This window comes from Scyliorhinus canicula, chromosome 7 (assembly GCF_902713615.1).
Source record: "Scyliorhinus canicula chromosome 7, sScyCan1.1, whole genome shotgun sequence".
NCBI lineage: Eukaryota > Metazoa > Chordata > Chondrichthyes > Carcharhiniformes > Scyliorhinidae > Scyliorhinus > Scyliorhinus canicula.
Genome location: NC_052152.1, coordinates 61,234,566 through 61,522,923, shown reverse-complemented (window position 1 = coordinate 61,522,923; position 288,358 = coordinate 61,234,566). Strand labels below are relative to the sequence as shown.

The 288,358-nt window shown below is 46.6% G+C and overlaps 3 protein-coding genes, 2 long non-coding RNA genes and 1 pseudogene across 11 annotated transcripts in view; 4 read left to right on the top strand and 2 right to left on the bottom strand.

The window, feature by feature from the left end:
- rpgra (retinitis pigmentosa GTPase regulator a) overlaps positions 1-13,515 on the bottom strand; it is a 92,894-nt gene extending 79,379 nt beyond the window's left edge. For 4 of the 5 annotated variants that reach the window (XM_038802138.1, XM_038802140.1, XM_038802142.1 and 1 more), the window contains exon 1: positions 13,429-13,505. In XM_038802138.1, the coding sequence (XP_038658066.1) occupies positions 13,429-13,468 (40 nt within the window). In that variant the 5' untranslated portion in view covers positions 13,469-13,505. Of the gene's footprint in view, positions 1-13,428 lie in introns of all 5 variants that reach the window. The other variant, XM_038802141.1, reaches the window with a different exon arrangement.
- A 15,276-nt stretch (positions 13,516-28,791) lies between these two features.
- otc (ornithine transcarbamylase) lies at positions 28,792-110,391 on the top strand. Of its 2 annotated transcripts, none has more exons than XM_038802136.1 (10): positions 28,792-29,028; positions 40,087-40,225; positions 40,759-40,840; positions 83,307-83,394; positions 92,253-92,406; positions 92,705-92,827; positions 93,797-93,850; positions 93,970-94,119; positions 105,029-105,166; positions 110,229-110,391. In XM_038802136.1, exons 1-10 carry the CDS (start codon positions 28,952-28,954, stop codon positions 110,286-110,288), a joined length of 1,065 nt encoding a protein of 354 aa, XP_038658064.1. In that variant the 5' UTR covers positions 28,792-28,951; the 3' UTR covers positions 110,289-110,391. The 2 variants fall into 2 exon arrangements, with proteins under 2 accessions (XP_038658064.1, XP_038658065.1); XM_038802137.1 differs by lacking the exon at positions 28,792-29,028 and adding an exon at positions 29,790-29,952.
- A 13,092-nt stretch (positions 110,392-123,483) lies between these two features.
- On the bottom strand, positions 123,484-135,452 carry LOC119969018. Of its 2 annotated transcripts, none has more exons than XR_005461280.1 (3): positions 134,156-135,452; positions 127,586-128,881; positions 123,484-123,791 (listed from the first exon to the last, which is right to left on the bottom strand). It is a non-coding gene; the product is annotated as an uncharacterized LOC119969018 (long non-coding RNA). The 2 variants fall into 2 exon arrangements; XR_005461281.1 differs by lacking the exon at positions 134,156-135,452 and adding an exon at positions 129,518-131,298.
- LOC119969019 lies at positions 125,814-128,563 on the top strand. The gene is made up of 2 exons (XR_005461282.1): positions 125,814-126,434; positions 127,333-128,563. It is a non-coding gene; the product is annotated as an uncharacterized LOC119969019 (long non-coding RNA).
- A 75-nt stretch (positions 135,453-135,527) lies between the features above and the next one.
- tspan7b (tetraspanin 7b) lies at positions 135,528-264,740 on the top strand. Its single transcript, XM_038802135.1, has 8 exons — positions 135,528-135,700; positions 224,662-224,850; positions 237,249-237,327; positions 238,413-238,507; positions 240,371-240,526; positions 258,556-258,639; positions 262,581-262,665; positions 263,775-264,740. Exons 1-7 carry the CDS (start codon positions 135,620-135,622, stop codon positions 262,647-262,649), a joined length of 753 nt encoding a protein of 250 aa, XP_038658063.1. The 5' UTR covers positions 135,528-135,619; the 3' UTR covers positions 262,650-262,665; positions 263,775-264,740.
- Positions 264,741-265,960: 1,220 nt separating this feature from the next.
- LOC119969090 lies at positions 265,961-266,321 on the top strand (annotated as a pseudogene).
- Positions 266,322-288,358: the final 22,037 nt, after the last annotated feature.

Below are 288,358 nucleotides of genomic sequence, written 5' to 3'. Positions count from 1 at the left end.
CCGAATTAAGGTTCTGTACAGCTGCAGCATGGCTTGCCAATTTTTATTCTCAATGCCCCGACCAATGAAGGTAAGCATGCCGTATGTCTTCTTGACTATCTTCTCCACCTGCATTGCCACTTTCAGTGACCTGTGGACCAATACATCCTGTTCCCCTCTGTCTGTCAATATTCTTAAGGGTTCTTCCATTTCCCATCTATATTAGACCTTCCAAAATATATTATCTCACATTTCTCTGGATTAAACGCCATCTGCCATCTTGCCACCCAACTCTCCAACCCACCTATATCCTGCTCTATCCTCCAATAGTCCTCACCAGTATCCGCAATTCTACCAATCTTTGTGTCGGACGCAAACTTATTAATCAGACCAGTTACATTTTCCTCCAAATCATTTGTACTACAAACAACAAAGGTCCCAACTCTGATCCCTGCGGAACCCCGTAGTCACATCCCTCCATTCAGAAACGCATACCTCCACTGCTACCCTGTCTTCTATGACCGAGTCAGTTCTGTATCCATCGTGCCAGCTCACCTCTGATCCATGTGACTTCACCCTCTATACCAGTCTGCCATGAGGGACTTTGCCAAAGGCCTTACTGAAATCCATGTAGGCAACATCCACAGCCCTACCTTCATCAATCATCTTCGTCCCTTCGTAAAAGCCCATCTGGTTCACTGTCATATGGGAAAGGAAATCTAATATCCTGACCTGGTCTGGCCTACATGTGACTCCAGACCCACAGCAATGTGGGTGACTCTTAAATGCGTTCAGGGTTGGACAATAAATGCTGGCCCAGCCAACAACCGCCTCGTCCCATGAACGAATAAAGAAAACAAATCTTCCTCCTTAGGTAGCCCTTGGCAAATAAAATCATAGAATCCTTATAGTGGAGGAAGCCATTCGGCCCATCGAGTCTGCACCAACCCGTCGAATGAGCACTCTACACATTTACACTCCCCCCATCCACTCTGCCCTATGCCCTTAACTCCATAATGTACCTGCACAACCTGGGCATTAAGGCGCAATTTGGCATGGCCAATCCACCTAAGGCGCACATCTTTGGACTATGAGAGTTAACCCGAGCACCTGGAGGAAACCCACGCAGATACGGGGAGAACGCACAGACCTCCACACAGACAGTCACCCAAGGCCGGAGTTGAACCTGGATCCCTGCACTGCGAGGCAGCAGTGTTCACCACTGTACCACCGTGCCATCCCATGTTCTGCATGTTTTCCATCATTCATTGAAAAATGGAGTACGCCAATGAGACTCCAAAGAACAGATGTGCGTATATTTGCGAAATCCTTATAGGTATTAATTACCATGTACTTCCTGGATGACTGCCCAATTCAGCTGGAGGTAGACATGGTTCCTGTCCAGTTTGGTGAAGGTTGGACTCCCTGGCAGATCTCTATGCATGGAATGGGGTACCAATTTAAACCATGAGGTTGTATTACCCTTAGCTTAGTCCTTGCAAAGGCGGACCGATTTGTATGGGTTTAAGGATGGCGACTACTGGTGCAGGACCAATCAGCGAACCGCACGGGTTTGTACTATCTCAAGGCTCTCTAACACTTGAGTTGGTCTCTACTTTGATAAGTAAAGCGTATGGGACTGGCTGTGTCCCAAATAATTTGGGTAGGACATCGGGGTCCAGCATAGATCCTTTTTCCTTGTCTCCCTTTATTCTACCCAGGCCTTCTCGGAATAACCTGAGGTATTTACCATGACTCATACAGTGCACAGGTTCCTAATTTTAAAATTTGTAGCCAGCCCAGACTGATCATCTGGAGCCAGTCTCTGCCCAAGGGGCTAGGTCCTGGTCCTCATACAACTGTGAGGGGGAATCAGGCCCTCTGCTGCCCATAGGTAAGGGTGGTCCCTATAATCATCAAAATGTTCCAGTGTGTATACATGCCCTGATGTCTCACAGGCCGAGGGAAAAAAATGCAACCCGGAGTGCCGATGGTCTGTTCACGGCGATGAAAATGGCAGTTCCTATGTCCATCTCCATTTCTAAGGAATGGACCGTTGACCAAGTGTACCTTATGCATGATGATGCAGTTAGATGTCTCGTTTCATCCTGTACGGGCTGATAGACTTGCAAGGCAGTGGCCCGAAGTGGCTTTGGTTTCCGGCCTGGGCGGCATGTTTACTTCTGATTCTGGCAGCCTTGCCTGGGTAGTGTCCTTTAGCCACGCTTACAGCAGCCTTGCCACCCCCCACCGGCGAGGGAACGCTGGTGTCCATCTTCCCTTGGAGTTCTTGGGCCCCTTTTCTGGCGTTCTCCTAAGATGATGCTAATTCTATAGCCCTTTTGAGTTCTTGGGTAGGTACTGCCAACAATTTTTTTTGTATCGCAACGTTATTGATCCCACACACAGCCGCTGGCATAGCATCTCGGTCAGGGATGGGCCAAAACTCTCAGTATTTGGCCAGCTTCCTTAAACTAGCCAGGAATTGTGTCACAGGTCCCAGGAGTCCTCCCAGGCGTGTTGAATCGGTAACACTGGCAAGACTACAGATGGCTTGTGGGTTATATGCTTTCTATTAGATACACAAGCTCATTGAACGTTTTAATGTCTCAGGGCTGCAGGACAACGTTAAACTCTTAATCATGCTGAATGTCAGGACGCCGTATGCTGTCAAATGGATGCCTTACTGTCTGTCCTCCAGAAGTAAAGCATGCATTCAGCATGCTGGGGCCAGGCCTCCATATCACCATCACAAGGCTTGAGCTTCCCAAACAAGGGTATTCCGGGTTTTTCTTTTTTGCTTTGTTTCTTACCCGGAGTTGTCATCGGGGAGTTTTCAAAAAGGCTGCTCAGAATCCCGTTGATTGATCCTCGTCGCCAATGTAATCATTCCAAAAGGCGCAAAGTGAAAGTCCAAACTGGTTTATTTAACTGGAAATAAAGCCGCTACCACGACACATAAAGCAAACATCCCAGCCAGGACTAACGGGAACTGCCGGTCCTAGTCTGGGACATTTAATGGTCCTGCTAACGAATCCCAGCTGGGCGGTCCTCCACCTGCTCACCAGGAGATCTCATATTCTCCAAAGCCCATGGAGAGATTAATCAGCGGTTCCCCCCATGGCCCTCGTGAGGGTTATCACAGATTCTTTCCCACTTAGTTATATGAAAGCACCCATAAAATGACCGAGACCAATTTGCCATCTGCAAAAGTAATTTTTTTCATTGTGCACAACTGTCAAGAATCAGGAGTGAATGCATACGTGGGGCTTTGATTTCTCGTGAGCAGAAAGCTAATGTGTTGATAAAGTCAAATTCTGTCACTTTAAACAGTGCTGCATTTGCATACAGGTTCATCACATGCCAAAATGTCTCAATCTGCTTCGCATGCAATTTAATTGCTTCAAAGAACGGTCACTGTTGTCAGGCAAACACAGCAACCATTTTGCATCCAGCCAGATTTTACAAACAGCAAAGCAGGTGAATTGTCAGAAAACCTGTATTTCTTTTTTAAAAAGTATCATTCAAGATGACACAGTGTTGAAATCTCCCTGGTACACCGAGGAGCTCATGTTACCCTGAACCATAAACATAAATTATTAACATTTGTTACATTATATCAGGATACATCAAAAGACTGTGGAAGTAATCATTCTGTGGTCCTTGTTTTTGTTTCGCTTCCACCAACAAGTTAAGATAACCATCAACCAATGCATCAGTATGCAATATTATATGATAGCATCTAATGACCCTGATTTATGATAGCCATTAAATAGCTTAGTAGAACATGACCATGACTAAACATGGTGCCATGAGAATACAGTATGCATACAAGTATTACCTAGTAACATAATAACATAAGACATCACATTGTAAATTAGAACATGTCGAGTTAGTCACAATGAAGTGCTCCCTTCAAATATTTATTTGTAACATTTAGGTAGTCTTTAGCATTGTATGTACTTCACTCGTCCCAGAAACGAAGCGAGCCACAATCCACTGAAAAATATACTTGTAGGTATTGACAATTAGATAAGTGTACACTTCTGCTAATTCAATATACTCAAGATATGAAAGCCAATGATTTTCAAATTCGCATCCATGAAAGTCATGACATGAATGTCGATTCTTTCTGTGTATAAGCAATTCCAGCAAAATAGCATTATGTGCGGCCCATCTAATTCCAGATGACAACTTGGAGGAACTACACCACAGTCATATAAACGCGACTATTTTTCATTTTGAATAATTTGAGGACATCAGATGATTGGTCATGTTGCATCACGACCATGTGATTCATTCTTACTTGGTGTCCGTTCAGTCAAGGAGTTTCTGATAAACATTAGTGAGATACAATGTTGTTAAACCATGCAGCAAGACTTGGAAGTGGTAAGTACATTAGTCTTTGGATTGCAGAGTTGTTGCCAGGCTGGGAAAAGAGCACAATGTGTTACTCAAGTGACAACCCATGTTAACAATGCCCTCAGGCTGAATGAAAACACTTGTTTCCATATTACCTTCTGGATCATTGATACTGTCTTTCCAAAGTTTGAGGACCAGGAATCCCCAGGAACAACTGGAATTTTGTGGGTAAGGGCAGCACGGTAGCATTGTGGATAGCATAATTGCTTCACAGCTCCAGGGTCCCAGGTTCGATTCCGGCTTGGGTCACTGTCTGTGCGGAGTCTGCACATCCTCCCCGTGTGTGCGTGGGTTTCCTCCGGGTGCTCCGGTTTCCTCCCACAGTCCAAAGATGTGCAGGTTAGGTGGATTGGCCATGCTAAATTGTCCTTAGTATCCAAAATTGCCCTTAGTGTTGGGTGGGGTTACTGGGTTATGGGGATAGGGTGGAGGTGTGGGCTTGGGTAGGGTGCTCTTTCCAAGAGCCGGTGCAGACTCGATGGGCCGAATGGCCTCCTTCTGCACTGTAAATTCTATGAAATTCTAGGTGAGTTGGGCAGGGCAGAGTGGGGCGGGAGGGGTGTCCAGGATCTTTTTGCAATTAATAATTTCTAAACTGGCATTTTACAGAAAACATTGGCAGGCAAAAATTTATAATTGTTTTTGAAAAGGGCAATCTGGTTCTTGAACAGCATTAACTTTTGCTACGCCACTTGTTCCCTCCGCTATGGACGAACTTTCCGTCCTGTGCGAGGCTGAGATTTTCCGGTGCTGCTGGAAAGTGCAGAGAGTTTTGGCTGGAACACCAAAGTTTCTGTTCTCACTCGCAATGGGTCCCGCCACGGACGAGACCGGAGAATTCGACCCAGTATAACCAATGTAAGAAATAAGATCAATAAAAAGTCTCTAGAAATAAACCCAAGAGGGAATATGTTCAGTCATGAAAAGCAACATTATAATCAAAGTATTAATGTCCTTAAAAATTTCACAATGATGCTGTACTGCAGGAGGTGCTGTCTTTTGGATAGTAGTTAAACTGAGGTCCGCCTTCTCAGATGGTGGGAAAGAGCCACAACATGATTTGAAGAAGAAAATAGAGTCCTTCATGTCCTGAATAGCATTGACCCATTCCTCAACTACAGCCAGGCATAGATACAGGAATCTATCTAAAGCAGTGGTGGGCACCCTGCGGCCCAGGGCCAAATGTGGCCCACCTGGGTTCTGAGTATGGCCCACGAAACATTTTGTTGACTGCTGCCCACATTCAGGGTTGCCCTATTCGGTGTGATTTATTTTTGCTAGATTTTTTTTCTACCAGTATGCTAAAGCGATACGCACGTATAAGCAAGAGCAAGTGATTGCTGATTGCTCACACATTTGACTATGAGAGCCGTACACTCCCTCTGCACTCAAATATCTCTTTGAAGTTGGTGAAAGTTTCTATTAATATATTATTAATTAAGCATTTTCTGCAACACGTTAGAAAATATTCGACATGTATTTGATCTGATTGGGGTTGGGGTGGAGCCGGGAGTGCAGGAGGCGAAAGAGGCCGGTGTTTTGGCCTTTGCGTCCCTAGTAGCCCGGCGAAGGATTTTGCTACAATGAAGGATGCGAGGCCACCAAGCGTGGAGACCTGGATCAATGACATGGCAGGTTTTATTAAGCTAGAGAAGGTCAAATTCGCCCTGAGAGGATCGGTACAAGGGTTCTTTAGGCGGTGGCAACCTTTCCTCGACTTTCTGGCTCAACGATAAGGTACTGGGACAGTAGCAGCAGCAACCCGGGGGGGGGAGGGGGGAAGGGGGCGGGAAAAGGGGGGGGAGACGATGACTATGTTTGTTATTTAATTTTAATTTATTTTTAAGTTCTCTTGTTGGGGTTGGGGGTTGGGGGGGGGATATGATACATGCGTTGATACGGACTGGGGGGGTGTTACAGTTGTTATGGGTTATTTTGTTGCATTTCATTGTTTGTTGTTATATTTTATATTTTCTGTAAAAAATTCCAATAAAAACTATTTTTAAAAAATGTATTTGATCTGATTCATGGGGTTATGGATTAGTGAAGATGCCCGATTTCAACCTTGCGGCCCACTGAGATGAAGATGGGCCCCTCATGTGGTTCATTCACGAATCTAGGCTGCGTATCACTGATCTAAAACATAGACAAATCAAAACTAAAACAGCCAAATACTATATAAGCTATTCTTAACAGAGGATACAAATGCTAAAGGTAAACTTGGTGTTGATGTAGAGTTAATAGTTATTACTCAGCAAAGATGAGAAGTGATCCGAAGAAAACTAAGATGGGATTCCAGAAATAAAAACATAGTTAACCAAAAGAAATGATTGAATTAACATAATAAGCAAGACAGAAAACAACCCCTCGAATACCAGAAGAAAACTTTTAAGAAATCTGAAATTGACAGCAATACCTTCAACATCTAATCCACTTTCAAACCAATAAATTATATAGTCCTGTTCCAAGTGTTCCTTTTAATGTATTTTCTTGCTTCTCCCACCATCAAGTGACCATCAATATCTTAACTACCGCTGCACCAATTGATGTCACCTTCACGACTTCAAAATAAAAATAGAATATCCTGAAAATACAGTTGGGTCCGTCTGAAGGGAGTTATGGGTCTGCTCAGTGGTCTGGAATGGATCGGGAGGAGGGGCGGAAGCTTACAGTCAGGCCTGCAGGCTGGGGAGTCCATATGGCTGGGGTTCAGGAATGTCTTGGAGGAGGGTGGCATGTGGCAGCGCAGTGGTTAGCACTGGGGCTGGCACCAAGGACCCAGGTTCGAATCCCGGCCCCGGGTCACTGTCCGTGTGGAGTTTGCACAATCTCCCCATGTCTGCGTGGGTTTCACCCCCACAACCAAAGATGTGTTGGTTAGGTGGATTGGCCACACTAAATTCAACTTTAATTGGAAAGGAAAAATAATTGACAACTCTAAATTTTGAAAAAAAGGAATGTTCCAACTCTTTCAGAGTTGGTGTGAAGCTGGCAGAAACATCCAAAATGAGCGATTCAAATCAGCTTGTCAGATGGTTCCCAGTCCAGCTCAATTGTCCAGGGGAAATTAGCACTTCTGGACAATTACCGCATAAAACTTGACCTGTGAATCTCCGAGAGGGATTCCCAGCACATCCTAGTGTCCTCCACAAATCCGACACTGGGGAGTCAGGAGATAACGGGCCAATGTCTATTTTTACCAGCACTTTCAATGCTGGACCATACCTTGCCCCCACTACCCCCACATTTCCCCTCAATCTTTCCAGCAGTTGCCGGCACGGTGGTGCGCAGTGATTAGGTGGCATTGCGGTGGGGAGAGGGAGCAGATGCTTGGGGCGATCCCAGCCTTCATGGAGGTGGTCACCTTCTCCATGGGGGGAGGGGGGCCTTTAATTTAACTTTGAGATCCAAGCTTTGATAGCGTGTTAAGGCCCCATACCTCCAGCTGGCTGTGTGATCTACGGCAGCACTTTGAAATTACACAGAGGCACAAAAGGCAGCTGTGAAGCCAGCAAGTTTCACACAGCTTTTCACGCCTAATCCAGCACTAGCAATTTTGGGAAAATTGCACCCACTGAGTGCAGGTGACAAAAGATGTGGTTTTAAAAAGGCAGGTCTCAAAAAGAGTCTCAGAGGATGAAAGGAACATGGAAGTTAGAGAGGCTTAGGGAGAGAGTTTTGGAACGCAGGGTGTAGACAACTGAGAGTACAACTGATGTGCAAACATAAGAGGAGGATGTATACGACATCAGAGTCAGCACTCCCGATGGCCCCGTTTAAATATCCTGGTGGTGGTGGCAACGCTGAAGATTTGGAGGCAGTTGAGGCAGCACTTTAAATAGTGGGCGGGGTTAAGAGAGATGCAAATTCGGGGGAACCAAAGGTTTGAGCCAGGGAAGCTGGGAGGTTTCGGAGATGGCAGGAGGGGAGTCAGGTATTAAAAGACCTGTTCCTGGGAGGTTGTCTTGCGAGGCTGGAGGAGTTGGGGGAGAAATATAGACTGGGGCAGGGGGAAGTATTGCAGATCCAGGATTTGCTGGGAGGGATGTTCAGAACTTCCCGATAGCGCCAGCCTCCACATTGTTGGAAGAGGTATTGACGACAGGGAGAATGGAGAAGGGGGGCAGTGTCGGCAATTTATGGGAAGATTCTGGGGGAGGACAAGTATCCTTGGGAGGTGATTAAAGCCAAGTGGGTGGTTTAGTACAGTGGGCTAAACAGCTGGCTTGTAATGGAGAACAATTCCAGCAGCGTGGGTTCAACCTTGGTGTGCGAGATTGGGGCACACCTCATGAGGGCGAGGATGAGCCGACTCTTTGAGCGGGTGAGGATGTGTGTGAGCGCACTGGACGAGCCCTGCAAATCATGTTCACATGTTTTGGTCCGGCCCGAAACTGGAGGGGTATTGGAGGAAGGGTTTTAAAGGTTAGCTTGTGGGTGGTGCATGTGAGGGTTTGAAACCAGGCCCATAGAAGCCATTTTCAGTGTGTTGGACCAGCCCAGGCTGCAGGCAGGTGCGGAGGCAGATGGCTTAGCCTTTGCGTCGCTGATTGCCCGAAGGCGGGTCCCGTTGGGGTGGCGGTCAGTTTCTCCGCCCTGTGCCTCAGCTTGGTGGGGGGACCTGCTGGCATTGTTGACCTGGGGAAGGTGACCATGATGTGGAGATTCTGCTTTCTCAGTCATTCACTACTTTCACCACCAACAAACAGAGGTAGCAGGGTATACTATCTACAAGACTCCTTAAACCACGCCTTCCAAACCCACGATCACTGACATTTAGGACAAGATGTGGCGATACCGGCGTTGGATTGGGGTGAGCACAGTAAGAAGTCTTACAACACCAGGTTAAAGTCCAACATGTTTGTTTCAAACACTAACTTTCGGAGCACTGCTCCTTCACCTGAGGAAGGAGCAGTGCTCCGAAAGCTAGTGTTTGAAACAAATATGTTGGACTTTAACCTGGTGTTGTAAGACTTCCTACTGGGGAAGGTGAGTTTGAGTTGAGGGGGAGGATGGAAGGGTTCTACAATTCATGGGCATTGTTCATCTTGTACTTTCAAGAATTGTATGCCATTGAACATTAGGGGAGAGGAGTACGAGTGGGGGGGGGAGGGTTGAGTATACTGTTCATTGTTTACCATGTATGGGATGACCGTGGATTCTCTTTTGTTGGTCTTTCTTGTTTGTATTTGGGATGTAGGGGTGATGTTTGGGTTTGTATGTTGGAGGGGACACTGGTTGGGGGATTGCTGTTGTATTTGTTATTGTTGGTCATATATTTGATTAAAAAGTGGAAAATGAAGAGGAGAATAAAAATATATCCTTTTAAATTGACACCAGAGTCAGAGGAATGAAGGGGTCAGAGAGAGGGTTGAACAAAGAACAGTACAGCACAGGAACAGGCCCTTCGGCCCTCCAAGCCCGTGCCGACCATGCTGCCCGTCTAAACTTAAATCTTTGACACTTCCTGGGTCCGTATCCCTCTATTCCCATCCTATTCATTATTTGTCAAGATGCCCCTTAAACGTCATTATCGTCCCTGCTTCCACCACCTCCTCCGGCAGTGAGTTCCAGGCACCCACTACCCTCTGTGTAAAAAAACATGCCTGGTACATCTCCTCCAAATCTTGCCCCTTAAACCTATGCCCCCTAGTAATGGACCCCTCTACACTGGGGAAACGCCTCTGACTATCCACTCTGTCTATGCCCCTCATAATTTTGTAGACCTCTATCAGGTCGCCCCTCAACCTCTGTTATTGACATAAGGGCCAATGCCATCAAGGCATCTCAGCACAGCGATGTGAAATTTCAATTTAAGTTGGAAATCAATGCAGGTCAGTGAGGATGTGGTTGATTTTTGACTAAGGCTTGTTGCTGGGCTGAGGGCATAGTCACAGATGAAATTGAGTAGTAGAATTTGAGTCTTGAAATAGTCAAATCTGCAAGTGACAAAGGCATGATGCATGAGAGTTTTTTGCAATAAATTACTCAGGAAGAGGCAGAGATGAAAGGAAGCAACTTTTTTGATCGAGAGCATATGGGGTTGGGAGTTCAGTTCAAAGTCCAATAGGGTCCTCAGGTGGGAAATTGTTTGATTCAGCCTGACAGTTACCGAGAAAGGGAGTGAAATCAGTGGCCAGAGTTTCTGACTGATGATGTTGGCTTTTGTCTTTCCGAAGTTTAATTTGAAGAAATTGTGGCTCTTCAAGATTAGATGTTGGGTAAAGTTGGAATAAGGGAGTGGAAAGAGAGTCTTGTGGATAAATAAATAGTGTGATGGTAACAAACCTGAAGGCATAAACAGACTGGTAAAGACACTTCGCAATTTTTTTAAAATTTCATTCATGGGATGTGGCCATTGCTGGCTAGGTCAGCATTTATTGCCAACCACAATGCTAAGGATCGAGAGTCACATGTAGGCCAGATCAAATAAGGACGACAGATTTCCTTCCCTCAAGGACATATGTGAACCAGATGGATTTTTCCGACAATGGTTTCATGGTCATCATTAGACTTTCCATTCCAGATTTCTATTCAAATTTCACCATCTGTCATGGCGGGATTCAAACTGGGTCCCCAAAGCATTATTCTGGGTCTCTGGATTAATAGTCCAGCGACAATACCGCTATGCCACCGCCGCCCCATAATGATATTGAATGGCAGAAGTATGATTGATGCAAACTGGAAGGCAGGTCGAGAAGAAACAAGATGAAATAAATGTTCAATTTTAAAGGGGTGCAAGAAGAAAGAAACCGCGAGGTTCAAATACACAAATCTTTACCACCGACAAGTCAAACTGATAAAGCGTATAGGCTTTAGAAATAGAAACCAGGAGGGTGGCACAGTGCCGACGACCCAGGTTCGATCCCAGCCCCAGGTCAATGTCCGTGTGGAGTTTGCACATTCTCCCCGTGTTTGCGTGGGTCTTACCCCCACAACGCAAAGATGTGCAGGAGTAGGTGGATTGCACCTTAATTGGAAAAAGGAGAATTGGGCACTTTACATTTATTTAAGAAAAGAATACAAGCCAGGAGCACAAAAGCAAGGAAATGATGCCAAGCCTTTATAAATAATCAGCTTATTTCTGATGGAGTGTCTAATTCCAGACACCACTTGGAAGGAATCGAGTACAGATTGACCAAAATGATAACACAGATGAGGTACTTTGGTTATTTAGAGTGACTAAAGAAACCAAAAGTGCTCAAAGTGGAGAAACCTAAAGAGTAAATGCATTGATCAAAATTATGACAGTTTCTGATGGTTGATCCTTATTTATTCTGTATCCACTAGTGGTGGGTAAGTAACAAAAGCATCCAAATGTAAGACAATTGGCAAAAGAATCAGAGTGAGATGAGGAGAATTATTTTTTACACGGTGAATTCTGATCTGAATGCACTGCCTGAAAGGGCGATAAGGACGATTCAATGTTAACTTTCATATGGGAACTGAAAAAATACTTAAAAAGAAAACGTTGCTCAGCTGTGAGAAAAGAGCAGAGTGGCAATAATTTGATTGGCCTTTAAAAAAGACATGATGGGCTGAATAGCCTCCTTCTGTTCTGCAAGATGCTATGACTCTAAATATTCAGTTTCCCTATGAAAGTTAACATTGCATCCTCCTCCATCACCCTTTATTTCCCAACAAACAAGCAGAAGATGCGAAGCAGAACCGAAGCAGGGGGCAGAGAGAGAGAGAGAACACTGCTTCTGCAGCACAAAATACAGTTCATCCAATAAAGAAACTCTCCTATAAAGTGGCTGATACGGAGACAGGAAAACAGCTGAATGAAGAACTAAACCATTGCTTCTCAGGCTACACAGATGGTTTGGACAGCCTTTATACAATTTGCATGTTAATCTAAAAACAAGCACTTGTTCCACAAGAAGATTACAAATGGGCAGTTCAAATAACATTGGTTAACTTAATGTCTTTCTTTGAATCACTGGAGCAAAATAAAATTATAATTCTGCTTTTTAGCATGAAATACCATATTTACCAAAAGAAAAGCCTGGCTCTTTCTTTTTCGCAACCACATGACACATGTTGCAGCATTATACCCCCTATGTGATTTCAATGATGGATGAATTCTATTCTTTATTTGTCGGAAATGTGTAAAGAGAAACTTCACTACAGTGAAAATCTTCCCCTTGGTGTCCATTTTCCCTTTAGCCTAAAACTTATACCTTTGTGTGTCCCATGGATTGGAGTCATGTCCTCAGAGACAGTGCAAACTACTCAGGGGTATTGGGCACAGATTTAATAGCTACCTGGGGGGGGGGGGGGGGGGGGGGGGAGAAAAAATGGAGAATTATGGGAAAAGAGTAGTGAAGTGGGACTAACTGGTCTGTTTTTCAAAAGAGGGTGGCACGGGAGCACAGTGGTTAGAACTGTTGCTTTGTAATACCAGGGTCTCGGGTTTGATTCCTGCTTGGTTACATAATGTCTATGCGGACTCTGCACGTACCACCCGTGTCTGCATGGGTTTCCTCCGGGTGCTCCGGTTTCCTTGCACAAGTCCCGAAAGACATGCTGTTGGTGAGAAGTGGACATTCTGAATTCTCCCTCTGTGTACCCGAACAGGCACTAGAATGTGGCGACGAGGGAATTTTCACAGTAACTTCATTGCAGTGTTAATATAAGCCTACTTATGTAATAATAGATTATTACATTATTATTATAAGAGCTGGCACTGATGCAACAGGCGGAATAGCCTCCTTCTGTATGTTTCAATTAATCATCCTCACCTTTGGGGGTACCACTTACTCCAAAAATCCATATCACCTTCCGAGTTCCTTCTCCTTCCTCCTGCCTGAACTCCCACACCTTCCACCACTGCTTTCCTGTCACTTACCAACACCTGAGGGCACGGAAAGATCCCAGCTGCTCCATCAAACCCGCCCTCCACTCACCCACTAACTTCTTCATCCACCAGGTCTGATCACCCTATTTGATATCCTCACTCACAGCTCAGATCGGTATTACGGCCCCGAGACAGACACTCTCTCCGTCTGTCTGTCTGTCACTCACCCGGCACCTCCTCTCCCTCCGACTCCGGCTCCGCCGCCATCGCTCCAGCACCGGCTCCCGTGCCGGGGGTTGTGTTAGGGGGCGGGGTGGGGGGGGCAGCCACCGACCCGGAAGTAAACAAACCTGCCTGCCATTGACAACCGAACAAACACCGCCCTCAGCAGCGGCATCCCGCGGCCACGCCGTTGAACTGCAGCTCCGGCCGCCAGCGCCGCTCGGCGGCCACACCGCACAATTGAAAATTCCAACCGAACTGCACCAGCAAAACCCAGAAAGGCCAACTGCTGGTATTATAGAGGTATGCTAGCAACAAGCAGTCACCCTGCAACTGCTGATTGACAGGCCTGATAATGCCTGTTCTTACATGTTTTTAAAAAATAAATTTAGAGTATCCAAGACATTTTTTCCAATTAAGGGCCAATTTAGCATGGCCAATCCACCTGTCTTTCACATCTTTGGGTTCTGGGGGCAAAACCCACGCAAACATGGGGAGAATATGCAAACTTCACACGGACAGTGACCCAGAACCGGGATCGAACTTGGAACCTCAGCGCAGTGAGGCAGCAGTGCTAACCACTGTGACTGTTGTTCATACATGTTTTGGCGGTTCAGATTTTTATTGGGCGAACAGTAAACTGAACTATAAGGTTAGATACCAGAAACTCGGATACAATTGTCTCACTACATTTAACCCCCCACCATCTAATCTGGGCTTGCAAAATCCTACCAACTGTCCTGGCTTGAGACAATTTACACCTTTTTAACCTGTGATTATCCCTCTCTCCAGTCGCACTGCCCGTAAAGATTTAATTACCTGCAATGACTTGCATTCAAAGTATCATTGGCTTTGTCTTTATATGCTGTGTTTATGTAACCTACCTCTTCACTCACCTGATGAAGGAGCGACATTCCAAAAACTTGTGGTTCCAAATAAACCTGCTGGATTTTAACCTGGTGTTGTGAGACTTACTGTGCCCACCCCAGTCCAACGCAGGCATCTCCACATCATTCACTATATAACACTTAATATATTCTCATGAAGTAACCAAGGGAGACAATAAAGGACAAATATGACATAAAAGGGACAAACTGCAGTTTGGTACAATCCCTGCTGATGTTACTGGTAAGAAGTCTTACAACACCAGGTTAAAGTCCAACAGGTTTGATTCAAACACGAGCTTTCGGAGCGCAGCTCCTTCCTCAGGTGAAGGAGCTGCGCTCCGAAAGCTCGTGTTTGAATCAAACCTGTTGGACTTTAACCTGGTGTTGTAAGACTTCTTACTGTGCTCACCCCAGTCCAACGCCGGCATCTCCACATCATGTTACTGGTGGACAGGTCAGATTCTAGCGGGAACCTTGGCTTGAAAACTTGCCAGATAAGTGACTGGGGAAATTCACAGGAGTCTGCTAATGAACTTTTAATCACAAAGAATAAAACATTTATTCAACAAGAAAAATGAACTATCTTACGATAGGCAAAAGGGTTGGAAGGACTACAATAGGAGAGCAAGAATATTATTGAAATATTCACTATTCCTGTGCCCCGGCCATATTTTTACTGACACATTCAGTTTCCGAAAGACAAGACAAATTACTATATTTATCTTACACACTAATGTTTTGGATAAGTATGCAGTGCATGTCATTTACTAGGCAGATGCTTGACAGACACACCACTCCAAAGTAAATGACAAATGCAACCAAAGCAGATTCCATGAATTTATCAACAACCCATCGCCCCATCGTGAACCAACAAAAACTCGTCTTCTTATGCTGATTTCCAATCTCCATATTTGAGGAACTCTCTCCTAACGTTGCTCCCACTTAGATGACTTAATCCATCTCCACCTCCAGGTCTTCAATTTTGCCTTCTGATACTGTTGGAACCAACAATTCTACTGACACGCGTTTGTAGAATTAGAATAGCGGTTTTAATATACTTACAACAGAGCCAGCCTGTTAGCCGTTGAACTTTCGGTGAACTGGCCGGCTGACCCTGTGGCACTGATCTTTATACAGCAGCTCCCGGGAGAGGAGTCCTGGGCGGAGCCAAGGGAGAAGTCCCGTACAACTCTCAAGCATTCCCAGAGCTACTCCCCATGGAGGACAGGTAGTGAAACTGCACTTACAATATAGACACATGTATATACAGATTATAATCCGGTGTGAATCACATTCACCACATTCACCCCCTGTGAAAAAAATCGAGTCCGGCGGGGGTGGTGGCTCACCGAGTTAGTCTGTCCGGTGGACGAATTGTTCTTTTCGATCTGCGGAGCACCGGGGTTGCAGCCTCTTGCGGTGGCTGGGTGGGTGTTGAGAGCTGGGGTACGATGGCAGACTCTGGGGTGGGTCCCGTCCGAACTTTATACACCTCTGGCTCGACCGGAGACTGGGGGCGGGCTGGTTCTGACGCGTGGAACCGGTGGGGTGAGCTTGCGGAATCGGGGGTGCGAGGGATCGGCAGCATAGGGAACGGGATAAGGGGTTCCTCAGTGGGGGGGGCTGGATCCAACGGGTGCCAGGTCCCGAAGGGATACTGTGTCCTGGCGACCGTCTGGGAACTCCACAAATGCATACTGGGGGTTGGAATGGAGGAGGCGCACCTTTTAAACAAGGGGATCAGTTTTGTGCCCCCTGACGTGCTTCCTCAGGAGGACCGGGCCTGGTATCCTCAGCCACGCCGGAAGTGAGACTCCCGTGGTAGTGCCCCTAGAAAAAATGAAGAGTCGCTCGTGAGGGGTTTGATTTGTAGCTGTACAGAGGAGGGATCTGATAGCGTGGAGCGCGTCTGGGAGGACTTCTTGCCATTGGAAGACTTGGAGTTTTCTAGACGGGAGGGTCAGTAGGACTGTCTTCCAGACCGTTGCGTTCTCCCTCTCCACCTGTCCGTTCCCCCTGGGGTTGTAGCTGGTAGTCCTACTCGAGGCGATGCCCTTGTCGAGCAGGTACTGATGCAGCTCGTCGCTCATAAAGGACGAACCCCGGTCGCTGTGCACGTAGCTGGGGAAACCGAACAGGGTGTAGACAGTATGCAGGGCCCTAATGACTGTGTGGGAGGTCATATCATGGCATGGAATGGCAAAAAGGAATTGGGAGAACTCAGCGATGATGTTGAGGAAATAAATGTTCTTGTTAGTGGAGGGGAGTGGCCCTTTGAAATCGATCGCAAGGCGTTCAAAGGGCCTAGAAGCTTTGACCAGGTGGGCCCTGTCTGGTCTATAGAAGTGCGGTTTGCACTCCGCACAGATCGGGCAGTCCCTGGTGACTGCTTTTACCTCCTCGTTGGAGAAAGGCAGGTTTCGGGCTCTGATGTAGTGGGTGAGCCGAGTGACCCCTGGATGACCCCAGCTGCTCTCACTGGGGCGATTGACTCCCCCACCAACAATTTCAATGCGACCACCGTTTTCTTCCTCATAGCCTCCATGTGCCTCTCAAACTGCTTTTCCAACTCCACTGCCATCACCTCGGTCATCTTTTCCACCGTAAGTAGTGTGGCCCCACCATGCGGTCCGGCATCCGTCATCTTGTCAGCGCTTTTTCTGGCCTTCTCATTCAACGACAACCCAGGTTTTCTTCCAAGCTGCTTTTCCCATCCTCTGACGACTTATTATTTCTTCTTTCTTTCTTCAATCCGATTTCTTCAATTTCTTTCTCGCATCCTTCCATTGGAGCAAGATCTTCCGCCGGGCTACTTGGGACGCAAAGGCCAGAACACCGGCCTCTTTCGCCTCCTACACTCCCGGCCCCACTGCAACCCCAAAAATTGCGAGTCCCCAGCTTGGCTTGACCCTGGATCCCACCACCCTCGACACCGTCCTTGCTACCCCCTTCCAAAACTCCCCCAGCGCTGGGCACACCCAAAACATATGGGCGTGATTTGCTGGGCTCCCCGAGCACCTAGCACACCTGAATTCGCCCCTGAAAAACCTACTCATCCTCGTCCCAATCATGTGGGCCCTACGCAGCACCTTAAACTGTATAAGGCTAAGCCTCGCACAGGAAGAGGAGGAATTTACTCTCTCCAGGGCATCAGCCCACGTCCACTCCTCAATCTCCTCACACAGCTCATCTTCCCATTTCCCCTTCAGTTCCTCCACCGAGGCCTCATCTACCTCCTGCATTACGCGGTATGTGTCCGAAATCCTCCCTCCTCCAACCCACACCCCCGAGAGCACCCTGTCCCGTACCCCACGTGGGGGCAGCAAGGGGAACCCCTCCACCTGTCGCCTGGCAAACGCCCTAACCTGCATGTACCTAAACATGTTCCCCGGGGGAGCCCAAACTTCCCCTCTAACTCCTCCAAGCTCGCGAACCTCCCCTCCACAAACAGGTCCCTCAACCTCCTAACCCCTACCCTGTGCCAGCCCAGAAATCTGCCATCAATGCTCCCTGGGACAAACCGATGGTTCCCCCGTATCGGGGCCTCCATCGAGCCCCCCACTTCTCCCCATGCCGTCTCCATTGCCCCCAAATTTGAGGGTAGCCGCCACCACCGGGCTCGTGGTATACCTCGTTGGAGGGAGCGGCAATGGCGCCGTTACCAGCGCCTCCAGCTCGTGCCCACACAGGACGCCACCTCCATCCTCTTCCATGCTGCCCCTTCCCCGTCCATTACCCACTTACGCACCATCGCTGCGTTGGCAGCCCAATAGTACCCACAGAGGTTGGGCAACGCCAGCCCCCCCCCCCTATCCCTGCCACGTTCCAGGAACACTCTTCTCACTCTCAGAGTCCCATGCGCCCACACAAATCCCGTAATACTCATGTTGACCCTCCTAAAAAAGGCCTTCGGGATAAGGATGGGGAGGCACTGGAACAGGAACAAAAACCTCGGGAGCACCGTCACCTTAACGGACTGCACCCTCCCCGCCAGTGACAGCGGTAACATATCCCACCTTTTGAACTCCTCCTCCATCTGCTCCACCAACCTTGTGAGGTTGAGCTTGTGCAGGCCCCCCCAGCTCCCAGCCACCTGGACTCCTAGGTACTTAAAGCTCTTCCTTGCCTGCTTCAGTGGGAGCCTACCAACCCCCTCCTCCTGATCCCCCGGGTGCACCACGAACAACTCGCTCTTGCCCAGGTTCAGCTTATACCCAGAGAAGCCCCCGAATTCACTAAGAATCCTCATCACCTCCGGCATCCCCCCCACTGGGTCTGCCACATACAGCAACAGGTCGTCCGCATAAAGCGACACTCGATGCTCCTCCCCACCCCGCACCAGACCCCTCCAGTTCCCTGACTCCCTCAACGCTATGGCCAGGGGCTCAATTGCCAACGCAAAGAGCAAGGGGGACAGGGGACACCCCTGTCTCGTCCCCCGGTACAGCCGAAAGTACTCCGACCTCCTCCTATTCGTGGCTACACTCGCCATCGGGGCCTCATAGACCAACCTCACCCAACGGACAAACCCCTCCCCAAAACCAATCCTCTCCAACACCTCCCACAGATACCCCCACTCAACCCTATCAAAGGCCTTCTCCGCATCTAATGCCACCACTATCTCCGCCTCCCCTTCCACAGCCGGCATCATAATAACGTTGAAGCCTTCGTACGTTTGTAATCAACTGCCTTCCCTTCACAAATCCCGTCTGGTCCTCATGAATGACCCCCGGCACACAATCCTCTATTCTTGTGGCTAGGATCTTTGCCAGCAGCTTGCCGTCTACATTTAGCAGCGAGATCGGCCTATATGACCCACACTGCAGAGGGTCCTTGTCCCGCTTAAGGATCAAGGAAATCAGTGCCCGTGACATAGTTGGGGGCAAAGCCCCCCCCCCCCCCCCCCTCCCTTGCTTCGTTAAAGGTCCGGACCAACAGGGGGCCCAACAGATCCGCATACCTTTTATAAAATTCCGCCGGAAACCCATCCGGCCCCGGCGCCTTCCCCGACTGCATGCTCCCTATGCCTTTCACAAACTACTCCAGCTCGATCAGCGCCCCCAGTCCCTCCACCTGCTCCTCCTCCACCCTCGGAAATCGCAGCTTGTCCAAGAAGCTCCCCATTCCACCCCCCTCCACCGGGGGCTCCGACCGGTACAATTCCCCATAGAAGTCCCTGAAGACCCCATTAACATCTACCCCCCTCCGCACCACCTTCCCAGCTCTATCCGTCACTCCCCCGATCTCCCTGGCCGCGTCCCGCTTTCGGAGCTGGTGTGCCAGCATCCTGCTCGCCTTTTCCCCATATTCATACACCGCCCCCTGTGCTTTCCTCCACTGAGCTTCCGCCTTTCTGGTAGTCAATAGGTCGAACCTGGCCTGAAGGCTACGCCTCTCCCCCAGCAATCCCTCCTCCGGAGCCTCCGCATATCTCCTATCCACCCTCACCATCTCCCCTATCAGTCTCTCCTCTCTCTCTGCTCCCCGCTCTCCCTATGGGTTCGGATGGAAATCAACTCCCCTCTAATCACCGCCTTCAATGCCTCCCAGACCATCCCCACTCGGACCTCCCCATTGTCGTTGGCCTCAAGGTACCTCTCAATACACCCCCGAACCCTCTCGGCCACCTCCTCATCTGCCAGCAGCCCCACCTCCAAGCGCCAGAGCGGACGTTGGTTCCTCTCTTCCCCCAGCCCGAGGTCCACCCAGTGCGGGGCATGATCTGAAATGGCAATGGCAGAGTATTCAACATCCTCCACCCTCGAAACCAGCCCCCTGCTCAAGACAAAAAAAATCAATCCTCGAATAGGCCCTTGGCCTCGCAAACCTCCAGGGATCCATCCCCCCCATCTGGTCCATAAATCCCCTCAACACCTTAGCCGCCGCCGGCCTCCTACCCGTCCGGGACCTGGATCGATCCAATGGGGGATCCAGTACTGTGTTGAAGTCCCCCTCACCCCCCCCCCCCCCCCCCCCCCCCATGATCAGGCCCCCCACCTCCAGGTCCAGAATGCGGCCCAACATGAGCCGCATAAACCCCGCACCGTCCCAATTTGGGGTGTAAACATTCACCAACACCACCCGCTCCCCCTGCACCACTCACCATCACATACCTCCCGCCACTGTCAGCCACCACATTTAACGCCTCAAACGTCACCTTCTTCCCCACCAGGATCGCCACCCCCCTACTCTTCTCATCCAGCCCTGAGCGAAATACTTGGCCCACCCATCCCTTCCTCAGCCGAACCTGGTCCGCCACTTTCAGGTGTGTCTCGGAGCATGGCCACATCCGCCTTCAGCCCCTTCAAGTGCACAAACACCCGGGCCCGTTTGACCGGCCCATTCAGCCCCCTCACATTCCAGGTTATCAGCCGGATCAGAGGGCTACTTGCCCCCCTCCCCTGCCGATTAGCCATAACCCATCCCTTGCCCACCACTGGCTAGCGTCCCCTGCTCGGCCCGTTCCCCACGGCGGCAACTCCCCCCCCCCCATAAGCACCCCCTGCATCCTCCAGCTGCTTCCTGACCGTTTCAGCAGCAACCCGGTACCCCCCCCCTCCCCCAGGCTAGAACCCATCCTAGCCGCGCCCCTCCCTTCATAGCATTCCCGTGAGCCAGCTAACTTCTGCTGACCCTGGCCCTACCTCCGACTCCTCCCCACGTGGGACTACCCCTCCTCCATCGTGCCCATCAGCAGGCCCCCGCTCTTGTGCGGGAAAATAACAGCCAGCAACAGCCCGCGCTTCTCAGCCCCGACTCCGCCCCCACCATCTCACAGCATGGGAAACCAGAGAAAAGCCCATGCTTTCACCCTGCCCGGCCCCGCCTCCTCCAGGGCAACACCCATTACCAGTCCCCCCCACCAGCGCCCCGCCTCCTCTAGGGCAACACCCATTGCCAGTCCCCTCCACCAGCTCCCCGCACTCCCCATTTACCCCCCTGCCCGAACCCGTCCACCAGACCCATACAAAAAAGACATAATGACATCACCCCACCCACCCTAAAGCCAACCCACATCTTACATTCAACAGAGCAAACACAAGTACATTATCATACGACATCCCCCGTCTTAGACCCTCAGTTTGAGTCCAGTTTCCCGGCTTGCACAAAGGTCCACGCCTCCTCATGGGACTCAAAATAATGGTGCCGGTCCTTGTAGGTGACCCACAGACGCGCCGGGTGCAACATGCCAAACTTCACGCTCCATCTGTGGAGCACCGCCTTCGTCCGGTTAAACCCGGCCCTCCGCTTCGCCACCTCCGCACTCCAGTCCTGGAAGATCCGCACCTCCGTGTTCTCCCACTTGCTGCTCCGCTCCCTCTTGGCCCACCGGAGCACGCACTCACGATCCACGAACCGGTGAAACCGCACCAACACCGCCCGCGGCGGCTCGTTCTGCTTGAGCCTCCTAGCCAGAATTCTGTGCGCCCCCTCCAACTCCAGGGGCCCCTGGAAGGACCCAGCTCCCATCAGCGAGTTCAGCATCACGACCACATAGGCCACCAGGTCCGACCCCTCCAGCCCCTCCGTGTGGCCCAGGATCCGCAAATTCTTCCGCCTCGACCGGTTGTCCAGCTCCTCGAACCGCTCCTGCCACCTTTTATGAAGCGCCTCGTGCATCTTCATCTTCCCTGCGATGGCCATGGCCTCATCCTCCCTTTCGGAGGCCTGCTCTGCAGCTCCCGGATCGCGGCCCCCTGGGCTGTCTGAGTCTCCATCAGCTCTCTGGTGGTAACCTTCAATGACTCCAGCAGCTCCACCCTAAGCTCCTGGAAGCAGCGCAGCAGAGTCTCCTGCTGCTCCTGCGCCCACTGCCTCCACTCCTCCGGGTCTCTGCCGGTCGCCATTTTGTTTTTCTTCCCCCGCTTTTCCAGGGGTGCTTCCACCGTTTTTCTTCTTACCCCATTCCTGGTCCGGACCATAGGACCGTAGGGATCGACTCCAGTGCCCTTCCCACGTCGAGATTCATCGACGAAGTTCCGTTGGGGGCCCTGAAAAGAGCCCCAAAGTCCGTTATTCGCGGGAGCTGCCGAACGTGCGGCTTAGCTCCGCATTGCCGCCACCGGAAGTCCAAAAGATCCATTTTCAGAGGGAGCCACCCAGTGTGCTCTAGTCCCCCTCTACATTGTGTTCTGGACTCAGGCCTGCCACCTCGATTGCCTCGCCTCGTGTCAAGCTCCGCCCATGCATCCGACCTCTGGGTCGATGCCTCCCGCTCCGGCCACTGGACACTCCAGCGGGGCTCCTCACCGGCTCCAAACCGTAACCGACCCGAAGTCCGTCCATCAGGCCCCAAAGGCCGAAGAAACCCATCCCCTTTCGTGGGAAGAAATAACCACTGGGAAACCCCCGAAAAAGTCCGAAGAATCGCGGACCGGCAGGAGCCTCTACTCGACGCAGCCACTCCGCTCGAGAATTCTCTCCAATAATTTACCTACTATCGACGTGAGGCTCACTGGCCCATAGTTTCCAGGATTATCCCTGCAACCTTTCTTAAACAGCGGTACCACATTAGCTATTCTCCAGTCCTCTGGAATCTCAGCTGTAACCAATGAGGATATAAAGATGTCAGTTAAGACCACAGCAATTTCTTCCTTTGCATCGCTCATATTCTGGGGAAAATCCCATCTGGCCCAGGAGACTTAGCTACCTTAATATCTTTTAAAAGACCAAATACCTCCTCCTTTTCAATGTCAACTTGACCCAGACTGTCTACACACCCTACCCAAGAATCAACTTCCACAAAGTCCTTTTCATTGGTGAACACTAATTTCATAGAATTTACAGTGCAGAAGGAGGCCATTTGGCCCATCGGGTCTGCACCGGCTCTTGGAAAGAGCACCCTACCCAAGCCTATACCTCCACCCTATCCCCATAACCCAGTAACCCCACCTAACACTAAGGGCAATTTGGACCCTGAGGGCAATTTAGCCTGGCCAATTCACCTAAACTGCACATCTTTGGACTGTGGGAGGAAACCGGAGCACCCGGAGGGAACCCACGCACACATGGGGAGAACGTGCAGACTCCACACAGACAGTGACCCAAGCCGGGATTCGAACCTGGGACCCTGGAGCTGTGAAGCATTTGTGCTAACCACTATGCTACCGTGCTGCCCTGATGCAAAGTATTCATTTAGTACCTCGCCCATATCCTCTGGCTCAACACATAAATTCCCCTCACTCTCCTTCAGTGGTCCAAACCTTTTCCTGGCCACTCTCTTGATTTTTACATAAGAATAAAAAACTGTGGGATTTACCCTAATCCTACTTGCCAAGGACATTTCATGACCCCTCCTAGCCCTCCTAATTTCCCGCTTAAATACCTTCCTAATTTCTTTATATTCCTCAAGGGTTTTGACTGTCCCGACCCTTCTAGACCGTACAAAAGCCTCCTTTTTCTTTTTGACAAGGTTTGCAATATCCCTCGTTATCCAAGGCTCCCTAAACTTCCCATACTTATCCTTCGTTCTCTCAGGAATGAGACTTTCCTGAATCCTAATCAACTGTCGCTTGAAAGACTCCCACATGTCCGATGTTGATTTACCGTCCAACAGCCACACCCAATCCAAATTCTTCCATTCCTATCTAATAGCCCAGTTGGCTAAATAGCTGGATTGCAATGCAGAACAATGCCAGCAGCGCGGGTTCAATTCCTGTACCGGCCTCCCCGAATAGGCGCCGGAATGTGGAGGCTAGGGGCTTTTCGCAGTAACTTAATTGAAGTCTACTTGTGACAATAAGCGATTATTATTAATTATGTTATCGTAATTTGCCTTTCCCCAGTTTTGCACCTTATGCGAGGGTTACCCTCATCCCTGTCCAAAAGTACCCTAAAACGTACGGAATTGTGGTCACTATTCCCAAAATGTTCCCCTGCTGAAACCTCAACCACCTGTCCAGGCTCATTCCCCAATAGCAGGTCCAGTACTGCCCCTTCCCTCGTTGGACTATCTAAATATTGCATCAAAATATTACGGTTTTGGTGCAGAGTTAAATGTAAGTCCATTACGAATAACTTGAAAGAATTCTCTATGCACACAGCAGAATGACTCAAACCAAAATATACTCTTGTGGTAACCCTGACGAGTACACAGGGGATCGCTGATTGATCTCCCCGCAAACTTAGCAGAATATGAGTTCCCGTGATGAGCTGGCAGAGGTGGGCCCAGCTCTGGCTCATTAGCGAGACATTTAAATGTAAGACCACAAGACATAGGAGCAGAATTAGGCTACTCGGCCCATCGAGTCTGCTGATGTTTTCTCATCCCCATTTTCCTCATAACCCCTGATCACCTTATTAATCAAGAACCTATCTATCCCTGTCTTAAAGACACTCAATGATTTGGCCTCCACAGCCTTCTGCGGCAAAGAGTTCCACAGATTCACCACCCTCTGGCTGTAGAAATTTCTCCTCATCTCAGTTTTAAAGGATCGTCCCTTTAGTTTGAGATGGTGTCCTCTGCTTCTAGTTTTTCCTACAAGTGGAAACATCCTCTCCACGTCCACTCTATCCAGGCCTCGCAGTATCCTGTAAGTTTCAATAAAATACCCCCCTCATCCTTCTAAACTCCGAGTACAGACCCAGAGTCCTCAACTGTTCCTCATACGACAGTAGCTCCCAGACCAGACCAGGAGTTAAGATAGTCCTGGGCTGGGACGTTTCTTTTGTGTCCCACGATAGCAGCATTACTTTCAGTTTAAAATAAAGCAGTTTGGCCTTTTGTGGTGAATTCATACTGTATTGTAATTCACACTGTGTTGCATTGCGTTGTATTATGTCTTTGTGGGCTCTGTATGTGAGCCGTTGCGGGGAGATGAGGAGCTTGTACAGGGCTCCACCCTTGGCTCTGCCCATGGCTCCTCCCACTACCAGAAGTATAAAATGCTGCAGCCGTAAGCCTGCTCTCAGTTCCTCTGGTCGCAGGCCGGCTCAGTTGTAAGACTATTAAAACCACAGTTTACTTCCAATCGTGTGTCTAGTGAATTGATGGTCTCATCAATTTAATAGTCTTAGAAAACTTGAAGAAAACTACTATGGAATCAGCCCTCAATCCTGATCGACTAGAACTCAACCCGCAGGCTGCAGAGGCGAAGGAAATCTTCCTACACTGGCTTCGATGTTTCAAGGCCTACCTGGCTGAATCAAGCACATCCGAGACAACAGAGGAGCAGAAACTCAGCCTACTGCACGCACGGGTGAGCCATCGTATCTCGACGCAACTTAATTGTAGCACCTCATATACTGAGGCCCTGGCCATGCTCGACTGACTGTACGTGCGACCGATTAACGAGGTCTACGCACGGCACATTTTCACAACCCGCCGCCAGTGCCCCGCAAAGTCGCTAGAAGACTTTCTGCGTGATTTAAAAGCCCTTGCTCGGGCCTGCAATTTTCAGGCTGCAACAGCCTCCCAGAATATGGAACTCGCTGTACGTGATGTATACATGTATACGTCGCGACCCTAACGATTCAGGGCGCCAGCTACTCTAATTTCCAGCAGTACGTACTCCCCGACCTCTGCGCCCCACTCTTACTTGGACTCAATTTCCAATGTAATCTCAAGAGCCTCACACTCAGCTTCGGCGGACCCCTACCTCCACTCACTATCTGCAGTCTAGCGACACTAAAAATCGACCCCCCTCCACTCTTCGCTAATCTCACTCCGAACTGCAAACCCGTAGCCACTCGCAGCAAGCGGTATAGCCTGCAGTACAGGGTATTTATTAGAGCCGAAGTCCAGCGGCTCCTACATGAGGGAGTCATAAAGGCCCCTGGAGAGCTCAGATAGTGGTCGTCAAGACCAGGGAAAAGTTCCGAATGGTGGCTGATTATAGCCAAACCATTAACCGGTTCACGCACCTCGATGTGTACCCCCTCTCCAGAATTGCAGACATGGTTAATCAGATCGCCCAGTACCGCATCTTCTCCACGGTGGATCTGACGTCTGCTTACCACCAGCTCCCAATCCGCACGGCGGACCGCCACTACACGGCGTTCGAGGCAGATGGCCGCCTCTTCCATTTCCTCCGGGTCCCCTTTGGCGTCACGAATGGGGTCTCGGCGTTCCAACGAACAATGGACCGAATGGTGGACCAGTACGGGCTGCAGGCCACGTTTCCGTACTTGGACAATGTCACCATCTGCGGTCATGATCAGCAGGACCATGACGCCAACCTCCACCGATTTCTCCAAACCGCCCAGAAACTCAATCTTACCTATAACACGGAGAAATGCGTTTTCCACACTACCAGACTAGCTGAGTCCTGGGCCCCGACCCGGACCGTATGCGCCCCCTCTTACAACTCCATCTCCCTCATTGTCCCAGGGCCCTCAAGAGGTGCCTGGGATTTTTCTCTTATTATGCCCAGTGGGTCCCCAGTATGCGGACAAAGCCCGCCCACTATTTAAGACCACACTCTTCCCACTGTCAGCTGAGGCCCGCCAGGCCTTCAACTGCATCAAGGAGGACATCGCCAAAGCCGCCATACGGGCGGTGGATGAATCCGTCCCTTTCCAGGTGGAGAGCGACGCCTCAGCGGTCGCTCTCGCCGCCACTCTGAATCAGGCAGGGAGACCAGTCGCCTTCTTCTCCCGAACCCTCTCCGCTTCGGAACTTCGACACTCCTCAGTCGAAAAGGAAGCTCAAGCCATTGTGGAAGCCGTACGGCACTGCAGGCTCTACCTCGCAGGTGGGAGGTTTACCCTCATCACCGACCAAAGATCGGTTGCCTTCATGTTTGACAACTCGAAAAGGGGCAAAATTAAAAATGATAAAATCTTGCGGTGGAGGATCGAACTCTCCACCTATAATTACAATATCATATCGACCGGGGAAGCTCAACGAGCCCCCAGATGCCCTGTCCCGCGGCACGTGCGCCAGCGCGCAAGATGACCGCCTGAAGGCTATCCACAATGACCTCTGCCACCCGGGGGTCACCCGACTCGCCCACTACGTCAAAGCCCGAAATCTGCCTTTCTCCACCGAGGAGGTAAATGCCATCACCAGGGATTGCCCGATCTGCGCGGAGTGCAAACCGCACTTCTATAGACCAGACAAGGCCCACCTGGTAAAGGCATCCCGGCCCTTTGAACGCCTGAGCATCGATTTCAAAGGGCCACTCCCCTCGACCAATCGAAATGTGTACTTTCTGAATATCATCGACGAATTCTCCAGCTTCCCGTTTGCTATCCCATGCCCCGATATGACCTCCCACACAGTCATCAGAGCCCTGCACAGTGTCTTCACCCTGTTTGGTTTCCCCAGCTATGTACACAGCGACAAGGGTTCGTCCTTCATGAGCGACGAGCTGCGTCAGTACTTGCTCGATAAGGGCATCGCCTCGAGCAGGACTACCAGCTACAACCCCAGGGGGAACGGGCAAGTGGAGAGGGAGAACGCGACGGTCTCGAAGACCATCCTACTGACCCATGGTCCAGGAATCTCCCGACCTCCCATTGGCAGGAGGTCCTCCCCGACGCGCTCCATGCAATTCGGTCCCTCCTGTGCACCGCTACCAACCAGACCCCTCACGAACGACTATTTGTTTTCTCTAGGGGCACTATCACGGGCGTTTCGCTCCCATCGTGGTTGAGGACACCGGGCCCAGTTCTCCTCCGGAAGCACGTCCGGACACACAAAACAGACCCACTAGTAGAGAGAGTGCTGCTATTTCATTCGAACCTCCAATACGCCTTTATTGAATACCCCAACGGGCGTCAGGACACCGTTTCCCTCCGGGACCTGGCGCCTGCAGGATCCACCACCACCACCACCGCCGAGGTACCCCTCTCACTACACCCCACCCAACCCCCCACGCCCTGGGCCCCCGCACCTATAGGTTACCTGCCCACGCTCGCCGCCCCCGCGCCTATAGGTTTCCTGCGCCCCCCGTCGCCCCGGTCAGGAATGAAGCTCAGGCTAAAACACCCCCGGAGTCCACCCTCATACCCACACCGACCGTCACCACCCAGCCACCCGAAGAGGCTGCAATCCCGGTGCTCTGCCGATCCCAAAGGACGACTCGGCCACCGGACCGGCTCAACTTGTAGACCCGTCACCCCCACCGGACTTGATTTTTTACAGGGGGTGAATGTGGTCACATCATCTTTCACTCCATGCCTCGAATTATTACAACTCTCAACAGTACTTTGAACAGAAAGCAAAATGCTGCAGAAGCTGGAAACACAGCAGACACCCGGTGAGCATCTGTGGAGGAGACAAGAAAACATTGCAGATAGATCATCCTTCAACAAATGAGGCTTGAATTGAATTGAGTGTTTCTAGCATTTACTGCTTTTGTTCGAATATTATGCAGAAAGCACATGACTATGGTATACCCAATCACTTCTTATAATATGCATGTCTGCAGTGTCTTAGATGTGCAAAGACATTCCAGGGCGCCTCACAGTGTTTGCACTCAGCCCAGGTAACTTTAGCCTCTTTTGCAGCTGTTTGCCAGGGCTACATGGTACGTCACCGACGTCTGGCTGGCGTTTTATTGCATCAGCTCCTGGATCAGTTCGAGTAAAACACAAGCTTGGGGGGGGCGGAGGAGATCAATTCACCATTTAACGCCAGGTGGGAGTTGGAGCTGGAACTTTACTGGGAGCTGTTCCAGTCCGCGATCCAAGTCCAAGAATGATCAGCTTTACATTAAGGAACCTTCTGGGGCGCTCGGTGTCATTGAGCAACAAGTGCTCCGTGCGTTCATTCCGGTGAGTTTACTTTAATCCAGGGAGAATTCACCCTGCAACATGTTAGGAGTGTGGGGGTGGAGGTCATGTCTGAACTCGCTCCTTGTTCTCTTATTACTCCAAGTTAGGTGGGTCTTATATCCGTAAAGTGCCCACGTAATAACTTGATCTTGTTCAGCTTTGATTTAGATTTGAGCTTTTTATATCGCGATGATTGTAACGAAATCTGCGTCTTATGCATTGGTTCAGAGTTTGTGCAGGCTGCAAAATGTGCGAGAAGTCAGCAATGCTGCTGTCATGGGGATTTTTAAACGGCGGACGCCACAGGGCAGTATCCAATTACAAATCTCTGTCCTCGTTTCATTAAAAGCGACAAAACTTTCAAACTGAACCGTAAGACACAATTAGATTGTAAGCGAAAGTTTATTGAAGGACCATAAACTGGTTACAAATCCTGAGAAATCGTATGTGCCTCAACAGCTAATGTTCTGTGCATCCTCCCAGGGACAGCAATCACAAGTCATCATTGTAACACTGTATTGTCATTGCAACACTTTATCGGCCAATTGCAACCATTCAGATAAGCTCTTAAAATCAAACTTCTTTTAGATGTAAAAGACCCGTATGCCTGTTTTAGAAATTTTTGAACATTTTAAAATTTAAGAAACTGACCACGGTTCACCAATGAAATAGTTCAGTATAGTCTATTTTAAGTTATTTACAATCGCGGAGGTGGAGTAGACCAGTGTTTTTCAAATGTTTTTTTTACCTGGGATCTGTGCCAACGTGCGGGACAAACGCCAGCCGACCATCGTGACCCAGGTTGGCCAACCTTTGCAACACACACCGCGTGTGCTGACCTTTAATGTGAAAGGGGGGCCTGCTTTGTCCTCTCGATCTCATTGCAATCCGGTTCACGGGAGGAGTGGATGATACGCACATCAGGTACAGACTGCAGCTAGTTCCTTTGTGCCATTTTCATCTTTGGGAAAACCCAACCTCGCACTTGTAGGTTGTTATGAAGGGCCAAAATGCTTGATTTACTCAGCACTGGATTTTCCTGGCTATGTACTCCAGATTGCTGACGGCGATATGGGCCTTTGGCATGTTTTGTTTTAAATTTAGAGTATCCAATTCTTTTTTCCAATTAAGGGGCAATTTAGTGTGGCCAATGCACCATGCCTTCCTTCTGTGCCCAGTGGGCACTGCAGGGGCTGGGGTGCTTTATTGACCCATTTAACTGCACTCTTATTTGATGTTTTTTAAGTTTCCGTTGATCTTTGTTATGTTCAGGCAGTGCCCCTAACATGAGCTTTTTGCTTTGTCCCTCAGTTTGTTTTCCTTTCTTCTGTTTTGTTGGTGGACCTTAAAAGAGTGGCCAATCCACCATACCTTGATCATCTTCTGGGTTGTGGGGATGAGACCCACGCGAATGTGCAAACTTGTCACGGACAGTGGCCCAGGGCCGGGATCAAAGCTGGGACCTCAGTGCTGTTAAGCAAGAGTGCTAACCACTGCGCCACCCTTCTGTCATGTGCTATCACAAGTCAGATACAGCAATGTTGTCTTTCCTTTAGAGTCAGCTGTAGTTAATAACTGATGCTGGTTCTCAAACTCAAATGGAATTTTTCATCCAGTACTTCTCTTTCAAAATCTGAAACTTCTCCTCTCATTGTCAGTACTTCCCTGCATAGAACACACATGGGCTTTGCATCCTTATTTGCACTGCAACAACTGAAAAAAACCACAATGCAAGACATCATCTCAATACTGTTTTGTTCCGGAGTTAAATTTCTTCTTGGTAGGCTGTTAATCAGAGGCCCTGGAGTTCTGAACTGAGCTAACAATAGTATTGCTCTGTCCTGCCCTGGAGTCTCCTGAGCATTCTTTCTCAAGCAGATGCAGTTGTGAGATCCTGTCCAGTAGGTACACTGCTTATTTGTGGTCTCTGGCGTCTCTTGCTTGTAAAAGAATGAGTCATCTTCACAGTCCTCTTGCCTTGCTTACCAGCAGCTAGAAAGTGGAAGAAGCCCTCCTCTGTGATTTGGTGCCAAAAGCACATTCATAGAGGGTGCTTGAAGTCAAGTGTATGTGCAGGGCCCGTGACCTGCTCATTGCTGCTGCTTCTGGCTGGATGACTGCACACAGCCTCATTTCATCTCTTTTAAGAGACGGCAGCGGCCGCCATTCTCAATAAAAATGTCAATAGCAGCCGTTGGGTGCTTCTGTGATTGGGACAACCGTGGGGGCACCGCGACTGATTGCTCCGTGACCCTGCTGACGTCCACCCGCGGGTCACGACATGCACTTAAAACCCTGGACGAGACAGTTTTAGTAAAGTTACGTTTTTGTGATTCAGAAGCAAAATACAGTGGATGCTGGAAACCTGAAATAAAGACAAAAAAAGTTCAAAACTCAGCAGGCCAGGCAACATTTGTGGCGGGAAACTAGAGTTAGCGTTCCACAGCGATGGAAATGTAAGTGTTTTTGACCCAGTGGAAGTGTGGAGGGAGCAGGAGGAACAAAAAAGAAGCAATGTGATAGGGTGAAGACCAAGGGAGATTGACTGATGCTTCACGAAATTGTTTCTCATTCAAAGAGCGTGTTCATCGACCAGAAACATTGGATGAGGTTTTCCACCCCTAGCCACTAGGATCATTCAGACCCGCTGAGAGTCAATGGACTTTTTACTGACCCGCCACAACCTCCTTGGCAGATCTCACTATGGCAGAGTGGGATAATCTCACCCTTTAATTGTTTTTCCTCACAGATGATTCATGAGACATTGCGTTTTTCCACTGTGGTCATAAAACCATTTTAAAAATAAATTTAGAGTACCCAATTATTTTTTTCCAAATTAAGGGGCAATTTACCGTGGCCAATCCACCTAACCTGCACATTGTTGGGTTGTGGGGGTGAAACCCACACAGCCAAAGGGAGAATGTGCAAACTCCACACGGACAGTGCCCATTTCACCTAATAAGCATGTCTTTCGGGATTTGTGGGAGAAAACCGGAGCGCCCAGAGGGAACCCATGCAGACATGGGGAGAATATGCAGACTCCGCACAGACAGTGACCCAAGCAGTAATCGAACCTGGGTCCCTGGCGCTGTGAAACAACAGTGCTAATCACTGTGCTGCAAATGCGTTTTACGCAAATGCCCGTGTGCAATTATGCAAATACATTTAATGGAACATAAACTGTAACAGTGACCCTCTCATGGCCACCTTAATTTTCTCCAGGCAGAGGAAGCCAGCCATGTCCGAAAGCCAGGTCTCCGATTTTGGGGGCTTTGAGTCCCTCTATGCTAGTAATATGCGCCTCCGGTCTACCAGGGAAGTAAAGGCCAGAACGTCAGCCTCTTCTCTGGATTCCTGGATCCTGCGACACCCCAAAAATCGCCACCTCTGGACTCATTGCCACCCTCGTATTTACTACTGTGGACATGGCGTCGGCAAACCCCTGCCAAAATCCTCTCAGTTTTGGACATGCCCAGAACATGTGGACATGATTCGCTGGCCTCCCCCACACACTTTGCAGACCTGTCCTCCACCTTAAAGAATCTGCTCATCTGGGCCACTGTCATGTGAGCCCAGTGAACAACCGTAAATCCTTAAATTGGATCAAGCTGAGCCTGGCACACGTTGCGGTCGCGTTGACCCTACCCAACGCATCCGCCCACTGGCGCTCCTGTATCTCTCCCCCCAGCTCCTCCTCCCACTTTTGCTTCACATCCTTGGTCTGCAACTCCTCCGAACCCATGAGCTCCTTATATCATAAACTGTAATTTCTTTGGGCAAACAAGGCAACTTCCCTTGTAATTTCCATTATAAATTTTTTTTTGGGCCTAGTGCATGATGGAAATTGCACTCAGTCTACAGAGTGACTCAAAAGTTGGAGGTGGGGCTGGTGCAGGGTTGTGGGGTCACATTCATGCATTTGTTAGGTGCTCTTTGAATTTTGGGGCTGAGGTACGTTGAGTTACAACAGAGTGAGCATCTGACCCTTGTGAGTGTATTGCCACTGAAATGGAACTATTTCAATTTCCCAGTATTAAATCCCTCGCATTGACAGCAAAAAAGTACATTCCACGCTGTAGTTACATAGCTAGAACTGACAGTGCTATCCCAAATTTCCATTGCCGGGGGGGGGGGATCACATTGCACATGCAATTTGCTCTCCCATGATGCAACCAAAGCACGATTGTGTCAAAATTCCTCAAAACCCTCTGAAAACCATCATGGGTTTGACTCTTGGTTTGAGATTATGGCAGTCGGGGAAATACAAATTGTATGGACATCTTTTTATTACGACCCCCTCAGCGGCCAAGAAATATGTTGTATCCGATTCCCCTCCTACACCATGGAATATGACCTCTCCTGTAATTGAGGGGGTGGAGCCTTCCCCTGACTGGGAGGAGTTTCTCAGTATATAAACCCTGGCCTGGGTGCAGGTCAGGGAGGGTGTCCCTTTCGGGTGAGGAGTTGTAGTACTTGTGATTATTATGTATAGTGTAAATAAACCTTGTTCTTATCCAGTCTACCGTGCGTTCCAGGAAGGCACTTCCTTCAGCTTCTACACTTTCTACAACTTCTTGAACTTTCTGCCCGAAGTAGATCATTGTGCCAAGTATATAATTTTTCTTGCGACAGGCGAGCCCCTGGTCTGCCTCATCCAGAATAGGGATCGACTCCTATGTTGCTGACGTTAATCCGATCTACACACACGAGCCATCTAGCTAACTCAGCTAATCACTGCTGCCCCCATTTTGCAACCTCCTAAAGAAGAAGGGGGAAAAATTCTCTTGTTTTCCATTTCCAGATTGCCATCCAACAGCCTCCTACAGAAAATACAATGGGGACAATTCTCCGCTCCTCGGACCAAGTGCCTGCGCCATCGTGAACGCCGTCGCGTTTCACGTCGGCGCGAACAGGGCCCGGGCATGACCTATTCTGGCCCCCACAGGGGGCCAGCACGGCGCTGGAGTTGTTCAAGCCACTCCAGCGCCCCTACACAGCAGCAAGTGGGCGCAACACCAACCCGCGCATGTGCAGTTGGGGAAGCTCAATCATGCGCATGCGCAGTTGGGCCGCACCATCCTGCACATGTGCGGGGAACTTCTTACGCGCGCTGGCCCCGACGCAATACTGCATGGGTGTTCAGGGACCGGCTGCGGCGGAATGTAGACCGGTGGGGGGGGGGGGGGGGGGGGGGAAAGAGAGGTCGGCTCGCCGATCGGTGGGCTCCGATCGCAGGCCAGACCTCTTTGGGCCCCCCCCCCAAGCATTCCCGCAGGGTTCCCGCCAGCAGCGACTAGGGGTGGACGGCGCTGGCGGGACTCTGTCGTGTCGGAGTGGCCGCTCGGCCCATCCGGGCCGGGAATCGCCACTCGCCGTTTGCGGCAATTCTCAAGCAGCCTGGCGCGATTCACGCGGTGCTGGTTTCGGGGGGTGGGAGAATCGCGTGCGGGGGTCGGGGCGGCGAGGCGCGATTCGCGATTCCCGCACCCAGCGTGGAGGGGGGAGAATACCGCCCAATGGGTCAGCTATTATGTCTACCCTTTATTTTGGCTCGCAAATGAACGGTGGATCTGATTGGAGAACTGCCATCACATGTCAAATGTTGCGGGGACAGGGGCAATCTGATAATATAGGAGATTAACCAGTTTCATTTGATTTCCTTCTGTATGAAAATGACAACCAGGTTGCCAATTCATTTTTTTTTTTGAAAGGCAATTAAAATAAATTTATGTGAGAAATACCTGGAGTCATGTGACAACTGTAGAGAAACGCGAAAAAGTGCTTTGGTAGCAGCTGACCTTTTTAAATTAAATAGCTGGTTTGGATTTTTGAGGCCTTTTAGAACCAAGTATCTGGATCATGATTGTTTCATCTTTCTTGAAAATGTATACTTTTTTAAAATAATGACGATCAAGGAACTATCTATTATGTCCATTGTGCATTTACATCTTAAACTTTCAGTTTAATCTTTAAATTGAGATTGTCATTGTCAATCAATTAGATCAGGGGTGGGCAAACTTTTCCGTGCAAGGGCCACATTCAGAAATTCACAATTCACAAAGGGCCGCATAGTATATTAAGTAAAATAATTACTTCACCCGGTTATGATTCTGGGCGCCTCATATAGAACAGTACAGCACAGAACAGGCCCTTCGGCCCTCGACGTTGTGCCGAGCAATGATCACCCTACTCAAGTCAACGTATCCACCCTATACCAGTAAGTAACCCAACAGCCCCCCCCATTAACCTTAAAAAAAAATTGTTTTTTTTAAAATTAAAAAAAAATTTTTTAAAAAAAAATTTATTTTTTTTTTAAATGACTTGGTGGGCCGCAGAAATATCTTTGGCGGGCCGCATGCGGCCCGCGGGCCGTAGTTTGCCCACCCCTGAATAAGATCAATCATATTGTTGGAATTTTTGAGCTCCTGTTTCAGATTATACTGAGGCCCAAAAGTCTTTATTCTGGTTCTGTTTTGCGCTGTAATAACGGCTTAATGAAAATGTGATTGGGGGAGAAAAAAATGGAGATGAAAATGCCAAAATACACAGGCCAATTAAATGCGAGAGACAGTGTATAGAATTGAGGGGCCCAGATAGAATGGGTAGGAAGGACATATTTATGTTATGAGAGGTCAATAACCAGGGGTTCACAGACATAAAGTCATCGGTGGAAAGGTTAGAGAGAAGTTGAGAAATCCTTTTTCACCCAAAAGGTGAAGGGAATTTGGAACTCTGCCTGAAAGGGTGGTGGAGGTGGAAATCCTCATAGCATTGCAAAGACTCTTGAATGCAGAGTTAAGCTGCAACCCACAGGTGTACAAGCCAAGAGCTGGGTGGTGGGATTAGTCTTTGTCCTGCGTGCCAGCAACAAATGGGCTGACTAGCCTCCAACAATGTCTTAAAAATTGTGAATGTTAACCTGTAAACGAGAAATTCGTCCCGGAGAGGAACGGAGGACCTGGCCAATAAAGGCGGGAATCGACTGCATGGAGGCGAGGTTGGAGGCCCAGGGCCAGGCGATCCAGAAGGTGGAGGAGGCAGGGGAGCACGAGGAGCAGCTTGCCTCGATGGCAGTGGAGATGGGTTGATGCGGGATCAACAGAGGCGGCTGCAGGTGAAAGTGGAGGACCTGGAGAATCAGTCGCGCAGGCAGAACTTGAGGATCGTTGGCCTGCTAGATGGAAGCGAGGGAGCAGACGCGTTGCGTATGTGGTGCAGATGTTTGAGAAGCTGGTGGGAGAGGAAGCATTTGCACAGTGCTTGGAAGTGGACCGGGCGCACAGGGCACTAATGAGGAAGCCACAGGAAATGAGCCCCCAAGAGAGATGGTAGTGCTTTTAGTATAAAGAGGTGGGCCAGGCAGACGAAACGCTGCACTTGGGCAGTGAACTTCACATGTATCAGGACCTGGGTGCGGAGCTGGCCAAGAGGAGAGCGAGCTTTAATAAGATGAAGGCGGCCTGCTTTTAAGAAGGGGGTGAAATTTGGAATGTTGTACCCGGCGGGCATGTGGGTGACCTATAAAAGTCGGGAACTCTACTTTGAGACGCAGGAGATGGATTACTGGCAGGAGAAGGAGGACATTGAACGTTGGATGTCCCTGTTCTGTTCCTTTGGGGTTTGTCTGGATCACTTTTACACTGTGTTTGGGGCCATTGTTTTGTTTTGGGTTTGTTTTTTCTTGATGAGGGATGGTGTGCTGCTCTTTTCTTTGTGTTTGGTGGGGGTTGTGAAGGTTGTACTGGGAGGATGGTTGAACGAGGGGAGGGGAATTAGTGGGGAGTAGGAGACTAGGCGCCATGGGTTGCCTGGGCGAGCTAGCTCACGGAAGCATAGTGGGGGGTGAGGAGGTGGGTAATGAATTGATGGGGGTCGGGGTTGTTATTTTGTGGTGGGAGGAGGGAACTGCTGTGAGGAGAGGGGTTTCTAAAAGGTGGCATGGGGAGGGTAGATGACGGTGGGCGCCCAAGGGTGGGCATGAGGTGGTGCGGGATGGAGGCTGGCCCAGGAGGGGCTATTGTTGATCGGGGGGGGGGGGGGGGGGGGGAGGTAGGTAGGTAGGGTGCCCGCTGAATAGCCTGATCACATGGAACGTGCAAGGATTGAATGGGCCAGTAAAGAGAGTCCGTGTGTTTGCACATTTGAAAAGTTTGAAGGCGGACGTGGCTATGCTACAGGAGACACACCTGAAGGTGATGGATCAGACTAGGCTGAGGAGAGGGTGGGTAGTTATTTCATTCGGGGTAAAATTCTAAAATGAGGGGAATGGCGATTTTGATTAACAAGCAGGTGGCGTTCGAAGTGGGAAATATAGAGGTGAACTCAGGGGGGAGGTATGTTATGGTGAGTGGGAAACTGGAAGAGATGCCGGTGGTGTTGGTGAATATCTATGTTCCGAACTAGGATGATGCAGAGTTTATGAGATGGGTATGGGGGAAAGATACCCAATCTGGACTTGCATCGGTTGATTTTGGGGGGTGGATTTTAATGCAGTTCTGGATCCAAGGCTGGATTGGTCGGGCTCGAGGTCAGGGAGGTTGTTGGTGGCAGCACAGGAGCTAAGGGGGTTTATGGAACACGTGGGAGGGGAGGATCCGTGGAGGTTTGGGAGACTGAAGGAATTTTCTTTCTTTTCCCATGTGCATAAGGTCTACTCCCAAATTGACTTCTTTAATGCGATACAGTAGTAGTGTCAGATCACGCCCCATATTGGGTTGACTTGTGGGCGAGTAAGGGGGGGGTCAGCAGCACCCGCAATTGAGGTTAGATGTGGGGCTGTTGGCGGAGGAAGAGGTATGTGAGTGGGTGAGGTGGCCATTCGGGGGTATGTGGAGATAAATGATATGGGGGAAGTTTCGGCAGCCAGGGTACGGGAGGTTTTGAAGGCAATGGTGAGAGGGGTGTTTATATCGATACGGGCACATAGAGAGATGGCAGAGATGGAAAGGTTCGTGGAGGAGATCCTGCAGGTGGACAGGAGGTACTCAGAAGCCCCCAAGGCGGGGCTGTTGAAAGAGTGGCGCTGAGAGCATCAAAGGACTGGCAGGGGATAAGACGGTGGGGGGTACAGCACGTGGTGTCTCTATATGTGGACGACCTGCTTTTGTACATTTCGGACCTGCTCCGGGGGAGGGATTATGGGGATCCCAAAGGAATTCGGCCAGTTTCTGGGGTATAGATTGAACATGGGGGAAAAAGCAAGGTCTTTCTGATCCAGGCGAGGTGGCAGGAGAAGAGATTGAGGGAGATGCCATTCAAGGTGGTGGGGGGGTAGCTTTTGGTATTTGGGCATCCAGGTGGTGCACAGGTGGGAGCAGCAGCACAAGCTGAATCTGATTTGGTTGGTGGAGCAGATGAAGGGAGACTTTAGAAGGTGGGATGTGCTCCCGTTGGCATTGGCGGGGAGGGTGCAGACGGTGTGGTACTCCCGAGGCTTTTGTTTATATTTCAGAGCCTGCCTATTTTTAAGAGGGTGAATGCGGTGATTTCTAGGTTCGCGTGGACGGATAAATCCCCACGGGTTGAGGGGGGGGTGGCCCTTCTGAACTTTATAAATGATTATTGGGAGGCAAACATAGCAATGGTCAGGAAGTGGGGGAGGGGTCGGTATGGGAGCGGGTGGAGGCGGCCTCGTGTAGGGACATGAGTTTGGGGCCAATGTTAACGGCGCCTCTGCCATTCTCACCAGCAGGGTACATCCACCAGCCTGGCAGTAGTGGCGGCCCCGAGGGTGTGGGGACAGTTGCAACAGCTGGAGGGGGTGTCGGTGTGGGCACCGGTATCTGGCAACCACCAGTTTGCTCCATTGGGGGCTGGATGGAGGTGGCAGCGGGTGGGGACTGAGCGGTTTGGGGATTTGTTTATAGTTGGGGGCTTTCTGTGTTGGAGGAATTGGAGGGATTTGAGCTGCCTGGTGGGAATGGGTTCCATTACCCCTACAGGCGAGGGTTTTGGGTTTTGACTTCCCACACATGCAGCCGCAGGGGCTACAGGATAAGGTAATGTCGAAAATGTGAGTGGGGAGGGGGAAATATCGGAGATTTATAAGGAGCTTCTGGAGTTGGAGGGAGCCTCAATAGAGGAGGCGAAGCGAAAGTGGGAGGAAGAGCTGTGTGGGGAGCTGGAGATTGGGTTGTCAGAGGACGCCCTGAGGTGAGTCAATGCATCCTTGTCATGTGCCAGGCTTAGTTGCTGACATCATGTCAGAGGTACTGAAGGTAAGGATGGTCTCGAGTCCAGAGGTGGCGATATTTGGTGTGCACAGTAAGAAGTCTTAGAACACCGGGTTAAAGTCCAACAGGTTTGTTTCAAACACGAGCTTTCGGAGCACTGCTCCTTCCTCAGGTGAATGAAGACATATCTCTTCATTCACCTGAGGAAGGAGCTGCGCTCCGAAAGCTCGTGTTTGAAACAAACCTGTTGGACTTTAACCTGGTGTTGTAAGACTTCTTACTGTGCTCACCCCAGTCCAACGCCGGCATCTCCACATCACGATATTTGGTGTGTCAGAAGACCCGGGTGTCCAGGGGGTGAGAAGAGGCTGATATGGCCTTTGCCTCCCTGGTAGCCTGGAGAGGCATTTTATTGGCATGGAGGGACTCTGAAGTCCAGAAATCGGGGTATAGGTTAGTGACATAGCTGGGTTTCTCCGGCTCGAGAAGATTAAGTTCGCCCTCAGGGGATCGATGCAAGGGTTTGCCCGGAGGTGGCAGCCGTTTATTGACTTGTTTGGGAAAAATTAAGCTGTCAGCATTGTGGGGCAGGTTGTTGAAAAATGAAAATCGCTTATTGTCACGAGTAGGCTTCAATGAAGTTACTGTGAGAAGCCCCTAGTCACCACATTCCGGTGCCTGTCCGGGGAGGCTGGTACAGGAATTGAACCGTGCTGCTGGCCTGCTTGGTCTGCTTTAAAGCCAGCGATTTAGCCCAGTGAGCTAAACCAGCCCCTAGTTCACCTTGCTCTTCTGATATGTTGTTAAAATTATAAATGTCTGAATAAAAATACTTAAAAAAAATATATAACTCTGAATTTAACAATTTGTTGGGTTCTAATTGCAGATGTGGCCAAGTTATGCTGGGTGCTACTGCTCTGAAAGGGCGACACCTGTTAACTTTGAAGGATTTTAATGGTGAAGAAATCAAGCAACTATTGTGGACGGCAGCTGATCTGAAAATGAGAATAAAAGACAAAGGCGAGGTAACAGGAAGGATCATAACATCACTGATTTTCTTTCATATGTGGATTCACTAAAGTCTTCCGTCCTTTTGAGTATATCCTCCTTCCCAATGGTGCCTTTCAGGCATACATCCTCCGCCAGTCAGGCCATACTCTGCCAATATTGATCAGATCTGAATCGGTTATCCGATAGACCAACTTCAGGGTCTGGTCAAGATAAAATAAGAACAAATCAGAGGACGCCCAGGAAATTAACTATGATGCCTTGAGCCTTAGGAAAAACCGCCTTCATGAATGAAATCAGTTTCTGTTGCCCACTCCAGTATAATTCAATGCAGAGATCAGAACTATAAAATAGAGTGGGATTCTTCTCTTGGTTTCACCCTTTCCCTCTCAGAATCTTCTGGTCTTTGGGTTCAGTAATTATTAATGCAATGTACTGGCAAAATGTTTGCTGATGTTGCCAGAGATCTTGTAGCTATTGTAAAAGTTTCTGTTCTTATCTTGCTTTTATTCTTATCCGGCTTTTGTTCTAATGTTCTGGATTACAACAGACACTCCCTTTACTTCAAGGCAAATCTATTGCCATGATATTTGAAAAAAGGAGCACCAGAACAAGAATTTCTACAGAAACAGGTGAGAAATGTCTTTCCAAATGTTCTGTATATGTGTAATAGTAGATCTTCTCTTGTTGCACAAGGTGATTTTTTTTTTTCAATTAAAGACAGGCAAATGGCTTGTTAGCTTTGTTAAAAGAGATTAGGATTTCAAAGGAAAGAAATCTTGCTAAAGTTATACAGGGCATTGATAAGGTCACACTGGAGTACTGTGGGCAGTTTACACTCCTTATCTAAGGGAAGGCCTAGAGGGAATGCAACAACATTTCACCAGAGTGATTTCTGGAAGAAATGATTGTCCTGTGAGGAGATAGAATAGAATAGGCCGATATTTCCTCACATTTTGAAGAATGAGAGCCGCTCTAATTGAAATGTATAAAATTCACGTGGGGGTTGATAGGGTAGATGCTGGGGAAATGTTTCCTCTGGCGAGGCTCATGTGGGCACAATCTCCAAATAGGAGGTCAGGCTTTTAAGACTAAAATTTGCAAAATGTCTTCACTCAAGGGATTGTGACTTTTTTTTTTAATTCTCCAACCCGGAGAGCTGAGTGCAATTAATATTTGGATATTAAGGGATATAGGGGCTGGTTTAGCACAGGGCTAAAGAGCTGGCTTTTAAAGCAGACCAAGGCAGGCCAGCAGCACGGTTCAATTCCCGTACCAGCATCCCCTAGATAATCAGTCATGATCTTGTTGGATGGTAGAGTAGTTTGAAGGGCCAAATGGCCTACTCCAGCTCTAGAATCTTATGTTCTTATGAAATACATAGGTGGAGCTTCAGGATACCAACAATAATGTAGCTTCAGGATACCAACAATAATGTAAAGAGTAACTTTCTAAGTACAACAATTAAGTAAAATTAATGGTTTTAAGATAAATTAAAATTTGAGAAGGAGTATGAAAACTCCTGAGGGTGAATGCTATATTTTCCCCAAGCACTAATAGATTTTTTTTAAAAATCTTTTTATTCTCCTCATTTTCAATATTTTCATCAAATAAACAACAAAATAAACCAAACAAAACATATACAATAACAATCTCCCAAACAAAAAAAGCACCCCATTCAATTTACAGACCAAAACAACCATCCATACATTCCAGGTAAAAGCATTAACAGTCAAAACATTAATAGTCAATCAGTAACCCCCCCCCCCTCCCAAATTATCAATAACAACCAATTCTCAAAAGTGCCTAATATACAGTTCCCATGAATTTTAGAATTGTTCATTCATCCCCCTCAACTCAAATTTCTCCTTCTCAAGAGTCAGAAATTCAAGTGGTTCCCCCCCGCCAAGCCGAGGCACAGAGCGGAGGAGCTGACCTCCACCCCAACAGGACCCGTCTTCAGGCAATCAGTGAGGCGAAGGCTAAAACATCTGCCCCCGCATCCGTCTGCAGCCCGGGCCGACCCGACACCCCGAAAATGGCTTCAAGGGACCCTGGTTCCAAGTCAATGTGCACTACCCCCGAGATGACCCTGAAATCGTCCCTCTAATACTTCTCCAGCTTCGGGCAGGACCAAAACATGTGTACGTGGTTTGCAGGGCTCCTCCCATACTGCTCGCATACATCCTCCACTCCTTCAAAGAGTCAGCTCATCCTTGCCCTCGTGAGCTGCAAGTAGCTAAACCCTTTCCCTTGCCCCAGTCCATACTTCTCTCACAACTCTTCCAACCTCGCAAAACTTCCCCCCAGGAACAGGTCTTTTAATGCCCTGACCCCACCTCTCGTCCCATCTTTGAAATCTCCCATCCAGCTTCCCTGGCTCAAACCTATGGTTCCCCCTAATCGGCACCACCCCTGACCCAGCCCCCAGCTTAAAGTGCTATCTCAACTGCCTCCAAATCTTCAGTGTTGCCACCACCACTGGACTCCCAGAGTACTTGCCTGGGGCCATTGGGAGTGGCACTGTTACTAATGTCGACCTTCCACTCAGACCCTCCATTCTAACCCACTGGGACTCCCTCCTTCCAACCCAACTCCTCACCTTTTAAGCTTTCACCGCCCAATTGTATTATAATAAATTTGGGAAACTACCTTCCTAACCCGGCTACCAGCCCTCCCCCCAAAATAAACAAATGTGATTAACTTGTCCACTCCCTTAAAAATGTCTTCGGCAAAAAGATCGGCAGGCACTGAAGTGGAAACAGAAATCGCAGCAACACATTCATTTTAATCGCCTGTACCGGACCCTCCAGTGACAGAGAGGGAGACTATCCCATCTTGCCAAATCCGCTTTCACCCTCCCCACAAAGCTAGTAAAATTGTACCTCCGAAGTCTTCCCCCCCACCTCCCACCTGTACCCCCAAATACCTGAATTGGGTTGCCGCCCTATGAAATTTCACAGTAACTTCATTATAGTGTTAATGTAAGTTTACTTGTACACTGGTAAAGATTATTATTAAATGGCAGCCTTCCCACTCCACTTCCGGCCAGGACAGCACAAAATATTCACTCTTTAATTTATATCCTGAAAAAGGCCCAAAACATAGAACACAGAACATACAGTGCAGAAGGAGGCCATTCGGCCCATCGAATCTGCACCGATCCACTTAGGCCCTCACTTCCATTTTATCCCTGTAATCCAATAATCCCTCCTAACCTTTTTGGTCACTAAGGGCAATTCATCTTGGCCAATCCACCTAACCTGCACATCTTTGGACTGTGAAACCTGAGCACCCGGAGGAAACGCATGATGACATGGGGAGAACATGCAGACTCTGCACAGGCAGTGACCCAGAGGGGAAATCGAACCTAGGACCCTGGCGCTGTGAAGCACAGTGCTATCCATTTGTGCTACCGTGCTGCCCTACTTCGGAGACTTTTGGAGAAGTTCCATTATATCCCCCACCGACACACCAGGCTCTGACACATGTCACAATAAATCGTCTGTGTACAGAGACACCCTATGTTCCCCCCCACCCCCTGGGCTTTTCCCTTTCACAGTCCCCAGCTCCTTAAAGCGATGGTCAAAGACTCTGGTCGCTATTGCAAATAACAGAGGGACATAATACACCTCTGCCTGGTCCCCCGGAGCAGGGCAAAATACCCCAAACTCATTTTGTTTGTGTGGGCACTCAGTCTTGGCTTGGTTCCTTATAAAAATAGCCGTACCCACTCCGGGAACCTTGGCCCGATCCCAAACCTCTCAAGAACCGCAATCAAATACCCCCAGTCTACTCGATCAAATGCCTTTTCCGCTCCAGCGCAACCACCACCTCCGTCTCCTTTCCCTCAGCCGACGTCATGATTACATTTAATACCCTCCTAATATTTGAGAATAGCAGCCGTCTGATCCTCACCTATCACCTTCGGAGGGCTCTCCTAGCCGCCAGAACCTTTGGCAGTATCTTTGCGTCAAATTCAGTAGCGGTCATAGGCCTGTATGACCCGCACTCCATCGGGTCCTTATCTTTCTTTAACAACAAGGAGATTGAGGCCTGCCCCATGTTTGTGGTAGCATCCCATTCCGTATCACCTCCTCAAACATTCCCACCATCAGCAGCGCCAATTTATCCTAAATTTCTTATAATGCTCCACTGGGAACCCATCTGGTCCTGCCACCTTCCTCGATTGCATCCTCCCAATTGCCTCCTTACCTCCTGTTCCCCCACCGACCTCTCAAATGTGACCCTGCCTTCTTCCACCAGCTTCGGATACTCCAATCCGTCCAGGAACTCCCACATCCCCATATCCTTATCCGGTGGCTCCGACCTGTACAAATTTTCATAAAACTCCTTAAACACCTTTTTAATCCCCTCCTATCCCGCACCTGGATAATTTCCCTCGCCGCCACCTCCCTCCAAAGTTGGCCTGCCAGCATGCGCCCCATCCCATTGTTACCATCAAACCTCTCCCCCTGTCTTCCAGAACCCTCCCATCACTGTCCTCTTTAAAACACCTCACCCAGTATCGTCTCCTGGAGCTTGCAAGTGTGGAGGCCCCTGCCCAGGCCCCACTCCCACCCAGTCCCAGGGAAACAAAGAAATCCCCTTCAAACAAACCAATCCCATGCTCTAGAAATGGTCATTGCAAAAAATCCCAACTCCTACTTCATCCAAATAGGCAATTTCATCTCATTTAACACGTATAACAACCTGAAATAAAATATAGAACTATACACACTCTTCCATCCCCCCCCCCCCCCCTACGCTCAATCCAAAACCAGTTCACAGTTCCATTTCTCACTTCTGCCCCAGTCCTTCTACCTTCACAAACGCCTCCGCCTCTTGCACCGTCTTGAAATAAAAGTCTTTGGAGTTTCAGGTGACCCTCAACTTAGCTGGGCACACTACGCCGAACCGCACACCACTATTATACAGTGCCATCTTCACTTGGCCAAAGGCCGCCCTCCTCCTCGACATACGTATACTAGCTCCATCCCACTGCACCTATATTTTTACAATCTTTATTGTCACAAGTAGCTTTACATTAACACTGCAATGAAGTTACTGTGAAAAGCCCCTCGTAGCCACATTCCGGCTCCTGTTCAGGTACACCGAGGGAGAATTCAGAACGTCCAAATTACCCAACAGCACGTCTTTTGGGACTTGTGGGAGGAAAACGGAGCACCTGGAGGAAACCCACGCAGACACGGGGAGAACGTGCAGACTGCGCATAGTGACACAAGCCAGGAATCGAACCTGGGAACCTGGCGCTGTGAAGCCACAGTGCTAACCACTGCTACCGTGCTGCCTTCCCACTTCTGCTTTGCCCAACTCAGGACCTTCTCATTCACATGGTACCTACGCAAACAAATAAACGCCACTCTTGGCAGCTCATTCACCTTTGGTTTAGGCCTCAACGACCTTTGAGCCCGATCCAGTTCATACCGGGAGGGATCTTCCCATTCCCCCAGAAGCTCCGCCAACATCTCGGAAAAGTACTCCATCGGCCTTGGGCCCTCCACAACTTCGGGCAGGCCCACGATCCTCAGATTTTGCCGCCTATAGCTGTTTTCCAGGTCCTCCACCATGACTCGCAGACCCTTATTGGCTTCGACCACCCTATGCAGCTCCTCACCCATCGAGGTGAGCTGATTACTGTGAAGGCCTCCTCCACTCCCTTCAGTTTCTCACCCTGCTCCCACACCTCGGCCGATGTCCTCGACAATGGCACCTTCATCGGGGCAATCACCTCCTCCACCAGCACCTACAAGAATGTCATCATCTCCTTCCTCATCACCTCCATATGCTTTGCGAACTGTTTTTCAAATTCAGTGTCAGTGAGCAAATTTATGAGAGATAAACATTATTATGGAGAGGTCTTGAGGCACAGTGGGCAACAAACTTGCCTCCAGAAGCTCCAGGCTTGAGTCCCACCAGGGGCTGGTTTAGCTCACTGGGCTAAATCCCTGGCTTTTAAAGCAGGCCAGCAGCACGGTTCGATTCCCGTACCAGCCTTCCCGGACAGGCGCCGGAATGTGGCGACAAGGGGCTTTTCACAGAAACTTCATTGAAGCTTACTCGTGACAATAAGTGATTTTCATTTCATTTCACCACTGACTTGATGAGCAAGGAAGGTACTTTCATAATGCACCCATCAGATTGAGTATCAGTCTGCAAATTCTTCCAACACAATGGCAGGGATGAGAGTGGGAGTGCTTCCTGGTCAGCCATATGATGGAAAGAATGTTGGAGCCTCCACCATTATGATCCAAAACTCCAGGCGATAACATGCATGAAATGTGCATGTTGTCACAGCAACTTTGCCTGAGTGAATTTTTACACCAGATCCAAACATATGTATGTAACTTATTTCTAACAGAGCCAGATGAGTGAAATGAGTACTTCAAGAAACAATCCTGCCCATGGATAAAATTGGATCAAACCTTGTTTCTTTAGAATCCTCCCAATAATTATACATATCTAACTCTTCACAAAGCTCTCACAATTATTTTGCCATTTTTCTTGGCTATTAATTTTAGTTCTAAAAGTAGCTCATCTGAATCTTTTTCGAATTTGGGTTACTGCATCATCACAACAAAACGACAGATATTTAGAATCTGCAGATTTTTTAAGTTGTGCTAACTCTGGGACTTTTTATTTGTTGTCAGTTTCAAAAACTCTAATGGCGCAGTCCCCAAACGAAAAGAACTTTATTCACCACATCAAGACAGTCCTCAACATGTAACTATTTTGTTACTGATTACTAATGTTTTAAAAAGCAACTCCAAAACGACCTAATAGACAAATAATGTTGCAAGGTTTCTAGTTCCCAAGGTGACTGACTCGCTGGACAAACAATTAAATCATTTACTTTCTTATCATTTAGCAAGTCAGCAAAACAAAAAACACTTGCAGCACAGTAAAAGACCAAACCATTCAAAAAATTTAGTAAAACTGATGCATATACTTAAATCTGTTTGGATTTACTGAAGTAAAAATATATCTCAACCATGTTGCATCTCACGTGTGCCTTAAAGTGTTATAAAACTCTGAAGTAACATTTGTACCACACAAGTGCCAGACAATGACTATCTCTAACAAGAGAGGATCCAACCACCGCCCCCTGACATTGTGATATTACCAATGCTGAATCCCCCACTATTAACATCCTGGGGGTTACCATTGATCAGAAACTGAACTGGACAAACCATATAAATACTGTGGCTACAAGTGCAGGTCAAAGGTTAGGAATTCTGCGGTGAGGATTCCAATTGCTGACTCCCCAAAGTCTGTGTGCAATCTAGAAAGCACGAGTCAGGAGCGTGATGGAATGCTCTCCCCTTGTTGGGTTAAGTGCAGTCCCAACAACACTCAGAAGCTTGACAGCATTCAGGACAAACAGCCCTCTTGATTGGCCCTCTTTCCACAAAGATTCACTCCCTGCATCACCCCTGTACAGTGACAACAGTGTGTACCATCTACAAAATGAACTGCAGGAACTCACCAAGTCTCCTTCGACAGCATCTTCCAAACCCTCAACCACCACCACCTGGGACAAGGACAGCAGGTGCATGGGAACCCCACCACCCAGAGGTTCCCCATCGAACCATTCACCATCCTGACTTGGAAATATATCGCTGTTCCTTTTTAACAGCACTGTGGGTGTACCTACACCAAATGGACTGCCAAGGTTCAAGAAGGCAGCCCACTACTAACTTCAAGGGCAATTAGGGATGGGCAAGAAATTTTGGCCTCTGCAGCAAAGCTCTGATGCCTTGAATTAATTTTTTAAAAATCAGGAGGGCTTGCCACCATGAGAAGAAACTGGGAGATGGCTCCCAGTGGGTTCTGGTTGGGGGGCAGTTTGGACCTGTTTTATGAGCACACTATGTCCCAAGTGTGGCAATAGCTAGCCTTGTGGCAATGACCCCACCCCAATTGCTGGGGCATCCCCCAGTCCAGCTGGTCTTTCTTCGAGGTTCCCAATTGGGCTGGGGGCTCTTTTCCCTGGCCTGTTAGGTTTACTGGCCCTTTTAAACCTACCAGTGCAGTGAAAAGGGGGGCATGGCCTCCCTGAATACGCCAATGTTGCACTGTGCCCTTCCTCTTTTGCTGCAGATATCGGGCAACTCCAGCCATTGGAAGATTTCAACAAAGTTTTTTTTTAAACAAACAATTTTATTGAGGTATTTTAGGCATATAGAAAAAGTGACATTGTACAGTACAAAAAAAAAGTCAAGACACAAATTACAAATTAAACATAGTGCAAACCACGGCTCTGTTCACGCACGGACCTGCCTCAATATCCCCCTGCTCTACTCTACACTACCCTTGCCCACCCCCACTGACGCTTACTCCTCTGCGAAGAAGTCAATAAATGGCTGCCACCTTTGGGCGAACCTCTCAAGGCGAACTTGACTTCCTCTCGGCCAAGAAAGCTCGCCATGTCTGATAGCCATACCTCAGCCCTCAGGGGCTTGCCATGCCAACAGTATTCGTCGCCGGGCTATCAGGGAAGCAAACGCCAGAACGTCAGTCTCTGTCTCTTCCTGGACTCCTGGGAGTCCTCCGAAACCCCAAAGATTGCCACCTCCAGGCTCATTACCACCCCAGTTTTCAATACCCGGGACATGACATTTGTGAATCCCTGCCAATACCCCGTGAGTTTAGGGCACGACCAGAACATGTGTACACGGTTAGCCGGCCCTCCGACGCATCTAGCACACTTGTCCTCCAGCCCGAGGAATCTGCTCATCCGGGCCACCGTCATGTGGGCCCGGTGCACGACCTTATATTGGATCAGGCTGAGCTTGGCACATGTTGCGGTCCTGTATACTCTGCTCAGGGCTTCTGCCCAAATACCGTCCTCCAGCTCCCCCCACCGAGCTCCTCCTCCCACTTAAGCATCAGGTCCTCGGTCTGCGTATCCTCAGCTCCCATTAGTTCCTTGTAGACGTCTGAAACTCTACCCTCTCCCACCTCTCCCCTAGAAACTACCCTGTCCTGCCTCCCCTTCAGCGGGAGATGTGAGAAGGACGGCACCAGTCTGCGTACAAAATCCCTCACCTGCTGGTATCTAAAGTCGTTCCCTCTCACCAGCCCAAACTTCTCCTCCAGCGCCCTCATGCTCGGAAAGCTCCCTTCCAGGGACAGATCCCCCATCCTCACAATCCCCGCCCTCCTCCACAGTTGATACCTCCCATCGATGTTTCCTGGGGCAAATCAGTGGTTGCCGCATATTGGGGTCCATACCAATGCTCTTATCTCCCCTACATGCCTCCTCCACTGGCCCCAGATCCGAAGAGCCACCACCACTATCGGGCTGGTGGAGTACCGTGCCGGCGGAAGCGGCAGAGGCGCCGTGACCAGGGCTGCTAAGCTAGAGCCCCTGCACGAAGCAGCCTCCATCCGCTCCCAAACCAACCCCGCACCCACCATCCATTTCCTTAGCATCGCTATGTTGGCCACCCAGTAATAGTTGCTGAAGTTCATCAATGCCAGCCCCCCTTCTCCTTTCAAGCTTCACCCTCTTCACCCGCAGGGACTTCGCTGCCCATACAAATCCCAGAATAATTTTATCAGCCTCTTAAAAAAGGACCGCGGGATAAAGATGGGGAGACACTGAAAAAGAAACAAGAACCGCGGGAGAATAGTCATCTTAAAAGTCTGCACCCTCCCCGCCAATGACAGCGGGAGCGCATCCCAACTCCGGACCTCCTCCCTATCTCGTTCCACCAGTCGGGATATGTTGAGCTTATGCAACCTGCCCCAGTCCCGTGACACCTGAATCCCCAAATATCGGAAACTCCCCCACTAGCCTGAACTTCAACCCCTTCAGCCTACTCACTTGCCCCCTCGCCTGAGTTACAAACAACTCACTCTTAGCCATGTTCAGTTTGTATCCGGAGAACCGGCCAAATTCCCTCAGGTTTTCCATAATACCGTCCGTCCCCACCATTGGGTCCAATACATATAACAGCAGATCATCCGCGTATAACGAGACTCTATGTTCCACTCTTCTCCTCCTCCTCCTCTGGACCAGCCCTTTCCAGCCCCTAGAAGCTCTCAGTGCAATTGCCAGCAGCTCTATGGCCAGCGCAAACAGCAGTGGGGAGAGAGGGCAAACCTGTCTTGTCCCACGGTGCAGTCTAAAGTAGTCCGATGTCGTCCTGTTTGTCCTTATACTCTCCTCCGGAGCCTGATACAATAGCCTAACCCAGTCGATGAACCCCCCGAACCCGAACCGTCCTAGTACCTCCCACAGATAATCCCATTCGACCCGGTCAAGAGCCTTTTCAGCATCCATGGTTACCATTATCTCTACCTCCCTACTCTCCCGGGGCATCATAATCATGTCAAGCAGCCTTATTATGTTGGCCGCCAGCTGTCTCCCGTTTACAAACCCAGTTTGGTCCTCCACAAAACAGGGTGGAGCTTAGCGAGAGAGAATTTATTGGGAACCGGCAGAGAGGGGAGGATGTCAGCAGCCATTGAAGAGGTCACGAAAAATGCCAAAGCAAGAAAGCTTTGCAAAAGGGTTCTCAACAAATGTCCCTAACAGAAGAAAGATTGCTTCCTCAATGCAAGTAGTGCCTTTGCCTGTATCTGTAAATGGAACGAGAGCTGTATTTTCATGAAAAGTGTTTTTAAGGGAAGTACTGTAAAGATTAAGAAACTGCATGCAATCTGTTAGTGTTAGAATGGTGAAGTAAAAAATTAAACATTGTTTTAATAAGTTTGTTTATAAAATATCAAAGCCCTATTTCTTACCTTCTCACCCTGGACTGAATCGATCTTTCTGCACCGTCTTAAAACTTAAGTTACGCATCTGGATCAGTATCTTAGCCATTGTTGAGGGCTGACCAGGCATCCATAAGAAGTGGAACTTGACCCTCCATCTTGCGTCCAGCGCAGAGTAAAATCTCTTCTGGAGGGTGACTGAATATAAGAAGAAACAACCTAGATAGAGAAATAGTGTTAAAATACTGGCTGCAGCTGCCAATAAACCAATTATTTGGTTTATTTAACCAAATAAACTTTGCTGAATTGCTTTGATTAACAAGCCAGTTGGTGTCGCATCAATACAGTTCTTTGTTAACATTTCCCTTAGAGCTACTCATTATATTTGGCTAATTTTCAAAAGCTGCAATTACTTCAGGAGGTTCTGAGTTCACAATTTGATTGATAGCTTGAAGAGACAATTAAAGGATTGGGGTATGAACAGAAGGTCATTTGCTTTTCAAGGGATTAACCACTTGAGATTTAACAGCTTTGCTTTTATGGATAAGAGTTTGTTTTACTATTGTTTCTAAAAGTGAGAGCTGTGTTGGTTGTTTTTAAAAGTTTTGTTTCCATCTCCACATGGCTTCTGAGGTCTGCCCATGGTGGATACTGACTGACTGACTATGGAGTAGGCATACAGGACATAAAGCATCATGTGGGGTTGTTGGGGGTTTGAGTTGTAATAGTAGTATGAGGGGACATGAAAGTAGTAGTGGGGGGGGGGGATATGAGGTCATAAGTGTTGGCAGAGGCACGAGTATGTATGGAGAGTATGGTGAGGGGTGATAAGTCAGGGCTAGTGGGCCTAAAGCCTTGTAAAACATAAACATCTAACCAGCCTGCCTTGGCACTCAATTGTCTCCATGACTACTTATGCTGTGCCGTCATGGTCAGTGGACCCAACTCCATCCTACCATCATTCCTCCCTGAGGCGGGTGTAGTGCCTCGGGGAAATTTTGTCATCTCAGCTTCTCAAACAAGAAATGAATGCAGTTCCCAAGGATAAAAAAAAATCAATACTGACTGAGTACCTTGTAAATTTCTTGGAAGTTTTATATTGCTGTAATCCTGAAGCCACTTTCACTTAGAAATGTTGATATTCCTGTGATCAGTTTAAATGAATAACAGCATCCAAGGCAGAATTATCTTGATGGTTGTCAACTGTGGAAGTTGCAAACCTGTTGCTGTAAATTCATCCCAGTTGTGAAAAAAAACATTGCGGGCGGGATTCTCTGATCCCCTGCCGAGTCGGAGAGTTGCCGGGGGGGGCATGAATCCCGCCCCACTGGCCGCCGAATTCTCCGGCACCGGAGATTCGGTGGGGGCGGGAATCGCGCCGCGCCGGTCACTGGCCACTCGCAGCGCCCCCCACCCCCCCCCCCCCCCCCCCCCCCCCCCCGGCGATTCTCCGGCTCGCGATGGGCCGAAGTCCAGCTGGTTCTTTGCCAGTCCGGCCGGTGTAGATCACACTAGGTCCTTTTCCAGCGGGACCTGGCAGCGCGGGTGGGCTTCGGGGTCCTGGGGGGGGGGGGGGGGGGGGGGTGCGGGGCGATCTGGCCCCGGGGGTTGCCCCCACGGTGGCCTGGCCCGCGATCGGGGCCCACCGATCCGCAGGCGGGCCTGTGTCGTGGGGGCACTCTTTTCCTACACAGCAGCAGTGTCAGCCTCTGTGTCAGCAGCTGCTGATGCCCCCTCACATGCGTGGACCCGCGCCGGCTGGCGGAGTCCCTTCGGCCCCGGCTGGCGTGGTGCCAAAGGTCTTACACGCCGGCCGGCGGGGCGCAAACCACTCCGGCGCCGGCCTAGCCCCTGCACATGGGGAAGATTCTGCACCTTCGGGGCGGGACAACGCCGGAGTGGTTCATGCCACTCCGTCCCGCCAGGACCCCCTGCCCTGCCGAGTACGGGGGAATCCCAACCTGCTTCTGTCACAGTAAGGATCCCACACAGACCCACCAACAGCATCCTCCTGAAGAAGTTAAGGATCGTATAAGATTAAAAGAAAAGAGTTATAAAGTTGCCATAAATAGTAGTAAATAGTAGTAAAACTGAAGATTTGGGGTTTTTTAGAACACAGCAAAGGAAGGCCAAGAAACTGATAAAGAAAAGGAGAACAGAATATGAATGCAAGCTAGCAAAATACATTAAAATGGCCGGTCAAAGCTTCTATAGGTATGTAAAACGGAAACATTTGACTAAGACAAATGCATGTCCATTAGAGGCAAAGTCAGGGGAATTCATAATGGGGAATAGAGAAATAATAGAGAAGCTAAATTATTATTTTGTGACTGTTTTTACTAAGGAAGATAATCTCCCAGATGTAGAAATCCAAGGGGCTAGGGAAATGCAGAGTTGAAGGAAATTAGTATAAATAAGGTTACATTGGATAAATTGTGGGACAGTAAGTTGATAAGCCCCTGGAACCTGATATTATGCTTCCCAGTAGATTGAAAGAGGTTGCTATAGAGATAGTGGATACATTGTTGGTCATCTTCCAAAATTCTATAGATTCTGGGATTGTTCCTGCAGATTGAAATGTAGCAAATGTCACCCCACTATTTAAAAAGGGAGAGAGAATACCGGGAGCTATGGTGTGTTCGCCGTACATCAGTAATTGATAAAATGCTGGAATCTATTATGAAGTGATAAATGTGAAGAAAGTAATCAATGGACAGCCATAGAAACATTGGCCCTTTGAGCCATTATGATCATGGCTGATCATCCAACTCAACAACCTGTTCCCACTCTCTTTCTCCCCCCAACTCACCCCCCTCCCCATATCCTCTGATCCCTTTAGCCACAAAAGCGAAATCTAACTCCTTCTTCAAAACATACAATATTTTGGCCTCGACTGCTTTCTGTGGTCGCAAATTCCACAGGCCCACTACTTTCTGGGTGAAGAAATTTCTCCTCCTCTCACGCCTAAATGCTTTACCCAGTAACCGTAGACTGTGACCCCTGGTTCTGGACTCCCCCACTTCCTGCATCTACCTTATCTTAACATCCTTCCTGCATCCATCTACCTTATCTGGTCCTGTTAGAATTTTATCGCTTTGATAGATCCTCCTCATTCTTCTAAAACAGCACTGAATATAATCCTAACCAATTCAATCTCTCCTCATACCTCAGTCCTGCCATCCCAGGGATCAGTATGGTAAACCTTTGCTGCAGTCTCCCTATAAAACTTCTTTCCTCACCATAAGAAGACCAAAAGTGTGCACAGTATTGTTACTCTTTTCTTTATCTAAACCAGATACGTGTTTTTAACCCGTACATGGTGGACAAATGATCACACAAGTTGTTTAGTACAATAATAGTTCATTAACATACACAAGGTTATTTACTTAATCAATCACACGTTCATGCACATTAGACTATAAACTATAAACTAATACACTTAAACGACCTTAACTTGACTTCCAGGTGACCGGCAAATACAGAGCAGATAAGGCCTTATCTGATTTCTAGTAGTCTGGCAGGGCTGACGTTTTTGTAGGCAGTCTGTGTCCTCTGTTTTAGTCCCTCCGTGGATGGCGAGGGCTCTTCTTGGCTGGTGGTGGATTCACCATTGTTGGTGGCAGTCGATGCTGTGGTCAAGAGAGAGAGAGTGGTGGCCTGCGCAGTGCCGTTTGTTCTTTTTCGATTTCCCAGCCCCTTTTGTGGGCCGTCTCTGGGTCATTGTCAATCAATTGATCAGGGTTCCATCACCCTGATCGATCAAGTCCAAACGGGGGTTGCCACATCGATTTTGGGGTGGGCACTCAGTGGCCATGCCTGGACGTGTTAGGAGCAGGGGCTTGGGTGCCGCTGTGTCTGGTAAATAATATGATTGACAGGATAGTTCTATTGTTCCTGAGAAGACCTTTTAATGGCCTTTTTCCTGTCTTGGTTTCTGCATAAGTCTGAGCTACAGCTTTGTATTTTTGCAGGCTGCAGCCTGTCTGTGTTCAGGCTTGGCCAAATTTCCCAGCATTCTTTGTGGGAGGCCATTTTAGATGGACACAGTATTCTAGGTGTGGTCTCACCAAGGCCCTGTATAATTGCAGCAAGACATCACGTATTCGAATTCTCTCCCTATGAAGGCCAACATTCTATTTGCCTTTTTTACCGCCTGCTGCAACCGTACGCTTAGTTTCAGCAACAGGTGTACAAGGACATGCAGGTCTCATTGCACATTCCCCTCTCTCAATCTATATCTATTCAGATAATCTGTCTTCCTCTTTTTGCTACCCAAGTAGATAATATCACATGTTTCTATATTATGCTGCATCTGCCATGCATTTACCTACTCAACAACTTGTCCAAATCACACCAAAACATCTCTGCAGCCTCCTCACAGCTCACCCTCCCAACCAACTTCGTGCAATCTTCAAATCTGGAGATATTACATTTAGTTCCCTCTTTGGAATCATTAATATATATTGTGAATAGCTGTGGTTCTTGCACCGATCCTTGCGGTTCGCCACTAGTCACGGCTTGCCATTTGGAAAAAGACCCTCCCCTCCCCCCGGGTTGCGCAGTCCTTGGTTCTTCATTTTCTTTTCCTGATTTACTCCTCGTTGCTGGCCTCGAACGGGTTTTGGAACAGGTCGACGAACTGCCAAGTATCCAGGAAGCCTCCCTCTGACCCTCAGATGGCGTACTTCATCTTCTCCAGGTGGAGAAATTCCGAGAGGTCAGCGAGCCAGTCTGCAGCTTTGGGTGGTGCTGCCGATCGCCAGCCGAGCAGGATTCTCCGGCGTGCGATTAGGGAAGCGAAAGCAAGGGCATTGCCCCCTTCCCCATGTGTAGCTCTGGCTGCTCCGATACCCCGAAGGTTGCCACTATTGGGCATGGCTTCACCCTCACCCCACAACCTTGGACATTGTCTCGGAGAAGGCTGTCCAGAACCCGGCATATGTGGGCGTGGTTGGCCGGGCCCCACTGGCACCACTCACATTTGTCCTCCACCTCCGGGAAGAACCTGCTCATTCGGGTTCTGGTCAGGTGCGCTCTGTGCACCACTTTGAGCTGCATTAGGCTTAGCCTTGTGCAGGAGGAGGTGGAGCTCACCCCGCTCAGTGCTTCACTCAGTCCCCATCCTACTTCTGTCCTCAGTTCATCCTCCCATTTTTGTCTGGTCCCGTCCAGTGGTGTTTGGGTTCTGTCCAGTAGCTGTCCATATACCCACATAGCCCCCTCCCCCCCCTTCTCGCTGCTTGTGCCTATCAAGTCTTCTAGTAGTGTGCTTTCTGGAGCCCCGGGGTATCCTACTGTCTCTTTGCGGAGGAAGTGCTTTATTTGGAGGTGTCTCAATTCCTGTCCTTTTGCTAATTTCCACTTCCTCGTCAGTTTGTCCAATGTTGCCAATCTGCCCTCTCCGTAGAAGTCCCCAACCGTCAGTGTGCCCCCGTCCCGCCTCCACCTTTTGAAGGTGGTATCTAGCATGGCTGGGGGGGGGGGGGGAATCTGATTGCTGCATATGGGAGCCATTTTGGTTATCCCAAAATGCTGTCTCAGCTGTGTCCATGTTCTCAGCGTGGCCGCTACCACTGGGGATGTTGTGTATCTTGTTGAGGGGGGTGGGAGTACTGCTCTGGCCAGGTCCCGGAGGGTCGTTCCTTTACAGGATGCCTCCTCCATTTGTACCCAATCTGTGTTTGGTTCTTGTACCCATCCCCTCACTTTTTCTGCTGTTGCTGCCCAATGGTAGTGTTGTAGGTTCGGTAGAGCCAGGCCCACTCTGATTTCCCTCTTTGCAGTGCCAGTTTGGGAATTCTCGGGTTCTTATTCCTCCACACAAACGCTATGATTAGCCTGTCTATGTTTTGGAAAAAGGCCTTGGGGATGAAGATCGGAATGGATCTAAACAGGAAGAGGAACCTTGGCAGTACGTTCATCTTGATCGTCAGCACTCTCCCCGCCAGGGAGAGTGGGGGTGAGCCCCGCCGTTGAATGTCTTTTCTTACTTCCTCCACCAGGCTGATCAGGTTCCACTTGTGGATCTGTGTCGTCGTCGTCTCTCTCTTCTCCGCCCCCCCCCCCCCCCCCCCCCCCCCCCCCCCCCCCCCCCCGGGTTCACTGGGAATGTCTCACTTTTGCCCAGATTAAGTTTGTCACTCGAGAAGGTTCCAAACTCTTTCAGTATTTGCAGTATTGCCTTCAGTCCCTCCTGTGGCTTCAAGACATGGAGGTGCAGGTCATCTGCATAGAGTGAGACTCTGTGCTCTCTGTCTCCTCTCCAGATTCCCTTCCAGCTTTTTGCATCCCGCAGGGCTATCGCCAGGGGTTTGATAGCTAGCGCGAACAAGAGTGGGGACAGGGGGCAGCCCTGTCTTCTTCCTCTCTGTAGCTGGAAGTATTCAGAACTGGTAGTGTTAGTTTTGGCACTCGCTTTGAGAGCGTTGTACAGGAGCCTCACCCAGGCGGTGAATCCCGCTCCTAGCCCAAACCGTTCCAACATCTATACCGAGGCATGGTGTAACAGAAAAACTACTTCCACCCTGTATCCAACAAAAATCCAGGGAGGTGGCTTCTGCTATCCACCTTAACCCTCGTCGCCAGTTTTGTAAGGGCCACTAAGAATCCAGCATGAGTTGAAGGATAGAAAAAAATAACATTTACTTACAATACCATATATAGGAGGCGGTGGAGGCAGCGGAAGCAGTGGCGGCAGCTCCCTTGCTGCTCACTCCTCTCTCTAGCTGGTTCCAAACTGGCCAGCTTTATTTATGCAGGGAATCTGCTAATGATTTCTCCGCCCACCCCCCCTTATTGGGGAAGCTCATACTCCCAAAGGATTGTGGGATTGCCATTAGTCAAAGCCAGTGGTAAGCAGGCAGGTTATAACACTGTTATAACCTGCCCAATTACTACTGGCAGGGGACTATTGCTAGTATTTTAGTTTACTGACATTATCAAAATACAGAAAACAGTACAACAAGGAAACCAAACACATGGCACCGCAGAACACACTTACCACCCTGCCCACCCTACATCAGTGGAAAGGCACACCAACCCAACCCACCAGATTAGGCCACTCCAAACATGGAGCACGGCGGTGGAGAGAGAGAAAGAACAGTCCACCGTTCTCCAGAGGGGCATAATACAGCCGGAATAACCCCGGCAGATCATAACCAAACCGTACAGAGCATTTCAAAAGACAAGGAACAACACCACCAGCTGCCGAGGCAATGCCTCCCTTGCCCCCGGTCGCAGAGACCCACATCGGTGGAAGGGGGCTCCGAGCAGCCAACTCACCGGAAAAGGTCTCACTGACACGGGGTAACAGAAGGAGAAGGAATATCCCCACCCCTATCAGCATCGGTAGCGTGCACCAGTAGAAAACACAAACAACCAGGCAGAAACAAAGCGAAGACACCAGCCTAGACAGTCACCAAAAAACAGCACCAATACAATAACAAGCATATGAGCAAACATTAAACAACAAAAGACACCAGACATTAACATGGCCTACCAAACTTGAACTAGAAACAGTCATTATTACACGGAAGTGGCCAGCAGCCTTCACGGACGTGTTATTGCGGCCTCCAAGGTATCCAGTTGAGGTGAGCCACCACCGTCCTCCTCCTGCAGTCCCAATGTCCAGTCACCTGCTCCAGCCTACTCCAGCCAGCTCCCGCTCCAGGCCACAAAAGTAGGAGCGGTAGGAACAGCACATGGCTTCCAAACATAGAAACTGTAAACAGCCAGCAGTCCAAACAAAAGCAACATCAGATGGTAAATCAGTCCTCCAACATATTGCCACCCTTCCTCACCAGCAGCAGAGCATCTGACTTCCTCCCTCTCCTGCAACAAGGCATTCAGATGAACCAGCCTTCCTCCTTCCTCCCAAAGTCAGCAGCAATAGTCCATCAACAAGCAGGGAGGCAGGCAGTTGTTAGACCTAGCCTCAGGCTGAACCCCAGGCCAGGCCTTCCCAGCAGAATGTCCTGCCCACCCCCCCCCCCCCCTCGCTCTCTCTCATGTTTGCAAATGACTGCAGCAGCCTCTCAGCAATGGAATTGAGAACCTCCACAGCCCATGTGTGCTTTCACCACAATCTTCAGTGAGTATGTATTTTGGTTTAATAACCATTTGACAGTTACAGATCTAAAGCTGTCACAAGGCACAAAGCCTCAACACACTTCAACAGTTACATATCAAAAACAATTGCAAGATACAAAATCTTCAGTCCAAACACACATACAACCACCCCCGCATGGCAGCCCCACAGCAGCAGACAAGGAGTCCAGCGAGCAACGCAGACCACCGAAAAGGGCACCCCAACATAGGGCACAGTGCAAGAGAGAGTATGCCCCCACAAAGGGGCCACAATGCAGCTCAAAACAATGAGCCCCCCCCCCCCCCACACACACACACACACACACACACGGCAGGCGGCCGAAGAGAGAGGGATCTCCCCTTAGAGCACGTGTATAGTCTTATCAACATCGAAACAACTCGTCAACATATAGAAATTGTATAGTCAAAGAGAACAGAAAACAATAACGTCATAAACATCCACCGAATACAAAAAAACCCACCAGTATGCATACACAATCACCCCGGGTCCCCAACAGCAGTCCTACAATGGCGGAAAGGTGCCCACCGAGGCCAGGCGATCAACACAGACCACCGGAAGGAGTTCCCAGTTAAATCCACCACAACAGTCCAGGCCGCTAGCCATGAAGCCGGCAAACGCCTGCTTCGCTCACCGCCTGTCATCCGCCTGTTCCCATCCCGGCGCCAAGCGAGCAGCACAAACCACTAGAAAGGTGCACACCAGGGCGTGGCAGAGGAGAGAGGGAACTTCCTCCACAGAACTGTGGTAACCTGCCCAACCGGCAAGGGACCGTTAGTAAGCAGCGCAGTTTAACAACATGGACAGAAACAACAGTAACAGATCAACCACAAAAGTCCAAAAAGTCATACCAAATGCAACCAAACAGTATGTGACACAAAACTCGCAGACATCAGGTGCAGCTTGAAATGTTCACCAACAATCCAGAAAGTGGCCACCCGGTGACATGACAACGTCTGGGGAATACCCTAAATAGTCCTTCCAAAACAAACGTCAGTAGAAAGGTACCAAAATCCCGAAGTCTACTTCAACAGTCCAAGGGGGCCAACTCCAGGAGCAGCAGCAGGCCACCATCAATTCATCTCGAGCTGCAGGCGGCAGAGCACGATTTTTACCAATACAGCGCCAAGTAAGCCTTCCATTCTTGGCCTGAACTCGACCCGGTCTTCCATTTCCAGCAACAAATCCGCTCCAACTCTTCCCCCCCTTCCTCTCCTCTCTCCTTCCTCCATGCAGCTCAACACTGGAAACAGTAGCAGCAACAGAGAGAGTAGCTGCACCCACTTCAAAATCTTTAGTGTATATGAGCTCCCCCAATGAGGAGGGTGGAGAAATAATTAGCAGTCACCTGCATAAATAGAGTTGGCCAGTGTGGAACCAGCTAGAGGAGAGAATAGTGGTGGAGTACTGCTGTTGTATGTATGTAATTCTAAATAAAGTTATTTCTTTTGACTCTACAAACTCTTGCTGGATTCTTCGTGGCCCTCACGAACTGGCCATCCCAACTGTTGAAGCAGATAAGAGTTGTGAGTTGGATTCCTCGTTGTGCCCCATTAGATTTTTAAATGCATTGGGTTGATGCAGGCTGGTAAGGCTCTGGCCTGGATGGTTTTCCAATCGAATTTTAAAAGAAGTTCTCGGAACAGCTCGCCCCCTTGTTATTAGATATGTTTAATTACTCCTTATCCCACGGTTCATTGCCTCTGACCCTTACTGAAACCTCCATTTCATTGCTCCTTAAGGATCCAATCGAGTGCAGTTCATACCGACCCATCTCGCTTTTAAATGCGGATGCTAAGCTGCTCACTAATGTTCTGCCACTTCGGATATCTGGTGCCGACATGTAGAAGGAGCTTGCATGTAAGGTAGCTCCGGCTAGAGCCCTTGGTTTTTGGCCCTTTTCCACTGGTTCCCAGGGGTAATTAGTGGAGAGACTCGTCCCACTTGAGAGCCTTTTGTGTTTTTTGTTTTTTTTTATAAATTTAGATTACCCAATTATTTTTTCCAATTAAGGGGCAATTTAGCGTTGCCAATCCACCTACTCTGCACATTTTTGGGTTGTGGGGGTGAAACCCACGCAGACACGGGGAGAATATGCAAACTCCACACGGATAGTGACCCAGAGCCGGGATCGAACCTGGGACCTCAGCACCGTGAGCAGCGCCGGCCCTAGGGTTGCTGGCGCCCCGGGCAAGCTGAACTTCGGCGCCCTTGGGGGGGGGGGGGGGGGGGGGGGGGGCGAGAAGGGGGGGGCGGGGCTGAGAAGGGGGGGGGGGCGGACGCGAGGGGGGGGCGGACCCGAGGGGGGGCGGGGGGCGGACCGAGCGGGGGGGGGCGGACCAAGGGGGCGGAGCGGACCGAGGGGGGGGCCGCCCTGGGGGAGGGCGGCCACCGCGCATGCGCTGGTTGGCACCGGCCCAACTGCGCATGCGCGGGGCCCAAGTCTCTGGCGCCCCCTAGCACATGGCTAGAGAAGGTCCTGAAGTGGGCCAAGGAGAATCAGGAGGTTCGGTGGGAAAGCAGTTGCATTTGTATACATCAGGATATCGTGGCAGAATTGGCAAGGATGCATGTGGTCTTCAACAAGGCGAATCTGCGTTTTTCAAGAGAAGCGTGCATTTTGGCGTGGTGTACCTGGTGAGGCTGACAGCTACGCATAATTTCAAAGACCAATTCTTCGAGTCGGTGGCAGGGGCAGAGGCTTTCATTCAAGCTTAAGGACTTGGACTGAACTGAGGGGGTTTGATTGGGATTTTGCCCGTGTTTGGGATGGATTTGTATGGGGATGTCACTGCAAAGATGTGTTTTTTCTTATTTCTCTCTTTTCGCTTTCCCTTGTTTTTTGTATGGAGTTGTTGTTAGCTCAGTGGGCCAGACAGCTGGTTTGTGATGCAGAACAAGGCCAGGAGCACAGGTTCAATTCCCGTACCAGCTGAGAATTCTGAATTCTCCATCTGTGTACCCGAACAGGCGGCGGAGTGTGGCGACAAGGGGCTTTTCACAGTAACTTCATTGCAGTGTTAATGTAAGCCTACTTGTGACAAAAAGATTATTATTACAGTATTATTAATTGAATCTTGTGTGGTTTCTTGTTTTGGTTTCTTATTTTTGGCTTTGAGAGAGTATATGGCTTGGGGGAAGGGGAGAGGTGCTTGGTAGTTTAGGGTTGAAGGCGGAGATGGGGGAGTTTCGGCTCTTGGGTTTGGTGGTTTGGGATTTGGTTTCTTTCTTTAGTTGTTTACTTAGATGAAGCGGGCTGTGGGGGGAGGGGGGGCTACCTTGCTGGTGGGCTGAGGTTGGCTAGTGATTGGGAGCAAGGTGGGAGAGGAGCTTCAGGTTGCTGGACCTGTTTAGGCAGGATTTGATGAGCCTAGAAGGTGTGAATGGTGGGAGGAAGGGGATGGAGGAGCGAGGTGTTGGCTCAAGAGGAAGTGGTTGGGGATTTCTGGGATAGGGAAAGGGTAGATTGCTGACAGCGACTGGGGGGTTATTCTTTGCCCATCCGTTGGAGTGGGGCTGGGCACTATCTGGGGTGGGCTCTGGTTCTGGAATATGGGAGGTGGACGGGATATGACCGCCGATTCGATTGGTTACGTGGACTGTGTGGGGTTTGGGCGGCCCAGTGAAGCATGCGAGAGTTTTCTTGTATTTGAAGTGTTTGAGGGCTGATGTGGTGCTTTTGCAGGAGACCCACTTGCTAGTGAGGGACCAGATTAGGCTTCGTAAGGGCTGGGTGAGTCAGGTATTCCAATCGGGCTTTGACAGCTGGGCCCGGGGAGAGGCGATTCTAATTAACAAAAGAGTTTGGTTTCAGATGAGGAAGGTGGTGGCGGACCAGAGTGGTAGATATGTCATAGTTACGCGGACGTTGGAAGGTAAGTCCGTGGTTTTGGCAAATGTTTACGCTCCAAATTGGAACAATGTAGTGTTTATGAAAAGGATGTTGGCTGCCATACCAGACATGGACACGCACCAGTTGATCTTATGGGGAGGTTTGAATTGTGTTTTGAATCCTAAATTGGATCAGTCTAATCCAAAGTCACAGGCCCTTTTGGGGGTAGTGAAGATACTGACTGCATTTATGAAGGAGATGGGAGGAGTGGATCAGCGGCAGTTTCTGCATCACGGGGGGGAAGGGAATTCTCCTTCTTTACTCCGGTGCATAACGTGTATTCACGTATCGACATTTTTGTGATAGGGAAGTCTCTGTTGCCAGGGGTGAGGAAAGCGGAATATTCCATGATAGTTAATTTAGATCCGTACCTGGTCGATGTAGTTTTGGAGACGGGGCTATTTCAGCAGCTGGCGTGGAGTTTGGATATGTTGGCAGATTTGGGATTTTGTCTGAAGGTGGTAAGGGTGACTGATGAGTATGTGGGCTTCAACAAAAATGGGGATGATGATGATTTGATTTATTGTCAGGTGTACCAGGTACAGTGAAAATTATTGTTCTGTGTACAGTCCAGGCAGATCGTTGTACACATTATGGGTGCGTATCTCCGCCCCCCACGCCGGGTGGGAGAATAGCGGGAGGGCCTCCCGACATTTTTCACGCTCTCCCGCTATTCCCCCCCCCCCCATGCCACGAATCGCCACTCGCCGCTTTTTACGGCGAGCGGCGATTCTCCGAGGCCGAGCGGCCGGGCCTTCACGCCCGTTTCACCACGGCAGCAAACACACCTGCTCACTACCGTCGTGAAACGGGTGCCAGATGCCCATTTGGGGCATCTAGAGGCCCGATTGGCACGGGAGCACCACGACTGTGCTCGGGAGGGGACAGGCCCGCATTTGGTGCCCAGCGATCGTCGGGCCAGCGTCCAAAACAGACGCACTCTTTCCCCTCCGCCGCCCGGCAAGATCAAGCCGCCACGTCTTGCCGGGCGGCTGAGGACAAAGACGCCAACTGCGCATGTGCGGGTTGGCGTTGTCCAACCTGCGCATGCGTGGCTGACGTCATCGGCCGCGTCAGCCGCCGTGACGCTTGACGTGCGGCCTTGACGACCGTCGTCAAGGCCGCGCTGCCGTAACGCACAGGGCCGCGCTCCTAGCCCCGCCCGGGGGGGAGAATCGGCCCCGGAAGTGGCCGTGAAGGCTGCCGTGGGTCACGGCCTGTTCCACGGCAGCCTTTTCGATTCTCCGCATTTGCGGAGAATTGCGCCCTATAAACTTAGGGGACAGGATTCTCCGGTCTGCCAGTCGCATTTTCCTGCGTGGCAGCAGGATTCTCCATTCCTGCAGCCGGCCAGTGGGGTTTCCCATTGTGGCCACCCCACACTGTCGGGAAACTTCCAGGATTCTGTTAAAAAAGGATAAGGACCCGGTGGAGTGTGGGACGTACCATCCGATTTCCTTATTAAATGCTAAGATTTTGGCCAAGGTTTTAGCGCTGAGGTTGCAGGAGTGTTTCTCCATTATTGGGGAGGATCAGAGGGGGCTTGTGAAGGATGGCGCTTGTCGTCTAATGTGTAGCGGCTTTTAAATATGGTGTTGTCTCCAGAAGAGAGGGAGCAGGAGATTATTGTCGCATTGGATGCCGTGAAGGCCTTTGATAGGGTAGAATGGGTTTGTGGTGCTGGAACGGTTTGGGATCAGGCCTAAAGTTGTGTTGTGGATTCAGTTGTTATAAAAGGCACCTAAGGCTGGTGTCCATACAAATAATGAGAGTTTGGAATATTTTCAGTTGCACAGGGGAACAAGGCAGGGGTGCCCTATGTCTCCCCCACCCCCCTCTTGTTTGCATTGGCCATTGACCAGATGGCCTTGAATAGATGGAGAGGGATAATGAAGGGTGTGTTACCATTCTGTTTTACAGGTTCTCATTTTAGGTATTTGGGGGTGCAGGTAACACTGGATTGGGCCCGGCTTTGTAAGTTAAATTTTTCGAACTTGGTGAGTAGGCTTAAAGCCGACTCGCAGAGATGGGATACTCTCTCTGTTCTTGGCGGGCAGAATTCAATTGGTGAAGATGAATGTTTTACCACGGTTTCTGTTTTTGTTCCAGTGTTTGCCTGTTTTCCTGTTCAAATCCCTTTTTATTAAGATTAATAAATTGATATCTGCTTTTATTTGGGGGGGTAAAAATTCCAGAACACGAGGTGTTCTACTCCTGAGTGATAGACGGACGGACCTCCCAAACCTATTGTTTTATTACTGAGCCACTACTATCCAAAAAATATTATTGTGGATCAGCAATTCTGATTCGATTTGGGGCCTAATGGAGGCTTGTTCCTGCACCACATCCGCTCTCCTTGCCATAGCCACTGCACCATTGCCCTTTTCTCCCACTAGATTCTCCTCAAACCCAGTGGTGGTTTCCTCTCCTTAGAATCTGGAAACCATTTGGACAATATTTTAAACTCCTTTCCCTGTCTTCACTGGCCCCTAACTGTAACAATCGCCTTTTCTTACCTTCTGGGCTGGACTCAACATTTAACTCTTGGAAACTGAAGGGACTTGAGCACTTTAGGGACCTGTTCGGGGAGGGGAGTTTTGCCAGTTTTCGAGACTTAACGGACAAATTTCAGATACCCAACTCTAGTCTTTTTTGCGACTGTCAAGTTCACGATTTCTCTCGTACGGCTTTCCCTTCCTTTCCTCTGGCTCCTCCTTCCTCCTCGCTGAAAAGGATTCTGTCCTTGGCTCTGCTTGGCATGGGGTCTATCTCAGACCTATATGGCCACATTCTCTCGATTGACCCCCCCCCCCCCCCCCCCCCCCCCCGAATAAATCGTATTATTCTAACCTGCTTTAAAATGGTAAAAACTAAAATTACATTTTTTTTGTGACAATGCAACATTCTGAATTTCTTAAACAAAATTTAGAAATGTCTACTGATTGCACAGAAATTGGTGGGAATTGTGTCCAGGACTTGTAAGATACAGTACAGTGAAGTTGTGGGAGATGCAGGGACCTTGCAGCACCCATTTGTTTGCAAGAGAGTAGGGGAGAAGTTTAGAGAGCAGTGCCAAATGGAGCTCCTTTTGATCAGGAAATATCTGTGGAGGTAGAGTACTTCCTTGGAAAGAAAATATTTAAATTAAGAATCAAATGAAGAGGAAAATTGTGTTGGAAATATTAAAACAACTTGACACAGGAGATCAGAGCCTGTTTCATCAGCAAACTCATTCTCTAGGGGTGGGCTTTGAAGTGAACTCTGCTGCCAATGTGTCAATTAATACAGATGCAGAAACCTGTTCAGAATGGGCACTCATTTACAATGAGTGTAAATGGAAAGGACAGCAGGAGATTTTGACTGGATTAATTTACTGAAAAAATCATGATGAAGAATGCTACAAACCTGCTGAATGGAATTAAGTACAAATAATGAAGGTTTTATTTATTTTTGTACAGAATGTTATACTGTTGGTTATCATGTTGGAGTGTGGATGGGGGATGTTTGTCACTTATTGACTGAAATGGCAATTTAAAAATTATTGGGAGAGATGTAAAATGAGCTGCCGATTAGAAGTCATTAATTTTTACCCACAGAATCAACATGGTCCATTATGGGTTTTGACCATTTTGCATACTTAACCTGAGAAAACCTGCGGGGAATTTCTTTACTGACGGGTGATGGGTTTGGGTCTTTGTGGGGTGTTAAATCCGATAAAAGGGACATTGGGTAGGGATCCCGATATCATCCCGTCCTCTCTTGAGTTTCTGCTGGGCAACTTTGAAGGTGAGTGGGGACACCCATGAATTTATTGGTTAGGGATTCAAATGTTCCAATAAGCAATTAAGGTTCCATTTTAACCACAGATTCTGGCTTTAGCAAACAGGGGGACCTGTTTTTTGAGCTGTGCGGAACTCACTGGGGTCACGGAGGTGAGTGCACACCCATGAGAGCTTTTTACAGTGAAACTGAGGCTGGGGAGTCTTTGATCACTGGAACTGAAAAAGCTGCAGGCAAGGCTTGGTGAGAGGCTGCTGCTGACTGTATTCTGCCTCAGAGACTGCTCTCGGCGCTTGACAAATTCTCTGAGTCACTTTTCACTCTCCTTCAGCTGCACTTCCGTGCTGCTAGCCCTCACCAATGCATGACTGCAGCTTATGCACTGTCTTCGCGCTCCAAAGAGCAAGAGAAGCAACAAATCCATCATCCAGCAGCAGCAAGATCACAAGCAGTAGCACCTTGTGCTCCTCTAAAAGGCAGAGTGGTGGACACAGGCTCCAGCTCCCAGTAGGAAGATCCCCAATGCAATAACTCCAGACCGAGGATCAGCTCTCTTGACATGCCTTGAATATCAGTGCTTCGGGAGGTACAGCATGTTATTGCTGGCATTTGTAGCCTTTGGGACAAGACCTCGATTCTACTGGAGCAGGAAGGCAGGCATGCCAGTGGCATCAAGGTGCCCATCATTGAACAGCCAGACCTTCAGGATTTCTGCCTCCCCCTCGCCTCAAGAAATTGTGACGTCCTCTGCGCCGAAGAGGCGCCGAAATCACGTTTGGCACGGGGCGGAGAATCCAATTTCACGGCGAAATCGGGCCCTGCACCGCTCCGGTGATTCTCTGGGACACGAGAATCGGCGTGATCGTGAAGTACGCCGTGCCGCTGGGGGTCAGCCCAGCGATCCTCCGCTCACGACCGGCTGAGTTCCCGACGGCATGGAACTAACCACCTATTGCCGGTTGGGATGCTGGCACGGCAGCTGCGTACTAATGCCCCGACTGCCCTGGTGGGGGCGGGGGGACTGGATATCGAGCGGGGCGGGGGGCCTTATAGGCGGCTGAGGTTAATATCTGCGTGGTTAGATGATCAGATGCACGGCCAATCGGGGAAGGGGGTCTAATTATTATGTCTGCCTCAGCAGTCCAAGACCGCCATGGCACTCGGCGTGGCCGCTGGAGGCCACCGCGCACATTGAGAACCGGAAGTGCGGGGGCCCGTGAATTACTCCGGGTCCCTGCTAGCTCCCTGCAGGGCATTGAAGTAGCTGATTTATTTTTTTGCAGGAATCTCCAGAGTAAAACTCCAGCATTTTTACGCTGGCGTGGGGACACAGTCCCATTTTGGGAGAATCCAGCCCACGAGGTTGTAATGGCTTTGTGAACAGAAGGGAAAGACAATTGGCTGGATTCTCCATTTGGGAGACTTAAGTGTTGAAGCCAACAGAGCATGTGTGGACTTTCACAACTGAAAAATCGGTGCAAAACACTCACCGATTCCGGTACCAGTGAGGGGCTAGCACCGGTGCTGATTGAAACTCTCGCGGCCCATGCTGACAACGGCCGGAGAATGGCCGAGATCCAGGCCACACATGTGCACGGCTGATGGCCAGCACTGGTTGCGCCGTACAACATGGCGCTGACCGTGCGCGAACCCAATCCGCCAACCGCAACCCCACAGCTCACCCCCTGGCCACCCCCGACCAGATCTTCCCAGCCCTAGCAGAAGCCCCCCCCCCCCCCCCGGCCAGAGGCAGGGATCCTGGGTGAGTTTAGCAGCGCTGGACACTGTTCGCAGCTGGCACGCCGGGTTTCCACATGCTCGGGACCACACGTCGGGAACTCGGCCCATCGGGAATGGAGCATCGCGGGTGTGCCGGCCGATGACGCACTAACGCCACTGAAACAGCGCACGTCACGATGATGCTGGTTTGGAGGGGGTGGAGCATGGCGGACCATGCCATGGACCATGCCGCGGACCATGATAAGAAAGTTAGCATTAAGGCACTTTACCTGAATGCTCGTAGCATTTGTAACAAAGTAGACGAACTAATGGCACAGATCATCGTGAATGATTATGATGTGGTAGGCATTACAGAGACATGGCTGCAGGGGGTTCAGGACTGGCAGTTAAACATCCAAGGATATACAACCTATCGAAAAGACAGGGAGGTGGGCCGAGGGGGTGGGGTTGCCTTGTTAGTTAAGAACAAAATTAAATCTATGGCACTAAACGACATAGGGTCGGATGATGTGGAGTCTGTGTGGGTAGAATTGAGGAACCACAAAGGCAAAAAAACCATAATGGGAGTTATGTACAGACCTCCTAACAGTGGTTAGGACCAGGGGCGCAACATGTACCGGGAAATAGAAAAGGCATGTCAGAAAGGCAAGGTCACGGTGATCATGGGGGACTTCAATATGCAGGTGGATTGGGTAAATAACATAGCCAGTGGATCCAAAGAAAAGGAATTCATGGAATGCTTACAAGATGGCTTTTTGGAACAGCTTGTCATGGAGCCCACAAGGGAGCAGGCTATTCTGGACCTAGTGCTATGTAATGAACCAGACTTTATAAAAGATCTTAAAGTAAGGGAACACTTAGGAAGCAGTGATCATAATATGGTTGAGTTCAGTCTGCAGTTTGAAAGAGAGAAGGCAAAATCGGATGTAATGGTGTTACAGTTAAATAAAGGTAATTACGAGGGCATGAGAGAGGAACTGGCGAAAATCGACTGGAAGCAGACCCTAGTGGGGAAGACAGCAGAGCAAAAATGGCAGGAGTTTGTATGCATAATTGAGGACACTGTACAGAGGTTCATCCCCAAGAAAAGAAAGATTATCCGGGGAGGGATTAGACAGCCATGGCTGACAAAGGAGGTCAGGAAATGTATCAAAGAAAAAGAGAGATCCTATAAAGTGGCCAAAAGCACTGGGAAATCAGAAGATTGGGAAGGCTACAAAAACAAACAGAGGTTAACAAAGAGACAAATAAGGAAGGAGAGGATCAAATATGAAGGCAGGCTAGCCAGTAATATAAGAAATAATAGTAAAAGTTTCTTTCAATACATAAGAAACAAACGACAGGCCAAAGTAGACATTGGGCCAATTCAAACTGATTCCGGAAGGCTAGTGATGGGAGACGAGGAAATGGCTGGAGAACTTAATAAGTACTTTGCGTCTGTCTTCACAGTGGAAGACATGAGTAATATCCCAAAAATTATAGAGGGTCAGGGGGCTGAGTTGAGTATGGTTGCCATTACAAAAGAGATGGTGCTAAAAAAGCTAAAAGGTCTTAAAATTGACAAATCTCCTGGCCCCGATGGGCTACACCCTAGAGTTCTGAGGGAGGTGGCTGAAGAAATAGCGGAAGCGTTGGTTGAGATCTTTCAAAAATCACTGGAGTCAGGGAAAGTCCCGAACGATTGGAAGATCGCTGTTGTAACCCCCTTGTTTAAGAAAGGATCAAGACAAAAGATGGAAAATTATAGGCCAATTAGCCTAACCTCGGTTGTTGGTAAAATTCTAGAATCGATCGTTAAGGATGAGATTTCTAAATTCTTGGAAGAGCAGGGTCGGATTAGAACAAGTCAACATGGATTTAGTAAGGGGAGGTCGTGCCTGACGAACCTGTTAGAATTCTTTGAAGAGGTGACAAGTAGGTTAGACCAGGGAAACCCAGTGGATGTGGTCTATCTGGATTTCCAAAAGGCCTTTGATAAGGTGCCACACAGGAGGCTGCTGAGTAAGGTGAGGGCCCATGGTGTTCGAGGTGAGCTACTGGCATGGGTTGAGGATTGGCTGTCTGACAGAAGGCAGAGAGTTGGGATAAAAGGTTCTTTTTCGGAATGGCAGCCGGTGACCAGCGGTGTCCCACAGGGTTCAGTGTTGGGGCCGCAGCTGTTCACCATATATATTAATGATCTGGATGAAGGGCTGGGGGCATTCTAGCGAAGTTTGCCGATGATACAAAGTTAGGTGGTCAGGCAGGTAGTGCTGAGGAAGTGGGGAGGCTGCAGAAGGATCTAGACAGTTTGGGAGAGTGGTGCAGGAAATGGCTGATGCAATTCAACGTGAGAAAATGTGAGGTCTTGCACTTTGGAAAAAAGAATCCAAGCATAGACTACTTTCTAAACGGTGAGAAAATTCATAATGCCAAAGTACAAAGGGATCTGGGAGTGCTAGTCGAGGATTCCCTAAAGGTAAACATGCAGGTTGAATCTGTGATTAAGAAAGCGAATGCAATGTTGTCATTTATCTCAAGAGGGTTGGAATATAAAAGCAGCGATGTGCTACTGAGCCTTTATAAGGCACTGGTTAGGCCCCATTTGGAGTACTGTGTCCAGTTTTGGGCCCCACATCTCAGGAAGGACATACTGGCACTGGAGCGTGTCCAGCGGAGATTCACACGGATGATCCCTGGAATGGCGGGTCTAACATATGATGAACGGCTGAGGATCCTGGGATTGTATTCTTTGGAGTTTAGAAGGTTAAGGGGAGATCTAATAGAAACTTACAAGATAATACATGGCTTAGAAAGGGTGGACGCAAAGAAACTGTTTCCGTTAGGCGAGGAGACGAGGACCCGTGGGCACAGCCTTAGAATTAGAGGGGGTAAATTCAGAACAGAAATGCGGAGACATTTCTTCAGCCAGAGAGTGGTGGGCCTGTGGAATTCATTGCCGCGGAGTGCAGTGGAGGCCAGGACGCTAAATGGCTTCAAGGCAGAGATAGATAAATTCTTGATGTCGCGAGGAATTAAGGGCTATGGGGAGAATGCTGGTAGGTGGAGTTGAAATGCCCATCAGCCATGATTGAATGGCGGAGTGGACTCGATGGGCCGAATGGCCTTACTTCCACTCCTATGTCTTATGGTCTTATGGACCGGCGGTGACCCCAATTCCAGCGTCGGAATCCATTCTCCGCCCGATTGTCGATCATGATTTTGGTGTCGGGCTACTGGGAATCCCGCCCTAAATTTGTAAAGGCTGTCTCTAAGGCATGGAGTATGAGAGGACCTTTGTGTTGGATGCTCAACTGGGTTTGTGAAGTGGCTGCAGAGAGAGAGGAATGAATGCAGCTGCTGGGTGATTATCCTGGAGTCTATTGTGCAGAAGAATGTTAAGAAAATCAGAATGCGGCTTGGCACCTAAGGGGAGGGGGGGGGGCTGCTGTTGAGTACTCATGAGGTACTGGATCCTCTTGGTGCACAGGCTGTTTACAGGCTGGAGGGATAACCCACCTGCGACTGACTTCCTTGATTAATTCATAGCTACTTGGTTAGAGAAGGTGTCCTCTTCCTCCCATCCCTCAGATCGTCCAGCAGGACCTCCAAGTAAGAGTGAGAGGCCTGGGAAGCGCCCTTCCCGACCACCTCTCCATTCCTGCTGTCTCAAAAGTCCAGGCCTTGTTGAACCATTGTAAACCACTCCAGGGTCCCTTCTAATTAGAAAGATACGTCACCCTACCCACACAACCTCAGTGATCAGAGAATTTCCAGTTCTTCTGGGACACAGTCACAGCAATGCCCATCGGAAGGTTCAACAGGTTTTCAACCTGTTAATGGTCCCATCGTTTCAGCAGGTACTAAGGGCGGAATTCTCCGCAGGGGGCCGAATTCGTGAAGGCCGTCGTGAACTCGGCCGAGGTTCACGACGGTCTCGGAGCCCGCTCCCCGCACCTAATTCACCCCCACCCGGGGGCCTAGGAGCAGGCCTCCGTCTTTGTCGGCAGCGACCTCGTCACGCCGTGAATGTGAAGTCATCCGCGCATGTGCGCATTGCCGGTTCCAACCCGCGCATGCGCGGATGACCATCGTGCAGACGGTGCGAACCGCGCATGCGCGGTGGCCGTATTTCTCCTCAGCTGCCCGGCAAGACGTGGCGGCTTGATATTGCTGGGCGGCGAAGGGGAAAGAGTGCATCCGTTTTGGACGCTGGCCCGATGATCGGTGGGCACCGATCGCGGGCCTGTCCCCTCCCGAGCACAGTCGTGGTGCTCCAGTGCCAATCGGGCCCCTAGATGCCCCAAACAGGCATCTGGCACCCGTTTCACGAATGCAGCGACCAGGCGTGAAGGGCCGGCCGCTCGGCCCATCGGGCTCGGAGAATCGCCATTCGCCGTGAAAAACGGAGAGCGGCGATTTTTCCGAGCGGTGGGTGGGAGAATCGCTGGGGGCGCCAGGGGGGCGTGAAAATGTTGGGAGGCCCTCCCACGATTCTCCCACGCCACGTGGGGAGCGGAGAATTCCGCCCTAAGTTTTTTAAATTCACCCTATAAGTCAATGGAGAATAAATTTGGGTTGGTGGGCCGAACCAATCAATTTGACTCGATCCTGTCAGTCGTGGCTAGGAAGCATTGGGTTAAAATAAACTGCATGGTGAACATTGTTACTGCCGAGGCAACCATGTATGTACTTGTCAAGTAGAAGTGATAACAATATGTGAGGGCATGGTTTGGGAGTTTAAAAAGGAACATTGAGTCTTAATACCCCTGTTTTTATTGGAATCGTGCTGGTTACCATTTTAACTACTCACTGCAGTGAGGTGGCTAAGACACGAGATGCAAAGGGAGCCTCCAGTTTATGCAAATTTAGGTCTTGTTATGTTGTTAGGACCCTAATTTGCATGTTAGCCTCGGTCTCTGTGGGAAAGTTACTGCCACTTTTCTGTTAGAGATCTAAGATGTCTTCCAATTTAAGTTTTCTTTTTGGAGTAAGAAGGGAAAGGATGCTCCTCTGAGCCCCAAGGGGAATGTTGTGTTCTGCCCTCCTCACTTTCTATGTTTTGTTTATCTCAAGAGGGAGGAGCAGTTCTATATCAAATGTTCAGCTGCTCCGAGTGGGCTCTGCAGCTGGGTTGGGGGGGGGGGGAACCAGTTCATCAACTGGAGAAGAGAGAATTTTCTCTATCGTACAATTGCCCAGTTACAACTTGGAACCCTGTCGTGTGCAAAAGCAAAGCCAGGAATGATCTTTCTGTTTAAAAATGACTGCACCAACTCCACAACATGGGAAATATCAAAAGTTAACATTTTCATTCCGGGGATTTGTAAGGTTACTTTGGATGTGCGTCTACACATTCAGTCACTGGGTACATTATATTCAGTCATTGAACTTGCATATAATTGATGTCCTGTGTGTTTTGGATGAGTTGCAGCTTTCAAACATGAAGGAGGTGGCGACATATTCAGTCAGGCATGCACACCACTGCATTGTTTTCAGATAACAGAAAACCATATCATATGGTCCTTCTCCTCTCTGTCTTAGTAATGCTAAATGTGGCTGGTACATTTGACTATAGACATGTACCCCATCAATCTGTTAAAATACTGTCTGTGCATCTTGCTCCAGTTTCTATTTGACATGCACAGATGGTCTGCAGTGCCAGAGGCAAATATTTTAATGCAGTGACACACTGACCAGGGAGCAGACATGATCTCTTCATGTGGCAGAACTGTTCTGAGATATCAGTTTGCATTGATGTTGATGAGGAAGACTGTCGACCATCTGACAAAGTATCCATTCAATTGTCACTCACTGGCGCCTACATGTCGTCCAACTCCCAAAGAAAAGGAGAAAAAGAGTTGTAATTGGATTAAATTTTAATGTTACGAATGAAGAGTACGATTTAGAAATCAAGAGGAAGTGTAATATAATACTGAGCTGACAAAATTTGCAATGTAAATTACATTTCCATAGTCTGTCGTTACGCAATCAGCATAACATGCTACTAAGAAGTTCAAATGGCAAATGAAATACTGATCATTTATTATTATGAAGAATAATGCATGAGCCTAGGATGGAAAAAAGCCTTATCCTTAGTATTAGTCAGGAACTCTCTCATTGCCTTTTACTATTGTCTAATTTTAAAATATATTTCAATGCATTCCAGTAGTGTGCTTCTTATGAGCAATGTTGTCGAGCATAGACATCTTGTCAGGGGCAGGCAATAAGCTTGAATTGAAAGTGTTGACATTTTGGGGAAAGGATACAGTGAAATCCTTTCCTATGGAGATCAAGACTTTGATGTTCGCAGGGGTTTCTGAAAATACCAGTTTGAAAATACCCAGAGTGATGTTAATGTCTGTTTCAAGTTGCTTTTAACACTGCTTTTGAACCATCTGAATGAAATTAGGTGTGATTACCACTGTCCAGTCTCGGTTATTATAATATCCTATCCAACTTTATTAGTCACCCAGAGTCCGGTAAGAAAGTTCAACGAAAAGGTTTATTTTCGGGACTGTACCCAACAGCACGGCTTCAACCTAGGCCGGCTTTCATGTCCTAAGTTGTACATCCCATTGATGGATCCCCACCTCTAAGGGAAGGAGCCCGTCCCCCATGAGGCTCACGGGGAGATTAATCTGTTCATCCCGTGGATCTTGTACAGATTATAGCAGGACGTAACCATAGAATGCATAGAATTGCTGCAGTACAGAAGGAGGCCATTGGGCCCATCGAGGACCACTCCCCCATCCTATCCACATGATCCCACAACCTTACCTAACCTGAATATCTTTGGACACTGTGGGGCAATTTAACATGGCCAATCCACCTCTGAAAGAAACCAAAGCAGTGAGCAGGAACCCAACACAGACACGGGGAGAAAGTATAAACTCCTCACAGACAAGGCAGGCATTGAACCCAGGCATGCATTGAACCCAGGTCCCTGGAGCTGTGTGGCAGCAGTGATAGCCACTGTGCCACTGTGTTGCCCTGTGAGCACATAAAGGTAGATGATGCATGTAGTCAGCTGCCATTAAACAGTAGCTTTTGCCTCGTCCAAAATTAAATGTGGGAAGACAAGGAGCAGATCAAAAGACAGCATCATGGTTTGTTTTCTGTGGCTCCTCGGGTCAAAAGGACTCAACATACATAAGACACTGAGGAAATAAACTGCCAATTCAAAAATCAGGATAAAGATTCAATTTAAAATGTATGGACATATATGAACATAAAACGTGAGCATTCCGTATAAAAAAAAGAAGTTGGTATCTCAAAATGGGAGGAAAGCTCACTACCTCACTCTGTGATCTTTTCGGAATATAGGAGCATAGGAATTAGGAGCAGAGGTAGGCAATTTAGCCCCTTGACCCTGCTCCGCCATTCAATCAGATCATGGCTGATCTCTTCTTGGCCTCAAAGCCACCTCCCCACCTGTTCCCCATATCCCTTTAACCTATATTTTAGCCAGAAATATATCTATCTCCCTCTTGAAAGCATTTAATGATTCGGACTCCACCGCACTATGGGGGCAGCGAGTTCCATAAATTCCCCACTCTCTGCGAGAAGTTGTACCTCATCATCTCAATTTTAAATCTACCGACTCTCAACCTGTGACCTCTTGTTCTAGATTACCCCACAAGGGGGAACATTTGGTCTACATTTACTTTATTAATCCCTTTCAGTATTTTATATACCTCGATCAGATCCCATCTCATCCTACTAAACACCAGCGAGTATAAGCCCAAACTGTTTAATCTCTCCTCGTACGTCAACCCCGGATCAATCTGGTGAACCCCCTCTGAACTGCCTCCAATGCCACCACATCCTTCCTCAAATAAGGAGACCAAAACTGGACACAATACTCCAGATGTGGTCTCACCAACACCCTATACAATTGCAACAATACTTCTTTACTTTTATACTGCTGTACTTTTGCAATAAATACTAACATTCCATTTGCCTTTCTTGTTACATTTTGTAGCTGAATACAGACTTTCTGCGATTCATGAACAAACACACTCGGATTCCTCTGCCCAGACACATTTTGAATCTGCTTTTCCATTGAGATAATAATTTGCCCAGAGATGGAGATAATAATTTGCCCAGAGATGGAGATAATAATTTGCCCAGAGATGGAGATAATAATTTGCCCAGAGATGGAGATAATAATTTGCCCAGAGATGGAGATAATAATTTGCCCAGAGATGGAGATAATAATTTGCCCAGAGATGGAGATAATAGTTTGCCCAGAGATGGAGATAATAATTTGGGGAGGTGGCTTTGACGCCAGGAAGAGATCAACCATAATTTTTCAGCCAAAATGCATAACCTCACACTTATCCACATTAAACTCCATCGGCCAAATTTTGGCCCAATCTCCTAGCCTATCTATATTCATCTATAAAATCGGTATCTCCACTTCACTGCCTGCTTTCTTACCTATTTTAGTAGAATTTTGCTATGTTACACTCTGTCCCTGCTTGCAGATCATTGATGTAGGTTATAAACAGTGGAGGTCCGGGGACTGAACCTTGCAGGACCCCACCAGTTACAGTTCTCCAGCTGGAGAAGGACCCATTTAACCCTTCCCTTTGCTTTCCGTCAGTCAGCCAATCCTCAAACCAATCTAGTATTCTACCTCCAACACCCTGCGATCTCATCTTCTGGGTCAATCTTTTATGTGGCACCTTGTCAAACATCTTCTGGAAGTCTACATATACCACATCCACAGGTTTCCCATTATTCACCTTGCTGGTTATGCCCTCAAAGAACTCGAGCAAGTTTGTCAAGCATGACTTACCCTTAATAAAACCATGCTAACAATGGTGGATTGAGCTTTGTCTTTCCAAATGTTAAGTCATTTCCTCCTGAATGATTAATTCCAGCATTTTCCCCACCACAAAGTTAAGCTAATGGGTCTATAGTTTCCTACTTTTTGCCTCTCTCCCTTTTTGAATAGGGGAGTTCCATTAGCATGTTTCCAATCTACCGGGACCTTTCCAGAATCCAGGGAATTTTGAAATATCGTAACCACCCCCCTCACCGGACTGTGCCATACAACCTGAAGGCTTCTCAGTTCACCGGACGGACCGCACCGCGTCATTAGGCAAAGCAAAGGGTGGAGGGGTTTTCCTCCTCATCAACCCCTCCTGGTGCTTGGATGTGGCGACCCTGGCGACCTACTGCTCCCCGGACCTGGAATACCTGACCATGAAGTGCCACCCATACTATCTTCCACGTGAGCTCACTTCAGCCATTATCACTGCGGTCCAAATCCCACCCCAGGCAGAAGTGAGGAAGGCGCTGGACGAACTGTACACAATTATAAATAACTATGAAACAGAATACCCGGAGACCCTGTTCATCATGGCCGGAGACTTCACCAAGGCCAATCTCAAGAGTGTACTGCCAAAATTCCACCAGCACAGCTCCTGTCCCACCATGGGGGACAACACTCTTGACCACTGCTACTCAGAATTCAAGGGCGCCTACCGTTCCATCCCCCGACCGCACTTTGGGAAATCAGACCATAAGACAGTGCTCCTTCTCCTGGCATACCAAGCAGAAACTCAAACGGGAGAATCCAGCTAAGAAGGTCGCGCAGTGCTGATCCAAGGAAACAGAGGAGCTCTTACGTGACTGCTTAGAGACAGTGGATTGATCCATATTTAAGAACTCAGCGACCAACTTAAATGAGTATGCCACCACCATCACAGACTTCATCAGCAAATGTGTGGAGACTGCGTGCCAAAGAAAGCAGTACGTACGTACCCCAACCGGAAACCACGGCTCAATCGCAAGATTGACTCTCTACTGAAGGACAAGCCTGAGGCGTTCAAGTCAGCCGACCCTGACATATAAAGAAATCCAGTTACGACCTCCGCAAAGCCATCCGAGATGCCAAGAGAGAATATCAAACCAAGCTAGAGTCACAGACAGACTCTCAGCGGTTGTGGCAAGCCTAAACAACAAAACGGGATACAAAGCAAAGCCGAGCAGTATCACCGGCAGCAGCGGACCCCTCCCCGATGAACTCAATGCATTCTATGCTCAGTTCAAGCAGGAAACCAACAATCCGCTGTCGAGTGCCCCAGCAGCCCATAACTCACCCATACCCACCATCGCAGCTTCCAAAGTCAGATCGGCCTTCCTGAAAGTGAAGGCGATGGGCCCAGACAGGATCCCTGGTCGTCGCTCAGAGCCTGCACGGACCAGCTGGCAGAGGTGTTCGTGGACATCTTTGACCTGTCCCTACTCCACTCCAAGGTCCCCAACTGCTTCAAGAAGACCACCATCATACCGGTGCCAAAGAAGAACCAGGCAACGTGCTTCAATGGCTACCATCCGGTGGCCCTGACTTCAGTCATAATGAAGTGCTTTGAGAGGTTGGTCATGAAGCGTATCACCTCCATACTCCCAGAACGTCTTGATCCACTGTAATTCGCATACCGCCTCAACGCGTCCACAGCAGACGCCATTTCCCTGCCTCTACACTCATTCCCAGAGCATCTCGACAACAAGGACTCCTACATCAGACTCCTATTTATTGACTACAGCTCCACCTTTAACAGCATGATACCAGCCAAGCTCATATCAAAGCTCCAAAACCTAGGACTTGGCTCCTCACTCTGCAACTGGATCCTCGACTTTCTGACCCACAGACCACAATCAGTAAGAATGAACAACAGCACCTCCACAATAGTCCTCAATACCGGGTCCCTGCAAGGCTGCGTACTTAGCCCCCTACTCTACTCCCTGTACACACACGATTGCGTGGCAAAATTTGGTTCCAACTCCATATGCAAGTTTGCTGACGATACGACCATAGTGGGCCGGATCTCGAATAACGACGAGCCAGAATACTGGAGGATGATAGAGAACCTAGTGGAGTGGTGTAGCGACAACAATCTCTCCTTCAATGCCAACAAAACTAAAGAACTGGTCTTTGACTTCAGGAAACAAAGTACTGTACACACCCTGTCAGCAACAACGGGGCCGAGGTGGAGATGGTTAGCAGTTTCAAATTCCTAGGAGTGCACATCTCCAAAAATCTGTCTTGGTCCACCCACGTCGAAGCTACCACCGAGAAAGCACAACAGCGCCTATACCTCCTCAGGAAACTAAGGAAATTTGGCATGTCCACATGAACTCTTACCAACTTGTGCAGATGCACCATAGAAAGCATCCTATCTGGCTGCGTCACAGCCTGGTATGGCAACTGCTTGGCCCAGGACCGCAAGAAAATTCAGAGAGTCATGAACACAGCCCAGTCCATCACAGAAACCTGCCTCCCATCCATTGACTCCATCTACACCTCCCGCTGCCTGGGGAAAGCAGGCAGCATAATCAAAGATCCCTCCCACCCGGCTTACTCACTCTTCCAACTTCTTCCATTGGGCAGGAGATACAGAAGTCTGAGAACACGCACAAACAGACTCAAAAACAGCTTCTTCCCCGCCATTACCAGACTCGTAAACAACCCTCTTATGGACTGACCTCATTAACACTATACCCCTGTATGCTTCGTCTGATGCCGGTGTTATGTAGTTACATTGTATACCTTGTGTTGCCCTATTATGTATTTTCTTTTCTTCCCTTTTCTTCCCATGTACTTAATGATCTGTTGAGCTGTTTGCAGAAAAATACTTTTCATTGCCCTCTGTACATGTTACAATAAACAAATCCAATCCAATGCATCCATGATCTCTGCTGCCACCTCCTTTAATATCTTAGGGTGCAGATCATCAGGTCCCAGAGACTTATCTGCCTTTAGATCATAGAATAGAATTTACAGTGCACTTTAACTATTCTCTTCCTCTTTATATACCTATAGAAGTTCTTGGGATCAGTGTTTATGTTTTCTGCAAGTTTCCTTTCGTAGTTCATTTTAGCTTTTTAATTCTATTTTTAGTCGCCTTTTGCTGACCCTGAAAGTTCTCCCAATCCTCCAGTTTACCACAAGCTTTTTCAGTCTGGTATGCCTTTATGGCCTCCTTGACTTTCTTGTTTAGGTTTGGAACGTTTTTCTCCCTTTTACAATTCCTTTTCCTCTCGGGAATATACTTTAATTAAGAGGGGTTTAATATATCCCTGAACAACCGCCTTTGTTTCTCAACTGTCCTAACTTCAATTATCTGTCGCCAGTCTACTTGAGCCAACTATTTCCTCAGGTCTCTATAATTACCTCTGCACACCTCTGCAAAATGCTAAATCTCAATTTGGCACTCTGTCTCCTCTCGCTCAATCTGAATTCAAATTTCTAGCATAGTGTGATCACTCCTTCCAAGAGGGTTCTTAATGGCAATACTATTTATCAACCCTTCTTCGTTATGCAATACTAAAATTACAGTAGCCTGCTCCCTGGTTGGCTCCATAATACATTTCTTGAAGAAACAATCCCTCATGCACTCTATGAAATGGCCCTCGAGGCTATCCTTGCCAATTTGATTAATCTAATCAATATGCAGGTTAAAATCACCCATGATTACCATTGGGCCCTTCTCACAGGCCCTCATTATTTCTTGGTTTATACTGCCCCACTTTGGAAGTGCTGTTCGGGGACATGTAAATTACTCCTACGAAGGAGTTTTTCTTTTTTTTCTTAAAATACATGTAGAGTACCCGATTTACTTTTCCAATTAAGGGGCAATTTTGTGTGGCCAATCCACCTATCCTGCACATCGTTTGCGTTGTGGCGAGCAACTTGGGCGGAATTCTCCCCTACCCGCCGAGGCGGGGGGTCCTGGCGCCAAGGAGTGGCGTGAACCGCAAAAGTGCTGCCGCAAAAGTGCGGAATCCTCCATACCTTCAGGGGCTAGGCCGGCGCTAGGGTGGTTTGCGCTGTGCCGGCCAGCGGGGAAGGGGCTTGGCTCCACGCCAACCGGCGCCGAAGGGCCTCTGCCGGCTGGCGCGAGTTGGTGCATGCGCAGGAACGCCAGCGTGTGCTGGCATCATCCCAGCGCATGCGCAGGGGGGATCATCTCTGCGTCGGCCATGGTGGAGGACCACAGCGGCCGATGCGGAACAATAGAGTGCCCCCACGGCACAGGCCCGCCCGCGGATCGGTGGGCCCCCATTGCGGGCCAGGCCACAGTGGGAGCACCCCCAAGGCCAGATCCCCCTGCGTTTTCTCCCCCCCCCCCCCACCCCCCGGACAATCCTGGAGGCCGCTCGCGCATCCAGGTCCCGCCGGCAAATACCTGGTGTAACATACGCCGGTGGGACTGGCCAAAAATGGGCTCATTTAACATGAGTACAACAGTTGCAAATGCTTTATTTGTTAGTGTGATGAATGTAAGAAATTGTCATATGTTATATTTGTTGCAGTAATGTTAATTAAACCTGATTGTTAACTTTATTTATATGTAGTCTTTGAACTACGGTGATTTGCTTTTTTGGAATATATAGTAGCAGGTGTGGGAGTAAGCGCTACTTTTTTCTTTTGTTTTAAAAAAAAAATATGTTTAGAGTACCCAATTCATTTAAGGGGCAATTTAACGTGTTCAGTTCACCTACCTGCACATCTTTGGGTGTTGGGGCGAAACCCACGCAAACATGGGGCGAATGTGCAAACTCCACACGGACAGTGACCCAGAGCCGGGATCGAACCTGGGACTTTGGCGCCTTGAGGCAGCAGTGCTAATCACTGCGCCACCATGTTGCCTTTCAAGTTTTTCCTTTTATTTAAGAACTGTTTTAACTGTAAAACTATGATATTCAAGTTTCTCCTTTTATTTAAGAACTGTTTTAACTGTAAAACTATGATATGTTGCCAAAGTGATTGTGTTTAAATAAAATTTTGTTTCAACATAAAAGATACCTAATTGTCAGTGTTATTATTCCTGGGGTGAAGTATCCTTTCCTCACAGTTTTACAAATTGCAAATAATTGCATTCTTGCCCCTAACAAATATTGGGAGCTCCTTTGCCAGGATTTAAACCATATAATTCTTTGTTTGGCTTGGGGTTATTAAACTTAAAGACAGCGAGTGTGAGGAGCTGCTGCTTTCTTTCAGGTGTTGATACTATCAGTTTAAATATGGGGTGACTTGTAAAATGGCTCTTTCAGTAGCTAAACGTTTCCTGGGTGTTGAAAAACGGACTCTGTGTGGTTTACGAAGAGTGGTTAAACCAAAGCTTCTGGATTTGGTGGACAAGCTGCAATTGACTTTAACTGCAGGAGCGAGGAAGGTGGAGACAATGAAATTGATAGCTCAGCATTTAAATTTGGAAGAGACATGGTCTGAATCATTGGAATTGGTGAGGATCCAGTTACAAATGAAACAGTTGCAACATGATAAAGAACTGACATAGCTTGAATTGGAATTAAAAGCAAACAAAAAGGAATAAGATGAGAGTGTGGCAAAGGGAGAAGAAAAGGAAAAGGAAAGCAATGGCAGAAGAAAAGGAAAGAGAGAGGGCAAAGAAAGACCAGAAGAGAAAATTTGAACCTCAGAAAATAGAACTGAAGGAGAGGGAGGTGACATAAAAAGATAACTATTGGTCAGTGTTATCATTCCTGTGCAAAGTATCCTTTCTTCACAGTTTTAGAAATTGCTATTGTTGGATCTCGTTCAGGATCCTAACATTAAAAACAGAGGGAATTGAATAAATGCATTATTCAATGGGAAACAGGGATTTTGACCTTGGAGCTACCTCGGATTAATGTTTGCTCACCCTGTTTGCAGCACCTGCGAACAGTCCCAGGACAGCTGGCCGCAACTTATACAAATAATGCTCAACAAATAGCTGTACAAGTTTTAGAAGTTTCAGTAAAGGTGTTATGCAGAAACATTAAATGTGTTGCTTCTTCATCATTCACTATTACTTTTAATATTATTTCTGTTTTTTTCCTGAAGGGTTTGCATTGCTTGGAGGGCACCCCTGCTTCCTTACAACACAAGATATTCATCTCGGGGTTAATGAGAATCGGAAAGACACAGCAAGGTTAGTGGCAGCATAAAAACTGATAACAAAGGCGTAAAGATAATTATGTCGAATGTGTTTCAGTAATTGAAACAAAAGAAAAATCTGCCTCCAACACAAAAGTGAATTTGCAACGGAATGGCTAGAATGTAATCTTCTCCAGAATTTCCAGCAAAAGAATCCAGTATAACTACCAACAAGTGGAAAATAATATGTAAATATCAAAAGTGTATCACCTTACCTCCACATACCCCAGTGAAGGCAATTAAATATGAAGCAATCATTTATGTCCAAATGGCAAAAAAAGTAATTTTGAAAACGGCTCATCGTCTAGAAAGAATACAGTGTGGATGCGAAGTAATGACTTAGGCAATTTATCATGGTGCAAATTCAACAGCTTCGTTATACTTTGCCACAAGTTGCTGAAAAGATTATGTGCAAATAGATGTTTTGCCAAGATATTTCACATTCCGATCCCATCGGACTATCAACATTTACTGAACAAATGCCACCCCTCAAATAAAGAACTTGTATCCAGCATGATACACGTGGCACGGTGGCACAGTGTTTAGCACTGTTGCCTCACAATGTCAGGGACCCAGGTTCTATTCCGGCCTTGGGTGACTGCGTGGAGTTTTCAATTTCTCCTCGTGTCCCTGGATGCTCCAATTTCCTCCCACAGTCCAAAGATGTGCTGGTTAAGTGGATTGGCCATTCTAAATTGTCCCTTGGTGTCCAAATATGTGCAGGTTAGGTGGGGTTACAGGGATAGGGCTGGGGAGTGGGCCTAGTAGGGTGCTCTTTCAGAGGGTGACTGCAGAATCAATGGGCTGAATGAGGCCTCCTTTTGCATTGTGGGAATTCTATTCTAATTATATGATAAATGCAGTCTTTATAAAGCCCAAAATAAAGAAGCATTTCCATCTTAAAAAAATATATAAATGTTCACTTTTTATTGTTTTCATGGATATTACAGGATAAAGTTCCTGTTTGTCGTTCCATCCCCTGGTTATACTCTTGCTCATTCCTGGCCTGAATTCTCTTATAATAATCTAATAATAATCTTTATTATTGTCACAAGTAGGCTTACATCAACACTGCAGTGAAGTTACTGTGAAAAGCCCCTAGTTGCCACATTCCGGCACTTGTTCAGGTACACAGGGGGAGAATTCAGAATGTCCAATTCACCTAGGAAGCATGTCTTTTGGGATTTGTGGGAGGAAACCGGAGCACCTGGAGGAAACCCAGGCAGGCATGGGGAGAACAGTGCTAACCACTGTGCTACCGTGCCACCTTAATGAGCACTGATGAAATTATGAATGTTCTCTTGTTTTTTTTCTCAAAAATATACTTTATTCATAAAAATCTCTAATAAACATTACAGAACATTTTAAATTGTTACGACTATACATTTCCATCAAAGTTACATATTCACTTGACTTTCTTGCATTCAATTGGGACGACATTCCACACATTTCCCTGTTTACTTTACAATTCCTTCTTAAGTATTTATATCGTCATGTTTCTTTCAATGTTTTTGTACATTAGAGTGTTAATGACCCAGACCAAGGGGTTTTACATGGTTACCAGCCCCTCGGTGTACATTTGCTGGAAGACCTTACACCATGGTCTTTCCCCATTGCGCATTGGTGGCAGCTGCCCCAAGCTTGAGTGCATCACTCAGCATGTAGTCCTGGACCTTGGAATGTGCCAGTCTGCAACATTCGGTCGAGGACAGTTCTTTGCACTGGAAGATCAGCAAGTTTCGGGCAGACCAAAGAGCGTCTTTCACCGAGTTGATGACTTTCCAGCAGCAGTTGATCTTTGTCTCGGTGTGTGTCCCTGGAAACAGTCCGTAGAGCAGAGTCCTGTGTTACTGAGCTGCTCGGGATGAACCTTGAAAAATACCACTGCATCTCTCTCCAGGCCTTCTTTGCAAAGGCACATTCCACAAGGAGGTGGGTGACCATCTCATCTCCCCCGCAGCCACTCCGAGGGCAGCGTGCGATGGCGCTGAGCCTTCGGGTATACGTGAAGAATCTGACGGGGAGGGCCCTTCTCACCACCAGCCAAGCTAGGTCTTGGTCCTTGTTTGACAGTTCTGGTGATGAGACGTTCTGCCAGATGACTCTTGACAGTCTGCTCAGGGAACCATCCAACATCCTCCACAGTCTCCTTTTTCCTAAGGGCCTCGAGGACATTACGTGCAGACCACTGCTTCATTGCCTTATGGTCAAAGGTGTTTTTCTGAAAAGAAATTTCCACGAGGGACAGGTGATCAGGCACGGTCCAACTACTTGGGGTGTTCCGTGGCAATGAGGCCAGGCCCATCCTTCGTAACACCGGGGACAGGTGGAACCTCGGTATGTAGTGACACTTGGTGTTTGCATACTGGGGGTCCACGCACAGCTTGATGCAGCTGCAGATGAGGGAGACGTTGGGTACATTTCTCCCTCCCTTGCCCAGAGATTTGTACATGGTGTCCCTTCGGACACGGTCCATCTTGGATCTCCAGATGAACTTAAAGATGGCTCGGGTGACTGCTGCGGCGCAGGGTCGGGTAATGGGCCAGACCTATGCCATGTACAGCAACACCGAGAGTACTTCACACCTGATGACCAGGGTTTTGCCCGCAGTGTTCCCTGTTGTTGGCCACCAGATGGTGCCAGTGACCACTTTCGGTGAATTTTCCAGTACACGGAAATGGTGCAGCTTCTACTTGGGGACCTTCCCTTTTAATGCAGCTGCATTTGACTAAAGTGAGATTTGAGCCACTTTTCTCCCCTTTGCAATGCACTTTGTCAGCACAAAATGATCAGCACTGACAGAACAATATAGATTTGCATATGAATACCTGCCCTCACTTAATGTAATGGATTTTAATATTTGCCTGCTGTGTTGTACCCTTACCTTTTTACTTGATATGTTACATTCGACAAAATGCTTTGTGCAAGTCGCAGCTTTTACATTGCTCATTGTTCGAGCGTCTCTTTACACAGTGCGCTCAAAATTAAGAAATTGGTAATTATGTAGTTTTGAAATAAATGAGTTTTGAAATAAGATTAGCACACCTTTTGCTGTCGTTTTTTTTTAAAGGAATTTTGTCAGATTTAAATATTCTATTGGATTGGAATAGATCAGATTTAGAATGAATGGCAAAGACAGTTTACCTCTAACGTAATGCTTCGCCAGTAACGAGTCTTTCAATCGGGAGCATGGTATTTTATAATAGTCCCTTTATTCAGTAGTATAATCCTCTGGTTAATACTCCATGTGACTCTGCACTTCTTCATTTTATTATTGAGTTTTCCATTGTTTCTCCTGTTTTCTGCACTGCATCCTGGGTAATCAGGCTGGACCATCTGGTGCCCTGAGCTGTGGAACCAGCAAAAAGCAATCAACAGCGATACCAGAGCGACAGAGCTTAATTACACATTGTCTTACCCAGTTTACTGTATATACAGGACCTCTGTACAATTAGTACAACCACAGTTGAAACTTGCACAAAGCTTTTCATGAAGTTGTAACGTAACCTATAATTATGAAACAAAAGAAACCAACTGTAAGAAGCATACATCACAGTATTAAGCACATATGTTGCTGGAAGGAGAAGCTGTAGAATTCCATAGAGAGTGAAAGAATAAAGTTGCATGACATATTCTACAATGCAACAGGTTTATAAGTGAAATTGTAAAAATATATAATTTACTAACTAGAGTTTTGTTCCTATTATAAACTACAAAGAAAATGTACATGGAAAATAACTTGCAAAAGGTTTGATAGAATCCTAGGTGTTCCCCAATATCTTAGCTATATGAATACTGAAACCCAGGTGAGCTAATTGGATTTTTGATCAGTAAACAAAAAATAAGAGAACTAGACACAGTTATTGAACATGAAGATCTCAATGCTCATATTTGCACAGACCATACCTGTGTACTTCAAACCTTTGTGTGCATTTCTTAGTAAAAGCAGAGCGTGAGTCTTTTTTGATTGTTGCTTTACTATTTTATTGGTTATTTGCTAAAATGATGTGTAACTGAGATGTAAACACCCAATGGGAACGTCAGCATCGTTGTGTGGAATGGGGAGCAGTCATCCTGGTCAGTTCGACCAATCAGAACTGTTCTATACCAGCAAAAGAAAGCAAGTCCAACCAATAATGAGCAGCTCCAACATGGTGAATCATGAAAAAGGACAATCCAGATCCAGCTATGCTCTGGATGGAGAGCAGTGTTGGGTCTGGCATGTCTAGTTGTGTGTCAGTATCACTTTGAAGTCAAAGCACTACTGCTGGACAAAAACTATAAGAGCTCCACAAAGATGTGCTGTGTCTAATAAATTTATGTCAAAATTCCAAAAACTTTGTTGAAAGACAAAGGGCAGAATTTTCCAGCCCCACCCGCAGTCGGAATCTGGTCCCACCGAATGTCACTGGACTTTTGGCTGAGTCGCCACACCCCTGTGGTGGCTCCTGCATAGCGGAACCAGAAAGCCCCAGCCAAAAGCTGCAAACATTTGCACTGAACAATGGTAAATGTTGCTAAACAAACGGACACAGTTCTGACGCCAGCGTGAAAAGCGGCGTAAGCCACTCCGGCGGCAACAGGCCTCAAGTGGCAGGTATTCACCCCTTCCTCGGGGCTAGTATGACGCTGGAGTGGTGTCCGCAGCTCTGGCGCCCGAAGGCCGGCGCGCCACGGCCGGCGCGAGTCCGCGCATGCGCGCCACGGCTGATACGAGTCCGCGCATGCGCGCCACGGCCGATACGAGTCCGCGCATGCGCGCCACAGCCAGCGTGTGTTCCCGTCTCCACGCTGGCCCTGGGCAATATGGCAGATCCCTACTGGGGCCCAGCGCGGAGGAACATGGCCCCCCCCCCCCAATGGAACTAGCCCTCCTGCTGATCGGTAGGCCCCAATCGCGGGCCAGGCCACTGTGGAGGCCCCCCCGCCGGGGTCGGACCTGCCTGCCCACCCATCAGGACGGCCCCGCAGCCAGAATTCTGAGGTCCAGCCAGGTGGGACCATATATAACCCACACTGGTGAAACGAGGCCTGGAGAATCGCCAGGGGCGGAGGGGGGGGGGGGGGGGGGGCTGCTTTCCCGCGGCGCCCGAGAATTGGCGCCAGAGACTCGGCGGGCCAGTGGCATGGCACGATTCACGCCCCCCCCCCCCCCCCCCCCCCCCCCCCAGCGATTCTCCGACCCGCATTTTCGGTCAGGCTATTTTGATGAAAATTAATGCATGTTGCTAGATCAGTATCGCCATAATCTGTGACACTGGATAGTTGCTGAATTGTATTGACCAACATAATTTTAAATTGGGTTTTGCTTAGCTTAATACAAATCTACAGAACGTCATCAAGTATTTCCAGCAATTAACCCACAAGATTAAAAAAAGAGGGAAGTTAGGCCAAAACCGCAACTCTTTAATTGGCCTTATTTTCAGACGTAGGCGATTGAAATCGCTTGTTTAAATAATGGTTCTGCATTATTGTAAATATTCTAAAATATCCTACATTGCATTGTTGAAGCCAGAGCAGAGTATAAACGTACTAAACTCAAGCTGATGCGTGTGCTGTTGCTCAGCAACCTCCATTACAGGGTTGTTTAGTCTCCTAACTCAAATCGGCTCATCTTGGGAGAACAGCTAGGACTGAGCCACTTAATGATGCTTTTTACATTCTCACCTTCTAACTTCGACCACTCAATACTCACGTCAATGGAACAGCTAAGACATTTTATTCTTTAAGATCATTGTCACCTGAAATTGCAGCACTAATCTTTCATGTCTGGACAGCCATAGTCCAGCAAAAGAAAATAACGCCGTGAGCATCTGTTCCACTTTTTTTTTTCTTGGGCTCTCATGGCAATAAATGTAAATAGAACATAAATGGGCCAATTTTCCTGGACAAGTACATTGATTTAAAAGTTCCAGCCCCAGTAAAAGTGTTCCATAGCTGGAACAGCAGCAGCAGCCAGTGTCTCCTGAAATCTGCATCGGAGAGGGTTGGGTGAGCAAGCAATAATTAGAGAAGTATATGCATATGAGAAATTCTGGTAGAGGTAAAGGAGTAGGGTGAAAAGCGGCGTAAGCCACTCCGGCGGCAACAGGCCTCAAGTGGCAGGTAATCACCCCTTCCTCGGGGCTAGTATGACACTGGAGTGGTGTCCGCAGCTCCGGCGCCCGAAAGCCGGCGCGCCACGGCCGATACGAGTCTGTGCATGTGTGCCACAGCCGGCATGAGTCCGTGCATGCGCGCCACGGCCGATACGAGTCTGTGTATGCGTGCCACAGCCGGCATGAGTCCGTGCATGCGCGCCACGGCCGATACGAGTCCACGCATGCGCGCCACAGCCAGCATGAGTCCATGCATGCGCGCCACAGCTCGTCCTCCCATTTTTGTCTGGTCCCGTCCAGTGGTGTTCAGGGTCTGTCCAGTAGCTGTCCCAATATTTTCCCACATAGCCCCCCCCTCCTTCTCGCTACTTGTGCCTATTAGGTCCTCTAGTAGTGTGTTTTCTGGGGCTTTAGGATACCCTACTGTCTCTTTGTGCAGGAAGTGCTTTATTTGGAGGTGTCTCAATTCCTGTCCTCTTGCTAATTTCCCCTTCCTCGTCAGTTTGTCCAATGTAGCCAGTCTGCACCTAACGTAGAAGTCCCCGACCGTCAGTGTGCCCCCCGTCCCGCCTCCATCTTTTGAAGCTGGTATTTAGCGTGGCTGGGGGGAATCTGTGGTTGAAATGAAATGAAAATGAAATGAAAATCGCTTATTGTCACGAGTAGGCTTCAGTGAAGTTACTGTGAAAAGCCCCTAGTCGCCACATTTCGGCGCCTGTCCGGGGAGGCTGGGACGGGAATCGAACCGTGCTGCTCGCCTGCTTGGTCTGCTTTAAAAGCCAGCGATTTAGCCGAGTGAGCTAAAGTGATTGCCGCAGATGGGGGCCATAAGGAACATTTTGGTTATCCGAAGTGCTGTCTCAACTGGGTCCATGTTCTCGGCATGGCCACTACCACTGGGCTCGTTGTGTTGAGGAGGATGGGAGTGCTGCTGTGGCCAGGGTCCGGAGGGTTGTTCCTTCACAGGATAGCTCTTCCATTTGTACCCAATCTGTGTTGGATTCTTATACCCAAAGGCCTTGGGGATGAAGATCGGGATGGATCGAAACAGGAAGAGGAACCTTGGCAGTATGTTCATCTTGATCGTCAGCACTCTCCCCGCCAGGGAGAGTGGGAGTGAGCCCCACCGTTGAAGATCTTTTACGTGTTATCATTTTGATACAGAAAGCCATTAATTGACCAAAAGTCATATTTGCCACCCAATTAATGGCAGCAGGCACAGTAATGAGTCAGGACTGGAATAGCAGCAGGCCCAATTTAAAGGCCAGGCGGCAGCCATTGCAGTGGTTGTTATTCCCTTAAAGAATAGAAGGAACAGAACAAAGGGAAGTGAGAATGGAAACTTCCACTTCCCCACCCTCACATTTATCTGACACCTTACCAGGGATTGTGCTGGAGATGAAACATCCTGTGCCCTGCCAGTGGCAACAGAAGGGCTGCAAGGTTCACCATAGAGAGCACGGCTAGAGGAGCTTCACTGCGTCCAGTGGTGGAAACATTTCAGTGACCTTCTTGAGTCAGGTATGGTGAGCCCAAGGATAGATCCAACTGGCATGCAGTCACCAGAGTTTAAAAGAGACGGACATAATGAGGGGCATAGAGATCTCCTTACAATTGGAGAGATGCGTGTCCAGCAGCATGGTTTGTCATAAGAGAAAGTCAGAACCGTCGTGCTGCCATCCTTCAGATGTGCTGCAAGGATTCTGTGCTTCTGATGGAAAATTGAAGACTGGCCCTTAGAAAGATGAAAACAGGCTCATTAAGTCGTTAAACTGGCTACTTAGCGAAGTTGAATGGGGTTCGCTCCTGAGACTCTTGACGGAACCTTTTAAACTTAGAACATTCTAGATCCGTATTTGAAATTCTGGCATACTTGACCCAATGGGCAGGCTTAAGCAACCGACTGCCACCCCATCCCACCCTCAATCAAATAATATGCAAGGGCTGGTTTAGCACAGGGCTAAATAGCTGGCTTTTAAGGAGACCAAGGCAGGCCAGCAGCACGGTTCAATTCCAGTACCAGCCTCCCTGAACAGGCGCCGGAATGTGGCGACAAGGGGCTTTTCACAGTGATTTCATTTGAAGCCTACTTGTGACAATAAGCGATTTTCATTTCATTTCATTTTCATATCCTTACATCAGCAGGAGCTTCACCTTCAGGTGAAGAAAACTGGGAGAAAATAGGGAGAAGGTATAAAGACGTGCATTGTTTTGAAAAACCCTTTATTTGTCATTTCAATAATCTATGTAATTGGTTAAATTGACCTGAGAACAATCCATGTTGACTTTCTTGTGCAATTGATCTTGTCCTGGCAGTTGGTCAATCAAGAAACATCTGAGCATTTCTACAAGCCCCTTGGAAGTCATAATGTGCCATAGTCACTAGACTAGTGTTATAAAGAACATATTTCAGACTACATATCTTAGCGCACAAGCTGCTATTTCTTAACATGAATTGATGAGCTGGCTGCCATAGTGCATTCAAATATCTGTTCATGTCTGTGATCTGCCTTCCAATTGAATCAAACAGATGGGCTAGAATGTTCTCTGATTTGACCTAGGAAAGGGTCCCGAGTGAAAGGTGATTTTTGAGTGTATTCTCAAATGGTGTCAAACATGATTGTGGTTGATACATATAAAAATAATAATTAAGTATTTGCTAAATTGTTATATTTGCATTTTGATTCTTGCTGATTTTGGGTTTCTAAATTTGAGATTCTTTGCTAATATTTGGATCTGCTTGATCACGTTTCAGGGTTTTGTCTGGGATGACTGACCTGATCCTCGCTAGGGTCTATAAACACTCTGATCTGGAACAGTTGGCAGAAGATGGCTCAATTCCTGTGATCAATGGATTGTCAGAGCTTTATCATCCTGTCCAGATCCTGGCTGATTACCTTACACTTCAGGTATCTCCAAAGTATTTAAGTTGGTGGAATTTAACAATCTCCCGGAGAGAAAAATGCTTCATAATCGAACATTTATTTTTGCTAAACTATTTAATTGAGGCATTTTGGCATAGTAAACAACAACAATACAAAACAGTGTGCAAAGAACAATCAGCATAGTGCAAAAACCAGCTCCCCTCCTACAAGGACCCACCTAACTACCCCCCTAATCTGCATTGCCCTAAACCCCCCTCCTGTTGTTCAGAAAATACACATTTTTCCGTCTCTTAATATTTTATTTTATACGTGTGCTTTGTAGGAACATTTTGGCTCACTGACTGGTCTAACTCTGTCTTGGATAGGAGATGGAAATAATGTGTTACACTCTTTCATGTTGAGTGCTCCTAAACTCGGAATGCATCTTCATGCTGCTACACCTAAGGTAATCTCTCTGGTATAAGACTGACAACCATACAGGATTTGTTTTTCATAACTTTAGACTGGCTAAAGGATGATAATCTGTATGTTCTTGGTGATATATGGTACTGTATTAATTCCTGCAGATATATTTGGAGAACATATGACTTCATGAAAAATTAATGGCTGCGACAGAATAACTGGGAGAGTAAATTGGGTATGGTGGGAGGGGTGATTAGAATCCTTTTTCACAAGGTTTATATTCCAGTGTAGTTGTGGCCCAGCTTTATGTGTGTTTGGAGAATCGCTGCTATTCCTGACCATAGAAAAATAGACTGAAGCTCACAGCTACTGGGCAATGGTGTAACCTCTGTTGTCATTATGTACCTAAGCATCTGTTTTACTTTCCCTCACGGAATTGTGTAGAGCGCTAAGGAAAAGCCAGAGATTGATCATGTCTGCTTCAGTAACACCGGTGCTGGATGCTCTGCCTATGCACAGTCAAGCCAACACTGTTCATTCCCAAGAGGAACAGATAACAGTCTGCTAACTGAGGCAGACAAATTTGAACATCAGCAACCAAGAGACAAACTCTTTTTTAAAATAAATTTAGATTATCCAATTAAGGGGCAATTTAGCATGGCCAATCCACCTAGCCTGCACATCTTTTGGGTTGTGGGGGTGAAACCCACGCAAACACGGGGAGAATGTGCAAACTCCATACAGACAGTGACCCAGGGCCGGGATTCGAACCCGGGTCCTCAGCGCCGTAGGCAGCAATGCTAACCATTATGCCACCGTGCTGCCCCAAGACACAAACTCTTAACCTTCCGATTAGGATTATTTAGTTTGAGATACCAACCTTTTTATAATCTCATCAATCAACATTTACTATCAGCCCTTCTGCATGGTAATTAATACTTTGTGTAAACTTGTTCTATCACCAGTCTGTAGTATCAGCAGAAAAGGCCTATAAATTATTTTTTCTTTATAGGGCTTTGAACCTGATTCCAATGTCACCGCATATGCCAAGTCATTGTCTGAAAAGGTAATTTATTTTCATCTGTTTTTACTTGAGAGGACTTGGGTTATGGTGGTGTTTCCACATTGTAGATGAAGTTGATTCTTATGAGCTTTTTTCTTTTTTCCAATCATTATTGAAATTAGTGTGGGACCAAAATGTTTTTCACTAATGATCCTCTGGAGGCAGCAAATGGAGCCAATGTTCTGGTAACAGATACGTGGATCAGCATGGGGCAAGAAGAAGAGAAAGTGGAAAGGCTGAAAGCGTTTCATGGTTATCAAATCACCATGAAGGTAAGATGTGTGAATTCTCAAAACTAAAAATAGGTAGCCATGCGTTGTTCCTTAGAGTGTCCAGTAATTATTCCTTTGATGGTGCTTTCTTCCTCGGGTAACCTTTTTTCCTCAGCACGTGCATCCCAACTTTGCACTAATTATTTTCCAATTCCTAAATCATCTAGAATTTAACTGATTTCATCAACGTATTGAACATTAGTCACTCCTTTTGACGTAATGCAGTGTCGCACTTGTCTAGTTATGTAAATTTCCAGGTAGCACAATTAATTAACTGTTGCTTATTATGCAATAAAATGGTGGAATTTTCAATTCAGCAGTAGGATAGAGACAAAGATTGGACATGGACGGATTGTCTAGTTATTTAAGCTGCTCAGTAAGACTCGCTTACCGAAAGATGAAATAAACAAATCATTTGGGCTTCAGGCTTATTCGCTCATTTATGATAGTAAGGGGAATAGACAGGCAGTTCTGTGGACGCAATCGAGACTCCAGGATGGTATGTTGCCTCAAGGATGTCTCGGAGCGGCTGCAGGACATTCTGGGGGGGGGGGGGGGGGGGGGGGAGGGTGAACAGCCAGCTGTCGTGGTGCACATAGGCACCAACGATATAGGTAAAAAACGGGATGAGGTCCTACAAGCGGAATTCAGGGAGTTAGGAGTTGAACTAAAAAGTAGGACCTCAAAGATAGTAATCTCAGGATTGCTACCAGTGCCACGAGCTAGTCAGAGTAGGAATGTCGGGATAGATAGGATGAATGCGTGGCTCGAGAGATGGTGCAAGAGGGAGGGATTCAAATTCCTGGGGCATTGGGACCGGTTCTGGGGGAGGTGGGACCAGTACAAACTGGACGGTCTGCACCTGGGCAGGACTGGAACCGATGTCCTAGGAGGGGTGTTTGCTAGAGCTGTTGGGGAGAGTTTAAACTAATGTGGCAGGGGGATGGGAACCAATGCAGGAAGTTGGAAGGTAGTAAAACAGGGACAGAAGCAAAAGGAAGTAAGGGGAAAAGTGCAAGGCAGAGAAGACATAGTCAAAAATCAAAAAGGGCGACAGTACAAGGTACAGTGACTGAGGGGAGCTCAGTGAATAGGCCCAGTAATACTAAAAGGAATAAAACTGGAGATGTTTAGATTCAAAACAGAGGTAAAAAAAAACAACATATGTGTACTTTACCTGAATGCTCATAGTATTCGGAATAAAATAAATGAGTTGATGGCACAAATCATCGTGAATGACTATGATTTAGTGGCCATTACTGAAACATGGTTAAAGGATGGTCACGACTGGGAGTTAAATATCCGAGGGTATCAAACTATTCGGAAGGACAGAGTGGATGGTAAGGGAGGTGGTGTTGCTCTGTTATTTAAGGATGACATTCGGGCAATAGTAAGGGATGACATCGGTGCTATGGAGGATAAGGTTGAATCCATTTGGGTGGAAATCAGGAATAGTAAAGCAAAAAAGTCACTGATAGGAGTAGTCTATCGGCCACCAAATAGTAACGTTATGGTGGGGCAGGCAATAAACAAAGAAATAACTGATGCATGTAGAAATGGTACAGCAGTTATCATGGGGGATTTTAATCTACATGTCGATTGGTTTAACCAGGTCTGTCAAGGCAACCTTGAGGAGGAGTTTATAGAATGTATCCGCGATAGTTTCCTAGAACAGTATGTAATGGAACCTACGAGGGAACAAGCGGTCCTAGATCTTGTCCTGTGTAATGAGACAGGATTGATTCATGATCTCATAGTTAGGGATCCTCTCGGAAGGAGCGATCACAATATGGTGGAATTTAAAATACAGATGGAAGGTGAGAAAATAAAATCAAATACTAGTGTTTTGTGTTTAAACAAATGAGATTACAAGGGGCTGAGAGAAGAACTAGCTAATGTAGACTGGGAGCAAAGACTTTATGATGGAACAGTTGAGGAACAGTGGAAAACCTTCCAAGCGATTTTTCACAGTGCTCAGCAAAGGTTTATACCAACAAAAAGGAAGGACGGTAGAAAGAGGGAAAATCGACCGTGGATATCTAAGGAAATAAGGGAGAGTATCAAATTGAAGGAAAAAGCATATAAAGTGGCAAAGATTGGTGGGAGACTAGAGGGCTGGGAAATCTTTAGGGGGCAACAGAAAGCTACTAAAAAAGCTATAAAGAAGAGTAAGATAGAGTATGAGAGTAAACTTGCTCAGAATATAATAACAGACTGTATATATAACAAAAAAGAGTGGCTAAGGTAAATATTGGTCCTTTAGAGGATGAGAAGGGAGTTTTAATAATGGGAAATGAGGAAATGGTTGAGGAACTGAACAGGTGTTTTGGGTCGGTCTTCACAGTGGAAGACACAAATAACATGCCAGCGACTGATAGAAATTAGACTATGACAGGTGAGGACCTTGAGAGGATTGTTATCATTAAGGAGGTAGTGATGGGCAAGCTAATGGGGCTAAAGGTAGACAAGTCTCCTGGTCCTGATGGAATGCATCCCAGAGTGCTAAAAGAGATGGCTAGGGAAATTGCAGATGCACTAATGATGATTTACCAAAATTCACTAGTCTCTGGGGTGGTCCCGGTGGATTGGAAATTAGCAAACGTGACACCACTTTAAAAAAGGAGGTAGGCAGAGAGCAGGAAATTATAGGCCAGTGAGCTTAACTTCGGTAGTAGGGAAGGTACTGGAATCTATCATCAAGGAAGAAACAGCGAGGCATCTGGATAGAAATTGTCCCATTGGGCAGACGCAGCATGGGTTCATAAAGGGCAGGTCGTGCCTAACTAATTTAGTGGAATTTTTTGAGGACATTACCAGTGCAGTAGATAACAGGGAGCCAATGGATGTGGTATATCTGGATTTCCAGAAAGCCTTTGACAAGGTGCCACACAAAAGGTTGCTGCATAAGATAAAGATTAAGGGTAAAGTAGTAGCATGGATAGAGGATTGGTTAATTAATAGAATGCAAAGAGTGGGGATTAATGGGTGTTTCTCTGGTTGGCAATCAGTAGCTAGTGGTGTCCCTCAGGGATCCGTGTTGGACCCACAATTGTTCACAATTTACATAGATGATTTGGAGTTGGGGACCAAGGGCAATGTGTCCAAGTTTGCAGATGACACTAAGATGAGTGGTAAAGTGAAAAGTGCAGAAGATACTGGAAGTCTGCAGAGGGAATTGGATAGGTTAAGTGAATGGCAGATGGAATACAATGTTGACAAATGTAAGGTTATCCATTTTGGTAGGAATAACAGCAAACGGGATTATTATTTAAACGATAAAATATTAAAGAATGCCGCTGTGCAGAGAGGCCTGGGTGTGCTAGTGCATGAGTCACAGAAAGTTGGTTTACAGGTGCAACAAGTGATTAAGAAGGCAAATGGAATTTTGTCCTTCATTGCTTGAGGGATGGAGTTTAAGACTAGGGAGGTTATGTTGCAATTGTATAAGGTGTTAGTGAGGCCACACCTGGAGTATTGTGTTCAGTTTTGGTCTCCTTAGTGAGAAAGGACGTACTGGCGCTGGAGGGTGTGCAGAGGAGATTCACTAGGTTAATCCCAGAGCTGAAGGGGTTGGATTATGAGGAGAGGTTGAGTAGACTGGGACTGTACTCGTTGGAATTTAGAAGGATGAGGGGGGATCTTATAGAAACATTTAAAATTATGAAGGGAATAGATAGGATAGATGCGGGCAGGTTGTTTCCACTGGCGGGTGAAAGCAGAACTAGGGGACATAGCCACAAAATAAGGGGAAGTAAATTTAGGACTGAATTTAGGAGGAACTTCTTCACCCAAAGGGTTGTGAATCTATGGAATTCCTTGCCCAGTGAAGCAGTTGAGGCTCCTTCATTAAATGTTTTTAAGGTAAAGATAGATCGTTTTTTGAAGAATAAAGGGTTATGGTGTTCGGGCCGGAAAGTGGAGCTGAGTCCACAAAAGATCAGCCATGATCTCATTGAATGGTGAAGCAGGCTCGAGGGGCCAGATGGCCTACTCCTGCTCCTAGTTTTTCTGTTCTTATACTGAACACATGATATTACATCAATTGCTTCCAAATCCACATTGTTTTGACTGCACCATTAAAAAGTAAATTCTTTTGCAGGTCTATATCAGTAGGGGGTGAGGGGGTGATTACTGTGTTGGGGTTGGGTGTGGCGGGGGGAGGGGAATGGCTGGATAAAAACAAAGATGCATCTCCATTGTTTCCTGTTTCTCTGTTGTAAGTCCACATTTGACGTGTGGTTTGCTCTCTGTAAGCAGTGTTTGGCACAGAAAATACTGAATTTTGTCGCTCTGTAGTCTTTCCTTCATCCCATCGTTTATTCTTGCTCTTTCTTCCATGCTCTTGTTTTTACACACAAGTGCCAACTTGCTCCTGCAGACCCCTCCAGTAATTTTCAACCAACCATTACGGGTGCCTATTACTTCAATTTTGGAATTGTTTACATCGCATAGCAAAAGTGCACCTTCAGGAACACGATTTATTATTTATTGCAGCTCCTTAAACCCGCAAGAAACAAAGCAGCAGCCACAGGGCACATGCAAATGGAATGGCCACTGAATTACACGTCTGCACAACTAGATAGCAACAGGAAATATCGGTCGGGGGATTGGCTAATATGCTACTCACTCTTGCACCATAAATAAAATAATTTCAGCATATTATTCAACATTTACATGCAGAACTGGCTGGTGAAGCAGAACAATGTTATTATCAATTTATGTCATTTCCATTGTAAAATACAACAGCCACACAGGAGTAGCATTTCTGTACTTTCGACAATATCATTATTAACGGAATTAACATAATTAACAGAAAGGGTTTCTGCTCCAGAACATGACCACTGGCAAAGAACTATGTGAATGAATACCAATATTTCGGAGAGTGCTCACTTTACAGACATAGATACAAAAAATGCCAAATTGTTGAGGGGAAAATATAATGCAAGGTTGGTTTCAAAATATAGCTCATGACATTTTTGCAGAACTTTCACAAGGGCCGACAGCAATGCACATTTGTGGCAGAAATGTACCAGGGCAGGCGTTTATTTGACCTGTTGGGAGAAACCTTTTTGATTTTTGAACTGCTCTGATCATAGCTTTCAGAATGTCCTGGATCGAGCTGGCAAAACAATTAAACATTAATCAGCACAACATTGTGCATCTTAAACGATATACTCATGTTTCCCAGCTGTGACATTATGTTAAATGTTCAGAATACAAAGGGTTAATGTCATATCATAATTAACCACTACATGGAACTAAATGCAGAACTATATAAAGCACTGACTCACAGGCTTCTGGGAGAAGGCTGGAAAAGGCTGGAGAGGAGAAGTGAGAGAGTGTAGAGTACAGTTATAGATAGAGTGTAGAGACTAGTGTTAGTAGAGTGTAGATTGCAGATTACTAGATTATTGTTTTCTAAAGAAGTAAGTGGTCGAGCTTTAATAAGTAGTGTAAATAAAAGCTAGCTTTGTTAATCAGGGAGGCCGGCAATAATAGGTTTGGTGAGAATTTGGAGGCAGTTTTGCCAGCACTTCGTGTTGGGGGCATGGGGCAATGGAAATGCCAATTCGGGGAACCATAGATTTGAGCCAGGGAAGTGGGATGGAAATTTTCAGAGATGGGAGGAGAAAGGAATTAGGACACTAAAAGATTTATTTCTTGGGGGTCGTTTTGTGGGATTGAAGGAGCTGGGAGCGAAGTAAGGGCTGGAGCTGGGGGAAATATTTAGGTACATGCAGTTTTGAGACTTTGCCAGAAAGGGGATACAGAACTTCCCAGGAGAGCTGGCTTCCACATTGCTGGAGGAGGTGCTGACGACAGGGGGACTGGAGAAGGGGTAGTATGGACGGTTTACGGGGCTACTTTGGAGGAGGAGAAGGCGCCGCTAGAAGGGATCAAGGCAAAGTGGGAGGAAGAGTTGGGAGAGATTATGGAGGAGGGGTTCTGATGTGAGGTGCTCCGGAAGGTGAACGCCTCCACCTCTTGTGCAAGCTGAAGGTGGTGTATAGAGCGCACCTCACGAGGGCGAGTATGAGCGAGGTCTTTGAGGGGGTGGAAGATGTGTGTGAACGTTGCGGGGGGGGCCCCGCAAACCACGTTCATATGTTATGGTCTTTTCCAACGCTGGAGGATTGCTGGAAGGAGGTGTTTTGGGTAATCTCCAAAGTGGTGCACGTGAAACTGGACCCAGGCCCTCGGGAGGCCATATTCGGGGTGTCAGATCAGTCGGGGTTGGAAACGGGTGCGGAGGCAGATGTTGTAGCCTTCGCCTCGTTGATCGCCTGAAGGCGGATCCTGTTAGGGTGGAGATCAACCTCTCCACCCTGTGCCCTGGCGTGGCGGGGGGGACCTGCTGGAATTCTTAACACTTGAAAAGGTCAAAGTTGAACTGAGGGGAAGGATGGAGGGGTTCTAAAATGCATGGGCGTTATTCATTATGCACTTTCAAGAATTGGATCACATCAAACATTAGGGGGGTTGGGGTGAGGGGGACTGTATGTGTTAATGGTAATTATGGATGATTTTTGTAATTTGTTTATGTTAACATGCAGGCCAATGTTTGGGGTTTGGTGGGAGAATGGGATCGTTGTTATTGATATGGGGATTGACATTACATTCATTACTAATTATTGTTTATGGTTGGGTGCAAATTTGGGACAAAACGCGAAAAAGGAGAATAAAAAATATATTTTTTTAAAGTTAGCCTTGTTAATGAACGTAGCTTCTGTGGTCTTGGTGAACACTACAACATCCATCCTGATAACAGAATCATAAAGAACACCACATGGTACCAGGTGTGTATTCCTAATAGTAAGCAATGAGTTTAGCTTCTAAGAAGAAAAGAAGAACAATCAGGCCACTACACAGATCTCGGAGACAGCACCAAGCTACTGATTGTAAGATGGAAGATCTGAAAAAGCCAGAACACTTCAGGATGACCGGTAAACCAAGTCTAAACTGGAAAAATTTCAAACAGCAAATTGAAGTTTTTTTTATCTGCCTCCGCGTTACAATCAGCTCCTGATCATCAAAACATCGCTCTCCTCCTAATTTGGCTGGACTGCAGGCATTTGAATTATTTAATTCCTTTGAATTCGCAGACACTGAGGATAAGAAAAAATGTGAACGGGTCATGGACAAATTTGATACTCATTGCAAAGCACAAGTGAATGAAACATATGAGCACTACATGTTTAGAAAATGGCTGCAACTAAAAGGAGAATCGATAGATTTGTTTATAACCGATTTAAGACTGAGAGCACAGTCGTGTAATTTTTCCTCCATTGTGGATTCGATGTTGCAGGATCAAATAGTGTTTGGTATATCTGATGAGCGATTGTGAAAAAGGTGACTAAGAAGACCGATTTTGCCATTAGAAGAAGCCATAAAGCTTTGCAAGGCCAGTGAGCAAGCCACAAACAAATATGCAGAGTTTAGGGCTAAAGAGAAAGGCACGAATCCACGAAACATGGCCAACGCCATTAAGTCTGTGGCGCAGTTCAGAAGACAGCACGCCACTGATGGTGGCCATTTTGAAAGTGACATCACCAGCATGATGATGTGCACACGCTGTGGCCACGGCCACTATAAAATAAATTGTCCTGCGAAAGGTAAAAAAAGCTTGCGATGTAGCAAGTTCCATCATTTTGCCTCACAATGCCGTTTTACTTCAGCGATACCAACAAATTCAAAATTTGTTCCACAGATATAAAAAGGTACAAAGTATACAAAATTAAGGACATGAAAAAAAAAATGTTAACTTCAAATAATGATTCACTAAGTTTACTCTGCAGGATAACTTCATGGTAAAAGCAATAACCAGAGTTAATGAACTGGACACTGATGATAGAACAATATTTCAACTCTCCAATTTAATTAAAGATTGGACTGTAACACTTAATATTAATGGGTCTGCTGTTCCATTCAAGTTGGATACGGGTGCACATGCAAATTTAATCACAGAGGCAGATCTAAAACAAGTGAACAAGATTCCAAGAATTAAAAAATCAAACTGTAGGTTGACGGACGACAACGGGAACGCAATAGTGACAAAGGGTTCCTGCTGTCTCACGGTGCAGAGTAGTGATATCTGTATCCCATTGGAATTTGAAATTGTGGATGGTACAAAGTCAGCACTAATTGGGGTAGATGCATGCATAAAATTGAATTTGGTACAAAGAATACACGCAGCCAGAAATTTAAATGGTTCACTCAATGATAAAATTGAAAAAAATAGAGCAACTTCAAGCATGTCTTTAGTGGAATGGCACCTTATCATTCATGTACAGCATTCAACTCAAAAATGATGCTGAGCCAGTGATACGTATGCACAGAAGAGTGCCAGCACCATTAAGTGACATGTGCACAGAAGAGTGCCAGCACCATTAAGTGACATGTGCACAGAAGAGTGCCAGCACCATTAAGAGACCACCTCAAGGATGAGGTAGATAGAATTCAACAATGCAATATCTGACTGAGCTGACAGACTGGTTAAGCACTATGGTGCATGTGCACGTAGTTAATTTTATGAGAAAATCTGACCAGCAGAACAACTTTAAGAAACCTGATTTAAAAAGAAGGTTGAATTTCTGTGGACACCTCAGCATGCAGCTGAGTGGCGAAACATGAAATCGTCACTAACTACAATTCCAGTCTGAGCGTTTTTTGATTCTAAGAAGGAAATGAAAATATCAATGGATGGCAGTCAGAATGGCATTGGTGCCGTTTTGTTGCAGAAAGCAGAAAATAATCTATAAAAATGAGTTGCGTATGCATCTCATGCTATGACTCCAACGTAGCAGAGATATGCACAGATAGAGAAAGAATATCTAGGTCTGTTAACGGATATAAGCAAGATTCAATGCTATATAAGAGAGAAGCATAAAGTGCACACTCCGTAAGCTTTGCGTGTGTGAAGTAGAGACAGCCTGAGTGAATGAGAGAGCCCATGTGAGGATTGGAATTTGGTCACTTGGAACAGTGTGGTAATTCAGTGTAGAGTGGGAGGAGGTGCTTTTTCCCTTTCTGTTTTGCTTTCTTTCTTCTGGCTTTGTAACTGATAATCTGCAGGGAGTGATCCAGAGAGCATCCTGGGAAGGTAAGTGATATAAAGACCTTTTCAAATTGTGTATGTGGGGGGGGGCGGCTGAAGTGCTTAAACTGGTGCTTAAATGTCACTACATCTGCACCAAGTTAACCAGTGGCAGCTCCTCACAGACCACGTGGTTCGGTTGGAGCAGAAGTTGGATGCCCTTAGGAGCATGCAGGTGGCGGTAAACATCATAGAAAAGAGTTATAGTGATGTGGTCACACTCAAGGTGCAGGCAGACAGATGGGTGACTGTGAGAAAGGGCAGCCAGTCAGTGCAGGAATCCCCTGTGGCTCTCCCCCTCTCTAACAGGTATACTGTTTTGGATACTGTTGAGGGGGTTGGTCTATCAGGGGAAAACAACAGCTGCCAGAACAGTGGCACCACAACTGGCTCAGTTGTTCAGCAATGGAGGGTAAAGTGCAGGAGAGCGACAGTTATAGGGGATACTATAGTAAGGGGCATAGATAGGCGCTTCTGTGGACATGAAAGAGACTCCAGGATGGTATGTTGCTTCCCTGGTGCCAGGGTCAAGGATGTCTCAGAACGAACACAGGACATCCCGAAGGGGAAGGTGAACACCCAGGGATCGGAGTACACATAGATACTAACGACATAGGTAGGAAGATGAAGTCCTGCAGAAGGAATTCAGGCAGTTAGACAGTAAGCTAAAAAGCAGGACCTCTCGGGTTGTAATCTCAAGATTACTCCCTGTGCACCTGCCAGTGAGGTTAGAAGTAGAAGGATAGTGCAGCGAAACACGTGGCTAAACTGGTGGTGCAGGAGGGAGGGTTTCAGATTACTGGACCATTGGGATCTCTTCCGGGGTAGTTGGCACCTGTACAAGAAGGACGGGTTGCACCTAAACTGGAGGGGCACCAATATCTTGGCTGCGAAGTTTGCCAGAGTCACTTGGGAGGAATTAAACTAGTATGGCAGAGGGTTGGGAACCAGAGTGTTAGCTTAGAAGGTTTAATAACTGAAGGAGAAATAGAGAACCAAAATAAGAGAACAACATCACCCTCAGGCAGAGCATAATTAAAATAAGGAAACGGAGTTTGACAGTGATTCATGACCATTCTCACACTCTGTGTTTAGGTTAACACATTAAAAGTGGCACTTTGGCATTGGAAAACCAGCTGTGCCTGTAGAATCATAAGCAATTATTTAGCAACCTCAAAAGAGATGTGGAGACAACTGGAGTGGCAGGTCAACTCCATTCTTTTTACTTGGTTATTTAGGTGCTCAAGGATAAGAGTGTTGTGGATACCAAAAGGTAAATCCAGTCCCTACCACTTCTAGTGGCACAGTGGTGTTAATATGATTTGTCTGTTATAAGCAGTGGACAGTATAACAGCTTCTTTACTATTGGTTATAAGAATGAAAATACCCTGGTAGCTGGAGGAAGGAACTGAGTGCAGCGTATATTTTAGGAAGCAGGGAAGCCACAAGAGAAAAGTAGTGCCAAAACAATGCACCTTATATCATCTCTTCCAAGAATGATCTTGCTGCAACTCTGTTCCCAGGCAGTGCCTGGGATTGCAAGGCTTTAATACAACAAATGGGCGCATCCAAAATCTTGTATGGCATTTGAGGTATGCTATTTCATATGCTGTCTGATCTGAAAATTCTGATCGACTGCTGCTCAAAATAGTTTAATATATGCAGTAACTTTTATAATTGACTTCAGTGGAGATGGCAAATGGTTCGTGCCATTTGCCTGGTATTAGAATCTATCTATAGTAAATGAACAAAAATCAGCACCAGAATGCCTTACTTCGGTAATGATGCCTTTTTTGCCTTTTACACATCTCACAGACCGGACAGTCAGCTGCACCCAACTGGGTATTCTTGCATTGTTTGCCACGAAAACCGGAGGAAGTTGATGATGAAGTATTTTATTCCCCAAGATCACTGGTCTTCCAAGAAGCTGAAAACAGGAAATGGACAATCATGGTAAGAAAACTGAGTATATTGGGCTTCACAATTTGTGAAAGCTGCAACTGTTATAAGACCAAAAAGGGACCAGGACAAACAATGAACCTTCTTGAAATATTCATACCCACGAAAAACATCCAAAGTCGCTGGATATATTACACAACATTCAATTTCAGGGATAGAATAATATGTAATGAGCTACAGTGTTATTTGTGATTTCTTTTTAATGAGACCTTTAGGGACTTACTGCAGCAATCTACCTGCCTATCATTCTGCGTGTTGATGGCATACGATACTAGCTGATGTATTGTCATAATACTTAATGAGCCAAATGTGTTTCTTTTGATTAAGAATCCAAGTTTAATTTAATGGATTATTATTTTATATTGCCATTTCTGGATTAACTCTATGTGTTTTTCAAAAGGTGCGCCTTAACTTCTTTGTAATTGGGCAGCACGGTGGCATAATGGTTAGCATTGCTGCCTACGGCGCTGAGGACCTGGGTTCGAATCCCGGCCCTGGGTCACTGTCCGTGTGGAGTTTGCACATTCTCCCCGTGTCTGCGTGGGTTTCACCCCCACAACCCAAAAGATGTGCAGGGTAGGTGGATTGGCTATGCTAAATTGCCCCTTAATTGGAAAAAATAATTGGGTACACTAAATTTAAAAAAAAAAAACTTCTTTGTAATTGTTGACCTGGGAGTGATTCAAAATGTAGCAGGTGGTGCAAGATCACCTCTGAAGTAATCTTGCCGATGCTGGACTTCACACGAGTTGCAGTAGAACTTCAGCCACTTAATACAATCTTTTTAAAACTTTATTTTATTGTTTTAAAATATCCGAAGTTGTTTGTGGACCTCCTTTTACATTTCTAAAGTTGGGAACTGCACAACGAAACACTTTAATCACATTAAACATTGAAGCATTCCGATACTCGTGGGCAGATTGTGCTCTTAAGTACATCTGCACAAAGGTCACAAGAGGGGGCCAGCAGAATTGGCTTCGCTCTTCAGCTCAGGAAGTTCACAGCACTAAAGCAAAAACAAGAGTCAAACCAGGATTTTCTGCAGAAAGGAAACTTAATATACCTTCGGTGGCCTTTGCCACAAACAATGGTTCAATGAAGTTCCATGAGAGTCGAGATTTTGATGATAGAACAAATCATGCTTGCCAATTCCTTTGAGCATCATGTTTGTCCTATCCAAATCTATCTGCTTGCATTTAGTGCAGCTTGTTTCACTTCAATTATTTTATTAAATTAAGAAAATCTAAAACCTCATTGAGAAAGATTTTTTGTGAACAACTTGTGGTAACTCGAGTTGTGGTCACAAACAGGAATTTTACATTTAATGGAATATTATAAAGGTCCCATGACATGAAAAATAGCTCTCTCAATTTACGTCACACTTTCTCCATGCCAGTACATGTCCCTATCCCTAACTTTGAACTTCCTTCAGCGTTACAACACAGCAGCAATCGCATTGCTGGGACCGTTCTCTAGGCCCCCCAACAGTCCGAGAGAAATAGAAGAGCAGATATGTAGGCAAATTTCAGAGAAATGTGACAGTAATAGGCTAGTGATAGTGAGGGATTTCAACTTCCCCAACATTAACTGGGGTAGCCATAGTGTGTTTTAGAGGGAGAGGAATTCTTAAAATGCATCCAGGAGAACCTTTTCAGTCAGTACGTAGAAGGTCCTACAAGAGAGGGGACGGTCCTGGGTTTAATTTTAGTTAATAAAGCCGGGCAAGTAGTTGAAGTATCAATGGGGGAACATTTTGCAGACAATGATCCTAGATTCAAGATTGTTATGGAAAAGGACAAGGATGGGCCTGAAATCAAAGTTCTGAACTGGGGGAAGGCTGATTTTAATAAGAGCAGGTATGATTTGGCAAGAGTGGACAGGGAGCAGAATTGGTAAATCTTGTGACAGAACAGTGGGATGCATTCAAGAAAGAAATAGGGAGAATACAGGGCCAACATGTTCCAATCATGAAAAAGAGTGGAACCAACAAATCCAGTGAACTCTGGATATGGAGGGACATACAGCATTGGATCAGGAGAAAAAGGGAAGCTTGTGGCAGACATCACAGACTCAAAATAGCAAAAGCCCTGGAGGCGTATAGCATATGCAGAAGGGAACTTAAAAAGGAAATTAGGAGAGCAAAAAAGGTTGGCATGAAAGGATACTGGCAGGTAAAATAAAGGAAAATTCTAAGTTGTTTTCAAAGTATTTTAAGAGTAGAAGGATAACTAGGGAAAGGGTAGGACTCATTAAGGACCACAGTGATGAGTGTGGAGCCGGAGGACGTAATTAGGGTCTAATTGAATATTCTGTGTCGGTGTTCACTCGTGAGAGGGACGGTGTGGGTATAAAAATTAGGGAGAAGAACTCAGGGGGGGAGAAAGGGCGATGTTTTGGCCTTTGCTTCCCTGATGGCCCGGAGACAGATTCTGCTGGGATGGAGGGGCTCGGAGCCCCTGAATGCGGGGGTATGGGTAAGGGACATGGCAGGGTTTCTCAGGTTGGAGAAAATAAAAATCGCCTTAAGGGGTTCGTTACAGGGGCTCGCTCGGAGGTGACAGCCATTCATCGACTTCTTTAAGGAAAATTAGTCTGTCAGCGTGGTGGGGGGAAGGGAGTGTTAGATGTTTAGCTGCTGTTTTATAAAGAGTCAAAGGTACTGCTCCTTTTCCACAAGTACCTTTAGTTTACTTCAACAGACTGTGCACAAAACTCTAACATCATATCACCTGACACAAAGGCCACCTGAAGCCTCTTTACATATCAGTGTCAATTATTGAATACTTAACATAAATGAGACAACTAATTGGAATGTCTCTCACCCATTACTTAACAGGGAGGAGGTATAAAAATGACGAACAAGGGTAGGAAAGCCAATGAAGGGAGGGCCGTGAGACGGAGTGTTTATGTGGACCATGTTGGTTGGGGTCTATGTTTGAGGGGGATGGCTCTGTCATTGTGGGTTTATTTTTATCTTTGTTGGATTTTTCTGTTGAAAAGTGTTAAAATTCTAAATGTCGTAATATATTTTCTAAAAAAGAAATTAGGGAGGACTAATGAAATTAAAGAGATTATATGGACAGGGAGGAGGTTCTGAGTGGTCTGGCAGGCTTAAAAGTAGACAAATTTCCAGGACTAGATGAAATGTATCCCAGGCTGTTGAGAGAGCCAAGGGAGGAAATAGCAAGGGCACTGGCAATAATTTTAAATTCCTCTCTGGCCACAGGAGAGGTGCTGGAGTACTAGAAGATAGCCAATGTGGTGCCATTATTCAAGAAGGAAGGGATAAACTGGGAAACTACAGACCAGTCAGCCTAATGTCAGTGGTAGGGAAACTATTGGAAGCAACTCTGAGAAACAGAATTAATCTGCATTTGGAGAAGCAGGGATTAACCAAGAACAGTCAGCATGGTTTGTTAAAGGGAGGTCGTGTCTGACCACCTGGGCAGGACAAACAAGTCAGGGGAATACATGACAAATGGCTGGGCCCTTGGAAGCACCAAGGATCAGAGGGACCTTACTGTGCATGTAAACCATCTCTTAAATTAGCAGAGCAGGTGGATACAGTGGTTAATAAGGCATATAGTATACTTGCCTTTATTAGCAGAGGCATAGAGTTTAAGAGCAGGGAGGTTATGCTGGAACTGCATAAAATGTTAAGCCACAGCTAGAGTATTGTGTGCAGTTCTGGAATCCACATTACAGGAGGAATGTGATCACACTTAAAGGGTGCAGAGGAGATTTACCGGGATATTGCGTGGACTGGAGAGTTTTAGCTGTGAAGAGAGATTGGATAGACTTGGATTGTTTTCCTTGGAGCAGAGCAGACTGAGGGGGGAACATGATTGAGATGTGTAAGACAATAAGAGGCATGGATAGAGTGGACAGGAGGAAAATTTTGCCCCTTAGTGGAAGGATCAATGACCAGGGGGCATAGAGTTAAGGTAAGGTAAAGGAGGTTTAGAGGGGATGTGAGGGGAAATATTTTCACCCAGAGGGTGGTGGGAGTCTTGGCCTTGCTGGCTGGAAGTATGGTGGACTCAGAGACCCTCATAATATTGAAAATGTATTTAGATATGCACTTGCAATGTCAAGACATACAAGGCCATGGGACAAGTGCTGGAAAATGGGATTAGAATAGTTTGGTGGTTGTTTTTGACTGGTGCAGATACGATGGGCCAAATGGCCTTTTCTGTACTGTAGACTGCTATGACTCTACAACTCTCCATAACTCTGTGTTCCTCTAATTCTGGCCTGGTCCCTGAGCTGTGGAATTCTTCTCTAAACTTCTCAGCTTCAATACCTCCGTCCTCTTTTCAGATCTTCCCGAAAACCTACCTCCTTGAGAAAGATTTTGACCCTCTGTCCTAATGTTGCCTTGTGTGGCCCAGTGTAATTTTTTTGGACAATGGTACATTTTGCTACACTTATAGGCTCTACAGTTTGGCTATGTTATAACTGATAAATAAATGCAAGCTGTTAGTGATGATGACAAAGAAATGGATTATACTTTATGTAGTGCTGAAGTGGGAAGTATGAGTTCCACTTCCAAAGGAGGTAAATCAGCTAAACTGGGAGGGAGCTGTTCAACTAATTAGTCACCAGGCCGTCAAATGCAATACTTCTTTGGGTAAGGACAGAGGTTTAAATATATCCACTCTGAACAATATCTGCATTTAATAATTTGTTTGTATATTGTGCCCCGTGTATCAAGCATTAGAGGTAAATTGAAAGTCATCAACTTACATTGCTCATATTTTTTTTGCATTTGTGCCCCCAATGACTGTCCTTGTTAAAACCTTCATTATCTTCATGTGGACTATAACCATTGACCACCAACTGGGATATCTTGCAGTTCCAGCTACTTTTTTTTAGAACTGAATAGGATCCATTACAATGAAGCATTCTATCTACTCTCCTCACTGCAGAAGTTAGCTGACCTTGAATGTCAGAAACCAAATTTATAAGCTCCCAAGCGAAGCTCAACATTGTATGGCTGTTGAATTATCATTGTTTAAATATGAACTGTCTCTAGTTTGTGTCTTTTTTTTCACAGGGTGCAATGGTGAGCGTGCTTAGAGATTATTCACCAACAAGTGCCAAGCCAACATTCTGAATTCTGTCCACAATGCAATGGAAAGATAATATGGGAAAAAAAAACAAGAAACTTTGAACTGTATAATTCTTTGATATATAATTAAACTACATCATTTCACTACCATACGATTCTGATATGACTTACTAGTGGTAATCAAATAGAGACTGGCTGTTCACAAGAGATCTTTTGATCAATGAAATATGATGTATAAGCTGTGCTTGGCCCCTGAACACCGACACCGTGTGGAGTCGGGGCCGGCGCACTAACGAAGTCCCCTGCGCATGCGCAGGTTGGCACGGCCCAACTGCGCATGCGTGGGTTGGTGCGGCGCCCATTTGGAACTGCAAAAGGAGGCTGGAGCGGCGTGCACCGCTCCAGCCCTGTGCTTGGCTCCCTGTGGGGGCCAGAATCAGTCATACCCATGCCCAGTTTGTGCCGTCGTGAAACGCGATGGCGTTCACGACGGCGCGAACACGTGGGTTCCATGTTGGAGAATCGCCCCCATTATTTACTGGATAAAGAAACAATAGATTTAACTGTTCTTTCTTTTCTCTATCTCTCCATATTATTGTTTCTTTTTTTTTTGAGAATTAGGGGCAGACTGAAAGCGTAATTTTGAGCAGAATTTCTACTCTGGTAACGTGATTGGATATATTGGATTGTTGTCCAGTACAGTCTAATTCCTGATTTATACTGACCATCAGACTGCTGGGAGGCCACAGACCGATCTTCAACCATAGCCTGAGTTTAACTTTTCAGATGCTAAGTCTTGACAGTCAGTATCAGTCGATAAGCACAGCATCAGCTACTTTCACATTGATTTACGAGGATTAATTTTCCAATTGCAAAGTCCAAGCTTAGAGCCTTGCCTACCAGGAACACAGCAAAGAATTGTGTGCCCAATCCATGATTTTCCATCCATTAATTTTAATGAAAGGAAAGTCACACAATTTCCAATACTGGGAATGTATAGTCAGAAAACCCACCTTTTGTTCTATTTACCAAAAATACGTAAAGAAGAAATGATCTTGGAGGAAGTCAGCCACTGATACACCATTCCCATTCAACCTGGTTATAGCACCTCGGAAGGTGGCTGCTGCAGTACCTGTTCTGAAATGTTTGTATCATCTTTAGGGATTCACATTCTCATCACTATCTTTTTCACTACTGTACTCTCCTTCGCATTAGCTGAAGGAGTCCAAATCAGTTTTTGATTTTCTTCTAATAGATTATATTATTGGTGAATACCCAGAGCACTGTATTTGTCATCTCAGACAATGGGCTGATGGCAGTGAGTGTCCCAAGGTTAATGTGATGGCTGTGGACAGGAATTCAAAAATATTAATAGGAATGTACCTAAAGCTGTGAGTTCCAATTGCTGATTCATATAGTAGGAAGAGCTTCTAGCTAGCATTAGCTTGAATGACAGTAGAAGCAACTTGCATATTTGTTACATACAGAAAATTAATCTCTGTAAGTGCTTCATTAGATAATGAATGAGAAAGAGAACAGTTCTCTGGGGAAGGGAAGGACATATTTACAGAAAGCAGTGAATGGTTTTTGGAAAGAAGTAGCAGAGGGAGCCATAGTAGCTGAATAAGCATGTAGAAACACTGAAGTGGAAGGAATGGGAAATGAAAAATATACTGGAGGTCTTATAAGCACAGGTTGCTTCCAGCAGTGTGGGTATTAAGGAGATTGCAGAAGTAAAGCAGTTCTTCAGGAATGCACTAAGGCGGAAGATGTTATAATCTTTATTATTGGCAAAGGGAACAAGTTTTAAGTGCAAGTTAAGCCTCTGCTGTGTACGGTGTCGAGATAGAACTCCATGGTTTGAAGCTTTCAATAGACTCAATCTTGAATCCGCCAGTACTGAAAGCTCCAAACCAGATCATTCTCGACAACTTATACAGCAGAGGCATTGGAAGGTCAACCAAAACATAGTTTATTTAGATGGTGTTAACAATACAGGCTGTAATGTTAGACTGCACATTTGCCCACGCAAATGGCCAATCTGATGATGTCATGTGATGAAGAAACACTGGAAATAGTATAAATGGAGACTACCGGTGACGGTGACGTGCTGAGTGGGCGCACATCAGGTGGCTCTCCTTCGAACCATGACAAGAAAAGACACTTTTAGTTTAATTTTGTCCAAATCTCCAAGAACAAAATCTTATCAACAACTAAAGGAAGGCAATCAATAAGAGTGCCAGTGAACAGTAGCTCGAGGAGCCATAGAGACGGCAGAATCGGCAGTAAGAGCCACGACCAGCAGGCGGACGAGACAGCGGACCCACAAGGCAAAGCGGCCCCAACCAGCCCCTCAGCAGGAGAGAGGGTGGCCAATGACCCGAGCATCAGCCTCCTGGAGATGGATGGAAGAGCTTCCTGATGAAGTAACTGGCCGCCATGAAGAAGGCAAGCAGGATAGAGACCCAGGTATCGGTCAAGCTGGCGGTAACGGAGGTGACGGCCACCATGCAGAAGGCAATCGACGGGCTGGGGGAAAAAGTGGCAACTCAGAAGAGGATGATCCTTGACTCGGACAAAACCTCGACGGACCAGAGCGACAGAATTGTCACCATGGGGACGGAGGTAAAACATTTGGTGGCGGCCCAGGGGAACTAAGAGAAAAAGTCAAGGATCAGGGGAACAGGTCCCGATAATAAAACATCAGGATCGTGGGGCTGTCGGAAGGTATTGAGGAAAAGACTCAATGGACAATGTACGCCCAACTGGGACCGCACAGGCTTCATGAAAACCATGGCGGAAATCCCTGAAATTGGCACGCACTGGTTCATAAGACCATATGACAGAGAAGCAGAATTAGGTCACTGACCCATCGAGTCTGCTCCGCCATTCAAACGTGGCTGATATTTTTCTCATCCCCATTCTCCTGCCTTCTCCCATAACCACTGATCCCCATATTAATCAAGAACCTATCTATTGGCAAAATTTGATTTGCTTAACCACAGGAAAAGCAGAGGCTCAGTTGAGGAAGTTACAAGGAGCGGTGTACGAGTATGGGGAGAAGGCAAGTAGGATGCTGGCGCACCAACTACGGAAGAGAGAGGCGGCCAGGGAAATTGAGGGAATTAGGGACGGGGAGGTAACACGGTCCTAAGCTCGGAAAGGATCAATGAGGTCTTCAAGGATTTCTATGGTAAATTGTGTGAGTCAGAGCCCCTGGAGGGGAGGGAAGGGATGAAGCAATTCTTGGACCAACTGAGGTTTCCGAAGGTGGAGAAGGAGCTAGTAGAGGGATTAGGGGCCCGATTGAATTGGACGAGTTGGTTAAAGGTTTGGAGAGTATGCAGTCGGGCAAGGCCCCGGGTCCGGATGGATATCCTGTAGAATTCTATAGGAAATTCTCAGAGCTGTTGAGCCCGCTATTGTTGAGAACCTTCAGCGAAGCTAAGGAGAGGGGAACCTTTCCCCCGATGATGTTGCAGGCCTTGATTTCGCTCATCCTTAAACGAGATAAGGACCCGTTGCAATGTGGCTCTTACAGGCCGATATCACTCCTTAATGTAGACGCCAAACTGTTGGCCAATATCCTGGCCACTAGAATTGAGGACTGTGTCCCGGGGGTGATTAATTTTTTTTATAAATAATTTTTATTCAAAATTTTGTACATATTTTCAACAACAAACAAAAGCCCCCCCGTACAAAAATAAGAGAAACAACAAAAAACGCATAAATAAAGAGATTATAGCTATATCACACATTTACCCCAGACTATATGCCCTCCATTAAATGATAAACGCTAATAAATACAATAGTAAACACAAAGTACCCGCCCCCAACCCTCGCCCTCCCCCCCGGTTGCTGCTGCTGCTGACCATCTCCTAACGCTCCGCTAGAAAGTCTAGGAACGGTTGCCACCGCCTGAAGAACCCTTGCGCAGATCCTCTTAAGGCAAATTTGACCTTCTCTAATTTAATAAACCCTGCCATGTCGCTGATCCAGGCTTCCACACTTGGGGTCTCGCATCCTTCCACCGGAACAGAATCCTCCGCCTAGGACCCTCTAGCTGCGTTGCTCCCCCCATAGCACTCCTGTAAGTCAGCTGACTCCTGCTGACCTCAGCCGCTCCCGGCACTCCATTGACCCCCCCAGTGTGAGAATTTCCCCTCCCCCCTCCTGTCCATCAGCGGGTGCTCCTATCTGGCACCCGACACACCCCTTCCTCCCCTAGCACGGGAAAAAGCCCGCGCTTTCCACCAAGCGGGCCCCACCCCCTCTGGTGCAGCTCCCTTTCACGGCCTCATCCCAGCTCCCCCACCTCGGGCCTCCCCTCTCCCTTCCCCCCCAACAGGGCCCCTCTCTTCCAACCGCCAACGCCCACACTCTCACCAAACAGAACATACCCCCAAAACACAACAATCCCCTCTCGACATCCCCTCGCCACCGACCCTCAATCCGAGTCCAACTTTTCGGCCTGGATAAAGGTCCACGCCTCCTCCGGCATCTCGAAGTAGTGATGGCGGTCCTTGAAGGTGACCCACAGTCGCGCCGGCTGCAACATTCCAAATTTCACCCCCTTCCGATGCAGCGCCGCCTTAGCCCCATTGTACCCGGCCGTCGTCTTGGCCACCTCCGCGCTCCAGTCCTGGTATATCCGGACCTGTGCATCCACCCACCTGCTACTCTGCTCTTTCTTTGCCCACCTTAGGACACACTCCCTGTCCGCGAACCGGTGGAACCGCACCAGCACCACTTGCGGCGGCTCGTTGGGCTTGGGCCTCCTCGCCAGGACTCGATGGGCACCCTCCAGCTCCAGGGGCCCCGGGAAGGCCCCCGTGCCCATCAGCATGTTCAGCATCGTGACCACGTATGCTCCGACATCCGACCCCTCCACCCTCTCCGGGAGACCCAGGATCTGCAAGTTCTTCCTCCTCGACCGATTCTCCATGTCCTCAAACTTCGCCTGCCATTTCTTATGTGGCGCCTCGTGCGCCTCTACCTTCACCGCCAGGCCCAAGATCTCGTCCTCGTTCTCTGAGGCCTTTTGCCGCACCTCCTGGATCGCCGCCCCTTGGGCCTTCTATGTCTCGAGCAGCTTGTCAATCGAAGCCTTCATCGGTTCTAACAGCTCTACCGTCAGTTCCGTGAAGCAGCGCTGGAAAAACACCTGCTGCTCCTGCGCCCACGCTGCCTGGTCTCCACCTGCCGCCATCTTGGTTTTCCTCCCTCACACTTTTCGTTGCTCCAAATCTACTTTCTTCACCGCTCCACTCCTGGTCCAATCCATACAGTGTCGGGGAAATATTGCTGTCATCTTTCCCACACTGGGAATCGTCGAACCAATGCCAATGGGGGCCCTAAAAAGAGCCCAAAAGTCCGTTTCTGGCAGGAGCTGCCGAACGTGCGACTTAGCTCCGCATAGCCGCAACCGGAAGTCCCAGGGGTGATTAATGAGGACCAGACGGGGTTTGTCAAGGGCAGGCAGCTGAACACGAATGTGCGGAGTCTCCTGAACGTGATCATGATGCCCTCAGAAGGAGGGGATGCAGAAGTGGTAGCTACAATGAATGCGGAAAAAGCCTTTGATCGGGTGGAGTGGGAGTACCTGTGGGAAGTAATAGGCAGATTTGGATTTGGCGAGGAATTTATAGGGTGGGTCAAATTACTGTATCAGGCCCCCGTAGCGAGTGTGTCCATGAACCGACTGCGGTCGGAGTCTTTAGGCTGCATCGAGGAACGAGGCAGGGGTGCCCCCTGTCCCCCCTGCTGTTTGCCCTGGCAATTGAGCCGCTGGCCATGGCGCTCAGGGAGTCTAGAAACTGGAGGGGGCTGGTTCGGGGAGGGGAGGAGCATCATGTTTCACTGTACCTGCTCCTGTATATTTCAGATCCGGTGGAGGGGATGGGGGAGGTCATGCAGATCCTAAAAGATTTTGGGGATTTCTCGGGGTATAAGTTGAATGTCGGGAAAAGCGAGCTTTTTGTGATCCATGCGAGGAGCCAGGAAAAGAGACTGGGAGAGCTACCGCTTAAGATGGTGGAGAGGAGCTTTCGCTATTTGGGCATACAGGTGGCTAAGAGTTGGGATGCCCTGCACAAGCTCAATCTAGCGCGGCTGGTGGATCAGATGGAGGAGGACTTTAAGAGGTGGGACATGCTGCCGCTTTCCCTGGCGGGCAGGGTGCAGTCCGTGAAGATAACGGTCCTCCCCAGTTTTCTGTTCGCCTTCCAGTGCCTTCCCATCCTCATCCCCAAGTCCTTCTTCAAGCAGGTAAATAGGATTATTACGGGATTTGTGTGGGCAAACAGGACCCCGCGTGTTAAAAGACTGTTCTTGGAGCGCAGCCGGGGGGGGGGGGCGGGGGGGTTGCTGCCGAACGTCTGCAGCTATTACTGGGCAGCGAATATATCCATGATTCGGAAATGGGTAGTAGAGGGAGGGGGGCAGCGTGGAAGTGGTTGGATGGGGTGTCTTGCAGTGATACAAGCCTGGGGGCATTGATAAAGGCACCGCTGCCACTCTCACCAGAACGGTACACCACGAGCCTGGTAATGATGGCGGCACTGAGGATCTGGGGTCAGTGGAGAAAGCACAGGGGGGAGGTAGGGGCCTCAGTCCCCCGATACGAAACAACCACAGGTTCGTTCCAGGTAGAATAGACGATGGGTTCCTAAGCTGGCACAGAGCAGGTATCAAAAGGATGGGGGACTTGTTTATTGACGGGACTTTCTCTAGCCTGTAGGCGCTGGAGGATAAATTTGGGTTGCCCACATGGAATACCTTTATGTACCTGCAAGTCCGCGCTTTTTTGAAGAAACAGGTGGTGGAATTTCTGCTGCTACCTTCCCACAGGATACAGGACAGGGTGGTCTCGGGTTTGTGGGTAGGGGGCGGAAAGGTATCAGACAGACACCTGGAGCTGCAGGAAGCGGAGGAGGCCTCAGCGGAGGAGCTGAAGGGCAAGTGGGAGGAGGAGCTAGGTGAGGAGCTGGATGAGGGCCTGTGGGCTGACTCCCTGGGCAGGGTCAATTCCTCCTCATCTTGTGCCAGGCTTAGCCTGATTCAGTTTAAGGTGGTCCACCGGGTGCACCTGACAGCGGCAAGAATGAGCAAGTTCTTTGGGGTGGAGGACAGGTGTGTGAGGTGTTCAGGGAGCCCAGCAAACCATGGCCATATGTTTTGGGCATGCCCGGCGCTTAAAGAATTCTGGCAAGGCTTTGCAAAGGCTATGTCCAAGGTCTTGGACACTCGGGTAAAGCCAAGTCTGGGGATAGCATAAGCCACCCTGTGGGCCTGGTCCACCTCCAACGGCTTGGGGAACGCACCCTCCCCTATCAGCTTCTCCAGCACCTTCCACACATACGCACCAGCATCTGATCCTTTCTTCCCCTCCGGCAGACCAATGATCCGGATATTCTGTCTCCGAGAACGGTTCTCCAGGTCCTCCACTTTCTCCAGCAGTCGTTTCTGTTGGTCCTGTAACATCCCGATCTCCACTGCCATCGCAGTGGACTGCTCCTCTCGTTCCGCCAGCAGCTCCTCCAGCTTCTGGATCGTCTGTCCCTGGATCGTCAATCTCTCCTCCACATGGTCGACCACTGCCCTAATCGAGTCCACCGCCCGGGCCAGGTCCTCCGCACACTCCTTGCAATGTTGAGTGAACGTCTCAGTCAAGAAGTTCACCAACTGGTCCGTCGACCATTCACCTGGTGAGGTCAGACCCTGCATCCCTGCCATTGCCTCCTTCGAACTCTGGTCCTCGCTTCCAACCCACTTTTGATTCCTTTTTCGATTTTTCCCTGGGCGCGGCTCCATAAACTAAGGCTCACCACCTTCTCTTCTCGCTTTTACACCTTTATTTTCGAAAAATTCCTGTGGAAATCCACCTTGAAAGCCACAAAAAGACCACCAAGAGCGGGAGCTGCCAAATGTGCAACCTTTCACTCCATGGCCGCCACCGGAAGTCCAATGTTCAGCGTAATCAACATGTACCCATTTGCCAGGGCTCTTCTGGCCATTCTCACAGGTGTAATGGGGCTAACGGCAGCTGAATCCATACATTTGCACAAGATGAACACGTTCCTGCCTTGTCCTCGATTTTGTCATCTAACCCCGGCTACCAAAAATAGCTCCTGGCTATTCCCTACATCCTTACTATACAGTAAGAAGTCTTACATCACCAAGTTAAAGTCCAACATGTTTGTTTCAAACACTAGCTTTCGGAGCACTGCTCCTTCCTCAGGTGAATGAAGAGGTATGTTCCAGAAACTTATATATAGACAAATTCAAAGATGCCAGACAATGCTTTGAATGTGAGCATTTGCAGGTAATTAAATCTTTACAGATCCAGAGATAGGGGTAACCCCAGGTTAAAGAGGTGTGAATTGTCTCAAACCAGGACAGTTGGTAGGATTTCACACGCCCAGGCCAGACGGTGGGGTGGGGGGGTGGGGGGGGGGGGGGGGGGGGGGGGGTGAATGTAATGCAACATGAGTCCAAGGTCTCGGTTGAGGCTCATGTGTGCGGAACTTGGCTATACGTTTCTGCTCCGCGATTCTGCATTGTCGCGCATCCTGAAGGCCACCTTGGAGAACGCTTACCCGGAGATCAGAGGCTGAATTCCCTTGACTGCTGAAGTGTTCCCCGACTGGAAGGAACATTCCTGCCTGGTGATTGTCGCGCGATGTCCATTCATTCATTGTCGTATCGTCTTCATTGTCTCGCCAATGTACCACGCTTCGAGACATCCTTTCCATTCCCTTCCAGTCGGGGAACACTTCAGCAGACAAACATGTTGGACTTTAACCTGGTATTGTAAGACTTCTTACTGTGCTCACCCCAGTCCAACGCCGGCACCTCCACATCATCCTTACAATACCACAGTGGCCTTCACGTAATTGATTTAATACACGTTTTCTTCATAATGGTGGAATGTTGACTCTCATTCCCAGAGGAGACAACCTGCCTTTCCAGATAACTGAAGACTTAAGGTGGAATATGGCTTTAACTCAGGCTTTGCTCCTGATGTCTTCCCTTGAAGCACCATATCCGAGGCCTCTGACAGTAATGGATCATTTATGATATGCTTTTTAATAACAGGAGTTTTATCTACTTGCTCAAAGTGGAAAATATTTCAACACAAACTGTTTTTCAACAAACTATTTGGTAAGGATAGTCTGAAGAATCCATCTGCATTCCCATAAAGGCTTGATTGATGATAACTTGATCGTGCATGTATGTGCAGCAATGCCCACCTCTGCATCCTGCTCGCTGCCATTGATGGAATCCCAGTATTCGGTTCAAGAATCGTTGTTAGTAGACAATGGCCTGTCAATAAATTGAGTTTCGTCCCATACAAAAATTGGTCGGATCGTTTGATGCCAAAAATGATTCCAATGGTTCTTTCTCTATCTGGCTGTAATTTATTTTGGCCTTATTCAAGGTCCTGGATGAAAGGCTATCGGCTCACCTGTGAGAATTATGTGGGATCCCACCGCCCAACCCCCATAACGTGATGCACACATGCCAGTTGCAGGGTTAAACTTGGATCAGGACTTCTGACTTGAGTAGCGCCTCTCTGGTTTGCACAAATGCTCTCTCACATTGGTCCACCCGTGTCCATTTTTATTTTGACGCAATAAATTGCGTCACAGTTTTAGAGTAGGAGCCAGATTAGAGGTAAACCTTCCATAATAATTTAATAAGCCTAAGAAAGATCAAAGTTGGTTCACATTCTGAGGTGCGGGCACCTCAGTAATTGCTTTGACATTTTATGCAGTCCATTGACGTTGATTACATATCTCAGATATCTGACTGCAGATTGGAAATATTCACATTTGCCTTTTCGGATTCTTAATCGACAATTGTTTACTGTTTCTTTTACAGTAATCAAGATGTAATTTAAGTAGCACTGGACTCCGTCTAATCCGCTTAAAATGTGGTCCATAGCTCATTGGTACAACACTGGTGTGGCAGTGATGCCAAGTGGTAATCTTTTATATTGAAATACCCCTTTGTGTGTCATACATGTCAAGAACTGTTGTGAATCTGAAGATATGATTGACTGAGGCCAATTTTACTGAAGTGTTGGCCTCTAGCCAACCCAGTGAATAAGTTATCAATCAAGGGCCGGGGGTACTGCTCTGCGCACAGTACAGGATTAATAGTGACTTTAAAATTTCCACAAATACGTACAGATCCATCCTTTTTCATCACTGATACGATCAACATGGCCCAATCACTCACGTTAACGGTTTCAAGGGCTCCGGTTCTTTTTTTAAAATGAATTTAGAGTACCCAATTATATTTTTCCAATTTAGCATGGCCAATCCGCCTATCTGCACATCTTTGGGTTGTGGGGCGAACCCCATGCAAACACGGGGAAAATGTGCAAACTCCACACACACTGAGCCAGAGCTGGGATCGAACCTGGGACCTCAGTGCCGTGAGGCAGCAGTGCTAACCACTGCACCACTGTGCTGCCCAAGGACTCCAGTTCTAACCAGCTGTTCTAATTCTGCCTCTACATTAAGTCTCATTGTGTACTAACCTAGCCTTGAAGTATCTCACCTGACTTTCTTCCCTGATCTTCAGTTTTACTGAGATATCCTTCAATCCTCTCAGCTCACAGTTGGTGACAATGGCATGTTTTTCAAGATTTTGGATAGGCTTGATTCAGAATCTGTCATGAGATTTACCTCTGCCCAATTTGTTTACAAGCCAAGTTCTTCCCATTAGTGTTGGATAATTTCCTTCAACTATGTGCAAGAACAAGTCCATTTGACTGCACTGTTGCATCAATACGGCTCCTCAACTCAACCACTTTGCCACTATCTGCAATGGTTGCAGAGAAATGTGTTGGAGCTTTCCTTGATAAACAGTCTCTGGCACCAGCCAGACTGCTGCTTAGTCCACCCTCCACCTTCACTGGCTGTCAAATAATGGAATGAGCCAATATCAGTTTGCATCAGCAATAGCTAGTACATTTAATGACAGGTCGTCTACGGACTGTGAATCGTGTTCCTTATCACGTCCTTTTTGTATCACATGGAAACTTTTTCCTTTATTCAGGTTCCCATTTGATTTCTTCAAATCTCTTTGCACTTTTGTTTGAAAGTTGTTTCTTTCTCCAACATGCGTGTGCAATGTGGCCCTTTCTGCCACAATTTCTGCACACTAGCGGTGAGATTCCCCGACTATCCGCCGGGTCAGAGATTCGCCTGGGGGTGCGGCGTGAATCCCGTTCTGCCGCTCTGACGCCGGCTGCCGAATTCTCCGGCGCCGGTTTTCAAGCGGGGCGGGGATCGCGCTGTGCCGGTCGGAAACGGATAATTGCCCCAAGGCAATTCTCCGGGCCGCGCGGCTGCCCGTTTTCGGCCAGTCCTGCCGGTGTGAAACAGACAAGGTCCATACCGGCGGGACCTGGCTTGGAGGACCGTTAGCAGGGTCCTCGGAGGGGGGAGGGTGCGCGGAGGGATAGAGCCCCGGGGGGCCCCCCACGGTGGCCTGGCCCACCAATCTGCCGTGGGGGCACTCTTTCCCTCCGCGCCAGCCTGTGTAAGGCTCCGCAATGGCCAGCATGGAGAAGAAACCCCCTGTGCATGCGCAGGAAACACGCCTGAGGTTCTGATGCGCCAGAACACGCCGGCGGTCCGACGCATGCGCCAACTTGCGCTGGCCGGCGGAGGCCCTTCAGCGCCGGTTGGCTTGGCACCAACCCCTCCAGCGCCAGCCTAGCCCCCGGAAGTGCAGAGAATTCCGCATCTTCCGGGCGGCCCAATGCCGGATTGGTTCACGCCACTCCTTGGCGCTGCTACGGGCCGCCCCGCCAATTGCAGGAGAATCTGTGCATGAACAATCTGCTGCTGAGTGCCTGGTTTGTGCAAGTCTGTGTTTACGCTCGAGTTTCAATCGGTATCTTGTGTATTCTTGTACACCCAGGGTGTTAATTTAAAGCCATGCTTGTTGTCCTGCTACAACTACTGACAATTCACCTTGGGAGATGAAATTGTCTCTGGAGATAAAACACATGGTGAAGGGAAATCAGAATTAATTTGACCTAGCAAGTCAATACCAGAATAATGAGGTTCTGTAGTATTGTGCAAAATTGTTGATGATTCACTATCCAGCCTATATTCATTAGATCTGGAAGAATCAGAGATCATCTTCTTAAAACATACAAAATTCTGATGGAACTTCACAGGGTAGATGGTGAGAGGATGTTTCCCCTCATGGGTGAATCGTGAACTGAGGGCACGGTTTCAAAGTAAAAGATCTTTCTCTTAAGATGGCGATGAAGTGGAATTTCCTTGCTCAGAGGATCATTCATCTTTTACTACACTGCAGCAAAGAGCATGGAAATGCTGGGTTGTTGCTGGAGTTGTTTCCAGTTGGTTTTAAAACAGCAGTCTGCGGGTTTCTCAGTTGTCAAAGACATACAGAGATTTCAAAATGGTCACTCAGGTCATGTGCCATTTTTTCTCCGCACTGATGTCAGCAGGGTAGTTTATCTCTGTTTGGGACTGACTTTGTTCTCAGAACTGATAATGTCCCAGCCATTAGGTTTTGAAAGAATTACCATCCATATTGAGTTTCTTGTGTCAGGAAGCCATTGTCTAGGCAGACCTTCTGACTTTGCTAGAGGAATAAGCGTATCAAGATGCAAATTATGTCCAGTGGCTCAATGGTCCCCCTTTGGAATGGACCTGGACAGTCCCAGGTGTAAAATAAGTGTATTCATAATTCTGCAGGAATAATGAGTTTCAATCTGTGAGTCCCCTGATTTCATGATTACAATGTCCTTACAATGAGATGTGAGATTCCACGACAATGAGAGGAGAATTATTTTGTTCTTGTAACTTCCATTGGTAGCTTCCAAGACAAAGGGCTATTCCTGTGGTCATATGACTTGCAGCAGCAATCTTTTTAGTTCAGCAGGAAGATCATTTAAAAAATAAATACTTAAAAGGAATAAAGTTTTGATACATGCAGTTTTGCATTTCATTTCATGTCTTATTGACTTAGCAGGTAGAATGGTCTTAGCTGGACATGGCCCTAGGCAGACAACTCTGGTTGATTTCAACATACTTGCTAATTGAAGGTTACTTTGGTCATCTTTGGATCAAACAGTGCTCTAGCTCAGCCAACAATAACAATTAGGTAACAATAACCATTTAAAATAATATTCTGACAAATCATTCCCACAGTAATTATACAGAAGTGTTTCAACCACTTCTTGGATGTCTTTTTGTGTACACACATTGTATATTTTAATAAAATTAAAATGTCCACATTTTGATGGTGTAGCATTTTGATATACCATTGTGATTTGCCATTTCTATGCACTCTGTGCGATCTCTACATCTTGAGTTCCAATTTTCAACATGTTTGTGCTGGAGCCCATTGAAATACCATCATAAAGTGGCAGGATTTAGATTTGTTTTTGTGACTATTCACAGGCATTCTTGATCGTTTGTGGGCTCTCAAACAAGTGCAATGCATAGAGGAGGGGTCTTCTTCAAGAGACAGAAAGGAAAACACCAGATGAATAATCTGTGAAAGAGAAAAGGAGATGATAAGTCAAAAGAAGGGGTAGTAGTACAATAATAATCTTTATTAGTGTCACAAGTAGGCTTACAATACACTGCAATGAAGTGACTGTGAAAATCCTCCAAACACTCCGGCACCCATTCGGGTACACTGAGGGAGAATTCAGACTGTCCAGTTCACCTAACAAGTACGTATTTCGGGACTTGTGGGAGAAAACCGGAGCATCCGGAGGAAACCCACGCAGGCAAGGTGAGAATGTGCAGGCTCCGCCCACACAGTAACCTAATCTGGGAATCAAACCCGGGCTCTGGTGCTGTGAAACAACAGTGCCAAACACTGTGCTACCGTGCATGCCATGTTACAACAATGTGAGAATCAGGAAAAGATAAATGGAAGAACTGGGCTGCATAGATCTATTTCAGAAATATCTATAAATACTGGTGATATTCTTCATCGACAATGATATTCCAAGGTCTATTTGAGCCGTAGGTCAGTAATGCTGCAATGAATTGGAAATGTAATAGCAATTTTGTTGCGGCCTCAGTACATACCTCGATCTGTTCTGATGAAAGATCCTCACTGAAAAAAAACCAAGGTGTTGAAAATATGCTGTGTTTCCAGCATTTTTAGTTTTTATTTCTTTTATCTTTTGATTTCTGTTAATTTTATGGAGAATGTAAAATTTAACTCATTCAGATCATCAATACATATTTCAACTTCAACTTGCTTATAAACCTATTAAAGTCACATCTTCGGAAAAGTAATATGTCAGTTCATTGGCATTATATATAAAAATATGAATTATAAAACAACTCATATCTTTCCCTTGTTAGCTTTTTGGTAAACAGAAATTATTAAGACAATTGAATTTTGTGATGAATCAAGGAGGATTATGCAAAACAAACAAAAAATGTATGATATTCTACATACATACTTTCACTGCTTGTATGTTCAATTGTTCCCATAGAAACCACTTAGTCCTTGTGAACCTTTCTGAGATTCCCGTATGTTCCCCCAGACAACAGCTATTGTTTATAAAAATAGTGAATGTATAATTACTGTGGGAATGTTTGTGAGCCTGGGAAGATATTAAAGATGCAGGAATGGATGGCAGTACACTGCATTTGAAAACTGTGTGTGGTGTATAGTTTTTGCTTAATGCCCCATTTAAAGGTTACCTATTAAAACACACACATGCTCAAGATGTTTTGACAGACTGTTGAAACAGCTTAGAATCCATAAGGGCGCTGGAGTGGACTATTTAAAGGCAGGCCTTTACAATGTGTGCCTTGCCAAATTAAACACTGATAACCAAAATATCCATTTGTGAAGGGTACTTTTATAATACTCTTCAAATTATTTTATTAGGGCCACAGAATCTCCTTTTCAGCAACATACTTTTCAATGCAATATTACTTTGATAGTTTGGGATCAACCAACAATAATAAGTAGATGGCAATAACCATGTTTATATAATATTCTGTAACTTCTGATGGATCACTCTGTTTTAACCACTTCTTGAATGTGTATACACAGTATATATTTTTTAATTAATTACATTTTTGACAATTTGATGGTGTAGCATGTTGATGTGGAAGTGTTTTTTGCCATTACATTGTGGGATCTGGATCTGTAATCAAACATCTTCACATTACTGATTTATTTGCTGGCTGTTTTGTTTTGTACAGAAGAGTAAATGATTTTCTGTTCAGATTTCTGGAGCTGGACTTTGATCAAAGCCCAACCATCTACAATGCCCCCCCCCCCCCAAAATGGGGACACCATCTATAAACTAAATGTCTGTCCAAGCTAAAATAAATAGTTTCAAAATAATAATTGTAAAATTCAGGTTCTCAGCACGCTCAATTCCTCGTCGTACCAACCAATGATCGAGAACTCCTGATAAATCAATGGATGTTGTGAAATCATAGCTCGTGGTCACCAGGGTACCTCACGGGACTTTGATCATGGCAGCCTGAAAGGCCCTGCCCTGTGCTCCTTTCCATCTTGGGGTGTAAATAGCTGGTTTCACCAAATCAGAGAAAAGACCCACCAAATACCTGCCCTGCATATTCACCATAACCAAGGGTGGTTAAGATTTCTTGGACTTTCAAAAGATTTGGAGCATGGGCCAGGTATGTTCACTAAAATATTGGGGACATAAAGCAGGGACACATGTTTACTGTCCCTGTTTACGGATGCAACAACGGACTTATATGTAAGAAGTGTTTTTTTCTTTGCTACATGCATAGGACATTATCTTATTACAAGAAGAAATTGTTCCACGTAAAAAATGCACTGTTCTGAATGACGACAAATTTCACATGACCCTGTACCATGAGTACACACTGCCCATATAGGTATCAGGTTGTCTCTGAGTCGGAAACCCGCATGTCACGAATGAAAATTAAATAAAAATGGTTTGAGTTCAAGTCCTATTCCTGAGACTTAAACACAAAATACAAAAACGAATTTCTCCAGATGCTTGCAGGAAGATTATAACCTTTTGATTTCTGCGCACTAAATCAAGCCAAGTTTTAATCTCTGAACAGAGTTCTTTGTTGAGATGTTCAGGATCCAAATGTATAAGTGGAATATCTCAAGAATTGTTGTTTGCGACATCAATTTTTTAAAGACTTGTTTCAGGTAAGAATTACATCTTGTGGCAAAGACTGAACGTGAAATAACTTTACTGCTCGAAGAATGAGCAGTTGGGGAGGCAGCACAATAGCACAGATATGAGAGGTGTAGTACTAGGTGGAATATTGATTTGATCTTCCATGTGGTAGATTTCCCGGTCTCAAATGCATCCCAGTCGGCGAATGCTGATTAGAAATTAGAAATTGAAACAAATTACCCTGGATGCTGGGAATCTAAAATTAAAAAGAGAATTGCTGGAAATATTCAGCAGGTTTGGCAGCATTCTGTGGAGAGAGAAATAGAATTAAAATTTCAGGTCAGCGACTTTTCATCAGACCCGAAAGAAATTAAGTATTTCACAATTTATAAGCAATTAGAGAGCTACCTGTTTCCTTACACTGGAGGGGAAGACAGTAATGAGCCATTTTACAAATCCAGCAATATAAAGTACTTCTATCTACCTGCTTGCAATATTTTCAGCGTTGTCTCAATGCAGCATTGTAAAAATTTGAAGAAGCCCACACATTGCTGGTACACAGCCATGCAGTTTGTTGTGAAAACAGATTTGTTGCAGAGATAAAGTCAATTTGACAAGCTTTTTATGCCTAGGTTGAGGGTGAAATGTTGAAAGAATAAGAGCCAAAGTAATGTTCTGAGGCAGAGGCATATTTGTAGTTAGTGGGGCTCAGTGTTCACCTTAATTTCTGCCCTCCCCAGCTTCACCTCTCCCCACCCACCCTCGCCCCACAGAACGCGAAGGCAGAAGCCACAAAAATAGCCAAACTGATCACTGCTTTTTCACTTGTAAAAACACGCCTGCATGAATAATTGCTTTGCTGAAATACAAGCTTATCTTGATGGTAAAGATGACTAATATTGCAATGTGCGTTTTTATTTGAGCAAGCATGGAACTTGCTGATGAGCAACAAGAGGGAAAAGTCAGTCGATGATATCACTGCAGCACAGGCCTGTATGGAGAGTAAAACTCTTTAAAGATTCACGCATCACAATTAAGATTTCTTTGGAAGGAACCAGTGCAGGAGCAAATACTCCAATCAACAAGATGCATACGGCGTCGTTCAGTATATTTCACAGAGTCTCGTTCAGTTTCAAAAATAAAAGTTAACGTCCTCTCACAAAATCAAAAAGATTATTACCATAAATTCAGATGAGTGGAGTCCAGTGAATGTCAGGTGGCTCTGTCTGGCAGGATTCCGTTCGTCATCCTAGAGACTTTCTGAAGGCCAGATTTGAGAGAGATGGTGGTTAGAACTGCCAGCATGTGACCAGCTGCAGACATTATATCAGTGCAGTAGTAGACTCTGTATGAAAAATTTAAACGAGAATATGGAAGAGACAGATCTTTAAGATTTTCTTGCTTCACCCTTTGTTGGCATGGCAATTTAGATAGCTTTTGTTCTTTTACAAGATCATCAGTTACATCATCATAGGTACATAGTAAATCACACTTTCAATTGTTAATATTGCTAAACTTGTCAAATGTTCCTGACTCATTGTACTTCGCAAATGACTTTTAACTGTTTTAAAACAGAAAAAGAACATTCACGGGAAGCATTTGTGACAGGTGTCATTAAAAAATATTTTCAGATTGGTTTCCATATTTGGAAAGGTTGCCTGCAAACCATTCCTTACAAGTCTATACAAATCAGCTAGTGATCTTGAAGCAAAGAACTCATCATTATCAATAAAATGAATGAATTGTTTTGTTTCATCTTGTGTCTATGTCCTCCCGGTAGAATTCATGTAATTTCTTACTGCAGTGGCTTTTAGCATTTTTGTCCGTACCTCTGTCAAAAAGCACACAAAATAAATCAACAGTTTTCTTCAGAGATTCTTATCTACTCTGCAATTACATTATTATTGTGTCTCCAATAACAATGACAGTCTCAATCATGATCTTTTTCCCTTGTAAATTTATTTCATTGTCTCTAGTTTCATCAAAAATAACTTCCTGCATTCTCATCAGATGTAACAGAGGAACCTATATTTTGTGATAATATCGGTGCCTGTGTCCCCACCGACCTATAGTCATTATGAAATTCCATGACAAAATCTTTAACTGTGGCTAACAATTGTGCAGCTTTCAATAAATTTGTATCAACATGTTGCAGCAATTTTCTGATGGCATTAATTCTTTGAAATAAACAGCTCTAACAAGAATAAAAAGAGCAATATCATATTTTGCAAACTTCTCTTCTAAGGATTTTGCTTCAGTTTTTACCTACAGATTAAATTCAAGGAGTGACTACAACATGGGATGAATGATATACGTGCTTGCATTGTTCAGACTTGCTTGTAGACTTGGAATAATTTCTTGCCATATTTGCAGCATTTTCAAAGCTTTGCCCATGACAAACTTTGATGTCCAAACCTAAATGTACAATGATTTCCAGAATAGTTGTCTCCAGACATTCAGAAGTGTGGGATTTTAGCTGGACAAAGCAAAGAAATAACGCTATAACGCCACCATCACTGGGCACATATCTTAAAATTAATGTTTTAAAAAATATGGTTATTAAAAAAATGTTCATATTAAACAAAAGCAGCTGAAACAATCAAACAGAAATACATAATAGAAGAAAGAGACAAAAAAGCAAAAACATATATTAACTTTAATATAAAAACTAAACTAAACCCCCTCATAGTTGACTGTGGCTAGCTCCTTAAGAAAGGAAATTAATGGCTGTCTGGGCTATCAAAGAGGCAAAGGCGAGGATATTCGCCCTCACCACCGGCTGAAGCACTGCCGAGTCCGACACCCCAAAATATGGCCACCAATGGACATGGATCCAAATATATATGGATCCGACATGCTGTTAAAGAAAGAGGCCATGGGTGGCACGGTGGCATAGTGGTTAGCCCTGCTGCCTCATGGCGCCGAGGACCCTGGTTCAATCCCGGCCCCGGGCCACTGTTCATGTGGAGTTTGCACGTTCTCCCCACAACCTAAAGATATGCAGGAAACGATGATTGGTCACGCTAAATTGCCCCTTGGAAAAAAAAAGAATTGGGTACTCTAAATTTATAAAATTTGAAGAAAAGTTGAAGAAAGAGACGCAAATGCTTACCAACTTGGGGCAGGACCAGAACATATGTGTATGGTTAGCCGGTGCCAAGAACAGTGCCCACACTTTTCCCCCACCCCGGAGAAGAATCCACTCTGCCTCACGTTAGTCAGTGCAAAACCTTGAATTGAATCAAACACAGTCAAGCACACAGCTCACCATCAAGAATGAGGCCCAATTCACCCTCCCATTTTGTCTTCACCTCACTCAATGGAGCAGACTCCATTAAAAGGATATAGTTATCTTTGTCTGAAATAGTCCCCCCTTTAGACCTGGTCAGCGACAAATCTTCAGCACGGAAGAGGGTGGTGTCAAGGGAAAGAAGAGGAAAGCCTTGCGCGAAAAATCACTAACTTAAAAATACCTGAAACGGCTGACACTCAGCCAATTCCTAAAACTGCCAAACCACCCCTCCTCAAACAGGTCTCCAAAACTCTCAAGACCCTTCCACTCCCAAGACTTAAATGTCAAGTCCAAACACACTGGTAGAAAAAGGTGCTTGCTGCAGATAGGGTGAGGAAAGACAAGGATCAGTGCTTGAAATACTGCCTGAACTGCTTCCAAATTCTCAGGATGGAGACCATCATCGGATTCAAGGAAAATTTTACCGGAGACAAAGGCAATGGTGCCGTAACTATTGCACGAAGGCTAGTAACAATGCAGGAGCTTGCTTCCATTTCTCCCCATGTGGACCGGATCACTAAACCACAACAATATCATCTGAATATTGGCTGCCCAATAGTAAAACAATAAATTGGGTGGGGCCAGGTCCCCCGATCGTCTGTCTCTTTGAAGCAAAGCCCCATGGATTCTGGGAGTCTTACCCGCCCAAATTAAGGAACATATTAATTTGTTGACTTCAACAAAAAAGAACTTGTGGAGGGGAAATGGGGCGACATTAAAAGAGAAATAGAAATCAAAAATCTCAGGAGCACATTTATTTTAATACTCTGAACCCTACCCGCCAAGGATTGACAGAGGTTATCCCTCCTCTGCAAGTCTATTTTGATACTGTGGATCAGATTAGTGTAATTTAATTCATGAAGTGAGGACCATTATGGGCCTCACTAACCCCCGAATAGTGTAAGCTAGTCTTGGCAAGGTGAAAAGGTAATGTCCCAAATTGGGCTCTCCTCCGCAGGGGGTTGACCAGGAAACATTCACTCTTGTCCAAGTTCAACTTGTAACCAGAGAAGGAGCCAAAAATAAAAATACTAAACAGCTTTATAATCTCATCCATGGAGGGTACGGGGTCCATAATATAGAGAAGTAGGTCATCCGCATAAAGAGACACCCGAGGCTCCATCCCTCCCTGATTTATCCCCCTCCACTTAATAGAATACCTCTGCGCTAGCAAGCAGTTCCATTGCCAAAGCAAACAGGAGTAGGGACAGTGGACATCCCAGTCTTATGCCCCTATTCAATGGAAAATAGCCAGAGTTCAGGACATTCATATGAATGTCCATAGCCTTATCTGGCCCCTGACCCGCAAATGGGTCTCTTGCAAAAATGCAACATCAGAGAGTTTAATCGCTTAAGGTGAGCAAATACTCTTGACCTTTTCACTGGGCCATTCAATCCCACAATAGTAGAGGTGACCAAGTGAACCGGGGTCTCCCATCCCCTCTCAATCTGGAGTCAGCCATTTCCACCAAGTGAGATTACCCAAAATATACTTAAAAGGCAAGCAGGACATTGTTTGTGAAAAAAATAAGTGAAGCAGGACACCCAAGATCGTCACAAAACCAAATCAAAAGACTGGACAAAGAAACAATCTGCAGACACCATCAGCCAACGACCCGCACCCACCCCCTCCCCAGGCTATCACCCTTGACTATGAATACTCACAGCTAAATACACATATAAATAAAGGCAAGACAAGCACAAAAAACTAAAATCTACCTCTAACCAACTGCAACAAAGCAAGAGCTCTAAGCTCATTATCCAAAAAACTACTATAATGAGCTGTGGCCAACACTTCAAAATAGCCCCCATTAGCTAACTCGGAGGTTAACAGGGAAGCTCCCGACTAGAGTTAAGAAAAACGGTTACAAACAACACAAAATACTAAAATCTCATCAACCTTATGCAGCAAAAGGGACCTATATATTATCATAACAAACAGAACCTCACAGAGAACTAAACCCCAAATATAAACCGGAACTGTAAAAATTGAACCCCACCAAGAACAGAAAAATACAAGAGCAAACATGAAATGCCAACAATGCAACAAGCTCATCCCCAGAACCCAAAAACTCAATTATGTCGCTCTCAGCTTGTGTTTTTTAACAAGAGTCCTGGTGTGTCAAATAAATAGTCCTTTCCATCGAATGTTACTCTAAGCTGCATAGGATAGACCACACTGAATTGGACATCACTTTTATAGAGGGTGGCCTTGGCTCTATTGGACACAGCCCTCTTCTTCACCAGCTCCGCTCCCGCATCTTGGCAGAACCTGATGGCGTGGCTTTCCCAGTTAAAGTCCCGATGTTCCTTCACCCATCTCAGAACCTGTTCTTTCTCCTTGAAGCGATGGAACTCCACTATTACTGCATGTAGTACATCCTCAGGACTGAGCCTCTGTCAGAGTGTACGGTGGGCTCGGCCCAACTCAGTTGGGGATGTAAGTCCACCTTCATTCACCATGCTCCTAAACATATCTGCAAAGTACTCCATGGGCATTGGGCCTTCCATCCCCTCCGGCAACCCCACAATTTGAATGTTTTACCTCCTGGATTGATTCTCTAGATCATTCACCTTGGCCTTCAATGACTTATTTGTTTCTGCCACCGAAAATATCTGATTCCAGTGAGGCAATCTGATCACTGAGGCTCGAGAGAGCCACTTCCATAGCTTTTACTACGGCTCAATGGGCTTCCATAGTTTCATTCATTTTCTCCAGTGCCGCTCGGATGGAGGGCCAAGCCCTTTTCCATTGATTTCCGGAGGCCCTGTGCCAAGGAATTTTAGGAAGCATCTCAGCCATTAGTGGAGTTGCCGGAGCCCCAGAGACTGACTCCGCCATTTTACCCACTGACGAACTCTGAGAAGCCTCCGACTCCGTCGATGAACCTCTGTTTTCCACCTTCTTTCCCCTGCCTTTTCTGGGCATTTCAAATCCTTATTCCATTCACCATGTGGTTTTCAAAAGAAAACACCCCTTGATACTAAGAAAAAGGGGCAAAAGGTACAGTACTCTAGCGGGAGTCACTTTGTGTGCATCTTCCCCCTGAATTACATCACCAGAATTCCCTTAAAATTAATATTAATTGATTTGGTGTGAAATAACATATGCAATAGTATTTGGCATCTTTGACTTCATTGGTGAATTGGTTTCTGTGCCGCTCTGCCATTATTGTGGTGAAGTCATCATAGGTACATTAAAATGTTGGTCTTCCCTGAACCACAATATTGATAACTTTTCAAATGCTCATCAAATTCACTGAGATATTCAAGGCAGGCTGAAACATTACGTTTTTGATTTCACAATGATTATGAGCGACCTGATCGAGGTGTACAAGATTATGAGGGACATGGACAGGGAGCAGCTGTTCCCATTAGAACATAAAACATACACTGCTGATGGAGGCCATTCGGCCCATCGAGTCTGCACCGACCCACTTTAAGCCCTCACTTCCATCCTACCCCCCTAACCCAATAACTCCTCCTACCCTTTTTGGACAATAAGGGCAATTTAGCATGTCCAATCCATCTAACCTGCACATCTTTGGACTGTAGGGGGAAACTGGAGCACCCGGAGGAAACCCACGCAGACACGGGGGGGGGGGGGGGGGGGGGGGGGGAATGTGCAGACTCTGCACAGACAGTGACCCAAGCCGACAATTGAACCTGGGACCCTGGCACTGTGAAGCCATAGTGCTAACCAGTCGAAGGGTCAGTTATGAGGGAACACAAGTTCAAGGTCAGGAGGTTTAGGGGGGGGGGGGGGATGAGGAAAAACTTTTTTACCCAGAGAATGGTGATGGCCATGAATGTACTGCCTGGGAGGGTGGTAGAGGTGGGTTCCCTCAATTAAAAAGTGCCTGGGTGAGCACTTGACACATCATAGCATTCAAGGCTTTGGGCCAAATGCTGGTAAATGGGATTAGGTAGGCAGGTCAAGTGTTTTTCATGCCTTGGTGCAGACTTGATGGGCCAAATGGCCTCTTCTGTGCTGTTTTATTCTGTTTCGTCATGCCTTCTTCGAGGTAGTCCCAAAGAAAACATCAGTTTGATCATAGCAACAACACAACTCATCACTTTCTTCCGATTTCCTCAAACCGAGTCGATAACACAGAATCAATTCATCCAGATAATTCACATCTTCGAACAAATGCACACACAGCATTAATATGAACTTTGGAAGTTTCATGATCAGTAATATCTCTTTCAACATTTCTCTAATGAGTACCTGTTGACAAATGTTTGTTTCCCTTTACTGAGGTCAAGGAATAATGTGCACACATAACAGTAGTGTGCCTTAGAAATTACCGAAAAAATTCAACCAATTTCTAATTTCCATCACCCCATTTTCCTTCACCTTCAGAAAATGACCTCAGCGTCCCCACAATGTCTTAATTATGGCCGACTGCCACGCCTCTCCCTCACCTTCTGGTCTCGCCTGCTGCTAACCGTACTTACCTTCCCGCTCTTTGGTTGTCATCCAATCAGCCTATGATTGGATGCCCTGCTAACTGTGTAGCCATGTTGATAAGCATTCCAGGTGAGCTGACTCTTGGCTGTTCCAGTAAATGTAAATGTCGCCACACTTCCCGAGGACCATGGGCTGCTCTCCCCTTTTGAGAGGGAGCTAACTGGTGGTGATTTAACCCGCATCAGAAATAAACATTTGGCGTTAAAAGCATAGACACATCGAGTGGAAATAATGAAACTGATTAAAATAAAAGTGGATTCCACGAAGAACGCCGACAGAGGAGCTAAAGAAGATTGAACAAAACGTTTGTGTTCCCAACAAGAATTAATAAATTGCCTAATACAGGACACGTGAACATATAGATTTCCATCGGCAGAAATCTTGAGCTGTCATTCTTCTTTGGAGAATGTTTAGGCAAAGGTCTGGAATATTAATGTTTAAATATATTATTGCCGTTACTATTTAGGGATGAGGCAAAGATGAACCAGTTTTGAAAGATTTGTTGCAACACGTTGAATCAGTCTGAAGCAAACATTCGCCCAGCATTCCCTAAACGATAGCTCTGCCAATTTACCAATATTCTGTGCTTCGTGTTTTGAGCCCCCAAAATGTCCCTTCCAGTTTTACTTGTGCGCAACAGTCCCGAAGTCAAATCCATTCGCTTTCACTTCTTCGCCATATCCATTACCAAAGAGACGACAGGATTACTCCACCAGATAAGATTATAGGGAAATTTCGGTATCAATGTTTTTTATTTCATGGGTTGTTTGCAACACTCCTAATTTCTCTTGGTGTTTAATTAGCATTCAATTTGATTTAGTAAAAACTAAAACCAAAAAATGCGATTCTTCCACTTCCACACAAGCCTATTTAAGAGAAAGCTAGTATCTGACACGGGGGAGGAATGATTGCTGGGCTGAGATGAAAGGCGGGAGGAGACTCCTGCGGATCAACACCGGTCAGTTGGGCCGAACGGTTTTGTTTCCTGCGCTGGTAAACTCTGTTAAATTGCTTCCCTGTAGGAATGCGTTGATGCGATCGGGGGCCCCCTTCTTTCCATGTCCATAAATCAGAGCCGGCACCTGCACCAACTTTTGACTTCAGTTGGCGCGCGGCAGGCGCAGCTCCATGGGTTTAGTTTCACGGCGGAGGCCGGCAGCTCCATGGGTTTGGTCTCACGGCGGAGGCCGGCAGCTCCATGGGTTTGGTCTCACGGCGGAGGCCGGCAGCTCCATGGGTTTGGTCTCACGGCGGAGGCCGGCTGCTCCACAAGATGAAGCTGCCTCTCTCTCGCTCGCTGTGGGCTCATTGCGGAGCTGATGTAATGGGAGTTGCTCATTGGCCGGCTGACGCAGCGCCGCCGCCGAATGACATGAGTGCTGCAGTGTCCCGGCGCCGGGAGGAGGAGGCGGCACAACAAGAGGCACTGGAGCGTAAACGCATAGATTATTATGGCATCGCGGCGAATGGAGACTAAACCGGTGATAACGTGTCTCAAAACGCTCCTCATCATCTACAGCTTCGTTTTCTGGGTAAGGCTGAGAGATTATCCCCTATTATTTTTATTTTAGCTCCTAAATAGAAACGACAGAGAAAAATAACCCATTATTTTGTTCTGAAGGTTGAAAAGCGAGAATACTGGAGCCGTTTCTGTGTTTGTCCAGATTTGACCCCTCCTCCCCTTTATTTGTCTGTGTAACGCTTGGCCAACTCTACAGAATTTCAGTCGGGCAATGGGCACGATGAGAAACTCGACCTGTTTTTATTGTGTGTGAGAGATATGGGAATGTCTTTAATACTGACGCACTGGTTGCTGTGTGTGTGTGTGATGCACCGTCCAGGAGAGTACTGCAGCAAACATGAAAGATGATCAGTCTCATCCAGAACCTCCTCCCCCACCCCCGCTACATCCCCTCCACCCAACTTTGTTTACTCTGTTTAAATTATTCTCCCACTGAGTCAATCCATATATTTTTTAAACATTTTATACTTTCATTGTGTGAATTAATGTTTTCATTGATAGCGCATCAGCCCTCAGAACATCCAAAGCAACTTCCTTCGTCTTCGCATTCCCTTGGGCTTCTCTCTCTTCCCCTACACCTCTTTTAAATACAAATGGACATTCTACGGCTCTCCTATTTAATTATAAAATCCATCTCTCTTTAAATAAAGTATTAGCGACACTCCTATGCTGCATTGTTGAATGATTTCTTTGCACTGTTTTTAAAGTAATTTGTAGCATTTCACACTGACTAATTATTCGACTGCAGTGCTTCTTCCCACCTACCTGCATGTTACATTTGCAGTAGATTTTTTTATTAAACCAGGAATAGCTGTTTTTCTATAGTTACATCATTTTCCCAACCTTTTTATTTTACTGGTGCAGCACTTTCTTCATTGTAGGGGTTTATTGTGAAAGAAGAAGCCAGTTTAATGTTGAGTCCAGTCCTTTATCATGCTGATGGTAGCAAGCCAGTGAATGTTATGTATTTTTTTGAAAAATATTTTTATTCAAATTTCAACATTTTAACAATTAAACATATAACACACTTAACATTTACAAAATAGAACAAATCCTAAACCAAAACCCCAGGTCCCGCCCCCCTCAGCAGTTGGCGGCAACCAGTTCCCCAGAATGCAATATTAGCAAACCCCATCTTTTGTGGATCTCTCACTTGCTCCTCGCAGAGCAAATTCACCTTCTCCAAACACAAGAATTCCATTAGATTCTCCTAGCCAACTGAAGCACAGGGTGCAGAAGCTGGCCTCCACCCCAACAGGACTCGCCTGCGAGCGATCAACGAGGCGAATGCTAAAACACCTCCCGTCCCTCTCGCTCCCGTCTGCAACTCCAGCAAGGTTAACATCCCAAATATGGCCCCCAGGTGACTGGGCTCCTAGGTCCACATGTAAAATTGTTGACCTGGTGCTAAAAAATGACCCCCAAAACGTCTCCAAACTTCAAGCAGGAGCAGAACATGTGTATGTGATTGGCTGGTGTCCCTCCCACACCGCACTCAAATATCTTCCAATCCCTCAAACATCCTCCAACCCCTCAAACATCCAGCTCATCCTGGACTTCATCAGGTGTGCTCTGTGCACTACCTTAGCTGTATCAACCCCAGCCTTGCACATGAGGCATTCAACCCCAGTAGCATCTTGCATCACAGTCCTTCGCCCGGTGCATCTTCAGCTCCTCTTCCCACTTGGCCGCGTCCCCCTCCAGAGATGCCTTATCCTCCTCCAAAATCCTCCCGTAAATAACACTCCCTCCAGCAACAAGGAGGGCAAAGCCACCGGAAAGGTCGGACAAACATTTTTCACAAAATCTCGACTGCATGTACCTGAAACCCTCCCTTAGCAATACCCCAAACTTCACCCCCAGCTCCTCCAGACTTGCAAACTGTCCTTCTAGGAACAGATGCTTTATTTACGCTAACTCTCGCTCCTCCCAACCCTGAAACCACCCACCAATCCTCCCAGGCTCAAACCCATGGTTCCCCTAAATAGGCAGCAACTTTGACCCCAACCCAGCTTAAAGTGCTGCCAAAACTGCCTCCATATATTCAGTGTGACCACCACCACCGGACTCCCTGAATACCTCCCTGGGGCAAACAGAAGGGGTGCTATTGTCAACGCCTGCAACCCCGACCCCTTACAAAATGCTGCTTCCATCTTCACCCATAAAGCCTCCATCGCCCCACACCTACTCAGCATTTGCCACCCAGTAATAGTATAACAAGTTCAGATGGGCCAAGCCCCCAACTTGCGCCATCTCTGGAGCACTCTCCTCCTAATCCATGCTACCTTACCTGTCCACACAAATGACAAAATCAGCCTCTCCAGAAAAGTTGTTGGCAAGAAGACCGGCAGGCACAGAAAGAAGAGAAAAAACCGTGTCAAAATATTATCTTAACCGCCTGCACTCGACCTGCCAACGATAGGGGAAGGCTATCCCACCTGAGTAAATCCACCCTAACCCTGCCTACCAAACTCGTGAAGTTCAATTTATGGAGCTGAGTCCAGTCGCGAGCCACCTTCACTCCCAGATAGTGAATGTAATATATAAAATGTTGCAGTTATATTTAAAGCCTTTAATGTTTGAATTATGTCTGTCTAGGTGTGCGAAGTTAACAATGTAATCCCATGCTTAATGAATGTTTTATTTTCAGCTATTTGTATGTTTACAGCAACTGAATTTGCAGTCAATGCTTGCCTCTAAATTCATGACTGTCATATAGTTAGCTTAATTTATTCTTTGATTTGGCTAATGGTTTCACTCACCACAGAATTCATTGTTTACATATGTGGTAGTAGAAAATACTAATGAAAGGATCGCAGTAGTGAGAGATGTTTTTGATTTCAAATCTGTCTTTAGGATTCTGTTGTTAGGTGTCGGTCCAAAATAAAAGGATTGCAGCTCTTTCTCCACTTGTGTAAATCATTGCTGTAAATTGTGAATTGACAGACTTATTAGTGTTCAGTCCCCGTCATTTACAACAACAACTTTAATTATATAGCATCTTTAACATTGTAAAACTTCCCTAGGACATTATGAAACAAAATTTGACACAGGATATCAGGGGCAGTCACCAAAAGCTTGGTCAAAAAAGTTAATTTTATGGAATGTCTTAAAGAGGGAGACAAGAGGTAGAGTGACTAAAAGGTTCAGGGAGGAAATTCCAGAAATCAGGGGCTTGACAGGGGCAGCAATGAAAATTGGGAATGTGCTACAGACTAGAATTTTGGCGGTTTGTTGGGCCAGGGGAAGTTTCAGAGTTGGGGAAGGGTGAGGCCACAGACTGAGGACAGGGATGAGGATTTTAACATTGGTTCTGGTCCAGCATCACCTCAATGTAGACCAGAAAGTGCAGGGGTCGATGGATGAATAGGATCAAGTGCAAGCTAGGATATAGGCTGCATAATTTTGGATGAACTCAAGTTTACGAATGGTGCAAGGTGGTAGGCAAGCCAGGAGCATATTGGAACAACAGGTTTACAGCTAACAAAGTCTTTGATGGTTTCAGCAGCAGATGAGCAAGCACAGGGTTGGAGGACAGGTGATGCGATTGAGGTGCAGTAGGCAAGCTTGTTGATGGAGTAGATATGAGGTTGGAAGCTCATCTCAGAGAGAAATAGGATGATAAGGTGCGATAATACCGATAATTTATCCTGAATTTGCCTATCGCAGCAATATTCATTCATAGCCTCTTGGGCCAAGCTCTTTTGAATCTGTCCCAATATTTATTTTGTTGGCTTGATTCCAGTTTTTGTTTTTTATGCTCCTATGGAGTTCTTTGGAAGGTTTTACTATAGTGTATTGTGTGCAGTATATAAATGCAAGATGTTGTTGGTTGTATTTGTTGATACACTTCACCAAGCAGGTCTTTATCACAATTTAATATTCTTCGCTTTCTTCCCAAAACTGGATAACTTGGCCGTGATTTAATGGTGAAATAAAACAGACTCCCTTTTTGGGCACATTTTCTGTACTTGTAACGCCGAGAACAACCCCGCTGTTAAATGGGACTCTGCTTTCTTGGGCCTGGGCGAGAAATGTCCCAAAGAGACTGCACTTAGACTCATTTCCTGAACTAATGAGCTCAGCTCACCAGTGCAGGAAGAGATTGAGCCATTTTAATATTGTGTCTGGATCTCTCGAACCCCTCCATCATGGCCTCAAGGCCCTCCCCCCAATGTCCTAACTTACCAATTAGGGGGTCCTTGAGCCCCCTCACATCCCACCTCATAAAGACAGGGCACCCCTGGGCCCAATCCCTGGCATGGGCAACTTGGCAGTGCCCATGCCAGAATTACAGAATGCACAGGTTGCAGTAGGAATGCCAGGGTACCACCCTGCCCAGAGCCGACCACCCAGGAGCCTCCGGTCACCTGAGAGACCCCCTCAAGTGCCATCATGCCTGGATCTAGTTTGTGGGAACCAGTGCTAAACAGCATTATGGCAGGGTCTCAGAGGCAAGGCTGTTGATCCTAAACCTTGGGTAACTCCTTGAATATGCAAATCTGGATCCCGCCCATTGAGGGCAAGATCCAGATCGCGATGCCTCGCTAGATCTCGCGAGGCGTAACCAGCACATAAAATCGCGGGAGGCCTCTCGTGAGATATAACGCCCTTGTCACGTCACCGGGTTGGGTGCAATGAGGATGGTAGATTGCGCCCCTTGTATTAAATGCATTGTTTAGAATTAGGAAGGATTAACACAACGGACAGACAACCTTCTGGTACCATGTCAGTCATGGCTGTTTTACATTCACAGTAAATTCATGATAGAGGCTGCAATATGTTTTCTATCATTCATCAAGACCTTGAAAATAAAGGGACTAGGACACTGCCACTTCCTTTTAATGATGAGATTGCTTTGAATTGTTCAACATACTTGTCAAACGACCAACCTGCTTAAGAATGCTGCAGGGATATTTCCATCATCTCCCTGATTACAAAAGCTAAAATAAATCATAAATGTTTCATCGGATGGTTTCCTATCTGATTTATGAAAAAGAAAAAGTGGCAATAATTTAACCAAGCAGGAAAAAATTGCATCAATGCTTTTCTAGTTATAATAATGAAGATGCGTAGGTAGTAGAAATTTTCAGATGCAGTAAGAAGTAGGGTTGTTTAACTGTTTCATAAGGGACCATGCATTTACTGTAATAGCTTTAAATAACATTTTCACATAAGAGTGTAAACCTTTAGATCTGCTTTACGTAATTTCACATCTAGGCAAGGAGAATGTTCGACTCTGAGGAACCTCCAGCCTGAGGAAATTAAATTCCTGTGGTTACCACCATTGATGGGTTTTTATATATAATCAATAATTATTCAGTTCAAAGACAATATGTTGTCTTAAATATATAACAGGTTCTTGTAATAGCCATCTTGCCCAGTATGAATCAGAACAATAATAATCCGATTCTTGTATTAATGCATGGTTACCATAGCCACAGGGTTTCTGATATGTCAATCATAATTTTTGCTCGCATAAATTGAGGCTCCGATGTTGCATAACTGTTATTGGACAATAAGATTTCTCTTATCTTCTGTCAACAAGTGCTTCTACTCAATGTTCAATTGTCATGTCCAGTGGAAAACCTCTTCCACCTCCTCCCAGAAATCCAAAGATACAGGTTTGGTAGACAGCTGAGCTCTTGTATGATCTTATTCTGTCGTACCCAATTGGTTGTAGAAGCATGGTCGATGATTTGATGGGAAGTGTGGCCACTTTGTGAATGGGTCCAATTTCCAGCAGAATATTTTTTAAACCTTTGCTAAAGATCGCAGAAACTTGATTTGCACTGAAGAACATCTGCTTGAAATTCATCATTTTCTTTTGTTTTGATTTGACTAATACATAGATGAAATGCTGACTTTCGTCAGTACCATATCTATATTCAGCTGTCACGAAGAATGCCGATATTATCTGCAGAGTATCCCAACTTGGAATACTGGTTCGTGGGGGTGCATAGTTTTATGTGTTTTGTTGTGAGGAGACAAATTAAACCCCAGAGATAATAAACAGCCCAGTTGTTGTGTAACAATTAAAAGACTATTTAATAAAGTAACAAAAAGACAAATACACACAAACAGGACTACTCTACTCTCATGCAATTAAAATATGAATTATTAAACACATAAACAGTTTCTAATGAATGTACCACTTGTTCCAAAGTATATCTATGATACCTGAACTCCGTAACACTTTCCCGTTTCCCAAAAACATCAAAATTAAATAACCAGCTTATTGTTACCGCACAATGTAGGGATGATACTCAAGTCTGGGAAACATCTTTTCCTGGTCCAAAGATACAGGTTTGATAGATGGCAAAGATACTTTAAGCTGCCGTTATGAAGGTTTTAGGCATTGCCTTGACTCTAAGACTTGGAGGCTTGTTTCATGTAAATGTGACTTCTAGGCTGCTAGCTGAAAAACTAGCTTTTGGGTTTCATAGAATTTACAATGCAGAAAGAGGCCATTTGGCCCATCGAGTCTGCACCGGCTCTTGGAAAGAGCACCCTACCCAAGCCCACACCTCCACCCTATCCCCATAACCCAGTAACCCCACCCAACACTAAGGGCAATTTTGGACACTAAGGGCAATTTAGCATGGCCAATCCACCTATCCTGCACATCTTTGGACTGTGGGAGGAAACCGGAGCACCCGGAGGAAACCCACTCACACACGGGGAGAATGTGCAGACTCCGCACAGAGAGTAACCCAAGCCGGGAATCGAACCTGGGACCCTGGAGCTGTGAAGCAATTGTGCTAACCACCGTGCTGCCCGTGGTTTCAGGGCTGGAAACTGGCATGTCTGCTTTCTGAGACTGCTAGATATTAACTGCCTCCCTGGCTTTGATTGTCAGAACAATTGTACCTTTGTTCTCTTTGAACATGCCTTCTGTGTATTGTCTGGCCCTATCAACTTCCTTGACTAGACATTAGCATATGTGTACCTTCTGGCTCTTCCCAAACGTCTATATGAGGAATCATAAACTATTCACACCTGGTTATTATCTAAACTGTCTTCTAATCCCATTATTAGGAGAGACTCATATCAATGAGTCTTTTGAATATGATTTACTGCAGTCTCTAGGCAGATTTCTACCTGTTGCTGTACATCTATCCTATTTTGTGTTAAATATGTTTTGCTGCAGTTGCTAGGTAAATTCATGATACATCATATACATTAATATGCAATGTAATCCAAGAATATTCAGAAATCACAGTGGGGAGATTTTGTTTTCTGACCTATTTTGATATTAAAAAGGTGCCCAACTTCTAAAGCTAGCAATGCTGGGAATATGCACAATTTTTAATAGAATATTGTTCAGACAAGGCCCAGAGTTAATGTTCCTCATTTAGTTAAGCAGGATAATTTGAAGCAGCACTGCACATATTTTCCCCTCATTATCCTGGACTTGCACTTCCCCTATGATCAATTATATTTCACCTGTAAGCTCAAACTAAAACCTAATAGGTAAATGCCTTGATCACCATAACATTAAACCATAGATGCCCAAAGAGTACAGGATTGATTTTTCTGATTTGTGCTGAGATATTTGACCTAAATTAGGCAAACAATTGTTACAGTAATTGGCAAGTGTCTGAGAGTAGTCCATGACTATTTTCACCCACCTCTCAGCAACCAGTTCCATGGCATTGCTGGTAGAGACCTGGTAAGGAATAGGGCACAGCAGATCAAGAGTGATGTGAAAAGGAGATACCTGAAGAAAACTCCACTGTAATTAACTTTCTGCTCCATTTATTATTACAGTAGAATAATTATTCAATATCCTACTATCTTCTGAAAGAACTATCAGTTATGTGGAAAAGAATGGTTAATGTGTCCCCAACATTACAATAGCTGGGCTACCATTTTAGTGCAGCATCCCCAGCCTCAGTCGCTGAATAGGGAGTAGATATAGAACTTGAATTAAAATCCCAATGTGGTATGTTGTGAAATTCAGTTATGTAACTCTGATCATTTGCAGGCTGGTAACAGGGGAAAAAAACATTAATGAGAGCTGTTGTAAAAAAAAACAAACTGATTTGCTAAATATTTTTAGAGAAGGGAACTGTGCCAGTTTAGGCTACATGTGACTCAAATTCTATACTACATTTTTGACTCTGAAGGTACCATCAATTTATTGATTTGTTAAGTGGTGTTCAAAGTGCATCACCTACTTGGGGAAACTAGGACAGGATGGGCAGTAAATATGGGCACATCCCAAGAATAAATCAACAACATGTTTTGAAGAATAACAATAACAAGTAAGCTTGCATGTGTCATATTATTATTATCAAGATGCACTGCAGTAACCCACCAAGGTTCCTTAGCACCTTGCAAACCCATGACCACTACAATCTCGAAGGACAAGAGCAGCAGATACCTGGGAACCCCACAATCTGGAGGTTCCCCTCCAAGTCACTCACCAGCCCGACTTGGAAATATATCACCATTCGATCTCTATTGCTAGGGTAAAATCCTGGAACTTCCTCCCTAACAGCACTGTAGGTGTACCTATGCCTCGGGGACTGCAGCGATTCAAGAAGGCAACTCATCACCACCTTCTTAGGATCAACTAGGGATGGGCAATAAATGCTGGCCTAACCAGCGATGCCCACATACCGTAAATAATTTAAAAAAATTCTTTACCCTTTGTTTTCTTACTTCTGTTTCCTCCTTGCCTTTATCAGAATATAGGAAACACCAAGTTGAATTTTGAGGTGTTAATGGCAGGGGTGGCTGAGCCAGCAACAGTAATCTATTTTTTTTTTAAACTGCAAAGGATTCAGATGTAGAGCTGACACATTTATTTTGCGGCCAGCGCTCCGTTGTAAAGCAAGGATGGCTCTGAACCAATTTGGATATCAGTTTGCCAGGGTTTATTTATAAAATTAATATTAGGGCAGCATGGTGGCACAGTGGTTAGCATTGCTGCCTACGGCGCTGAGGACCTGGGTTCGAATCCCGGCCCTGGGTCACTGTCCGTGTGGAGTTTGCACATTCTCCCCGTGTCTGCGTGGGTTTCACCCCCACAACCCAAAGATGTGCAGGATAGGTAGATTGGCCATTCTAAATTGCCCCTTAATTGGAAAAAATAATTGGGTACTCTAAATTTATAAAAAAAAAAAAAAAATTAATATTAGATTTGTCTAAATTAATACATCCACCCAGGAACTCACTATGTTTAGAACTGTTCAGTCTTGGAAGTTTCCTCTCGGCAAAAGAATGTCTAACTTCTTAATGATTAGTCCATTGAATGACAGATGTTGCCAACATCTGGGTGGTTTGTATTTTAATTACAGGGATGTTTGCAGCATTTGCTTCAGTGTGAAATCTTCTACTGTAACATTCTGATCTGGTATTTAATTGATACTTTAAAATATTATGGACGTATAATTGCTGGTGTAACAATTTAGTACCCTTATCGGTGAATCTGGCAAAGTACTTTGTAAGTACTTATATTCCACTGACAAAGTACTTTGATTGGCATTTTACCGAGATACTATTTTTACATCTAATTCAATCTGATTTTATTCTACAGTAATGACATTTTTATTCTGCTAGGATCATCCTCCAATTTCTAGAGATTAATTTCACCTTGCCTAATTGTAAGTAATATATTAGTTCTTTCTGAATTTGGAAAACCAAGTTGGTTAAGTGATCATCATCAAAGTTGCAAAGAAATTGGTAAATGTGACTTTTCTCAACGTAAAATTGCATGAATCAAGTTGGCTGAAAGCCCAATAAATTATTGATCAATGAATCTGGGCTGAAAATTTGCTATATTACATAACCACCAAGATTTTCCTTCCTTCTTTCGTTCCACTCCTGTGCCTTATTTGTGTTAGCTTCGAGAGGAACCTCTCCACAATTGTAACATGCAGTGAGAATAATGGACAAGCAATAGTGGAGTTTGGATATGTTTAGAATTTGCCTCATTGACATCTAAATAACTATTATTAGCAAGATCTATATAGTGCAGAAGTTGATAGTTTAACAAAATATATTTCTACATTTTTTTAGAAAATTGCTGAACTTGCATTACACTGCTCCAAATATTAATGCAAGATACAATATATCTTGAAAGACTGTTGTTCACATTTCTTTTCAATTTCAGCTGCACAAAGTTAAACAAACATTTTTTTCTGGAGCTTTTAAAATAAAAGTGCAATTTTGCATTAGTACCTTAACGATTATTTCACATAAGACTGCAGTTTAAGCAGTTTTTTTAATGGTTCAGCAAATTTATTCCGAGACTATAGACCAGAAATGACCCAGTTTTGATCTCCAATCTTTATCAACTCGGATGACCTCAGCAAGGCCAACAACTGGAATGCTGCAATTGACACCAGTGTTCTCTTCTAAAGTATTCATTAAAACATGTACACAATAATCTCAGTCTACATATATAGTCAAGGTGTCTATTGTTAAAAGAATGTACAGCACAGGAACCGGCTGGTTTATGATCCAACAAGCCATATTATTTTGGTTGAGGAAAATTATTTGTCAGATATGTATACAAAGGATTGGCTACAATGGACCAGATTTTGCTGGGTAAAAAAAACACAATTTGAGCAAAACACAGTTATTAAGTAAACTGTCCGGTAATTTGTAGAGTGAAAGAGATACCCCATGACTTGCTAAGCACAAGTAGTCTTTCAATTATGCGATGACAAGAACAAAAACTTGTATTTATATAGCTTTTTAATACAATGAAATGTCTTAAGGTGCTTCATGGAAACATTATAAAATAAAGTATGATACCAAGCAACATAAGGAGGCATCACATCAGAAGACTAAGCTGGGTCAAAGAGGCAGATTTTGAGGAGATTTTAAGGTAGGAAAGTGAGGTTTAGAAGCGGAGATATAGGGTGGGTATTCTCGAGCTTGAGGGCCTAGACAACTAAGAAGTGGCCACAAATGGTGGAATAATTAAAACTGGGAATAAACAAGAGGCCAGAATTAGAGTGTAGGTATTTCAGAGGGTTACGTGGTGTGGGGTGGGGGAGGGGGGGGGGGGGTGATTATAGAGATCAGGATTGGCAAGGTCTGGGAGAGATTTGAAATCAGAGGTCAGAATTTAAAAATCAAGATGTTGCTTGCCCACGAACCAATGCAGATCAGCAAATACATGGGTGTTAGAGAAATGCAAGTTAAGACATGGACAGCAGCATTTTGGAAGCGACCAAATTTGTGGAGGATAGAGTGTGAGAGACCAGCCAGGAATGCAACCAGCCAGGAATGCATTGGAATATTCGGGTCAAGGGGTAACAAAAGCACAAATGAGAGATTCAGGAGCAGATGAGCTGTAATGGGGCGAAGTAGGGCAACATTACTGAGGTAAAAACAAATGATCTTGGTAATGTCATCATGAATATGAAGTTGGTCGCTCATCTTGAGTTCAAATGTGACATATTTTTGAACAGACTGGCTTAATCTCGAGTGAAGGATGGAGTCGGTAGATAGGGAACACAGCTTGGAGTGGGGAATGAAAACAATGGTTTCAGTCTTTCTGATATTTAATTGGAGGAAATGTCTGCAGTCTGATAGTTTATTAACAGTGGAGGCATCATGGTGGTAAGGTACAGCTTGGTATCATTAGTGTTTGGATGATTTAGCTGAGGGCAGCATGTAGAATAGAAGACCTAAGGATAGAAGGAGAACCCATTGCAAGTAATTCACTGGCTATGATTCAATAGGTAAGAATGTAACTGAGTGAGGCCAGCCCTGCCCAGCTGGATGACAGTAAGAAGACTTTGGAGGAGCAGAGTGTGCTGAAGACTACATGGAGGTTGAGAAGAATGACGAGGGAAAATTTCCAATTGTTACAGTTAAATAGGATGGACTTTTCCCCCATCCCCAAAAGTGCTTTCTGGTGACGGAGACAGCTCACCATTAGTCGACGGTGGGATCTTCTGTTCCTGTCGATGTCTACTGTGCTTTGTGCAGCTCGCCCGTCCTGCCGCTGGGAAGCTTGCCATGGGGGTCGCCTTCAGTGGGACCAGAAGATCCCACCGGCACGAAGGGTCAGAAGATCCTACCCATAGGAGGTGACTTGTGACTTTGAAAAGAGCTATTTCAGTACTTTGTTTTATAATGCACATTGGAATTTTTCATTCTATTAAAGGATCCAAATAAATATTGCTGATGCCATTAACAATTATCAGATCATTAAAAGAGCATTTCTACTAATAGCCACTAGACTTAACTTTCTGTTGCTAGTTTAATGTGCAGGGATGGAAACTGATGATCATCCTCTCTTGGCCAGAATGTTACCTGTTCAGTGTGAAGTTTCATTCCTTCAGGTTGTGAATTGTTTGAAGAGATTTTTAAAATGTCACATGAGAAATGTTGCCCTATGTTAATTGGATTAATTGATCACCCACCTCTGCTCGATGGGAGGCTGAAGCATTGCCCATCCCATTTTCAGGAATATCCCATGGCAGCTGGAAGACATCTGACTTCCCTCTTAGCACCAATACTCTACCAATTCACCCAAACCTCTCAATTCACCTCCAGAGTACTGCTGCAAGGCCAGCTTCTGTTTCCCTAACTGGGCCTTGTAAGCTCAAACTTCCAGAAACAAAATGCTCACAAACCAGTGTAACTAATGGGAAACATGGCAAGATGCCCACCTCCATCCTACGTTTTGATCATTTTGTTTGATGAACAAATATTCACACCTAAACATCAACTGATGCACTCATTTGGAAAAGAAACAGTTGAATCAGTTAGTTCTTTTCAATATTGTAGCAAATAAGTTCCCTTTAATATTGCTAATGCGGACAAAGTGTCATGGAGCCACTATATTTCCACATTTTTACCCTTTCAGCCCCAAAAACAAACTTTTATGATAAATTCCAGCAACAATTTGGACCTATTTACTGTCCATAATTTGGAATGAATAAAATGAAATAGCTGTGGCACAAAATAGAACACAATTGTAAAAACAAAAGTCTGAAAGCATCCTTACATCTAACTAGCAGATACATAGATTTACTTTTAATCACATGCTGGGCAGAGCATTCCTAACAATGAGGCTAATTACTATACATAAAACTAAAATATAATCCTTCCTGAGGTCTTCTGCAATTTAAAAATAAACATATGCCTACAGTGCAAAACTTGAATTTTTAACTTGATAAATAAGGCTGATTACAAGCAGGGATATCTGCAGCCAACAGCATTTTATAAATTCATTCAATAACTGCAACCAATTTTACACATTTCTGTCCTTCTCAAAGGCATTGAATATTTTCGGGGATATAATTCCTGCAATGTCTGGTCCAAGTGGCTATTATTCTTGTCCGAGCCCTGATGGTGAGTGTTGGCATTGGATCTGTTGGGCAAGGGGGAAGGGGGTGGTCAGTTTCAATGGAGGGGTAATACTACAGATGATTACAATTGTGTTTTTTTTAAAATTCCAATTAAGGGGCAATTTAGCTTGGCCAATCCACCTACTCTGCACATCTATGGGTTGTGGGGGTGAGACGGGCACGGGACAATTCTGTCTTTGCCTGATTTTTGCATTCACCCATTTCCCACAGAGTTCACCGTATAAAGGTCACATACATGCCATTGATCAGTTTATTTCAAAGCTGATGCTAAGCTTTTTAACCATGTGTCAGCTTGACATGACCTTTTTCACTGCAATTGGAGACTGTTGGTTTCAAACAATCAAATCATTGAGAAGGTAGTTTGGAGCAGAAAAGCTTAAAATGAACAGTTAGTTTCTGAGGGTTTGTAATTATTTGACGGGAACATTTTAACTCGAGTAGCTGGTTTTTCCTGAAGGGGCAGTGAGAGAGCAGGGATTTTAACAACTGGGCCTCATTATAAGATTCTAAGATACTGCTGGCCAATCTTCTGAGCAAAACAAGAAATTAATGGGAGTAGAAGATGATGGGGTTGTTTGGGCTGGAGAGTTGGGCCCACACTCTGCTTGGAGTGTTTGGAGGAGCACTCTCGCCCTTTCTGACCCCACAAAGGAAATTAATATACTGACCCATTAGGGTCTCTCACCTGCTGATCCTCTCAGTCAGGATTGTGTGTGACTTAGAGGGGAACTTGCAGGTGGTGGTCATGTTCCCATCTGTCTGCTGCCTTTGTCCTTCCAGGCTGTAGAGGTTGTGTGAGTTTGGAAGTGGCTGTTTGAAGGAGGCTTGGCAAGTGACTGAAGGTCAGTGGAGAAGTTAACATTCTGCCTCAGTGATTATTCTGGGGGTTACCATTGACCAGAAACTGAACTGGATTCGCAAAAAATACTGTGGCCAGCAGAATAGGTCAAAGGCTGGACCTCCCTCCAGGGACACAGCTGACTGATTTTCTTTTTCCAGGAATTAACAGGTTTGTTTCATGTGACAGAGCCAGCCGGTATCTTACCTCCGTCAGTGCTAAAGCAGTACTTTGTTTCACTGCTCTGTCTGGACTGCTCTCCAGCTTCCCCCTCTTTTTCTGTGGGGGGGGCCTCTTGATGGGGGTCTCTTTTCCTGGGCGGGGTGGGGGGGGGCTTCCTGTGGGGCTCTTTTTCTGGTGGTGGGGGCTTTCTAATGGAGGCCTCTTTTTCTGGGGAGCTTCCTGACTGGGGTCCCAGAAAATCCAGGGATGGGAGGCTGAATTGCGCAGCGATGAATTGCGATGGAGGGGCAGGGGGTGGCCAACTGCGGCACCTCGCAATTGGACCGTCTGCCCAATAGGTCTTGGGGCGTCCCTTCAGTAAGGGGATCTCTGGGGAGGTTCTTTTATTTGGGGGATCCATGGTGGACGGGGAGGGGCTCCCTTCATTTAAGGGTCTCTGAAGGAATTCTTCACAATCCTCACCATGCATAAATTTGAACAGTGAAGGATTGGGAATCACTTCCTCATTATGTGCAATTCAGCTCCGGTGGGAAAACATAGTCTCCCAAACAGAGAATTTCGCCCAGAAACTTCATTTCTTGGGATGGGGATGGGGAGAAGAGGAGTTTGGGTGTGGGGGGGATGGTGACGGTGAGAGTGGGCTGCAGCCAGGTCAGCCAACCTGGAAAGAAGTGCGGAGGCAGGCACAGGGATACAAGAGTGAGCTGTTTAAAAGGCCTGTTTAAAGTGCCATGGGACTCACCATGTTCCTTATGCCCCTCTAACCACTCCATATGGTCGCCCATACCCCCATGACAAGCTTTGCCATTCCATCCACCCCCTGTGGCCTTTCATGTCCTGTATGCCAAGCTATGGCACTTGCATGCACGTCAATTCACTCAATGTTTCGAGAGCTGGGGGCGCAATTCTCCGAAATGGAGACAAAGTCCCGATGCTGGAGTGAAAACCGGAGTGTTTCACTCCGGTGTCGGAGCCCGCTCCCAGCCCCCTATTCTCCTGCCCCCAGGGGGCTAGGAGCGGCGTCATGTCATTTACGCGCACTGGGCCGTGGCGATGCGGTTGCTGTCCTCCCTGAGGCCACCCCGCAAGAAGATGGCGGATGGATCTTGCGGGCTGGCAGAAGAAAGGAGGTCCTCCTTTAGAGAGGTTGGCCCGCTGATCGGTGGGCCCCGATCGCGGGCCAGACCCCATCGGAGGCCCCCCCCCCCCAGTGCAGGAACTCTTTCTCCCACCCCCCCCCCCCCCACCACACACACACACACACACACACACACACACACTGCCCCCCCCCACCCCAAGCGTTCCCGCCGGCAGCAACCAGATGTGAGTGGACGGCGCTGCCGGGAACCTGACACTTTGTAGCGGCAGCTCGGGCCAGACCTTTTGCAACCGGCGAGCGGCGATTCTCTGAGCGGCCAGCCGTGATTCTCGCCGCACTGGTTTGGGGGGGGGGGGGGGGGGGGGGAGAATCTCGTACGGGTGCCAGGACGGCGTGGTGGGACTCGCACGGCGCCCCGGCGATTCTCCCACCCGGCGTGGGGGGGCGGAGAATTCCGCCCCATATATGTGCAGTTGAATAGTTTCTTAAAAGGCTTAGAAAAAAAAGTAGTTAGTTGGTAAGTTCTCCTATGTTTGAAAAAGTGTGCACAACAAGCTAACAAACGTGTTAATCATCCAGGCCCTTTAAAAGTCTCAAAAATCACAAACTCTTCAAATCACTTAATTGTGTAAACATGTTGTGAAATTGACAGCAGCGATGGGAGAGCCTGGGCTGTCAAATCAAACAATGTGTCCTCTGGATAGCACGTATTCTAGTATCCTAATGGTGGTCTGGACTCAGTTAAGCCTCATTATGTATGCTTGGCCCTCTGTTACTGTTTTCCAATGTTGAACCAATCCCCTAACTTAGTGAATCATTTATTTCCATATTTCTGATTTCCAAAGGAGAATGTTGCAGAAAATCTTAAATCTTAAGCATCAATACTTCTGCTTTGTTTGTGTTGCCATCTCAGATTAACATCCGTATATTGTAACATTTATAAATGTGGTTAGTGCCAGCAGAACTAGCCGTGACATATGGCAGTCATGATAATGAAAAACCTATTGATGGAGATAATCTAAAGATGATCCTTGAAGATTTCAAGTGATGGAACTGTGACTATTTCCTTTGGCAGCTTGTTTCGCTATGGGATTTTTAGAAAAGAAAGATTGTTGATACACTGTTGTGGAAACAAATGGTGTCTGTAATTGCATAGATGGCTACCTTTTGTTTTGTCATTGTCGGAGGGTGCTACATACTTGTGAATAGAATAACAATAGAATACAATCGAATAACATGCCAATAAACAAATAATGTAACGTATAGGAGTGCGATACTTATATGGTTTGTATACCCTTTAATATATTACATGTACCAATGAGATTTCAAATGGAATATTGTTCCTTAATGAACAAAAAAAGGCATATTGATCTACCAAAACAATAAAGATACTGGCTTGTCTAAAGAGTTCTGAAGAGCAAGATTTACGTATACTTGTGCCACATTTCTCTCTGTTCTATTTATACCTTATTTTGAAGTGAGCTGATATTTGCAAAGTATATTGCATGCAGGTATGTAAAGACAAAATGTAAAATGAACGTTGGAATACTTATCCTCATTTTGTAGTGTTACTTCACTGTACAACTCTTTTATCTTGCCTTTTGTTTAAGTCATTAAATTTCACCACTTAAGTAGCCAGTGTCAGGCCTCCACCTGATCATGGCCCCCAGAGGAAATCTCACCCTCGAAGCTGGTAGCCGTAGGAAGTGGTGGTTGCTGTTGGTAATGCACCAAGAGCTTCATTGGTATTCATTACTGGATCCCTGGAGACAGATGAATGGGACATGATGGAGGTCGCATGAAGGGGGTCGCTGCAAGGGGTGGGATACAAGCACAGTGGGATGGTGTTTTGTGGAGTTCCATCCCCATTCCAATGGCAGGTCCCTCAATCAAGCACTGATTACCTGTAAATGAGAGAACCCTTCCCAATCCCCTCCCTGGTAGGCCACTAACAAAGCCAACGGGGTTTTCTGGAGACCTTCAGGAGCCATGTGAGTCATGTTAAATCCTGAGCCACCATCAAATTCTGGTGTGGTGGGCTCAGGAAGAATAGGCTTTAACTTGCTCATTGATGAACCTAAATGACATCTTGCTGTTGGTGGTCTGGATTCCTGTGTTAGGCCCTTGCTGCACCAGTCGAAATTGGCTATAGTTTTCCCGACACTGGACGTCAGAAGGAAGTTTTCCAACCCAATTCTCTGCCCCTCCCCCATCATCAATATCATCATGCTCATTTTGATGAGCTCCATTAAATCCAATCAATTGTTTGGCACACCGTTAACACAATAAATTGCTGTTGCATAGTTGAGATGAATCAATATCTTGTAATTTTCCCCCGAATTACAAGTGTTTTTTTGAGCACGAAAGGAAAGTCCAAGACGGTGGCTGATTAAAACATATTTGGAGCGATTTGATTTCTTGACATTCTCAAATTTGTGGATTTGTACGGGTCCCTCCTGTTTATTCCCTTATTTCCCCTTTTAATTTGCCGTTATTTTTTGATCCATGGATGATTAATGGACCAAGGCAAAGAAGCATCCTGCACCTTTATGAAACCGTAAGACCTAGAAGGCTGTGACTGACATCAGTGATGACCCACATTGATTGATATGGCTGGTGGCCACTGAATTGGCCCATAAGACTGACTCTGCTCGGTAACAGGTGGATTACCACCTGTTACCCAAATGAGTGCAAAGGATGTTTGGTGTGAAGGTGGGATGTGGGAAGGCCTGCCTTGGTTACACTAGCACTACTGAAGTTTCAAAACAAATCCAAGCTATTGTTCTTGGTTGAGCAAGTTCTTCACTGTGCCGATTCTTTTTTTAAAAAAAAATATTTATTTATTCTCCTCCTCTTTCACATTTTTCCGACGCTGGACATCAGAAGGAAGTCCCCCCCGTCTCTCCCCCCCCCCCCCCCCCCCCACTAATGTTCGATGTTATCCAATTCTTGAAAGTGCATAATGAATAATGCCGATGGATTTTAGAACTCCTCTATCCTTCCCCTCAGTTCAAACTTAACCTTCTCAAGGGTCAAGAATTCCAACAGGTCCCACGCCACGCCAGGGCACAGGGTGGAGAGGCTGCTCTCCAGCCCATCAGGATCCGCCTTCGGGTGATCAACGAGGTGAAGCTACAACATCTGCCTCCGCACCCATTTCCAACCCTGCTGGTCCGACACCCAGAATATGGCCTCCCGGGGGCCTGGGTCCAGTTTCACGTGCACCACTTCAGAAATTACCCTAAAAACCTCCTTCCAGTAATCCTCCAGCTTTGGACAGGACCAAAACATATGAACGTATTTAGTGCCCTCCCGCAACGTTCATACACATCTTCTACTCCTTCAAAGAAGCGGCTCATCCTCTCCCTCGTGAGCTGTGCTCTGTATACCATCTTCAGCTGTATCAGCCCCAACTTCGCACATAAAGTGGAGGTATTCACTCTCTTGGAGCACCTCACACCAGAACCCCTCCTCCATATCCTCTTCCAACTCTTCCTCCCACTTTGCTTTGATCATTGTGCCGATTCTATTAGTGTTTTGAGGGTATTATTCTGAAAGAGTAAATGGGAGAGTATTTGCGTCTCATCGCCTAGCTTTTGAGAAGAATGTGATCATTTAACAGGCTACTGAACTGTGTCAGTTCTGTATATGTAGTTGAGAAAGAAGATAGCAATGTATATTAGATGTAAAGAGCTGAAATGCTATCACAAAATATTTTAAACCATTTCTATTAACCCCATTTGGAAAATTGTAGCTGAGCAGTTAAAAGCTTTGCAATTCTTTCATTGTGTAGACTAATTATTTTTTTTAAAATGTATTTTATTACAAGCATGCATCAAAACAGGTCACAGCGAATAAACACCCCAGGAAATATACCTCCCAACAATCTACTGTACAGATTTTTCCCCTTTTTCACCCCCCGCGACGAACAGCTCCTCAAACGCGGTCACAAACATCCCCCACCTTTCCTCAAACCCCCCTGATGAGCCCTTTAACTCAGACTGTATCTTCTCTAATCGCAGGATGCCGAACAGGTCACCCAGCCATGCCACTACCCCGGTGGCGATGCCGAATGCCACTCCAGCAAAATTCGTCGCTGTGTAATCAGAGAGGCGAAGGCCAAGACATCGGCCTTGCTCCTCTTCATGAGCTCTGGCTTCTCTGAAACCCCAAATATCGCCACCAAAGGGTCCAGGTCCACTCCCTCTCCACTATCCTGGCTAAGACCACGAACACTGCCACCCAGAATCTTCCCAATTTTTCGCAACCCCAAACATGTGCACGTGAATCGCTGGCCCTCCCCCACACCTCTCTCACTCATCTGCTACCCCCTGAAAGGACCCACTCATTCTCGTCCGATGCATATGCACCTTGTGTGCCTCCTTAAACTGTATTAGGCTAATCCTTGCACAAGAGGAGGTCCCGTTTACCCTACGGAGTGCCTCACAATGCAGACTAATTATTATTACTTGAGCCTGATATGCAAAAATAAGCTTTCGTACTGTCACTCTGACATTTCACAAAAATATTACATGCTTCAGAATGTACAAATTTTATGCAATTTATACTTGCTAGCTGGCTGTCCAGTTAGTTAAGACGTGACGGTCACTTAAACCTGAATTATGATTGGTTTGTTGATTTTATTTTGCTTGTTCCTTCTGATTAAACCTTGTTGCACTAAATTAACTGTCTAAAAATTGCATGCACACCTCATTTTGTAAGTGGACCATTTAAAGAAAACCGGAAAATAAGCTTCTTAATTTTTTAAAAAGGAGGACGAGACATGTAATCAGTTGTGTGCCCCAACTCATTGGTGAAGCAGTACAAAAAACCCTGAGACTTAATTATAGTGACTTGTAGTGTCTCTATAGTAAGCCCTCGTCCATGTCATAATTAAAGCTAAATAATAGCTTGTGCGCAAATAAAATCTGCCTTGGCAACTCATTAAGGTTGCCAGTGGCAACAGGATTTCTGCCAGCTCTGTCCTCAAAGCATTACAAATACATTAATTGTGTCCAGGATCTTAGGAATTGATTGAACATGGTGTTGCTTAAGAACATATTTTAAGTACCATAATTTATTATGTTCTATTTCAGGCCACTGGGTAAGTAGTGTATCTCAACGATTATCCATACGTTTCTGTGATGAAATTGACATTCCAAAAAGGCAATCCAGAAGTCTCCTCAGTTTGGAAGTTTCCAGGTTCTGAGATACCGTAGCTCTTTACTGTGAAGTGTGCGTTTTTACTGCTGCTATTGCAGTATGCTTCATAGACATGCATTTGGAAATCTAATTCATGTTGTAGTATCCATTTTAGCTGACTTATGATGGCTGAATTTCAGTATTCAATTTAAAAATATGTGGAGGGTACAGAAGAGGTCATGTTGTACTGTAAGTGTTTTCCTCAAGATTTTAACTTGTGTCCTGGAGCCGAGGGTGGATAGATCGAGAACTAGGTCGATGGGCAGGGTACAAGTGGCAAGGGAGCTGGGGGGATTTATGGAGAGGATGGGTATGGTGGATTGATGGCATTTCAGAACCCAGGGGTAAGGGAGTATTCCTTCTTTTCACACATCTATAAGGTGTATTCGAGGATTGATTACTTTGTAATGAGTCGGGAGATTTTGGTTGGGGTGGAGAGGGCAGAGCATGCGGCGATAGTTATCTCGGACCATGCACCCCACTGGTTGGATATTCGGTTCAGTACGGAACAAGAGCAGAGGTCGGGGTGGAGGTTTGACTCGGGGGTTGTTGGCGGATGGAGGTTTTTTTGATAAGGTGCGGTTCGCGATTAGGGATTATGTGGAGTTCAATCAGAATGGGGAGGTGTCGGCCTAAAATGTCGCCAGGTGCTAACGCCGCTGTGCGAGCATCATGGGTTTGAGCTGGGGGGGATGGATAGTGTATACAGGAGGTGGAGGGAAGTGGGGCTGGTCAAGGTGAGGGATCTGTATCTCGGGGAAGGGTTTGCCAGTCTGGAGGAGGTAAGGGAGAGGTAGAGCTGCCGAGGGGTAGTGAGTTCGGGTATCTACAGGTTAGGGACTTTGCACGAAAGGTCTGGAAAGAGTTCCCTAGATTGCCGGGATACACCCTGCTGGAGCGACTGCTGCTTCCGGATGTGGAAGGGGATGGAAGAATTGGGGATATATATAAGTGGCTGGGGGAGCAGGGAGGCGTGGGTGGTGAAGATCAAGGAGAAATGGGAAGTGGAGTTGGGAATGTAGATCAATTGGGGAGTATGGAGTGAGGCACTGCAAAGGGTAAACAGGACCTCTTGTGCAAGGATGAGCCTGATACAGTTCAAGATGGTGCACAGGGTGCATGTGATTCGGGCGAGAATGAGGTGGGTTCTTTCAGGGGGCAGCAGATGAGTGTGAGAGGTGCGGGTGGGCGGGGGCCAGCGAATCATGCGCACATGTTTTGGGGTTGTGAAAAATTGGGAAGATTCTGGGCGGGAGTGTTCGCGGTCTTAGCCAGGATAGTGGAGGAGGGAGTGGACCCGGACCCTTTGGTGGCGATATTTGGGGTTTCAGAGAAGCCGGAGCTCATGGAGAGGAGGAAGGCCGATGTCATGGCCTTCGCCTCTCTGATTGCACGGTGACGAATTTTGCTGGAGTGGCATTCGGCATCGGCACCGGGGTAGTGGCATGGCTGGGTGACCTGTTCGACATCCTGCGATTAGAGAAGATACAGTCTGAGTTAAGGGGCTCATCAGGGGGGGTTTGAGGAAAGGTGGGGGATGTTTGTGACCGTGTTGTGCACGGCAACACATTTTGCTGGAGTGGTGGTCGGCATCGCCAACGGGGGTAGTAGCATGGTTGGGTGACCTGTATGACTTCCTGCGGTTAGAGAAGATAAAGTATGAGTTAAGGGGCTCAGCAGGGGGAGGTCGTGAAAAGGCGGAGGATATTTGTGACCGTGTTGGAGGAGCTGTTCGTCGAGGGGTGTGAAAAAGGAGGAAAATCTGTACAAACTGTACAGTTGATTGTTGGGAAGAATGTTTCCCGGGGTGTTTATTTGCTGTAATCTACTTTGATATAAGTTTGAATAAAATGCGTTTTTTTTAAAAAGTGTTTTCCTCAATTAATGAACCTTAACATTAAATAGGCTTTAAAAATTTGAATAAGGCCAGATGTTTCATTTTTGCTTTGGTTACACATGCTGATGAAGATTAGTTGCTAAACATACATGGTTTTGAATTTTCAAAATTATGTTCATTATTGGAGTAAATTACTGATTCATTTAAAATACATCTGTTCAGCAGTTCATCGTTGTTTTATGGGCAAATAGAAGTTGAATTACTGTGCAGTTATTTCATGAATAGAATTTATTCATTTATATCTTAAATCGGGTTTAATAGGCTTTGTATGTCAAAGTGGAAGCTCGGAGCATAAAGTGGCTTTTTGCATGACATGCTACATTATAAATAGGCTCACACCTTGCTGCCGGAGAGCTTGATCCACTTTCAATCTGCTGCAATAAAGCTGTGGAGGTTTTATCCATTTCATAATAGTTAAAATCATCAGCTAGATAGCTGATTGTGTAGCTGATTGTGTAAGGGCCTATTTATAATGTAGCAGGTCATGTGTACTCATTAAAACACCATTTCGCCAAATTAAGTGCAGTGTACAAGAAACGCACGGCTTCAGATTCATGATCGGTTAAAGGTGGCGTGCAGTAGGTGAGGTAGTCTACCTGATTTGGACTGTGTAGGAGCTGCTTTTCTTTCATGGGAGCTTTGCAGGACCACAGGACAGAAAGCATTGATGCATTGAGATTGGGTGGGGACAGTGCAAGGTGACCGGGAATGGATGTCTGAGGAAAGGAGAGTGGAATTTTGTATTCACTCATATGATGTGGGCATTGCTGGCTGGGATAGCATTTGTTGTCTATCCCCAATTGCCCTTTAACTGAGTGACTTTGTGGGCCATTTTAGGGCATTTAAGAGTCAACAACATTACTGTGGATCAGGTGAGTTAAGGACAGCATATTTTTTTCCCATACGGACATTAGTGAACCAGATGGGTTTTTACTACATTCGAAAATGATTTCATAGACATCATTGGACTTTTAATTCCAGATTTTTAAGTTTGAATCCAAATTTCACCATCTGCCATGGGTCGCTTGATTACTGGTCCAGTGACAACACCATAATGCCACCTTTTCACAGATCATGGTGGATCTATGAGGGCTCATCAGGGATAGAGGGAGGAAGTTGGGCTATACAGGGAAGGCCAGGATGTCAGGCATGATTGTAGGAGTACCCATGATTATCGAGGGAAGGTCAGTGGTGTGGTCCTGAAGGTGGTGGGTAACAGAGGGCAAGTCAAGGGTGATGCAGGGAGGTTCGATAATGACATGTGGCAGGTACAAAATAACAGGGAAGATCCAAAGTTTCAGGGGACACATTGATGCTGATGGGGTGCATGGAGTAGCTCGAGGGTGAATGAATGTTAAGCAAGGTTGCTAGTAGGTGGCCCGAGGGCCAACAAAGGCAGGGCAAAGCTGTAAGGATGAGCGGATGGAAGGAAGGTCAATTGTAGCTGAAGGAAGAGCTGCAGTTGACGTTATGAAATTCTGTCCGTGATGGATGCTGGGTGAATACTAATGAAGTTGGCATGGAAGGTACAGGGCCATTGGGAGTCATGGCCCTGGGGCGAGAGGGCGGAGCAAACTTTTAACCAGTCTTCTTCAGCATTCGCTGACCTCCATGGCCACCTACGCTCCGCTTCTGGGCTCAACAGTCCCAAGTCTATTCTGCACCCATCCACAGCAGAAATTATGCGTAACAGGGTGCTTTTTACCGAGTCGGGTTTGGAAGTTAGCTGCCTTGGAAGCCGAAATTCGGCCTTTGGTGTATTATTGTGACATCCCCTATCTTGATGGATAACCAGAAGACTATTGACTTTTAAGGGTCTTGGGTATAATATCCTGGAATAAGTAATTGCTACAATTATTGTATCTGGAAGAACATCATTTCATAATGTCATCTGACGTGTGATACAGCAGAGGAGCCACTAAATTATTTGAACTGAGGAAATTTTCTTCGTTTTATCAATTTGCAAGTTTTTTAGCCTTGGTCTAATATAATTTAATCATTGTAAATTTTAGTTTAATGGTGCCAAATGGAACCACATGTCGTACTTGGGGCTTTTCACAGTAACTTCATTGCAGTGTCAATGTAAGCCTACTTGCGATGATAAAGATTATTATTGTTAGAGAAATCAGTTCAGTTCATAAGGGGGCCATTCAGGAGTCTGGTAACTGTGGGGAGGAGCTGTTTTTGAATTTGTTAGTGTGTGTTCTCAGACTTTTGTATCTTCCGCCCAATGGAAGAGGTTTGAAGAGAATAACCCGGGTGAGGAGGGTCTTTGATTATGCTGCTCGTTTTCTCAAGGCAGCGGGAGGTGTAGACCGAGTCGTTGATGGGAGGCGGGTTTGCGTGATGGACTGGGCGGTGTTCACGACTCATGTTAATGTTCAATCCTCATAATGTTAACCTATTTGTTTAATGAAGTCACTTTTATGAGTTGAATTAACTATTATTATATTTATTGTCCAAATTAATGGGGAATGAAAAAGAGCTTATTCTTTAGATAACACATTTCAGCATATGGAAAAGCAGTTCACAGACCATGAGATACTCTTAAAATGTAAGCACTGTAATTTTTGTTTTGGCCAACTGATCTGGCTCATTGTCATACCTTGTTTTATAATGCTCCTGTCAAGCATTTTGGGACATTTTCATACATTAAAGTTGCAATATAAATAAAATTGTTATTGTGGCAGATGTTGCAACTATTTTGCATTCAGCAAGTTCCTGCAAATTGTTAATGAGTCTAACAGCTAGATTGTTTTAGTTGATATTCAATAAGGACTAAATGTTGGGCAGACTACGAGGGCGAACTCCCCCAATTCTTGGAGTGTTCTGAACAAGCTGATGGGGCCTCAGTTTTCCGTCTCATCTGAAGCAAGCCCCTCTGATGATACAGCACCCTTTGTACTGCATTCAAGTGCCACCCTCGCTGTTTTGCTTGAGTCCTGCGGTGAAGCTTGAAGTCACAGCCTGCTGAGTCTGAGAGGAAAGTGCTTCAGCCGAACCAAGTTTACATGATGGTTAAAACCATGTATGGGAATAACATACAATTAGCAATAACAAATCAAAAATTTTTGCTGAGCTGGTTGTGTAAAGACACAAATATTGTTACCTTCTAAGACACTCCAAATTCATTGTTTATGTAGCATCATCTGTTATACTATTCAGCATTTTTTTTCTTTCATAACCTGAAAAGTATTTTGCCCCCCTTTCCCCAAATCAATGTTTCCTCTCTGGGTTGTCATTTTACTGTGAAGTGCTTCAATTTCCTGCAACTGTGATGGAATTACAATTTAAACTTTGCTTTACATTGATGGCGTAAAATTAAAGAACAAAGCTGGAAAATTTATCAGTATTCCCATAACACAAAGATGGCTTATTGCTACGTGATTATTATTCAAAATATGTGTGTCGAGCATTTAAGCTGTTGAGAACAGTCAGGGAGAAATGTTAGAATGTTGGCTCTTCCAGATGACAGTGGCACATTGAGCTTTTAGGCATGAGGTTAATGTGTCAGACAAGCTAAATTATAACGATGACCCCTGTAATCTGTTCTTGTCTATTTGTCTTTTGTAGTGGTTGGTGTCATAACTGACAGCATCACTGGGAATAAATATATGCCAAGTGATCAAGAGGCGATTTACTGCATGTTGCAAAGGGACTACTAAGTAGAAGCCTTACCAAAGTCCCTTTGGCTGCTGAAACTTTCTTACTCCAAGTACAGTCACTTCTTTGAAGCAGAAGATTACTTTTGTTATTTTTATACCTAGACATGTGTTTGTCAGCTGTTGAGTCTCTCAGTTCCACATGTCTTAAATTTTTCCCTGAAGAATCTTCTTGACAGTTTGGTGTTAAGTTGGTGAGTGTCAACAGACACCTGACATATAATATATGGAACAATTTTACAGCCTGTTTGCCCTCCTGATGTGCTTAATCTCACATGCTAGTGAATGAACATTGAATCAGAAGCATCAAGCTGCAAGCAAAACTCTTGTTAGCCTCCAGTTAAAAACATCTTCCTGATTTTGTTTTCTTATATTCTTAAATTTTCTTTCTTTTATTCTTAAATACTTCACAATACTCCACATGGCAGAGAGAATGGTACCTGACATATGGTTCCTTTTTCTGTTCCTTCAACAATTTTTAAAAAATCTCAGTACTGTGCCATGTGGGGAACTCAGTTTTTCTCAATATTGAAGCATGCAGTCCTATTTAGATGTATACATCTTATGTTTTAAGATGTCACTGAATAAACAAATGTTACAAGGAGTTGAATATGTTAGGAAAATGCTTTGGAACCTGCAGGAAAAATTATTACTTTGTTTACAATAAAAAATGGAACACTGTCTTTGGGGCAGATTTTGGCAGAGCATTCATGACATTGTGGACATTTATAAATGGTATGCGGGATCTTGATGCGGAAGTCCCATCCCGATTTCTAACGTCCCAGTTTTTTCCAGTAGGGGAAGATATTAGGTATGATTTGACACATGTTATGGGCCAGGGTTTAGAGAACCCCAAAGTGTATCATGGAGTTCTTTGGGGGGGTTTAAACTAATTCAGCAGGGGCATGGGAACCTGGATTGTAGTTTTGGGGTACGGGAGATTGAGAGTATAGAGGTCAGGAGCACAGATTTGACTTCGCAAGAGGGTGCCAGTGTTCAGGTAGGTGGTTTGAAGTGTGTCTACTTCAATGCCAGGAGTATACGAAATAAGGTAGGGGAACTGGCAGCATGGGTTGGTACCTGGGACTTTGATGTTGTGGCCATTTCAGAGACATGGATAGAGCAGGGACAGGAATGGTTGTTGCAGGTTCCGGGGTTTAGGTGTTTTAGTAAGCTCAGAGAAGGGGGCAAAAGAGGGGGAGGTGTGGCGCTGCTAGTCAAGGACAGTATTACGGTGGCGGAAAGGATGCTAGATGGGGACTCTTCTTCTGAGGTAGTATGGGCTGAGGTTAGAAACAGGAAAGGAGAGGTCACCCTGTTGGGAGTTTTCTATAGGCCACCTAATAGTTCTAGGGATGTAGAGGAAAGGATGGCGAAGATAATTCTGGAAAAGAGCGAAAGTAACAGGGTAGTTGTTATGGGAGACTTTAACTTTCCAAATATTGACTGGAAAAGATATAGTTCGAGTACATTAGATGGGTCATTCTTTGTACAATGTGTGCAGGAGGGTTTCCTGACACAATATGTTGACAGGCCAACAAGAGGCGAGGCCACATTGGATTTGGTTTTGGGTAATGAACCAGGCCAGGTGTTAGATCTGGAGGTAGGTGAGCACTTTGGAAACAGTGACCACAATTCGGTGACCTTTACGTTAGTGATGGAAAGGGATAAGTATACCCCGCAGGGCAAGAGTTATAGCTGGGGGAAGGGCAATTATGATGCCATTAGACATGACTTAGGATGTGTTGGTTGGAGAAGTAGGCTGCAAGGGTTGGGCACACTGGATATGTGGAGCTTGTTCAAGGAACAGCTATTGCATGTTCTTGATAAGTACGTACCAGTCAGGCAGGGAGGAAGGGGTCGAGCGAGGGAACCGTGGTTTACCAAAGAAGTGGAATCTCTTGTTAAGAGGAAGAAGGAGGCCTATGTGAAGATGAGGCATGAAGTTTCAGTTGGGGCGTCTGATAGTTACAAGGAAGCGAGGAAGGATCTAAAGAGAGAGCTGAGACGAGCAAGGAGGGGACATGAGAAGTCTTTGGCAGGTAGGATCAAGGAAAACCCAAAAGCTTTCTATAGGTATGTCAGGAATAAAAGAATGACTAGGGTAAGAGTAGGGCCAGTCAAGGACAGTGGTGGGAAGTTGTGTGTGGAGGCTGAGGAGATAAGCGAGATACTAAATGAATACTTTTCGTCAGTATTCACTCAAGAAAAAGATAATATTGTGGAGGAGAATGCTGAGACCCAGGCTATTAGAATAAATGGCATTGAGGTGCGTAGGGAAGAAGTGTTGGCAATTCTGGACAAGGTGAAAATAGATAAGTCCCCGGGGCCGGATGGGATTTATCCTAGGATTCTCTGGGAAGCCAGGGAAGAGATTGCTGAGCCTTTGGCTTTGATTTTTAGGTCATCGTTGGCTACAGGAATAGTGCCAGAGGACTGGAGGATAGCAAATGTGGTCCCTTTGTTCAAGAAGGGGAGTAGAGATAACCCCGGTAACTATAGGCCGGTGAGCCTAATGTCTGTGGTGGGTAAGGTCTTGGAGAGGATTATAAAAGATACGATTTATAATCATCTAGATAGGAATAATATGATTAGGGATAGTCAGCATGGTTTTGTGAAGGGTAGGTCATGCCTCACAAACCTTATCGAGTTCTTTGAGAAGGTGACTGAACAGGTAGACGAGGGTAGAGCAGTTGATGTGGTGTATATGGATTTCAGTAAAGCATTTGATAAGGTTCCCCACGGTCGGCTATTGCAGAAAATACGGAGGCTGGGGATTGAGGGTGATTTAGAGATGTGGATCAGAAATTGGCTAGTTGAAAGAAGACAGAGAGTGGTAGTTGATGGGAAATGTTCAGAATGGAGTTCAGTTACGAGTGGCGTACCACAAGGATCTGTTCTGGGGCCGTTGCTGTTTGTCATTTTTATAAATGACCTAGAGGAGGGCGCAGAAGGATGGGTGAGTAAATTTGCAGACGACACTAAAGTCGGTGGAGTTGTAGACAGTGCGGAAGGATGTTGCAGGTTACAGAGTGACATAGATAAGCTGCAGAGCTGTGCTGAGAGGTGGCAAATGGAGTTTAATGTGGAGAAGTGTGAGGTGATTCACTTTGGAAAGAATAACAGGAATGCGGAATATTTGGCTAATGGTAAAATTCTTGGTAGTGTGGATGAGCAGAGGGATCTCGGTGTCCATGTACATAGATCCCTGAAAGTTGCCACCCAGGTTGATAGGGTTGTGAAGAAGGCCTATGGTGTGTTGGCCTTTATTGGTAGAGGGATTGAGTTCCGGAGCCATGAGGTCATGTTGCAGTTGTACAAAACTCTAGTACGGCCGCATTTGGAGTATTGCGTACAGTTCTGGTCGCCTCATTATAGGAAGGACGTGGAAGCCTTGGAACGGGTGCAGAGGAGATTTACCAGGATGTTGCCTGGTATGGAGGGAAAATCTTATGAGGAAAGGCTGATGGACTTGAGGTTGTTTTCGTTAGAGAGAAGAAGGTTAAGAGGTGACTTAATAGAGGCATACAAAATGATCAGAGGGTTAGATAGGGTGGACAGCGAGAGCCTTCTCCCGCGGATGGAGGTGGCTAGCACGAGGGGACATAGCCTTAAATTGAGGGGTAATAGATATAGGACAGAGGTCAGAGGTGGGTTTTTTACGCAAAGAGTGGTGAGGCCGTGGAATGCCCTACCTGCAACAGTAGTGAACTCGCCAACATTGAGGGCATTTAAAAGTTTATTGGATAAGCATATGGATGATAAGGGCATAGTGTAGGTTAGATGGCCTTTAGTTTTTTTCCATGTCGGTGCAACATCGAGGGCCGAAGGGCCTGTACTGCGCTGTATCGTTCTATGTTCTATGAGTTCACCTGACCCACAACTTTTACTAGATTGTGGTATGGGGAGCACACAGCCCACTCTACAGGTGTGGTACAGCAGAAATGGGAAAGTATTTTTTAAAGCAAAACCATGTTTATTCAATGAACTCCAGTTAACCTTTTTAAAACATACAGTGAACATCTTAGCAACCATTAATTCAAATACAACCCCCAAAGACTACAACACTAAGTAATCCTTTAAGCTTTCCTTTTTAACATCCATACGACTGAAGAACAAAACCTTTAACAGAAGCACATCAGGTTAAAGTCACTACTGAAAACATTTATAATTTTGAATTCACCAAATGATCAAGAGAAAGTCTTTTGATGGCAGAGAGAACAGCAGTACACCTGCTCTGTCTGGCTTCAGCTCCAACACTGAAAACAAAACTAAAACACACCCAGCAGCAAACAGCCTAAAATGACAGGCAGCCCAGCTCCACCCACACTCTGATATCACTGCAGTAGTAAACACCTATTTCTTAAAGGTCTCCTGACACCCAGAAGGAAAACGCAAATTCAGCAGACATTTGAACTGAGCGTTAAACAGACCCCCTTTTGGCTTTTACAAAGATCTTAATCCGCAGTGTAGTGATCCCAAATTTAAGGAGTGGATGCAAAGACTTTTGAAGTGTGGATGATCCAAAGATTTTTTAAATCCCTCGCTTAGGATAAAAGCTGGCTGTAACTTGTCAGTGATTGCTTAAAACAAAACTCTGCTAGACTGCTTTGATTGTGGGTCACCTTGCATAGCATCTGTCCAAGCAGTTTCAATAGAGTTAGTTATTAGCATTTCCTTGACCTATTCATTAGGAATGCTTGGCTGGACTTCCGGTGGCGGCTATAAATGAGTAAGTCGCACATTTGGTGGCTCCCGCTCGGGTCGGACTTGTGGACCTTTTTCCCCCAATTGTCTACTGGACTTGAATTGTAAAACTGATGACAGAGGCAATTGTGTACTGAATTCCCACATCGGTGCATGGAGAGAAGGACTAGAAGTGCCCGTAAAGGCAGAAACAGAAAGACGGAGAAGGCCTGGGCTGAAGCTGCAGCAGGAGATAGCAGGGCGGAGGACTGGACCTCTGGTTTGTTGACCCAGCGGTCAATGGAGCAGCTGATGCAAGTTATTCAGGAAGGTTTTGCTAAGCAGAAACGGGACTGCTTGGACCCGATAAAAGAGTCAATTGAGCGGCTGGAGCTTAGATTGGATGCCCAAGATCGGGCGAACCAGAAGGTAGAGAAGGCATTGGCTGAGCAGGAGGAACATCAAACTGTGGAGGAGTTGGAGGTGGGGATGCTGAGAGACCAGCAGAAGAAGCTCCTGGAGAAGGTGAAGGACCTAGAGAATAGGTCTCGCCAACAGAACTTGAGAATCGTTGGGCTTCCGGAGGTGTCCGAAGGAGCGGGCGCTGGGGCATACATTGCAGACATGTTTGAGAAGTTGCTGGAGGATGGGGCATTCTCCCAGCCCTTGGAGGTGGACAGGGCTCACCGAGCACTTGCGAGGAAGCCGCGAACGGGAGACGCCCCCGAGGGCAATGGTGGTGAGATTCCACAGGTACTCTGATAAGGAGCGCATTCTACAGTGGGCCAAGCAGACATGGAGCTGTAAGTGGGACAGCAGTATCCTTTGGGTTTACCAAGACCTGAGTGTGTAGGTGGCCAGGAGAAGAGCAGGCTTCAACCAGATTAGGTCAATTCTTTTTAAGAAAAAGGTGAAGTTTAGACAGTTGTATCCGGCCCATCTCTGGGTCACGCACGAGAAACAGCACTTTTATTTCGAGTCGCCTGAGGACGCGCTGGACTAAGCGAAAAGGAAAGGACTAGTGGTGGACTGAGTACTTTTGAACTTTGCTGCAACGTTCATGTTTTTGTTTTGTTTGTTTTTTTGTTTCTCTGTTCTTTTAAAAAAAATGTTTTATCATTTTTCGTTTTGTGGAAGCTGTTTGTAATGCCTTTTGCATTGATTTGGGACCAGCAGTAGAGCTGAGTGAGTTAAGGTTTTCATTTGCACTGTTGGGGGATGGAGGTGTGCTTGTTTAGAAGACGGGGCAGCAGGGTAGCATGGTGGTTAGCATAAATGCTTCACAGCTCCAGGGTCCCAGGTTCGATTCCCGGCTGGGTCACTGTCTGTGTGGAGTCTGCACGTCCTCTCCCTGTGTGCGTGGGTTTCCTCCGGGTGCTCCGGTTTCCTCCCACAGTCCAAAGATGTGCGGGTTAGGTGGATTGGCCATGCTAAATTGCCCGTAGTGTCCTAATAAAAAGTAAGGTTAAGGGGTGGGGGGTTGTTGGGTTACGGGTATAGGGTGGATACGTGGGTTTGAGTAGGGTGATCATGGCTCGGCACAACATTGAGGGCCGAAGGGCCTGTTCTGTGCTGTACTGTTCTATGTTCTATGTTCTATGTTCTGCCGGGCAATTGTGTGGGGATTGTTTGATGTTGGAGTATGTTTGCATGAGCAAGGAACAATAGGTGGGAGACTATCCGGCGCCAGGGATGGGGGCCACCAAGCTAGCTGGGCGGGCTAGCTCACGGAAGCGCAGTGGGGTGTGTGCATATGTTTGGTTTATTAAAGGGGTTGGGTTACAGAGTGTTGTTACTGGGGGGGAGGGGGGCAAATGTTCTGCTGACGAGGGAGGGACTTGGGCTAAGGGACAGAGGAAGTTGGGGGCGGAGGCTGCCAGGGGGCGGGTCTGTGGAAAGCGGAGCATGGGCTGGAGGCAGGCCCAAAAAAGGGGATGGCTGATCGGCGAAGGGGGGGGGCGACAATGAGCCCCCCAACTAGGCTGATCACCTGGAATATTCTACGGTTAAATGGGCTGATCAAGAGGGCACATGTATTCGCGCATCTTGGAGGACTAAAGGTGGACGTGGTAATGTTGCAGGAGACGCACCTTAGAGTAACTGACCAGATTAGATTGAGGAAAGGCTGGGTCAGTCAGGTCTTTCACTCGGGACTGGATTCAAAGACTAGAGGGGTCACAATCCTGATCAATAAGCGGGTGGTGTTTAAGGCTGGTAGAATAGTCTTGGATGTGGGAGGTCGGTACATTATGGTCAGTGGGAAACTGGAGGGGGTGCAGGTGGTATTCGTAAATGTGTATGCACCAAATGAAATGATGTGGAGTTTTATAAAGAGGATGCTGGTAAAGATACCGGACCTGGATTCGCACAGGTTTTCATGGGAGGGGACTTCAACACAGTTTTTGACCCTGGCTTGGACCGGTCATGTTCGAAAACGGGCAGGGTGCCAGCAATGACAAAGGAACTAAAATGGTTCATGGAGCAGAGGGCGGGGGTGGTGGATCCATGGAGATTTGGACAGCCGAGGATGAAGGCATTCTCCTACTACTCGCACGTGCATAAAGTGTACTCACGGATTGATTTCTTTATTTTGAGCAGGACCTTATTGGCAGGGGTGGTGGACACTGGGTATTCGGCGATCAGAATCCCAGACCATGCTCCACACTGGGTTGACCTGCAGGTTAGAAAAGACGGTAACCAGAGCCCACATTAGAGTGGGACTTGGCTGACGAAGGGGTGTGCGAGCGGCTGAGGAAATGTATTCAGAACTACCTGCAGGTCAACGACATGGGGGAAATTTCAGCAGCAGTGGTCTGGGAAACACTAAAGGCGGTGGTCAGAGGGGAGCTGATCTCGATATGGACCCACGGGGAGAAGGTAGACGGGGCAGAGACGGACCAACTGGTAAAGGAGATAATACAGATCGATAGGAGGTATGCGGAGACCCCAGAGACGGGGCTTTTCAGGGAACGGTGGAGGCTACAGATGGAGTTCGGCTTGTTAACCACAGGGAGGGTGGTGGAGCAGCTGAGAAAGGCGAGGGGGGGGGGATCTGTGAGTATGGAGAGAAGGCCAGCAGAATGCTGGCACAGCAGCTTAGGAAGAGGGAGGCAGCCAGGGAGATAGGGAAAGTAAATGACCGGGATGGGAACCTAGTCGGAGATTCAGCAGGGGTGAATAAGACGTTTAGGGATTTCTACAGTAGGCTGTATAGGTCGGAACCCCCTATGGGTCCGGAGGGGATGAGGCACTTGGAGGGGCTGAATTTCCCAAATGTGGACGGGGAGCTGGTAGAAGGGCTCGGGTAGAATGGGATTATCTGTGGGAGGTACTGGGACGGTTTGGATTTGGGCGGGGCTTTATTGACTGGGTCAGGTTGCTGTATCAGGCTCCTGTGGCAAGCGCAAGGACGAATAGGACGCCATCAGACTATTTTAGACTGCACCGGGGGATGAAACAGGGATGCCGCCTCTCCCCACTGTTGTTCGCGCTGGCTATAGAGCTGTTGGCAAATGTTCGGGGAGCCTCAAGGGGCTGGTCCGGGATGGGGGGTTGGTGGAGCACAGAGTTTCGCTTTATGAAGACAATCTGCTTCTGTATGTATTGGATCCAATAGAGGGGATGGAAGAAATCATGAGGAGTCTAGGGGAATTTGGCCGGTTTTCAGGGCAGAAGCTAAATATTGGGAAAAGTGAGATGTTTGCGGTCCAGGTGAGAGGGGACAGCAGAGGCGATTGGGGAGCTGCCGTTTAGGTTAGTAGGGGGAAGCTTTAGGTACCTAGGTGGTGCAGGAATGGGATCGGCTGCATAAATTAAATCTGGCCCGACTAGTAGACCAAATGAAAGATGATTTTCGGAGGTGGGACGCGCTTCCGTTGTCATTGGCTGGGAGAGTGCAGACGGTGAAGGTGACAAATGTGAGGTTATCCATTTTGGTAGGAATAACAGCAAACGGGATTATTATTTAAACGATAAAATATTAAAGCATGCCGCTGTTCAGAGAGACTTGGGTGTGCTAGTGCATGAGTCACAGAAGGTTGGTTTACAAGTGCAACAGGTGATTAAGAAGGCAAATGGAATTTTGTCCTTCATTGCTAGAGGGATGGAGTTTAAGACTAGGGAGGTTATGTTGCAATTGTATAAGGTGTTAGTGCGGCCACACCTGGAGTATTGTGTTCAGTTTTGGTCTCCTTACTTGAGAAAGGACGTACTGGCACTGGAGGGTGTGCAGAGGAGATTCACTAGGTTAATCCCAGAGCTGAAAGGGTTGGATTATGAGGAGAGGTTGAGTAGACTGGGACTGTACTCATTGGAATTTAGAAGGATGAGGGGGGATCTTATAGAAACATTTAAAATTATGAAGGGAATAGATAGGATAGATGTGGGCAGGTTGTTTCCACTGGCGGGTGACAGCAGAACTAGGGGACATAGCCTCAAAATAAGGGGAAGTAGATTTAGGACTGAGTTTAGGAGGAACTTCTTCACCCAAAGGGTTGTGAATCTATGGAATTCCTTGCCCAGTGAAGCAGTTGAGGCTCCTTCATTACATGTTTTTAAGGTAAAGATAGATAGTTTTTTGAAGAATAAAGGGATTAAGGATTATGGTGTTCGGGCCGGAAAGTGGAGCTGAGTCCACAAAAGATAAACCATGATCTAATTGAATGGCGGAGCAGGCTCGAGGGGCCAGATGGCCTACTCCTGCTCCTAGTTCTTATGTTCTTATGTTCTTATGTCCTCCCGAGATTCCTGTTCGTGTTTCAATGTCTCCCCATCTTTATTCTGCGGTCCTTTTTTAAATGGGTCAACAATGTGTTCACTGGCTTTGTTTGGGTGGGCAAGACCCCGTGGGTAAGGAAGGTAATGCTTGAGCGGAGTCGGGGAGAGGGTGGGCTGGCGCTGCCAAATTTTAGTAACCATTAATGGGTGGCGAATATAGCCACGATCAGGAAGTGGGTGGTGGGGGAAAGGTTGGCATGGGAGCGTATGGAGGCGGCTTCATGCAAGGGCACCAGTCTGGGGGCATTGGTAACTGCGCCTCAGCCGTTCCCACCAGCACGGTACTCTACCAGTCCCGTAGTGGTGGTGGCCCTGAGTCTGGGGGCAATGGAGGAGACATGTGGGAGCAGAGGGAGCATCGGTCTGGTCCCCAATCTGTAATAATCACCAGTGTTCCCCGGGAAGTGTGGATGGGGGAATTCCGGATATGGCGGAGAGCAGGGATTGAGAGGATGGGGGATATGTTTATACAGGGGAGCTTTTAGAGTTTGAGGGTGCTGGAGGAGAATTTTTGGTTGGCGAGGGAAACAAATTCCGTTATCTGCAGGTGCGGGACTTCCTACATAAGCAGGTGTTAACCTTCCCGCTCCTACCGCTAAGGGGGATTCAGGACAGGGTAGTTTCCAGAGGGTGGGGTAGGAGAAGGGAGCATCTCTGACATTTACAGGGAAGTTATGAGGTCAGAGGAGACGCAGACCGAGGAGCTGAAGCACAAGTGGGAGGAGGAGCTGGGAGGAGAGATAGAGGATGGTCTATGAGTGGACGTGTTAAGTAGAGTCAACACGTCCGCAACATGTGTCCGGCTCAGCCTGATCCAATTCAAGGTCGTTCATCGGGCTCACATGACAGTGGCCCGGATGAGCAGATTCTTTGGGGTGGAAGACAGGTGTGCAAAATGTGCGGGAGGACCAGCGAACCCTGTCCACATGTTCTGGACATGTCCGAAGCTTAGGGGATTTTGGCAGGAGTTTGCAGATGTCATAGATATAGATCATAGAATTTTACAGTGCAGAAGGAGGCCATTCGGCCCATCGAGTCTGCACCGGCTCTTGGAAAGAGCACCCTACCCAAGGTCAACACCTCCACCCTATCCCCATAACCCAGTAACCCCACCCAACACTAAGGGCAATTTTGGACACTAAGGGCAATTTATCATGGCCAATCCACCTAACCTGCACATCTTTGGACTGTGGGAGGAAACCGGAGCACCCGGAGGAAACCCATGCACACACGGGGAGGATGTGCAGACTCCGCACAGACAGTGGCCCAAGCCGGAATCGAACCTGGGACCCTGGAGCTGTGAAGCCATTATGCTGTCAACAATACTACCGTGCTGCCATGTCCACGGTGTTAAAAACAAGGTGGCACTGAGTCCAGAGGTGCCGATTTTCGGGGGGTCGGATGACCTGGGAATTCGGGAGGAGGAAGAGGCAGACGTTTTGGCCTTTGCTTCCCTGGTAGCCCAGAGACTATTAGCTTGGAGGGACTCAAAGCCCCCGAATTTGGAGACCTGGCAATTGGACATGGCTAACTTTCTCTTTGGAGAAAATCAAGTTCGCCTTGAGAGGGTCACGTTAGGGTTCGCCCGGAGGTGAAAACCGTTCGTCAACTTCTTCGCGGAAAATTAATCATCAGCAGAAGGGGCGAGGGGTTAGTTTAGCTAAGAGTAGGGGGTTAATAAAGGTGGACCTGAAAGGGAGGGAGACGGCTTTTGCACTATGTTTATAGTTTCATGTACATTGTTTATTTTGTTGTTGTTGTTATAATACCAAAAATACCTCCATAAAATGTTTATTAAAACTAAAAAAGGAATGCTTGGCTGAGTTTCAAAACCTACAGTGACTTGGGTTTATGAGCTCACTTTTGATTGATGCTTAAAAGAGGTTATTAAAGGATTAGCTGTATGAACAGAAGTTTGCTTTTATCAGTGATTAATAATTTGGATAAATTTAAATGCTATGATGCTTTCGGGAATGAGATTTTTCACTTTCAAGTGTGTAAAGTGAGAGCTGTTTTAGATTTTGCAGAGTCTTTTTCATCTCCACATGGCTCCTGAAGTCCACCTATGGTGGCTACTGGGTGACTTGTCAATGAGTTTATATGGAAGGTATGTTGGACCATGGGGATGGGTGGGGAGGGCGAGGAGGTGTAAGGGTTAGGGTTAGAAAGCCTAAATTCTTCTAAACTGATAGGGACTAAGCTCTCCGAAAACTGAGGTAGGCCTTCGGACAAGCCCACCCTCCTCAGTTCCTCCTAGCATCTGCTTCTGGGGGTCAGCAGACACGGTAGCATAGTGGTTAGCACAATTGCTTCATAGCTCCAGGGTTCGATTCCCGGCTGGGTCACTGTGTGGAGTCTGCACGTTCTCCCCGTGTCTGCGTGGGTTTCCTCCGGGTGCTCCGGTTTCCTCCCACAGTCCAAAGATGTGTGGGTTAGGTGGATTGGCCATGCTAAATTGCCCTTCGTGTCCGAAAAGGTTAAGTGGGGGTTGCTGGGTTATGGGGATAGGGTAGATACGTGCGCTTCAGTAGGGTGATCTTTGTAAGGGCTGGTGCAGACTCGATGGGCCAAATGGCCTCCTGCACTGTAAATTCTATCTATCTATCAACTTCAACCCACACCTAATCCCACAGACCAAGAATCTTGCGATTCAGGATACTTTTTATAAGGCATGCCCAGCGAGTCAGGAAATTTCCTCTCTTGAACTACCCACCTCGGTATCCAAAATCCGACGCTATGTCCATGTTAACCCCTGCCAATTTCTCAACTTTGTATGACAATAGATGCTTTTATCACTTTTAATATTAATTGCCACAAGTAGGCTTACATTAACACTGCAATGAAGTTACTGTGAAAAGCCCCTAGTTGCCACATTCCAACGCCTGTTCGGGTACACAGAGGGCAAATTTAGAATATCCAATTCACCTAACAGCATGTCTTTCCGGACTTGTGGGAGGACCGCAGCGCCCGGAGGAAACCCATGCAGACACTGGGAGAACATGCAGATTCCGCACAGACAGTGACCCAAGCTGGGAATCTAACCTGGGACCCTGGAGCTGTGAAGTAACAGTGCTACCCACTGTACTACCGTGCCGCCCATGTTGAAATGAAAATGAAAATCGCTTATTGTCACAAGTAGGCTTCAATGAAGTTACTGTGAAAAGCCCCTAGTCGCCACATTCCGGCGCCTGTTCAGGGAGGCTGATACGGGAATTGAACCGTGCTGCTGGCCTGCTTGGTCTGCTTTAAAAGCCAGCGATTTAGCCCAGTGTGCTAAACCAGCCCCAGATGTATATGGTGATCTACTGCTATTCTCTTGCTGTCAGTCCCTGGTTCTTTTAGCCAGCAGCAATTTCAAAGCAAACTTATTGCATCATTAAGTTTTTAAAAATAATCTTTCTCAGCCCCTGATCTGAACATATGCTGCTATTTTACTCTGGGTTGTAAAACTCTTGCATTAAGGTTCAGTGACAGTGACATGGTATTTTACTTGGTATTATAGAAGCTAATATGAAACTCCATAGTGTTGGTGCTGCAGAATGTATATTGTTGTCTTCTGCCTCTCTTGGTCTCCGAGCTTCTGCCAGTCCAATGCTATATGTAATCTGGCTATATTGACGGATGTCTGCACCATATTTTGTCCACCTAACATTTTTGTTCTTCTGTAGCCTATAATGTGGTGGATTATAACACCGTGACAATACTAAATATGGCTGCTCTGCGTTGTGGGGTGAGGAGAATGTTACACTGATAAAAGATTCCGTGTATGTCAGGATGCAATTGGGCCATAATAAAGGTGTGCATGGTTAATTTTCTTAAGATACTTGACTATAATCACAATAACATGAGGTAAAAGTGTTTTGTATGTTGTACAATTTGAAGTGAAATCCGAAAAGTCTATGTTTGGCCTCAAATGTGAGATTCAATGGAAATTCAGAGATTATACATGTAGTGTTATCCCATTTTTGTTCACAGTTGCCTTTTGAACTTCCACCCTTCTGTATTAACGCTTTGTGCTCTGTTAATTTTGTGTGTAACTCACATTTACAATTATGCCCTTTTATCTTCCATCATCATAATTTTTCTTTATTCAGCAGTTGTTATTTTTATGATGTCCCATTTTCCTTTTTAACTTTTTTTATTCATTTGTTACATATACATAATACATGGTGCCTGAAATGTTCTTCACAATACAAAGAAGTCTAATGGCTTTAGTAATTGTAGTGGTAATGAGATTTTTAAATCGGTGGTGTCAGATTTTTCTCTGCTGTATTTGAAGATACTGAATATGTATCAGTTGCTGGCAAATCATACAAAAACAACTGGGTATGGCTTCAATGTGGTATTTGCAGCTACTGGCAGGAAGGAGGAGGATGAACGTGGTGACACCATGAAGAATATTCTATTAGCATCTTGCTAATTAAAAGCATGTGCTGAGATGTTCAGTCTATTATTGCTTTCAGTGGGAATCAGGAGGGAAACTCCATGCTCGTTGAAGTCATACCTACAAGAAAGGAAGGTAGTTGTGGTGGTTGGAGGTCCATTATCTCAGTTTCACGACATCACTGCAGGCATTTCTCAGGGTAGTGTCCTAAGCCCAACCATCTTCAGCTGCTTCATAAATGACCGTATTCCCATCATAACCCCGGAAGTTATGATATTTGTTGGCGCTAATGATTGCACGATCTTCGGCACCATTTGTGACTTCTCCGATATTGAAACAGTCCATGTCCAAATGCAGCAAGACCTGAACAATGTCCAGGCTTGGGCTGACAAGTGGCAAGTAACATTCGCACCATGCAAATACCAAACAATGAACATCTCCAACAAGAGAGGATCTAACCATCGCCCCCCATCTATTCCATCTTAAAAGATTTTGATTAAGTAGTGAATAAAAGGGCAGCACGGTGGCACAGTGGTTAGCGTTGCTGCCTACGGTGCTGAGGACCCGGGTTCGAATCCCAGCCCTGGGTCACTGTCCATGTGGAGTTTGCACATTCTCCCCGTGTTTGCATGGTTTTCACCCCACAACCCAAAGATGTGCAGGGTAGGCAGATTGGCCATGCTAAATTGCCCTTAATTGGAAAAAATAATTGGCTACTCTAAATTTTTTTTAAAAACTAGTGAATAAAAAGTGTTCAAATTTTAAGGAATGCAAATATCTAAATAATCTTTATTATTGCCACAAGTAGGCTTGCATTAACACTGCAATGAAGTTACTATTAAAAGCCCCGAATTGACACATTCCGTTTTCGGGTACACGGAGGGAGAATTCAGAATGTTCAAATTATCTAACAGCACGTCTTTTGGAACTTGTGGGAGGAAACCAGGGCACCCAGAGGAAACCCACGCAGACACGAGGAGAACGTGCAGACCACACAGATAGTGACCCAAACTGCTTTCGAACCTGGGACCCTGGTGCTTTGAAGCAACAGTGCTAACCACTGTGCTATCGTGTTCCCAGAAATCCAATAACTGCGAATGTATCCAAACAAGTTCGATAGAAATTTTACTGAGTTTCTACTCTTTCTACGCCTGTAATAATGGTGCAATCCAAGTGGAATCGGTTGAACCAGCACTTAAAGAGCAAGAGGTTTTAAACGGAAGTGAGTTACACATAAAGCCACTTGCGTTTGTGTTTTCCATGATTTAATTTTTAGGTTTAAGATCAAATTTGACTTTTGGGACCTGCCCACAATAATAATCCCAACTGTGTGAGATTCACTGGTTGATTGCATTGGTTTGGGAAAGATGTTTAAATTGTGTTAATTTTGTTAGGTGCCCAGCCATATTTTGCTAATTTTTCTATGTCAAAAAATGCTTTACTAAGGAACTGACGGGGGTACAACAATGAAAGTAAGTACATGGTGGTTCATAGTTTTATAAAGCTATTTTCACTTCTTTTAAATGGGATTATGGATTGCTCACAAGTGAAGGACAGGATACTTATTTTTTAAGATTAACCCATTGTTGGCTGTATTAATAAAACTGCACCAGGTTACTGCTCTTAAATACATCAAGGAATACATTTTAATGGAAGGAGGGAAAAATGTTCTATCATGTTGTCAGTTGCGCTGGTTCATGAAAGATTTCACATTTGTGATTATGCAAATAATTTTATCAGGAATTTGAGCAGCAATCTAATCAACATAAGTTCCAGAGCATTTTGGCTCCAATTTCTCGACTGTGGAAATTCTACCCACTTCTGTTTTTTGCTGGTCATTGGTTTTTGCAATATTTTCTCTCACATGTTTAAGCCTCCATCAACTGAGATACAGTTGTTAAATCCTGAGATAAAATAAAGGAATTCAGCAAACGTGATAAAAATGTAAACAGGTCATGTGGTATTTGCCACTTTTGTGCACAGTGTTTTATTGTTGTACTGAATAAGCCGAAAGCTGTTGGTTATCCTGCCATCAGTGAGTGGGATACAAGTGTCAGATCACAGCAGATTCCATATTTGCATTTACTATTTATGTCTGCTGCAGTGTACATTTGAGGAAATTTATTTCATTAATCTCATCATATCTACAAATTTCCTACACGGCACAGAATATAAGAAGCAGGTTCCTTGTGACGTGTTCGCTATTCATATTGAATTACGGGTCACTAAGGTACAGAGGATGAATCCAAATATAGAAGTGTTTTCATTAGACAGGAACTGTGGAATGTGACCAGAAGGGAATGTTTCAGTTTGGAATGCATTTGGTGAGAGTGAGCTCGAGTGATTGTATGTTGACTCGATTGCAACCAATTCCTTCACACAGTCTTGATAATGAAACCAATGCCATAATTAACCTGCAGTCAGCAAGTAAGATGTGTTCATGATGGAACTGGGGTTGGGGGGAATTAAACCAAAAATTAAAGAAGTGCACAACACACTAAATGTAAGTCTGTCCCACTTGGTGTTTGTATAAATTTTTATAAACAAGTTAATTTTTTTTAATGGCAAAATTTATATTTTTATATTTCCCCCTGCCATCTTGAAAGTGGTATATCATTCTTGAGTTTATCGGGTAATAATTGGTCCAGGATATATAATTGTTGTTTTTTTTTTTAAATCAGATTTGGCTGGAAAGGATGATTAATATTCCTGTTCTTACTGTGACACAATTTAGGTGATAAATGTAAATAAACAAAAAAATAAAAGTTTCATAATTCTTGTCCAGATTTGTAATGTCAACAGATCAAGCAGCTTTCATATTCAAAGCACGTGGCAAAACGTCCATATTTCGGTGCAGCAATCCTTTTTTTTTTTTTAATTTTATTGGGACATTTAGAATTTTAACATTTTAAACAACAGAGATCCAAAACAGGCAAAAACCCCAAAATAACACATCCAACTCCCCCAGCCCTAAACCCTAACTACCCATAGATTAGATTCCCTGCCCTTATTTGTCTCTTCCAGGCCCCCCCCCCCCCCTCCCTTCTGCTGACGGTCAATTCTCCTTGAAGAAGTCGATGAACATCTGCTACCTCCGGAAGTGAACCCCTTGAGGCAACCTTAATTTTCTCTAGCCTAAAACCCTGCCATGTCACTGACCCAAAACCCTGACTTTCGAGACTCCGAGACCTTCCATCCCAGCAACTTCCATCTGCGGGTCACCAGGGAGGCAAAGACCAAAACGTCGGCCTTTATTCCCCGCACCCACCCGGGCTCCCAGATCTTCCGACAGTCCAAATATTGCCACCTATTGACTCTGAGTCACCGTCCCTTCCAGGACCAATGACATGACATCTGAAAATGCCCTTAGCCTTGACACGCCCAGAACATATGTACATGGCTTGCAGGACTTCGCCCACACCTGTTCTCCACCTCCTCTTAAAAACCTACTCATCTGGGCCGCAGTCATATGAGCCCTGTGGACCACCTGGAACGAGGATGCATTGACTCTTCTCAGGACCTTCTCCCATAGCCTGACTTCCAACTCCCCTCCCACTTCCTCTTGGAACCCCTTCCCACTACATCAGTTCCTTTTCCGAGACCCTCCCCTCCCCCACCCCTGTTTTTGACATCACCTTATCCTGTAGCCCCCTTAGTGGGAGGCGAGGGAAGCTTGGGACCTGCTTCCGAACAAAATTCCATACCGGAACCCGTTCCCACCCGGCAACTCAAACTCCTCCTCTAGCTCCTCCAAGCTTGGGGAAACCCTCCTCAATGAAGAGATCTCCAAACGTCTCAATCCCTGCCCTCTTCCACTTCCTAAAGCCCCTGACCAGCCCGCCCGGAGTGAACCGGTGATTGTCACAGATCGGTGACTACACCGACGCCCTTTCCAGTCTCATGTGCTGACTCTGGGGGCTGCCACTACCACTGGACTTGCAGAGTACCGAGCCGGCGAGAACAGCAGAGGTCCTGTTAACAAAGCCTTCAGATTCCTGCCCTTCCAGGATGCTGCCTCCACTCGCTCCCACACCAACCCCTCCCCCACTACCTATTTCTCATCCATCGATATATTAGCTGCCCAGTAGTAATTAATAAAGTTCGGAAGGGCCAAGCCCCCCTCCCCGCGCCCCCGTCCAAGAAGGACCTTCTTCACCCTTGGGGCTTACCCGGCCCATATAAAACCTGAGATTTCTGCATTCATTTTCCTACAAAATGCCTTGGGGATGAAGATTGGAAAACACTGAAACACGAACAGCAATCTCAGGAAGACTTGTCATTTTCAGTCTGTACCCTCCCTGCCAATGAAAGTGGGAGCACGTCACACACAGGAAGTCCACTTTCATTTGCTCAATCAACCTGCCACTTGAATCCCCAGGTACCTAAAACTCCCTCCCATCACTTTGAATGGCATCGCCCTCGTCTTCTCTTCTGCCCCCTTGCCTGGATCGCAAAAAACTTCACTTTTGCCCATATGCCGTTTGTAACCAGAGAACTGAAGAAAGGTTGAGTAGATTAGGATTGTTTTAATTGGAAAGACAGAGGTTGAGGGGGGACCTGATTGAGGTCTACAAAATTATGAGAGGTATGGACAGGGAGGACAGCAACAAGCTTTTCCCAAGAGTGGGGGTGTCAGTTACAAAGGGTCATGATTTCAAGGTGAGAGGGGGAAAGGTAAAGGGAGATGTGCGTGGAAAGTTTTTTACGCAGAGGGTGGTGGGTGCCTGGAACGCTTTACCAGCGGAGGTGGTAGAGGCAGGCACGATAGCATCATTTAAGAAGCATCTAGACAGGTATATGAATGGGCAGGAACAGAGGGAAGTAGACCTTGGAAAATAGGAGACAGGTTTAGATAAAGGATCTGGATCGGCGCAGGCTGGGAGGGCCGAAGGGCCTGTTCCTGTGCTGTAATTTTCTTTGTTCTCTTTGTCTTTGACCAAATTTATCCAGTATTCCCATAATTCCTGCAATTCTTCCCAACCGGTCTGTTATATGAAGGAGTAAATCATCCGCGTAGAGCGAGACCCTATGTTCCACCCCTCCCCTTCTCACTGTCCCCTGCCAAATGTTCGATGTCCTCAGCGCCATTGCCAAAGGCTCTATGGCCAGGACAAACCATAGTGGGGAGAGTGGACACCCCTGTCTCGTCCCCTGACACAGACTAAATTATTCTGATCGAACACGGTTTGTTCTTGCATTCGCCGCTGGTGCCTGATGTGGCAACTGGACACAATCCACAAATCCCTGCCCAAACCTTCCTTCCGATAGGACAGCATGGTATCATAGTGGTTAGCACTGTGGCTTCACAGCACCACGATCCCAGGTTCGATTCCATGCTGGGTCACTGTCTATGCGGAGTCTGTACATTTTCGCAGTGTCTGCATGGGTTTACTCCGGGTGCTCCGGTTTCCTCCCACAGTCCAAAAACGTACAGGTTAGGTGGATTGGCCATGCTAAATTGCCCTTGGTGTCCAAAAAAGGTGAGGAAGGGTTATTGAGTTGGGGATAGGGTGGAAGTGAGGGCTTAAGTGGGTCGGTACAGACTCGATGGGCCGAATGGCCTTCTTCTGCACTGTATGTTCTATATGTATGTTCCCAGGACATCGCATAAATACTTTCACTCCACCTGACCAAGGCCTTTTCTGCATCCATGGGCACCCTACCTCGACCTCGCGCCCCTCCACAGGCATCATTTTTACATTTAGGAGCTGCCTAATATTGGACATCCGGTACCATTCCTTAACAAATCCTGTCTGCTTCTCCCCTGTTACCCCCGGAGCACAATCCTCTGTACGTGTGACCAAGATCTTTGCCAGCAATTTTGCATCTATATTTAGCAGGGAGATTGGCCTAAATGACCGACAACTCTCCGGATCCTCATCCTGCTTCAAAACAAGGGAAATCAATGTCTGCGATAACGTTGGGGGGGAGCACTCGCAGTTCCTTTGATTCCTCAAAAGTCTTTACCAGGAGCGGCCCCAACAGCCTGGAAACGTTTTATAAAACTGAGCCGGGTATCCGTCTGGTCCCGGGGCTTTAACTGATTGCATCGCCCCCAACCCGTCTGTAACCTCTCCAAGCCCAATTGGGGCTCTCAAATTCTCCACCAACTCCTCATCTATGCTCAGGAACTCCAGCCCCCCCCCACACCCATCGCTTCATACCCTCCTCCCCGCTGGGGCTTCCAATTTATACAATTTACTATAAAACCCCCGAAAACATCATTCATCCCCGCTGGATCCAGAATCACCCCCTGTACCCTTCCCTTTCCCAATCTCTCTCGCCGCCTCCCGTTTCCTCAGCTGGTGCATCAGTATCCTGCTGGCTTTTTCTCCATATTCATACACCACCCCCTTTACCCTCCTCAGCTGTCCCTCCGCCTTACCTGTGGACAGGAGCCCAAATTCAGCTGCAGTCTTTGGCGCTCCTTCAAAAGCCCGTCATCCGGAGATTCCACATACCTCCTGTCCACCTGTAACATTTTGCCTACCAATCTGTCCAACTCTGCCCGCTCAGCCTTCTCTTTATGGGCCCGAATCGAGATGAATCCCCCCCCCCCCCCCATCCCAATAACCTCAGTGCCTCCCAAACCACCCCTGCTGAAACCTCACCCCGAGTCATTGATACTTGTATATATCCCCTCACCCGCTCACACAGCTCCTTCTCCGCTAACAGCCCCACATCCAACCTCCATCGCGGTGGTTGAGCCTTCCCTTTGCTGACTTGCAAGTCCACCCAGTGTGCGGTGTGGTCTGACACCCCTATTGCTGAATATTCAGGATATACCACCTCAGCCAGCAGCGTCTTATCCATCACAAAGTCTGTCCGGGAATACACCTTATGCACATGGGAGTAGAACGAAAACTCCTTCTCGGTCTCTTAAATCTCCACGGATTAATTCCTCCTCTTTTTCCCCTCCTCCTCCATGCGCTCCATAAACCCCAAAGCTCCTTTGCCATAGCTGATACCGTCCCAGACCTGGAACTCGATCGGTCCAGCCTTGGATCCAGGACCGTATTCAAATTTCCCCCCCCCCCATAATCAGGCGATGTGAATCTAGGTCCGGGATCTTCCCCAGGACCCAAACTCAACATCATCCCAGTTCACGGCATATATATATTTACCAATACCACGGCCATTCCCTCCAGCTTCCCACTAACCAGAACATATCTATTGCCCCGGGTCTGCTTCTATAATCCCCACCTGCTTATTAACCAAGTTCGCCACCCCCTCGTTTTAAAGTCTAACCCCGAATGGAACACCTGTCCAACCATCCCTTCCTTAACCTAATCTGATCCCCCACCTTCAGATGTGTCTCCTGCAACATAGCCTTGTCCGCCTTCAGTTGCCTGAAATCCCCGAATACATGGGCCTTTTTGACTGGCCCATTCAGTCCCCGAACATTACATGTGACCAGCCTGGTCAGGGGGGGGGGGGGGGGGGGGGCACCCCGCTCCCCGCTCCCCGCTCCCCGCTCCCCGCTCCCCTTCCCCTTCCCCTTCCCTGCGGATCAACCATAACCTCTCCTAGGCAGTCTGAGGCCCATGCCCTGCACCTACCCTGGCCTGCCCTCGGGCAACTACCATCATCAACCCTCCTCCTCCTCCTCCTCCTCCTCCTCCTCCTCCTCCTCCTCCTCCTCCTCCTCCTCCACTTTGAAAGTCCCCTTCCTGTCAGCAGTATAAAATCTCCCATCCCCTCCCCTTCAACTCTCCCCCCCCCTCCCCCCCCCCCCCCCCCCACCACTACCACCACCACCACCACACCCACACTTTGCTGTGTGCAGTAATCCTGACTACTTTGGAGATCGTTAGCACTTCATCGTCTTATTTTCCTGTATATGTCTCTGACCGAGTAAGTGGTAAGGTTGGTAAGAGTTTAATGCTTGATCTTTGCCAAGCTAATTGGACAGGTGATAGATTTGGCCTCAGTATCACTGCACTATGGAGAGGAAAACTTAGTTGAAATCTCTGCTTCTGTAAATAGCAGTAGAATTGTGTTCAGTCCTCTCACTGCACAGTGCCTTGCCATAGTTACAAGGTAGTAAACAGAAGCAGAGATTTAAATGAGTTTTCCTCTGTCCAACACTCAACTACCCTTGGGTGGCTCACTGGTTAGTACTGCTGCTTCTCAACGCCAGAGATTCTAGTTAGATTCCGTCTTTGGGTGACTCTGTGGAGTTTGCACATTCTCCCCCTGTCTGCATGGGGTTCCACCGGGTGCTCTGGCTTCCTCCCACAGTTCAAAGATTAGGTTAGGTGGATTGGCCAAGCTAAATTGTCCCTTAGCGTTGTGTTCCAGGAATATGGTAGGGGATTGGGCCGAGGTAGGATGGTCTTTGGAAGTGCAGTGCAGACTCAATGGGCCAAATGGCTTCCTTCTGCACTGCAGGGATTCTGTGAAATCCCCTAGTCGCCACACTCCGGCATCTGTTCGGGTGCACAGAGGGAGAATTCAGAATGTCCAATTCACCGAACAGCATGTCTTTCGGAACTTGAGAGGAAACCGGAGCACCCGGACAAAACCCACGCACACACGGGGAGAAGGTGCAGACTCCAATCAGACAGTAACCCAAGCCGGGAATCAAACCTGGGACCTTGAAGCTGTGAAGCAACAGTGCTAACCACTGTGCTACCGTACATTTGAACCTTCTCTGCAGTTGGTGGCGTGACTTTGGTTTCCTTTCAGTTCAGTCTAGCTGTGCAGAGAGGGTTTTTTTTATCCCTGATCTTTGGAAATAATCCATCAGATGAGAGAGAAATCAAAGCTGTGACCCTCCAGGCTTCTGACATCAAAACAAAAGTAAAGCGTGGTCTCACTAAGGAACATTCCAGAGGCAGCAGAACCAATAACCGTCTGTCACCGGGAAGAACCTGGCTTATGGGACAGCCATTGGCCACCAGTCGAGTCGGTCAGTCCAGATCATCACTGATATCAGACCGAACAGAGCACCCTGCAGGAGTTTCCTGCTTTTAAATTGAAGGTAAGCTGTTTGGTCTTAAAGACATTAATCATCCATGGACAAAAAGAAGGCAATAGAAAAACGTAGCCGAAATTAGAAGGAAGAAAAGGGAACAGACAAGGATTATAAAGGAGAATCCTTGTAAGACTAATGCTCCCACCAGCGGAGACCAGGTGCGAGTCACCACATAAAAACCAGCTAAGTGCTTTGACTTCCTCTTTTCCACAGCAGAGAGCACTTAGCAGCTTTTGATATGGTGAGGGTCTGTCAGTTGAGTGTTTATAAACATTGTGCTTAGTATCAAAGCAGGGTACTGGAGGTGCATTCAAACATGAAGGGAAAAATAGATCATCGATCTACCAAGCAGTTTATGGAGTAATAACTCGCTGATGCAATGTATTGCTGTGTGAAATTGAATGAAGATTTACATTTCAATGGCTGTCAAGGGATTTCAATCCCTTTGAAGTGTACTGAACTTTGGAGAAAGCCTCTGAGACTTGTAGCATCTGCTGGTTTTGTCCGAGGCAGCAGACATTAGGAAAGAGCAAGTGAAAATGCAGTGATTTAGACCCTCCTGCCTGGACTGCTCTTCAGCTTTCAGGCAGGGGTCTCTGAGTGTCTGTTGGGGGATGGGATCGTTGATGAGGGGGGGCTTCTGATAGGGGGGAGTCAGTTACAGGCCATTTCTCTTTGTTTACTTTGGACTCCATATGCAGTAAATGTGGGAAAGGAGTAATGTGTGATTGGAGGGGGTTGGCGGTGGGGTGGGAGGGGGGCACCTCCCTCAAGTCATTGTAAATGTCATAACAGAAAACAATAATGAATTTTCATTTGAACTTTTAGTCACTACTGCTGATAGATTAACTAATCAAATTGATTTATCCAAGTTTTGGATGAGAATGCTTTGATTTCTTTTGTGAAAATATTTATTTGTAAAATATCTTAACTTTCGAAATATTTCAAAATAGTTATTGCACAAGTGCAATAATATTCAAGTTTTCAAAATGTATCATGTTGCACTCTTGAGGTGCTTCAATACAGTCAAAGAAACATTACAGACATTTCAAAATGTGCCATCGAGAGCATCCTAACCGGCTGCATTACAGCTTGGTCCAAGATCGCAAGAAACTGCAGAGTGTGGTGAACTCAGCCCAACACGTCACACAAGCTTGCCACCCTCCCATTGATGCTGTCTACACCTCCCGCTGCCTCAGGAAGGCAGACAGCATTATCAGAGACCCCTCACACCCAGGCTTTGCCCTCTTCCAGACCCTTCCATCAGGCAAAAGATACAGAAGTCTGAAAACCCCCACATCCAGACATAGGAACAACTTCTTCCCCACAGCTACTAGATTTCGCAACGACTCTACCTTGGACTGATCTGTTCCCTGTAAGGACACTATTCACGACACCCTATGCTTATTCTTGTTTGGCCCTTGTTCCACACTGTAACAAATCACTGTTTGTTGATGTGCCATTTGTCAATGCACTCTGTCGATTATTCTTTTGTCTACTGTGTACGTTCCCTTGGCTGCAGAAAAATACTTTTCACTGTACTTCGATACATGTGACAAATATCAATCAATGAAAATGATTATAAAGGGGGTATAGGTCCTTAAGTTGTCTCCATAAATTAAAATGTACTCTGAATCGCATCAATACATTTGTGATACATGTAATATTCACCTTATTCATTCAATGGGAGTCCTATCACTCAATGATGCACTTGTAGATAGTACATATTACAAGACAGTAATAAAGATTATAATAGTTTGTTATTAGATGGTGGAATTTAAACTCAATAAAATATCTGGAATTATAGTGATGACTATGAAACCATTGTCAATTGTCACAAAAATCCATCTGGTACACTAATGCCCCTCGGGGAAATAAGCCTGCCAGCCTTACCTGGTCTGGCCTACATGTGACGCCAGACTCACAGCAATCTGGTTGACACTTAAATGCCTTCTGATATGGCCTAGCAAGCCACTCAGTTGTATTTACCCGCTACAAAAGCACAAAAGAGGAATGAAACGGGCATCAACCCAGGCACCGGAAATGACCATGGCAAACCCAGTCCTGTCAACCTTGCAAAGTCCTTACTGACATCCGTGGACTTGTGCCAAAGTTGGGAGAGCTATCTCCGATTAGTCAAGCAACAGCCTAACATAGTCATACTCACCAGATCATAGCTTACAGACAACGTCCCAGGCATCACTAATGCCTTCCTAGGTATTTCCTGAATCTCCGGCAGGACAGACACACAGAGGTGGCGGCACAGTGGTTTCCAGTTGGGAGGGAGTTACCCTGGGAGTCCTCAACATCGACTATGGACTCCATGAAGTTTCATGGCTCCAGGTTAAAGATTGGCTTTAAAACCTCCTGATAATGATGTACCATCCACCATCAGCTAATGAATCAGTACTCCTCTGTGTTCAACACCACTTAGTGTCCATCACCAAGAATGGCTCGCTAGTACCACCATAGACCGAGCTGGCCAGGTCCTAAAGGACATAGCTGCTAGGTTGGACCTGCAGCAGGGGTGAGGGATCCAACAAGAGGAAAAATACTTGACCTCACCCTCACCAACCTGCCTGTTGCAGATGCATCTGTCCATGACCATATCGGTAGAAGTGGCCACTGCGCAGCTCTTGTGGAGATAAAGTCCCATTGTGTTGTGTGGCACTTATCACAATGCTAAAATGGGTTGAACTTTGAACTGATCAAGCAACTAAGACTCACGAGGTGCTGTGGGCCATCAGCAGCAATAGAATTTTACTCCACTACAATTTGGAACCTCATGACCCAGCATATTCCCCAACTCTACCATTGCGCGTCTTGTTGGCTTGGATGGTGTGTGGGAGCACTGACGTGTGTATTTCCGGCTGCAGCTATCAGCCTCTTCGAGTGTCAATCGCAAATCGGCACCGTTTCTCATTGGAATCGATTTTCTTCCACGTGGCACCAATGCTAGCCTGTTGGCAGTCGCTGAATCAGTCCAGGTGCGGCACCTGTTTTGCTTTATGGAAGTCCATGAATCCTGCCCCCGCTTCAATACTTGTCTCAGGAACGGAGAATCCAGCTGCCTGTGTTAGGACATTGGGTAATCTGTAGTGTTGTGGAAAAAACTTGAGGATAAGTATTGATGAGGAAACATTGGGTCATTTATGGGATTATGCCAGTAAAATCTCTGCAATAAAATGAGGGAGACTCTACTGCACCATTTACATATCACACCAAGTCTTAGACAGCTGTTTGATCCTGATATATCCCCGATGTGCCTGGTAGTCAAGGGTGATTTATATAAATTGTGTATGGGCCTATATTAAGATTCAATCCTATTAGGGGCCTCACGGTAGCATGGTGGTTAGCATCAATGCTTCACAGCTCCAGGGTCCCAGGTTCGATTCCCGGCTGGGTCACTGTCTGTGCGGAGTCTGCACGTCCTCCCCGTGTGCGCGTGGGTTTCCTCCCGGGTGCTCCGGTTTCCTCCCACAGTCCAAAGATGTGCGGGTTAGGTGGATTGGCCATGCTAAATTGCCCGTAGTGTAAGGTTAATGGGGGGATTGTTGGGTTACGGGTATACCGGTTACGTGGGTTAAGTAGGGTGATCATTGCTCGGCACAACATCGAGGGCCGAAGGGCCTGTTCTGTGCTGTACTGTTCTATGGTCTGGTGTAGTCAGAGTTGGAGAAGGTCTTTGACAGGGCCTTGGAGTTTAATCCTTAGTTTCTAATTGTAGATCTTCAAGATGAGAGCATAACCTAGTTATAGAATGTATCCTTTTGTGATTTCTGACATCTAATTAATTCTAAATGTGATACATCCCGTAAGGTGTGGGGCCCCTATCTTAAATTTCTAGGTTCCACTTTGTCTGACTTTCTTCTGTTGGGCTTTCCATAAGCCTTAGTGTATGGTATATGATATTGTATGACATAATCTCACAATACATGAAGGTATGCACCCTGAACTATCTATTCCCCCTCTTTTTTTGTAATCCGTGATTAACTTTCTATGAGATTGATCTGGCATTTAAACTAGAGGCATGATTCTCATAAATGTATGGTTGCAAACTTATCCTGTCTTGTTTGTTCCTATATTTGCGACAATTCTTATTCTGTACGGTACCTATTTTCCATTGTTTACTGTTGCCCTTTTGCTTTTTCTGTTGTGTTATTTGTAAAAAAAAAGGAAAAATCTAATATATTTTGATAACCGCACATTCATAAAAAGCATTCATTCATTCGCAAACCTTCAGCTACATAATCCCTTATGAGAACAAACATTTAATTGAAATGCTTATTAAAAATTCCTTGTAAAAACCAGCATTGGAATTCATAGTCCCATTTGAAAGTAACTATAACCACTTGAATTTGTCAAACTGTGAAATGGAAGGCACCCCACTGTGATAATACACCCTTATGAAATCAGTCAGGCAGCACAAGTCCAATAAGGATGAGCCCCAATCTTGTGTCAACAGAGTGAAATAACAACAAATTATATTTTTAACACGCCACACCAGTTTTTCAAAGATTTAATTGCAGTTGCTTTTGAGAATTCCAATGTATTTATGCACATGCATGTCCATTTTTAACAATTAAAAGAGCGCCATTCCTCTCTCCAAGGAAATGGTTACCTACCTCTGCAAAAGATTCTGCAAAGTTTAGAACTGATCATATAATGCTGGCCCAACCAGCAATGCTCGCATATAAAAGAATTTTAAAAAATTGGGTGAAATCTGCACGTCATGTTTTGCACTCATGAGTAATGAAAATCAGACAAGACTGGAGGCAGCTGTAGTTTTGTATGGGCAGCGACCTCTGCAAAACAAGTATGTACAAAACATGTATGTACAAATCCCAACCAAGGCACATTTGCACCCTTGCAAAAATGGTGAGTGCTGTGTTCAAGGCTGGGACTTCGTATTGCAGCCTATTCCCTGGCATTTTTGCAATGCTGGAGAGTTTGACTGTCATCGTGAAAATTCAGGCCTTGGTGTTATTCTGTCAGTGGTGCCCTAGACTTTACATACTGCCGTTGATTTTTACAAAGCATTTGTTGCTAATTGACTGTAGATAAATAATTACCTTTTTCTCTGTGAACAATGTACAAGTCATTTTCTTGATGTGTTTACACATTACATATTAACTATGTTGCTGGTGTTCACTGTAGCAGCTCAGAATTAACCAGCGATATAACTATTTAATGCAATGCTCCTTGACAGCCTATCGCAAGGTTGTTTCTATGGTGGGAGTTCGGATGTCAAGTTCCCAGGAAATTGCACAACTAATTCACTGGTGCTGAATGATCAGGTGCTAAACCCTGTTTTATATTGACAAGATCAATGCGTAATCTCGAACTAGCAAAGCATAAGACATTTTTTGTGGTAAATGAATACGAACCTACTTCATTTTGTGTTGTCAAGAAGCTGTTGCCTGTTCTTTGCAAAAGATTAATTTACTCTCCCTGCACCCATGGACCCTAAATGTTTGTGATTTATTGGTGAAGGAGGCATTGGCTTCTCCAACATCACCAAATCTCCTCCTCTCCTGCACTGCTTATTCCATGGGCTGGATTTTATGGTCCCCCGCCATTTGGGTGCGTTTTTCGGTGGGCGGGGCATATAAAATACAAGGGGTGACTCGACGACCACCTCCCCACCCATCTCCAAGCTGACCCTATAAAACAGTAGGTGGGTGGGGAATGAAATCTGCAGCCCTCTCACCGTATTTAAATAAATAATTAAGCTTGTTCCCATCTCTGTGTTCTAGAATCCCTCTCCCCTCCTTTAAAATTGTCAGAAAGGCCCGGGCTCTTGCCTGTCTCCAGCACCTATCGCTCTTTTTCCCCCTCAACCTTGCAGGGCCCACTGCTGAGCTTTTATTGCTGGCCAGGCTTCCGGAAGACGTTTCCTGTCCACTAAGGAGTGGGCATCCCGCTGTGAGTTTGTTTAGTCCACTGGCAGCATGTTATGGCTGCAGTTAGGATTCTTTCAGGTGCGTTGGCTGCCAACAAACCACCTTTCCAGAGGGGTGAGCACCCACTGTAAAATCCAGTCCCATGACTTTGCATGTTTTTCTAATTAGACTGAGTGTCATAATAATATACCTTTTATTATTTAATGTTCTCCATTTGTGTCAAGGCCACAATATTAGTCTGCATATTCAACTATTTTTAATGATTAAATAAATATATGTAAATTGCAGTTTTTAATTAAGACAGTTGCATTTTGGGAAGAAACTTTACAACCAATGAAATTTGCAGTCTGGTTGAACCTGTCTGAATGTTTATTCTTTGTTTATGTTGTCTTTAGAATGTAAATATATGTAGTAATTAGATTATCTTTCCATCAACATTTCAAATCCTACCCAAATCTTCACTCCCCCCCCCCCCCCCCCCCACTTTCTTCCATAGCTCAGCAATCACATGACTGTAAGATATGATTGAAAAATCATCCTTCTGGCAAACAGCCAGAAGAAACATGACCACCACCTATAGTGAAGTCATATCAATTGTATGATGAGTGGTTATTGTAAATATATCTTGCCCTTTGTCCACCAGTTTCTAATTTTGTTACTCTATACCTGCAGCCTGATATGCTTTAATCTGATAGATGAGTTTTCAGAACATTAGGCCATTTGTGAAAATTGTGCCAAGGTTGTCCGTGATAGCCTTGTGGGCAGTTACCATGTACATTATCCTTTGGTTATGATTTGTGAAGTACAATGATCATTGTGCTCACAGTTTAAAAAATAGGTGCAATTGTTACAGTCAGAACCCGATGAAAGAGATGTGTTGAAAAGAAAAAAACCTTGACAAGACTTGAAGACTAGTCAGAATATTACAGTCTTAAAGGGTTGTGCTTTTCCTTTTACATTACATCAAATGGATGGCATCTGATGAGGAATTGTGTTGAGAAGAATGTGTCTGAACGTTAATCCAGCCTGACATTCCGAAGATGACTGAAGAGTCTGTTCAAAAGGCATCATTTCAAGTGTGTGAGAGAGATATCCGACATAGACCCTCAAATTGCAAATTATTCAGAAAGAACTGTAGCAGATTTTTTTTTTTTTACTGCTGCATACAAAAGGGGAGCAGAGCAAAAAGTGTACGCACAAAAAAAAAATCTTCACGTTCATTTCAGCCAAAATAAAAGATTCAATTTTAGATGTTGGATACAAAAGTTACCTAATACATTTTAATCAGCTGGGAAAAGTTCTACCTAAGTTTCTGCTTTAGTATTTGACCCATTTGTTCTTGCTGTAATTTAGCAATTTCCTTTGACAAAAAATTGAATGGTACCAATATATTCATTCTGTCAGACTGGATTTTCAAGCTGCCTTATCTGGAACTTCCAGTATAAATTAGATTCATATGCATGTCATTGGTACAGGTAGGAAATCCTATGGATACCGATTTACTAGTGTGCTGTTATAGTGTTTTTTTTAAATTCATTCATGTGACTGTCCCAGCATTTATTGCCCATCCCAAATTATCCTTGAGGGGACAGTTAAGCATCAACCACATTGCTGTGTGTCTCGAGTTACATATAGGCCAGATCAGGTAAGGATGACATATTTCCTTCCCTAAAGGACATTAGTGAACCAGATGGGTTTTTGCAACAATCGGCGATCATCATTAGACTTTTAATTCCTGATTTTTATTAAATGTCCTTTAGGGAAGGAAATATGATGTCCTTACCTGGTCTGGCCTACATGCGACTCCAGATGTACAGACTCTTAACTGTCCCCTCAAGGGTAATTCGGGATGGGCAACAGATCCACCATCTGCAGTGGTGAGATTTGAACCTGGGTCCCCAGAGCATTACTCTGGGGCTCTGGTTTACTAGTCCAGTGACAATACCACTATGCCATCACCTCCCCAAGCTCCAAGTGTAAAAGTAGCTCTATTTAACAAAATTGAGGGTTGTGATTAACAAATAAATATTAGCTGATGGGTATTTAATTATTACAATTTATTTTAATCTTCCATCTGCAGAGAAAATATTCTAGAATTTGAGAAGTGAGTCGGGTCTGATGTCGCAGCAAACTATAACATAGGATGGTAGGATGCAAATTCACACTGGTGATTTCCTGATTGTTGCTCTTTAGGAGTAAGTGAACTGCCATAGCGCAGGTACCTTTATCAAATCTGTTGCGATATCCTAACTTGGCTCCAATTTCTTATTAGCAAACTCAGTATCAAAAAATAGCACTTACTGTACTTTCACCTCTTTGCTTCAAGTAGGATAGTCATTAATCAAATGACCAGAGGTGGTTTGTGTCATTGCTGGACAGAAACACAAGCCTCACTTCCTGAAGTATAACCCTAAATTTGAATTAACTGATATCAGCCAGAGGGAGTTATAACTGGCCTCAAGACCTTCTGGTTAGAGAAGGTGAAATCAGCTTGGGTTCCTGCACCTGATTGCAGTTAAGTGACTCTCCTGGAAGTTTGTGCAAATCCGATGTAGAGATATTTTTGGGCTTCATTCTGATGCCCAGCAGGAGCAAGCTGCTGCTAAAATAAGCCTCGGGTGAAGTTTCAATGTTCCTGAGGATACCCAATGTCCATTGAGTCAGTCCTGAGTCAGTCCATCAAGAGTTGAGTACTTCAGAAGATCAAGGAAGAAAAGTATTTAAAATTATAAAATTATAAAATGTTATATGTGAGCGTGACCGAAATGTACAATATATTGCAGTTGTCAGAATGGATTTAGCAAATTGCTAAAAAATAAGGTCAGTGTGTTGTGCATTCTCAATGGTTCTTTAATGATTGAAAACAACTGCATGTTCTAACTGTGATCAAAGGTTGCATAGGAAAATTGGTGGTCGAACATTCATTAATTAACATTAATTTAGTTTGACTTCTATACTAGAATTTCCCACTATACCTTCATAAAATTTGCATTTTCCAACAAAGTAACATCACCGAATATAGGAAGAACAATAGACCATTCAGCCCCTAGAGCCTGTCCTGCCATTCAATGTGATCATGGCTGATCTGTGACCTAACTCGTGTTAGGTCAAATACCTGCCCATGTCCCTTTAATATATCTTGCTATCTTGGCTCAACAAAATTCTATCTCCGGTTTTAAAATTAACAACTGATCTAACTTCAACTGCTGTTTGTGGGAGAGAGTTCCAAATCTCTACCACCCTTTGCATGAAGAAGTACTTCCTAACATCTCTCCTGAACGGTCTGGCCCTAATTTTTTGACCCCTAGAATCTCCAACCAGTGAAAATAGTTTATCTTTATCGATATTGCCCTTTCCTGTTAATATCTTGAAGACTTTGATCATATCACCCCTTAACCTTAGCAATTGTAGCATAAACAGCCTAATTTGTGCCTTCTCTCCTCGTAACTTAACCTCTGTAATCCAGATATCATTTTTGTAAACCTATTTTGCACCCCCTCCATGGCCAATATATCCTTCCTAAGGTGTGCCGTCCTGAACTGCTCTCGGTACTCCAAATGTGGTCTAACCAGTGTTTCGTATCGCTGCAGCATAACTTCTGTGTCTTTTTACACCAATTCTCTAGATATCAAGGCTAGCATTCCATTAGCCTTTTTGATTATTTTCTGCACTTGTTCAAAACATTTTAAAGATCTATGCACCTTAACCCAAGTTTCTTTGGACATCTACTGTACCTAAACTCTTCCGATTTATGAAGTATCCAGCTCTATCCCTTTGGTCCAAAATAGATAACCTCACACCTGCTTGCATTGAATTCCATCTGCCACAATTTTGCCCATTCACCGAATCTGCCAATATATCCCTGCAATTTTATGCTATCATCTAGACTATCTACAATCCTGCCTAGTTATGTATCATCAGCAAATTTGGATATGTGACTTTCTATGCCATTATCCAAATCATGAATAATTGAGACACCATATATGTCTGTACGCAACACCCATTACAGTTTTTTTCTGTTCCTCCGTTCCACCTATATGGTCTCCGCTGGATCTTTTCCCCTCATTATATCCTCCCTCATCATTGAGGTTGTAATGTTCTTGTTGGAATACCTGAATTAGTACATGAACACTTGTAGCTAAAGCTATAAATGATTTATTAACACGAACTGTGGGCAAACTATATATTCAAAACAATAGATTTGTAACAGCAAAATTATGCACAAGCAATCTCTTTTCAGCACCCTCCAGCCAGTCTGAGGGCAGCTTACTTTAACATTCGCTTATATACTAGTGAGACTCCTAGGGGTCAGTCAGTGAATTACAACACAACCATTATATCACTACGGTGGTGATCCATAAGGCTACTCAACCCCTTTTGCCATCTTCCCGGTCACTCCTGTAAACTTTCTAACCAGGTATATTTAGTTCCTGACCATCCCTTCGCTATGCCTCTCTAATGGCCCCTAAATCATAATCTTCAATTTGCATTTGCGATCGCAGCTCATCTAGTTTATTTCCTACACTCTGTGCATTAGTATATAGAACTGTTAATTGGTCTATACCCCCTGACTCCACCCTCCCCTCCATTTACTAGTTTAAAGTCCTTATGACCACCCTATTTATCCTTTCTGCTTGGACACTGGTCCTAGATTGTTTCAGGTGGAGACTGTCACAATGGTACAGATCCCTTCTGTCCCAATGCTGATGCCAGTGTCCCATGAAATGGAACCCCTATTTCCCACCCCACTCCTGTAGCCACGTGTTTACTTTGCTAATTTTCTCTTCTCCATGCCAATTTGCATATGGCTCGGGTAATAATCCAGAGATTACAACCCTTTTATGGACGTGTTATTTCATTTTCCTGGCTTCTTTCCTGGCTTCTGATATTTCTCAAACGGGTACTCTCGCCTAGTCTTGCCTATGTTTGTTTGCCCCAATGTAGATCACAACAACTGGATTCTTCCACCTCTCTATCCGATATCCTTTCAAGCTAGTTAGAGATGTCCCTCATCTTTAATGATTCTGACAGCTCTAATTCCTTTTTCAAACATTATTTGAAAATGCCTGTAATAAAATATATACAGAACAGAAACAAGCAAAACAGCAACAGTTAACCATGCAAAATTGACACTGTTCCTCTTCCCCCTCTTTTTACACCCAATCCAAATCCAAACAAAACACACAGAAAACCCCCCACTGATGTGTTACTTAAACTTAAACAAGTCACTGAACAGCCTCCACTGTGTGGGGAACCCCTCCTCTGCCCCTTTTATGGCAAACTTGATTTTTTTTCTAGGTGAAGGAACTCTGCCAAGTTGTTCACCCACGGCCCCCGCTTTGAGGGCTCAGAATACCGCCAGCACAAGATTCGCCTCCGGGCTACCAGGGAGGCAAAGTCTACCACATCAAACTTTCTCCCCATCTGTCCTCCCGGATCCTCTGACACCCCAAATATCTCCACCCACGGGCTCGGAGCCACCTCCGATCCTAAGACCTTTGACATTACGTTCGCAAACTCTTCCCAGAACCCCTCCAACTTCGGACATGCCCAAAACATATGGACCAGACTCCCTGCACACCACCCACACCTATCCTCCACCCTGGAAAAAAAATGACTCATCCGAGACCCCGTCATATGAGCCTATGCACCACCTTATTATTGTATGAGACTCAGTCTTACACACAGCGAAGATGAGTTTACCCTCTGCAGAGCCTCACTCCACACCCCAGCTTGCATCACCCCTCTCAACTCCTCCTCTTACTTGTGCTGGACCTTCTCCACTGGAGCGCCCTCCCTCCTCATAAGCTCCCCCTACATATCTGACACTTCGCTCTCTCCTAACTCAAACTTGGACAAAAGCTTGTCCTGTAGCACTGGAGGTGGCAGCCACGGGAACGAACCTATCTCCCTTCCTCAAGAAGTCCCTCACCTGCAGGTACCTGAACCCATTCCCCTTAGGCAGCAAGAACACCTCAAGCTCCTCCAACGTACCCCCATCGGAACAAACCTGTAGTTGCCACAAATCAGCGCCCACAAAGACACGCCTTTCATCCTACAGAGCTGTCGACAATGATTCCACACCCCCAATGCTGATACCACCACCAGGCTCATGGAGTCCGAACCGCCCCAGCACCATGAATAAGTGCAGACGCTCCACACAGTCAAACGCCTTCTCCGCGTCGATAGATACAATCAGCTCCACCTCCCAGCCCCTGAGGGCATCATTACCACATTCAATAACCTTTGAGCATTGGCTGATAGCTGCCACACCTACACAAACCCTATCTGGTTCTCCTCTATCATCCCTGGCACAGAATTCTCTATCTGCCGTCAGCACCTTCACCAATAGCTTCACATCTACATTTAAGAGTGATATGAGGCAATACGACCCACACTGCTCTGGGTCTTTATTTATCTTTAAAATGGGCGAGACAGACGCCTGACACAGCGTGGGGGCAGCTCATCCCTCCCCACAGATTCATTGTACATCTCCACTAACAGGGGCCCCAGCTCCGACCCAAACTTCTTCTAAAACTCTGCAGGAAACCTGTCCAGGCTGTGGGCCCTTCCCAACTGCATCGCCCCCATACACTCTGTTACCTCTTCTAGACCAATCGGTCCCCCCAGCCCCTGTACCTCTCCTCATCCACCCTTGGGAACGCCAACCCATCCAAAAACTGCCTCGTGCCCTCATCCCTCACCAAGGGCTCCGAACTGTATAACTTCTAGCTTCAAACACCCCATTTACCTCCTCTGCCCCCCCTTACCTCATCCGCCCAATCTCCCTCGCCGCTGCCTGCCTCCTGTACTGATGCACGAGCATCCTGCTCGCCTTCTCCCCATACTCATACACCGTCCCTCTGGCCCTGCCCTGCTGTTTCCCGCGCCTCAACCCTCGACACTAACCCAAATTCCACTTGGAGCCTCTGCCACTCCTTTAGCAGCGCCTCTTCAGGCACCACTGAGTATCTCCGGTCCACCGCCAGAATGGCCTCCACCAACCTCGGCTCTCTGTCCGTTCCACTCTAACCTAATGAACCCTAATCAAAATAAACTCACCTCTAACCACTGCCTTCAACGCCTCTCACAATGTAGCCGTATTATTATTATCATTATTATTATTCTCCAGATAGTTCCGGATAGCCACCCTATCTTCTTACAGACCTCCTTATCGGCCAGTAACCCTACATCCAAACTCCATTGCTACCTCCAGGACCTCGTCCCCTCTACCCCCAAATCCACCCAGTGTGGCACGAATGTTTGGTGCCAACCACCCTGCCAGCAGTGCCCTGTCCAGTACAAAAAAAATTAATCTGGGAGTACCCCCCTGTAGACACTAGAAAAGAACGAAAATTCCTTCACCTTCGGCCTCTCTCAAACTGCCACTGGTCCGCCACCTCCATTTGCTCCATAAACCCCAGCAACTCCTTCGCCATTGCTGATACCCTCATAGACCTGGGGCATGACCTGTCCAACATCTGATCCAACACTGCATTTAATTTCCCCCCCCCTCCCACTCTCCCCATGATCCGCCGGAGCATGTCCAGGCCCAAGATCTCTGCCAGGACCCGCCTCATAAACTCCACATCGTCCCAATTTGGGCCATAAATATTCACCAGCACCAACCTCCTGCTCACCATCACCAATCTACCAAGGGTCCGCCACAATGCTCCCCACCGAAAAGGACATCCTCTCATTAAACCCACCCCTCGTTGTCATAACCAGCTCCGAATGAAACACCTGTCCCACCCATCCCTTCCTCGGCCTCATCTGACCAACCATCTTCAAATGAGATTCTTGCAAATACATCTTCAGTCTCCTCAAATGTGCGAACACTCTTAACTGGCCCAGTTAACCCCCGAACATTCCATGAAATCAACATGGTAAGAGGGACCCCCCCCCCCCCCCCCCCCCCCCCGGTCAGTCATATCTCCGCTTTAACCAGGTCCCTCAGGTACACCGCACCTCCTTAAGGCCTCCCCAAGATATCCACTGCCATCACCCCTTAAGCAACTGCACAACTGCCCCCCACCCAAACTGATATCTGACAAATCCCCAAGTCTATGACCTCACAAACCTGCGCACATCCTCCGGCATGTCCACATAGTGCTCTGGCTCTGGCATGTGACCGTCAACCGGTCTGGGTACAGCACCATAAACTTCACTACTTCCCTGAACGGGCTGCTTTGACCCTGTTAATCACCAGCTCCACACCCAAATCCTGGTAGATCCAAATCATATTCCCTTCCGAGGTGCACTTCTTTGTCTCCTTCGCCCACCGCAGAATCTTCTTGTATCTGTACAGTCGTACCACCATTGCCCTTGGCTGCTCACCCGTCTTCGGCCTCCTTCTCAGCGACCTGTGCACTTGGGCCACCTCAGGGAATCAGTCAAAGAGCCCCTCCCCAATCAGCTTCCCAAGTATGTTTACAATATACTTCATGGCCTCTGTTCCTTCAATGCCTTTAGGCAATCCCACAATCCTGAGAGTCTCCAAATCATTCACTTTCTCCCTCGTCTTCCTTTGATCCTCCGCTCCCAGAGTCATCTGTGCCTCCAATGAGGCCAACCGATCCTCATGTTCCACCACCGATTCTTCCACTCTTTGGAGCGATGCAATCACCTCAGTCCTAGATGGTTTACTCCGTATCCTTAGATTGTGACCTATGGTTCTGGATTCTCAGTGCCAAGAAACAGAATGCCATCAAACGTCACTCAGATTAGATAGGCGGCCACAGCAGGAATATGTGGCTGAGGACTCACATAGCCCTGTTTTCTGCACAAAGCAGCTTCTCTCGCTGGAACTCCTCAGTGTAGCAAGAGATCTCTGAAGCCCTTGATGTGGTCCCCAACCATCCATGCAGGGGACCCCCAGCCTGATCACCAGGTGAGAAATGCCACCTTAGCAGTGCCAATTTGATACCCTGGCAGTGGCACCTTGGAGGTGCCAGTCTGGCATCAGCAGTGGCATCCCTGGGAGACCCCCACGAGTGCCATTCCATCTGACCCTGTCTGAGACCAATACTGAAAAGTGCTCTCCCAAGGTCTCCAAGGCGAACGGGATAGATCCCGATACCTCTGGTGCCTCGGGAAATTGCATATTAAAGTGAGATTATCTGTGTCACTCTAATATGCAGATTTGCCAAAACGTGATCTGGGTGGGATTCACAATACAACATCTTCTTTTTTTTTTAAATAATTTTTATTGAAAGAGTTTTTCCATACAAACATTTACCCCTACTAATTTTTAAATTATTTACAACACAATCCCTCTAGGCAAATGTCCCTCCCTCGCCCGCCCTCTCTCGCGCGCACCAGTCCTCCCCCCCCCAGGCAACCTTAACAAACAAGGCAGCCTACAGTTTTCAGACATGAGCAGCGAGCAGACTTGCCCGCGTTACAGTCGTGCATGCCCCCCCACCCCCCTTGCTGCTCCCCCCCCCCCCCCCCCCCGGGTTGCTGCTGCCACGACCCCGAACGTCTATCTCTGATCTAAAAAGTCAAGGAAAGGTTGCCACCGCCTGGCGAATCCCTGTACCGACCCTCTCAGGGCAAATTTGATCCTTTCTAGCTGAATATAGCTAGCCATATCGTTAATCCAAGTCTCAACGCTTGGAGGCCTCGCGTCCTTCCATTGAATTAATATCCTTCGTCGAGCCACTAGGGACGCAAAGGCCAGTATTCCGGCCTCCCTAGCCTCCTGTACCCCCGGTTCTACCCCGACCCCAAAGATCGCAAGCCCCCATCCTGGTTTGACCCTGGACCCCACCACCTTCGACACCGTCCTTGCCACCCCCTTCCAGAACCCTTCCAGCACCGGACATGCCCAGAACATATGCACATGGTTCGCTGGGCTTCCCAGACATCTGACACACCTGTCCTCACCCCCAAAGAACCGGCTCATCCTTGTCCCCGTCATGTGAGCTCTATGCAGCACCTTAAATTGAATGAGGCTCAGTCTCGCACACGAGGAGGAAGAGTTGACCTTCTCCAGTGCATCCGCCCACGTCCCGTCTTCTATCTGCTCTCCCAGCTCCCCTTCCCACTTGGCTTTCAGCTCCTCCCCTGATGCTGCTTCCGCCTCCTGCATTATCTTGTAGATGTCTGATATCTTCCCCCCTCCGACCCAGACCCCCGAGAGCACCCTATCACTCGCCCCCTTACTGGGGAGCAGGGGAAACCCCTCCACCTGCCGCCTAGCACATGCCTTCACTTGTAAATATCTGAACATGTTTCCCGGGGGGAGCTCAAACTTCTCCTCCAGCCCTCCCAGGCTTGCAAACCTCCCCTCTATAAACAGGTCCTTCAGCTGCCGTATGCCCACCCTGTACCAGCTCTGAAATCCCCCGTCGATGTTCCCCGGGATGAATCTATGGTTCCCTCTTATTGGCGCCGCCAACAGACCTCCCATTTCCCCCCTATGTCGCCTCCACTGCCCCCATATCTTGAGGGTGGCCGCCACCACCGGGCTCGTGGTATACCTCGTGGGGGGGAGCGGCCATGGTGCCGTTACTAGGGCCCCCAGGCTTGTGTTGCCACAGGACGCCCTCTCCATTCGTTTCCAAGCTGCCCCCTCCCCTTCCATCATCCACTTGCGCACCATTGACACATTTGCCGCCCAGTAGTACCCCGAGAGATTGGGCAGTGCCAGCCCTCCACTGTCCCTACTCCGCTCCAAAAAGACCCTCCTCACCCTTGGGTGCCATGCGCCCACACGTAGCTCATGATGCTACTCGTCCACCTTTTTGAAGAAGGCCCTAGGGAGGAAGATGGGCAAGCACTGAAATAAAAACAAGAACCTTGGGAGGACCGTCATTTTGATTGACTGCACCCTCCCCGCCAGCGACAACGGTACCATGTCCACCTCTTAAATTCCTCCTCCATCTGTTCCACCAGCCTGGAAAAGTTCAACTTGTGGAGGGTCCCCCAGTTCCTTGCCACCTGCACCCCTAAGTACCTAAAGCTCTTTCCTGCTCGCTTGAGGGGAGTCTCCCAATACCCTCTCCCTGGTCCCCCGGGTGTATCACAAAAACCTCGCTTTTGCCCAAATTTAGTTTGTACCACCGAAAAGTCCCCAAACTCTGCTAATAGTTCCATTATCTCCGGCATTCCCCCTTCTGGGTCTGCCACGTACAGCAGTAGATCATCCGCATACAGCGATACTCGATGTTCCTCCCCTCCCCTAGTCAGTCCTCTCCACCCCCCTGAACCCCTCAGTGCCATCGCCAACGGTTCAATCGCCAGTGCGAAAAGTAGGGGGGATAGGGGACATCCCTGCCTGGTCCCTCGGTGGAGCCCGAAATACTCCGACCTCCTCCCGTTTGTCACTACACTCGCCGTCGGGGCCGAGTAGAGCAACTTCACCCACTTAATAAACCCTTCCCCAAACCCAAAACCGTTCCAACGTCTCCCACAGGTACTCCCACTCCACCCTATCGAATGCCTTCTCCGCGTCCAGCGCTACCACTATCTCAGCCTCCCCCTCCACTGCCGGCATCATAATTACATTCAGCAATCTCCGCACGTTCGTGTTGAGCTGCCGCCCCTTCACGAACCCCGTCTGGTCCTCATGAATTACCCCTGGCACACAATCCTCTATTCTAGCTGCCAGGATCTTTGCCAGCAACTTGGCATCCACGTTCAGAAGCGAGATAGGCCTGTAGGACCCGCACTGCCACGGGGTCTTTATCCCGCTTCAATATCAGGGAGATCAGAGCCTGCGACATTGTCGGGGGCAGAACCCCCCCCTCCTCGCGCCTCATTAAAGGCTCGTACCAGTACCGGTCCCACCAAGTCCACATTTTCTTATAGAATTCCACCGGGAACCCATCTGGCCCCGGCGCCTTCCCCGCTTGCATCTGACCTATTCCCTTGACTAGCTCCTCTAGCCCTATTGGCGCCCCCAGCCCTTCTACCAGCCCCTCCTGGACCCTTGGGAACCTCAATTTGTTTAGGAAGTCCTCCATTCCCCCTCTCCTCGTCGGCGGCCTCAGACCGATACAACTCCTTGTAAAAATCCCTGAAGACCCCGTTCACTTCTTGCCCCTTCTGCACTACCTTCCCGCCCCTCTCCTTCACTCCCCCAATCTCCCTAGCCGCATCTCGTTGCGAAGCTGGTGTGCCAGCATCCTGCTCGCCTTTTCCCCATACTCATAGACCGCGCCCTGTGCCCTTCTCCACTGCGTCTCTGCCTTCCTGGTGGTCAGCAGGTCGAACTTGACCTGCAGGCTGCGCCGTTCTCCCAGCAGCCCCTCCTCTGGTGCCTCCGCATAGCTCCTATCCACTTCCAATAGCTCCCCCACCAGCCTCTCCCTCTCCTGCCTCTCCTTTCTTTCTCTGTGCGCCCTTATGGAGATCAGCTCTCCCTGATCACTGCCTTCAGGGCCTCCCAGACCATCCCCACCTGCACCTCACCCGTGTCATTCAAGTCCAGATAGCTCTCAATGCTCTTCCGGACCCTTTACACACCTCGTCGTCCGCTAACAGCCCCACATCCAGCCGCCACAGCGGGCGCTGGTCCCGCGCCTCCCCCATTTCCACATCCACCCAATGCGGTGCATGATCAGAGATCGCAATGGCCGAGTACTCAGCTTCCCGTACCCTCGGGATCAGCTCCCTGCTCAACACGAAGAAATCGATTCTGGAGTACACTCTATGGACGTGGGAGAAAAAGGAATACTCCCTCGCCCTCGGCCTACCAAACCTCCATGGGTCTACTCCTCCCATCTGCTCCATGTACCCCCTCAGCACTTCTGCCGCTGCCGGCCTCCTATTGGTCCTTGAGCTCGATCTGTCTAGCCCGGGGTCCAGCACTGTGTTAAAGTCCCCCCCCATGATCAAGCCCCCTGCCTCCAGTCCCGGAATGAGGCCCAATAGGCGCCTCATAAAACCCGCGTCATCCCAGTTCGGGGCATATACGTTGACCATCACCACTTTCTCCCCCCTGCAGCTTACCCTTCACCATCACATACCTGCCCTCCTATCCCGCCACCACCTCCTCCGCCACGAACGACACCCTCTTTCCCACCAGAATCGCCACCACCCCCGTTCTTTGCGTCCAATCCAGAGTGGAACACCTGTCCCACCCACCCCCTTCTCAGGCGAACCTGGTCCACTACCTTCAAATGGGTCTCCTGTAACATTGCTACATCAGCCTTCAGTCCCTTCAGGTGTGAGAATACCCTTGATCTCTTGACCGGCCCATTCAACCCCCTCACGTTCCAAGTGATCAGCCGGGTCGCGGGACGACCCCCCCCTTCCCCTGCCGATTAGCCATGTCCTGTTCCCTGCTCACCCCGGGTCGACCCTCCCCTTCTGACCCGCTCCCCATGGCGATGTCCCCCTCCCCCCACCTCTCCAGTCCTCCACTTCCCGTTTCTGGTCTTTTCAGCAGCAACCCGGTGTCCCTCCCTAACCCCCCTCCCCCCCCCCCCCCCCCCCCCCCCCCCCCCCCCCCAGGCTAGGACCCCTCCTAGCCGCGATGTACCCTCCATCGTACTCCCGTAGGTCAGCTGGTTCACGCTGACCCGGCTGCTCCTGCCACACTCCGACTCCCCCCGGCTCGGGGGGGGGGACCTCCCCCCCCTTGCCACTCCTCCCTGGCCCCGCTCCAGCGCGGAAAGGTCGCCATTGCTAGCCACGCCCCGCACTCCTCCCCTCCCCCCCTCCTCTGCCCTGCGCGCGGGAAAACAGAGGAAAAGCCCGCGCTTTCGCCCTGCCACACCCCACCCCCGCCATCTTCAGTTCCACCCCCGTCCCCGTCCATGCCTGTAAAGAACCCCCCCTAGGAGCCCATATCCCCGATCTGCTCTCCCCCCCGTCCCACCTCCCCAACTTAACATTATAATAACAGATAAATAACAAATAACAATGTACTTAACAGTCGCCCTCTACCAAACAGCATAAATAACCATAAATAACCATGAATAACCACAATAACAATAACTAAGGGAAGTTGGCAAAGGGGGAAAAAACATCAGAAGAAAAACCACAGCAAGAGTTCAAAATCCAAACAAAGAATTCAGCTGAAAGTACCCAAGCGGCTACGGCCGCCAAGTATCCCCTGGGTCTAATTCGAGTCCAGTTTCTCTTCCTGTACAAAGGCCCACGCCTCCTCTGGGGACTCAAAATAGTGGTGTTGGTTCCTGTAGGTGACCCACAAGCGCGCTGGCTGCAGCATTCCGAACCTGATCCGTTTTGCATGTAGCACCGCCTTCGTCCGGTTGTACCGGGCCCGCCGCTTTGCCACCTCCGCACTCCAGTCCTGGTAGACCCTCACCGTTGAATTCTCCCACTTGCTGCTCCTTTCCCTCTTGGCCCACTCCAGCACTCTCTCACGGTCGCTGAGTCGCTGGAACCGCACCAGCACCGCCCTCGGGGGCTCATTTGCTCTTGGCCTCCTAGCCATGACCCTGTAGGCCTCTTCCAGCTCCAGGGGCGAAGGGACGGCCCCTGCCCCATCAGGGAGCTCAGCATTTCTGCTACATATCCCGGGAGGTCTGACCCCTCCAGGCCTTCTGCCAGGCCCAAGATCCTCAGGTTCTTCCGCCTCATTCGGGTATCCAGCTCCTCAAAACGGCTCTGCCATTTCAGGTGGAGTGCCTCGTGCACCTCTACCTTTCCCACGAGGACCGTGGCCTCCTCCTCCCTCACAGTCATCTCCTGTTGCAGCTCCCGAATCGACGCCTCTTGGGTCGCCTGGGCTCCCATCAGCCTGGTGGTCGTCGCATTCATTGACTCCAAGAGCTCCATTTTCAGCTCTGTAAAGAAGCGCAGGAGAGCGGCCTGCTGCTCCTCCGCCCATTTCCTCCATTCCTCGGGTGCGCCACCGGCCGCCATTTTGGTCTTCTTCCCCCGCTTTTTTTGGGGAGCTGCTGTTGCTTTCTTTACCACCCCACTCCGGGTACCGACCATAAAGTTGGTCTGGTTCTCTTCAGGGAGCCTTCCCCCACCGGGATTTGTCCTTACAGCGCCGTTGGGGCCCTCCAATCGGCCCGAAAACACCTTTGTAGCAGGAGCAGCCAAACGTGCGACTTAGCTGGTCATAGCCGCAACCCACAATCACATCACAACATCTTCTGAGATCGCAGTAGATCCCGCAAGGCGTTAGAAGCCGGGAGATCCCGGAGCAGGGTCTCCCAGATTCAATTGGCATTGTTGCTCCATGACGCACTGCGTTTCGTGCGTGGTGTGGCTGTTCGATTACGGTAGTTATTCCAGGTGTGGTCTCACCATGGCCATGTACACACTGAAGCATCTCTGCATCCTCTTCACAGCTCACCCTCCCACTCACCTTTGTGTCATTTGCAAATTTGGAGATAATATATTTAGTTCCTTCACCTAAATCATTAATATATATTGTGAATAGCTGGGGTCCTAGCACTGCTCCGTGCGGCACGCCAGTAGTCACTGCCTGCCATTTGGAAAAAGACTCGTTTATTCCTACTCTTTGGTTCCTGTCTGCCAACCAAATTTCTGTCCATCTCTATGCTACCTCCAATCCCACACGCTTTAATTTTATATGCTAATTTCTTCTGTGGGCCTCTGTTGAAAGCCTTCTGAAAGCCCAAATAAACCACATCCACTGTCTCCCCCTCATCAAATCTATTAGTTACAACTTCAAAGAATTCCAATAGATTTGTCAAGCATAATTTTCCTTAGGTAAATCCATGCTGACTCTGTCCTTTCCTGCCACTGTTTTCCAAGTGCTCTGTTATTAAATCTTCTACAGTGGGCTCTATCATTCTCCCCACTATCAATGTCAGGTTGACTGGTCTATAATTCAGTTTTCTCTTGACCTCCCTTTTTAAATAATGGGGTTACATTAGCTACCCATCTGTCGGAACTGTTCAAGAGTCAAAATGATCACCAATGTGTTGATTATTTCTCGGGCCACTTCCTTTAAGCACTCAGGGATATAGATGATCTGGCCCTGGGGATTTATCAGCCTTCAACCCCATCAATTTCCCCAACACCATTTCTCTGCTAATACTGATTTCCTTCAGTTCCTCCCTCACTAAACTCTTGTGTTCCACAACATTTCTGTTATGTTATTTGTGTCCTCTTTTGTGACGACGGAACTAAATTATACGTTTCGTTGGTCAGCCATTTCTTTATTCCCATTATAAATTGAGTCAGTTAGGATTATTTTTGCTGGGGTTCAGAGGAATAGGGGGGGGGGGGGGGAGCGGGGTCTCCTAAAAACCTAGAACATTCTAACAGGACGAGACAGGGTAGATGAAGGCTGTTCCCGATGGTAGGGGAGTCCAGAACTAGGGGTCACAGTCTGAGGACATGGGGTAGACTATTTAGGACTGAGATGAGGAGAAATGTCTTCACCTAGAGAGTGGTGAGCCTGTGAAATTCACTACCACAGAAAGTTGAAGCCAAATATTTGCATCTTTTCAAGAAGGAGTTCTATGTAGTACTTGGGGGAAAAAGGGATCAAACGATATTGGGGGGGGGAGGAGTCGGGAACAGACTATTGAGCATGATCAGCCATGATCATATGAATGGCGGAAAAGGCTCGAAGGACCGAATGGCCGCCTCCTCCCATGTTCTGATTTTGCTACGTGGGACCTTGTCAAAGGCTTTGCTGAAATTCGTATCAAATACAGTATGTTCATCTACACACCTGATCACACTCCTCAAAAAAATTAAGTCAAATTGGTTTGGCATGGCCTCCCCTCTGACAAAGCCATGCTAACTATTCTGATCAAACCTTGCCTCTCCCAAGTGCAGATTAATTTTCCCCTTCAGAATTTTCTCAAGTTTTCCTACCACTGTTATGAGACTCACCGGTCTGTAATCCCCTTGTTTAATTTGATCACCCTTCTTGAAAAGTGGAAGCACATTAACTTGTCCTCCAATTGTCTGCCAGAGAGGAATTAAACATTTGGGTCAGAGCCCATGTAATTTACTTCCCCAGCAGCCTGGGATACAATTCATCCTGACCTGGGGATTTGTCCACTTTTAAGTCCATCAAAACCTCCAAAATCCCCTCACTTACTACGCCAATCTGTTCAAGAATCTCTCAGTCCCTCTCCCCGATTCCTCCTCCACCTGAGTGAAGACAGATGTGAAGTACTTGTTTAACAGCCGACCAATGTCCTCCGGCTCCATGCACAGATGCCCCCTTGGTCCCTACTCTTTGCATTGTTATCCTCTTCCCTATAGAATAGATATATATCTATTAGTTACAAATTCGAAGAATTCCAATAGATTTGTCAAGCATAATTTTCCTTCTGTAAATCCATGCTGACTGTCCGTTCCTGCCACTGTTTTCCAAGTGCTCTGTTATTAAATCTTTTACAGTGGGTTCTATCATTCTCCCCACTATATTCAACTAAGGCTCTGCTGATTTGCTCCCTTTGTAACCGCGCAGCTAGCTTGGCGGCCCCCGCCCATGGCGCCAGACATTTTCCCACATATTGCCCCCCCCCCCCCCCCGGGCTTGGGCACACATATGCAAACGTAAACAATCCCAACCCAATTGCCCAAAAGAAACACGCAAAGAAGATCAAACATCTAACCTCTAACATTCACACCTCCATCCCCCATCAGTGTAAACGCAAATTTTAACTCAAACAGCTCGTCCGCAGACCCAGCTCAATACAACAGGCATTACAAGTAACATCGAACGACAAATACTTTATTTTTTTTAAAAAAATAACTGAAGAGAAGAGAACAAAAAAATAAACACATGAACACTGCAACAAAGTTCAGTCCAAACATCTCAGTCCGATACCAGCCCTTTCCTTCTCGCAAAGTCCATCGCTTCCTCAGCGACTCGAAATAGAAATGTTGCTCTTCGTGCGTAACCCAAAGACAGGCCGGGTACAGTAGTCCAAACTTTACCTTAATTCTTAAAAAGGGTAGATTTTATCTGGTTGAACCCTGCTCTTCTGGCCACGTCCGCGCTCAGATCCTGATATATATGCAAGACACTGTTCTCCCATTTGCAGCTCCATTACTGCCTGGCCCACTGTAGAATGCTCTCCTTGTCCAGGTACCTGTGGAATCTCACCACCATTGCTCGGGGTGGGGGTCACCCACACGCAGCTTTCTCGCTAGCGCTCTGTGCGCCCTGCCCACCTCCAAGAGTCGGGTGAGCGTCCCCTCCCTCAGTAGCTTCTCAAACATACCCGCTTTGTATGCCCCTGCGTCTGTTCCTTCGGATCCCTCCGGGAGACCCACGATTCTCCGGTTCTGCCGGCGGGACTTGTTCTCTAGATCCTCCACCTTCTCTTGGAGCCTTGTCTGTTGGTCTCTCAGCATCCCCACCTCCAACTCCACTGCAGCTTGGTGCTCCTCCTGCTCAGTCGCTGCCTTCTCCACTTTCTGGATCGCCCGATCTTAAGCTTCCAGTCGCGCAATCGACTCCTTTTTTAAAAAATAATTTTTATTGGAATTTTTTACAGAAAATATAAAAATATAACAAGTATAGCAACAAGCAGTAATATGCAACTAACGGCCCCACAACACCCACAATTCCCCCCCACACCGTAACATCACATGTATCACACTCCCCCCACCCCCAACAAGAGAACTTAACCATAAATTAAAATTAAATAAATCAAATTTAAATAAAATAAGCAAACATGATCCCCCCCCCCCCCGGGCTGCTGCTGCTACTGTCCCAGTACCCTATCGTTGAGCCAGAAAGTCGAGGAAAGGTTGCCACCGTTTAAAGAACCCTTGCACCGATCCTCTCAGGGCGAATTTAACCTTCTCAAGCTTAATGAAGCCCGCCATGTCATTGATCCAGGTCTCCACGCTTGGGGGCCCTCGCGTCCTTCCACTGTAGCAAAATCCTTCGCCGCGCTACTAGGGACGCAAAGGCCAGCACACCGGCCTCTTTCGCCTCCTGCACTCCCGGCTCTACCCCAACCCCAAAGATCGCGAGTCCCCATCCTGGCTTGACCCTGGATCCCACCACCCTTGACAACCGTCCTCGCCACCCCCCTCCCAGAACTCCTCCAATGCCGGGCATGCCCAGAACATATGGGCATGGTTCGCTGGACTCCCCGAGCACCTGACACACCTATCTTCACCCCCAAAGAACCTACTCATCCTCGTCCCAGTCATGTGGGCCCTAGCGCAATCGACTCCTTAATTGGGTCCAAGCATTCCTGTTTCTGCTTGGCGAAGACCTCCTGTATGAACTGCATCAACTGCTCCGTCGACCGCTGGTTCGTCAAGGCAGAACTCCGGTCCTCTGCCATGCTTTCTCCCGTTGTAGCCTCAGCCCAAGCCTTCTCCGTTTGTCTATTTCTTCCTTTGCGAGCACTCCTGGTCTGCTTCTCCATGCACTGATGTAGTATCCCTCTTCGCAATTGCGTCCAACATCCAAGGGCGGAATTCACCGACCCCCCCGGGGGGGTTGGAGAATCGCTCGGGGCCGGCATCAATCCCGCCCCCGCCGTGTCCCGAATTCTCCGCGCCCACACCCCCCCCCCCCCCAGATTCAGCGGGGGCGGGAATCGCGCTGCTCTAGTCGGCGGGCCCCCAGCGGCGATTCTCCGGCCCGCGATGGGCCGAAGTCCCGCGGCCGGCAGGCCTCTCCCGCTGGCATGATTTAAACCACCTACCTGACCGGCAGGATTAGCGGCATGGGCGGGCTCTGGGGTCTTGGAAGGGGGGGGGTGGAGCGATGTGACCCCGGGGGGTGCCCCATGGTGGCCTGGCCCGCGATTGGGGCCCACCGATCGGCGGGCGGGCCTGTACCATGGGGCACTCTTTTTCTTCCGCCCCCGCCATGGCCTTCACCATGGCGGAGGTGGAAGAGACCCCCTCCCCTGCGCATGCGCATGCGCCGGTATGACGTCAGCAGCGCATGCGCAGACTTACGCCGGCCGGCGATGTCCTTTCAGCCCCGGCTGGCGGGACGTCAAAGGCCGTTCACACCAGCCGGCGGAGTGGTAACCACTCTGGCGCGGTTGGAGCCCCTCAATGTGAGGGATTGGCCCCTAAAGTTGCAGAGAATTCCGCACCTTTGGGGCAGCCTGATGCCGGAGTGGTTCACGCTACTCCGACACGCCGGGACCCCCCGACCCGCCGGGTAGGGGAGAATTCGGGCCCAATTTTGCACTTCAGATCCTACAAAAAATCAGGGAAAAAGGTCCAAAGTTCCTACCCGAGCGGGAGCCACCAAATGTGCGACCTACTTCTTTATAGCCGCCATCGGAAGTTCCTCCACTAACTCTTAACCCACACATTCAGCTGCCCTATTCTCTTATTTCTGTACTCGCTGGCACATGGCACCGGGTGTAATCCAGAGATTACAACCATTGAAGTCCTGCTTTTTAATCTGCTGCCTAGCTCCTTGAATTCTTGGTGAAAGTCCTCATCTTTCATTCTACCTATTTTGTTGGTACCAACGTGTACCACCGCCTCATGACTTATCACCCTCCCCCTTTAGAATGCCCTGAAGCTGTTCAGTGACGTCTCTGACCCTGGCCTCGGGGAGGCATCACAGCATTCTCTCCCCCCCCCCCCCCCCCCCCCCCCCCCAAATCCCCCTCCGATACAGACGGGCTGCTTGTACAGTCACAAGCTTGGTTGTGACTGTTGCCTTGAGGAAGCAAAATGGAAAATCGATTTGAGAGCGGGCCCTCAGGACTCCTGCACTACCAGTCTGTTTCTCTTGGACTGCCTTCCCTTGTCCAGTCCCTTGAGTTGCGATGTGGCCATCTCGAAACATGGTACGTAATACTCAGCGTTGCAGATGTGCCACAATGTCTCCAGTCGCCGCTCGAGCTCTGAAACCCAGAGATCAATTTTCTGCAGTTGGGAACACGTCATGCACATGTGGTCTGATTTAGCACAGTGGGCTAAACAGCTGGCCTGTAATGCAGAACAAGACAGCAGCGCGGGTTCAATTCCCGTACCGGCCTCCCCGAACAGGCGCCGGAATGTGGCGACTAGGGGCTTTTCACAGTAACTTCATAGCCGACGTGTGATAATAAGCGATTATTATTATATTATTGTCATCTAGAACAGTGATTTTCAAAGTGGGGGCTGCGACCTGTGGATGGGCCGTGGGATGGTGTAGAAAGGGTCGCCAAAATGATCCCCAAAGATTGCCTGACCATGTTTACTGTTTTCTCTCGAGGTAAATTCTCACTGCTGTACAGTGTATGACCACACGAGGCTGATGTTGAAGCCAGTGCCGTGGTCTTCCTTGCCTCTCTGGGCCAAAGTATAGTTGGGTAGTTTGCAGTCAGAGACCTGTAATATTCTCTTTAGGTGGCATGTTCAGCATCAGGATCTGTGTTACTTCTCGAGTTCAGTGTGATATTATTGCTTGAGTTCAGTGTATCACTACAAACCCCACGCTTCTTTTATCATTCTCTCAGTTAACCTGGACATACAGTCTCAGCCAGCCCTACAAGCTCTTATGTCCATTCCTTCCACATGCAAATTGTCTCTCCCCACCGGGGCTCTTTTCCTTCAAGGGTGCTTCTTTTTTCATCGCCTCCCTGCCGCTATCCAACCCCCCCTTCCCAGGTAATCGTCCCCAAGCATCCGTATCTGCCGTGTAACTACATGGACTCCCATCGGCTGAATAGGTTCCTTTCCCACAAGGACTTTGCGCCTGCCTTTATCGGGGCTTGAATTATTAGCCAACGATGGCATTATCTGGTGACTAAACTACACTCATGTTTACAGGAGCCAGTAATATGCACGTTTTGCATATTGGTCAGCTGAGCTTTTGCATGTTTGTGTCTTTAGCATGTTTTCAGTCTGTTACATAATTACCTGGGAAACGGTACTAACAGGCGTTCAGTGACATTCTGTCTGATTGTGTCTTTAGTTCAACAGTTAAGGCTCCTGATTTTTGAAGTCAAGGTTGTGTTATGTTTTGAACACGTGAACATGACGTTGTTAAAACTGTGCAATATCGAGCCTGTAAATCCTACCAGTGCTTGCACGCAGTTTTCCAAATTCTAACAATGGGTGTGAAGAAATAAAATAATCAAATAATACTGAGTTACACCCTTTAGCAATGTGTCAGGGTGGAGCTGTCATTTAAGATGAAACAGCAGCTCAACTTCATTCAGTAATACAGAAGTGCCAACAATGAGTGTGACGTTTTTAAAAATAATTATGGAAACTCTTTTGTGAATGTGGTGTGGGTTGCAATAGTCAACCATTCTGTAACCGTGGGTCGCTGGAACAAAAGTATGAAAAACACTAATCTGGGATGCCGATATGGTCCATAACTTCCCACGTGTGACACATTGCACTCGGCTGACCTCACCTGTCATGTCTTAAACTTAAACATAAATGTACTTCGTCTTGTTAAGTTTTCAAATTGCATAGTCTTAAAATATACTCCTCTTACTATAACTTGGTCTCCTTGTTGAATTCTACTTAAACCTACTTGGGCGGAATTCTCCGACGCCCCAGCAGGGTCGGGGAATTGCCCGGGGCTGGCGTAGATCACGCCCCCGCCGTGGCCGGAATTCTCTGCCACCCGGGAATCGGTGGGAGTGGGAATCACGCCGGCTGATCGGCGTGCCCCCCGCAGCGATTCTCCGGCCCGCGATGGGCTGAAGTAATGTAACTCTGTCTATGCCCCTCAAACCTTCAACCAGCAGGTGGCGGTTCAGACACATAAAATGGACTCTTGACCAAGGTCATGTGACCAGGGACTTCCATATAAGCGAAGAAGATTGAGAGAGGGTAATTTTGTTTCAAAAATAATTTTTATTCAAAATTTTCATAAAATATCAAAAACAAAAAGGACATTTTTTTTTTACAAAACAGAAAAAAGAAAAAAACAGTACCCCCCCCCCCCATGTATACATAGAGAAAGAAATAAATCAACGCCCACCATTAGCATAGAACAACTATGCCCGTCCCTTCGGTCCAAAACAACGAAACAACCCCCCCCCCCCCCCCCCCCCCCCCCCCCCGCGGCAACAAACGCCCTTCCCTGCATGTACCGAAAGGCGTTCCCCGGGGGGAGCCCGAACTTCCCCTCCAGCGCACCCAGGCTCGCAAACTTCCCGTCTACAAACAGGTCCCTCAACCTCCTGATACCTGCCCTGTGCCAACTCAGGAACCCACCGTCAATTCTCCCCGGGACAAACCGGTGGTTGCCCCATATCTGGGCCCCCATCGAGGCCCCCACCTCCCCCCTGTGCCGTCTCCATTGCCCCCAGATTTTGAGGGTAGCCGCCACCACCAGGCTCGTGGTATACCTCGTTGGAGGGAGCCCGACCCCCTCTACATGCTCCACCTCTGCCGTGGCCATTCCAGCAGCAACCCGGTACCCCCCCCCCCCCCCCCCCCCCAGCCGCATAACCCCTTTCATTGTACTTCCGTAAGTCAGCCGACTCCTGCTGACCCCGGCTGCTCCTGCCACCCCAATGACCCCCCCCCCCCCCCCCCCCCCCCCCCCCCCCCCCCAGTGTAACACAACCACCTCCCCAGTGCCGGCCCCGCCCACCGCTCCTCTAGCGCGGGAGAAAATCCTGCGCTTCCATCCCAAGCCCCGCCCCCGACTCAAAACGCGGGAAAAGACGGGCACATGACCCAACAGGACCGCGAACCCCACCCAAACTCTCAACCAGTGAACAAAATACAGGCCCCAAACATGACAAAACACCCATATAAACAGATAACAGTCCCAAACAAGCAGGGGAAAAAAGCAGAACAGCAAAAACAAATCATCCAATAGAACCGATAAAGCGAAAGGATACCCAGGAGGGCAAAGCCTCCGGGCTGTATACAACATTCCCCAGCCCTCAGTTAAAGTCCAGCTTCTCTGCCTGAACAAAAGTCCAGGCCTCCTCTGGGGAGTCAAAATACAGCTGGCGATCTTTATACATGACCCACAGGCGTGCCGGCTGTAACAAGCCAAACTTGACCCCCTTCTTGTGGAGCACTGCCTTCGCCCGGTTAAAGCCAGCCCTTCTCTTCGCCACCTCCGCACTCCAGTCCTGGTATATCCTGACCTCCGCATTCTCCCACTTGCTACTCCTCCTTCTTCGCCCAACGCAGCACACACTCGTGGTCAACAAAGCGGTGAAAACGGACCAGCACCGCCCGAGACGGCTCGTTTGGCCTGGGTTTCCTCAGCAGCACCCGATGGGTACCCTCCAGCTTCAAAGGCCCCTGGAGCGACCTCGCATCCATTAGCGTGTTCAGCATCATGGCCACATAGGCCCCCAAATCCGAACCTTTTAGCCCCTCTTGGAGGCCCAGGATCCGCAGGTTCTTCCGACAGCCCCGGTTCTCCATCTCCTCCATCCTCGCTGACCACTTCTTATGGAGCGCCTCGTGCGACTGCACCTTCACTGCCAGGCCCAGGAGTTTGTCTTCGCCCTCCGAGGCCTTTTGCAGAAGCTCTCGGATCTCCGCACCCTGAGCCGTCTGGGTCGCCATGAGCTTGTCCAGGGAGGCCTTAAATGGCTCCAGAATCTCTGCCTTCAGCTCCTTAAAGGAGCGCTGAAGCAGCTCCTGCTGCTCTCGCGCCCACTGCTGCCACGCTGCTGCTGCTTCCTGGCCCGCCGCCATCTTGCTTCTTCTACCTCGCACCTTTCTCTGCTCCAAAGCCGATTTTTTGACCGCTCCACTCCTAGTCCAGGCCATCCACCGGCGGAGAATCTTAGAGAGAGTGTTCCCACACGGGGAAAAGTCCAACCAACACCGCTACGGGCCCTTAAAAGAGCCCAAAAGACCTAAAAAAGCCGGAGTTATCGAACGTGCGGCTTAGCTCCGTATCACCGCAACCGGAAGTCGCGAGAGGGTAATAAGACACACAAGTGAATGGTCAGTGCTAGGTGAAGATTCCAGAGGAGTAATAAACAGACTCCATGATAAAGTGTTCTGTGACGGGTAATGCTACCTTGGCAGATGAGACTCAATAAAATGTTCTGGTTTGGACAAGTCGAGGTGTCTGGTGGATTCCTTCATAAGGTATAAAAGACCAAACACAATATTCTTTCCAAATGCAAATGTATAATAACATTGAGAACCCCCCATGTACAGACTTATACATACATACATACACACAGATTAGCATATAAGCATAAGCTAATCACTTGGGTTCAAATTAATAAACAGTGGAATGGGATGGACTTGGCCGTACTCTGTACAGTCTAACTCCATAAATTCCTTCTATTAGATGACAGGTGTCCAGAGAATTTGGAGCCTCAGCACAACTTTGGCTCTGTTTCCAGCATCTCACACAGGAAAGAGCCATGGGATGCTGACAGGTGCACTGCCTGGAGGGTGGGAGAGGCAGGCTGCCTCACATCCTTTTAAAAATTACCTTGATGGGCAGCATGGTGACACAGTGGTTAGCACTGCTGCCTCAGGTTGCCAAGGACCCAGATTATATATTGGCCTTGGGTCACTGTCCATGTGGCGTTTGCACATTCTCCGTGTCTGTGTGAATCTCAACCCACAACCCAAAGATGTGCAGGGTAGGTGGATTGACCACGCTAAATTGCCCCTTAATTTAAAAATAAAGTACCTGGATGAACACTTGGCACATCATAACATTCAAGGCTATGGGCCAAGTCTGGCAAATGGGATTAGGTAGGCAGGTCGGGTGTCTTTCATGTGTTGATGCAGACTCGATGGGCCAATGGCCTCTTCTGCACTGTATTGTTCTGTGATTCTGTGAGGTGGAGAGACAGGCCAATTCAAGGCAGGGTTAACCACTAGCACCAGCCAATCAAATGCCATATTGATTATGTGGTGACTTCAATGAGAAGTGTAGCAGCCTATGAAAATATACATTTCAGAAAATAATCGAAGAGTTTAAAGAACTGGCAAGGAAATGAGAAGAGAGGTGCAGGGGAGTAAACAGCGCTCAAGTGGCAGGTTGAGCACCTTCATCACTCAACTTATCATTTTGGGGGTTCTCTCGTTTGGAGGTCCTGTGCCACAGCACAGTGTGTTTCATTGTAAATCCACCCCTATGGGGTCCTTCCTCTTCACTCTGACCCAAGTAAGGGCCCCCTCGCAACAACAGAGCAATCCTGCTGTCACCAGTCCCCAATCACCTTCCCATTACCAGGACTTGCCTGACTGGCTCCAGAGCCCCAAGATCTCACTTACTAGCTTCTGAGAGTGCCATTATTTATCTATTACATCTGCTTCTCCCAGGTGAAGTTCCAGGAGTGACCAAATCTCCTGGTGGCGCTGCTGACTCTGATTGGCTTACCAGTCCAGGGAGCAGCCGCCCTGGAAACAGCCAATTTGTTGGGTGCTGAAAAGGCATCTCTCGGTCCTACAGATTGAGGAAGTGGGTTTGCCACTGCCGCCACTCCCCAACACTTTCAGGCCCGTCTACAAGAATCACAACGCAATTACAAAATTTAGCCCTTTATCACTGCCCAGAGAGTTATTACAATCAAAGTTTAATTAATCAATGTGGATTTCAGCCTAAGTGCAGCTCATATCCTTTTATACCTTTTGTTTTGTATCCAAAGATGTGCAGGTTAGGTGGATTGGCCATGATCAATGCATGGGGTTATGGGGATAGGTAGAGTTCTCCTTTCAGAGGGTTGGTGCAGACTCGGTGGGCTGAGTTATGTCAGCATGCCTCACTCACTATGCTTTTCACCACTCTTTGGTAAAGTGTCAAAACAGAGCTTTCTCTTTCTGCAAGACCAATAGTTATGTCCTTGTATCTCTTATCCATGCGTACCTCCAATTCATGGCACTTCATCAGCAAAACCTTTCTTTCCATTTTTGATAACTATTCAACCTTGAGAGTCTGCTGCTTTCCAGCTTTTCAGATCCTCCCAGCATTTGCCCTTATTACAAGGGCGTTTGTATACAATCTTGTCTATTCCCACAGATTTCATTTTCTTATCTTTTTCCCATGTAGAGCTATCTGCTCAAAACATACAGTTCAGTCCAGACATAGATTAACTATTTCAAAATGTTGTGTCTTAACATCATGCTTCCCTGATGAAAAATAACATTTCCCACAACTACAATGTTGCTCTGTAGCCATGTTCTCTTAAAAAACAATAACAGTGTGATAAACTAACAGATTCCATCACCACCAAATGAGCAGCAGAACTTCTGCTGCTGCCTGATCAACCCTATCCATTTACCCAGAACTATTATCCAACATTGTAAAAATCTATTGATTGTTTCTAGATTTTCTTTGTTCACGTATATGACCTAGCTGCAGTAGTTCCTTCGACACCCTAGTAAAAGAAAGTTTACAGACTGAATGTTTATACATTTTCAAATAGCAGTTATTATTGTGAAGTTATATGAAATTTCAGGATTAGAATCATTGAAAGAGGCCATACGGCCTATCGAGTCTGCAACGGCCTTGGAAAGAGCATCCTACTTAAGCGCACCCCTCCACCCCATCCCCGTAACCCAGTACCGAACCTTTTGGGCACCAAGGGGGCAATTTAGCATGGCCAATCCACCTAACCACATCTTTGGACTGTGGAGGAAACCGGAGCAGCTGGAGCAAACCCACGCAGACACGGGGAGAAAGTGCAAACTCCATACAGGTAGTCAACTGAGGCCGGAAATGAACCCGGGTCCCTGGAGCTGTGAGGCAATAATGCTAACCACTGCCCCATCGTTTTGTAAGAGCTAAGAAACAATATCAATTTATAATCGTTTTAAGATTAAGAATGCCATACATTAAAAAGTTAGATCGGCTGATAAAGCATTTGATGATGTAAAATAATTACAAACAGGCTCCATTAGATGGTGCCAAAGTACAAAAAATTCACTAAACTAGAAGGTGGAGCCCTCTAAATCTGCAATCAATGTTCACAATACTCTTGTTTGAAATAAGAAGATTATGCTAAACCAATAAAACCTTTGCTTTATTTCATCACTGAAACACATGGGTTCACGTGTTGAGAAGTACATCATTTTTAAACTTGATTTGTTTGGGTTTTGGGGCATTAGAATAGTTATAGCTTTGCTCAATAAATATGTGTATGAAGAAAGGGTAATAGGTTGTAGTATTTCTTTCTCTGTGGGAGTAGTTAAGTTGATTTCTTGTTCCATCTGTGGGATGGATTGAAATTTTGCCTGCCGAAAAAGGAACTGAATTATGTACTGGAGAAAGAGGGATGAATTTAGACATGGTTTTATCTGTAAATCATTTGCATTTTGTCAAAGTTTTAACACGCTCATTGTGAATGGTTCACTTCTCAGTTTCCTTTTTCGCAAAATACTCATGCATGAGGAAAGGACTATAACCCACCTTAAAACAACTCTACACCCTGCCGGCACTAGATGCTATATTGAACAGTTCTTAAATGATTCCAAGATTTCACCTCTGCCACTCTGCTCAGAAATCCATTCCTTTTTGCTGTTTTATTCCTCTGCTTAACTTGCCCCTATTGAAAATGAGCCAAGGCATGTATTTTCTTACTGGCCATAAATATAATTTCAAAATTTATAATATCAATCTCTTCAAGGAATTGGATGCTTTCAGCTTTGACTCGATGCAGTTTTTTAACCTAGACTAAAAAAAGATCACTGCAATGGTTATGACCTAAAATGTAAAGCTACTATAACCTAAAGCCAGTAAGTAATTTTGGCGCAAGGGTCCATGAACAGCAACAACTCTCTAACACCTTAATGACTGTTATTTACCTGCAAGATTAAACAGTGACACCATGGCAGTCTGCGATCCCATAGCTGCAGCTGAGGCACAATTTCAGTCCAATGCATTGAGAGTCTGTTTTTGCCAGAATATTTAGTGGATGCTTATTCCATCATTGGTGCATCTTGGGCACATTATGTAAACTGCAGTACAAGAAAGCCGTGTTTAGTAGATGCCGTAAGGGCTGGCGGTACAATCTTCTGGAGCATTCTAGTGATTTCCAGGTAATGAATACAGCGTGGAAACCCCTGTTCCAATTCTATGTTGAACATTGTTATCTTACAGGTGTCCAGTACAATTAGCGCCCAGGAGGGGATACCAGTGGAAAATCGAACAGCATGCACCATTCCAACAGCCCATGACCTTTTAAATTATCAGCCCTCCAGAGGACAGATGCAAGTTCTGCCCACGTTTGTCCCTAAACTCAACATTAGAAGGATATATGTGAAAGTTTCACATTAGACTGTAAGATGTCCTGGGCTCCAATGTGTTTTTCCCTTATGTTTAACACTGCTCTAAAATGAATCTTTGAGTAACTGCTGCTGATTTTCTTGTCAATTACAATTGGACACTTTGTAAGAAGTGATTCTAATTGAGAAGTTGGAAGTGTCCTTCCTTGCTTTGGTAACTGACGTCACAAAAACGTAGAATCTCTTTAGTGCAGAAGGACACCTTCAGCCCAGCAAGTCTGCACTAACCCTTGGAAAGAACACCATACCTAGGCCCATGCCCCCACTCTATCCCCATAACCCAGTAACCCCACATTTTGGATATTAAGATACAATTTAGCATGACCAATCCACCTAACCTACACATCTTTAGACTGTGGGAGGAAACAGTGGCACCCGGAGTAAAGCCATGCTGACACTGGTAGAAAGTGCACACAATCACCCGAGGTCGGAATTGAACCCAGGTCCCTGGCGTTGTGAGGCAACAGTGCTAACCACTGTGCCAACCACTGTGCCACCATGCTGCCCCTTGCGGGACAGACAATAACATGCATTAATTTGCATCGCATAAGTGCCAGACAATCACCATGTTCAACAAGCGAAAATCCAACCACCTCCCCAGGATATTCAATGGCATTATCATTGCTGAATCCCCCACTAGCAACAGCCTGGAGGCTTACCAAGCGCTAGAAACTAAGGACCAACTATATAAACACAATAACTACAGAGTCAGGGGCTGGGAATTCTGCAACACGTGATCCACCTCCTGACTCCCCAAAGCCTGTCCATCATCTACAAGCCGCAAGTCAGGAGTATGATGGAATATCCTCCACTTGCCTGGATAAGTGCAGTCCAACAACACTCCAGAGTCTCAACACCAAGGGCAGCACGGTGGCCCAGTGGTTAGCACTGCTGCCTCATGGCGCCAAGATCCCAGGTTCGATCCCAACTCTGAGTCACTGTCTGTGTGGAGTTTGCACATTCACCCCGTGTTTGTGCGGATTTCGCCCCCAAAATGTGTAGGGTAGATGGATTGGCGATGCTAAATTGCCTTTTAACTGGAAAAAAATAATTGGGTACTCTAAATTTATTTTTCAAAAAAAGAATCTCAACACCATTCCAAACAAAGCAACTACTTCTTTGGCACCCTATCCATTACATTAATATTCACTGCCTACACTACTGACTCTCACAGCAGCAGCAATAAATACTATCTATCTGATGCACTGCAGCAACTTCACCAGCACTTCCAAACCATCCAGAAGGACAAGGGCAACAGGTACATGGGAACACCACCACCCGCAAGTACACTTCCAAATCACGTGCCATCCTGAACTAGAATAATATCACTGTTCCTTCATTGTCACTGGATTAACATCCTGGAATTCCCCCCCCCCCCCCCCCCTAACAGCACTGTTGGTGTACCGACACCACATGGCCTGCAGCAATTCAAGAAGGCAAATTGTCACCACCCTTTCAAGGGCAATTAGGGAGGGCAATAAATGCTGGCCCCTCATTGATGCCCACATCCCATGAAAGAAAAGAAAAAGTTCAGCCTTTAGGAATACAGAAAGAAATATTCTTTGCAGCCCCTAAAAGCGTTTAACTAATTGGTTTGTTTAAAGTTACACACACCAAGGCCAGTAGCAGGTTATACCAAATAAAGAAGCATCGCTTACAAAAGCAATGCATTATTTTGTTAAAAATGTGCAAATGATTTATGTGAAAATTCTTAATTGTAGCATAAATAGATGCAGTAACCTATTACTCCAGTACAATGCAAGGCTTTCATAGAAATGTTTCATCAAAGCTGCATTGTCAGAGCTTGGGTTGAAAGAGCCAGAGAGTGGTAATTGCCTTTTCACTTTCTGGGTTGCACAGAGCCACTATCCCTGTGGTACCAGTCAGGCGCTTATAGAAGACAATCAAATCATTGAAGCAACCAATGCTTACTAGTCAGTGTCATATACCACTGTGATTTGTTATTGGAAGAATGTAACGCAATAAATGCAGTTTAGAATTTTTGGGGTTTAGTCTTTGGTTATTGCTGTGATAAGAATTCTCGGCCAGGTAGTGGTCAATCTTGTTACTTGATGTTAAAGTCGAGACACTCATCACAAAAACACAGCTCCAAGCTGAGTAGGAGAACGTGTAATAACAGTCACCTGACTGAGAACACTGAACCGTAAGTCTACGAAGCCTGCTTCCTCAGCGAACTCCTCCACAATGGTGATACCTGGACAACAAATCCTTGGCAGGAGAAAAGGCTCAACAGTTTTTACCTTCACTGTCTCAAACAAATCCTGGGCCCCTATTGGAAGGGCAAGGTCACTGAAGTCCTGGAGTGTGCTAATTCTATCTACATACACTCGTATCTAAACTAATAATATCTGTGCTGACTTAGCCACATTCATTGGATGGATGATGGCCGTATATACAGAATGCTATATGTGAACTGGCCACTGGGTCAGAACCTTCTGGGCATTCATACCCCTTTTACAAGGTCAGCTGCAAGGGGGATATGAAAATGGTGGACATTGACACTCACAACTGGAAAACACTTACAGCCATGACTTCTGGACGCTGACTGTTTTGAGAGACATTGGAAAAAGCAAGCAGAACAAAAAGCTCAGCTGGCCAGGAAGAGGACCCTAAAGACCAGACAATCATGTACATTCTCATCCCACTGTCCTCTTCTGCTGTAAACAAGGCAGAGACTGCTGTGCCAGAATGGAACTACAGAACCTCATCAGGCAATGCTATAAGAGGTTTTTTTTCCCCAATTAAGGGACTATTTAGCGTGGCCAATCCACCTACTCGGCACATCTTTGGGTTGTGGGGGTGAGACCCACGCAGAGATGGAGAGAATGTGCAAACTCCACACTGATCAAACCCAGATCAAACCCGGGCCTTCGGCACTGTGAGGCAGCAGTGCTAACCACTGCACCATCATGCTGCTGTCCTTAACACAGAGTTGAGCACCATGGCACAAACCATTTTCTTGTTAGATGAAAGGCTCAAGCCTTTAACAAGGTGGTTATGAGGGCACAGAAGTTGTCCTGAGCAGCCTTAAGGGAAAGAGTTATCTGTGAAAATCATACATATACATACAAACATTATTTATGTTTATATATGTTAATTGTCTCTATTATATTTTTGTAGTAATATTTAACACATTACATTTGGTGAATACAGGAAAAAATATTTTCTAAATATTTTTATCAAAGCCTCAGATAGAAATACTTTCTATCCCAAGAAACATCATTGTTACCAAATGTGGCATCAGCTCCAATTGAAAAAATACTTTGTGTTCTCTTTAGTTGAGGTAGTTTAGTTGCTGCTTGATATTTCTCAGACCCATTGGACATTTTTACTATCAATCATCTGCTACAAACTTTCATCCTGTAGTTTCCAACTACTGATTTGAAATTGTAGATACGAAACGTGCTCAGTGTGAGGAAGAGTGAATTAGATTTGATCAAGAATCCAGTGAACGTATTTTCTCTCTCCCTCTCTCTCTCTCTATCTATATATATATATATATATATATAAATAAAATCTATAATATTATACATTCAACTCGCAATTTCCTTCAGTAAAACAACAAAGCAAAATGCTGCGTTGAAGGTAAATGAAGTGTGTGCAGATCTCTACTTCTAGGCTAATCAATCAACAAAAATGATGAAGAAATTACCATTATACGGTTCACTTGTTTTTGACTGTATAGATGGCCTTGAAGCTGCCTTCACTATCCATTTGCACATCTCAGTGCATCATAGCAACCCACATCTTAAACCAATAGCTCCTCCAAGATATTTGATTATTGTCTTACGCTAGTTGTACTGCTTTTATTCTGCAGATTTCACATCACTGTTGTAGTGATCTGTATATCTGCAGATGTGTAAGGGGTTAACATCTGTAACTAAGTGCTAGACAACCACTAGATGGCAGCACCAGATATATGTATATAAGCTACACTCAGGGGGTTCCCGCCTCTTTGTATCAGGAGTGACTAGTGAACTAGTTAGGGATATAGCTTATTGAGCAGATGTAGTTAAACTTTATATATACTTATTTATCTAATCTTCAATTATAGTTGCAGAAGAGTGAACAAACTCAGTTATTTATAATCGTTACTCAATAAACAGTATTTGATTAATTTGAAGACTTATTAGATTGTTACTGAACTTCAACCATCCGACCGTTCTGGAAGTAAGCAAATGAGTAACAAGATATTAGTATATGTAATAAAACAACTGTAGTATTTGCCTGGGAGGAACATCAGAAATTCAAAATAAAATAGGCAGTGATCTGTTAATTGTACACTGTTAGGAAGGCTACCAGTAATCATGAAAGCAGGCACATACAAGGTGACAACAAAAAATTATGTTTTAAAGTTAATTAATTTTGGTGGCCCATTATTTACATTGTAATAGTTGAAAAAACCTGAATGTGTCAGTAGCTCACTCCTATCATTAAAATTCACTCTGGCAATCAGAGACCTTTAATCTGCTATATTTTTCATAATGCTTTTTCACTTGTAATGTGAATGCTGGAATGACCCACCTCCAAATAGTATTTTCTACTCTTCCATTAGAAGGCAGACACAGCTGACTGAACACAAAGTATTAGTCCTGTTGGTGCAAGAAATACGAGCTATTTGTTTCACTACTTGTCCCAAGCAAATCGTGCCTTTGATAGTATATTTTCATGGACTGATATTCTAAAGCTGGGATTTAGTTCTGCAGGTTGTGTCATCAAAGGGGCTATAATTTGGAGAACTGGAGTTTCATCATTGCTTGTCTCTCCCTAAATACTGTCCCAGTCCAGTATAATTAGAGCTTCAATTTAAGACTTTCTGTTCTCTTTTTCAGGATTTTCACATCCTTGAGAGGTGGCATAGCAGTTGTCCTTTAAAGGTTCAGTGTTTGTTGAAGGATGTCTTCCTCTTTTGCAGATCACAGGTGTTGTCCTATTGGCTGTTGGAGTATGGGGCAAACTCACCTTAGGGACCTACATCTCGCTTGTCGCTGAGAATTCCACAAATGCCCCCTACGTACTCATTGGGACTGGCACCACCATTGTTGTTTTTGGCCTTTTTGGTTGCTTTGCAACATGCCGTGGAAGCCCATGGATGCTGAAACTGGTAAGTGGCACATAAACAGTTTTACCACATTAAACACGGATATTGTACGTAACTAAAAACACCTTCATCAATAGCTATTGGAGCTGTACGTCTCAAGTGAGAGAAAATTAATATTGGCAATACTGTGTTAATCTGCTAATTTAACAAAGTAATTTGAAAATAATCACTCCAACATCTTGACAAGACTGATATTCTGGTAAACATGGTAGGGCCTGAGTATACTTAAAATGTGTAAGTTCATTCAGACTGGAGTTGTGTACTTGTTGCATTTTTTCCTAGTCTCACAGATGATACACAGTAGTTGCAGACTGGCGTGGACACATTCTCAGTGGTATTTAGTCGGACTGGAGAATCTACACACTCCTCCCATCTTGGTCATAACATAGATTGACGGCTCTTGCAGGATATCGAAATACAGGCAATGTGTGATTGGAGGTCGAATAATCACATTCTTAATGGATAGAACCATCATTGAATTTACAGTGCAGAAAGAAGCCAGTCGGCCCATCGAGTCTGCACCGGCCCTCGGAAAGAGCACTCTACTTTAAGCCCACTCTTCCACCCTATCCCTCCACACCTCCAGCCTAAATCCTGAGAGGCATCTGAAACGGAACTCCGCACAAAAGGAGCGGGACCAAACGATGCTCACAGAAGTAGGTCCAGTATGACACTTTTGTCACTTGCGTCCGCTATGTCTGCCATCTCGCCAGTCATCTCCCCCCCCCCCCCCCCCCCCCCCCCCCCCCCCCCCCCCCCCCCCCCCCCTCCTTGAACCCTCACCCATCCTCCAGCCGTGAACACTTCCCCGGCGCTGTGTCCCAGCCCCTGGGTGTTCTGATGCAGGCTGTTGCATGTGTGGTGTTGCGCAGTATCCATGCATAAAGGTGTGATTGGGAAAATAGTCAATGACTCCCACATGCTACATGGCCCGCTCACCCACAGGAATCAACTTGGGTTGTGTGAAGTGTTCATTTAACCACGATTGCCAATTCCCTATTAGCAATAGCCTTCAGCTGTATGGCTAGAGGCTTCTGTAGTCATGAGGCAGACAGGCAGGGCCGTGGGTTGCCCCCGAAATGGGTACATATGATCCAGGGGTTGGCATGTTGGTGCCGTGTGCGGTTCGCCCCCCTCCACCCAGTCGAGGGTGCACCACCGCTTGGGAGTGGCAAGTCCAGCACTCCGGGCTCTTTGCCTGTGAGCAAAGATGGCTGCTCACCTCCTTGGCTTCCCACAGAAGCACTTCCACCAGGTTCACGTTTTTCAAAAGGAGTACTAAGCGGTGCCAACGTAACCACTTGCTGGGGAGGCCGATGAATTACGGGAGGCTGTTGGATATCGGGGCATTCCGTTAATTGTACGGAAATAGGGCTTAAATAGTGATAATTGGTTTCTTGCCACACTTCGGCAACATCTCGATTTCACCTACAGGAGTGGGATGGTTGTATTGTAAACTGTTTAGTGCCTGGCACTTTCCACCTCTCCCACTATTCACTGGCATTGTTTTGTTCGAGCAAGAGAGCAACAAGGCCTGAGAATCACGCCCTAAGTGTCATTGGATCACGGTGGGAAACTCCCTGAAAAACCCGCCACAAATGAACCTCGAGATTTTTCCAGAGAATCGCACCCATAATTGATTGATCATAGATCATAGAATTTACAGTGCAGACGGAGGCCATTCAACCCATCGAGTCTGCACCGGCTCTTGGAAAGAGCACCCTACCCAAGGTCAACACCTCACCCCTATCTCAATAACCCAGTAACCCCACCCAACACTAAGGGCAATTTATCATGGCCAATCCACCTAACCTGCACATCTTTGGACTGTGGGAGGAAACCGGAGCACCCGGAGGAAACCCACGCACACACGGGGAGGATGTGCAGACTCCGCACAGACAGTGACCCAAGCCGGAATCAAACCTGGGACCCTGGAGCTGTGAAGCCATTGTGCTGTCCACAATGCTACCGTGCTGCCCTTGATCTATTATGAAATGAAACTTCTTTCTTAAAACAAGTTGGAAAAACTGTCTAACGTACAATTTATAACCTGGAAGTGTAACAATATATCCATTTAGGGGCTGTTTAGCTCACAGGGCTAATTGCTGGCTAAAGCAGACCAAGGCAAGCCAGCAGCATGGTTCAATTCCCGTAACAGCCTCCCCAAACAGGCGCCGGAATGTGGCGACTAGGGGCTTTTCACAGTAACTTCATTTGAAGCCTACTCGTGACAGTAAGCGATTTTCATTTCATTTTTCATTTAAATTCCAACACATACATACACACACGCACGCGTGCAAAGGACAAAATAAATAGGGTCCCCTGCAGAGGAGAAAGAAGAAAACCCTTTTGGCCAATGGAAACACTTTATGAAAAGGATAAGTTCTGAGGGCTTTGATGCTGTTGATCTGGTGTTATTTTGTATGGAAGAAACTTCCGAAGGAATGTCGGTGTGGAAGAGAACAGGAATGGGGTCAATATCATTGGGATCGCTCTCAAGTCTCAACTTCCCAGGCCTCCAAATACAGACGAGTCACCCTGAGTTGAGGGTTCCTAGCTAACTGTAGCTCCGAGACTCCAATTTCAGGATTCTCTCCTTTTTAAATCTAAATTCTGGGTGGTTACTCATCCTGACACAATTCAGCTTTTATTTCTACCTTCAATTTATCTGCTAACTCTCAAGCTCTGTCAGTTTAGCTTTAGTCAAGGATTTCAAATATCTACTGCTAGCAACAGCCAAAGCCATTTTGGTTGACAAACGTATAACAAATTTGGTATTTGTCCTTTTATCCATTACCAGTGGTGATTATTCCATGTCCAACCCCACTTTGTCCACATTTTGATATCCGGCAAGCGTCCTCAATCTATGTTACGATCGGGTTGAGAGGAGTGTGCCGATTCTCTAGCCGCACCAATCCATAGGTTACACACAAGTGTAAATGTTTTATTCACTCACCAATATGGCCAATTGGTTACTTTGGCTATCAGTAGAATGTGTTGTGATTTAAAGGGGTACATAATTACACTTCCGGATTACAAATTGTATGCTGACCAACGTGTTTCAAGACATATTTTTTGTTTCATAATCGATCAATCATTCTTAGTTTATTGAAAGAAGACTGGTTAGAGGTTCTTTTATTCTGGGTCTAATGGTAGGGAAAGTAAACAATTAGCCATTCTGGTGTGCGAATAAAACATTTAAACTTATAATGTGACCTGTGGAGCAGTGGAGCTGGAGAAACTGCGCACTCCTCCCATCCTGGCCATAAGAGATTTTAGAATTTAACCTGCCTTTTCCTTTCACTGATGCTTTTCAACCTGTTCCCAAAATTATAAATTTGCTGGGCAGAAAGATTACCCTTCTCCCTCAATTACTTTAGTTAAAACTTTTTTTTTTTTTAAAAGAGCAAGAGCAACTTACTTTCGCCTTTTTCCTTCATTGACTTCGGCCGGAATTTTCCAGCCCCATTAAAGGTAAGGAGCCCTCCAAACTTTCCCTTCCCACACATGAGGATGCTCGTCGGGATCAGGGTCAGAAAATCCCGGCCCACACTTCAAAACGACTTAATTGGCTGTAAAGTGCTTTGAGGTGTCCAATGGGAATGAAAAGTACAATATAAATGCAAGTCTTTCACAGGGGCGCTGGAGGGGAGGTTAGTGGTGCTGTTAAGGGTATACGGCCCCAATTGGGACTATGTGGGATTCGCAAAGAAGGTGTTTGAGACCATCCCCGACTTGGACACACATGAACTGATAGTGGGGAGGGACTGGAACTTGGTGCAGGAACCAAGGTTGGACAGGTCATGGCCGCGCTCGCTGGTCCCATCACGGGGGCGTGAAGGCGTTGGCTGGGCTAATGGTGGAAATGGGAGGGGTGGACCCTTGGAGGTTTCTGCACCCGAGGGAACGGGAGTGCTTGTTTTTCTCAGCAGTCCATAAGGTATACTCGCGGATCGACTTTTCCGTGGTGGGGAAGGCTTTGCTGGCTGGGGTTAAGGGGTTGGAATACCCGGCAATTGCGGTGTCAGATCATGCTCCACATTGGGTGGATATGGTGTTGGAAAAGGGGGTAGCACAGAGGCCGGGGTGGAAATTAGATGTAGGACCTTTGGGGGACCAAGTGTTCTGTGACAAAATTGAAAAGGTAATTAAGGAATATGTAGGTTTCAACTATACGGGTGAGGTGTCGAAGGCAGTTGTCTGGGAGGCTCTAAAGGCAGTGGTGAGGGGGGAGGTGACTTTGTTTAAGGCCAGGGTGGACAAAGTGGAGAGGTTGGAGCGGCAGAGGGTAATAGATGAGATGTTGGAGGTAGATAGGAGTTATGCAGACGATGGGGACCCAGCAAAGTTGGAAAAGAGGAAGGAACTACAGGCGAGCTTTGACCGACTATCTACCAGGAAGGCGGAGCGCCAACTGGGACGAGCAAGGGGTGCAGTTTACAAACATGGAGATAAGGCTGGTTAAGCAGGTCAGCTCCGGATCTGATTAACAAGGTTTTTGAAGAATTTTGAGAGGTTGTACAGGTCAGAGCCACCTGGGAGGAGACCGTGAGATGCAGGAATTTCTAGATGGGTTGGAGTACCCGAGACTAGAGGAGGGGGACAGGGCTACATTAGAAGGAGCGATAGTGGAGCAGGAGATAAAGGATGCGATTGGGAGGATGCAGTCGGGGAAGGTGGCAGGGCCGGATGGGTTTCCGGTGGAATATTATAAAAAATTCAAGGATAAGCTGGCACTCCTGATGGTGGGGATGTTTGAAGAGGCGATAGGGACAAACTTTGGGGCAGGATCAATTTCCCTTTTGCTAAAAAAAGATAAGGATCCGACGGAGTGTGGGTTGTAACGGCCCATATCACTTCTGAATGTGGACGCAAAAGTATTGGCGAAGGTGCTGGCGGGTAGGCTGAGGAGTGCCTCCCGAAGGTGTTAGGTGAAGATCAGACGGGGTTCGTAAGAAGGAGGCAGCTCTTTTCAAACATTAGAAAGGTATTGAACGTCGTTATGTCACCGGCAGAGGGGAAGGAAACAGAAGTGGCTGTGGCACAGGACGCTGAGAAGACGTTTGACTGGGTAGAATGGGGGTACTTGATGGCAGTTCTGGAGTGGTTTGGGATTGGACCAAGATTTGTGAACTGGGTAAAGCTACTATATAAGGAGCCGAGGGCGCGTGTCCACACACAAAACATCAGCTCGAGATACTTTTCTCTCCACCGTGGGAATAGGCAGGGATGTCCTATGTCCCCCCTGCTGTTTGCACTCGCAATTGAGCCGTTGGCCATCGCATTAAGAAGTTTGGGGGTATAGAAAGGAATAGTGCGGGGGGGGGGGGGGGGGGGGGGGGGCCGGGATAGAGCATAGGGTGTCCTTGTATGCCGATGACTTGCTGTTATACGTGTCGGAACCGACTGTGTCGATAGGGAGAATATTGGAACTGCTTCGAGTGTTTGGGTCTTTCTCTGGGTACAAACGAAATCTGGACAAGAGTGAGTATTTTGTGGTGTCTCCGCTGGGGGTGGGGGCAGGGGTCGGCGGGGCTACCATTCCAAAGGGCAGGGACTCACTTTAAGTACCTGGGGGTGCAGGTTGCCCGGGAGTGGGAGAGGGGGTGCTCCGCAGGTACAACATTTTTAGTTTGCTGCGGAGCGTGAAAGCTAATCTGGCAAGGTGGGATGGTCTCCCTCTGTCACTGGCGGGTCAGGTACAGGTGGTTAAAATGAACGTGTTGCCACGATTTCTGTTTATTTTTCAATGCCTGCTGATTTTCCTGCCAAAGGCTTTTTTCAGAAAGATTGAGGGAAAGATTACTTCGTTCATATGGGGAGGGAAGGTGGCCAGAGTTAGAAAGGTGCTGCTGCAGAGGGGGAGGCAGGCAGGGGGTTTGGGTCTTCGAAACTGATGTATTACTACTGGGCAGTGAATGTGGAGAAGGTGCGGAGCTGGGTCAGAGGGGTTGATTCCCAGTGGGTCCGAATGGAGGAGAGTTTGTGCAGGGGGTCGGGACAGAAAGCACTAGCAACTAGATTTGTTAGTGCTCTTTGGGGGGGTTTAAACTAATTCAGCAGGGGCATGGGAACCTGGATTGTAGTTTTGCGGTACGGGAGATTGAGAGTATAGAGGTCAGGAGCACAGATTTGACTTCGCAGGAGGGTGCCAGTGTTCAGGTAGGTGGTTTGAAGTGTGTCTACTTCAATGCCAGGAGTATTCGAAATAAGGTAGGGGAACTGGCAGCATGGGTTGGTACCTGGGACTTCGATGTTGTGGCCATTTCAGAGACATGGATAGAGCAGGGACAGGAATGGTTGTTGCAGGTTCCGGGGTTTAGGTGTTTTAGTAAGCTCAGAGAAGGGGGCAAAAGAGGGGGAGGTGTGGCGCTGCTAGTCAAGGACAGTATTACGGTGGCGGAAAGGATGCTAGATGGGGACTCTTCTTCTGAGGTAGTATGGGCTGAGGTTAGAAACAGGAAAGGAGAGGTCACCCTGTTGGGAGTTTTCTATAGGCCACCTAATAGTTCTAGGGATGTAGAGGAAAGGATGGCGAAGATGATTCTGGAAAAGAGCGAAAGTAACAGGGTAGTTGTTATGGGAGACTTTAACTTTCCAAATATTGACTGGAAAAGATATCGTTCGAGTACATTAGATGGGTCATTTTTTGTACAATGTGTGCAGGAGGGTTTCCTGACACAATATGTTGACAGGCCAACAAGAGGCGAGGCCACATTGGATTTGGTTTTGGGTAATGAACCAGGCCAGGTGTTAGATCTGGAGGTAGGTAAGCACTTTGGAAACAGTGACCACAATTCGGTGACCTTTACGTTAGTGATGGAAAGGGAAAAGTATACCCCGCAGGGCAAGAGTTATAGCTGGGGGAAGGGCAATTATGATGCCATTAGACATGACTTAGGAAGTGCTGGTTGGAGAAGGGTTGGGCACACTGCAAGGGTTGGGCACACTGGATATGTGGAGCTTGTTCAAGGAACAGCTATTGCATGTTCTTGATAAGTACGTACCAGTCAGGCAGGGAGGAAGGGGTCGAGCGAGGGAACCGTGGTTTACCAAAGAAGTGGAATCTCTTGTTAAGAGGAAGAAGGAGGCCTATGTGAAGATGAGGCGTGAAGTTTCAGTTGGGGCGCTTGATAGTTACAAGGAAGCGAGGAAGGATCTAAAGAGAGAGCTGAGACGAGCAAGGAGGGGACATGAGAAGTATTTGGCAGGTAGGATCAAGGAAAACCCAAAAGCTTTCTATAGGTATGTCAGGAATAAAAGAATGACTAGGGTAAGAGTAGGGCCAGTCAAGGACAGTGGTGGGAAGTTGTGTGTGGAGGCTGAGGAGATAAGCGAGATACTAAATGAATACTTTTCGTCAGTATTCACCCAAGAAAAAGATAATATTGTGGAGGAGAATGCTGAGACCCAGGCTATTAGAATAGATGGCATTGAGGTGCGTAGGGAAGAAGTGTTGGCAATTCTGGACAAGGTGAAAATAGATAAGTCCCCGGGGCCGGATGGGATTTATCCTAGGATTCTCTGGGAAGCCAGGGAAGAGATTGCTGAGCCTTTGGCTTTGATTTTTAGGTCATCATTGGCTACAGGAATAGTGCCAGAGGACTGGAAGATAGCAAATGTGGTCCCTTTGTTCAAGAAGGGGAGTAGAGATAACCCCGGTAATATAGGCCGGTGAGCCTAACGTCTGTGGTGGGTAAAGTCTTGGAGAGGATTATAAAAGATATGATTTATAATCATCTAGATAGGAATAATATGATTAGGGACAGTCAGCATGGTTTTGTGAAGGGTAGGTCATGCCTCACAAACCTTATCGAGTTCTTTGAGAAGGTGACTGAACAGGTAGACGAGGGTAGAGCAGTTGATGTGGTGTATATGGATTTCAGTAAAGCGTTTGATAAGGTTCCCCACGGTCGGCTATTGCAGAAAATACGGAGGCTGGGGATTGAGGGTGATTTAGAGATGTGGATCAGAAATTGGCTAGCTGAAAGAAGACAGAGAGTGGTAGTTGATGGGAAATGTTCAGAATGGAGTTCAGTTACGAGTGGCGTACCACAAGGATCTGTTCTGGGGCCGTTGCTGTTTGTCATTTTTATAAATGACCTAGAGGAGGGCGCAGAAGGATGGGTGAGTAAATTTGCAGACGACACTAAAGTCGGTGGAGTTGTAGACAGTGCGGAAGGATGTTGCAGGTTACAGAGGGACATAGATAAGCTGCAGAGCTGGGCTGAGAGGTGGCAAATGGAGTTTAATGTAGAGAAGTGTGAGGTGATTCACTTTGGAAAGAATAACAGGAATGCGGAATATTTGGCTAATGGTAAAATTCTTGGTAGTGTGGATGAGCAGAGGGATCTCGGTGTCCATGTACATAGATCCCTGAAAGTTGCCACCCAGGTTGATAGGGTTGTGAAGAAGGCCTATGGTGTGTTGGCCTTTATTGGTAGAGGGATTGAGTTCCGGAGCCATGAGGTCATGTTGCAGTTGTACAAAACTCTAGTACGGCCGCACTTGGAGTATTGCGTACAGTTCTGGTCGCCTCATTATAGGAAGGACGTGGAAGCTTTGGAACGGGTGCAGAGGAGATTTACCAGGATGTTGCCTGGTATGGAGGGAAAATCTTATGTGGAAAGGCTGATGGACTTGAGGTTGTTTTCGTTAGAGAGAAGAAGGTTAAGAGGTGACTTAATAGAGGCATACAAAATGATCAGAGGGTTAGATAGGGTGGACAGCGAGAGCCTTCTCCCGCGGATGGAGGTGGCTAGCACGAGGGGACATAGCCTTAAATTGAGGGGTAATAGATATAGGACAGAGGTCAGAGGTGGGTTTTTTACGCAAAGAGTGGTGAGGCCGTGGAATGCCCTACCTGCAACAGTAGTGAACTCGCCAACATTGAGGGCATTAAAAAATTTATTGGATAAGCATATGGATGATAAGGGCATAGTGTAGGTTAGATGGCCTTTAGATTTTTCCATGTCGGTGCAACATCGAGGGCCGAAGGGCCTGTACTGCGCTGTATCGTTCTATGTTCTATGTAACAGTACCGTTCCCGATAGCCCCGGAGAAATACTCAGGGAGTCCGGTAATAATAGCTTCATTGAGAATTTGGAAGCAGTTTCGCCAACACTTCGGGTTGGGGGCAGGGTCAAGGGAAATGCTGATTCGGGAGAACCACAGATTTCAGCCAGGGAGGTGGGATGGAAGTTTCGGAAATGGGAGGAGAAGGGGATTAAGACACACAAACTTTGGGCTGAAGGAGCTGGAAGCGAAGTATGGGCTGGAGCAGGGGCAAATCATAGAATTTACAGTGCAGAAGGAGGCCATTCGGCCCATCGAGTCTGCACCGGCTCTTGGAAAGAGCACCCTACCCAAGGTCAACACCTCCACCCTATCCCCATAACCCAATAACTCCACCCAACACTAAGGGAAATTTTGGACACTAAGGGCAATTTATCATGGCCAATCCACCTAACCTGCACATCTTTGGACTGTGGGAGGAAACCGGAGCACCCGGAGGAAACCCACGCACACACGGGGAGGATGTGCAGACTCCGCACAGACAGTGACCCAAGCCGGAATCGAACCTGGGACCCTGGGGCTGTGAAGCGATTGTGCTGTCCACAATGCTACCGTGCTGCCCCAAATGGAAATGTTTTGATACATGCAGGTTCGAGATTTTGCCAGAAAGGAGATACAGGGCTTGCCAGTGGAGTTGGCCTCCACATTGCTGGAGGAGGTGCTGATGACAGGGAGACTGGAGAAGGGGGTAGTGTCAGCAGTTTACAGGGCTATTTTGGAAGAGGATAAGGCACCACTGGAAGGGATCAAAGCAAAGTGGGAGGAAGAGTTGAGAGAGGATATGGAGAAGGGGTTCTGGTGTGAGGTGCTCCGAATAGTGAATGCCTCCACCTTGTACCCGAGGTTGGGGCTGATACAGCTGAAGGTGGTATACAGAGCGCACCGTACGAGGGCGAGGAGGAGTAGATGTGCATGAGCGTTGCGGGCGGGGCCCCGCTAATCATATGTTTTGGTCCGTCCAAAGCTCGAGGATTACTGGAAGGAGGTTTTTAGGATAATTTCTAAAGTGGTGCGCGTGAAACTGGACCCAGGTCCCCGGGAGGCCATATTCGGGGTGTCGGACCAGCCAGGGTTGGAAACGGGTGCGGAGGCAGATGTTGTAGCTTTCGCCTCGTTGATCGCCCGAAGGCGGATCCTGATGTGATGGAGAGCAACCTCTCCACCCTGTGCCCTGGCGTGGCAGGGGGACCTGTTGGAATTCTTAACTCTTGAGAAGGTTAAGTTTGAACTGAGGGAAAGGATGGAGGTGTTCTACAATTCATGGGCATTATTCATTATGCACTTTCAAGAATTGGATAACATTGAACATTAGTTGGGGGGGATGGGTGTGTTGAGGGGAGTGGGGGGCGGTGTGTGTTAATGGTGACTATGGGTGATTCCCGATTCTTTTTTTGTCATTTGTTTATGTGAACATGCAGGCTAATGTTTGGGGTTTGGTGGAAGGATGGGATGGTTGTTATTGATATGGGGGTTGACATATTTGTTACTGATTATTGTTTATTGTTGGTGGGTGTAAGTTTGGGAGAAAATGTAAAAAAGGAGAATAAAAAGGTTTTTAAAAATAAATGCAAGTCTTTCTTTTTTTTCTGTTTGTGTCACATTGTGAGTCGTGAAAGAGAGAAAGACTTGCATATGCACAATAACTTTAATGGCCTCAGTACATTGCAAGTGTTTTACAACTAAAGAAGTACTTTTGAAGTGGAGTCAAGGTTTTAATGTCAGAAATGTGGCAGCAAATTCACACACCGCATGATCCTACTAACAGCAATGTGAGAACCAAATTATCTTTTTTTTATGTCAATTATAAGTATTGGCCAGGATACCCTGCTCTTCAAAATGGTGCTATGTTATTTTTACTTTAATCTTGGAAAGCAAATGGAGTTCATGTCCAAAAGACAAATGCGCTGGAAATGCTGTACTCCCTCAGTTCTGCACTGGAATGTCAGCCTAATCCATCTGGTTTCAGAGACCAGAGTATTACCAACTGAGGCACAACTAACACTCCTGTACGACATGTTCTTTGGCCTCTAAAGGTTTTACCAGATGGTGTAAAAGATCTGAGAAATGTATATGATATAGTTTTTTTTCAAGCAATTGGGCTTCATTCGCTACCTCCTTATCTCTGCACAGCAGCATGGCCAAAGCTACAAACACAATGGATTCCAAACCAGAGGCATGACCGTGTGCCCCATTGCTCTGTGATGTACTGAGTTGGTGCTGCCGTACACATTTTAAAATTCTGCTTTAATATTTGTGTAATTTACCCACCCCACTGAGATTGATTAAAATTGCAGTTCTCCCTTCCCTCTCCACAGTATCTTTTTCTGTTCCTTTACTTGTCTACCCACTATTTTGCAGCGATATTGTATATGTACAAAATTAATATGCTGTGTATTTTTTGGATGATGTTCAATTCCACAGATATAATGATCAGTGCATGGCTCAGTTGGTTAATGTACTGAACCATACAAACCAGCTTATCCAGAATCAATGCTGATTTATTGGTATCAATGGTGCAGTTGGCATCAGAACCTGCACCATCAGCTGAAGTCATCTGGTGAAGTAGAAGATATGGGAATTTTCTCAGTCTTTTAAATTGAATGTGAAGGTGTGGAGATCCTATGAGAACAGAATTTGACTAGGTTTAGGTACTTCCCTTTGAGCGAATGCCCTGCTGATGATCCTCATTGATGAGCTCTCAAATGAAAAAAGATCACTTGGGTGAGAAATAGAAAGACATATCTCTTAGCTAATCAAGGATGGCAGAGTAAACGAGCTGCAAATCAAGGAGAAAAGCCACTTGTGGAAAATCCAAATCCGATGAGGGTGGCACAGTGGTTAGCACTGTTGCTTCACAGCACCAGGGTCCCAGGTTCGATTCCCCACTGGGTCACTGTCTGTGTGGAGTCTGCACGTTCTCCCAGTGTCTGCGTGGGTTTCCTCCAGGTGCTCCGGTTTCCTCCCACAGTCCAAAGATGTGCAGGTTAGGTGAATTGGACAAAAAAAGTTGGGTGGGGTTACTGGGTTATGGGGATAGGGTGGAGGTGTGGGCTTGGGTAGGGTGCCCTTTCCAAGGGCTGGTGCAGTCTCGATGGGCCAAATGGCCTCCTTCTGCACTGTAAATTCTATGAAATTTCTATGATGTTTGTCCAGTTATTTGTTTCACTCTGAAACTCCCCAGAAGGTCAGATGCTGCATCGTCATGAATGGTTTTTGAGCGAGATAGTTTAGCAGAAACCGGGATTTCATTCAGCATGCTTTTGGGTTTATCTGGTCAGTGATCCTGAATGTCACTAACATTTCAACTATTGTTTCTCTATTTATAGTATGCCATGTTCCTCTCCCTGGTATTCCTAGCAGAGTTGGTGGCTGGCATTTCTGGGTTTGTGTTTCGACATGAGGTAAGTATATTTGAATTGGGAAAACATGGTCACAAAACCATTCCTTTGTCTTGTTCTACTATTTTCATCCATATTGCAAATATTAATATTATTTTCATTAAATGTGTTGTTTACAATATATTTGTTTCAAACAAGCATAATGAATGTATGAACTAATTAGAAAAGAATATGTTTCAGTTTAAACCTCTACTGATTACAGTATATAATATTGACTCCATTCAATTACTTCCATTGCATTGCAGCAAAATGTGTTTTAGTTCATCCATTATAAAGATTTTAATTTAGCAAAAATTAGAACCTTTCTTCACTCCCAAAGCTGTTGTATATGATTTCTGGAGCCATGTTGTTTGTGGACCCTTGGTGTTTTAAATGGGGGGGGGGGGGGGGGGGGGGTGACACTGTTAAAGGAGAGGTTAATTTGTAGCTGATTAATCATTTTTAAAAGTCAGAAAGGTGGCAAACATTAAAAGGTAAAAAATATAGACATCACATCAGCATTGGCGAGTTTCCTACCTCCCACTTAATTGTGCCCTGAAATAGAAAGTTAGCAATATGTGGGGGTGGAAAGGAAAATGAGTCTTTAGACCTCTAGTGCACACAAAAATATGCATTGCAAAATATAATAATCTAACGTAGTTACAATAAAATAAAATTCAATCAGTGTTTAAATAACAGCAGTGTCTGGGAACTATGTTTTCCATTGTTTATAAATGGAATCTTTATGAAGTGACAATTATCACTGTGTAAAACCACAGACTCTCTATTCTTCCATCACTATCACCACATCCCATCCCCCATCACCAGTCTTCCCATCAGCAGCAGTACCTTCAACCACCTATATAATGGAATTTTCTCTCCATTCTTCTGTCTTACTGTCTCTGACCACCTTAAAAATCCTTCTTAAAACCTCTTTAACTGGGCTATAAGTCGCATTTTCTAATCTTTCTTTCTTTCTGTTAAGTCTGCTGACCCATCTCTAAAGTGTTTTGGAACAGTGAAAAATGTTACAAAAGTGCATGTTGTTCAGTAATATCAGAAACAATTTTTGAACTTTGTCTAAATAATAAATTCTCTTTTATCCTTCTGCAGATCAAGGATATCTTTTAAAGACTTACACGGATGCTGTTTATAATTACAACGGAAAAGACGAGCAAAGTAATGCAGTGGATGATGTACAGAATAATGTAAGTAAATCAATCACTTATGACAACAGTGTCAAGTATAGTTAGTTTTCTTCTATTGGTTTGGTGAGGATAGTTAGAAGGATAATAGTAAATTATTACGGATGCTGGAATCTGAAACAAAAACAGAAAATACTGGACAATTTCATCAGGTCTGACAGTATTTGTGGAGAGACAAGAGAGCTAATGTTTCGAGTCTGCATGACTCTTTGTCAAAGTTAAAAAAACTGGAAATGGGGTTGGATTTATACTGTTGTTGCGGGGGCATAGAGCGGATAGGCTGGGCAGAGGGCCAGCCTATTGATTAAAAAATAAATTTCTGTGGATGCTGGAATCTGAAACAAAAACAGAAAATACTGGACAATCTCAGCAGGTCTGAAGCATCTGTGGAGAGAATAAAAGGAAATTACTGGGATGTTGGAAGTTAGAAGGATGTTGGCTGGATGGCACGGTGACACAGTGGTTAACACTGTTGCCTCACGGTGCCGAGGACCTGGCTTTGAATCTGGCCCTGGGTCACTGTCTGTGTGGAGTTTGCACAATTCTCCCCGTGTCTGCACAGGTCTCACCTCCACAATCCAAAGCTGTACAGGGTAGGTGGGTTGGCCATGCTAAATTGCCCCTTAATTGGAAAAGGAAGGATGTTAGCTGCACCAAACAAACACAATAAAAATACTGCAATCAGATTTGAAAACACGGTTACACCTTGTGTATTTCCCTTTACTGTGCCTTCATTTTGGCACTTATTTATCATACAGATGTAAGGGAGGGTGGTGGAGGCAGGTTGCCTCACCTTTAAAAAGTACCTGAATGAGCACTTGACGCGTCATAATGTTCAAGGCTAAGGTCCAAGTGCTGGCAAGTGAAATTAGGTAGGCAAATTAGGTGCTTTTCATGCATGGTGCAGACTCGATGGGCCGAAGGGTCTCATCTGCACAGAATTATTCTGCGAGGTAAGTCATTGTGCCCAGGGAGTTTGTATAAAAGTTGTATTTATACAACATAGTTCACAGAGAGCTGAATGTTATAAGATCTTAGCTGGAGTGACTGACAATGAGGGCATAGAATTGGTACCCCAAGTTAGACAAGAGAAACTTGTTTAGGGTTCCTCCTTTTTGTCAACTATCAATGCCCCCTGTTATAGTGTACACATGCTGCGATTTTGTGCTCACGTTCACCGCAAGTGCAAACAGCGACATGGGTGTAAAGTGGGACACTCAGATGGCCATGGGAACAGTGTGTTAGGGTCGCATTTTATGTATTTGATGGTTTAACACACCCACTCGGAGCCCTCCCAACAGTGGAGGAGTTGATATTAAGGTTTACATTTTTTGCAGAATTGGGGCACATCTTTGGTATGATGTGACTGTTGCCTTATTCAAAGAGGCACTCCTCATTCTCGGTAATCTTTTGGTCTTTTATGTGCAGGTTTCCCAATCTTTATTTGGGTCTCTAGAAAAGGACTTCAGAAAATGAAGGATAATTGGTGTATTTTACTTCCCGATTTGCAACCGTTGAAAATTGTTCAATGTGATTGGTTGATGACATGACTGCTGCTGGATACTGAACCATCCCCTATAGTTGCCACCAAAACAAAATTGGCTATGGGAATGGTGAAATCCAAGTTTAAAATGCCATTAGGTTTCTACGGACAACCTTCTTTTGAGGTCTGTGATAATCACTGTCACTTCATTGCTGATGGGAAAATTAAGGTCTCTATTTATTTAAGACATTTTGTGGATCAAATTTTCTGAAATTTGTTTTCCTTACCCTTTCTCCTGTTTCTCTCTCTTTGATTTTCTATCTTTCTCTGACTCTTGCCCTGGGCAATGACAAACATACAAATCGAATGTCTTTCTTTTGCAGCTGCACTGTTGTGGTGTGCAGAACTACACAAATTGGAGCACCAGCATCTACTGGTCTGAACACGGCTTTCCTCAGAGTTGCTGTATAAACAGCAGTGACTGCAACCCGGCTGATTTACGGAACATGACGATTGCTACCACTAAAGTCTACCAAAAGGTATAAATCATGCTAGTTACATGTGGACCTTCAGCATTATTACTGCAGCAGTAATTTGGATTCTGTACATAATTCACCTTTGCTTTTGAATATGCAAAAGATGTGAAATGTAGTAAAGAAAGAACTTCTAATTGTATTGTGCTAAATCATGACCGGATACCCAAAATCATCTTACAACTGATGAATAGCTTTTGACGTGCCTTCACTGTTGTTAGGCAGCCAAACACAGTGACCAAACTAGTATGGCAGGAGGTTGGGCACCGGAGCAATAGGTCAGAAGGTGAAAGCATTGAGGGAGAACGAGGGAAAAGGGCCAGTGTGGCTCTGAGGCAGAGCAGACAGGGAGATGTTGCTGAACACAGCGGGTCTGCTGGCCTGAAGTGCATATTTTTTAATGCAAGAAGTATTACGGGTAAGGCAAATGAACTTAGAGCTTGGATTAGTACTTGGAACTATGATGTTGTTGCCATTACAGAGACCTGGTTGAGGGAAGGACAGAATTGGCAGCTAAACGTTCCAGGATTTAGATGTTTCAGGCGGGATAGAGGGGGATACAAAAGGGGTGGCGGAGTTGCGCTACTGGTTAGGGAGAATATCACCGCTGTACTACGGGAGGACATCACTGAGGGCAGTGAGGCTATATGGGTAGAGATCAGGAATAAGAAGGGTGCAGTCACAATGTTGGGGGTTTACTACAGGCCTCCCAACAGCCAGCGGGAGATAGAGGAGCAGATAGGTAGACAGATTTTGAAAAAGAGTAAAAACAACAGGGTTGTTGTGATGGAAGACTTCAACTTCCCCAATATTGACTGGGATTCACTTAGTGATAGGGGCTTAGATGGGGCAGAGTTTGTAAGGAGCATCCAGGAGGGCTTCTTAAAACAATATGTAGACAGTCCAACTAGGGAAGGGGCTGTACTGGGCCTGGTATTGGGGAATGAGCCCGGCCAGGTGGTAGACGTTCAGTAGGGGAGCATTTCGGGAACAGTGACCAAAATTCAGTAAGTTTTAAAGTGCTGGTGGACAAGGATAAGAGTGGTCCTATGGTGAATGTGCTAAATTGGGGGAAGGCTAATTATAACAATATTAGGCAGGAACTGAAGAACCTAGATTGGGGGCAGATGTTTGAGGGTAAATCAACATCTGACATGTGGGAGGCTTTCAAGTGTCAGTTGAAACGAATTCAGGACCGGCATGTTCCTGTGAGGAAGAAGGATAAATACGGCAAATTTCAGGAGCCTTGGATAACGAGAGATATTGTAGGCCTTGTCAAAAAGTAAAAGGAGGCATTTGTCAGGGCTGGAAGGCTGGGAAACAGACGAAGCCTGTATGGAATATAAGGAAAGTAGGAAGAAACTTAAGCAAAGAGTCAGGAGGGCTAGAAGGGGTCACAAAAAGACATTGGCAAATAGGGTTAAGGAAAATCCCAAGGCTTTTTACACGAACATAAAAATCAAGAGGGTAGCCAGGGAAAGGGTTGGCCCACTGAAGGATAGGCAAGGGAATCTATGTGTGGAGCCAGAGGAAATAAGCGAGGTACTAAATTAATACTTTGCATCAGTATTCACCAAAGAGAAGGAATTGGTGGATGTTGAGTCTGGAGAAGGGTGTGTAGATAGCCTGGGTCACATTTAGATCCAAAAAGACGAGGGGCGCAATTCTACAATCGGGAGACTGAGGGCGGAATTCTCCGCTCCCGCGCGGAATCGGAAAGGCCGTCGTCAACTCGGCCGAGTTTCACGACGGTCTTGGAGGCCGCTCCTCGCACCTTATTCACCCCCACCCGGGGGGCTAGGAGTGGCGCTCCGTAACTCTCAGCCGGCGCGCCGAGAATGACGCGACGGCAGCGCCTAAGTGACGTCAGCCGCGCATGCGCACGTTGGCCGGCTCCAACCCGCGCATGCGCGGCTGACTTCACGACAACTGATGGCTCCAACCCGCACATGCGCGGTTGCCGTCTTCCCCTCCTCTGCCCCGCAAGACGTGGCAGCTTGATCTTGCAGGGCGGCGGAGGGAAAAGAGTGCGTCGCTTTGAGACGCCAGCCCGACGATCGCGGGCCAGTCCCCTCCCGAGCACGGCCGTGGTGCTCATTCCTTCTCTGCCCCCACAAGCCACCAACGAGCATTTGGCGCCCATGCTCACGACGGCAACGACCAGGTGTGGTTGCCGCCGTCGTGAACCGGTCGGGAACGGCAGGCCGCTCGGCCAATCCAGGCCGGAGAATCGCCGGTCGCCGTGAATACTGAAGGAGGCTAGAGAGGAAATTGCTGAGGCCTTGACAAAAATCTTTGGATCTTCACTGTCTTCAGGTGATGTCCCGGAGGACTGGAGAATAGCCAATGTTGTTCCTTTGTTTAAGAAGGGTAGCAAGGATAATCCAGGGAACTACAGGTCGGTGAGCCTTATGTCAGTGGTAGGGAAATCACTGGAGATAATTCTTTGAGACAGGATCTACTCCCATTTGGAAACAAATGGACAGATTAGTGAGAGGCAGCATGGTTTTGTGAAGGGGAGGTCGTGTCTCACTAATTGGACAGAGTTTTTCGAAGAGGTCACAAAGATGATTGATGCAGGTAGGGCAGTGGATGTTGTCTATATGGACTTCAGTAAGGCCTTTGACAAGGTCCCTCATGGTAGACTGGTACAAAAGGTGAAGTCACACGGGATCAGGGGTTAGCTGGCAAGGTGGATACAGAACTGGCTAGATCATAGAAGGCAGAGAGTAGCAATGGAAGGGTGCTTTTCTAATTGGAGGGCTGTGACTAGTGGTGTTCTGTAGGGATCAGTGCTGAGACTTTTGCTGTTCGTAGTATATATAAATGATTTGGAGGAAAATGTAACTGGTCTGATGAGTAAGTCTGCAGACGACACAAAGGTTGGTGGAATTGTGGATAGTGATGAGGACTGTCAGAGGATACAGCAGGATTTAGATCATTTGGAGACTTAGGCGGAGAGATGGCAGATGGAGTTTAATCTGGACAAATGTGAGGTAATGCATTTTCGAAGGTCTAATGCAGGTAGGGGATACACAGTGAATGGTGGAACCCTCAAGAGTATTGAAAGTCAGAGAGATCTAGGTGTACAGGTCCACAGGTTACTGAAAGGGGCAACACAGGTGGAGAAGGTAGTCAAGAAGGCATACGGCATGCTTGCCTCATTGGCCGGGGCATTGAGTATAAGAATTGGCAAGTCATGTTGCAGCTGTATAGAGCCTTAGTTAGGCCACGCTTGGAGTATAGTGTTCAATTCTGGTCGCCACACTACCAGAAAGATGTGGAGGCTTTACAGAGGATGCAGAAGAGATTTACCAGGATGTTGCCTGGTATGTAGGGCATTAGCTATGAGGAGTGGTTGAATAAACTCGGTTTGTTCTCACTGGAACGACGGAGGTTGAGGGGCGACCTAATAGCGGTCTACAAAATTATGAGGGGCATAGATAGAGTGGATAGTCAGAGGCGTTTCCCCAGGGTTGAGGGGTCAATTACTAGGGGGCATAGGTTTAAGGGGCAAGGTTTAGAGTAGATGTACCAGGCATGTTTTCTTACACAGAGGGTAGTGGGTGCCTGGAACTCGCTGCCAGAGGAGGTGGTGGAAGCAGGGACGATAGTGACATTTAAGGGGCATCTTGACAAATACATGAATATGATGGGAATTGATGGATAAGAACCCAGGAAGTGTAAAAGATTGTAGTTTAGTCGGGCAGCATGGTCGGCACGGGTTTGGAGGGCCGAAGGGCCTGTTCCTGTGCTGTACTTTTATTTGTCTTTGTTCAATCTGCATGCACACACGGTCCCACAAATAGAAAATTAATTAGGATCAATTAAGCTGTTTTGGTGATGATTAGGAGCAAAGACTGTTCAGATACTGGGAGAAATTCTTGCTTATCCTGAACTCTGAAATTTAGTCATCCAACTGAGCAGGCAGATGGAACCTAAGTACAACACTTCCAAGTCAAATTTTCTTATTAAAGTACTCGATTAGAAAGAAAGATCACGTTGGACAAGGCTCAGAGAAATGTCAGCTGAACAGTCAGCTTGTTTTTTTTTTCTGACCCATTAACTTTAATATGTATATGAATGATCCTGCCAACCAATCTTTTCTCCATCCAACATGCACAGGTAATCCTTTATGACCAAGCAATATAACAGAAAAATCTGTTAAATCATCTGAAAGATGGCATTTCTGCAATGCATCAGTGGTGCTGAGTGTGTTCGACCACAGTTTGCCGGTTAATTCACATGTACCTCATTTTAATTCTGATTGTTTTGCCTTTCTAACTTGGTGCAATAAAATTCATTTTGGTGCTGCATGGGGAGGCTTAAAGCAAGGAAATGAGGAGAAAATGTAAATGTTTAATGAGGAGAAACTTTACCATAACTTGATTTGTATAATTTACTACATTTCTGCACTATATTTGCCCCTTTTTATTTTGCCCCATCTATAAACTCCCAGCTATTTGCAGTAGCAGTGTAAATCTTGTACTTCAGGTCTATCAGTGGTGTTTGAATATTACAGTCTTCTGACTCGGGAGATGAGCATTGCATAATAAGCCAAGTTGTAAAGGATTAATCACCACTTGATTCACTGGACCTATCTACTGCTGCAATATAAATGCATTGTTTCTCATATCTCCCACCACCACCACCTTACCTGGCAACATTGAATTCTGTTTGTTTACTTTCACAATCAATATTTCTTAGAACTTTCACTATAAAATCATGAGGTCCTTGATCATTTTGTCTTCAAGTTATAACAAGTATCAGTTTTAATGTCTAAAAATTGATGCTGGATTTGTTTACTTTGAGTGAGAGCCTCTCTAAGTCTGCCTGTGGAACTAGATCGATGACTTACTAAAACACAAATTGAAGTTCTTGCAACAAAAACTTGCATTTACATAGCACCTTTTTGTGTAATTAAAAACTACCAAGAGGTACACTTGCCTAATCAAACCAAAATTGACACCAAGCCAAAGAAGGCAACATTAGGACAGGTGACCAATAGCTCAAATATATTTTAAAAGTGTCTTAAAGGAAGTGAATGACGAGACAGAAAGGTTTAAGGAGGGAGATCCAGTCCACAAGGCCTAGGAGACTGAAAGAACAATAATGGGCTGAAGTGGAAGATGAACAAGGGGTGGCAAAGTGGGTATGGGAGCCATGAAGTTTAGTTGAGGACAATGGGTTTGGCAGAGATTGACATAGATGGGGCAGAGGGGCTGGGGGGGGGGGGGGGGGGGGGGGGGGGTCAGAGCTGGAGGAATATTTTGGTTTTATTATTTTTTATTTATTTAAACACTGTCAGGTGCCCAGCCCGCCTCTGCACCTAACAACCTGCACATTTGTTTCAAGATCGCCTGCTTCAGCTTGTCCCCACCCAACCAAAAATCCCAGCTGCAGGTGGACATTTTTAATGGTCAGGTTTGCCAAGCCAGGAAATCTCCTGAATCAGTGGCACTACCAATCCAGGGACAAAAATCTGGGTCAAAGTTTTAGTGCAGGATTTATGTTTCTGTGTTCTCTTGGACAACCAAAAACAAACTAAACATTTTGCATTGAATTTATTGCTCAGTCTGCATATGTGGTGATGCGCTTACTGTATAATTAATGATCTAACGGAAGGCAGTTGTTTGACCCATCAAACATAACTGCAATACTGACAGAACTTGAATTAGTCAGAAATCAATCTTTCATTTTGAACATCTGTAATCTGATATTTTTCATTAATCTCAATTTCACCTGAAGGATTTCAGATAGATTGTTAAATTTGTATTAATCCAATGACTACCAAATTTCTACTCGGCTATTAAAATATAAATCTTCATCTGAAAATGTAAGATGATATAAAATATTTAACATGGTCTTAACAGAAATAATTAAAATGATAATCGGTGTGCAGCATCACTGATCCTTTCTCACTTTGAAAGGTTGTTTTTTGATATACCATGGCGAACTTCAGGAATATTACCCACTGCTCTTTTGACTTCTGAATCGAAAAGAAGCCCTGTGGCTGCTGAACTGAACTTTTCTGGACTAAACTTTACGCATCACTAGTTCCAAGCTGAACTGGCAGTCTCCTGCTGGCTGCCAACCTGGACTTTTCTCCATTGTCATATTTTGCCCAGTAGTTCCTCCCCAAAAGACAAGCCCTCAGCTATTGTACAGATTACCTTCTATCAGTTGTTTCCTCAAGAACCTTTCTTCCCATGCTTAACAGATGTCACATATTTTGATCTCAGCTCTTCTTCCTGTTCTTTCTACTGCAAATATTGGTTGCTGTTGCAGAGTTTGACCAATTAATCCAACTCATGTATATTGTCTGCCATGTATTTAATGGAAAAAATCTCTCTCCCCATTCCCTTTATGTACACCCGAGGACCATGTTATCCAGTTCTTTGGGGTGAGGGGTTAACTTCTTCTCACCCATGTTACCTCTTCCAACTACCCGCTGATCATTAATCTGCATTACTTTTTTAAAAATCCTTTCATGGGTTGTGGACCAGCATTTATTGCCTTTGAACTGAGTGACTTACTAGCCCATTGCAGAGGGCATTTTAAGAGTCAGCCATATTTCTGTGGGTCTGGGGTCACAAATCGGCCAGATCTGTTAAGGATGGCACATTTCCTTCCCCAAGGACATGACTAAAACAGATGGATTTTTTAAGACAATGGTTACATGGTCACCATTAGACTTTTAATTCCAGATTTTTAGCAAATTCAAATTCACCATCTGCCATGGTGGGATTCGAACCCAGATCCCCAGAGCATTACCCTGGGTTTCTGGGTGGTCCAGTTAAAACCCACTCTGCCACCACCTCCCCTTAGTATTGAGAATATTCACTTCCTCATGAACAACACCCTCATCGTTCATTACTTCACTGTGGATGGAAAAGATTGGAGGATGTATTACTGAAGTTGAGTGATAAGCAAGGAGGTTTCAGTGACAGAATTCTGGCTTAGTGGTAGTAATCCCTAACTCCCTCACTGAGCATTCCCATTCTATTACATAGTCTACCACCAGTCACATTACCATTGCATAGCCTTTGCTTCCAAGACACACTTGATTTTTGCTGCTTTTCTGCTCCCACCTTCTTCTTCCATCCTTTCTAGCTCTCAGTTCAAATGTTTACTATGTATTGTCCACCCAAGCCCACATGTCGAATTACTTATTGAAGTAGCCTCTTTTGCTTCTCTCTTAGCCTCTGGTCTAACAACTTATTTTCAGACTTAAACCTTTTCCCTTGTAACCCTCTCTCCAAACACAATACACATATAGATAGGCTAGGAGATTCGGCCAAAATTTGGCAGATGGAGTTGAATGTGGATAAATGTGAAGTTATCCATTTTAGTAAAAAAAAATAGACAAATTATTATCTAAATGGAAAGCAGATTCATAATGCGTCTGGGCAGAGGGATCTGGGTGTGTTTATTCATGAATCACAAAAAGTCTGTATGCAGGTACAAAGTGTAATAAGAAAAGTGAATGAAATGTTAGCATTTATTACAAAAGATTGGAGTATGAAAGTAGAGAAGTATTGCAATTATATAGGGTGTTGGTGAGACCACATCTTTGTATTGTGTCCAGTTTTGGTCTCAATAATAATCTTTATTGTCACAAATACGCTTACATTAACACTGCAATGAAGTTACTGAGAAAAGCCCCTTGTAGCCACATTCCTAGCCTGCTCGGGTACATGGAGGGAGAATTCAGAATGTCCAAATTACCTAACAGCATGTCTTTTGGGACTTGTGGGAGGAAACCGGAGCACCCGGAGGAAACCCACGCAGAGACAGGAAGAACGTGCAGACTCCACACAGACAGTGGCCCAAGCCGGGAATCGTACCTGGGATCCTGGAGCTGTGAAGCAACAATGCTACCCACTGTGCTACCGTGCTACCCATTGAGGAAGGATATGGTGGTGTTGGAAGCAGTTCAGAGGACGTTCACCAGATTGATTCCAGGGATGAAGGGGTTGACCCATGAGGAGAGATTAAACAGTTTGGGTTTATACTTGCTGGAGTTTAGACAGATAAGAGGGGACCTGATCGAGGTATACAATATACAAAAAGGGATTGATAAAGTAGACAAAATGTTCTTCCTTGTAGGGCAATTTAGAATAAGAGGTCACAGATATAGGTTGAGAGGCAGTAGATTTAAAACTGAGATGAAGAGGTACAAATTCTCGCAGAGTGGGGAATTTATGGAACTCACTGTCCCCATAGTGCGGTGGAGTCCGAATCATTAAGTGGTTTCAAGAGGGAGATAGAAATATTTCTGATTTTTTTTTAAAAAGGTAAAAGGGATATGGGGAACATTTAGGGAGGTGGCTTTGAGACCAGGAAGAGATCAACCATGATCTGATTGAATGGCAGAGCAGCTTAAATTGCTTAATTGCCTACCTCTGTTTCTTATTCCTATATTGGCCCCCTTGTTTTCATGCAGTGTCATTCTTTATTTAAACCTCCTCATTCACAGCCACTCCATTGCTATCACCCTCTCTACTGGAAGCAACAAATGGATGTATTGCATCGGTTGTACATTCCTTTCTGGCACAAAGCCACAACAAAAAAAGCAGCCCAACCGTAGCTTACAAAATAAATTAAGGACTATATTCTATCCAAGAGGAGTCGTATGAAGTTGCTCGAAAAAGTAACAAGCCTGAGGATTGGGAGCAGTTCAGAACTCCGCAAAGGAGGAACAAGAAATAAAGAGTGGAAAAGTAGAGTATGGCAGTAAACTTGCAAGTAACGTAAATGGAAATAAAAAGATTATTGAAGACAAATGTTCGTTATCGTCCGAAGCAGGAGAATTTATCATAAAGAACAAGGAAATGGCATTACAATTATTCAACTACTTTACCTATGTCTTCATGGAGGAAAACACAAATAAGTTTCCAGAAATGCTAAAGAACCAAGGGTCTCATGAGAAGGAGAATTGGAGAAAATTAATATCACTAAAAAAAAATAGTACTGAGGAAATTAACGGGACTGAAAGCCAATAAATCCCCAGGCCCTGATAATCTACAGTCCGGGCTACTAACGGAAATAGCAATGGAAATAGTGGACGCATGGGTCATCATCTTCCAAAATACTGTAAATTTTGGAACAGTCCCGGCAAATTGAGGGTGGCAAATGTAACCACACTTTTTTTAAAAGAGGAAGGGAATTACAAACATCAGTAGTATGGAAATAGTATCCCTACAGTGCAGAAGGAGGCCATTCGGCCCATCAAGTCTGTGCTGACCCTTCGAAAGAGCACCCTACCTAGACGCAATCCCTCCTCTCACCCTGTATCCCCACCCAACCTTTGGACACTAAGGGGCATTTTAGCATGGCCAATCCATCTAACCTGCACATCTTGGGATTGTGGGAGGAAACCCACGCAGACATGGGAAGAAAGTGCAACTTCACACAGTCACCTGAGGTCAGAATCAAGCCAAGGTCTCTGGCACTGTGAGGCAGCAGTGCTAACTACTGTGAAATGAAAAAATGAAAATCGCTTATTGTCACAAGTAGGCTTCAATGAAGTTACTGTGAAAAACCCCTAGTCGCCACATTCCGGCGCCTGTCCGGGGAGGCTGGTACGGGAATCGAACCGTGCTGCTGGCCTGCTTGATCTGCTTTAAAAGCCAGCGATTTAGCCAAGTGAGCTAAACCAGCCCCTGGTGCCGCCCAAATGTTAGAGTCTGTTACAAAGGATGGCCGCCTCCCTTACCGAAATACACGCGGTGGAATGGTCGGTAAATCCCGCTCCAAGTGTGAGCCAAACCAGTGAGAAACTCCCCATGGCCCAAAAAAGTGACTATGCCAGTGGGAAATTCTGGTCCCACGTCGGTGCATGGGTTTCCTGGCAGCGAGGGGTGCTGCCAATGGGAAATCCCTTTGACAGTGACAAAACCGGTGGATCCGGCTCTAAGTGTCAGTTGATAGCGGTGGGGAACTCCGTGCAAACCTGCCACAAATGAACTTAGAAATTACATTAAATTCCGCCCATACAATTCTGACAGGCCTGGACAGACTGGATGCAGGGATGTTGTTTCCTCTGGCCTGGGGTCTAAAATAAGGCATCACAGTCTCGGGTTACAGGGTAGGCCATTTAGGATGGAGGTGAGGAGAAACCTCTTCACTCAAGAGAGTGATGAACCTGTGGAATTCTCTACTACGGAAGGCTGTGGATGACAAGTCACTGAATATATTGAAGAAGGAAATAAATGTCTAACCTCTTAATGGTATCAAGCATTATGGGGAGAGAGCAGGAGTATGGTGTTGAGATAGATCAGCCATGAACATATTGAATAGCGAAACAGGCTCAAAAGAGCTGAATAACCTACTCCTCCTATTTTGCTCTCCTGAGATCTTGATCATTAACAGGATTGTCTCTGACTACTCTCTTGCCTCACTGACTTCCTCCATCCTTCTACCTACCCCAAAACACTACCATCACTCCCTACCCTGGATAAACCAGCTCCCACACAAAATATGTCTGATTCACATTTCCAATTTTCTTATCTGATATTCACCCACTTTAATAACTCTGCTGCTGTTCAACTATTTGATCACCTGCCTTCACTCCTACCAAGTCACTCACCTTCCCTGGCGGTAGCTTCCAGATATAATCCCATTAATATTATCTTAAGAGGGCCACAAACGGAAGCATCTGAATTCATGATGGTCAGATTTAACTTGGCCATATCAAGCATTATTATACCCAATTTTCATCAGTCGCATCTTCTGACTACTCCACAATTATCCTGGGGGGCAAAGATGACCCAAAATTTCTTGTCTCCATGACAAACCATTCTCTTCAAAGCTATTTTCACACCTCATCCATCTTTCCCTCCTATTTCAAATGCAAAGAATTTATATGAATGATGTCCCTTGTTTTATGCCTCATGCCATAAAACTTAGGATCCCATTTGCTTTTTAAAATCACTTTATCCATATGAAATGCTCTTTTTAATGTTTTGTGAATCTGAACACCCACACACCTCTGCTCTTCCCAGAATTCTGTATATCAAAGCAGAATTTCTTTGTGCAAACTCCGCAAGGACAGTGACCCAGGGCCGGGATTCGAACCCAGGTTCTCAGCGCCGCAGTCCCAATGCTAACCACTGCACCACTGTTCTCAGATTGACCAAGACTATATGGAAAGATTTTTTCTCTAATGATTACTTTTGGAATAAAATGTTGCATTTGAAGTTCATTTGGCAATGAACTGTAGAATAGCTAGACTCCCAAATTATTTGCACAGTTTGCAGTTACTTGCACTTTCATGTGATATTGCACCGTTGTATTATAGCTATTCCTTTTGTGTTCTCTGAAATAAAAGTGAGAGCTCTTCGACCCCAGTTAAGGAAGTAGACAGCCAGCAAATTATCTATTAGTGATGCTAACATCAGTCAGCAATAAATGTGATCAATGTTTTCTTACTTCCCACCTTTTGTCATAGTGCCTCTTGATGTCCTGTATTCCTCAAGAACTGAGATTGTAACAAGTGTAAAACCATGGATGACAACACTACTTATTTCAGTCTTAAAATAATGACATTCAGTGAAAAGTGAGGGATTTATTTGTTCTGTGTTGAAGGCTAAGTCCTTTCTTGGGAAGTATTCATGGTGTGCCCCTACAATTAACAATAGCTGCTAGCTGCCAGCATCACAGAATTCATCCAAATGTGTATCTGGTGATTAATGATCTGAAGGGACATTTGCAGCTCTGGCCATGAAATTGTCATGTTTATTCTGAGTTCTACACTAGTGTGAATATGCAAATGTAATCCTACTGTTCATTTAGTCCCTATTAAAGATAAAAATAAAGATCCTTTATTGTCACAAGTAGGCTTACATTAACACTGCAATGAAGTTACTGTGAAAAGCCCCTAGTCGCCATATTCCAGCGCTTGTTCGGGTACACAAAGGGAGAATTCAGAATTCTCAGCTGGTAAGGGAATTGAGCCCACGCTGGTGGCCTTTGCATCACAAACCAGCTGTCTAGCCCCCTGAGCTAAACCAGCCCTGCGATTATAACATTTGGAGGAAGAAAATGTAGCCTTTTTTTTATTTGAGGAGTTTGAGTTGTTTCACATTCTTAACTTCAAGAATACTTCACCGACAATGTATTGGACTGCAAGCGGCCATAGTTCCCTCAATAGCCCGGTGGATAATGGTACATCTTTTTGCAACAATAAGCCACACAGACCAAAAGGTGCTAGTCCAATCTTTACGTATGCAAGGTTAGCTAATCTTAGCTTGTGTAGCAGTTGGAGCAGTATACTTGACCTCAAAGAGCCCTTTTGCAAAGTTGAAAAAATGTTGGGTGACAACAAGTTTCGATACCTTCTACAGGCTGCTGGTACTCATTATTGAGACTCGCATGAAGAATGATCACTTGGGCAAAGTATAAAGCTGGCATCACTGGAACCATCCTCCACAAACTGCCAGCATCTGAAGGGGGGAAAAATTAAAAGGAAAGAAAAATCACATTGATGAAATACTTTTTGGAACAGCTGTAGTAGAGCCCACTAGGGAACAGGCAATTCTGGATTTGGTGATGTGTAATGAGGCAGACTTGATTAGGGAACTTAAGGTGAATGAACCCTTAGGGGGCAGTGACCACAGTATAATAGAATACACCCTGCAGTTTGAGAGGGGAAAGCTAGAATCAGATGTAACGGTATTACAATTGAATTAAGGTAACTACAAAGACATGAGAGAGTAGATTCCCAAAGTTGATTGGAAGGGGAGCCTAGCAGGGAAGACGATGGAACAGCAATGCCAGGAGTTTTGGGGGTTATTCTTTTTTAATAATAATAATAGTCATCTTTATTGTCACAAGAAGGCTTACCTTAACACTGTAACGAAGTTACTTTGAAAAGCCCCAAGTCACCACATTCCAGCGCCTGTTTGGGCCCACAGAGGGAGAATTCAGAATGTCCACTTCACTTAACAGCACGTCTTTCAGGACTTGTGGGAGGAAACCGGAGCACCCGGAGAATACCCACGCAGGCACAGTGAGAACGTGCAGACGCCACACAGACAGTGACCCAAGCCGGGAATCGAGCCTGGGACCCTGGAGCTGAGAAGCAATCATCCCAAGGAGGAGGAAACATGCTAATGGGAGGACAAGTGAACCATGCCTGAGAAGGGAAGTCAGGGACAGCATCAAAGCAAAATAAAAAGCATACAATGTGGCAGGGATTAATGGGAAACCAGAGGATTGGGACGCTTTTAAAAGCAAGCAGGGGACAACTAAAAAAGCAATAAGGGGGGAGAAGATGAACTGAGTGTTAGCTAGTTAGCAATATAAAAGAAGATTGCAAGAGTCTTTTTGATATATAAAAGGTAAGAGAGGGGCAAGAATACACATTTTGGATCACTGGAAAATGAGGCTGGAGAAGTCATACTGGGGAACAAAAATAGAGGAACTGAATAGGTACTTTGCATCCGTCATCACAGCGGAAGACTCCAGTGGCATTTAAGAGAGTCAGGAGGCAGAGGTGAGTGCAGTGGCCATCACAAAGGAGAAGGTGCTGGGGAAGCTGAAAGGTCTGAAGGTGGATAAATCACCTGGACCAGATGGACCACATCCCAGGTTACTTAAGGAGATAGCTGAGCCCAGCAAACCATGTCCATATGTTCTGGGCATACCCAGCGCTGGGGGAGTTTTGGAAGAGTGTAGCAAGGACGGTATCGAGGCAGAAGATGGGAAATTATAGGCCGGTTCGCCTGACTTCAGTCATTGGTAAGATGTTAGATTCCTTTACTAAGGATGTGATTACAGAGTACTTGGAAGTGCATGGCAAAATAGAGCAGAGTCAGTGGAGCTTCGTCCGGGGAGGTCATGCCTGACAAATCTGTTAGAATTCCTTGAGGAGTTAACAAGGAAGTTTAGGACTTTTAGCTGATAAGGAGGTGTGTGGGCGGCTGACGAAATGTATCCAGAACTATCTGGACGTCAATGACACGGGGGAAGTTTAGGCTGCAGTGGTCTGGAAGGCGCTGAAGGCGGTGGTTAGAGGGGAGCTGATCTCAATACGGGCCCACAGGGAGAAGGCAGACCGAGCAGAGACGGACCTACTGATAAAGGAAATACTGCAGGTCGACAGGAGGTATGCGGAGACCCTTGAGGCAGGGCTTCTAAGGGAACGACTGAGGCGACAGGTGGAGTTCGGCTTGTTAACTACAGGGAAGGTGGTAGAGCAGCTGAGGAAGGCGAGGGGGGCGATCTATGAATATGGGGAGAAGGCCAGTAGAATTCTTGCGCAGCAGCTTAGAAAACGGCAGGCGGCCAGGGAGATTGGAAAGGTAAGCGACAGAGATGGGAACCTGGTCGGAGATTCCGCTGGGGTCAATAAGGCGTTCGAGGAATTCTACAGCAGGCTGTATGAGCCAGAACCCCCAGCTGGGCCGGAGGGGATGAGGAAATTCTTAGGGGGGCTGAAGTTCCTGAAGGTTGATGAAGACTTGGTAGAAGGGCTGGGGGCCCTGATCGGGTTGGAAGAGATAGCAGATGGGCTGACGGCAGTCGGGTAAAGCCCCGGGACCAGATGGCTACCCGTGGAGTTTTACAAAAAGTTCTCTGGGATACTGGGGTTGCTGCTGATGAAGACATTTAATGAGGTAAGGGAGAGAGGGGTTTACCCCTGACTATGTCACAGGCCACTATCTCATTGATCCTGAAGGGGGATAAGGACCCGGAGTTCTGCGGGTCCTACAGACCGATCTCCCCACTAAATGTAGATGCCATATTGTTGGCTAAGATCTTGTCCTCAGGATTGAGGACTGCATCCCGGACGTGATTGGGGAGAACCAGACGAGATTTGTTAAGGGGAGGCAGTTGGCGACCAACACAAGAAGGCTGTTGAATGTTATCATGATGTCCCCAGAGGGTAGGGACGTAGAGGTAGTGGTCGTAATGGACACAGAGAAGGCATTTGACCGGGTAGATAGGATTATCTCTGGGAGGTACTGGGGCGGTTTGGATGTGGGCGGGGCTTCATTGAATGGGTCAGGCTGCTATATCAGGTGCCCGTGACAAGCGTTCGGACGAACAGGCTTACATCGGGCTATGTTAGGCTGCACCAGGGGACGAGGCAGGGGTGCCCCCTCTCCCTGCTGTTGTTCACACTGGCCATAGAACCGCTGGCAATTGTGTTGAGAGCCTCAAAGGGCTGGAAGGGACTGGTCCGGGGGGGTGTGGAACACAGAGTCTCGCTATACATGGACAATCTGCTCTTGTATGTGTCGGACCCATTGGAAGGGATGGAAGAAATCCTGGGGATTCTGGGGATTTTGGTCAGTTTTCGGGTTATAGATTGAACATGGGGAAATGCGAGATGTTCACGGTCCAGGCAAGGGGGCAGGAGAGGCAATCGGTGTGGAAGTGAGTCCAGGCAAGGGGGCAGGAGAGGCAATCGGTGTGGAAGTGAGTCCAGGCAAGGGGGCAGGAGAGGGGATCGGTGTGGGAGCGACTAGAGGCAGAATCTTGTAAGGGCACTAGTTTGGATCGGTGTGGGAGAGAGTAGAGGCAGCATCTTGTAAGGGTACTAGTTTGGGGGCGTTGGTAACGGCGTCTCTGCCGTTCCCGCCGGCATGCTACTCCACCAGCCCCATGATGGTCGCGGCCCTGAGAGTCTGGGGGCAATGGAGGAGACATGTGGGAGCAGAGGGAGCATCGGTCTGGTCCCCAATTTGCAATAATCACCAGTTTGCCCCGGGGAGGTTAGATGGAGGGTTCCGGAGGTGGCAGAAAGCAGGGATCGAGAGGATGGACAATATGTTTATAGAGGGGAGCTTTCCCAGCCTGAGGGAACTGGAGGTGAAATTTGGACTGACGGGAGGGAATGAATTTAGGTACCTGCAGGCACGAGACTTCCTACGCGGCAGGTCTCAACCTTCCCGCTCCTACCACTAAGGGGGATACAGGATAGGGTCATTTCCAGAGTGTAGGTGGGAGAAGGGAGGGTTTCGGACATTTATAAGGAGCATATGGGGTCAGAGGAATCACAGACCGAGGAGCTGAAACACAAATGGGAAGAGGAGTTAGGAGAAGAGAGGATGGTCTCTGGGCGGATGCATTGAGTAGGGTCAAAGCGTCCACAACATGTGCCAGGCTCAGCCTGATACAGTTTAAGGTTGTTCACCGGGCTCACATGACAGTGGCCTGAATGAGCAGGTTCTTTGGGGTAGAAGACAGGTGCGCAAGGTGTGCGGGAGGACCAGCGAACCATGTCCATATGTTCTGGACATGCCCGAAGCTTAGGGGATTCTGGCAGGGGTTTGCGGAGGTCATGTCCAAAGTATTGAAAAAAAGGGTGGCACCGAGTCCAGAGGTGGCGATTTTCCCGAGTGTCAGAAGATCCGGATTCCAGGAGGAGAAAGAGGTGGACGTTCTGGCCTTTGCTTCCCTGGTAGTCCGGAGATGGATACTATTAGCTTGGAGGGACTCAAAACCCCCGAAGTCGGAGACCTGGCTTACTGACATGGCTAGCTTTCTCTGTCTGGAGAAAAGCAAGTTCGTCTTGAGAGGTTCAATGTTGGGGTTCGTCCGGAGGTGGCAGCCATTTGTCGACTTCTTTAGGGAAAATTAACCGTCAGCAGAAGGGGGGTAGTGGGGGGGCGGCTGTGGGGGTAGTTTAGTGTAGAGTAGGAGGCTAGAAAAGGTGGGACCTGTGAGAGAGGAAGACGGCTTTTGCACTATGTTTATAATTGTATTTTTACTGTCTTTTCTGTTACTGTTATAAAGCATAAATACCTCAATAAAGTGTTTATATTTTAAAAAAACAAGGAAGTTAGGCAAAGGAGAGCCAGTGGACGTGATCTAGTTGGATTTCCAGGAGGCCTTTGACAAGCTGCCGTACAGGAGGCTACTTAATATGATTTTTATTTATTTATTAAGCCCATGGTGTATTGGGGGCACATTATTGGCATGGATAGAGGATGGGCTGACTGGCAGAGACTGGGGATAAAGGTCTTGGTCAAGATGGCAGCTGGTGACTCATGGTTTTCTGCAGGGGTCGGTGTTGGGGCCACAACTATCCACGATATACATTTAACGATCTGGAAGAAGAAACTGAGAGCATTGTGCTAAGTTTTCAGATAATGCAAAGATATGTCGTGGGACAGGTAGTGTTGAAGAAGCAGGGAGGCTGCAGAAGGACTTGGACAGTGGGCAAAGAAGTGGCGAATGGAATACAATGTGGAAAGGTTTGAGGTTATGCACTTTGGTAGGAAGAATAGAGACATAGACTATTTTCTAAATGGGGATATCTGAAGCACAAAGCAAATTAGGAGTGCTAGTTCAGGACTTTCTTACAGTTAGCATGCAGGTTCAGTTGGCAGTCAGGAAGGCGAATGCAATGTTAGCATTCATGTCGAGTATACAAGAACAGGGCTGTACTACTGAGGCTGTATAAGGTTCTGGTCAGACCCCCACTTCGAATATTGTGAGCAGTTTTGGACCTTGTATCTAAGGAAGGATGTGCTGGCCTTGGAGGAGGTCCAGAGGAGGTTCACCAGAATGATCCAGGGAATGAAATGCTCGTCATATGAAGGATGGAGGGATCTCATTGAAACTTACAGAATACTGAGAGGCCGAGATACAGTGGACATTGAGATGTTTCCACTAGTAGGAGAGACTAGAACCGGGGGAAAAGCCTCAGACTGAAGGGACGATCCTTTAAAATTGAGATGAGGAGGAATTTCTTCAGCCAGGTGAATCTGTGGAACTCTTTGCCACAGAAGGCTGTGGAGGCCAAGTCACTGAGTGTCTTTAAGACAGGGATAGATAGGTTCTTGATTAATAAGGGGATCGGGGTTATGGGGAGAAGACAGTATAATGGGAATGAGAAACTTGTCAGCCATGATCCAATGGCGTCAAATACTCCATGGGCCGAATGGCCTAATTCCGCTCCGGCATCTTGTGGATAACGATCATTGGGTTCATGTAATTATACACAAATAGGATTGAATAAATATATTTTAATGATAATTAAATAGAAACTATAATAACTTGTTTGTTGATCTGATTTATAGGGCTGCTATGAATTGGTGACCAGCTTCATGGAAAGAAACATGGGAATTATTGCTGGGGTTGCATTTGGAATTGCCTTCCTACAGGTACAATCATTATAGCAATAATGTTCTGACATTGCACACCTGATGCTGAACTTTGCTTGCTGGGATTCATTTTGGGAACTCTGGCATGTGCCAAGAAGTAAATTCTTTGTTCAAAATATTTTTATTCAAACAAGATTTTCATTGTAAGGAAAAAACAACAGCAATACAACAAATCCCAAGTCCGTACGATACCAAAAGTACACCCATCAAATACCCCAGTACACACACACACACACACACACACAGACACTGGGAGAAAGTGAAAACTCCACACAGTCACCCGAGGCCTGAATTGAACCCGATTTCCTGGTGCTGTGAGGCAAAGTGTTAAACATTGTTTCATCGTGCCACCCCGAACCTCCCGGGAGGCAGCCTACCATCTCAGCTGATGAGCCAACAGACGACTGGCCTTCTCTCCATAATCATTTCCTCTCCAGCGTCACAGCTAGCTCACGGCCGTACACATTTGACAACTCAACTTCCATTTGCAATTTCTGCCAATAACTCGGGTGTCGGGGCGATTGAGTTCTGGTGGTTCACCTCGAGAATAGAGACCGGCAGCCTCTGCCTCTCCACCATCCCAAATTTATCCCCATGCACTTTATAAGAAATTTACTCCCCCTAATAACCACCTTCTTCGCTTGCCAGAGGATGTACGCTCACAAAAAATCCACAAGCAATGCCATGTTCAGTCTCCACGAGGGTCGCTGAGTGCGGCCCGGCTCCAACATCAGATCCACAAAGTAATAATAGAACTTAGAACAGACAGTGCAGAAGGAGGACATTCGGCCCATCGAGTCTGCACCATCGCACTTAAGCCCTCACTTCCACCCTATCCCCGTAACCCAATAACCCCATCTCACCTTTTTGGACACTAAGGGCAATATAGCATGGCCAATCCACCTAACCTGCATGTCTTTGGAATGTGGGAGGAAACCGGAGCACCCGGATCTTTATTAGTGTCAGAGCTAGGTTTACATTAACACTGCAATGTTAGTTACCATGAAAATCCCGAGTCGCCACATTCCGGCGCCTGTTCGGGTACACAGGGAGAATTTAGAATGTCCAATTTACCTAACAAGTATGTCTTTCGGGACGTGTGGGAGGAAACCGGAGCACCTGGAGGAAACCGACACAGACACGGGGGAAAAAGTGCAGATTATGCACAGACAGTGACACAAGCAGGAATCGAACCCGGGACCCTGGAGCTGTGAAGCAACAGTGCTAACCACTGTGCTATCGTACCGTGCCACCGACTGTATCATGCAGAGCATGATCCAATATAACGATCAGCGAGTACCCCGCCCCCTCACCTCAGGGAGAAGCGACCTACCTACCACAAGCACCATCTCTGCTTCCAGGGACACAGTACGATCACTATGGTCAGAGAGCGCCACCGCTACCTTTGTCACCCCTTGTACCTCTATCCCTGTCCCCAAACTCAAAAACAGAACAGAAACAAAACCCAAAATAAACACCCCAATGGTAACAAGCTTCAGACATCGCCCCTTCTCTGCACCCGTTAACTAGCTATACTGCTAGCAAGGTGACCCCTGCACAGGATAAAATCAATATCAACTAAACAGTATATCAACATTTAACCCCCGCCCCGCCCATACCAAACTTTAATACAGAACAAAAGAGGAAAATCAGCACCAATCCACCCCCAAAAAACTCCTAACAGTACAATATATAAACCCCAACTTTGCCCAGAAAAAACACCCACCAACAAGCCCAGACACAACCCTTAGCAGTTTCCCACATTACAAAATCCCACAAAGTAAAAATATGGATGGACTTAACAATGAAGAAACCACAAACTCCAAAGTCCTTAAGCACTTTAATTCACCTCAAGTCCGTGCTTCTTGACAAACTCATTTGTATCCTCCGTGATCAAAGTAATAGTCTCTGTCCTTGAATGTCACCCAAAGACAAGCTGGATTCACCACACCAAACCTCAAGTTGCTCTGGTAAAGCGAGGCCTTGGCCTTCTTAAACGCCGCATGCCTTCTCACTAGCTCTGCCCCAACGTATTGGTATATTCTGACAGCACAGCCCTCCCATTTACAGTCTCGATGGTCGTTCGCCCAACTCAGGACCAGCTCCTTATCCAGATATCGATGAAACCTGACTATGATCGCTCATGTTGGCTCCCCAGATCTGGGCTTCTGCCTCATGTTGGCTCCCCAGATCTGGTCTCGGTCCAATTCAGGAGGGGTCGGAAAGACCCCTTCCCCCACCAACTTTCCAAACATGTTGGACATATAGGACGAAATCCTCCCCTACCCGGCGGGGCGGGGGGTCCCGGCGTAGCGGAGTGGCGCCAACCACTCGGGTGTCGGGCCTCCCCAAAGGTGCGGAATTCTCCGCACCTTTCTCCGCACCTTTAGGGGCCAAGCCCTCACATTGATGGTCTAGGCCCGCGCCGGAGCGGTTAACACCACGGCGCTTGTCGCCAAAACCGGCAACAATGGCCTTTGGCGCCGGGGCTGGCCGAAAGGCCTTCGCCGGTTCGCGCATGCGCCGTCGGATTCTCTTCCGCCTCTTCCATGGTGGAGGCCGTGGCGGCGGCGGAAGAAAAAGAGTGCCCCCACGGCACTGGCCTGCCCACCAATCGGTGGGCCCCGATCGCGGGCCTAGCCACCGTGGGGGCACCCCCCCGGGTTCCGATCCCCCCCCCCCCCCCAGGACCCGGGGGGCCCGCTTGCGCCGCTGATCCTGTCGTCACAGAGGTGGTTCAAACCACGGTGGCGGGAGAGGCCTCTCAGCGGCGGAACTTCAGCCCATCTGGGCCGGAGAATAACGGCAGCACAGAACCCGTAGCCTCCCGCCGGCCCCCGCCATTCTCCGCGGCGGGCGGGATTTTGCGGGTGGGAGAATTCTGGACATCATGAGTTACCAAATAAACCACTATAACTGTCAGTTTCTGACCTAAAACATAATGGGACATCACATCATCTATGTTCGATGTAATCTTTTGTTAAGATTCAGATCAATCTTTATTACAGCCAGCCTTTTCTCTTGACATATTTACTTATTCTGACCCTTGTTCCCACCAAATTACCTTCTATTTCTTTAATTTTTTTCCAGTTCAATTTCTGTCATCAACACCTAAGTTCGAGGGTTGCAAATTCAAGTGCATAATTTATCTAGTCTTTCATTACCACATTACCTCCACCATGTTAAATGTTACCCTGCTTCGCAGCCTTTGACTAGGCTTTTTCCATGGCAAACCACCTTCACAAACCTGTTTCAATGTCCCCTCCATCTCCTCTGCAGCAAGTGTTTTAAGAGCCATTGGATTTCTGTCTTGAAGACTGGGAACATTTAAACATCTGTCTATCAGCATCTCCAAATGCTCTTTCCTGCATCTTGTATCACTCACCATGCCCTATTCACTAAACCTCTGATCACCTATTGGTCTATAGGTTCTCTCTCCATCTCCCAATCAATCTTCAACTTAATCTCTTCATGTTCTCTGCACACGCAACTCCTGATCGTTCAATTGCTTTTCTGACCCTATGCTTCTCATATCCTCGGTCATTGGAAACACAATACATTATCCTTCTTTATTACCCTCAGGCTCTCGGTGTTAGCCAAAATTGTCAGCAATGCCATTCTTCTCCGTCACTCCTAATGATAGTAATAAAATCTGCCGGCATTATTAGTTGTCTTGGTCACATCCTTTGTTTTAGTAGTCCCCTCCTCCCGGTGTAGTGGAATGGGGTTGTTGTCTGGGAAGGGAGCGGGATAGACATTTGTAGTAATGTTATTGGGCTCCCCCATTGTCGATCCATGGGACCCAGATTCAAAATAATCATGCTAAATTTGACCTGGCTGTCCTTAATATGGCCTCTACACACAAATTAATTCCCCAGCTTTTAATTATATCACTTCTGCCACAGAGGTTCATCAAATATATACGTTTTTTATTTTTACAGTTAATTGGAATGTTGTTGGCCTGTTGTTTGTCCCGATTCATCACTGCAAACCAGTATGAAATGGTGTAATACAAGGACGAAGAAGGTGAGTTCCACAGAATACAGAACAAACTCCATTTTCAGAAGGTTTATGTAGGAGCAGTCTCAAAAAATGGTTTCTGAATTGGCTGATAGTTTATTGCTGAGCAATTGATCCCTAACCAAAAGGGATTCATGCATTCATATCTGGAGCAATCTCGAAGTCAAAAATGTGTTTCACATTTTAATAAACTAATTTATATACTTTTATTTGGGATTAGAGAAGAGAGAAAGGATGAATTTGGATTTTCTGGATCAATTCCAATTAAATAGCTTTGCCTGCTGATGGTGCTGAAAACTCTCTTATTACTGTCTCACTATCCTGATGAGGGTGCCTCCAGATGGATTTCAAACTAGAGGAAAAATTAGGAGAGAAGAACTGTGCTCCGATTATCAGAAAAAACATTTTAGAAATTCTTCCAAGATGTCATCCTGAACAGGTCAAATTATGCAGTTTATTGGAACTTACTTGTCTTCTGAGAGATAGTCAGTGGTATCCTTCAAAGCTATTTTTATAAGGGAATCTGCAGGTTTCTGGTTTTGCACATGGTAACTTTTTTAGTGATATTAGGAAGGCTGCTGACCCTGTCAAGTGAAGAATAGAGTGTGACATGGGGGGAGGGGGGGCAATAGTAATTTTGCAATCCAACTCTAATGTCCTGATACATGGTCCAATTATTTTTGTTGCTGTACCTGAATTTTCTTAAAAGTCATGGGGAAAGAGAAGGGGCAGCTTGATAACAAAAATATGTGTGTTAATCAAGAAGATTCCAGATTTGATCCTTAGCCTATGCGAGGTTTCCAATTTCAGCTGGAATTGAGTATGAACACTACAATTAGCTCTACTGTCTCTGTTCTATGATTGTTCACACTTCTGGAATTTAGTTAAGTACAGGATTGTGTTTGATATGATAGTCCTGTGATGGAATTGTAAACTGGCATTAACTGTCCAGATAAACTAGTAGTATCAGAGTGCCTTTCCTGTCCATTAAAGTATGTACTGGCTATGTTAAACTATGGATAAGATAAGAAAGTCAGGTCGGGACCTTGGCTATATATCCTCTAAAATAAATCTTTTGCTTGGATAATTTTATGATAGCTTGTTTTCTTTTACAGGCATGATCTAATTGGACACTTTCTAATCTAGGATTTGTAGAAGATCAGGTCAACATCCTAGGAATCAAAACACACTACCCTTTCTGTTTATTGGTAGTGTCCCATTTTTGTCATACCGTTGTGCAATAAAGGGGTAGCTTCTTTTCATATTGAACATCATGGCTTTCAAGATGCTGATGACTGCAGTAGTTTCTCTACTTGGTCAATTTAATGGGTATCATATTGCATTACAATAGATACCATAACTGCATTGATGTGGCTCTGCATGTAGTGACGTATGAGGTTTTGTTTGGGGGGGTGGGGGGTTGGTAGAAGCTGTTTAGCAGTGTCACTGGAATTTCTTATATCTTTTATTTATAGTGATAAGTATTGATGACTATTTAATATAGATATTCTAGTTTTTAATTTGTTTCATACACTACTATTGTTCTGCCATGTGGGCTTAGAAATGAAATAAGTGAACTACTGGGCGGGGAGGGGGATTCAAAGTTCAATAGTAATGTAGTGCTTGAAGGGAAAAGGAATAGTGTTTTCCCTGAATCTAAACTACAATTCAAGTTTTTTAATTATAGTGTCATTAAACATTGCTGCTTATGCCACTAAATGTAGCATCCCTGTCCTGTGTAAAATGTAGTTATAATTGTACTATTTGTTTTGTGAATATAATAAATAATATTGCTTCAGTTTTGAGTATTGTATGTTAACATACGTTGTAATGTATGTAGAAGTCTGTGATTCAGCCATTAAATTTTGTGTTTTCTTCATTGCCTTGTGCAGCAATTGGTGAAACCACAGAAAAGTTAATTTAATAAGATGGATCTTTGTTAAGCAAGTCTAAAAAACATTTCAGAAATAAACTATAGTTGAAATTAATGCATTTTCGCACAGCCACCAGTTAGCATGCCAACATGACTGTGACATTGTGAGCTTATGTGAATTCTGGATTAATAAATACTGTTAATTACAGATGTTTCCAATCTCATTCCTTAGGTTACCATGCTGTGATTTATGTGATGCATGTATCATAACACTCCATAATTACAATTTTTCCGACATACTATCTACTGGTTTGATTGGCTTATCCTTTTTCAAAAGCTATTATTCTGTAGGGACAATGTACTTTGCACTTGACCAAATTATACAAATGCAGGGGCCAAGTTGTATCTTCCTAAAGGGTGGTACTGTCTTAAGACCTACATTCCTAATTTAATACAATAGAATCTGTGGTCATTGGTTGAAATTGTGATAATGTTGAGCTAGAATGATCTGAAAAGTTCATATCCAAACCATGATCAAATAATGATTAATTTGGAATTTTGTGACAACACTATTGAATTGTCGGTTTCATTTCTAGAGATAAAATGATTATACGGCAGCCTTTGGGTGGCACGATAGTACAGTGGTTATCACAGTTGCTTCACAGCGCCAGGGACCCAGGTTTGGTTCCCGGCTTGGGTCACTGTCTGTACGGAGTCTGAGTGGGTTTCCTCCGGGTGCTCCGGTTTCCTCACACAAAGTCCCGAAAGACGTGCTTGTGAGGCGAATTGGACATTCTGAATTCTCCCTCAGTATACTCAAACAGGCGCCGGAGTGTGGCGACTAGGGGATTTTCACAGTACTTCATTGCAGTGTTAATGTAAGCCTACTTGTGACACTAATAAAGATTATTATTATTATTATATTCAGTGCTGACATGTGTGTTGCAGAACCAGTTTCCCTGGCAAGATTTTACTCATATCAGTGTGATCTAGGCCTACTAGAAGACGGTAGGACACTAAGGGCAAGAGTTCACAAAAGGTAGGGTTTTCTGTCCCGCCATTGAAAAAGTTGTTCTTGAAGTCTTGGTGAGGCTAGGATATGAAGTCTGTGGGGCGGGGGGGAGCGAAGTCAGAGCCAGGCTGCACAGGCCAGGGTTTGGCGTCAGAGGGGGGGGGTGCATCGTACATGAAACCTGGGGAAGCTACCAATCGGAAAAGGGGACGCATGAAGCAGGCACCCCCCCCCCCCCCCCCCCCCCCCCCCTCTTCTCACCTGAGGCCCAAGCAGGCTTACTTGCTGGTCTTCCCAACTGTTGCTGACCTCCCCGCAGCAGAAATGTTGCAGCCAGAAGGGAGGTGGCCTAAGGTCTTGCACTCTGCCTATTATATTGCGGCCAAGTCCAGGGTAGGTTGGCAGGAAGTGGGAAAGACACCGTCAGAATTTTTGGCCACGATTACTAGCACTTTCTACAAGCGGTAGCAGGCATGTCAGGTCAAGCGTTCAAAACATTTCTACCTCTCTTCGATTGTATTTTGGTGGAAAGGGTTGCAGCAGAAAAGGTAACAAACGGTAACGTGATGCTTCCAGAAACAAAACAGGGGAAAATACTTCAAGAAACTGTTGTAGCGGTTGGACCTGGTAACCGAGTAGAGAATGGTGACATCTACCCAGTTAACGTGAAAAGTTGGTGAAACAGTTCCAGAATATGGAAGGACTAAAGTTGTCTTGGAAGATGAGAATTATTACTTGTTTAGAGATGGAGATATTCTTGGAAAATACAAAGCATAAATTTTGGATTTTGCTCTCAGTTTTAAGAAACTGACCATTCTGTGAAGTACCCGTCTTTTTGTTTCAGCCTATAAATACCTTTTTTGTTTAGGTTTGGTACAATAAATTCATTGTTAAATGCAAAAAAAAGAGAATTTTTGGCCACACCCCCAACACTTAAACCTGTTTGCAAGGGACCTGAAAATTCTGTCCTTAATGTTGTTTAGATTTTAGGCTATGAAGTAGCTCATCATAGATGAATGTCAGCTTTCAATTCAACTAAGATAGTTGTAGGGGAAGCATGGTGGTGCAGTGGGTTAACCCTGCTGCCTCACGACACCGAGGTTCCAGGTTCAATCCCAGCTCTGGGTCATTGTCTGTGTGGAGTTTGCACATTCTGCCTGTGTTTGCGTGGGTTTCGCCGCCAATACCCAAAGATGTGCAGGCTAGGTGAATTGGCCATGCTAAATTGCCCCATAATTGGAAAAAATGAATTGGGTACTCTATATATTAAAAAAACGAAGCTAGTTGTTGAAGTTCAGGTGATGTGCTGCTCATGCTGAGGAAGTGTGGGATAGTAAAAACCTGTAAGGTAGCTATAAATTAGGATTTATTTTTTAGAAAATATTTGATTGAGGCATTTATAATTTTCACAATTTTAAACATCAAATTTCAACGAAAAAACAACAATATAACCAACAAACTCCCCGGGCTCAGACCCCAGCCAACATGTCAATTAATGCCACATTCCCCAACCACCCCTCTTCCAGTTCTCCTACCCTTACTCGTCTCTCCCATGCCACCCCCCCCCCCCCCCCCCCCCCCCCAATGACAGCTTAATTTTTCTTGAAGAAGTCGATGAACGGCTGCCACCTCCAAGCAAACCTCTGCAACGGACCCCTCAAGGCGATTTAATTTTTTTGAGTCTGAGAAACCCCTGCCATGTCGCTAACCCACACCACTCCCCACCCACCTCGGGGGCTCCGAGTCTCTCCACCCTAGTAAGATCCATCTCCTGGCCAACAGGGAGGCAAAGGCCAGGACATCGGCCTCTCTCACCCCTTGGGCTCCCGGGTCTTCCGACACGCCGAAGGTCACCACCTCTGGACTCTGAATCACCATCAGTTTTAATACCCCTGACATAACGTCAGCAAATCCCAGTCAGAAACCCCTCGGCCTCAGACATGCCCAAAACATATGGACGTGGTTCGCAGGACCCCCCGCACAGCGACCACACCTATCCACCTGATGAAAGAACCTGCTCATCTCAGTCTCCTTGGGGCTTCCTCCCATAACCCGGCCTCCAACTTCCCACCCAACTCTTCTTCCCACTTTCTCTTCACCTCTCCTATTGGGGCCCCCTCCCACTCTATCAGCTCCTTATAGATCTCTGAGACCTTCCCCTCTCCTACTCCTGTTCTCGACACCACCTTATCCTGTAGTCCCTGGGGTGGCAGGTGTGGGAAGGTTGAAACCTGCCTCCGCACAAAATCCCTCACCTGTAGATACCGGAACCCATTCCCCCCCTGGCAACTCAAACTCCTCCTCCAAGCTTGGGAAACCCTCATCAATAAAGATATCCCCAGGGCAGCATGGTGGCGCAGTGGGTTAGCCCTGCTGCCTCACGGCGTTGAGGTCCCAGTTTTGATCCCGGCTCTGGGTCACTGTGTGGAGTTTGCACATTCTCCCTGTGTTTGCGTGGGTTTCGCCCCCACAATACAAAGATGTGCAGGCTAGGTGGGTTGACCATGCTAAATTGCCCCTTAATTGGAAAAAATGAATTGGGTACACTAAATTTAAGAAAATAATAAAATAGAATAAAGAGATCCCCAAATCTCTCGATTCCTGCCCGCTGCCACCTCCGAATCCAGCCCCCTTGGAGTGAACCGGTGGTTATCACATATCTATGCCCACACCGACCTCCCCCCTCTAACCCCATGTGCTGTCTCCACTGTCCTCACACTCAGGGCTGCCACTACTACTGGGCTTGTGGAGTACCGAGCTGGTGAGAACAGCAGAGGTGCCTTTAATAGTGCTCCCAAACTACTGTCCTTGCATGACGCCGCCTCCACCCATTCCCATACCGACCCCTCCCCCACTACCCACTTCCTGACCATCGCAATATTCGCCACCCAGTAGTGGTTAATGAAATTCTGGCGGGCCAGAACATCCCCCCCACCCCAAACCTCCTGCGGGGTTTTACCCGCCCAAACAAATCACGAGATCTCTGCATCCACCTTTTTGAAGAAAGCCTTGAGGATAAAAATTGGGAGACTCTGGAAAACAAACAAAAACCTCAGGAGGACTGTCATTTTAACTGTACCAGCCCTGTCTGTGACAACGGGAGTGCGTCCCACCTCTCGAATTGGGATTTCTTAAAAGACTTTCTGCCTTTTTCAAGCTTGTTGAAAATGGAAGCTCCTCCAATGTCTTTTGTTAGCTCAGCTATCTTTGAATACATGAGTTGTTTCGCTTTCTGTACAGTTTATTCCAAGATCAGTGCAAAATTGTATACTTCTGTTTTGAAATCTCCTTTATAATTATTTCTATTATTGTAATTTTTTTGTCCTTGCAACGTTACAAAACCTTTTTTAGAAACCGTTTTATTGAAGCATTTATCATTTTAACATTTAAATATTCTAAACAACAGAGCGGTCTGACACACTCCACAACATCACAATAACATACCCAACTTCCCTCCCGCCCTACCTCCTGACTGCCCATATATTAGATTGCCTATCCTTATTCTACAATACCATGCCTCCCTTTACCGCCCCCCCCTTCTCTCTTCTGCTGACAGTCAGTTTTCCTTAAAGAAGTTGATGAACGGCTGCCACCTCCGAGCGAGCCCCTGAATTGAACCCCTTCAGGCGAGCTTAATCGTCTCCAGCCTGAGAAACGCTGCCATGTCGCTGACCCACACGCCTGATTTTGGAGGCTGCGAGTCCCTCCATCCCAGCAAAATCCGTCTCCAGGCCACCAGAGAGGCAAAGGCCAAAATGTCAGCCTCTCTTCCCCTCCTGGGCCCCAGGATCTTTCGACACCCCAAATATTGCCATCTCTGGACTCTGAGTAACTTTCTAGGACCTCTGACATGACATCTGCAAATCCCTGCCAGAATCCCCTCAGCTTCGGACACGCCCAAAACATATGGACATGATTTGCTGGGCTTCCCCCACACCGTCCACACCTGTCTTCCACCTCCTCAAAATCTTACTCATCCGGGCCATAGTCAGATGAGCCCTATCATAGAATTTACAGAGCAGAAGAAGGCATTTGGCCCATCAAGTCTGCACCGGCTCTTGGAAAGAGCACCCTACCCAAGCCCACACCTCCACCCTATCCCCATAACCCAGTAAACTCACCCAACACTAAGGGCACTTTTGGACACTAAGGGCAATTTATCATGGCCAATCCACCTAACCACATCTTTAGACTGTGGGAGGGAACCAGAGCACCCGGAGGAAACCCACGCACACACGGGGAGAACGTGCAGACTCCACACAGACAGTGACCCAAGCCGGGAATCGAACCTGGGACCCTGGAGCTGTGAAGTAATTGTGCTAACCACTATGCTACCATGCTGCCTATGGACCACCTTGAACTGGATCAGGCTAAGCCTGGCACATGACGAGGATGAATTGACTCTCCTCGAGGCCTTTTCCCACAGTCCGACTTCCAACTCCCCTCCCAACTCTTCCTCCTACTTCCTCTTCACCTCCCCAATTGGGACCCCTTCCCACTCCATCAATTCACCAAATCTTTCAATCCCTGCCTGCTACCACCTCCTAAAGCCCCCGTCCAGCCCTCCCAGAACAAAACGGTGGCTGTCACAGATCGGTGACCACACCGATGCCCCTCTGGTCTCATGTGCTGCCTCCATTGCCCCCACACCCTCAGGGCTGCAAATACCACTGAGCTTGGGGAGTAGCTGGTGAGAAAGGCAAAGGTGTCGTTAACCAAGCCTCCAAACTCGCACCCTTACAGGATGCTGCCTCCACTCACAACGCTACAAAACGTAATAAACAGGCAGCCATCCACTCAGGAGATGATGGACTGCGCCTGGGTATTTGTCACTTCAGGGTTGAACATCGTCTGTTGTGGCTGTAGAGGCTGATTTATGAGTGGCATCCCCTTCTGCAGCTGGCACAGATGAATAGAGCTGGCCGGCAGGCGACAGACTTCTGCCAGGCTTTTTTTTCTACCATCTGGTCATTTCTTTTGTCCTTTAGCTGGTTTAGCTCAGTTGGCTATACAGCTGGTTTGTGATGCAGAGCAAGGCCAGCAGTGCGGGTTCAATCCTCATATCAGCTGAGGTTACTCATGAAGGCCCCGCCTTCTCAATCTTGCCCCTTGCCTGAGGTCTGATGATCCTCTGGTTAAATCACACCAGTCAGCTCTTCGCCTTCAAAGGGGAAAGCAGTCTTTGGTCATCTGGAACTATGAGGACTTTACCTTAGCTTTACTGTAAAGGAGGTGCTGAGAACACAAGCCTGGTACATGAGGAGCTTTGTATTTTTTATTCGTTTACTGTTGCCTTCTCAACTTCAACATAAATGTTGCCTTATCTATCCTGATTTCAGCATTAAAGGACAGATTGCTGGTGATTGTCAATCCAAGGTATGTGAAGCTATTGATGACCATCAGAGTGATGTTATCAATGTTAATAGAAGGTCCATGTTGTGACACTGACAGTCCAAACTCCTTGCTGGCCCAGGAGAACAAGCTGTTGCATGTGAACTTCAGTCAGGGTGATAACCATGCCAGAAATTATCCTCCTGTTATGTGTCCCAGGCTTGGACTTCCCGGGATGCCTTTTGTCCCAGATTTCTCTTGATAGCAACTGAGGAAGCTGCTCAAGCTCTCTCTTGTTGCTGTCCGATCATGGGGAAAGTTCTGAGGGGGAGGACCATGTTGAGCTGACCCGAGAAGAAGATTGGGGGTTCGGGAAGAGCTGGTGGGGACAGAGTCTGGGGAGTCCTGACTGGGAGTGGGAAATCTGCAAAATTCCGATTCTCAACAAGGCCTGAAGGTGAGAGGGTAGTCAGGCTGGTATGGTGAACTGAGCAGGCAACTCTGCCGTTGTAGTTTGCACTCGGCATCAACCCTGCACCCCACCCTGCCTCATCACCTAATCACCACCACTCTTTTCCCCCTCCGCCACTCTTTTCTCTCTCCTTCCCCGCCCCGCCATTGTTTCACATGTCTGGACAGAATGCCTCCTTCCCCCACCACAACATTTTATATGCATCCTCCCCCTACGCTCTGCAGCACAGCTTGCTGCCAGCTGTGGCATACATGGAGACACCCTCGTTTGAGTCACTGAAAGCATACATTAGCATCATGGAAAAGAATATGCCATAGAATGTTAGCACCAGGATGCAGCCCAGCTTCACCCCACTGCTAATCTTGGAAGTCTGATGTTGCTTCATTGTAATTGACGGAAATGTGTGTGTTCTAATGGAAAAAAGAAATGACACCCAGGAGGGGCTGCTAATGAGATCAAAAGCTATGGTGAGTCTCTGAAGGCAAAACAGAGAGTGGTCTGCACTGTTGGCGGCACTTCTCCTGTACCTGCCAAAGTGAGAAAATAATGTAGACTGTTGATCTGCCAGCACTGAAACCGCACTGAGACTCATGGTAGATGCATGACACCAAGGTCTGAAACTTTTGTTTTTGAAATCTCCATTCTATCTATTTGCAACTTTTATTGCAATTTATTTTGTCTTTGAAATGCTACAAAACTATTTAGCAGTTAAATGACTGCATTTTCAGATGTGAATTGATGACTACGTCAGGAGATAATGAGGTCAAAAATGTTGCTGTAAAAGACTCTAACTTTGAACCATGCCTGAAGCAGCAGATTGCACGTAAAGATATGTTTATACAGTTTTGACACTCAGACATATTTTCTGATATGGAAATAATATGATTCTGCAACTTTAACGGAAAACATAAGATACTGTAGCAAAAGTAGACCATAAAGGCACCTGGAGCCTGTTCTGCCATTCAACATAATTATGACTGATCGGCTCCTCAACACTTTTCCTGCTGACTCCCCGTATCCCTTGATTCCCTGAGACAACAAAAGACTGTCCCAACTTTTAATAAACTCAATGATGGAGCAATCCTCGGAGGTAGAGAATTTAAAAGATGTGGCAGGTCTTTCTAAAAGAGGCAATGGGGGTTTCCATTGGTTCTCCAGCTAGTGGGCAAAACCTCTGTTGCTTCCACATGATTCGATCCATGATGGACCAAATGGCCTCCATCTTTGCCATAAATCACTATACGTTCCTACGTTTCATCCCATAAGCTGCTGGTAGGGTAAGCGTGCACCTCTTACTTTCACTGTATTCCCATACCACATCCAAACCCTTGTGCCTTTCTCATTTCAGACAGCTAAGAAGTGCAATCTGCCAGACAGTGGGGGAACAGCAAGAAGAGGCTGATGAGCAAGAGAGTGTATGCTGTCAGTCACTGTCACACTTTTAACTACCACTCCAGATGCTAACACTATGGGCAGGATTAAACTAAACGGGAACAAAGTCCCAAAGCGAGCGCGTTTAGCCGCATGTTTCCTGGTGCTTGCAATGCCAAGAAACACAACAAAATGACACTCGCGTTAGATAGGGTGCCTCAGCGGGGAACGCGCAGCTGAGGCCACAAAGCCCCTTTTTGTGCACGGAGAAGTCCCGCTCGCCGGAACTCCTCAGTGTGGCAAGCGATTGGGATGCTATTGTTAAATACATCCCAATTTCTGGAGCCTCCGAAGTGGCCCCCAAGCTGCAACGCACTATGGGAAGGTCCCCAGACCCCCTCTTCCCCCCCCCCCCAAACATCCGCGCAGGGCACCCCTGATTGCCACCCTGCAAAACAATGTCAGCCTGGCACCCTGGCAGTGCTACCTGGAGGTGCCCAGGTGGCAGTGCCTGGGTGACACCCTGCTCCATTGGGATACCCCATGAGTGCCATTCCATCTGGTCCCCGTTTGTGGAGACCAGTACTGAACGGCGCACGTCCGAGGTCTCCGAGGCAAAGGTGATAAATCCCACGCCTCGGGTACCTCGGGAATATACACATTAAAGTGAGACCAGTGTCTCGCTTTAATATGCAGATTTGCTAAAAAGTGATTCTGCCCGCAATGGGCAGGATTTACATTGCAATCTCTCGTAAGATCATGTTGGATCTCACGAGGTGTTGCAATGCTGGTCGATCCTAGGAGTGGGATCTATCAGCCACGCTGCGCCGCAGTGAGTTGCTTAATGGGCACATCTTGGTTATGAAATCACACCCAGAATGTAAGTTAGAAGGTATCCAAGATGCATTCTGTACATTTTCAGACATTGGACATGGGCAGCTAGAGTCCAGAACAAGGAGAGAAGAGGTGCCACATACCAGAGATCAGCACCTGTGCTGCAGAGAACTCAGTCGCTGGTAGGGCAGACTACAGAAGAAGACTGATGGTAGGTGCAATACAATGAGAAGCTTACCAGAATTCATAAATTCATAATAGGGACTATGGAGGGTTTTTGCAGAGCTTGGAACCCATCTTTCTAGCTTAGAAGTGGTAACCAACGCCGTTAGCACACTATTATGAGGCAAGATCTGATAACCATCTCGCTTGGGAAAACATTGTGGCCAATTTGCCCATGTGAAGGCAAGAATTTAAACTTACATAAGAACTCAGAGCAGTATTAGGCGATTCAGCCCCTCGAACCCGCTCTGCCCTGCAATCATGGTTAATCTCCCCTCGGCCTCAACTCCACTTTCCTGCCCGTTCTCCATAACCCTTCAACCCATCACTAATTTAAAATCTGTCTTATCTCCTCAAATTTACTCAAAGTCCTGGCATCCACCACACTGAGGAAGTGAATTCCACATATGAGAGAAGTAATTTCTTCTCATCTGTTCTACTACCCCTTATTCTATAAATATGACCTCTCATTCTATATTTCCCCCAAGAGGAAGCATCCGCTCTACATCTACTTTGTCAATACCTTTTATCATCTTTAATACCACAACTAGATCTCCTCTCATTCTTCTAAATTCGAGGGAGTAAAGGTCTAAACTGCTCAATCTCTCTCCATAACGCAAACTCCTCCTCCGTATGTATTGAGGACCATCTACACCAAACCTGCAACAACCCACATGGCCAGAGATGGCACAGTTGCAGAAGTTCCCCCAAACAAACAACAACCTGGATTGCCAGTTCTGTGGACATCTCTGGTGATCCTGCATTGGTTTCTTTGTCATGACAGGAGCAATAGAAGACAATGAAATCTCTTCGGACATACTCAACCAAGGAGTAGCCTACCAAGATCTGAAACAGGAAAATGTATAATAGAGAGCAAGAATGGACAGAATTAATAATCAACTATTTTAGATCTCCACAAAGAAAACACAAGGAACACGCAAATAACTTCCAATAAAATGCTAAGGAACCAAGGGTCTAGTGAGAAGGAGGAATTGAATGAAATTAGTATTACTAAAAAACAGTGTTGGAGAAATTAATGGGACTGAAAGCTGATCAATCCCCAGGGCCTGATAAATCTACATCCCAGAGTACTAAAGGAGGTAGACGTGGGAATAGTAGACGTCATCTTCCAAAGTACTGCAGATTCTGGAATAGTCCCACAGATTGGAGGGTGGCAAATGTAACCCCATTATTTAAGAAAGGAAAATTCCGCTACCTGGGGATCCAAATAGCCCATGACTGGAAAGGATCCACAAATGGAACCTCACCAGCCTGGCGGAGGAAGTAAAAAAGGACCTGCAAAGATGGAACACACTCCCACTCTCCCTCGCAGGAAGAGTCCAGACGATCAAAATAAACGTATTGCCCAGGTTCCTCTTCCTGTTTAGATCCATTCCGATCTACATCCCCAAGGCCTTCTTCAAAGCGCTGGACAAACTTATCATGGCGTTCGTATGGGGGGGTAAAAATGCTAGGATCCCAAAGAAGGTCCTACAGAAAACAAAATCCAGGGGGGGGCTAGCCCTCCCGAATCTACAATTCTACCACTGGGCGGCAACAGCCGAGCGAGTAAGGGATGGATCCAGGAGCCAGAAGCCGAGTGGGTGCGTGCGGAGGAGGCCTCCTGCATGGGGACCTCCCTCCGGGCCCTCGCCACGGCAGCACTCCCATCCCCACCCAAAAAACACTCCAGCAGCCCAGTGGTGACAGCCACCCTCCAATCCTGGAACCAACTGCGGCAGCAATTTGGCCTGAACAAAATGTCGGACAAGGCTCCCATCTGCAACAACCATAGGTTCAAACCAGCACTGACTGACGCCACCTTCAAAAGGTGGAGACAGGACGGGGGGACACTGACAGTCAGGGACCTATACACGGACGACAGGATCGCAACACTGGACGAACTGACAGAGAAATTTCAGCTAGCTGGGGGGAACGAGCTACGGTACCTGCAGCTCAAAAACTTCCTACGAAAGGAGACAAGGACGTACCCACAACCGCCACGACAGACACTACTGGAAGACCTACTGGACGCAAGTATCCTAGAGAAAGGGAACTGTAGTGACATGTATGGCCGACTGGTAGATAGGGACGACACCGTACTGGACGCAACAAGAAGGAAATGGGAGGACGACCTGGGGATGGAGATAGGGTGGGGACTCTGGAGCGAAGCACTGCATAGGGTCAACTCCACCTCCACGTGCGCAAGGCTCAGCCTGACGCAACTAAAAGTGGTACATAGAGCCCACTTAACGAGAAACCGTATGAGTAGGTTCTTCCCGGAGGTGGAGGACAGATGTGAGCGGTGCCAAAGAGGCCCGGCCAACCACGCCCACATGTTCTGGTCTTGCCCCAGACTTGTGGAGTACTGGACAGCCTTCTTCGAGGATATGTCCAAAGTGGTGGGGGTGAGGGTGGAGCCATGCCCGATAGTGGCGGTCTTCGGGGTTTCAGACCAGCCAGATCTATTCCTGGGAGGAGGGCGGACGCCCTTGCCTTTGCCTCCCTGATCGCCCGCCGTAGAATCCTGTTTGGCTGGCAGTCAGCAGCACCACCCAGAGCTGCAGACTGGCTGTCCGACCTCTCGGATTCTCTCCAAATGGAGAAAATCAAATTCACCATCCGAGGGTCGGACGACGGCTTCCACAGAACGTGGGAGCCATTCATGCAACTGTTCCGGGACCTGTTTGTGGCCAACGTACAAGAGGAAGAATAGTCGGGGGAAGGTAGCCGGCGGGGGGGGGGAGGGGGGGCTACGGGCTCGTTACGGGGGTTTGATGGCTAGCTAAGGCCCAAAACCAAACTAAATAAATGCCAATAAACATGTTGGAGAATGTAAAATATGTATGCCGGCGAAAAGGGGGAGGCCACAGTTATTACTACGAAGATGCTCACCTGTAAATATATATGTTAATTTTTGCGTGTTCTTTTTTTTTTCTCTCTCTCTAACAATTTGTAATTTGTTCAATATAAAACATGAAAACTGAATAAAAAACATTTATAAAAAAAAATGTAAGAAAGGAAGAAGAAAACAGAGAATAACACACCGGTTCCGGTTAACCTAACATCAGTCGTAGGGAAATTATTATAAAGGAAGCAGTAACTGGACACTTGGAAAATATCTACGGGATTAGACAAAGTCATGGATTTATGAAATGGAAGTCATATTTTTTTTTAAATTATTTTTATTCACATTTTTATCAAAAACATAATTTTTGCATAACCGTACGCAACAATTAACAGAACAAAATAAACGTTAACCGTATATACAAAGAAAAGAACATTACAACACATTGATTTCCCCCCCGGGATGCTGCTGCTGCTGACCTTTACTGCTCTCCTAGAAAGTCGAGGAACGGCTGCCACCTCCGAGAGAACCCCGCCATGGACCCTCTCAAGGCAAACTTTATTTTCTCGAGGCCGAGAAACCCAGTCATGTCGCTAACCCAGGTCTCTACACTTGGGGGGCTTGGAGTCCCTCCACGTTAGAAGGATCTGTCTCCAGGCTACCAGGGAGGCAAAGGCCAAAACGTCGGCCTCTTTCACTTCCTGAACTCCCAGATCGCTATCTCTGGACTCGGCACCACCCGCGTGTCTAAGATCTTGGACAATGCCTTAGCAAAACCCTGCCAGAATCCTTTCAGAGCTGGGCATGTCCAGAACATGTGGACATGATCTGCAGGGCTTCCCGCACACCTCGCACATTTATCTTCAACCCCAAAGAGCTTGTTCATCCTGGTTGCCGTCATGGGTGCCCGGTGGACCACCTTAAACTGAATTAAGCGAAGTCTGACACGATGAGGAGGAATTGACCCTACTTATGGTGTCCGCCCACAGGCCTGCATCCAGCTCCCCATCTAGCTCCTCCTCCCATTTGCCCTTAAGCTCCTTCACTGGGGCTTCCTCCGCCTCCTGAAGTTCCTGGTAGATGTCCGAAACCTTCCCCTTCCCTACCCCGGTGCCGGAGACCACCCTATCCTGTATCCTGCGTGGGGGTAGCAGCGGAAATGATACCACCTGTTTTTTCAGGAAGGTGCATACCTGAAGGTATATGAAAGCGTTTCCAAGGGGCAAACTGAATTTCTCCTCCAGCGTTTTCAGGCTGGGGAAGGTCCCGTCTATGAACAGGTCCCCCATCCTTTTAATGCCTGCCCTATGCCAGCTTTGAAATCCTCCATCTATCTTGCCCGAGACAAATCTGTGATTGTTGCGTATCAGGGTCAAGTCTGAGGCTCCCTCCACCCCCCCGTGCCTTCTCCATTGACCCCAGATCTTTAATGCCGCCACCACCACTGGACTAGAGGAGTAGCGGGCCGGCGAGAACGGCAGAGATGTCGTTACAAATGCCCCTAGGCTGGTACCTTTACATGAGGCCGCCTCTAACGCTCCCACGTCGACCCCTCCCCCAATACCCATTTCCTAATCATGGCTATGTTCGGCAGCGCAAGCCACCCCCCCCCCCCCCCCCCCCCCCCCGACTGCGCTTGAGGTACAGTCTCTTTACTCGCGGGGTTTTATTTGCCCATACGAATCCCGAGATGATCTTGTTCACCCGCTTAAAGAAGGACTTCGGGATGAAGATGGGAGGCACCGGAAGACGAACAGAAATCTGGGGAGGACAGTCATCTTAACGGTCTGCACCCGCCCCGCTAGAGATAGCGGGAGCATGTCCCACCTTTTGAAGTCCCCCTCCATCTGCTCTACCAGCCAAGATAGATTGAGCCTGTGGAGGGCATCCCACTTTCGAGCCACCTGTATCCCTCAATACCGAAAGCTCTTATCGCCCATCTTCAGCAGAAGCTCTCCCAGTCCCTTTTCCTGCCCCTTAGCTTGGATCATGAACACCTCGCTTTTCTTCTCGTTTAGTTTATACCCCAAGAAATTGCCAAAGTCCCTCAGAATCTGCATGACCTCTTCCATCCCCTATAGTGGATCCGAAATGTACAGGAGCAGATCATCCGCATAAAATGAGACCCGTGCTCCTCCCCCCCCCCCCTCCATGAACCAACCCCCGCCAGTTCTTTGAAGTCCGCAGGGCGAATAATAACGGAGAGAGGGGGCACCCCTGCCTCGTCCCCCGGTAGAGCCTAAAGTATTCCGACCTCACCCTGTTCGTGCACACACTTGCCCACGGGGGCCTGGTAGAGTAGCTGGACCCAACCTATGAACCCCTCACCAAATCCGAACCTTCTTAGTGCTTCCCACAGGTACTCCCATTCCACCCGGTCAAAGGCTTTCTCGGCGTCCATTGCCGCCACCACTTCTGCCTCCCCTCCCTCCGAGGGCATCAAGACGATGTTTAGGAGCCTCTGGACATTGGAGTTCAATTGCCTGCCCTTGATGAAGCCTGTCTGATCCTCCCCTATCACCCCAGGGACACAGTCTCAATCCTAGCAGCTAAGATCTTGGCCAGCAGTTTGGCGTCTACTTTCATGAACGATATCGGTCTATAAGATCCACACTGTAGTGGATCTTTCTCTCGTTTGAGGATGAGTGAAATTGAAGCCTGTGACGTTGTTGGGGGGAGGGTCCCTCTCTCTTTGGCCTCATTAAAGGTCCTTAGTAGAAGTGGGCACAGCAGTTCCGAAGATTTATTGTAGAATTCTACAGGGTAGCCGTCTGGCCCCGGGGCTTTGCCCGACTGCATGGTCCCTAAACCCTTTACCATCTCCTCCAGCTCTAATGGGGCCCCCAGTCCCTCCACCAGATCCTTTTCCACCTTTGGGAACCTCAGTTGCTCCATGAATTGCTTTATCCCCGCAACCCCCCCCCCCCCCCCCCCCCGGGGGCAGGGGCTCTGACTCATACAATTTACTGTAAAACCCCCTAAAGACTTTGTTCACCCCCTCTGAGTCTAAGACCGTGTTGTCCTCCTTATCCTGCACTTCCCCAATTTCCCTGGCCGCCTCTCTCTTGCAACGTTGGTGCGCCAGCATTCTTCTCGCTTTCTCCCCGTATTCGTAGACAGCCCCTTTGGCCTTCCTCAGCTGTGCTACCGCCTTCCCAGTGGTCAGCAGGTTGAATTCCGCCTGTAGCCTCTGGTGCTCTTTCAGTAGCCCCGTCTCGGGGGTCTCGTAGCTCCTGTCTACTCTGAGTATCTCCACGACTAGCCTTTCTCCCTCCGCTCTTTCTTTCTTCTCACTATGGGACCTGTTAGAGATCAACTCCCCTCTGATAACTGCCTTCAGGGCCTCCCACACTGTGGTCGCCGCTACCTCCCCGTATCATTAGTTTCCAGGTAATTCTTGATGTTCCTCCTTATCCACCCACAAACCTCGTCGTCTGCCAGCAGCCCCACATCAAGCCTCCATAGTGGGGGCTGACCTCTCTCCTCCCCAAGACCCAAATCCACCCAGTGTGGAGCATGATCGGAAACTGCAGTGGCCGAGTATTCTGTCCCCTCCACCCTGGGGATTAACACCCTGCTCATCACAAAGAAATCTATATGGGAGTAGACTTTGTGGACTTGGGAAAAGAAAGAGAACTTTTTCACCCTCGGTTGGGCGAATCTCCACAGGTCTCCGCCCCCCACCTGTTCCATGAATCCCCTCAGTTCTTTAGCCGCCGCAGGTCGCTTCCCCGTCCTGGGGTTTGGCCGGTCCAGTACAGGGTTTATAACTGTGTTGAAGTCACCCTCCATAATCAGATTTTGTGAGTCTAAGTCTGGAATTTTACCCAGCATGCGTCTCTCAAATTCCACGTCGTCCCAGTTTGGGGCGCAAACGTTCACTAGCACCACCTGAGTCCCCTGCAGTTTCCCGCTGACCATTATGTATCTGCCCCCCTTGTCAGCTACAATATTCCCTGCCTCAAAAGCCACCCGTTTACTGACCAGGATTGCTACTCCTCTGGTCTTTGAATCCAGCCCCGAATGGAATACCTGGCCCACCCACCCTTTTCTCAATCTTGTTTGGTCCCCAAGTTTTAGGTGCGTCTCCTGTAGCATGGCTACGTCTGCCTTTAACCCCTTAAGGTGCGAGAGCACGTAGGCCCTATTGACCGGCCCATTCAGGCCCCGCACATTCCACGTGCTCAGCCTGGATGGGGGGGCTGTCCCCCCCTCCCTTGCTGATTAGCCATCTCCCTTTTTCGGGCAGCCACGAGCCCGCGTCCCCCGCTTACTCAAGCCCTCCCATTGGAGCCCCCCCCCCCCCCCCCCCCCACCCGACTCTCCCTCTGTTCCCCCATGTTGGCACCTTTTCTGTCAGCCAAGCAGCATCCCATCCACCCCCCCCCCCCCCCCCCCCCCAGCAACCCCGTGATCCCAAACCCCCAAGCACCCGCTTGACACTGGCTCTCCTCCACTACGCGTCCGTGAGTCAGCTGACCCATGCTGACCCCGGCCGTTCCCGCCTCTGTCTCCGATTACTCAGATGCCTCATTTTGCGGGCCCCTCCCTCCCTATGGAGAGCCCAACTTACCTGCTTCAACAGCCCCCAAAGAACATTTTCCGCCTCCTCCTCCCAGCGAAACAAACAGCAAACCCCGGGTGCAAACCCGGCCCCCCCACAGAAACGGCTCCAGCTGCCAGGAGAGTAGCCCTACGTGTAGGCCCCCCCCCTCCTCCCTCTGCAGCCGAGTTCTACAAAAGCTGAAAACATGGCCGAAAAACCAGGGAACAAACAAAAATAGGAGGAAACAACATAATGTCACTGCCTCCGGCAATTACCATCCCCACCAGAGTAACGTCCCAGTGTGGCTGTCCTTTAGTTTGAGTCCAACTTTTCTTGCTTGATGAAATTCCACACCTCGTCCAGTGTATCAAAATAATAGTGGCGATCTTGATACGTGACCCACAGCCTCGCCGGATGCAACAGCCCGAATTTTACCCCTTTCCTGTGGAGTGCCCCTCAGCACGGTTGAATCCAACGCGCCTCTTGGCCAGTTCTGCTCCCAGGTCCTGGTAGATGTGGATTACGCTGTTCTCCCACCTGCTGCTCCGCTCCTTTTTAGCCCATCCTAGGACTCGTTCCTTATCTGAGAAGCGGTGGAACTATACCAGCATGGCCCTCGGCAGTTCATTCATTTTGGGCTTCCTTGCAAGGACTCTGTGCGGCCCATCCAGTTCCAGAGGCCGAGGGAATGCCTCTGGCCCCATCAGGGACCCCAATAACGTGGCCACTAATGCGCTCGCGTCCGACCCCTCCGCACCCTCAGGTAGGCCCAGAATGCGCAGGTTCTGCCTCCTGGACCTGTTTTCAAAGTCTTCCAGCCTCTCCTGCTGCCTCTTGTGTAGGGCGTCTTGTGCCTCCACCCTGACGGCCAGGCCCAGTATCTCATCTTCATTATTTAGAATTTAGAATTTAGAACAGTACAGCACAGAACAGGCCCTTCGGCCCTCGATGTTGTGCCGAGCAATGATCACCCTACTCAAACTCACGTGTCCACCCTATACCCGTAACCCAACAACTCCCCCTTAACCTTACTTTTTAGGACACTACGGGCAATTTAGCATGGCCAATCCGCCTTTTTCTCAATCTCCTTGATCGCCTTCCTGCATTTTCTGGGTCACAAACATTTTCTTAATTGAGGCCTTCATTGGGGCCAGCATCACCATTTTCAGGTCAGCAAAGCAGCTTCTGAGGAACTCCTGCGACCACTGGGCCCATGCTGCCAGATCCAAGCCGGCCGCCATTTTCTGATCCCGCGCTTATTCCTGCCGCTTCTCACTGGTCATTTATTTGGCCGTCCTGCTCCTGATCCCCATCCATAAACTGCTGTGGGGAGCCTTCCAGCACTGATCGCCCGCCAATTTGCATCGAAAAGGGGCCGTCAAAGCTCCTTGAAAGGGCCCGTTAGTCCGTTAGCGGCGGAGCTGCCAAAAACGCAACCTACCCATGCATGGCCGCCACCGGAAGTCATGTTTGACAAACCTACTGGAGTTATTTTGAGGACGTAACTAATAGAATAGATCAGGGTGAACCAGTTGATGTGGTGTACTGGGATTTTCAGAAAGGGATCAGTGCTTGGGCCCCAGCCATTCACAATATACATCAGTGATTTGGATGAGGGAACCAAAAGTAGTATTTCTAAGTTTGCTGATGACATGAAACTTGATGGGAATGTGAATGGTGAGGTGGGTGTTAAGAGGCTTCAAGGTGATAGAGACAAGTTTAATGAGTGGGCAGATGCAGTATAACGTAGATCGATTTGAAGTTACCACTTTGGATGGAGAAACAGAATGGCAGAGTATTATTTAAATGAAGGTAGATTGGGTTGGTTGGCAGAGTGGGATGGGGGGGTTGTTCTTGTTGTTTTGCACTGTTTTATTTTATGTATAAATGTCAAAAAATTAATAAAAATATTTTCCCAAAAAAAGGATGGCAAATGGTATGTTGGCCTTCATTGCAAGAGGACTGGAGTACAGGAGCAAGGATGCTTTACTGCAGCTGTACATGGTCTTAGCAAGACCAGACCTGGAGTAGTATGTGCAGTCTTGGCCTTTTTATCTAAGAATAGGTATGCTTTCCATTGAAGCAATGCAGCAATGGCTCACCAGACTGATTCCTGGGATGACAGGACTGTAGTATTTGGAGAGATTGGGTGTCTTGGGCCTATATTAAATGGAATTTAGAAGAATGAGAGGAGATCTAATTGAAGTGTATATAATTCTGACAGGGCTGGACAGACTGTGGTCATCGTACACATCGATACAAACGACATAGGTAAAAAAAAGGGATGAGGTCTTAAAAGAAGAATACAGGGAACTAGGAAGGAGGTTAAGAAATCAGACCTCAGGATTACTACCGGTGCCACGTGCTAGTCAGAGTAGAAATGACAGGATGTAGGATGAATACATAGAACATAGAACATTACAGCGCAGTACAGGCCCTTCGGCCCACGATGTTGCGCCATCCTGTGAAACCCCTCTAAATCCCTCAACACTATTCCCTTATCGTCCATATGCCTATCCAATGACCATTTGAATGCGTTTAGTGTTGGCGAGTCCACTACTGTTGCAGGCAGGGCATTCCACGCCCTTACTACTCTCTGAGTAAAGAACCTACATCTGACATCTGTCCTATATCTATCTCTCCTCAATTTAAAGATATGTCCCCTCGTGCTGGACATCACCATCCGAGGAAAAAGGCTCTCACTGTCCACCCTATCTAATCCTCTGATCATCTTGTATGCCTCAATTAAGTCACCTCTTAACCTTCTTCTCTCTAACGAAAACAGCCTCAAGTCCTTCAGCCTTTCCTCATATGATCTTCCCTCCATACCAGGCAACATTCTTGTAAATCTCCTCTGTACCCTTTCCAATGCTTCCACATCCTTCCTATAATGTGGCGACCAGAACTGCACACAATACTCCAAATGCGGCCGCACCAGAGTTTTGTACAACTGCAACATGACCTCATGGCTCCGAAACTCAATTCCTCTACCAATAAAAGCTAACACACCGTACGCCTTCTTAACAACCCTCTCAACCTGGGTGGCAACTTTCAGGGATCTATGGACATGGACACCGAGATCTCTCTGCTCGTCCACACTACCAAGAATCTTACCATTAGCCCAGTACTCTGCCTTTCTGTTATTCCTTCCAAAATGAATCACCTCACACTTTTCTGCATTAAACTCCATTTGCCACCTGTCAGCCCAGTTCTGCAGCTTACCTATGTCCCTCTGTAACTTGTAACATCCTTCTGCACTGTCCACAACTCCACCGACTTTAGTATCATCTGCAAATTTACTCACCCATCCTTCTACGCCCTCCTCCAGGTCATTTATAAAAATGACAAACAGCAACGGCCCCAAAACAGATCCTTGCGGCACACCACTAGTAACTGGACACCAGTCAGAGCATTTCCCATCAACCACCACTCTTTGTCTTCTATCAGCTAGCCAATTTCTGATCCAAACTGCTAAATCACCTTGAATCCCATGCCTCTGTATTTTCTGCAATAGCCTACCATGGGGAACCTTATCAAACGCTTTCGTAGCTGAAGAGATGGTGTCAGGGGGAGGGTTTCAAATTCCTGGGGATTGGGACCGGGTCTGGGTGAGATGGGACCTGTACAAACTGGACGGGTTACACCCAGGCAGGACTGGGACTGATGTCCTCGGGGGGCTATTTGCTAGAGCGGTTGGGGAGAGTTTAAACTAATATGCCGGGGGATGGGAACCTACGCAAGGAGTCAGAGAAAGAGGGAGCAAGGACAAAAGTAAAAGATAGAAAAGTGAGTAAGAAAAGTGATAGGTGGAAAAATCAAAGGCAAAATTCAAACAGGGCAGAAGAGAAAAACATTGGGAGCAAGACAAACATCCCGTACCAGCCTCCCCGAACAGGTGCCGGAATGTGGCGACTAGGGGCTTTTCACAGTAACTTCATTGAAGCCTACTCGTGACAATAGGGATTTTCATTTTTTTTCATTTATTTTTCACATTGTGAAAAAGACAAACTTAAAGGCTCTGTGCCTTAATGCACGGAGCATTTGCAATAAAGTGGACGAACTAATCACACAGATAGATATAAATGGGTATGATATAATTGGGATTACGCAGACATGGCTGCAGAGTGAACAGGGATAGGAACTGAATGTCCCAGGGTTTTCAGTATTTAGGAAGTGTAGGCATAAAAGAAAAGGTGGTGGCGTGGTACTGCTGGTTAAAGAGGAAATTAACACAATAGTGAGAAAGGATATTAGCTCTGACAATGTGGAATCTGTATGGGTAGAGTTGAGAAATACCAAGGAACAAAAAACATGAGTGGGTTTCATATATAGACCCCCAAACTGCACTGGTGAGGTTGGGAATGGCATTAAACAAAAAATTAGAGATGCATGTAACAAGGGAATATCGGTGATCATGGGTGATTTTAATCTTCACATAAATTGGGCAAATCACATTAGCCACAATGCCATAGAGGAGGCATTCCTGGAATCTATACGGGATGGTTCTCTTGACCAATATGTGGCGGAACCAACTAGCGAGTGGGCCATCTTTGACTGGGCAATGTGTAATAAGAAGGGAATCATTGCCAATCTGGCTGTACGAGATACCTTGGGGATGAGCGACCATAACATGATAAAAAATTTTATCAAGGTGGAGAGTGAAATAGTTGATTTGGACACTAGGTTACTGAATCTTAATAAAGGGAACTATGAGGAGATGAGGCATGAGTTGACCTTGATAGATTACAGAGAGTTACTTAAGGGGATGACAGTGGATAGACAATGGCAAACAGTCAAGGAACGTATGGAGGAACTACAGCAACTGTTCATTCCTGTCTGGCGCAAAAGCAAAGGGGGTAAGAGGGCCAATCAATGGCTTACAAAGGAAATTAGAAATAATATCCGATACAAGGAAGAAGCATACAGATTGTCCTAGAAAAATAAGAGATCTGAGGATTGGGAGCAGTTTAGAATTCATCAAAGAAGGACGAAGGGATTGATTAAGAAGGGGAAAGTACAGTACGAAAGGAAGCTTGCAGGGAGCATAAGATCGATACTAAGAGTTTCTACAGATGTGTGAAGAGAAAGAGATTGATAAAGAGAAATGTAGCACCCCTACAGACAGAAACAGGGGAATGCTTAAGAAAGAACAAAAAATGGCTGAGCAATTGAATACATACTTTGGTTCTGTCTTCACAAACGAGGACACAAATCAGATCCCAGAAATGTTGGAGAATGAAATGTTTAGTGAGATGGAAGAACTGAGGGAGATCAACATTAGTAGAGAAATGGAGCTGGGAAAACTGATGGGATTGAAGGCGGATAAATCCCCAAGGCCTGAGAATCTGCATCCCAGTGTGCTTAAGGAGGTGGCTCTGGAAATAGTGGATGCATTGGTGGTCATCTTCTGGGATTCTATAGACTCTGGAACAGTCCCTGTAGATTGGAGGGTAGCTCACGTCACTCTGATATTCAAAAATGGAGGTAGAGAGAAAGCAAGGAATTATAGACCAGTAAGCCTAACATCGGTAGTGGGGAAAATGCTTGAATCAATTATCAATGACTTTATAGCGGAACATTTAGAAAGCAGTGGCAGGATCAGTCAGAGTCAGCATGGATTTATGAAGGGAAAACCATGCTTGACAAATCTGTTGGAATTCTTTGAACAGGTAACAAGTACAGTTGACAAGGGGGAGCCAGTCGGTGAGGTATATTTGGACTTTCAGAACGCGTTTGACAAAGTCCCGCATAAGAGATTATTGTGCAAAATTAAAGTGCATGGGATTGGGGGAAATGTATTGAGGTGGATAGAAAACTGGTTGGCAGAGAGGAAACAAAGAGTAGGGATTAATATATCCTTTTCAAATTGGCAGGCAGTAACTAGTGGGGTACCACAGGGATCGGTGCTGGGAACCCAGCTATTCACAATATATATTAAAAATTTGGATGAGGGAAGAAAATGTAACATCTCAAAGTTTGCAGATGATACCAAATTAGGTGGGAGGGTGAATTGTGACGAGGATGCAGGGATCCTACAGCAAGATCTGGACAGGGTGGGCGAGTGGGCAAACCAATGGCAGATGCAGTATAATTTGCATAAGTGTGAGGTTATTCATTTTGGAAGCAAAAACAGGAAGGCAGATAACTACCTGAATGGTTGTAAACTGGAAGAGGGGAGTGTGCAGAGGGACCTGCGTGTCCGTGTGCACCATTCGCTGAAGATAAGCATGCAGGTGCAGCAGGTGGTAAAGAAGGCTAATGGTATGTTGGCCTTCATTGCAAGAGGTTTTGAGTATAAGAACATAACAACTAGGAGCAGGAGTAGGCCATCTGGCCCCTTGAGCCTGCTCCGCCATTCAATGAGATCATGGCTGATCTTTTGTGGACTCAGCTCCACTTTCCGGCCCGAACACCATAACCCTTAATCCCTTTATTCTTCAAAAAACTATCTATCTTTATCTTAAAACATTTAATGAAGGAGCCTCTACTGCTTCACTTGGCAAGGAATTCCATAGATTCACAACCCTTTGGGTGAAGAAGTTTCTCCTAAACGCAGTCCTAAATCTACTTCGCCTTATTTTGAGGCTATGCCCCCTAGTTCTGCTTTCACCCGCTAGTGGAAACAACCTGCCCGCATCTATCCTATATGTTCCCTTCATAATTTTATATGTTTCTATAAGATCCCCCCTCATCCTTCTAAATTCCAACGAGTACAGTCCCAGTCTACTCAACCTCTCCTCGTAATCCAACCCCTTCAGCTCTGGAATTAATTTAGTGAATCTCCTCTGCACAACCTCCAGTGCCAGTACATCCTTTCTCAAGTAAGGAGACCAAAACTGAACACAATACTCCAGGTGTGGCCTCACTAACACCTTATACAATTGCAGCATAACCTCCCTAGTATTAAACTCCATCCCTCTAGCAATGAAATACAAAATTCCATTTGCCTTCTTAATCACCTGTTGGACCTGTAAACCAACTTTTTTGTGACTCATGCACTAGCACACCCAGGTCTCTCTGCACAGCAGCATGTTTTAATATTTTATCATTTATTCCCCCGGGGAACATGTTTAGGTACATGCAGGTTAGGGCGTTTGCCAGGCGGCAGGTGGAGGGGTTCCCTCTGCTACCCCCACGTGGGGTACAGGACAGGGTGCTCTCGGGGGTGTGGGTTGGAGGAGGGAGGATTT

Excerpts from the sequence above, each read along its gene's own strand:
- otc (XM_038802136.1), top strand. The coding sequence starts at position 28,952 with ATGATCAGCTTTACATTAAGGAACCTTCTGGGGCGCTCGGTGTCATTG. Across the intron at positions 83,395-92,252 it reads AATCGGAAAGACACAGCAAG|GGTTTTGTCTGGGATGACTG; the intron begins GTTAGTGGCAGC and ends ATCACGTTTCAG. Across the intron at positions 105,167-110,228 it reads ACAGGAAATGGACAATCATG|GGTGCAATGGTGAGCGTGCT; the intron begins GTAAGAAAACTG and ends TTTTTTTCACAG.
- tspan7b (XM_038802135.1), top strand. The coding sequence starts at position 135,620 with ATGGCATCGCGGCGAATGGAGACTAAACCGGTGATAACGTGTCTCAAA. Across the intron at positions 237,328-238,412 it reads TGTGTTTCGACATGAGGTAA|ATCAAGGATATCTTTTAAAG; the intron begins GTATATTTGAAT and ends ATCCTTCTGCAG. Across the intron at positions 240,527-258,555 it reads CCACTAAAGTCTACCAAAAG|GGCTGCTATGAATTGGTGAC; the intron begins GTATAAATCATG and ends TCTGATTTATAG.